This window comes from Balearica regulorum, chromosome 16 (genome assembly GCF_011004875.1).
Source record: "Balearica regulorum gibbericeps isolate bBalReg1 chromosome 16, bBalReg1.pri, whole genome shotgun sequence".
Classification (NCBI taxonomy): Eukaryota; Metazoa; Chordata; class Aves; order Gruiformes; family Gruidae; genus Balearica; species Balearica regulorum.
The window spans coordinates 6519678-6796478 of NC_046199.1; the positions used below are offsets into that span (position 1 = coordinate 6519678).

General features: G+C 48.2%; 10 protein-coding genes and 1 long non-coding RNA gene across 17 annotated transcripts; 4 read left to right on the plus strand and 7 right to left on the minus strand.

Annotated features, from left to right (window-relative positions):
* The first annotated feature begins 16658 nt into the window (after window positions 1-16658).
* On the plus strand, window positions 16659-24824 carry FITM2 (fat storage inducing transmembrane protein 2). Its single transcript, XM_075769112.1, has 2 exons — window positions 16659-16863; window positions 19056-24824. The coding sequence occupies exons 1-2, from the start codon at window positions 16691-16693 to the stop codon at window positions 19696-19698; spliced, it is 816 nt and encodes a 271-aa protein (XP_075625227.1). The 5' UTR covers window positions 16659-16690; the 3' UTR covers window positions 19699-24824.
* A 5094-nt stretch (window positions 24825-29918) lies between these two features.
* GDAP1L1 (ganglioside induced differentiation associated protein 1 like 1) lies at window positions 29919-43727 on the minus strand. Of its 2 annotated transcripts, none has more exons than XM_075769110.1 (6): window positions 43167-43719; window positions 40159-40351; window positions 36628-36801; window positions 34479-34576; window positions 34208-34322; window positions 29919-31305 (listed from the first exon to the last, which is right to left on the minus strand). In XM_075769110.1, the coding sequence occupies exons 1-6, from the start codon at window positions 43344-43346 to the stop codon at window positions 30962-30964; spliced, it is 1104 nt and encodes a 367-aa protein (XP_075625225.1). In that variant the 5' UTR covers window positions 43347-43719; the 3' UTR covers window positions 29919-30961. The 2 variants fall into 2 exon arrangements, with proteins under 2 accessions (XP_075625225.1, XP_075625226.1); XM_075769111.1 differs by having other exon boundaries at window positions 30708-31154; window positions 43167-43727.
* A 3952-nt stretch (window positions 43728-47679) lies between these two features.
* LOC104642501 (oxidative stress-responsive serine-rich protein 1) lies at window positions 47680-51934 on the minus strand. Its single transcript, XM_010311490.2, has 3 exons — window positions 51758-51934; window positions 49995-50105; window positions 47680-49330 (listed from the first exon to the last, which is right to left on the minus strand). Exons 1-3 carry the CDS (start codon window positions 51832-51834, stop codon window positions 48646-48648), a joined length of 873 nt encoding a protein of 290 aa, XP_010309792.1. The 5' UTR covers window positions 51835-51934; the 3' UTR covers window positions 47680-48645.
* Window positions 51935-52716: 782 nt separating this feature from the next.
* Window positions 52717-60321, plus strand: LOC104639639 (oxidative stress-responsive serine-rich protein 1). Of its 2 annotated transcripts, none has more exons than XM_075768325.1 (4): window positions 52717-52874; window positions 56730-56844; window positions 58660-58773; window positions 59506-60321. In XM_075768325.1, exons 2-4 carry the CDS (start codon window positions 56768-56770, stop codon window positions 60197-60199), a joined length of 885 nt encoding a protein of 294 aa, XP_075624440.1. In that variant the 5' UTR covers window positions 52717-52874; window positions 56730-56767; the 3' UTR covers window positions 60200-60321. The 2 variants fall into 2 exon arrangements, with proteins under 2 accessions (XP_075624440.1, XP_075624441.1); XM_075768326.1 differs by having other exon boundaries at window positions 52754-52866; window positions 56727-56844.
* Window positions 60322-64094: 3773 nt separating this feature from the next.
* On the plus strand, window positions 64095-98084 carry JPH2 (junctophilin 2). The gene is made up of 6 exons (XM_075768382.1): window positions 64095-64854; window positions 72273-73056; window positions 89043-89161; window positions 92572-93365; window positions 94397-94494; window positions 95544-98084. The coding sequence occupies exons 1-5, from the start codon at window positions 64476-64478 to the stop codon at window positions 94475-94477; spliced, it is 2157 nt and encodes a 718-aa protein (XP_075624497.1). The 5' UTR covers window positions 64095-64475; the 3' UTR covers window positions 94478-94494; window positions 95544-98084.
* A 7212-nt stretch (window positions 98085-105296) lies between these two features.
* On the minus strand, window positions 105297-114079 carry LOC104631977 (thyrotropin-releasing hormone receptor). Its single transcript, XM_010297690.2, is given in 2 exon segments — window positions 105297-105692; window positions 113251-114079. Coding segments are annotated over 2 exon segments (1182 nt in total). The 5' UTR covers window positions 114037-114079.
* Window positions 114080-126593: 12514 nt separating this feature from the next.
* On the minus strand, window positions 126594-133921 carry OCSTAMP (osteoclast stimulatory transmembrane protein). The gene is made up of 3 exons (XM_075768758.1): window positions 132284-133921; window positions 130317-131361; window positions 126594-129319 (listed from the first exon to the last, which is right to left on the minus strand). The coding sequence occupies exons 1-3, from the start codon at window positions 132325-132327 to the stop codon at window positions 128978-128980; spliced, it is 1431 nt and encodes a 476-aa protein (XP_075624873.1). The 5' UTR covers window positions 132328-133921; the 3' UTR covers window positions 126594-128977.
* Window positions 133922-137535: 3614 nt separating this feature from the next.
* On the minus strand, window positions 137536-172694 carry SLC13A3 (solute carrier family 13 member 3). 4 transcript variants are annotated; one of them, XM_075768290.1, is made up of 14 exons: window positions 172473-172694; window positions 171795-172028; window positions 156226-156491; window positions 155699-155862; window positions 150726-150792; window positions 149835-150020; window positions 148212-148337; window positions 145753-145848; window positions 143855-143959; window positions 142696-142793; window positions 140765-140877; window positions 140250-140411; window positions 139760-139897; window positions 137536-139158 (listed from the first exon to the last, which is right to left on the minus strand). In XM_075768290.1, exons 3-14 carry the CDS (start codon window positions 156459-156461, stop codon window positions 138973-138975), a joined length of 1677 nt encoding a protein of 558 aa, XP_075624405.1. In that variant the 5' UTR covers window positions 156462-156491; window positions 171795-172028; window positions 172473-172694; the 3' UTR covers window positions 137536-138972. The 4 variants fall into 4 exon arrangements, with proteins under 4 accessions (XP_075624405.1, XP_075624406.1, XP_075624403.1 ...); XM_075768291.1 differs by lacking the exon at window positions 172473-172694 and having other exon boundaries at window positions 171795-172383; XM_075768288.1 differs by lacking the exons at window positions 171795-172028; window positions 172473-172694 and adding an exon at window positions 166952-167090.
* A 1299-nt stretch (window positions 172695-173993) lies between these two features.
* TP53RK (TP53 regulating kinase) lies at window positions 173994-175565 on the minus strand. Of its 2 annotated transcripts, XM_075768294.1 has the most exons (3): window positions 175400-175565; window positions 175145-175369; window positions 173994-174616 (listed from the first exon to the last, which is right to left on the minus strand). In XM_075768294.1, exons 1-3 carry the CDS (start codon window positions 175521-175523, stop codon window positions 174138-174140), a joined length of 828 nt encoding a protein of 275 aa, XP_075624409.1. In that variant the 5' UTR covers window positions 175524-175565; the 3' UTR covers window positions 173994-174137. The 2 variants fall into 2 exon arrangements, with proteins under 2 accessions (XP_075624409.1, XP_075624407.1); XM_075768292.1 differs by having other exon boundaries at window positions 175145-175565.
* A 5547-nt stretch (window positions 175566-181112) lies between these two features.
* On the plus strand, window positions 181113-187678 carry SLC2A10 (solute carrier family 2 member 10). The gene is made up of 5 exons (XM_075768499.1): window positions 181113-181412; window positions 183649-185025; window positions 186058-186180; window positions 186539-186674; window positions 187325-187678. The coding sequence occupies exons 1-5, from the start codon at window positions 181409-181411 to the stop codon at window positions 187419-187421; spliced, it is 1737 nt and encodes a 578-aa protein (XP_075624614.1). The 5' UTR covers window positions 181113-181408; the 3' UTR covers window positions 187422-187678.
* A 189-nt stretch (window positions 187679-187867) lies between these two features.
* On the minus strand, window positions 187868-197623 carry LOC142604144 (uncharacterized). Its single transcript, XR_012838044.1, has 5 exons — window positions 197530-197623; window positions 194822-195131; window positions 193808-193941; window positions 189866-189952; window positions 187868-188677 (listed from the first exon to the last, which is right to left on the minus strand). It is a non-coding gene; the product is annotated as an uncharacterized LOC142604144 (long non-coding RNA).
* Between the last annotated feature and the right edge of the window lie 79178 nt (window positions 197624-276801).

The window sequence follows — 276801 nt, forward strand, 5'->3', positions numbered from 1 at the left end:
AGAAGTCAACCAGGAGCTCGGGAAGGAGCAGACCTGAGCATGGAGCAGGAATAATGCCTAGGTGCTGAGCTGCTGCGCTGTACCAATACAGCCTCACCCTGCTGTGAGCCTCTGCCAAAATAGTCCCCTGTGTATATTTTTCCTGGCCCCCACTCTCCAACTCAAGATGCTGTGGGCCCTGGGGAGCAGCTGGAGACATGTGCCAGAGGAATATTTCCATCCACTCCCCACCCAGCGGGTGGGATGATGATTGTGCCAGCGAGGAGACAGGGAAAACGCTGCGGAGGCATCTCCAGCCCTGCTGCGGCACCACGGGAGGGGACCCCTTGGTATGGAGAGCGGTAGCACCCGTGGGCTGGCAGGGCTGGGCACGCTGCTGGGGGCTGTGCTGTGCCATGGATGCCGGCACTGGACACGCCGGGGTGTCAGGGTGGCTCCCGGACCCCACCAGCTTTCCAGGCTGCCTGTTGTAGAGGGTCTAACCAGCTCAGCTTCACCTTCCCAGCACCAGATCACCCCAAAACACCAGCCACGTCTCCACAGGTGCTGGGCAAAGTACCATCCCCAGTTTGCCAACACCCCTACTTTATGTTCACCCGTATGCAGAGGCGTGTGCCAGCTCCAGGGTCCGATGGCGGGACGGCCCTTTGTACCACACCGGCACAGCACACACCGGGGCTGCCTCCCTCCGCTCAACCCCAGCTCTCAAATCTCTCATTAGTAAGGCTGGTGAAGGCAGTTTCATTCCCAGCGGATTAGAAAGGCAGATGGGGACACGCAGCAGCGATCTCAACTGGGCAGACTGGGGACATGATCTGGGCAGACTGGGAGGAGCAGCTGCCACCAAGTGCACACCGAGGTGCACTGGGGCTGTGTTATGGGGAAGGATTTTTTTAATGATTTGTTATTTCACAGAAGACCGAGCCCTGAACAGTGAATGCTTGTCCAGCACCATGAACTGCAAAGATTTGCATTTAGGAATTTTTTTGGAGTTTTTGTTTCCCTAGGGCTTGGGGAGAGCAAACCCACCGCAGCTCCCACTGCCACGCAGCAGCCGAGCTGCACCGAGCCTCCGTGCGGAGACAAGGCAAGGATTTTGTCTTGGGTGCAGGTTGAAAGTGCTGCTTAATCAGCACTCCGCGAGACAATCCAAATTCCAGGAACTGGAAGGGGTTTGTGTCCCTGCCAGGCGTAATATCCTGCAGCCCAGACTGGCCCGGCTGCCAAAGCACACGGTATCTGCAGCGAGGAACTTGCTGGGAGCCAAGAAGCACATGCATTCAGCTGGATACAGCAGCAGTGACGGCAAATTCTCATTTTAATGAGCATTGGGGGGGAAAAAAAAGAGATACATCACTGGGTTCACAGCACTTTCTTGGCAGAGATGCCCACCGATGCTTTTAAGACTGACACACATAGCAGCTCACTCCAGAACAAGCCACAACGGGACTTGCAGGATTCCTCTGTCGTGTTTGTTTCTCCCATTAGTTGGCTTCGGGCATCACCCATCACCCGTGTATCGAGGTGGCAGGTGGTGACATGAGCCCACATAGGACTGAGCAGGGCTTTGCCCTTTGCCGAGCGACGGGATCTGCTGCGATGCTTGAGCACCCCCAGGCATGGAGGATGTGGCTTTCCATAGCAGGACCCTCCTCTTAACTGGGGTAAAACAAAACCAAAGCAAAGCTCTGTTTGAACAAAACTGTTTTCCCAGGTAATGCACAAACTCTGTTGAGTCGTAACCCCGCTGAGATCAGTCCTGAAGTCTGAGGACTTCAGAGTCATCCTTCTCGCTAATTAAGACCAGCTCCTTTTAAATGTTGAATTCCTTTCTGAACCAAGCTGAGCCTTGGAGAAAGGAGTGCAGAAAAGTAAAATCTCACACTGAAGAGGTGACCTCCCAGGCTGTGGAAATGGCCAGATGAATTCCCGGCTGCCAGCAGAACTGCGCCCTTCTTGACCAGAACACGGGGACACCTCATTGGGATCGGCTTTTCCGAAGAATTCAGCCTGTCCTCATCAAAATTAAAGAAGCATCAAACCCCTTGTCCCTGATATCTCAGACATCACAGGGACAGGGAGTGTTTCTCAAAGGAAATTTCATCATTTTAATGAGAAGTAGTTAAAATTGTGAATTTTGATCATCTGAACTTTTCCTGTCATTCACTGCTAAAACCTGGGACGGAGCAGAAAGCCAAGGTGCAATGCATATTCACCTCAATTTCCCTCGCTGCACCCACCGGACCATCTCCATACCCAAGAACCTGCTTTCCCCATGCCGGTGCAGCACGGTCGCACCAGGAAGGAGGCAAAATTGAGCATAGGCTCCTAAGATCACCACTAAATGACAAGGTCTTGCTAATTTGGCTTTCAGGTCTACCAGGGAGGTTCCTCGCTCCTGCTGCATGCATTAAGAGGGCTCGGTGACAGATATAATATAAGACAAACCATGGAGTGGTATAGCTTGCACCTATAGCTCCATGCACTGGGCATCCGGGCGGTGGGGAGCACAGGAGACACACCAGCCAGAGCAAACCCTCCGGCTGGACGCTTGTGTCTGCTCCAACAGCTGGAATCTGTGCCGCAAACTGCAACGCTCTGGGCTTTACAGGAATCTTTGGAGCAAACCTGAAGCAAAATAGCCCATGTGCATTTGCCAGAGCTTGCAGGGTTATTTATGAAGGCTTCAGTTATTGATTCCTACTGGATTTCTTCCTGACCCCAGCCCCATGTGAACCCTGCTGTTGGAGACTGCCTCCTAACCCACTTGGGCAGCGATCATGTCTCCTGGGCAGCGTTTGTGCTGTTCGTGGCCAGCTGGCAGCTGCGGCGCAGCCGAAACCGTACACTACCAGCCCCTCGCAGGGCGAACATTGCACCTCCGCCGGGCTGTGATTACGGGGAGGAGGGGAGGGATGGCAGAAGGGAGGAGTGCCCGAGCCAGCCTGGGGCACAGCTCACGCCGGGGGCACCGCGCGTGTGACCCCGAATGCACACTCGCGGGAGCACGGATCACGGCAGCAGAGGTTGGAGGGGGCCAAGTCTTCTCCAGCCTTTATCTCAACTACTCAAGGCGTCATCGCCTGCCTATGACAGCAGGCTGACACAGTGGCAGCGTGTGCCTTTTAAAGCCTAGCCCAAGCTCTGGGGTTTAGAGCATCTCCATTAATAAATGTGAGATGCTTCACTACTCCCTCCTGCTCTTTGCAATCACAAAAACATCGAACACTTCTCTGATTTGTAGGACTGTTTGCAATCCGTAGGCTTTGCTGTAAAATCCATCCATAGGATTGTTCCTGTGCCAGGGGTAGGCTCCTCCATCGGCAGGGACAGGCGGTGGCATTCTCTGCAGCTGAGCCCACGGTCCTGGAGCCTCTCATACAATGCCTCATGGCCGCCTCTGCTTCAGGTGCAACGTCCTCTCATAACCCACTGTTTCTGCTTGCATGTTTGCTAGGATATGAGGAAAAACTAAAAATAAAGCTGAAAAAAACCCTTTCCCATTTTATATATAGTGATGCTGCGGGGAGTTGGCAGTCGGGAGCGCGGGCAGGAGCCTGCACGTGTGGGTCCGACCACCCAGGCTGGGCTCGGCGGGGCGGCACAGAGCAGCCTTGCCCACAGCCTGGCTACAGAGCCACTCTCCTAAGGCCGCCTGGGCACTGCCCCAGTTCTGCGAGCTGCCATTTGCTCCTTTTACTGGTGCAACTGGCCAGGTGCTGATAGAAGCCCAGTCCTGGGAGTCTTTAGTGCTAGCAGCAACCGTGGCTGAAAACACGGCAGGACTAATGCCTTTGCGGTGCAAAGTAAAAACCATTTGGTTTGTGGTATTAACTAAGGTCTCCATCAAGGCTAAGGGGATCCTACGTGATCTCTTTGGTCAATAGGTGGGTGTCAGCCCCCCCACCTCTCCCGCTGTCTCCCACGGCACCATCGGAGCTGTGGTCCCCACCAGCATCCCGCAACTGCTTGCGAGGAAGCTGCGAGGGCCACTGGCCCCAGCCAGCACCGAGATATAATTGGAGCCTTTGAAAGGCGAGAAATTTTTCTGCCAGTTCTAGAAATAAATGCCTCTGAAGTTGAGCGCTGCGGACGGTAGTTTCTCGCAAAGGTATTTTTTACAGTAACTGTGCTAAGTTTAGAAATCCACTTAACAAATAGCACGGAAGCTCCTCTCAGCACAATTCAGAAGATAGTTAATTTGCTGTTTGCTAATGATTTATTTTTCAGCCTGGTGCTGCGGGTGCGTGACGGTCTCGCTGCACTCTGCCAACGTGAGAAGAATCTAACAGGTCAATGGAAAGAGGGGCCCATCGCGCCACACGTCAGCTGAGACCGAGATAGACCCAGACCCGGGAGCCACACATCAGCTGCGACCCCCTCGCCAGCCGCACCCAGGCTGGGTACCAGGAGCCCCTGCCCCACGGCAGCGCTGTGCCCACCACCCCACCATCCCCATCCCCGCTGCACACCCACAGCTTGCCCAAGGGGGTGCAGCCCACACCCAGCTCTGCCCACGCACACGGACACGTGCCAGAGTCAACAGCCCTGGAAACATGATGGTGGGTTTTTTTTCACTGTGCTTATCGCCTGCTCGCTGCATGGTCAGCTTTCAGGTCAGACCCATCGGTCCCACCCAGGGGTCCCGGGGGGAGTTCACCATCCTGCGGGGCAAAACCAGCCAGCACAAAAGGCATCATCTGGGGTGAGCTGAGATCATTTCTTTCCTCGGCATCGGACACTGTAAGCACTACCTGTGTAATGGTTGGGAAATGCTGCAGCTACAGCAACGGGCTGGATCGGCTGCTGGTCAGGGGCTATCGGATCACAGCCCCGAAAGCCCAGACCCAGCGAAGTGAAGTCAGGACACCCTGGCAGCCTTACCGTGTAATTTTCTTGCTTGGACGGGTGTGTGCTGCAGCTTGACTGCAGCCCCTGTGTATTCAGTCTGTTCCCTTTTTTTCCAAGACCAAAATTAAGATAGAAACTGAGCACCTGGCACTGGTTCACAGGCGGGTTTGTCATGGCTGCACAGGGAGGTCTTGTTCCCGTTGCTCCTCTTCTCGGAGGTGGCCCCCGTGCTCACGTGCCCGGGCCTCTGCTGTGGCACCAGCAAACACCCTCCAACCATCCCCACCAGTGCACGGTTCACTGTCTCCAGCTGCAAATTTTTTTTTTTTTTTTTCAGAAAAACATTGCCACTGTTTGTTTGTTTAGCTCAGATTAAATAACAGTGGGGCTAAAAGAGATGCTGCTTTTCCTCCCTGGCTCTGAAGGAAGAGCGGGATGTTTGCAGTGGTTTATCACTCCGTGGGATGTTGAGATGGGGTCTCCTGAAGGTGTTGCTTCTCCCCAGGGTCTGCCTGGGGCATGTCCAGCAGGGAGGAGGGTGCAGCTCAGGTGGGTGGTGATCACGCCAAGCCTGGCCGGCTTTAAGAGCAGACTCTGGTGAGCACAGGAAGGTGCTGCAGGAGGACAGACCCAGCACAGGAACTCCCAAGGGTGTCCAGAGGAGATGGGGAGGCTTTGGGCAGGAAAGACGTGCCCATATGGGCTCTCAGTGTATTAACATCTCTTCACAAGGCTGAGCACCAGCAGCGGCTCAGCTCTCCTGGGGCTCCCCAGGGAGGCCAGCAGTGCTGTAGCGGAGTGAGACAGAGGTGTAATCCTGAAGCTTTTGGTCTCGAGTGACACTGGGCAAACCACTTTCCATACATATGTCTCCATCCATACTGTCATACTGATCACATCTACCAGAGGGATTTGAGGGCTGCCGATGACCAGCACCACCTCCGAGCTGGTCCTGCCCTTCCAGGTGAGCAGGGCAGGGCCACGCAGGATTTCTGTGACATCTGCCTGTTTCTGGCATTGAAGCTAAAATGACCCTCAAATATTTTTGCTCACTTTCAAAATCTCTCGCTGTACCTGCACATCTCGGGGCTTCCTAGCTTCTGCCCACAGAACAGGAGTGGCTTGATGGACACTTTGTATTTTCCCCCCTCCACTCTCCCATAAAGATTTATTGTGAATCTTTGCCAAGAAATCTCCCCTTTCTCGTGGGACTTCCAAGCTTTCCCACGTCCAGATGGCTGGATCCAAGCCACCAGATTTCCGTCTGCCTAGACATGAAATTTCTCAGGTTCAACCGTGGAGGTTCAGATGTTTGCAAGAACCATTTTGCTCAGAACTGGACAAATGCTGGAAGACCAGAAAAGAAGGACCTTGGGGTGCTCTTTTCTGCCTTATTCCTTAACCTTTACCTAAGGAAGACCACACTGCCCTGCAAACACAACTCGTGCAGCCCCTGCTGTGGCACACCAGGCAGGGATCGCAGAGCCCATAGACATACCACCACTGCTGCCTTGTGCCAGACTTACTGAGACATCATCTGCTCCTTCTCTGTCTTAGATTCCACGTTTATTATGGCAAAATGTGCGTGTTGGGGGCCTGCATGCACTTTACCATCCAAAAAGCAATCTTCAGCTTTTTGGATTGCTAACCTGAGGCTGAGCCAAGCATGTATGTGAGGTATAAAGGAATGGAAATCAAGAGCTCTGACTCCACAACTATTTGCCAGGTGACATAAAGGAAGAAGCTCTTTGGCTCAGCCTGTGCCAGACACTGCAAGGAGCTGCAGTCCCCAAACCTGCTTACAGGCCGCATCTGCCACAAGTGATAATTTTGTTGTTCCAAGAAGGTAAAAGTATGTGGAGAACCATGGAGCTGGAGGTCCCAGCCAGATGTGTTGTCTCCATGGCATGGCGTCCCTATGGAGCTGCGTTGTGCTGCAGAACCAGGGAGAGGGTTGAGCTGGGAGATGGGCATGGTGATGGTTTTGGGATGCAGAAGCTCAGCAAGACAAGCCAAAGGTGGTGAGGAGTACATCAATGCCACCCTCCTGTGCTGGGCCATCCCGCAGGGTTCTGAAATGGAGAACAAGCAGCAAACAGTACAACGCTGTTACAGATAATCCGTGCACAGAGAAAAAGAGAAGAACCCATGCTTGCAGTGCAAAGCCCGTATCAAATCTTCCCTTCCTTTCAAGTGAAAGAGGCTGCCCTCTGCCATCAGCCCCTTGCCCATGACCTGCTGCAAGCGTCACTGCTCGCTGGTGCGTGTGCTTGGGGGGTCATTACCCCTCTGCTCTGGGCGTCACGGCAGAGTTTGTGCTGTTTCATGCTGGGATGTATTTCCCAGCCTGCGGAGAGGTAGTGGAGGCTGGGTCACTGGCCACGCTGGCTGCAGTGAGGGTTACCTGCAGATCCTGCCCTGTGCGAGCTTAGTGTCAACAAGAAGCCCAGGAACTCTCTCAAACTGTGGGCTAACCTGCCCGGCGGTGAATTATTCCTGCCTGAAGAGCTTGAAGCATGGCTGTAAGCCCCAGAGAGCTTTCTGCTGCCCACCAGCCCACCGCAGCATGGCCAGGGCTGCCTCAGCAGTGCCACCAGCTGCTCCCCACTGCTGGTCGGGGGGAGCCATCCCGGGGGGCTCCCACCAGGAAAGGCTTCCTTGCAGGGAGGTTCCCCTTTGCTGGCCCTGCTAAGGGGCTGGTGCGGCAGTGCATGACCTGGGTTCCTCAGCCAGGACACCCATGGTGGGTGGACACCAGGGTGACTGTCACAGCAGGGCATGACTCCCTGATGTGCACGTGCTTTGATCTGCCGGGGATAAATGAGAGTGTTTAAAATACACTGGGGAAAAAAACAAAACAAAACAAAACAAAACAAAACAAAACAAAACATATCTAGGAAGATATAGAAGGGAAGCAGATTCCAATCAAAGCCTTGGAAGGTCCAGACCCAGGATCTGCAGTTTAACTGAACCCACCCAAAACAAGAGCGATTCTCTCCACATCTCTCTCAGCATGGAGACACGCTGCCTGAGGTCTTTTCTCCCCGACCAGGGGATGTGCTGACATGTAAGTCCCTGAAAACCCTGGGACACCTCGTCTGAAGATAGCTACCTGATCTGAGGGTGCCCTGAGTGCTGCAGCTCCACTGAGCACACCTCCCCAGCGCCCACCCTTTGAAGTACAGAGGGAGCTGGATGGGGGATCCCTGCAGCTCATCGGTGGCTCTGTCCATCACTCAGGCTGTGTCCACGCAGAGACACAAAGGTCTGACTGTGGCTTGTGCTGACACATCCGTGCTAGTGTGACCTTGCCCACGTGCCACGAGCGACACGGAGGAAACAGCAGTGGAGCTGGGCACACACCGGTACCTGGAGCACGCAGCCCATGGGGACCTGGGTTGTGGTGGCTGGTAAGGACCACGGGGGATAAGGTTTATGCTGCCTCATCCTCCCCGCTGCTGCTAGCGAGATTTAACTAGCCCGCGCAGGCAAGCGTGGTACAATCCAGCCTTCATGCTGCTAACAGATGTGCCGGTGCCAGCTCCCGCAGAGGCACCTGGCGGGGCGGAGGGAGGTGCTCAGTGAAGGAAAGGACAGAGCCCATCTGCCCCGCGGCCGGCGTCTCACAGGACAGCAAACACTGAGCTCACCGAGACAGCTGTTGCTTTTGGCACGTCCCTCTCCCCGCTCCACTTCCCCAGCAGACACGGGGCAGGGTTTTACCCCGACGTTCCGTCTGCTGCCCATGTGTTGCTGCAAAGCTGAGCCTGCCGAGGCGGTGGAGTCCCCCCGCTCCCGGCTTTCCTTGCCTTGGAACCAGAGGAGATGAGAGCCGTGCAGAAGCACCACGTCCCGGGAGCCGGGAGGGGGGGACCCCCAGAGCCTCCCCCAGCATCTTCCCAGCATGTGTCCCAGAGCCGAGGGGAAAGACGCCCGCAGGGGCTGCACGCAGTTCCCAGCTGGACCCTGTTACAGCCCCAGCGCTTCCTTTGGGGCTTGTCAACATCCAGCTGCAGGTTCCTGGCTGAGAGAAAGGGAGGGTGGCATTGCCCCAGGGGCCATGTCCGAGCAGGGGGGTGCTGGGTCAGGTTTGGGCTGGGGGGTGAGGAATGAGTCTAGCCCCATGCTTCTCATCTGGTGCTCAGCTGTTTCTAGTTTTTCCCTTCCCTTTTTCTTGTTTAAGCTAGTATTTTCATGCTGTGCTGATAGGAGAGAGGAAGCCTGGGAGCGCGGATGGGTGGTTTGGTGCTGGGGCTAGCTGCTGGGTGTCCTCATCGCCCCCCTCCTGCAGTACAGACACCAGGGACAGAGGGGCCCAGCAAAGCCCTCTTTCCAAAACCAACACCTTGGACCCCTGTAAGTGGGTTGGGGGGACGTCGGAAACTGGAACTTGTTAAATTCGTGGAGGTGTTATATGATGGTATGTCTCTGGCATGGATAGCTCATGATGTCCACCATTAAACCTGCGATAGCAGGTGGGAGATACAATGAGCTCTCAGCCTCTGTGAGCAGCTGATGCCCATCTGGAGTAACTGGGCTGAATGAAGTGGTTGTAAAGCTGCAGTAGCAGCACTGGGAGCAGGACTGGTCTTCTCTCCAGGCAAGAAAAGGACCTTCCTCTCTGCCTGCTCTAGTGATGGAAAGGATGAGATGTCTCCATGAGTTCATGGACCGTGCGAAGGGGAAAGCCTCCAGGTCTCCTCGCCGCAGTGTTTTGTGTCTACCCGCCTCCCGAAGTGGTTCAGTAAATCAACAAGGCTCTCCTCTGTGCCTGCCGAAACCCCTCCAGCCATCTCACACAGACGACTGTTGAGGTGATGAGGGTTAATTGACCCTGACAAATATTTACCTGTTTCTCTGGGTTTACAGAAACCTCGCTCCACCTTTGAAGTGGAGTTCAAAGCTCCAGCAACACTGTCTTGGGGGGAGTGAGCTCTCACTGGCGTGCAAAAACGCCGCTCTACAAGGAGGGAAACTGCATCCCCCGTCCTCCTCAGAGAGCACCCAGTGCAACATTGGCGTCTTCCGTCATCTCGCAGGGTCCTGCTCGTCTCCCTGCACCAGGGTAAGATCTGCTTTGCCAATTGTTTGGAGCCTACTTTAAATAAACAGCCCAAAGAAAAGTCTTTTTTCCAGCAAAGTGGCAGAACATGCTTTTCATGTGTTTTTTTTCCTAACCTCTGAATGGTGTCAACAGAGATTGGGCTGAGTCGCACATCTGTGGTGGGCTCATATTTTTAAAAAAATAGCTTGTTTGAACTGTACAAATAAACACTTGTGAAAAGAATCCTGTTTCTTTAAGTAAAGCTGGTAAATGCTCTGATTTAGTTAAGGCACTAGGATTTGGCTTTAATTTTATTTTTCACCAAACCTAAAGATGGGGGCGGGGGGGGGGGAAATGTTGTTTATTCTCACAATAGGTAGAGTCCAGGCAGCAGGAGCACAACCTTCATCACCCACCTCCTCCTCGGGCTGCAGGCGACCCTCCGCTCCGTGCACCGTTGAGCACCCTCCGTACATTCCACCCACCGTGGTGAGGAGCAGACCGGACCGCTGTATTTTGGGAGATGCTCCATTCCTGGCAGACTGGGATGCGCTTCCGTGAGGTAAATTCATTTCTGCACTGCCCCAATCCCAGGGGTGCGTGACCTGGGTGTTGCTCGGCACACTTCACACCAACACGTCCCCTCACCTCGCTGTTTCTGCCCAGCTTGTCTTTCAGATGCCACCTGTATTTAATGCCCACGCCGACAAACTCCACGGCCTTGGGCATCCTTGTTGCTCCTGAGGAAGGCTGAGATGTGGGGCAGCCCTGCGGTGAAAGAGCGCGGTGAGGCGAGCAGGAGGCGTGCAGCTTGCTGAACACAGCAAAGACGTAGGTGAAAAACTGAAGAAATAATTTGGAAAAAAAGAAAATTCTACTAATTTAACCATCCAAATTAAGACACTGACAATCTTGAGTGCACTGCTATTCAGTATACCCTTTGAACATCTTTTGTAATTTTTTTTTTTTTTAATTGACAGAGTATTTCAATAGCCATTATGGTTAGGACACATTCAAATCACATTTCCATCCAACACTTATATAATTAACCAAGCCAGTAAAGCACACATTAAATATTATGTATGTATATTTTTTAGTTTTTCGTTTAGTATTTGTAAATCTATATTTGACTGAAATGGCCACCGCTCATGTTCTGTGGCTGGCTCTACCAGGTATCCAGTCAAGAAACCAGAACTATTGACTGTGGTCCCTGCAGCTAATCAACACAAAGTCACTTCCAGTTTTACACCTGAACATACGACTCTGATTCTTTCCTGCAAATATACGAGCTAAAAATGCACCAGTAAAGTTTGAAAAGTTCATACTTCTGAATGTGAATGAATAAGCACAGGCCATTTCCTTCCCATATTTGATCAGTTCCAATAAACAGCAGTTTCTTCGTCTAAAAAAAATTTGCAATATTTTTGTACTGTAGCTCAAGGGCCACCCAGCAAAGGGTTTCGTGGAAATTGTTGTTGTGAGTTTTGCGTGATGTTTGATCTGTGATTGATAATCCTTATAGAAAGGGAATAAATAGAAACAACAACTAACACTTTTAGCACGTGGCTAACAGAAGGGTTAATCTGACTGGGCAGGAGTTACTTCCCAGTGACTCAGCCTGCAGGGAAAAACCCACCCAGCAGCTCCCCCCAAAATACAACACAGCGAGAATGGAGTTAATTCAAATACGCAGGTGTTGGGGGTGAGGATTTTCTTTGGCAGACGCAGAAAGCGTGCATTATATGCTGTGCAAAACAAGGGGAATACTTCAGCAAGGAGCTGCACACGCAGCCACCACAGCTGCTCAGGGAAGTCGGGCAATTATAGATGTACCTGACTAATGAAGACTGTTTTATGCCCAAGCACATGTACACTTAATCACATGAACTATATATTTTTTTCATGCGTAGTCTCATTCCCCACTTAATCTGCTAATAGGCTGTTTAATTTGTATTGTCAGAAGAGTAACTATTTTACATCTTTTCGAACTCTGGTTATTTTTAAGCTCTGCAGACCATTATTGTATCCCTCTGCAACCTCACAATTATCTCTGAGAGAAATTTAGGGAGGAGGAGAATGGAACCTCTCCCTTATCCCGCTCAGGGCATGGGGATGCAGAGGTTAGAGGATTTGCCTATGGCTGGAGAGGAAGTTTCAGAGCCACAAATTAAACTCGGAGTCCGTGCTCATCATAAGACCATTTTCTCCTGTAAATTAAAACCCATCATTAGTCTGCTTGCTGCAATCTGGCTGCACGGAACAAGAAATGTAAATATTTTGTAGCAGTAGGTATTAATTTGTAGCATTAATAAAGTTTGTGCCACTGAAAACTGAATTAGTTCTTTATAACGCTTTGCCCAGTATCCCAAAATATTTTGATCTTTGGATATAACCACCAAATATGCTGAAAATTCCCTGCAGCTCAGATCATACGCTTCCTATTCATTTGAGGAGAGTTGGAGGGGAAATGTGGGACCTGCAGAGGTTTTCAGGCCGGGTCCAGCGATGGTTCTGTCTGTACAAATTCCCTGGGGTTAATTTCCACACCTTTTACCAAAATTCTTGGGGCTTCAGGACTGGGAAAGACCTTTCCCATTTGTTTGGGTAGCCACACAGGTGGTGAGTTACCATGGTCTCTGTCCTGTCTCTCGATTCAGCATCTCTGCTGTAAATAACGCGGCGTCCGCTCACAGGAGCAGGACTCAGCCTGGGTTCTGCCCAGACCGATGGCAAGACCGGGGCTCGCGGGAAGAGCATCCTTCCCCGTCAGAGATGGGCAGCAAAGATCTAGGCCAGTGTGAGGGGAAGGTGGCTACGCCTCTGCCCCAGGCTGCATTTCAAAGGCGTCACTGGCACAAGGGAACAGAGCACAATATTTTAATTTTTTAATTTTTTTTTTAAGCTGACAGCAAATAGAGAAGGCTGTGGAGCTGAAAGCACTGAGGTTGATGAACAGTGTCTGAGCAAAGGGCCAAAACTATCTTAAACTCCAAGCTTAAGCTTCTATTAGGCAAAGAAAATACAGCACAAATTATGCTTATGTAGCACCTCTCGTGCAAACATCCCAGGACGCTCCACGATCAAACTCAAACACAATCAATCATGGAGATGTGAGCAGCGCTCACCAAGGAAAACAGAGAGCGGGGGAGGCTCAGCAAGAATGAGCAGCATGGCCACCACGAGCCCCTGGCTTCCGAAGGGAAGGGCTGGGGGGCTGGCGGGGCACAGCCGGTCCCTGGGCAGGCGGTGGTGGGTACGCAGATGCCAGCGGGGTGTGGGAATCGCTGCAAGGCAGGAGGACGAGCCGGGAAGAGAGGAGATCTCCCAGTGTCCGAACGGGCCGTTACGAGTGGGGTAAATCAGTCCCACAGGCTGGTGGCTCTGCCGGTCCCGCCGGGCAGTGTGTTTGGGGGGTGCACCCACCGTCCCCTCGTGGAGCACACCTTCCCTGCCACGATGACTGGCCTGGGAGATCCCACCTTAGCCCTAACTCGGGTCGGAAAAGAACGATTGCTTGGTTTTTGTAAAAAAAATTGAGTAGCTTTTCTCTCCTTCTCCTCCAGGCATTCTTCCTTGGTTGCAACAGAGAGCAGTGGACCCAGAAACCTCACCAAAAAAAAAATAAAAAATATCCTATTTAGCACAGTCAAAAGGCTTAATCTGACAGTTTGAGCTGAAAATTTGGTTCAAACTTCTTGGTCCTGCTCCATAGCAAATCTCGGTCCTGCAGGACTTTGACAAAGGGCAGAAGAATTAAACCCCAGTAGCTCATCCTGCGAATGGCTTTAAGGTACAATTGACTTTTCGGTAACGATCTCGCCTTCTTCTAACATGTGATGGTTTTGAGCGTGTTTAGCAGGAAGAGCTTGTGCATAGGGGTCTCATGACGCTCAGGTGTGAGGCTGTGACACTACTGCAGCATATTCGGATACAACATCATTTTCTCAGCATCGAAGTGACAGCAGCTCACAGTGCAGCACCATGAGCTGCAAAATGCCACTGTCTTGGCAAGAAGGTCTGAATTTATCCACAGCTAATTTTAAGCACCCAAATTAGGTGTACAGTTGCCCTAGGCTCCTGGCAAGGGTTGCTAAGGTTGTCTTTCCACTGACCGTACACTGAGACCGGGGCGACTCTGCTTCCAGATGAGGATCCTCAGTTGTGTGGAAGGTATCCATACCATAGCCTCACATCAGCAAGACAGACTTCTTTGCAATCAAAGTGATTAACCGATGATTAACAGAATCACCAAAATGAGACAAATTAATTTTCTAAGCCACTTAATTATTGAAAATAATTAAATCAAAGTGTCGTTCTTTTTGCTCTAATGAATAGTAAAATACCTGATACAACATGAACTCTCTGACCAGGAAAGATTTCCCCTAAACCTGCCGCAGCTCAGGAGTAAGGATGTTCTTCCCAGGCGTGCTGGCTCTCACTTCAAGGCTCTGCTCCACATCGCCTCTCCAAACGAGTGCCCTAAGCTCTGGGTGACTGGGCATGCAGGGATGAGGCTTACCAACCACTCTTCAGCTCTGAAAGTGGTTCTACAGCCCTAATGATTCTGTCCCTGAGTAATTTAGAGGCAAAATGTGATTTCTTAATGAAAGTGAAACAACTGGGGGAGGGGGGGCTTGGTTCAAATTAAACCAGAAAAAACAAACAAACAAAAAACCCACACCAATGTTTTTAATCAAATAGTTTGGGAGATTTCGGCTTGAATCAGACAGTGATTCGGTGGGGTTAAGGAAAAAGCTGCAAAGAAAGGGAAGGACAGCTACATCTGCTATTCCTCATAAATCAGTTCAATTTAGAACGGTTTATACCTGTCGCGGCTTGACCAGATGTCGGTGAAGCTCTTTGGGAACCTTCTGCAATCCCCCTAGAACAAACCCCATTATGTGCTTATGAGTAAAAGTCTTTTCTGCAGTTTTAAAAGACCTAACTTCTGCTTCTCTGATTCTTTACAGAGGAGCTGTGGTCGGCTCCTCAAAAAGACTGTTGGCCTTGGCTGGTGCACATGGCAGCAAATACATGGCCCAAAAGTGGAGATTTAGTCTAAATCTGCAGGACACCTGGACCCAGCCGAGCTTTGCTCACTGCACTTGCGAGAACCCGCGATTTACAGAGATAATCCTCAGACATTTCAAGCTGGGCTGAAGATAGACACGTTTCCAGCCCATGCCATCAACTCCATTCATCTGGAACAGGTGCCAAGCTTATGAAATCTTCCTGCCGTGTGGTAGACACCACGGCACGCTTCATTAGCAACCAGCCGAGCAGCTCGCCACCTCCAGCTTGCAGGCATTGCAAACAGTCTGGAGATCAGAGCCCCCAACCTGGGAAGCAGAGGAGGCAAGGTTTCAAAGGCAGAGGGGGATTTAGGCAGACAATGCCGGACTCTGTAAAACCTGCTCCCAGCCCCTCTCATCCTCACTCGTTTGAGTGAACGCAGCTGTCTGTCTTTTCTAATTCAGGGGTACAATGCTCTAGCTGGAAGGGCTAGACGGGGCCGTGGCAGTCTTATTAAAAACAACATATAATAAATTGCCAAATGCCATTTACCCTGGATAACCTCCTTAGCCGAAACCCTCCGTATCTACTGCAGCTGCTTTGATGTGTCCTTCTGCTGTTTCAGCCCAGATGTTGTCATAGATTCGCTGACGATGACTGCAAACCGGCTTTGAAACGCGCTCTGGCAAGAAATACTTTCCCATCCTGTCTCAGATAGGGTCTGTTTTTCTCCCCCTCTCACATTTTTCTTCCTGAGGCCATTGGGGTGAATAAAGGCTCTTTGTTCACTTAGCCATTTCTCTGCTCGCTGATGCTTTTTTTTATTATTATTTTTTCAAAGCTGAGTCGAAATGACAGCGGCAGCAGTTCAATAGATGAAATGTCTCAAATACCGCAGTGACGGCCAGTGCTTGGACACCACTTTCAGCTATAAACATGGACGGTGAAAAGGGGCAGGAGCCTTAAGAGCCCCGAAAAGACTTTCTCCCTCTTTCTTACGCCCCAGGAAAAAAGCAAAAAAATTCTACCGAATGAGGAAATTCTCCAATTTTCTCTTGAATGTTGTAGTAAGACATTCCCTTTCAGAGGAGCTGGCGCCTTACTCTAGAAGTAGTGGGTGCTCGGTTGTAGGATGAGAGAGCAAACAGCCTCAAGCCGCGCCAGGGGAGGTTTGGATTGGGTAATGGGGAAAAACTCTCCCCCGCAAGGGTTGTCCAGCGCAGGAACAGGCTGCCCAGGGAGGTGGTGGAGTCACCATCCCTGGAGGCGTTTAACAGACGTGGATGTGGCGCTTAGGGACAGGGTTGTGGTGGACTCGGCAGCGCTGGGGTAACGGTTGGACTAGGGGAGCCTAAAGGTCTTTTCCAACCTGAGGGATTCCATGACTGTGTGACGCTATGGTACGGATGCTATACCCCATGAGCCCCTTAGAGCATCTCTTCTGATGTTCTGGTCTGGAAGCAACCTGCCCGTCCGGTGACGGGTGTGAAACGCCATCTTTGGTCTCATTTTGGCCGGTGGGAGCGGGACAAGGAGGTTCCCGCGCAGACGTTCCCGTACGGACCCCGCACCGCCACGGGCCCGCTGACGGCCCTGCAGGGGGCGCCCTCCCACCCGCAGCCGCCGCGCGGCAGTACGCATGCGCTCACCCACCCCCCCACACCCCCCGCTGTTCCCGCGTCCCAGCCTGGCGGATGCCGCAAGGGGGCGCCCGAGCGGTGACGGCGGAGGGAGGGGCCGGCGCAGTGGCGTAGTACGGCGGCCGAGCGGGTGCGGGCCGCGATGGAGCGGCTGGAGCGGTGCGGCCGCTGGCTGCGGGCCGGGCTGGCCGCCGGGCGAGTGCGCTGCCGGCTGCCCTGGCTGCTGCTCGGCATCGTCCTCCTCGGGTCCGCCCTCAAGGACGGCGACATGGTACCCGAGACGCCTATGCGGAACAAGCGTAACCCGCTCAACGTGTGAGGAGAACGGCGGGGGGCGGCGGGGAGGGAGCGGAGCGCAGGAGGGCGAGCGGGCCCGGGGGGGGGGGGGGCCGCGGGGGGCCGGTGTTAACGGGAGCTGTGTCCCGCTTTTGTGGCCCCGTGTCCTCTCCCGGGGCGGCGGGGCCTTTGCTGGGGCAGCACGGGGGGGGGGGGGCGGAATGGGGGGCTGGGGGCACCCGTCGGGTCCGGGACCGGGGGGCGGGCACCGGGCACCGGGCAGGCACCGGAGGTCGGTGTGACCCGGGCTGGCCCCGGCGCCGGGGGGGGCAGGGGAGATGGCGAGTCGCGGAGCTGGTGCTGGCCAGCAGCCGGGAAGCGCTGCGTGTGCTGGGCTTGGAAGGAAGGTTTGTATTCGATTTCCTGCCTTTAATGTCCGATACAGTCTACAGGACTTCAGAGCAAGGGGAATTTCTTGCTTAGTTTTTATTGGAAGAGGAAAAGAAGGATTTTATTTTTTTTCCTTCTTTAGTTCCCAGATGATTCCTCAGGTTTGAGGAAACAGCTAGTTACTGAACGGATCTAAAAGCAAGCTGAAGAAAATAAGTCTTTTAGCGTCTTTTGTAAAAGCAGAGTTGCTGCGATCCTTTTCTAGTACTTAGGCAATGATTTAACTGGCTTAGTCATTCTTTAAAACTGAGTTTGAATGTTTTGAAGGGCACGAGGAAGGTGATGAGCTGGAACGGTGCACGTGTGCTTTACATGCTATAGATCAGAAAGGAAAGCTAAAATTGCTGTTTTCCCCCGTCACTTGGGGAATTTTGCACTTTATTGATTCAAATTTGTCATTTGGTGATGTGTGGGAGAGAAGCTGCTTTTAGTGTGATCGAAAGGAAGGATTGGCAGGAATGCTTAGAGAGTGAAATTGATCTTCCAGTAAAAACATACTGCAGTTCAATGCTCCCTTTTTAAATAGAGGAGGGTTGTCTGTATTGACAATTCCTGAAGCAATTTTTTTCCCTGCAAATTACTTGCCTGCTGGTTTGCCGGCAGCTGTGATGTTAGCGGCCTTTTTTTGCTTTCAACTGTCTCAATAAAATGAGGATTTTATTTTCAATTACTCTTCCATGGTAGCAGCTGTGGTTGCCACACAGATGCCCCTTCCACTGTAAAATGAAGAATAAAGGAGGTACTCCTCAAAATCCTGGGCGAGGCCCTGATAGTTTTTGTTAGCGGCTCAGTGAAGATGCAGAACTCTGTTCCTGCTTGGTTTTGTCCTAGATGCTGAGGTGATGATTACATGATGACAGTGTGCCTAGCTATAGCTCAGCCACAGACCAGAAGTCTGCTGTCTCTGTTTTTCACTTGGAACGTGGGTAAAGAGGAGGCTGCACAGTTCCTCTCTCCCACCAGCTGATAGGAAGCAAGCTGCTGTGGAAGGTACTAAGGGGAGAAAGAAGATCGTAGACTATGGTCTCCTTAACTCTTTAGTAAATTCACTTGTACCTACTCCACTTTAAGATTTGAAAAGAGGACTAGTTGCACAATGCTGTCTCATGCTAATCAGAATATCAGCACATCATCAGCTGATTTGCAACACTTTATAGGCATCACAGCAAAAAAATTCAAGGTGGGGAGTGAATTTAGAGATGGAAGGATTTGTATTTGCCAAAGGAAGGCTCTCATCAGCTGGAGGGATGGCAAAGGAACAAACATGTTATGTTTTTTCATTTATTCTATACGGTTTCATGGATTGATTCGGAAGAGTCAGCCCTTCTCATGACTGTCTTAGTATTAAGAGGGTGAGGTTGTGAAGCAAAGGTAATTGAGATGGAGGAGGAGGGTCAGAGGAACTGTTACTGTGGACAGGGTGGCAAGCTAAAAATACACTCTGTAGCTGCATTCTGAGTAGGGCAGAGTTGAGCGTGTTTGTAGGGTAAAAGCAATTGCAAAACTGAACTGCAAGTCTGAACAAGGGCTCTAGGTCAGAGGGAACACTGCATGGGAAACTGTTGAAGTACCTGGATGAGGGAGTATTGAGCTGTTGGGCCCGAGAGAGATAGTGGGGAGAGGGTTGAGATTTTAGCTATGCTTCACTTTGAGGGGAGGGCACAAGTGTCTGATTTAGCTCTAAGCACTGACCTTGAAAACCTACTTCTTCAAGTATCACCACTTAGCTCAGCTCCTCAAGTTTCACACATGCATGTTCTCTTTTGGCTTTTCTCTGGCAGATATTTTGTCAAGGTGGCTTGGGCATGGACGTTCTGGCTTCTGCTGCCCTTCATCGCAGTCACCACCTATCAGTTTGCCAAGAGCAAGTTCCTCTATGGTCCCACAAAGAGCATTTTGATGGTACTGCGGCGTCTCAGTGCACTGCTAGTGGGTACTGCCATCTGGTACGTCTGCACCGGACTCTTCATATATATCGAGAATCTCACTGGCATGTGCTCAACCTCGGGTAAACCTAGCGAGCCTCGCCGACTGTATGCCACCAAGCAGGAGTGCCACCAGGACAACGGGATCTGGAATGGTTTTGATATCTCAGGGCACTGTTTTCTGCTCTCGTACTGTGCTCTGATGATTGTGGAGGAAGTGGCTGTGCTGGAAAGCTTGTCCATAGACCAGAACTCTAAGCTGCGTGTTGTGATCAACGGCCTATTTGTGTCCTTGTGTCTTCTCACCATGATCTGGGTATTCATGTTTCTCTGCACTGCCGTGTATTTCCATGACTTCAGTCAAAAGCTTCTTGGTGTGCTCATAGGTCTGTCAGCTTGGTACGGGACATACAGATTTTGGTACTTGAAACCCTTTTCTCCTGGACTACCTCTTCCAAATGTACCTTGGAGTTCAAAGAAATACAGTTATAGCAGATAAAATAAGTTTTAAAATGTTTGGATGTTGCTTTTGGTACTGAAAGTTTTCAGTAGTTGAATGTAGGAATAGTAATGGTATTTCCACTGTAAGGAACAAGGTGATGGGCAGGAGGAAACCAAATCTATACTAGCTGACGGCTGGCAGGTGGTAATGAGCTTCTTCCTTGGGAGAAAAAAAAATTGGTGTTGGAAGAGGTCTGCTTTTGTTTAGGAGCTGCTGACTGGCATTCCCAGCAAAGAAATGAGAAGTTGGATCTGTTTCTCTTACTAATAAATGGAGGAGCAGCTCCAAGGCTGACAGAGGCCTTTGCTCTTTAAGAGCTTGACTGATCTCAAATTAATTCTCCCTCTTTTTGATTTATGTATGTCAAAATATCATGGATGATCCAAACCTCATATTTCTGTTTTTTTAATACTCCTATTTGTATTGCCTTACGGGAAAACTCTAATAATGACAGTGCCGCTAAGTTGCAAAAATATCAATACTCATTAAAGCAGTATATAGCTCTGTTGTGAAACTGGAACATCTCATGTTATCAAATGTTAAATGCAGTGACTTGCCAGAAATGCTTCTTAGCTGTCTGCGACAAAAAGAGTAAATCTGAGATGTAATGTCTTAAGCAGACTGTGATTTAAATTCATGCCTGCCTTTGAAAAGGAAACTCTTGAAAAACAAGCCTTAACTTCGTCCTTAGGTGAAGTATCTGTAATAATATTTTGTCATTTTATTCTTGACATGAAAAACAGACTCCTTCCAATTTTGCTAAAAAGTCTAATATGAGAATTGGGGTTTTAATTTTTTTAAAATCTTGCAAGTTGTACTCTTTGCGACAAGTAGTACTATGTTCCTTCTAGAAGAACAATGAAACTTGTTATGAACGAGTTAGCTTAACCTGCTATTTCCCGAATAGTATGCTTGGTAATTAATGAAACACAGTGTTTATCCTAAGAGCTGCAAAGCAATGTGCTTGAAGCAATATTTATTCTTGCTTATCCAGCAATATCAATAACCAACATAATTTTATTTGCACATAAAGCTGTGGCTGCTTTTGATGTGGCTGGAAACCCACTACTGAATGAAACACTACTGTTATATAATGAATAGGTATGAGGTGGGATGAGTTTACTCATCATATCAATCAGTCATTTAGCATAGCTTTTATCTTGAAAAGCTTTTTATTATTTCATAAAGGCTTATTCATGATGCAGTTGCACAAAATCTGTTTGACAGTTGTAGTGATGAGCAAGACAGCCAAAAAGGGCCGTGGGCGAGGCTGTGGATAGTGTCCGCTGGTCTGAGAGCGGGCTTGATCTGTCTCTAGCGTTTGACTCCAAGGTGATTATTTTGCTGAATATAGGGTATGATGCACCGTAATCTCATCTCAGCACATTTCTTTTTGTCATCTCAACAGCTCTCTTCCAGCAAGAGAGTGGTAGCATTTGCAGTAAATACAGCAGTGTTAATTCCACACTTGTGGTCTGCCTCGGAGGAGAGCTGAATTCACCTGAATTTTCACTGAATTCAGTGGCGAGTGGGAGTTGTGTGTCTTTAGAAAGTCCAAATCACCTCGCAGAAATAAGCTGTGTTGTGTATTTTCTGTCAAGCTCCTCCTTTTGTTTTGGCAGTAAATTGCCTTTTAAGCTGAGTTTTTGGGAAATTTGCACTGATTAACTCATATTGGGTTTAACTAAATTTGTTTAAACGATGCAAATTCATTTGCAGACATTCTTTTTAGGTAATGTAAGCCTGCTCCCAATAGAATTTAGCTAGACTGCAAGCCACTTTGACCATGAAAAAGCATTATATACCCAGGAGGTTTTCTGATTAATGTCATTAGATTTAAATTTCTGTTTTAGGTTATCTTTATGTAACTTTGCTATATAGACAAAGCCTTGGAACAGAAAATGCTATTTATTTAAACTGACTTGCTGAAATGATCTTCGGTTTCACAAATATTTTGTGCAATCGCTATATGGATATTTCTGTCCACTTCTAACCAGTGCCATATAATGTTTTTATTATGGAAATAATGTGGGATATGGTTATTTGCAAAACTTTTATTTAAACAATGAAAGAAAACGTTTATTTAAACACTTGAAAACTTTATCAGTGTTTGTGTCTTTGAGAATGTTTCTGATGTCTGTAAAGATGATTGCTGTTGCTCTTAATTTCCTTGAATGATCCAACCTCGCGGTGGTTTTGTGACTACTAAATGCATGATCAAACTGGCATTGATGATTCTGCAGTATTTGAAGAGGTTAATGTAACACAGATTCTCAGAAGTACAGGGTATAAAAAGAAACAACAAAGACAAAACAAAAAATCCCCATGCCTGACACAAGCAAGTTTCCTGATGTGTGCCTGTTACATCAGGCAGTTGATTTTGTAGACATGGACAGTTGCTTATTGTAGCAAAGTGAAAGCCTAATCCATTGAAATCTATGGAAAAATTCCTGTGGGCTGTAATACTGCTTAGGAGTTTGGAAATCTTGGCATACGTGTCTTTCTCGATACGCAGAGACCACGTGCCAGCTGTTGGCATAGAAGGTTCCCTTGTGCTCCGGGCCTTTTCTCTGAGCTTTTTGACTCTGTTTCAGAGTAACTCTTTGCTTCCTTGTACTTCCACTGGAAATCAAGGGTTACAATTTTTCTGTTGGCATATTTGCCATCACCTTTTATCAGGCTTCTTTCCTTCCCCTAAATATGCTTTTATCATTAAAATGTGGCCTCTCTACAACAGATTTGCAGCCAAAGAGAAACTGCTGTGATTAGCTGAATTCGATGTCCTCTGCCAAAGGGACAAATCCTTTCTTTCAGCTGTCAACTGTTACTGTTAATTTAAGGGTTTTTTTAAAAAGTGCAGTGTTTTAAAGATAAATGTTCACATTTTGTAGTGGATTCCAACAGACAGCACCTGTAATCACAAGAAACACTTGGTCTTCTTCCTTTTTTTTTTTTTTTTTTTTTTGCTGTTCTGTGTTAAAGTTAATTCAGTACAGTATTTTCCTTGTTCCTGCAGAGCTGTCTTTCTGTGTCTGTAGAATTATTTAGGGAACTTCTGTCTCCAACATCTTACTGGCCTATTACTTCAACATAGGTTTGCTGATTTTTCGTTGCCAGTGTTTAGTTTGTCTGTTCTTTCCCAGAAGCCACATTTGACCTGACTGACGTGGCTGAGGCAGTTCTTTGTCTCGGTGCCTTCATTTTCCTCTGCTGGGGCCAGCGAGGAAGGGACTCTTAGCTACAACACAGTGAGAAGATTAATTGGATTAGGATTCATTTCACTCTTCACTTACCTGGGACTTTTTCAAAGGTTTGCATCACTGGAGGCAAGGTCAGGCAAACAGGAAAGTTTAGATCTTTCGTAAGATCCATCTGAACAGTTGAAACTTTAAACTTACCTGAAACTGGGGTTTGATTCTTCCTCCAAGTCTTTGTTGAAAGCAAACTTGTTCCATGAATGCTTCGTTGGTGCTAAATGCTATTCTTGGTTTGCCAATTTATTTGTGTGTACTGAAACTTGGGTCGTGGAGTGGCTGGAAAAATAGAATCCTGTTATCATGACAAAGCCAGAAACACCCGGTTGTGCCCTATGGTGCATTTTAATGGAAGAAACTGTAGGGGCTGCTGTGATATATTAAATGTTTTGGAAAATTAGGTTTTAGTTGTGAACACAAGTCTATGGTCGCTTTTCTTAGTGAAATAGTATTTGTTTTTTCCACTGTAGCTTAAAGCAGGTCCCTGCAGCTTCTCTGCAATCAGCCTTTTCCAGCTCTCCCTTTGATCAGCCCGCATTTATCTCTGTTCACTCGGAAACCTGTTTCCTGGGATTATTTCTTTTCATAGCTTCATCTCGGTTCCTGGAGCGCAGATTAGTAATAAATGCTCTTTACCTCTGCTATATGCATGCTTTCGCTGTATTTTGTCTTCCCCCCTTTCAAGTATTTTGCCAAAGCTTAAGATGAAAGTAATTAATACTAGCAAAAAAGTCTGTTGTGGCTCTGAACTCATAATTAACCATTGCTAAAAGGAGTCGGTCTGTCACTGTAATGGTGTTCACCTGGAAAAAAGCATGCGCTTAATTTATTGAAGCGGAACTACCCCAATGTGATCGAACTTGTGGAAGGAAGGAGAAGGTAACTTGACGGTGCCACTTGGTGCATCAGTGGAGTTGGCTCTGGCCTTTTCTTGGGGCATGCCGCTGCATTTCTTCAAAGAGCGGTTTCACGCCGGTGTTTGGTAGGAAATCGTCGATTCATTTGAATGTGGGAAGGGTACTTCAGTGCTTAAAGTATACAGTGAACATAGAGGTTACAAGCTGGGAAAGCAGAAATGGAAATGACTATCAGGATTAAGTGCAGTCCCTGAAGTTTCAGGCAATTATGTAGTAATATTTAGTCTGAAATATTTTTTAAACTACCCTCTGTCCATCACAAAACACAGGCAATGCTGTGTGCCTTGTAACAAGCTGTAAAGCTTTGGAACTATAATATGGCACAGAAAATAAGCAGTAGGTGAAGAGCTTTTGTCAGCCTTTCAGGAGAGTGAGTATCAAGGGAAAGAAGGGCTTGGAAAAATGCCCTTTCTCAGTCATGCTCTTCCTGACTACGTGTCCAATGGATGGTAGGAGACCTGTGCATCTCTCTAGTGGAGTAAGGCTGGAGAAAGGAAAGTGTGGAATAAACGTCAAATACAAATGATGATTACTCGTCTCACATCCCTGAAGCCTTTTTCCATGTTCAGTCTGGGTTCATTTTGCACTTTTAGGTCATGTATTCTGTCAGTCATGTAATTTAATGCATTTAATCTGTGGGAAACATGGTTGATATCAGAGCAATAAATAGGTGTCTCCTCGATGTGAATGTCAGCTCTCTTCTGAAGTGTCTTCCCTGACGCCTGCGCTGCCTCTGTTCTGCAGAGCCTTCCCCGTCTCGTGGGGACTGGAGGGAAGAGCAGCGCGAGAGGTTACACGCGGCGTGACTGTATCAGTGACAGCCTTAACGTCGTGACTCAGTGCTGGAGAAAGTTCAGCTAAATGGGTTGTGGCTGAAAATAGTTGACTTCGATGGAGAAAGCTGTGCGAAAATAATTAAAAATACAGATGATACTAAGCCCACAAAGCCTTATATCCTAATGTGTGAATTGTTGCTGCCAAACCGAGCGGGATTGTGCTGATTCGGAAGGGCCCTCAGGGTCTGCCCTCTGTGTTTTGCAGGTGATGGAAGTGAGCACGGATTTAATGAGTGCTTGATAGAGTGTCATTCTGGACCACGGCTCTTCCGAGCACCGTGCGTTCTTGCTCCAGCTTTGCCATAGCCTGACCTGACTGGTTTGGTTTTTAGAAGAATGGGAGTGATAGAGGTTTGAGGCTTTGAAGATACTTTTTTTTTTTTCGGTTGTCATGCTTTGGAAGTTAAGAGAAAAAATTATGCCAGAGTGGGTTTTTTTGTTTTATTTTGTTTTCTGGGGATTTTTTGTTTGTTTTGGGTTTGTTGTTTTGTTGGTTTGGGGTTTTTTTCCCCCTCTTGTGGCCAAGAATCCTCCCTATTGCTGTTCTGTAGTGGTTGGCTCCGAGGGCATAGAGTGGAAAGACATTGCTTTTGGTAAGCAAAAATAGAAGAGTGTTCCAGGAGGCTTGCAGTGAAGTGACATGACCTTGTGATGTACAGAGCATGTGCAAAACAGCACTTAACTATGCAGAATACTTAGTTCTAAGTATTCTTCTTAGTCAAGAAGTGTCTGCAGCATTATAAAGCACCCTCAAACCTGGTTACACTCTGTTCTGATTCCAGAGTAGCTTTATTTGGATAACTCTCCTGGAGCTGAAAAGGATTTAGGTTGCGGGTGCCGGTGCGAAAGGGCTGAGATAGGAGGCAATGAGAGTAGGGGGTTGGACAGTGTTATTTTTAAAGAAAGGCTTCTAAGTTGTCATTGGTCTGTGCTGTGAAGAGCTTTCTAGCAGATTGTGTCTCCTTCGTTTCTTCGCAGTCCTTTCTCAGAAGGTGGAAACGGGAGGTGCTGTGTCCACTGATGCAGTTTGACATCCCGTGGGCTCCTGACAACAGAAGTGTCTCTGAAAAGGGTCACGTATACCTGGCTGCCTGCAGCAGGGGTGAGATCGGAGTGTCCGGGAGAGGGGAAAGTGGAGGATAGTAGAGAGGGGTAAAGGAAAAAAGAGCTGAAAGTAGATCGTTGTGCAGAGGAGAGAGACAAAAAGGAAGAAAAAAAACCTCCTGTGAGCTTTTGAGGAGCAGGTAGAGGTTGACACTTTACTCATCAATGCTCTTCAGCATCAAAGTCGCATGGAAATGGAAATAATCTGCTTTGGCAACGGCAACTGCCGTCTGCAGGTAGAGCCTTGGGCTGCAGCATGCGGGTTGCTGCAGTCCGCAGCCTCTGCTTTCCCCCGCTGCAGCTGCAGTGATAGACATCTGTGTTCTGACAAAGCAATTGTTCATCTAAATTATTTATGGCGTATGGAGTATTCTCCCTTTCACTGTGAGGCATTTAAAGCAGACTGTTTTCTCTCTGTTTAATCCTTCAGAGGAAAGCATGTAAAATGGAGAGCGAGACAATGATAGTCAATATTTCACTTGAGCACACTTGGAAATCAGCATGAGGGGAAAAATAGGAAATTTGTTTGTCATGAATGCACTTTATCTGAGAATACAAGTTCCAGTGTGTTTTCACTACTGCCTAAAACCTTAGATTCAATATTAGAAACGGCTTGGTCTGAAACCTCTCTGATTTATCACTGAGGCCGTGCTTTAGGGAATCCTTTAGGGATATGAAATATGTCCCTGCTCCAAAAATACTTATGCAGATGTTTAGATGTTTTCATTCCTATTCATACCTGTGGGTTTGAACTTGTGTCTGGGCACAGCCTGTTGACCGTGGGCTGGGGGGTGGATTCTGTCCCGTCGCGGCAGATGAAGCTTTTCTCGAGACTTGTGTAGTAAGAGCAGCTTTGCTGATGGTGTGAACAGATGTGAAATTACCCTCTTATCCTCACTGTGCCACAGATAACTGCCGTGGTGGAGTTAGAGTAGTTAGCTCTCAGGTTGTACATTGTCTCGTGGTTCTTTGGTTATTTAGTTTTGCATCCCATATCATATTTTGTCTTATCCCTGGCCCTCTCAAAATACTATTATCATATTATCCTGTATTATTTTAATCCCAGATATCTCTCAGGAACCTGAGAGGTTTAGTTGCTATCGTTGCCTGCGCTGTGGATCCAGTCTGGCTCCTTGGCTTTGATGTTGATGATGGCAGTGAAGGCCACAAAACGCAACCTGATGTTAAATATTTTCACCAGCTTTAATGTTTTCTGTTTGCTGTTCTCAGGTGGGGAGTCCTTCATTTACTTTCACAGCGGAAAGAGAGTTTCCCCTCGCTTGAAGGAGCAACTCTTAGACCGTCCCCTTTCCTCCTCAGCCAGGATACTGAAATTGCAGTTGGGTGGTAAGGATGGGTTTTTTCATTGAGAAACAGAGCAAGACCCAGCAATTAATTTCTGAGAGGACCACGAGATGGTCACTAGGTATTCTTAGGCAGCCCTTGATCTCTATTTCTTTGGCAACCTGTGACAGACAGGCTCCACGGTGTGTTCTCTGTCCTCTGGCAAGCCTGGGTTTGAAATCCTTTATTCTGCATGGAGAGGTTTTCTCCCTCCCTTGACAAGCAAAGGAGAAGGCTGCCAGCCAGCTGCATGACTGACGTGTACGTTTTCAATTTTCATAATTGAGTCTTTTGAGCAAAACCCGTAGGAGTAAAAAGATTTCAGAAGCTGTAGTTCTACACATCTGACCATTGGGAGCCTATTAACCGGGAGGCTTGGCAGGGAGGAGGGGTGACCGCTCCTGGCGTGCTGGGTACCCACAGCTCGCCCCGTGTCGGGAAGCTCCATCTCAGAGGAGCTCGGAAGGGCTTGGACTTGACAAGTAGCCCCTGATTTTCTCCCCTCTGATAAGTATGAGTTCAGCATTTCAGCACAGATACAGGCCCTGAGGTGCCTAAAAGCACTTTTTTCTCTAAAACCCAGAGGTTTTGAAGACTAAAAATGTGCTTGGGTAAATAAGTACCTCTAGGGTGAAGCCTGAGAAGGACCCTACCTGGGGTCAGACCAGGTACACAGAAGTATTTGGTGCAAGACACAGCACAAGCCATTCCCTCTGTCCAGTGCGGCCAAGCCAGTGTTTCGGTGATGGCAGTTTGCTACAGAATTGCTCAGCAGCAAATTGTAAGGTGTCCCAGAGCAGACATTGCTCCAAGTAGTACCTCTGAGATGCCTCACCTCCCAGCCTTACCCCTTGGATGCTGCTGTTACCCCATGCCTTGCTGAGACCCAAGCGTAAAGTCCTGGAGTCAGAAAACAAATTTTTGCTATCATTTTTGTATAACTGTACAGAAAGCACCTTGGGCAGCAAACGTCGGGCCAGTGCCCGGCTTACGGCCGTGTAGTGCGGTGGTCTCCCCTTTTAAATGGAACTAGAGCAGAAAAAGGTGCTTGGAGCAGTGAGAGCGAAAGCAACTTTTTATGATGACAGCCTGTAATCACCACAGGGCTGCTTATAGTAACTTGCTAATCTGGATCGATCGGGGTGGTGACATTCATCTCCCGGTTCGTTTCAGCATGGTCTTGAACATCAATCCAGCCTCTGCCTGGCACAGTAATTGTCTTTTATCGCTCCCGCAGATTGCTTTTCCCTGGAGCAAAGTCCTGGTATTTTTTCATTACCGCAGCAGGGAAACAAGACTCAGCGACAGGGAGTGGTGCTGTCTTCACTGATTTTTGCTTTTTTTTAAAATTTGGTCTGAAACAAAGGTTTGTTAGTGAATAGCCCTTGCTGAGAACCTGTACCAAACTCATCACTACAGCACATGTGGCCTCCCAGCAGCTCACAAAGCGCCATGACTGACAGCTCTCATGTCCAAACTGACCCGCATCTTGTTCCAGCTTGTCTGGCTTCCTTATCATAGTTGCACTTTAACAGCGGGCTCCAGAATAAAACAAACGCCTCTTTTTCTCCAGTGTTTAGAGTTCTGATTTGCTTCATGATTTGAAATTTATTGTTTGGTTTAAAAAAAAAAAAAAGAGGAAAGTTAGCAGCAGTGATAGACATCTGCAAAGCAGCTTCTTTCTGCCTCATCTCGGGCTGAAATCCTGGGAGCTGAGCGAGTATTTGCCCTCGTTCTGTCTGGGCTCCCTGGCCTTGTACCCCCATTAATATTCCTTCCTACCCCTGGTGTGTGCATTTCATCAGCTTTTGGAGATCACCAGGGAATGTGAGTGTAGGACAATGGGCAAAGGTAAAAGGATGAAATCCTGGTAAGGTTTCATGCCAATGTATCTTTCTAAATTCTTTTGGGAGGGTTTAGTATCAGCTAATGGACCAGATGAACTATGGGCCATCATGTGTGTTCTCACATCTTTCAGATTCCGCAGAAGGGATGACCTCAGTGGACGCTCTTGCCTCCCACTTCAAAAAGAAGCAAAATAACTATTTTTTTCCCAAGTCATTGATACCATGAAGCAAATATGTCACTGTATCTGGGGGACCGTGTGTCTGCAATGTTTCACTCAGCAGCCTCGGCTGCGGGTGCCTGGTCTGCATGTGCCAGTGGTGGATTTGGGGTCTCACTCACCAGTTTTAAGTGTTGCCCTGATCGCTGGGGGGTAGCACAGATAACCCAGCACCTTTATAGCTACACAAGTCATTGTATTCCAGAAGTATGCCAGACCAGCCTACACAAACGTGACAAGCACAGCGTAAATTTGTGCATTATCCAATCTCTGTGTGCTCATCCCTTCTAATTCCTGCTAAATACTCGCAATTCCATGGCTGCCAGGTTGTATCAAGAACCAAAGCTCCTGGGAAATCCTGCTGCTTTCAAATACATAAAGATAATTTTTGAGTCAGAGGCAAATGCAATTCGTATTGCTTCAGCCACGCTTGGCATACCTTCCCGAGCCTCGAGATGCAGGATGACGTGCTAGGGATCTCCGGAGTGCTTGGATAACCAGCCAGAGGAGGTCCTAGCAGGCTCAGCGCTTACAGAAATGAGCGCTTTGGAAGAGGAACGTGTATTGTTTCCATGCAAGTTTTATACCAATGCAGTACATGAGAAAAAGCACAAACCACCTGCACATCCCTGGGCCCGTGGGCATGCTTTGAAATAAGACTAGAAGGATGTTGAATGCATTTAGAAATGTGAAGCCGTTACTCCTCCCATACGGTTTATTGAGGATCTCAGTTTTCAAAGCATGAGTAGTAGTGAGGCCTGTTATTCTTTCCAACATGCAAAAGGCACAAGAAAGTCATCAATGTGATTCTGTGCAAAGTGTCTCTAGGAAAACACACAGCGAGGAAATGACAGAAGAGAGCCCCCGATGGAAGAGAAAGCCAAAGTGCCTTCAGGAAAGTGCTGAAAAGTTCTGAAAATGGTCGTACTTTTTCAGAGTCCAGATAGGCTCAGTCGGTGAAAGATGCTTTGCAAATCCGTGAAAGAAAACCCAAGAGGCAGAGCCAAAAGGCTTAAAACAATAATCTCCTCCGTGTGCCAAAATTCAGGATGGAAGTCAAAATGATTTATCTCAGGAAAAAAGTGCAGCAGTTAAAGACAGACATTAAATTCTTTAAAAAAAAACCCACCAAAACCAGACGTAGAAAGTGGATACGTTCTAAGAGGAGCTCAATAAAAAATACTCCTTTTAATGAAAATAATTTAAAAAATGGATACTGGAAGAATGCAAATCCACCTTGACTGTGACCAGCTACTGCACCCTGCTCCCAGGAAAGCCTCCGAGCACAACACAACGCCTTCTAGAAGACGAAAGTCCCCACTACCTGCATGTGTGAAATGTGGCCAGTGAACACAAACGTACAGGACCGAGTATCCGAGTCCCATTAGTTAACCTGGGCATCGAGAAACTTCCCGGGGTTCCCGTCTCTCCCACTGGAGCCGGCTGGTGCCGGAGGCGGCGGCGCTTCCCGGTGGGTTCGGCGGAGCCCGTGAACCCCTGAGCCTCTCGCTGGAGTTGAATACTTAAACCTAAAAAAGGCATTTACAAGTTGACACATTTTTTTGTTGTTGTTGTTGTCTTATTTCCTTGCAGTATACGTTTCTACTTCTAGACTATGGAATGTTACATTAAACAATATAATTATTCATTACCTTGCTTCAAATTTCATTACAGTTACTGAGGCTTCATCATAATTTCACACAGCACAGAGACACCAAACTAAACACCAAGCAGCCAGCACTAAATGTATTTTTTCTTTAAATACCAATAAGCAAAATATCCCATTCCCCCCAGAGATCCCATCAGGAAGGAGGCTCCGAAGAAGGAGGGAGGTTTCCGCTTGACCAGCCTGAAGGCATTGGGTACCACCGCGGAGAGGAGTGTGGTATGTATATCTCCCAAAACTTTCCTGAAGGCGAAGCGTTTTTGTATCCTGTCGAAGAAGGACTGTAGGTTAGGTCTGCTGCCATCTTCCCAGTATTTCTTAGAGAGTCCCAGAAACTTGAGGCGGTGCAGGGTAGCTCCTAACAAGACATCGGCCAAGGTAAACACGCATCCACAGAGCCAAAGTTCACACTTCTGCCCTGCAGAGAGAAGCGACAGAGCAGGCAGGGTAAGAAGAAACCCTTGGGTAGGCACCTAAAGGCTTGCTCTAAAGACCCACGAAGGCAGGAGCATTTGCATTAGACCTGGGGTGGTTTTTTCTCAGCTCTCCGGTATCCCAAGAGTTCAGACCCTGTCTGCCAGGCCATGTGATGAAGGATACGTGGAGCCACAAAGATGGGAATATGAGATTATCGTTTATAGCCCATGTGAAGATACCAATCGCTGTCTGCAAAATGGCTCTGTTGCCTCTCTCCCAAGTCAGGAGCAGGAGGAGATGGCATCCTCCCATACCCAGGAGGTCCCCGGAAAAGGGCCCTTGGCCCCCCTTGAAGGAAAATGTGGTGCAATGACCCTTTCTGCTGTCTTAGTGCTCGGGGAGAGCAGCAGTGTTTGTCCTTGGCTGTACGGGCGGCTCTTTCAGGAGTGTCGTGTTAACTTGTCCTATTTTAGGGATGTAAGAAATCCTCAGGAATCAAAACCATTTGCTGGCCCAGCCTGGCTGTTCTCCCTGCGTGCTGTCAGACAGGTCCTGCCTCTGCATCTTCTCCTGCAGCAGGGACCCAGCTCTGGGACACCAAAACCGGCAGTACATCTGTGCCGAGAGTCAGGCTCTCGGGGGAGGCAGAGCTGGGTGCGATGCTGGGCGTGAGGAGAGGCACCAAAGCACGGTCAGCCCTTGGTAAGGGGTGACCCTGGAAATAACCTCACCAGAGAGATGTCTAGGAATAAACCAAGCTGTTGTTAGGCTGGAAGAAGCGGGCTCGGGCCAGGATAATGTTAAACGCTCCCCTGCTGCCCTTTCAATGCTAAGGAGCAGGGCAGGGATGGAGCTAAGGCAGATGGAGGGAGGTGCCCGTAGGGAAGAACAGCAGAAGGGGTGTAAAACCTGGCCCGACCCAGCCTGAGCCCCCAGTTTTGCACCAAATCCTTAATTTTGGGGCTTTTCCACTGCCCTGTGGCTGTTGCATCCAGGAAGGGGAGAGCAGCACCTTTATTGCACCCCTGTGCAGGCACTGGTGCTGCCTGCAGGGCCAGGCCAGGGGAATTACTGCTAATTAGCAGCCCTCATTTGTAGCCACTTGGCAGCCTGCCCGATCCTGCTAGAGGCACAGCCCAAGTGGACAGATTGCCTATGCCTAATTAGTCAATAAATGTTTTCAGTGGCTAATGAATTGTGGGGTGCTGCAGCCAGAGCCTCCTGGGTGCGCCGGGGACCATGAGGATGCTCTGGCTCAGAGGTAAGGGAAGCGGGGCTGAAGTGTCTGCCGGGCTCCGGGCACTGCTGCGGGTGAAGGAGAAAGCACATGTGAGGGTGGCGGCTTTGAGAGATCTGGCCCTACCCCTCCTGGCTCTGGGCTTGCACCCACCGCTGATGCCTCACCAGGCTGTGGGGTGCCCCAGAGCAGAAGCATGGGCAAGGGCAACTCATCCCCTTTGCATCCGCAGCGGCTCCCGCCCGGATCAGCCTGTCCCAGCCGAGCAGGGTGCCTGTGGCAGGGGGTCACCCTGTGCTCCTGCAGCATCTCCCACCCTCCTCCTGCCTGCCCTGCCTGCATCGCTGCGCGTCGGGCCGGCAGCCTGGGCTGCGTGGGAGGAGAGCTGCTGCACTGCGGCTCCTGGGAAGTTGCCAAAGGGCTGGTGCTTGTGCCCACTGCTGAGATCCTGACCTGGCTGTGGGCACGGCGGGGGAAGTTTGGGGGCCCAGAGCAGAGGGCAGGGGCAGCACGCAAGGACCGAAGGCAGCAGACCGCCTGGGTGCCGGCAGCAGCAGCCACCCCTCTGCTCCAGGCACCCGGGACGTCCTCCGAGGGCACCTCATTAGGCTGAATTCTGCTGAGCTGGCCCAGCTCTCAGATCAGTTAATGAGGGTGTTCACTGGAGGCAATTAGGGCAACGCAGGGTGCCACTGTGAATGCATCAGGGCTCTCGGCAAATCCCTGACCTTGTGCCTTGCATGGCCCGACCTTGGCACCTCCGAGGACCCTTCGGTGTGTCCCCAGGCATGACGCACGGCTCCCCGTGGCTGAGGCCAGCCCCGAGGGCAGGGACAGCTGTGGGGCCATCCCCCAATTAACTGTGTCTGGGCTCTGCTCTGGACCTGGCACCGCAGTGTTGGCGGCTACCGGCTGTCCCAGGGCTGGGGTTACGAGCCCTGCCGGCAGCGGGGACGGGAGGATGACGGCATCATCCTGGGGTGACAGCGGGACAAGCGATGCCCAGCTGTGCCCATGCATCCCTGTCTGCCAGGGCACCGAGCAGCATGTATTTGATGTTGGGGATGGCTGGTGTCGCTCTCTCCCACCTGCTGGTGTTTGACGCAGGTCCTGTAAAGGCTCCCACCCACCCACCCCCCCGCCCCGAGTCCCTCAAGCTCCTTTTGGGTTTCCCTGCCCGTGCTCTGCTGGGATGTGCTGTAGCCCGTGTCTGGAGGGGGCTTTGCTGCAGGACATGTCCCCAGCCCCACGCTTTTGTCGGTCCGTGCTCCTCGTGGTGCAGCAGCCCAGGGCCAGCCCGATCCTTCCTGAGCCAGCCAGAGCACCAGTCACCAGCAGCCCCTCGCTGGGGCAGAGGGGACCTGCCACCACCCTGCAATGACTTGGGAGCTCCCACAGAGCAGCTGTGAGGACAGGGCTCCCGCTGTCTCCTGTGGCAAGGGGTGCGGGGGCTCCCCCGAGCAGGGGTGGTTTGCCAGAGGTTAGTAAGACCACGGCTGCAACAGCATCAGTGCACCCAAAAACAGGAGAGCCCAGCAGCAGCCCTGGCCCCACTGGTGGTTGCCCTGTGGGGGATGTTCATCAGGTGTAAAGCCATCGGCTGTTCCTGGTGTTGCACCTTGGCCTCATGTGGAAAAACACTCCATGAAGGCAGCCCAGCGCCTACCTTGGTACTCCAGTTTCCTCTTCTCCAGCTCGGCCTCGATCTGGTCTAGCACCATCCCCAGTTCACCAAGGATCTTCTTCAAGTAGTTCACATTGTCGTGCTCCAGGATCTTGGCCTGGGTGGAGAGCGGGGTTAGGATGGAGGGTGGACGGACGGACAGACAGACACATGTCCCTGCAACCGTGCAGGGACACGAGGCACCAGGTTCCCATGGCAGGTCTGTGGGTCATGTCCCCCACCACCAGAGATATGTGTGGCTTTACCTACTCACCATGAGCTTCTTCTGCTTGGAGAGGTAGGGCTCTGATAGCTGTGGCTCCTCTTCGTGGTCCAGCTTCATCAGCTCCGTGCTGGCATTAGCTAAATGTCCTGGGGGGAGACAGACAGAGACAGAGGGGCTGGGGGAGCTGTTTGGCAGGGGTAGGCATGACCTTGTGGCTGGTAGCAAAGCACCTTGTCCTGCAAGCAAGAGAGCCAAGAAAAACACCCCAGAGAGCTAAAATGGGCCAAATTCATGGCTTGCTGCCACTGTGCCACCATAGGGGCGGGTGGCCGGGGCATCGCACACCCTCCCAAGGGCATGCGGCTCCTTCAGCCCTCCCGTCTGCTCACGGCAGGGCAGGTGGCACAGCAGATCCCCCTCCCTGGCCTTGGCGAGTCCCAGCTCTGCGGGTTTTGGGGGGCGTTCAGCTCTTTATTTCCTCTGCTGGATTCATATTAGAGCTGCCAGCAGATCTCTGTCTGTCTGTCACTGTCTTAAGAACATCCCTGAGCTTCCCCATAACCTGGTTCCTGCAGCTCCATCCCCAGCAGGTCGATCCATTGGGATGTCCGAGCCGGCTGCCCGCGTGTGGGTGTGCAAGCAGAGCAGCGCGGCAGGGAGCGGCACAGGACGAGGTGTTCCCTCCCGAATGAAGCTGTCCCACCCCAGCTCGGTGTCGGGGGATGCAATTTGGTAGCGTGGAGCCCAGGAGAGCACAGGAGAGACACCCACCATCCTCCCTCCAAGGGCATGGGGAGAATGCAAAGGGCTTTGTGCAGGGGAGCTGACACAGGGAAAGGAGCAGAGTAAATGAAAAGAGAATACAAGATGCAGAGTAACACCTTAAGGACGACATAAATTACCCGAAGCTGCGCTACTGTCTTCTTGGCAGGGACCATCTGTCTCTCCCTCCTTGCTCCCTCCAATGAGGGTTTGGCTCTGCGGACGTGCGGGTGCAGGAGGTGCCAGGGCAGCAGCCAGCAGCGGGCTGCACGCTGCCACGAAATGGTGAAACTCCCTGCTTTCTACCACGAGCCTTGAAGCTCGTGCTCCCTAAGGCTCCCAGCCGGCTCTCCTGGGGCTGTAACTCAGAGGGAAGCCTGGATATCACCCTGGGTTTGTTCCCTGTTCCCCTTGGGAGACCCTGGCCCTCGGTTCACCCTCTCTTGGGACACAGCTACATGAATTTGCCTCGGCGCCCACTGCAATGGGGCAGCCCGGCCATTGCCTGGGTGTAGGAGATGTGCCAGGGAGGAAGGGCACTGCCGGCACTGGGGCATCCCACTCCCCGCCCACAACCTCTCCTTTGCAATGGCTTGGGAAAAATGCCACCAGCAAGGAGGTTTGGATGGTGAGATATTTTTAGGGACCTCAGCAGAGCGCTGGGGCAGTGATGCGAGGCAGGCGGCTCTGGAGCCATCACAGCGGCACTCTTTGGGGAGGGGATGGGCTCTGGGGGTGGAGATGATGCTTGGTGACATGTGGAAAGCAGCCTGCACAGGGTGCCAGCAGAGGTAGGGCAGACCACAAGTGCATGAGTGAATCCCGTTTTGGAGGGACCATCCATGACCCAGACAGCTGAAGGGACAGTGGTGGGGGAACCCTGTTTGCTATGGGTGCTGCTTGGGGCCAGAGCCTAAAGGAGGGGAGAGACACCAGGCATGCCAGTGCCCTCCTGACAAGGTCACCTCTTTGGTGAGGGACTCTCTCCAGGAGTGATCCTTGCTGTTCAGTTATATTAAGCATTGTCAATGTTTCATGAGCGCTTGAAGGTCACACAATCTTATGCCAATTCATCCACTATCTGCAGCTCGTAGTCACCAGCTGTTGCTCTCAGAACTGTTGGAGGGAAAGGGGATGCGCAGGAGAGGGAGCAAATTCACGTGCCCCACAAAGAGCTGGGCGAGAAGCGTGCATGGCTCAGGGGAGCCTGGACACCTCCCGGGTTAGGAAGCCTCCACAGGGTGCGTGCAGCTCCCAAATTAGCTGCGCTTCACCATTTCCCAGCTATGTCCCTGCCCGTGTTGGTGGAAAGGGGAGATAAGCAAGAGCGGGGTGGCTGGCCAGGCCGCGGAGCCAAACCAAGCCTAGAAGAAGGGCTGTGGGGGCCGTCCCGCTGGCACCGGCCCTGGGCAGCCCCGCTGGAGAGGCGACTTACTGCGGATCTCAGCGGTCGCGTACTTTGGGATCATGGAGTCGGTGGTGAGCTCAGGGTGCAGGATGCAGCCGTGCGTGTAGGCGTCCATGGGGAGCGAGTCCAGCAGCTCCCGGTACTGCAGCACCCGGGAGTGCAGCAGGCTGCCCGGCTCGGGGATCAGCTGCGTGACGTTTTCTGCCAGGGCAAGGGGAAAGGTGTTAGCAGGACGCTCATTAGCAGCTCGTTAGCCCGCGTGGGACACGGGTGTGCAGTCCTGGCTTGAGCTACCTCCGAGCAGGGGCTCAAACCTGTACTCCAGGCTGGGCTCTGCCCCCTCCCTGCTGCCCGTCCCAGCCTGCGCCCAGAGACGGGCAAACCCGCAGGACCCCGGGGACGCGTACACGTGTCGTTCCCCGGCCCCGCAGCCTCCGCGTCCCCAGGAGCTCAGCATGGCAAACACTTCAACTCTGCAGCCCCTGAATTTGTACGCTGTCGTTTCACATCTCTCAGAAGGGGAACAAAATGTTTTAGGAAGCTAAAACACAGGGATTTGAGTTTGGGAACTCCTGAGTTACACGCTCCTTACACCAGTGGCAATGAGACACCTAATTCTCTTGGGCTTCCTCGAAAATCCCATTCAAAATGAGTAATCAGGGAGCTGATGACCAAAGAAGGAGCCCAGCATCTTCCCTCTGCTCTCAGCCAGTGCCCCAGCCGCAGGAGCATCCCCCAGCCCAGCCGGCTCTGCTCCTCCTCGCCTTGTTGGGTTTTATTCATCTTTTGTAGATGGCAGTTTGTATCCTGCTCTTTTTATTACACTTTCAGCTCAAAATACACAGCAGATGACACCACAAGGAGAAAAACGTTGTTCTTGTCTCCGCCAAAAAATCAGGTCCTTTTTTTTTATGGGATCATAAATGTTTATGGCATTTTCAGACAGCAGTTAATAGGTAGTGAGTAAATTTACCACCGGGACTCAGTAAAGCCAGTTGCCCACATGCCACCTGCAGTGCAGGGCTCACCGCACGCCGGCCTCTCGGCACACCGGCAGAAGGACTTTGCCAGACATGGCCAACGCGGCTCCTTAATTAAGGGCCCGAAACGACAGTTCTGCCCAGCCCCGCTGCCGGTGGCGGGAGGAAGGCTGCGGGCACAGCCTGGCGATGCCCACCCAGCACAGACACACAGCTCGCCCTGCCCTGGGCCAGGCAGCCTCGCGCTGGCCGGGACCCACCGCTGGGCAGGAGCCAGGGAAATTTTGGCAAACCTCCTGTATTGCAAACCTCCTAGCAGCTCTGAGTCAGGGCTGTCTCTGCTGGTAGGCTCCGTAAAGTTGTTCTGACCGATGACCATCGGCATTACTGTCCCGAGCGAGGGGAGGATTTGGTAGCTCCTCTCTGCCCACGGGCTGCTCGCTGCCTGCGCTGCCTGGAGTCCAGCTCTCCAAGCGGGGATCTTCCATCCGACACAAGCGACTGGCTGAATGAAATAATAATAACGGACCTATAGACTGTGTGATTCTTCCTGATGGGCTGGTGCTGAGGCTGGAAACCAGCACATCCAGAGTGACTGCCCCGTCTGGCAGCCAGACAGAGTGACCACAATGAAATAGCGGCGTGTTGGCTGCCGGTCCACGTCCTTCAGCGTGTCCCAGGGAGGTTTTGCAGCAGGAGGGTGGGAGGGGGCTCGCTCTGCCTTTGCACGCCACAGCGGACCTGCACGTACGGGCTGCTGCTGCATATAGTGATGGGTCGTGCAAAGGCGGGATGGGGGGACGCTCAGAAGGACGGGCTGGGGGCTGCAGTTCTTGGAGGAGCCCCTCGCCCAGGCTCTGAGATGCATTGCCACCAGCCAACCCATCGGTAGTTTCTTGGCACTGCTGGGCCGTGCCCTAGTGAGAAGCACCCTCAGAGGTGGCTTACTGGCACTATTCACTACTCCTTTTGGTGAAAGAAAACCATCGCTCATCACATCACCCTCTACTGACAGCTCTGTGTGTAAGCGTGCTCCCAGCTGAGGGGAAAGCATAACTCAGTGAAAACACTTTCTTATAAAGGCATTTTCAAGCTCTGCATGTTTCTGCAAGGTGGGTGATTCCCCCTCGGACCAACGCTGTGGCATCCTGGTAATGCTATTGCCAGCTAGCGTTGGTGGGTGATGGCTGGGGGCAGAGCAAGCCGCAGGGAGTGATGCTCCGGGCCCTCTTCCCTGGAGCTTCCCCTCTCTGTTTCTCAACAAAAAGGTAAGAAATTGCACCTGGCCGGAAAACCTCAATGGCAGGAGTTTCCCAGCGCACGGGCAGCGCTGTGTCCCCCTCCCGCTGGGGACAGCCTGTTGTCACATATGCCGGACCACCTGCCCTTTGCAGAGACCGGGCGAAGCGGCGCGGGGACCGCAGCCCCATGGACCCACGATCCCCACTGTCCCTCGGCCCCGGGGCTGCTGCCGGGTGGGACAGTGGCTGCCGTTCCCCAGCCTGCTGCCAGTGCAGGCTCCTCCTGACCGATCTCGTCCCCGCTGCCCCGCCGGCGAGCGAGCATCGTGCCTCTGCCGAGCAGCACCGCCACGGCGGGGCCGGGAGAGGACAGCGGCTGAGCTGGCAAGACGCCCTTGCTTCGGGAGCTATTTTGAGATGTTTTTGATGTCTCTGTTGCAAGCGGAATGGATGCTGGGGTGAGCGTTGTGATGGCACAGCCTGAGTTCCCTGCTCGGCTTTGAAGCCTCCCCGGCGGAGCATCCCAGCCTGACAGCCCGCAGGTCTGGGGAAATGAGGGTGAAGGAACGTGAGATGCTGGGGAGAGGCTGCCTGCCGCAGCGGCCCTGCAAACAGCCACCTTCAAGCGCTGTCTCAGCATCCCGGTGTGCTGGGCTTGGCCGGCCGCTGACTGCTCCGGGAGGGAATATGAGCTTCCATCTCCTGGCTGTCCCTTCCTCTGGGTTTGTGTCACATCATCCTCCCATGGTCCCCAGCACCGATGGCTTTCTTTGACTTTAAGGACATGGTTTTCTCTGAGGTACAGCGGTGCCGGGGACAGCAGGGTCCCCTGCCCGTTGCCGGTGGCACAGGGCTCATCGAGGAAGGGGACAGGGGCAGCAGCACCCGGCTCAAACCCACCTTCTCTCAGCAGGGCCACCTACGGGGGGCTACTGGGGGTTTTACACTGTTACCTGAGGCCAAAGTACAAAGGTGGCCAAACCCAGAAGCATTCCCAAGGGCCATGCCCCAGCTGTGGCCCTGGTGAGATGCCACCAAGCATCATGGGGACAGGGGCAAATGGTCCGGTTTGGGAGCGTGCCTCCAAAGCAGAAAAAGGGGCACCCAGCTATGACCCCCCCCAGTCCCCCAGCAGCACTTCCAAGGGACATTTGGGGATTTCTGCTGGAAATCCTTCTTTTTCATGGGAAAATGTAAAAGTTTGGGGAGGAGTTGTAGCTTGCTGCTCTTCTGGGGTAAATCTAAAACTTTAAAGGAAAAAGTGGGTGTATTTGGCAAACAGCATCTGGATTAGACCTGAGTTTCCCCCGAGACGCAGCCCACCCCACCCCCCTTACCTCCCGTGAAGTTCTTCTCCATGTAGTCAATGATCTGGTTGTAATCGCTGATGATGTTGTCCCTGTGGATGATGACGGGCACCTCCTCCCCCAGGTTGAGGCGCATGAACCAGGGCTCCTTGTGCTCCATCAGCGGCATGCTGACGTCCCGCTCCTCGCAGGGCAGCCCCTTCTCCGCGATGACCAGCCGCACCTGGGGCAAGAGGCCGGGGAGACAGGGCTCAGCCCCACGCACCGAGCTGGCCCCGAGAGCCCTCGAAGCACCCCGAGAGTTCCGCCGCCACCCCATCGCCCCTCCCTGGCCCTCCCCTGTTGCTTAAGCACAGCGATGTGCCAGGAAAAGCCTTGTCCTGCAAGAAGCCAAGCAGCCCTTGGCACGGGGCAGCTGCAAAATCCAGGCAGCCAAGTGAGGATTTCCCTTCCCAACAAAGAGGGGAGACCCAAACCCATCCTAACTTTGCGGGATCATCCTCCCTCTGGTCACTGGTGGCCCGTGGGACAGGTGGAGGGGCTGGAGGGGCTGAGAGCCCATCCTTCGGCAGCAGGTGGAGGGAGGCAGCAGCTCTCCAGCTGGGGGGGATCAGTGATGCTGCCGTGGTCCCAGCACAGCCCAGCATTTAACCGCGGAGCAAGCAAAGGCTGTGGTCATGCTGGTTTGCACCCAGTGGGTGCTACTGCCTGGCTGAAGGAGGCTAAGGTGCCAACTCAGGTATGTCCTGCGCTTGGGGGACACACACGTGACACTCTGGCTTTGCTGGGCATGTTTTGAGCAGGGAGAAGGCTCTGTTTTGCGGAGGGTTTCAAGCAGCCCCTGCAGCTTGCGCAACATCCCTCCTGCTCCGTGCTGCTGCTGGCCTGGGGGCATCGCCCGCCACCTTCACACCCCTTGTGCCAAACCTGCTGCCTTCCCCTGCCCTCCTCCAGCCCCCGGCCGGCAAGCGGCACCGCTGGGGTGGCACCCACCCGTCCTGTGAGTGGGAATGCTGAGTCCAGTGGGGTGCAGGGGCAGGAGTGGGGCTGGATGTGGGGTACCATCCCCATAGCTGGTCCTGCTGCTTTGCTCTGTGCTTGAGATGGTGCTGAATATATGCTCGCGGGTGGTATTTTAGGCTTCTGGGTTATAAAAACCTGACTGTTGTGAACTAAGTATGTCAAACAGGCCAAAAAAAACCCTTGGGGGATGTGAGACAGCCGTGTTTTACAGAGCTGCTGAATGAGGGACAAGTGCTTGTTTTCCTCCAAGTAGCAGCAGCTAAAAATACAAGTTAACAAATATAAGCATTTCTATGAGTACTTCAGAGTTCCTGGGGAATTAGTCATTAATTATTTACAGGGCTGGCAAATTAATTTTTGCTTTTAAAGTCAAACAAGGAAAAGCCTGGGTCCCTCAACTGCAACTTGCTCTCGGCCTTTTCCTCCCAGCTGATGGATAAACCCCAGGCAGGACCACCCGGGGCATCTGCCTCCAAACCCCCTGTGCTCCCTGTTCTGTTATGAAGAGCCAAGGCCGAAGGCAGCCGTGAGGCAGGAGGACATCGGCTCCTGGGGTAACCCCGATGCCTGTGGGTGAGGGGAGCCCTTACTAGCACCCCAAGGAGGGGTCCCAGCCGGTCCCCGCAGTGCTGATGTGGCTGTGATGAGGCATCTTGTATAAAAACCCAATGTTGGCTGTAAAACTCCAAAAATCCCTTTGCAGGGAGGGCCAGATCCTGGTGGGGGCTCAGGATCCTTCCCACAGCCTCAGCACCCCCCAGCACCCTGGGGGCTGCTTCCGAGCACCTCCCGGGGCAGAGCAGGAGAAGCTTCGCCCGCAGCCAGCTCCCAGCAAACCCCTCTGCAGAGGGTTGCCGTGCAGCCCCTGCCGCTTCCCGCCCTGCCACGTCCATCACACCAGCTCGTGCTCATCCGTCTTCCAGTAAACGCTCTTTCCTTGCAAGTGACCTCAAAAGCGAAGCTCGGAGCAGCGCCAGCGGGTGCAGTGGCTCTAGGTGTGCCCTGCCCTGTCCCCGGTGTCCCCAGCCCTGCAGAGGTGAGGCCGGTTGTAGGAAACCCCCTACAAGAAGTGCCTTAACAGCTGCTTACCCGCTGCTGGTGGCCAAATGAGCAAGACAAAAAAAAAAAAAAAAAAAATTAGCAGCAAGCTCAGCGTGAGGTGGGGGACCTGGGTGCGAGCATCCCTCGCCGGTGTTGATCAGAAGCCCGTTAGTCACCCGGTGCCGGTGAAGCCGACCGTGTGCAGCCACCCTGCTGCATCGGGCATCCTCCCCTTTCTTTGTGCCTGCGAGGAGGAACACGCGTCTCTGCCCTTGGCTTCCCCCGGCCTCCCTGCGGGGCTCAAGGGGGCCCTTACAGCGGGGGAACTTTGTGTTCCCCCCACCCCTCTGAACAGCCTATTCCTCATGTAATATATATGGCATGGGAATGACGGGGGGGTTGGGGCCGGGAGGAGGTTGGATTTGCTACACAGCTGCTGTGCTGCAAAATGAGCATTTACTATTGCCTGGAAAATGTGATTTCTCGCTGCTTAGCCCCATGAGCCTTGCATGGAGCTGAGGCACCCCAGGAACAGGATTTCCAGGGTGCTGCTGCAATGTCATGGGTAAATTGTCGCTGGGGGCTCCTCGGGGGCTGCCTCCCCCTCTCCCAGCAGCAGGGTGGTCCCGGGGCCCGGCTCAGCCTTTGTCTGCGCTCCTGGCCACGCCGGAGTGGGGCTGTGAGCGAGCACAAAGCCAAGGCGGCTCCCGATGCAAGCTGCGATCCCAAAGCAAAGCAGGATTTGGCTGAGCCCCCCCCCCCCCCATCCCCGTCCCCTCCCCAGGCAGATGCTGTTAAAATGCAGAACCAGGTACAAAAGAGCTGCCCGGCCACATGCTGCTGCCCTCGCCAGCCCTGGGGATGAGCCCCTTGCTCTCCCGGTGAGTGCGTCCATCCTCCCCAGGCAAGGGGATGCCCTGCGGACCGGAGGTGATTCTTCCCCGGGAACCCAGCTGAGCAATTATTTGTTTTACCTTTTGCGAGCTGAAGGACTGAGTCCAGTGGTACAAAACCAGTCTGTCCTGGGATTTGAGAGCAGGGTCTGTCGGGTCCTGATTTTCCTCCCCCTCCGTGGATTTCCCTGCGTCGTTCTCCAGCGCTGAGATGGGCCACCAGCTGCAGTTGGTGGGAGTAACATTATTGGGAGTCGCCATGACAGCCTGTGAGCGAGCGGGGAGAGGGATGAGGGAGCGAGCAGCGCTAGCCCAGCATCACATGGGCTCCTGCCAGCAGCATCACTCCCGGGGCAGCTCCATCTCCCCGGCTGGGGTGGGCAGCGCAGGGTGGTGGGCGCAGGGGGTCACAGGAGAAGATGGTGACAGCAGCGTGGGTGAAATCGCAGCCCGACCCCGCTCGTGGCGGGGCTCCCACGGAAACGTGCAGGCATCGCTTCGATATGCGAGTCAGCAGTGGAGGCTCCTGCTGCCTGCCAGCTCGGCAATCCGGGGCAGCTCCAACCCCTGCGGCTCCTTAGGAATATTTTGCAGCAGAGATTAAGATTTTTTTTTTTTGACAGGTTTAGATATGGCAGATATGTAATAAATAGCTACATTGATGGATACTGGCTTGAAAATGTCTAGTAGGTATCTTGCCTGCTTTGCAACCTTCATGGAAAGAACAAGCGATGGCTCTTTAAAGGTATTTGGTGATTTTTGGAGAGCACTGATTAATTACTGCCTAATGGGTGTTCTGTAGCCTGTGCCAGGGTAGAGCCCAGGAGCCCTCGCTGCGTACCAGAGCCCCAGGGTGCCCGGCCAAACCAGACAAGCCCTCCTGCACCAAAGCAGGCACGGCTGGGGGGCATTTCCAGAATTAGCAACGTGTGTCACAATTGCAAACCAGTCGGGTTGCCGCTGCTCGGAGAGCACTGGGGCTTCTGGAGCTGCTGCTCGCTGGGTGCTACAAGCATCACCCAGAGGTTTGCAGGCAAACTGTGTGTAGGCAGCTGACACCTTTCTGGGCACAGCAACCTGGACATCTGGGCCTGTTTTATGACACTTGGCTTTGTCACGCTCCATCTTCAGCAACCTGGCAGCCTGGAGATAATTTCACACACGTGGGACTAGCTGCCAGTGCCGGGGGGATAAAACCAGCCAGGTTATGGGGATCACAGGGGCAGGTTCTGGAGAGGATGGAGGAGAGGGCTCTGCAGGCACAGGGTGCCAGCTCACATCTTGGGGCTGCGAGAAGGCTCTGGGTGTGAAATGCAGCTCCTCTGTGTGTTGGTCCCACCTCCACCCATGCTGGAGCTGGTGAGGTTGCCCCAGGTGTGGAGGGAAACAAGGAAGGGTTTGAGAGAGCTGGTTCAAATGGAGAAACTGAGGCATGCTTCCCCAAAGAGCACTGGGAAGGAGTGGGGCCAAACTGGTACCCAGCCCCATGAGCAGAGTGAAAGGAGCAATTTTCTGGGGGCTGGGAGGTGAAAATGAATGCACTGGTGTCGTGATGCCCCACTCCTGGGGGTGTGCAGGAAGGTGATGGCAGAAGACTGAGGCTGGGAAGCGCTATGCCCTGCCTTCTCCCCTGCAGGCAGCAGCCCCCAAAACCATCCTCCCTCCCCAGCCCAGGACTTCCCAAGTGCTGCTGAAGACCCCAGGCTGGCCTCGGGGACACCCCCAGGGAAAGGCTCCTGCTGGGCCTCCGCTGTGGGGCTGCAAAGTCAGGGTGGTGGCCCGCGCTGCTGCGAACTCGGAGCAAATTGGGCTTTGAACAAAGAGCTGGCCCCTTTGCTGGTGCCATCCTGCCCTCTGCTCTGCAGCCTCCTCTCCTGCCCACTCTGTGCAGCAGAGCCCTTGCTGCCCAGGAAGCATCTTTTGGGGCTCCCTTCACCTTTGGGCTTAGGAAAGGAGCGGCTTGACCAAGGATAAGCAGTTCTCTCCTGCAGATCGCTGTCCAGAAAGCCCCATCTAGTGGCATATTTTGTGATGAATTCATGCTGCGCTGTTGGGAATAAAAAATGACAAGTTGCTCCCTCTGGGTCCTGCGGGTACGTGGCACCTCTGGAGGCACTTCTTTATTTAGCTGGGTCTTGGCTTGCTGAAGTGAGCGAAGCTTGAGGGGCAGGATTGGTGCCAGCCCCCTTTAGGGGTGTCCTGACCTTGTGTGACCTTGAGATCATCCCCAGCCTCCCTGCCTGTGAAAGGGGTCGATGCTGGGCTGCCCTGTGGGATGCTGTGTGGCCAGACCCGGTGGCAGCAGCAGAGCCCTGGCAGAGGGTGCCGTTGGGGGTGCTGGTGGTTTGGAAACACACAATCTGGGGTGTCTTGTCTCAGAACAAACATTACAGAGGGGAGAGAACAGACAGCCAGAGTCGGTCACGGGACTTTGCAGGCACAAAATCTCCTTCCCTTTTTAAGAAGGAGGGGGTGGAAAATGGGCTGTAGAATCAGTTCCATTGATTTTTCTTTTTTTCTTTTTTTTCCCCAGTGGCCTGATTCAGCATCTGCCAATGTAAAGCTTAGCTAGGTCTCGGTTTGGCTTCTGTAAGGTGAGAAATAAATATCATTGATCCAGGGTGCCCTTCTGCATCCCGCTTCAGTTGAACTAGTCCTGAAACCAGACAGACAAGTACCTTGTAATGTGCTGAGTGTGGGGGGAAGCCACTGGGGAAAAAAAAAAAAATCCCAGCCTGGATCTGCTGAGGTAGGAAGTAGAGAGTTGGGATCTGATCTGAGCAAAGTCCTGGGAGTGCTGCAAGCCCACCAGTGTTTTCTCAGAATATTTTAGACACCCTGTTCTGTAGATTGACTGGGAATGCATCCTAGAGCATCCCTGGACAGAAAAAAATCCCCCAGGCTTGCTGGGGCAGGTACAGGGGCAGGCTGGGAGCAGTGAGGCTGGCAGGGCTGTGCTCTGCACTGCTCGTACCCAGCCACCTCTGAGGCCGAGTGCCGATGCTCATCAATCAAACCATCGTGCTATGCAGGCGTTCCCGGAGAAGATGCCGCTTGCCAGCCAAGCTTGAGGCTTCAGGCAGGCAGCAAGCAGGAGTCACTGCGTTATCAGAGGAGTGAAGCAGGTGAGCTGAACTGGGAAGGCTTCGAAGGAAACGGTGAGTTTGGGTTTGGGTCCTCTCTTAGAGCTTGTCATTTCACTAAAATGAGATGGTTTGAGCCATGCAAATGTCAGCAGCGATGCTTTGGTATGTTTGCTATGACTGTGGTAGTTGCAGTCAAGAACCCAAAACATCTGCCACAGGCAGCGTTGAACATGCTTTAACACTAGCACAAACGATACTTCAGGCAGAATACACAAGCACTGAGTTACTGCCCCCATTTCCCTCCCCTCCCTCACCACTAGTCACCTCTGTCTTGCACGGGACACTGGAAATGTGCCTGGAAAACCTGCTCTCACTCTTCCCCCATTCTCCCTTGGGGCAATTTGAATTCACTTCAGCCCTGCACTTCAGGGCGTACCTTGGGCTAGTTTAACTTCCACGCTTTCCATAGCTGCCTCGCTCTCTCTGGACACAGCAGCCCTGCTCCATGCTGTCCTGCTCCACAGCTGGAACTTGTGCCCTTCCAACACCGTCGGTCACCGCTGGTTTGATGCAACACCAGCTTGAAGGTCTAGATGCTTCCAGGGGTTTGCGTACCCTTTATCAAAGAGCAGCAGGACTGTCCCGCGGCAGAAACCCCTGCTCCAACGTGGGGCAGAGAGTCTCGTAGGGCCCCAGCTTCATACGCACGGACTGCAGGTCAACGCTCGTGAGAGGCAGAGTAGTCATTAAGGACTCTAAAAGGGAGGAATCTCAGGTCTAGCAGCACCTTCAAAGGATTTTAAAGAGGGCACAAAACCTGAGCAGGAACATGAGCTGCCACGCTCTACTGAAGCAGAAATAGCCTTTGAAAAACAGCAGCAGCAAAAACTAGTACTAAATATTTATGTTTAAAAGCCAAGTACATATTAGACTAGATTTCCTGAAGGGAGAAAGCGAAAAAGTGAAAAAAGCACAACCAAAACTGCACGTGTGGGTATGAAGGATAGTGTGGGGAGGGGAAGGGCACAATAAAGTACTAATGCGAGAAAATTTAGAAATCAGTTAAATTTGAGAGTATGAGCCAGTATTGCATGCCAAGTAACTGCGTGACGCTTAAAACAAGTTTTAGCTGCAGTCTTACCTTATTTGGATTTACTTGAACTTTAAACCAGAACTTTCTGGATTCGTAGTGTAAATTTTAGCAATGATTAAAATAAAAGCTATAGACAGTGATTATCATCTCCTCCCCTAGCACAGAATACCTCTCCAGCACAGAAAACAAAGCTAACTGTCCACGCCTGCTATAATCTATTCTTATACAACTGCTTGTGACTACTTGGCTTGCTGACCACTAGTTTTTAAGTTGTGTAGGTAAAAATCACAGTATTTTACTCATTGTATAGCATGTGTGTACAGCTGATGCTGAAAGCAGACTTTCATGGTGTGTGGGGTTTGTTGTTTTGTTTTTTTTTTTTTAAAAAAAGGTTGTGAGGGGAGATGAGTGTAAGTCAAATTATTCAGGCTTTAATTTGCTGGGTTTTGACAAACATTTATTAATGCAAGTCTCAGCAACAAAATTTTTTATTTCAGTATTTTCAGCCAGAAGGAATGTTATAGCTCTACACAACAAAGCCTGTATGACACACATTTCGTGTTTATCCCATTTCCACGCTGCTTTGTGTATCAAACGTACTCGGAAACAATCTGTATAAACGGCTCCATGCTCTCCACTTCTGAGACAGCATGGCCAAAAACCCCGAGCCTGCTTCACTTGCCCCTAAATTATTCCATCTGTAAAGCACAAATAACAAAATATATTTTTGCTTCTAAGAGCTTCACTTATCTGCAGAAAAATAGAACTGCTTAAGAGTGAGCTAGTTAGATTATGAAAGGGTCCAAGCACACACCTCACACGTTCTGGACCTCCCAACTAATTTGTGAGGAGGAAGCATTTACAATTTGATCCAACTAAAAAGGAGCCAGATAGTGTTCAAGGAAAGGAGATCCATCCTATCCAAAATACCGAATACCTTCTCATTCTTCTCTCTCGAGCAGGGTGAGGAGGATAGAGCTGTAGCTGTGAAACACTTCTCTAAGAACTGGAACACGCTAAGAATGAACCTTCCAAACACTGCAAAACTTCAGAACAAAACCTAAAAGGCTTCCCCACCGGCCCCCCCCAAAAACATAGTGAAAACAGCATACAGAGCCTGAATATCCACAGCACAAACCAAAAAACAAAGGGAGTTCATTTGATCTACGGTGCTTTTGTTAAGGTATTCAGAGACTTTAGTGCATTCTTTTTAGAACTAAGCTCAGAAACTATATTCCATTTTTCATTTTATTAGAAAACTAAACTGTATGAGGCAAAGAAACATTTGATCAAACACACAACAGTGAAAACATGGCACTGACAAGGCATTTGACCCAACCATTATCACAAACTCTGATTCAGGATTCTCTATTGCTTTCAGTCAGGTGTACATCATTTCTGCCATGTGAGACATTTTCTTGGGAATATACAAGTAGTATTCCATGTATCCCGAAAGATCTTCAATAGTCACATCATCCACAAAGGCTCGAGCTTGCTCAGAACAAGATCTAGGAGAACCTGATGAGGCTGTCCCACAAGGGGATCTGTTTTGAAGAGACTGGGCACGGACTCCTAGGACTGCCTTCTCGCATTCCGACAGGACGCTCCGTAAGCCAGAGAAGGAGTACACTTCCATGGTTCGCCACTGTCTGCACTGGCATTTCTTGTCCGTACAAGGGCACTGCTTGCCATTGCTAAGCATGGATAAGGACTGGAAATCTGAGGTTTGGCTAGAACGCAAGTTAGTTTCAAAGGATGAGGAGAGAGCAGGGCAATTCTCTCTTGACTCTTCCAAAGGCTCTTCAGCGGTGAAAGCTTCCAAAGGTTCAGTCCTGTCATCACTGGCCTCAAAGTGAGAATCGTGCCCGTCCTTCGTACCATGCTCTGCTGGAACAAAAATGTCTGAACTGATGTTACTCTTTGACATGTCTGACTGGGTTTTGTGTTTCAGCTGGTTGTTGGCTTTCATATTGCAATATGTAAACTTGGGAGGATGCAGGACGGGAGACTTGGACCGTCTGCGACGTGGGACTCTTGCGGATCCTCTGGAAGGCTTTCTCACACACCTGCAGGGTTACAACAGGTGAGCAAGTAGGTACCTCCAAAATCGACACCGTAGCTCAATAAGCTCTAAGATGTGGCTAAAAACATTTTAGAAGATTTTTTTTTTTTTCTGCTTAGAAAAAGCAGGTCACTGGTCACTTACAATCTCTGACAGGAATCGTGGAGGAGTCTGAAGTAACTGGGGCTCCCCCAAAGGAAAGACGCACACAAACAGCCCTTATTTGAAGGTGCTTCTCTCCCAAACCTTTTGTGTTAAGCAAATGATACTTTGTCATCCCAAACGGAACTGTAGTGCAGAACCTGGATATCAGTTGGAGCTGCTGGCAGAATTGCACTGAGTATCCAGGCACTTCAATACAGAAATAAAATAACCCGAGAAAGAGGTGAGAAGGGTTATAAAGGTGTAAGACTTGAAGAAAAGGACTTATGAGGAAATCAGTGGAAACTAGTTTTACATACCCTTTCTAAGAGAAGAGACAACATTAAAGTCTTTGAAAGCCCCTTAAAAAACATGATAGCAAACAGTTATGGTATAGTTTTGTAACAGAAAGGTTAGAAAAGATATGTTGAAGCAACTAATTAACAACTTTCACTGGAAATGGGATGCAAGTGTTAAATGTCTGAAACCAGAAACGCATGCAGGGTGCGGCGAATCGTATGCTTTACCCGTGCCACGCTTCCTTTGAGCAGACAGTCTGTTGCTTGGCTCCATCCATGGCTGTTCGTGTTGGTGTTCTGAGAATTGCCCCGTCGCCCACAGACAGAGCCGCAATACATCTGAATAAAGAGGGAAATGCCACGTTACAGTAGTGCCTGAACATGCTGCTTCAGAGGTCTAGATTCAGCCTATTTGCTTCAGATGCTTAGCTAAGACATTTAAGTTTGCGGCCTTGACTTCCTCCACAGTCAGTGGTTAGAAACAGAGATTTATCTAACCGCTCTTACTATACTGACCTCAGTCAAGTGTCTAAAGATAGGTGAGATGAAATGAAAGGAGGCCAAAATGCCCAGAGGCTGATGTCATGCCCTATTTGTACCAAAATGACACATTAAAGGAATGTAAACTCAGGTTCCAAATGTTCTTGTCAGACAATAGCTGTTAAAGATAGACTCCTACTCATCTAAAATGCAAAGTCAGGAACCCACAGCAGCAGGTTTGAGGAGATGTCCGTGGAGAAGCGAATGAGGTACAACAGACAAGGACAGATTATTAATTTTTTTCTCAATTTTTCATTAAATTTCCCAGACAAATATGAAAAAAAAAAAACCATCAGGCCCTGGAGGTCCAGACAACAAACATAAATGCCTCAGCACATGAATCTGTATTTATGATGGCTGTGTGCGTGACCTGGAACATGGGATAGGAAATTGTAAGAAATGAGGCTGAAATTCTAGCAGAAGAGCCCAAGTACTCTGCCCAAAGGAGATCTTAAGGGATTAGTCACAAGATGCAAGCTGTTCAAAACACGTGCCTGCAAAACAAGATCTTTGTATCCCTAAGAATCATCAGGAATCAACCAGAATTCCACACTCTCACTCGTAATACATCAAAAGTGGTATGCTTAATAAGCATAGTTCCTTGTTGGAGAATAGCTATTTTTTTTTCCACATTTAACAGAAGACCTCCTGAAGTAGGGGAAATGAGTAGCGAAGGAAAATATATTTTAACATGCAGAGGAAGTCATGAGTTCACAGTACTAATGGCTATGGAGATGATTTCAAGGTAACATTATTTATTGGTACAAAGCTTTCTCTTGTGTCTGTGAATTCACAAAAGACTTCAAGTGAATGACCTCATAAAGTGTTGGACCGCGTAATTTTATTAACTCCTACTTTTAAGGAAGACACTTATACTACCGATTATCGGTATACCCAGTATGTTATGAAGTTTTTAGTATAAGAATGTCTGCAGACATTTTACTCTACAAAATCCCCTGAAATCAGAAAGGATCAGCGCTCATATTTAGCCTGAGGATTTCCAGTGAGACTGGGCTCTCCAGCACACTACGAAGTGATGGTGCCATCCTTCAGATGCTTTCCAAACAAATCTTCACATGCTACAGTAAAGGCTGATAATGTGGCTGAAGACACCAGCATTTACATGAATGGACAAACAAGTTCTGTATCACACAAGGTGATTTCAGCTGCCACAACAGTTAAGAGAGGGTTCACTGCTTTGGGTGAGTCATTTCATGTTTTCATACAGTCACTGTGTAGTTTCAGTTGGATACTGTGTCAAAATTAGTCAGTAATAAAGTACTGCTTTGCCTATCAGAAATTATAATGACTGCATTTCATGTGAAGCGATGCAGTTGTCTACTCTTGGAGAGTAAGGAACCTTTCACCAAGCTGTGACATTTACTTATAAAAAACAAATACAAGTATGTAATACGAAACTGTCAAATTATACGGTCCTTTTCGTGACTCACCCTGCTGCATCTACTCTCAGCTTTTTGAAAGCTGTTTGCAGGCTCTCTTCCTCTTCATCTTTAGCTTCCAAGTCCATTGATGTGCTCTCAGTGTGTAACCAGCTGTGCCATATAAACTGAAACACAGAAATCGGGATTTGATGTTGAGGTCTGAACACAGACGGTCTCTACAAAACCGACATGGCACGTGTAACGGGTGCTCGGTTTTCTGTGGGCAACCTCACGGACTCCAACTGCCTTCTGCCCTGCCCCGTACTTTTCACCGGGAACTCCCAGCTCTGCGTTTCTCAGAACGGGCACAGTGTCAAAAATAACAAAGCGCCTTTTTTTTTTTTTTTTTTTCCACCGGGTAAAGAGACGGCATCTATTCTGTCAACTAGTACGACCCCACGCGTGACACCGCCGGCAGAGCCCGGGCCCGCCGGGCACCGCCCCCGCCCTGCACGGCTCGTCCCTGCGGTGCCTCACGCCGCCGAGGGGAGAGGAACCGACGCCAGAGCCGAAACCGGCCCCCACTGCCGCCGCACCCCCGTGCCTCCCGGAAGGCTCCGGAGCCCCCGGCAGCGCAACGCCCCATCTCCCGGGGCCGCGGTTTCGCCCCACCCGCGCCCTGTCACGGCTCCGCCAGCTCCCCCGGGGCCTCTCCTCACCGCCCGGGCGGGCGGGCCCGCGGAGGCCCCTCTCCCCCCGGCCCGCCCGGCAACTCACGCCGCGGCCGCCCCTCCGCAGCCGCCGGGCGGCCCTGCCGGTGTGTGTGGGGGGGTGTGTGTGGGGGTGTGTGTGTGTGGGTGTGTGTGTGGTGTGGGGGGTGCCCGGGCCTCCCCCCGCCCCCCCGGCGGTGCCACTCACCGCCGCCCCACCAGCCTCGCGCTCGAGGAGGCGCGCAGCACAACAGGAAGTGAGGTCACCGCCCCGCGTGGAAGCGCATGCGCGAGCGCACCGCCCGCCGAGCCCCAGCTCCTCCGCTCTACCGAGAGCGCGTGCGCGAGCGGCGCCGGCCCCGCCCCCGCCCGGCCGCCGTCGGCTTCCGGTGGAGGGAGGGGCTCATCCGGGCGGCGCGGCCCGGCGGGAGGCGGCGGAGCAGCGGGACGGGCCCTCGGGCGAGCGCGGTGAGTGGGTGAGAGCGGGTGGTGGGGCGTCCTCCCGCCGCGCGGGGCCTCTCCTCCCTCCCCCGGCGGTTAGTGCCGGTGGCTCCCTCCGTCCCTCCCTCCGTCCCTCGCGGGTCTCCGGGGCCGCCGCTGGTCCCCTCGCGGGGGTAGAGGCTTCTGGGGAAGCCCCGGCGGGGCGCGGGAGTTGTGCTGAGTCACCCCCGCCGCCGGCTGGGCCTTGCCCCCGGTCCCGCTGAGGGTCGGGACTGAGCGTTTGCGTCTGTGCCCGGAGCTGCGGGACCGGGGTGTCCGCCGGGCCCCGCCTCGGAGCTGTGGGGGGGAAAAGGCGGGTGCCGCGGGGCCTGGGGCTCCCCGGGGGTGGCGGCGGGCAGGTACGGGGGGGGCGGGAAAGCCTGTGGAGCTCCTGGAGGGCGGTTCCGGGCGGCAGCCGTCTGTGGGCGGCCAGGGGGACCGCCGGTGGTCCCTCTCCGTGTGCCGCCCCACGGCAGCGCGGCGGGCTGCCTGTCCCGGCCCGGGGGGGGGGGGGGGGGCTGCCTGTCCCGGCCCGGGGGGGGGGGGGCTGCCTGTCCCGGCCCGGGGGGGGGGGCTGCCTGTCCCGGCCCGGGGGGGGGCTGCTCGGGCTGCTGAGGGCCTGGGCCGTCAAAGTCTCGGAGCTTTTAATCCCTTTGCGTGTCCGTCTTTAAAAGCGAGTGCACGTGTTAGTGCATTGCACCGTCACGGCTTGGCGAGCGGGGGGATCTGTCCGAGGGCGCTAAGCCGGGCTCGTAGTCCCGCACCGCTGGGACGCAGCGGAAGATAAAATGGGAAGGGATGGATGTGTGTTTTCCTAGGAGATGAAGAACGTAAGTTTCCACGTGGTTTTTGACACAACGTTAAACTTTGTTTTTCACAGCGATTAGGGTTTTTTTTCTTGGTATCGGTGCTAGTTGGCTGGTGCATCTAAAATGCTTAAGCTTATACTTAGTTATCACAGAGTGAGTGGGTTTTTATCTGAATAAATTCTGCGTCATTTTGAGGGTTTACTGTGTCAGTGATGAAGGGCAGCATGATACAATATTTATTCCAAGACTAGTAGTATGTTATGAATAACATACAGTGACTTAAAAATGTTTTACTATCACTTTCTTGCTAAGCTTATATAGTATAGGGGGTTGGTATTTACAAATAAAAAAGGGTGTAGACTGAACTTTTAATTTTAAAGAACCTTCTGTTTGGGTGAAAGAAAAAAAAACACTTTCTGAAGTAGGGACCACATGTTTCACCACAGCAGTAGTATTTAACTAAGAAAGTACCTAAAATAACAACTTGCTCAGATGAGCATCATGTTGTCAGTCTGCGTGTTAGCTTCATCCTCTGATGTCTACCTGCTGTCTGACTCACTGGACAACATGTGCCGTGAAGTTGTTATAATACATTATCCTTCTGCGTGTGTCATAATAGCTGTCTGCAGTCCAGGGCGTCCGGATGAAATCATAGCAGAGCCAGCAGCCGAAACAACAGCGGGGAGAGCTGCCACCTCCAACTGGAATGAGGTTGTGAGGGAACAGAAATTACCACTCTATATCTGCACAAGTAACTGAGCTGCAGACGTTCTCATCACTCCTCTCTCTTCACCGAGACCTTTTCTTTTCCGTGCGACAAAAAAAGCTGGTGCTTAGTTGGTAAATGTAGTACTAGCATAGGCATTATTGCTGTATTATTAGGTAGAGTTAGTGCTCTGTATAAGTGTGTTCGTGTTACAGGAGCTGTTATCATTTGCTGGGTTTGGATAGTTACCTTTGTAACGGATTCTTGGAGGTTCAGGAAGATAGAGAATCGCAGAATGGTTGAGGTTGGCAGGGATCCCTGGAGGTCCAACCCCCCTGCTCACCCTCACAGCAAAGAAGCGCTTCCTTGTGCTCAGACAGCACCTCCTGCGTTTCAGGGTGTGCCCGTGGCCTCCGGTCCTGTCACTGGGTGCTGCTGAGAAGAGCCTGGCTCTGTCCTCTTTGTGCCCACCCTTCAGGTATTTATATACATCGATGAGATCCCCCCCGAGCCTTCTCCAGGCTGAACAGTCCCAGCCCTCTCAGCCTTTCCTTATAGGAGAGATGCTCCAGTCCCTCCATCACCGTAGCAGCCCTTCACTGGATTCTCTCCAGCATGTCAGCATCTCTCTTGTCGTGGGGAGCCCAGCGCTGGGCACAGCACTCCCCAGTGCTGAATAGAGGGAGGGATCATCTCCTTCTCTTTGCCACTAGGGCACACTGCTGGCTCACCTCCATCCTGGTGTTTACCAGGACACCTAGGGCCTTTTCTGCAAAGCTGTACTGGCACACGGGCTTGTTCCTCCCCAGGGCCAGGGCTTTGCACTTCACCTTGCTGAAGTTCGTGAGGTTCCTGTCAGCCCCTTTCCCCAGCCTGTCGAGGCCCCTCTGGATGGCAGCGTGACCCTCTGGTATACTGGCCACTTATCCCAGTTTGGTGTCACCAGCAAACCTGTTGAAGTTACACTCTGCCACATCATTAATGAAGATGTTAAACAGAACTGGACACAGTATTGATCCCTGGGGTACACCGCTAGTTACCAACCTTCATCTAAACTCTGTGCCACTGATCACTGCCCTCTGGGCCCAGCCATTCAGCCGGTTTTCAGTCCACCTGACAGATCATCCAGCCTATGCTCATCACCTTCTTTGAGAGGGTCTTGTGGGAGATGGTGTCAAAAGCCTTACTAAAGCCCAGGTAGACAATTTCCCCTTGTCTATCAAACCAGACTTGTTGTAGAATGTCAAGTATGACAACCTTGTCATTTTAAAAAAAAAAAGACTGAGACGCTGATCTCGTCACAACCCATACAGTGTGACCAAAGGCTCTCGCAGTAATGGTGCCTGTACCAAATGGCCCTGTTTTCCCAGTAGTAGTCAAGTCAAAAACATTAAATGAAGCAGGCTAATCAGCTGGGTAAACTTAAACAAATACTGAGCTTGAGGTAGTCTGGTGTAGAACTGAGACTTGCCACTGTCGGTGGTTTCTGCTTAGCAAAAGCAAAGCTCGTGCTAAGGAAGCAAATCTTTATTGAGTATTTTTTAGCAGAAATGTGGCTGGTGTAGGATGTGCACGTGATTGCAGAACTGTGAGGCACTGAAGAGCATTGCATTTAAGAGAGGTTAGAGATTCCTTTATTGCTAGATTAAATGATGGCCAGGGTAGATTTAAAAAAAAATACATCAGCCAGTTTTTATAAATGCCTTTTTTTATTTAAAACAAGGCTTACTGTTTGCCGTTTGTACTCTATTTGCATTTGAACTTGTTCAAGAGCTGATATCAGAAAATTTTAATGGCTATTTGCAATCAAAATAATATGTGCTGTAGGATCGTGTAACTCTTGCTGGGATCTAGACATAAGATCAAAACATTTAGCTTAAAACTTTAACTTGTTTTAAGAAAAATCTGTTGGGTTTGGATTTTTAAAGTATATACGTAACATCAAGTCCCAAAGTTGGAAATAGCAGTTGTAGAAAGTTGACTGTTTCTAATGGCGTTGTTCCTTCTCACCTTTCACCTCTTCTGGAGTTATTCTGGTAACACTGTAAGACAAATAGAAGAGTCTGTCTAGACTGTAATGGATGTGCAAGACACTATCGACTTTAAATTGCTAATTCACCTATGCAGTTGTACAAGAGACTGTTTGTTCCATTCTTGAGTATCATAAAGCTTGTTCTGAATCAACTTTCAAAAATGTTTTACTAGAATGACCTCAGCTTTGTGCGCTCAGTGTGCTATTTTGAGTTTATTTTCATGTATTATGCTGCTGGGCAACTAATGTTTTTAACAAGGCATCCGTCCTTATTTTCATGTGTCTTTTTTTCTGCTTGTAGCAGTTACATGGTAACTCTGTCACCACCTGGCCATCCCGATAATGAAAACGGAAGCTAAGGATGGAGAAGAGGAAAGCCTGCAGACAGCATTCAAAAAGCTAAGAGTTGACACAGCAGGGTAAGTAACACCACAGGGAGGTACAGAGTTAACGTATTACAAATGGACTTGAAGGGAACACCCTTGCTGTTAAATTTGAAGGAATGAGGGAGTTGCCAAAGGTTAGGCACTGAAAGCCTTCATTTGAGTTAAACAAACTGAAATAAATTCACAGCACTTCTCAAGGAATTGTAATTTGTTTTATTGCTGTTAGCTCCCAACAGGCTTGAAAGAAACCTAACGATAGTCAGCGGTTGACAACATGCTTGAAATGAATTTTGGCATGAGTCTGGCTGCCAGAGGTTATGTCCATGGCACTAGAACTCCACTGTTGAAGTTATCGTATTGTCATGGCTCTAGAGGCCTGTCATGAGAATAAACTCCCATCTTTTCCCAGGAGAGAAATGTTCTTTCCGTGTCAGTAAAGGAGAGCGTTAGATTCAGTGCATGATTCCCACACAAACTATTTTCAATGCTGTCACTTACAAATTTCCTATTTATAACCAAAATCACTAAATGGGAAAGAATGCTTTTTGTGTTGTCTTGTTTTGTGGGAAATCCGACACGTGGCACTTAGCTTCCCTGTCCCAGGTAGAAGAACACAAGCAGCATGTGTCTTCTGTGTGATGGTCATTTTTATCGGGGGGATGGGACACCTCTATATAATGTTTTTTCTGCTGACAAATGTACACCATTACGTATTACTTGGATAATACTGTGTTTTGGTAAGCTATTGTCTGTGATGCAATTGTGCTGGTGACTGAAATGAAAGCGTAGGTAAGGCAGTGTGTAAATGTCACAGTGGTAACTAGAATTACTCTAGAACTTAGATTGCAAGTAGATGAGCATCTAAAGTTAACTTTCATGTAAGTAATTAAACCCATTAGAAATTAATCACCGCGTAAATGCCTCTCATTTCTTCAGTATTTCTAGTCCCACCCCGCAGTCAGGCATACTCAATTAGTTTGGAGTTTTTACTGTTGGCTTTCAATTTTCTGTTCTGTGTTCATTATCCTTTAAATGGAAAATAGCGGACGTTTGACGAACAGTTTGGACTCTATTAAATATCAGTTAACCCTATCCTAGATCAGTGTGTGGGGACATATTTTCACTTTTCAGGGAATCCCCCCTGCTTACAAACTAGTTTAATACAGGATTCGGAAAATAATTTCCTTGTGAATTCCAGTGTAATATGTGAAGTCACAACTTGGAAAAATTGTTCTTCGGATTATTACAGCTCCTTGAAAATGGGAGTTTGGGATGAATTTATAGCACCAGAAAAATTAGTAACTATCTTCTAAGGTCTCTGGCTTGAATAGAAATTGAAGATCTGTCACAACTCTGTTGTTCAAGTGATTGAATTTGCAATAGTATGAAGAGTTTTAGCTTATGTTGTCCTAGACAGAGGCTTAAGTGTTCTTCAGTTAAACAAGGTCTATTTATGTCCAAAGAACATTTATTTTTAGGAAAGAATGACTTATTTGTCTCTGGAAAAAGAGACGTGTCTCGTCAGTGATGGTGTTTTTCCCCTCCCCTCTCCTGGGAAACTGAAATTTAGCCATTGTGTGTGCTTCGTCGTTGACATGTGGAGTTTAGGTTTGCAGCCTAGTTGCTGAATGGCATCATGTTTGGTGAAAGAGTCCGTTATACAAACTTCTGAGATAGGAATGGGTAAACACTATCTTTCTGATTTGAGTCTTCTTTCTGGGCAGGTCTCTTAAGCCGAATTGTAAATGATTTGGAGCAATCTTTTCTGGGAAAGGAGATTAATAATTTTTTTCGTATTGATAATGCTAACCAGTCTAGGCTGTTAACTTTTCATTGTATCTTTCACAGATCTACTGCTTCTCTCTCTGTGGGTGAAGGGACAAATCCAAGAGCACTAGTTAGAACAGTGGCAGAGGAAACCAAACCTAAGAATGTGTGCACTTCCAAGGAAACCTGGCATGGGTAAGAGAAGCTTGGGGTTGTCAGGCTACTTGAGATGATACGGCCTGCAAAGGGAATTTTAAATAGACAAGGTTTCTAGGAACTACACCCCTAAACAGGGGACCCAAGTTTTCTTCATTAAAGGACTATTTTAAATACTCTACACCGCCTTTTTCTGCTCATACGTGACTACTATTCTTATTTATGATTACATGAAGTGAAAGGGAACGCTGTTCAGCTATAGGTTGCTAAGCGTTATAGACATTTCTTAATATAAATGTGAACTGCTGGTTTTGAATCAGACAGTCATGTATGCATCTCTTCCAATCATTTGACGCTGCAGAAGCTCTCACTGTGCCTTGGGAACTAGATTAAAATAAATAATTGGTTTCTGGAGTGTCTATGCAGAACTTCACACTCATCTGCTGAAACAAACCCACCCTTTGCCCTTGATTCACTAGTTTTGTACTGTCATCTTGTGCTTTGTCCTTCTCTTTGAGGTTATTTTGTCATGTCTCACGTGCTTTACTCATTTTCTAACCTTAAAAGCACGCATTTTGGGTTTCATTTCTCATGTTTCTTGACTAGAACAAAGTCAAATTTCAAGATAGCAGAATACCCTGAGCAAATACTCTGAGGTTAAAGCTCTTGCATGCGATATAAATGCAGTAGAGATTTTTCCCGATATTATTTGTAATCTAGCAATAAGTGTTTTAGTGAATTTTCACTCCCTTTTGTATCTTTCCCTGGTAGGTCTGTGAAGAAGCCTCCAAGAGGAGTTGTGAGAACCCAGCGTCGCAGGCGTTCCAAGTCTCCAATTCTCCATCCTCCAAAGTTTATCCATTGCAGCACAAAATCCCATTCAACATGCAACCAGCTTGTGCACAAGAGCCAGATTGATGCCCAGGACGACAGCAGTGGGTTTGGGATGCCAGCCCCAAAGGAAGCTTGTGTGCACGAACGAGGCAGTATTGCTCCTGATGTTGGCCAGAAGGGAACCGATGTTGAGTCTCTGGGAGGTTCTGTTACGCGGTTGGTGTCAGAGAACAGACGGGAGAACTCTCCAGCCGCCGTTTCTCTAGTATCCAAAGCAAGCCTGAAGACTGTGGAGCTTTCTGACTTTCAATCAATGTCCAGGCTGAACACGAATAAGCCCTGTGCATGTGCAGATAAAGCCTGTCAGTGTAAACGATGGCAAGATATGGAAGTGTACAAATTCTCTGGCTTGCAGAACACCCTTCCACTGGCACCTGATAGAAGAACAGTTTCTGAGGATCACTCCCAGTCTTTGTCATCAAGAACTCCCTCAAGTTCTCCACGCTCTTGCTCTGAGCAAGCCAGGGCTTTCGTGGATGATGTGACTATTGAAGATCTTTCAGGATACATGGAATATTACTTGTATATTCCCAAGAAAATGTCTCACATGGCAGAAATGATGTACACCTGACAGCAATGCGCACTAAAGCCAGAAGGGTGGCTGGTTTAAATCTGGCCTCAGTCACACTCATGTGAGACACAACCCACGCCTTGCTCGCTGTGCTTGCAATAAAAACACTTCTTTGCATCTTAGTTACTGTTCATTATTTAAGATGGGCAAACACTTTAGCTTAAGCATTATAATTTAAGCTTGGAATAGATAACGAAGTGAATGTGTTTAGAGTGAACCTGCCTGTTCTTAAGAGATCCAACACTTGGGAAATTCTGCTTTGTTTTCAAAATCCTCTTGTTTTGGTTTGTTGAAGAAGAATCTCTAGATTGCTTGGTGACTAAAGCTTTTACTGTGAGAAACCAGCTTCTTTGAAATTGTTTTGACCTCAGGTTGTAACACTTATGCTTGCGGTTTTGGCCGCTTGTGCCTTTGATTTTGTTTCATAAAGGAGCGTGACCATCTCCTGTGCTCCCCTTGGTACTAGCACTGCTCTAGGCAAATACAGGAGACAGAGTCATCTTTTCTTGGGTGGTGCCATTGTTATTTCTTTGTGCCTTTGAGGCTTTATTTCTGATCCTGCCCTATCTTTGATAATGTCAATGTAGTCAGATGCTATTAGGTTAACATAACATTTGCTTGCTAGGCTGCCTGATGAGAAAAGAAACTTGGACGATCAAAGTGAGATTGTTTCAGGAGGTGGTTCTGATCTCTGTAGTGTTGGTTAGTGGAAAATGTAAAGCAAGCGTAACTTTTTATTGAATGTCCAACAGGCCTTAGAGACTTGTCTGCAGCAGGAGAAATCCCCTGCTTTCTTCAGGGGGGTTGCTTCTGCAGTTAACCAAAGGAAAATTGAGATGATGGACTCTGTTCAGTGTGGTTTTTATGAAGGCAGAAACAGAATTTGCTCACTTCAGTGGTCTTAATTCATGCACTCTGGGTTTTTGGGGGGTTTTTTAGGGTTTTTTAGCTTTGTTCAGCCTGCTCTATGACACCAAGTATAACCCTTCAATATTAAGACCCATAGACTTGAGTGAATAGTTGTCAGCTGCACAGCAGGGAAAACTTGAGCACTGTTTTTTATTTCTCCTCCCCTCCAGTCTTTTTACTAAACTATTGGCACTTTAGATGCCTTGTCCAGCTTTGCGTTCTTCCTGAAATTTACTTCTTCAGAAACAACCAGCTTGACACACTTCATGTGCATTGGCACAATCTGGCTTTTATAAATACGTGTATAGCAAAGGAGCATCCCATCAAATAACATGATTTGTTGAGGGAGAGATGAGTTGTGTTAAATTTGTCTTTACTATTTGGAGTACCCAAACTTTTCTGACCTGGAAGGTCTGGAGAAGAAAGAGACAAACATTTCCCTGTGAAATCCTTTGCTGTTACTTTTGAGGGTTTTTTTGGTCATTTCTGTGGCAGTACCTAGTATCGTAGAACTAAGCGGCCACACAAATTTACCTGTTTTGCCAGTTCTGAAGTGCCATCTATCCCTTGCAGAGCATACTTGGGTCCCACATCTCCCTTCCAGTTCTCTGCTCTTAAATAGCTGAATTTCTGCCACCCCTGTTCTGAATTCAAGGCACTTGTTTGGTAACTATTGTCTGCAACAACAGGCTGCAAAGTGCAAAATGACCTTACTTCTCAAATAACTATTCTTTACTGTTCCCAAATGCTTGCAGGCAGCAGCCACACCACCCTTGTGGGGCTGAGAATGCCTTTCAAAACCGTGCTGCTTTTTACCATTTTTTTGTCAGTCACGACAGACCTGTACCTGCAGGGTTTAGGATTGCAACGTCAGGTGTGCGGTAGCATGTTACAGAAAGTGGGTTGAAATCCAGGAGGGAATGTTAAAAAAAAAAAAAAAAAAAAAAAAATGTGAACTGGTGCAGACTGGGAAGGGAGATGGTGTGAACTGGTGCAGACTGGGAAGGGAGATGGTGTGAACTGGTGCAGACTGGGAAGGGAGATGGTGTGAACTGGTGCAGACTGGGAAGGGAGATGGTGTGAACTGGTGCAGACTGGGAAGGGAGGCGAGCAGTGCTGTGCCACTAGAGGTCACCCCCAGGCTGGGTGCGGGCTGGCCGGGTGCAGCGGGCTCCTCCGAGCCTCCTCAGCCTTCAGAGGAGAATGTTTGGCTTTTTCTGCCAGAAGGAAGAAATCAGACTAGCTCCGGGTGGTACTAAGTTTGTGTTAGGCAGTGGACAACAAAAGCTCTTTAAATACTATCATCTGCATAAGTTATTAACATTTAAACAGTGTAGTATCACTTCACAACTGTGCTATGTAATTAGGAGAAGTTGCTAAGTAAATAAATACGTGCTCCTGAACTTGGCATCCTCTTAGGGCAGTTACAACATCTTTGGGCTGGTAAGTGCTGGAACACTGTGAAATAGAAGATCACGGGTAACTGCAACTGCTGCCTTAACGCTTTCCCTTCTGTTACTGCGGGGCATTTTAAGATGCTTCGGTCTACCCAGAAACCACAAAACAAAACCCTCTGGTTTTGCTTTGAGAAAATGTGAATTTCCAACCCTTAATTGTGCAAAGAAAACTTCGAAAGCACAACTGAGTAGCTAAAAGTTTAGCTTTAAAAAAAAAAAAAATCCAACTTGAGCCAATTTCAAAATCTGACTTAAAAAAAAAAGCCTTAGAAGGCTAGTTCTGCCAAGCTGCACTTCTCAGTCCTGTCAGAGTCCCTTACTGAAGTGCCCATTCCTTTTGCAATTAGCTTTATAGTGGGCAGTTGGTCCTCCTCACCTGTGCCTGCAGGTATTTTGTAGTTTGTGCTGTGTATACGTACTTAGCTTTTCTTGCAGTTATGTACTGTATGGTTTTTTCTATGCCTTTTCTTTGTGGAAACACCGATGGGGAGGTTGTCCAAGTTGTGAATTGTGTTACGTGAGTCTGAAACTTGCTGTTGTCTGTGGCAGCTCTGCCCCAGAGCTCAGCGTGGGTCTCAGGAGCTCGTCCCAAAGGGCAGAGCACAGCCTGCTGATAGCACGGTCTCACCCCACAGCTCTTGCAGCTTCTCGGCGGCTCGTGGTCAGTGAGGGGAAGGTCACCTTTTCACAGTCCTGCTGTGACGATGTCTTTAGGAGATGGGACAGATGTGGCTGGAAGAAGGGAGGGCCTGGATTAGCCTGTTACCTGGTGTTTCATCCCTTGTCCTCTCTGCCACCTGTGTGTGATGACCTGGATTGTTTCAAGCAAGGTGGACAGTCACTGCTCTTAATGTGCCTGCACCTGTCCCAAGGGTAGGGTCTCATCTTTTCCAAACACAGTGAGACTAAATTATGCTGCCAGCTGTCAAACAGAGTGAGATTTTGGTGAGTTGTGTGGGAGAGGGGGCAATGACTACTTGTGGATCCTTTTCACTACCCCAAAGCAGCTCTGGAAGTTCACTTTAAAAGCAGCGGGCACGGAGGGGAGTTCGGCTGCCGTAGGTGAGTAGGATGCACGCTGTCATCGGGGTGCAACGGCTGTCATCTTACTCCTTGCTCTAGCTCTGCCCGCTTAAACATGGGTGCGAGCAAACCTGCCCCAGGCGCAGCGTGCTCCCTTCCCGGTCCCGGCCCTCCGGGGGGCTCCGGCGGAGCAGGGCACGGCTCGCCCGCCCGCTCCCTCCTCTCCCGGAGCGGCTGCCGGTGCTCCCGGGCGGGCGGCGTGGAGGGAGCGACGCGCCCCCTTCCCAGGCTCTATTTTAAGCAGACATCCACTTTCCCAGCCTCTTCTCCGCCTGGATTCCTGCCCGGGGCGGGGGACGGGGGGGGGGGGGGGGGGGGATGTGTCTCTTCCCTCCTTCATAAAAGGGCCCCGAGGCGGAGGCCGGGCTCCGGGGGGTTATTTTTGGGAGCAGCTCCTGGGATCCGATGGCCTTGTTAGGGCAGCGCTGACCTTTCTCCCGGCGGGGGAGGAGAGCGGAGCGGGACGGGACGGGGCCGGCAGCGGCGGCCGGGGCGGGGGAGCGCGGCCGGCCCGGGACCCCCTTTCTCCGCCGCGGGGCTCGGCTCCCCGGGCGCGGCCCCATGCCCGCGGCGGCGGGGCAGGTAGCGGCGCGGCTCGGCTGACCCTCCCGGGGGAGGGGGGGGTGTTCGGGCCCGGCCCGCCCCTCTCCCTTCTTTCCAATTTCTCCTTCCTCCCGTTCCCCGGCCCCTCGGCCGGCCGAGGCGAGGCAGGAGCGGCCGCTCCCGGCGCCCAGCCCGGCTCCTCCGGGGATGCGGCAGCCGCCCCCGCGCCCCGGAGCTCTGCCCCTGGGAGAGCTGCCCGGCTGAGGGGGCACCGGGGGGGTACTATGAGCGGCGGCAGGTTTGATTTCGATGATGGAGGCGCCTATTGCGGGGGCTGGGAAGGGGGCAAAGCCCACGGGCACGGCATCTGCACCGGCCCCAAGGGCCAGGGCGAGTACTCGGGGTCCTGGAACTACGGCTTTGAAGTGGTGGGCATATACACGTGGCCCAGTGGTAACACCTACGAAGGCTACTGGTCCCAAGGCAAGAGACATGGCTTAGGAATCGAGACCAAAGGACGGTGGGTTTACAGAGGCGAGTGGACCCATGGCTTTAAGGGACGGTATGGCGCGAGGCAGAGCATGAGCAGCGGAGCCAAGTATGAAGGTACCTGGAACAACGGCCTGCAGGATGGCTATGGCACCGAGACGTACGCTGATGGAGGTAAGGGTGACTCCGGAGGGGCTGGGAGGGTGATGAACAGCGTGATACCCAGCAAGCAATGGCCGAGGCTGCGTGCTGTCCCCGCTGAAGGGGTGACCTGGTCCTGTCCCCAGTAGTGAGATCCAGAGGCACAGTGGTCTACAGTGAGCCATTGGAGTGCTTCAGTCAAGAAGCAGGGCTTGGGGTGCGCCTGCTGCGTAAACGCACGTCTGTGTCCTCATCCCTGCCGTCGGGCGCAGCGTGCGGCTCGCTGCCTGCGGATGCGAGGGAGGAGCAGCAGGAGCATTGCCCCCGCTGTCGCTCCCTCGGGAGCTGCTCTTGAGTGTCCGTATCAATAGTTAACACCAACCAACTTGATTTGTGTAGTCTGTGACTCCTGGTTCCCAAGGGACTGGTTATTGCAGTTCATTGCCGAACCAAACCCGAAACTCCTCACTGGTGCGTGACCGCAGTGAGCTGTTCGCTCGCTCACCAGGCAGTGAGTTGTGAATGTTTTCACGGCGTTGTAGTGCGCTGCGCCTGTGCATTAAACGCTGCTTGTGTGTCTCTGACAGGCTGCCTGGACATGTGCTTTGCTGGACCGTTTCGGTTGAGTTCATCTAAGCTGTTTAGAATACGTAGTCATGCGTCTTTCCCTAAAATAAATCCCTTTGATTACTTGGAAGCTCTCAACCCCTGCTAGTACACAAATGCACCGCGTAGTCAGATACTCGTTGTGCTCTGTAAATGCTCGGTCTAATTGTGTTCTGGGGTTAGAAACATTGCAAGAATCTCTGTGCAAGTAATTCTGTAGGTCTTCAGTACTGTAATGTTCCAGGCTGCCATATTTAGGATAGCTAAATAGAGAGGGTGATTTGAAAGAAATACCCTTCAAAATATGGATCAGAATTGTGCCTATATTTATCTAGGACAAGCAATGGAGTTAGTTTGTAAAGAAAAATAATGATAATGGTATAAATCTTCAGAATGAAAAGCATCAGATTTATAGAGATTAGAAAAATGGACTAATTCAAGCCTGACTGTCAGGACTGTGCTTTTACATAATTTCTCAATGAGTTGCCTAGGTATGTGGCTAGCTCTAAGCCTGGGAATGTAGTCTTGAAGTTGGCTCATTTTCTTTGTGCCCTTGGAGGTTGTAGGTACAAACTGATGCGTCCCTCCAGCTCTTTAAATTTTCTCCTCCCCTCTGCCCCGTGTCCGTGGAACAGTTAAATGCTGAGCTGTGCAGGTTGCACGGCAGCAGCGAGTTCAGGCTAACACGTACGTGCGCACTCGTGCACTGCAGAAACTTCATGCGTGGCCCTAAGAGATGTAGGTTATGTGTAGGGTGTGCTCTGATGAGTAGCGAGCAGCGATCAGATAACTGTCAGCAACGGCTGTCATTGGGACTTTCGTTCTGGGGATGTCAAGGTCTCCTATGCATTTGCACGGCTGCTTCCTAAAATGCATCATCTTCTAAGGGTGCAGAGCGACTGGATTTCGAGTTAATGTTGTAGAAGAGATTTTTGAGAGGCAAAACTTGATGCAGGAGTTTAATTAGATCATGGACTGAAAGCTTGGGACAGAAGAGAGAGAAGAATGAGTCAAGATCTTCTCCTGTAAGGCTATATAAGATATTGCTTCGGTCAGCACAGCGCTCCCGGGGTGTTGTCCTGCACCCAAGAACGTGCTGCTTGCGTGATCCCTGGTGCCGCCCGAGGTGGGCAGTTTAGCCCTGATCCAAGAAGATGTGCCCTGCCAAAGCCACCCCGGGCAGCGCTGAGCTGAGCCCCCCGACGCCAGACCTGGCTCACGAGGGCTGTGCCGCGGTGGCCACCGGCTGCTCCTTGCGTTGGGCCATTGCGTCCTGGCTGGTCTGAGCTGTTCATTCAACACGTGAGCCGTTCTGATGGTACGGGAACGCATAGAAAGCTGCATCCTAAGCCAAGGTGGGGAGTGCCAGCCAGCGTCACGTGTGTAGGACAGGGGTGCAATGATCTCACCCACTTGCAGGATCCGCTCCTGTTTGGTCTCCTCACCTGTACCCAGTAACCATCTGCAAGATCCAGATGTGGCCAGGCTGCTAATTACACCTGTTAATGTTTGATTTCGAGGTTGCCAAGATAAACATCTGGAAAGGCTTTGGAAATCTGCTGTCCCTCGAGTAGGGGACGTGATTCCCAAGCCCCCTGGAAGCCAGCCACGAGGAAGACGGCTCTGGGAACGTGCAGCTCTTGCCAGGTTGTTAGAAGCTTTAGGTCATGGCTGGGCTGCCTGCAGATTTCAGGGGATGTAGCTGATTCTAATGTTTTAAAATAGACTTCAAATTATCTTTTTGTGTGTGTGTATGTATACACACACACACACACACACAAACCCCTTTATACTTTAAAATACACTTACAAATCACAGAGAACCCTATAAATATATTTTATCTTGTGGCTGGCTGTGGTTGGTGGCTAAATAAAGCCCAAATCTGCAGTGAAGCTTTAGGAAATCATGTATAGATTTTTGGTGTCTAATAAGAAGTGGACGCATGGTATGGTTTAGCCTAGGCACTGTGTGGGTTGTTTGCTTTTTCTCTCTGCTACCAAGTGCCCATTTTTGTGAAAACTATGGAAGACTGATGGCTTTAAAGAGCTTGCCTTCGGTAATGTTGATTGAAATCAGCCAAGGGGTTCAGAGCTCCTGGTGCAGCCAGGCAGAGACAGTAACACTATGATATATATCCTTGGGTATCCAAGCTGAATATACGTGCGTGTCTGCTGCTGTAGAGCTCGAGCCTTTTATAGGGGCAGGATGCGCTAGCTAAAGCAGATGGTGATTGGGGTTGTGGAAGGCACAGCATGAAGGACATGAACATTTTGCAACCTAAGCTGTGAGTAAACAGTTATTTGGCTTCCACCTGTAAGTTTTGTCTCTGCTGTAAGGAAGGCTTCATTTTTTGGATACTTTAATGCTTTTGACTCTGAGTGCTTGACCCAGTCAAATCTCGCTGCAGAAAAAAATCATGCTGCTAACACAGAATCGTACTGTGTATGCAGGATCCAGGCTCAAAACTAGGCTTTGCTATACAACTAACTGTTTATATAGATATATATGGGGGGAGGAAACTCACCTGCAGTCGAAGCAGCCTAAAACCAACTTATTTTTGACACTGCAGTTTGGTCTCTAGGGCTCTAAGAGAAACCAGTGGTGTCAATTAACTGCGTGTGGAAACCATTAGACCGTTCAGTGATCATGAGACCACAAGACAGGTGAAAAGAAATGCAGCAGCGTGCTTTAGCGGGAGAGAGGAAACGGGGCGATGTGGATCAGCCCGGGGCAGGGAAAGCGCAGTGGGAAGGGGCCTGGGCTGGGGCAGGAGGAGCAGCATCTGTGGGACTGCGGCCGGGGAAGCAGGAATGGGCTCTGAGCGAGCCGAGACGGTGCTGGCTTGTGTCTGCTGCCTCTAACAAAGCTCCTGCATGGCTGAATTTGACCTGTGAATTAATGCTGTGATTTTTTTTTTTTTTTTCTCTGTCTGGTTTGTTTGGGTTTTTTCTGCCTTTCTTTTCCAACAGAAACCATCAGATAATACTGTTGGCACCAAAAAAGAAGCACTAGGTTTTTGCCAGCCTCTCTCGCACGTGGTGCTGTGCATTGATTTAATGTCCCTGGCCTTTTACACTGAGTTCTTCTAACACGTCTGTCATCACAGTATCCGGGTAACAGCAGGGGACTGTAGGGCAGTGATATGATTTGAGTTGTTTGCATTATTTACCTGGTGGTTTGTATTATTTACATTCATCGCTAATTATACTAGAGCTTAGAGGCAGGCTGGGAAGGGGAGATGTGACGCTGCTGACAGCGGGCTCTCACTGCCGGGCTGGGCGTGCACCAGGAGCTGAAGCTTTCGCCTTTGATGCCGTCGGGCATCATCTCATCCTGCTGCCAGCAGAGCTAAACAGAGGGTGCTACCACTCCATCCGCAGGGAGCTGGTGTCTTTAGAGGTGAAGGCTATAGGGCTACAGTTTTCATCAATCCCACAATTTGATTCTTCCCATCCTTTGAAGATACCCACACAGGGCCACATCCCAACTTTGCTCAGGGATGAGCAGAGATGATGAACCATGTACCTGGGGGTTGCAGAGGAAACAGCATTTTTCATCATTCCAACATGAAAAAATGCAGGCAATAAAGGATTATTGGGGTCCTGTCCCTCAGTAATCCCACCCTGAGGGGGTTAGGCGGTTCTGTCCCACTGCCCTGGTGAATCAGAGAGGGCTGGGGAGGCAGAGAAATGGGGCTCTGTCCCATTTTCATCCTAAATAGAGATAATTTTTTTTTTCCTCACAAAAATTATTTTTTACAGAACCTCAGATGCATGTGCGCTGCCTGGCTGGCAGCTTTGCCTCCTGCCTGTCCCCCCTTCCCCAGGCTGCTTTGATATTCAGGGGTAGCGGTGGCTCAGGGACGTGTAGCCCTGCTGAGCGACCGCCCACGGTGCAGAGGGGGTTTGCACAGCCCCATCCTTTCTTGAACTGGCTGCACTGGTACATGTTGGTGAGCCAGGGCTCGGATCCACTCAAACCTTGCGTGCCCCGACGCACGGCCGCCGGCGCCTCCAGCCGCTCTCAGCAGCCTCTGGCTCCACTCCAGATGTGGTTTATGGCTCTGCCTTGGCACGAAGCCTCAGCCGGGTGCTGAATCGCAGCATGACAGGGACACGGCAGTGACCGCTCGCCCCTGCGTCGGTTGGACAGCACGGTGTGTCGGTTCCCTCCGTTATGCCAGGCGGGGTTGGCAGGTTTGGTCACGCTGCGTGCCGGAGAGACGACGTTGCTCATGCCGTATAGGCTGAAATCAGGCCGCCAAGGCCAGCCTGAATTGCTGGTGTGAAACCTCGTGTGGAGGGTAGCACGCGTGCCCCCAAGAAGCTGCATCCCAATCTCTGCTCCCTGGAGACCCACTGTGCCACGTGGCTTTTCCCATCCAGGTGGCCCCGGCAGTGCTCAGGGGGACAGAGGGGACTGGGGGCTTGCTGGAGGGCAGCGGCTGCTCCCAGCAGCTCCCAAGGAGCAGCCAAGTCCCCTAAACCTGCGAGACTTTTCCAGAGTCCCTCTTCCAGGGGGTTAACACGGCGGCACTATCAGCTGCAGCCTGCTATGTGCGAGGTTGTCCCGTCCTAGGAGGAGGTCTCCGATGTCACCCTGATCGTGTGTCAGCCCTGCTCGCTGGCTGGGCAGGGGGGGATGGAGCGCTGACTTCACCAGCTCTTGGTGGGGAGGGATGTGGGGGCACTACGGGGGTCTCCAAAACTCCATTTTGTGCTAGGAAGATTCAGCAACATGTTACAGAGCGGGATTTGGCAGCACGGTGAGGAACACACTGGGCATCTCCAACGATGGTCCCTGGCTCCGTGCTCATGCCCAGACTCCTAACCCATGCCACCCACCTTATTTTTCCTAACGGAGATTCAAGTTCCACCAAGAAACTGGGCGATGGCCCCTTGCTGTGGCAGACTGCTCTCCATGGCTGGCCACGGCCTGCAGATGCTCTGAAGCACGGTAGATGCGCTACCTGAACCCTTACCTTTTTTTTTTTTTAGTAGAGGAGACCAAATGTTTGCAGGGAGCCCAAAATCCTGTCTGCTGTGGGGTGGGCAGGGGCTGGCGGGGGGCAGCTCACCCCGGGGCAGCAGCTGCTGCCCGCTCGGGCACTTCTTGTCTTTCCTGGCCCCCGGCGCTGTAAGTCAACACCCCACAGGCAGGTCCAAAGAGGATTTCAATGAAACCTGAAGCTTAGGAGGAGAGATTATGCTGCAGAAGTGGCTTGGGACACTGTAAAATATGCACTCCCACAATCGCCAAAGAAGGAACTGGATTTGCTCCCTGGGGAGCAGGGTCATCCCTGGTCTGAGTAACAGTGTCTGAGAGGGTAGATGAATGCGATGAAGATAGGTCACTGCTTTCTGTCTCAGCCCAGCCCTGCTGAGCCTCCCCGGGACCCTGGGAGTGCTCGCTCTCCCAAAATTTGGTGCCTCCCAGTAGGTCAGCGCTTAATGAAAACCACGTTTGGGACAGATGCCCGTGAAAATGCCTCCGGCACGGCTGGCCCTTCACTTGCATGAAGCAGTGCCTGGGAGAGTAAAGGAGTGGGGTGGCCTTTCCAAGGGTGTTTGTGCTCCCCAGCATCCTCCGTCTGTGCCCTGGGATGGGGGGGCTGCTGGTGGCACCTGCCCTGCAGGGTGCTGGGCTGGGGCGAGGTGGTCTGTTCCAGGTCCTGTAACGCCGGCTGCCCATGGAGCAGAGCTGAATGCTGCTTTTGTTTGGGGTGTTTGCTGGTTTCTGAGGCAACTGTGTCTATAGAGTGAGGAGAGCCAGGCTGGGAGGGCACCAGCCCGTCCTGTCCCTGTCCCACAGGACTCAGCGGGGACCCTTCATGGGGAGGTTGTTCTGGCACGTGAGTGCATGTGCTGTAGGCAAAGGCTGCCCCATCAGCCCTCCTGCCCTTCTGGGAGCTCTTCTTGCAGGGAGCTTTGATGCTACTAATTTAAATCTTGTGAAATCCTAGTGAGAAAAATCAGGGCAGTGGTCTCCAGTTCACTCGTCTGGAGCCTGCACAGGTGCAGACCTGGAAGGGGTCTGGAGAAGAGCGATGTGCTTTCCTCAGTCCTTCGAGGTGTTGCTGCCAACGTCCTGCGGGCTCTTAGCAGAGAGTCCCGTACCCAGGGTGCAGCCCTGTCATGGTGAGCACGATCCTCCTCCGCATCATATGACACCGAGTGCCCTCTTGAGCTGCATCTGGAGGAGTGTGGTAGGGCAGTGGGTTTTGGGGCAGAGCTGGAGGAACCCCGCATGGAGCTGCTCTGCTCCTCTCCTTCCTTTTTTTGCCCATCTTTTGCTTTGTGCAGTTGGTCTTGGGACTGCAGAGAAGCTGTATGTCAGGGCCAAGCAGATGCGGCTGCAGGTCCAGGGGCAGCCTGGGGTAGGGCCAGGCACCCGTTTCGGGGGTCTAGAGCCGGTCCTGGCAGGCTCTGAGTGACAAACTGCAGAATGGGCTGAAAGGGACTGTCACTGAGCCAAGGAGAGCTGTGCCACCGCAGCTTGTGTGTCTGCTGGGGCTGCTGCCACCCTCTGCAGAGCCCAAGCTCCAGCACTGCGGGGCTGCCTCCTGCTCCCTCGTCCAGATGCAAATCCAAACCGCGTCTGTAAAGTGGCTTTGGGTTTGCAGCAGTGTCCCCTGGTGCCCCAGCCCCTTTCCAGCGAGCTGTCACCTGCCAGCAGCGGCTCTCAGGCTTGTGTCCTCTGCCCTCTGCTCCCTGGGGACCGCTGCTGTTGCATGTGGGTGAGCACTAGCGGAATTGGGGCTCCTCTCTTCGAGGACGGTGGGTATGTCTGCTCTAGGGCAGCAGGAACCAGCTGCCTTTTCACCCCGTCCCTCTTCTCTCCCGCAGGCACGTACCAAGGCCAGTTCACCAACGGCATGCGGCACGGCTACGGCGTGCGGCAGAGCGTGCCCTACGGCATGGCCTCCGTGGTCCGCTCCCCGCTGCGCACCTCCCTCTCCTCCCTGCGGAGCGAGCACAGCAATGGCACCCTGCCCCAGCAGGACTCCCCCGCCGCCAACCCTGAGAACCTGCCCCTGTCGCCCACCATCACCCGCGGGGGCTTCGCCCTCAGCCTCTATGCAGAGGTGGAGGCTGGCAAGCCCAAGAAGGGGGGGCTCTTCCGCAGGGGCTCCTTGCTGGGGAAGCTGAAGAAGTCCGAGTCCAAGTCGTCCCTGGCGAGCCAGAAGAGCCGCGTCAGCTTCCTCAAGAGCGAGAGCGGGATCAGCTCGGCTGCCAGCGACGCCACCTCCACCGTCAGCCTGGGCGAGGGTGCCGAGGGCGAGGAGTACCCCCCCTTCGAGTCCGACATCGACGCCACCACCACGGAGACCTACATGGGCGAGTGGAAGAATGACAAGCGCGCTGGCTTCGGCGTCAGCGAGCGCTCCAGTGGGCTGAAGTATGAGGGCGAGTGGCTGGACAACCTGCGGCACGGCTATGGCTGCACCACGCTGCCTGACGGCAAGAAGGAGGAGGGCAAGTACCGTCACAACGTCCTCATCAAGGGCATGAAGAAGCGTGTGATACCCCTCAAGAGTGCCAAGATCCGGCAGAAGGTGGACAGGAGCGTGGAGGGGGCTCAGAGGGCTGCGGCCATCGCCCGGCAGAAGTCAGAGATTGCGGCATCCAGGTAGGCACTCGGGTCTCCAATGTGCAGGTCCCTGTGGTGGTGGTCCCCATCCCACATGTCCCTCTGGAGCTGTGCTGCATGTCTCCTCGCTGCGCACCGCAGTGGGGTCAAACATGGCTTCTCACAATTTCTATTTAATTCTTTGTACTGAATGCTGGCGGAGCGGAGCTGAGGGCCCTCAGGGCAGCTCAGGGGTGTTCAGGACATGTCCCTTTTCTCACCCCTTCTCCCGTGCCCCTGCAGCCCTGGTCCAGGGGGGACCAGGAGGAGTTGCTGGACAGCAGGGACTGCTACCGGCCCCGGCACTCAGCGGGATGGCGAGCAGGAGCCGGTGGGATGGGGAGCACCCCGGTGCTGTGCCAGGCTGCCAGAGCCGCTGGGTGTCGTTAACGGGGCAGGATGAGAAATAGCGGGGTTTGGCCATGGTAAATCTAACAGGCTCGTGACATGTCCTAGATGAATTGGGTCTGCAGCAGTGTGGCTCGACCCTGGAGACCCCAGTCTGGCTCTGTGGGGAGTTTATGGGATGCATTAGGGTTGTTGCTTAATTTTAGCAGCTTGGCGTAACAGCCTCTGAGACGAGCACTGCTGTGCTGGGATGCTGTGCACCAGGAGGGAGGACCTACAGCAGGTACTAAACCAGAGAGTGGGCTGCCTCAGGGAGCCCCGTCTTCCCCCAGGACCAGCTGCCCTCAGCCAGGTTCTGAGCGAGCGTTTCTGCCACGAGGGAGGTGGTGGCCGGAGCCAGGGCAGATGGCCGAGTCCATGGTGGGGTGGCTGAGCCCCATCCTGCAGCACACAGCTGGAGCCCGCAATGCTCTAGGATGCCGGGAAAGCAGGAACCAGGGAGGGCTCAGTCAGGTTTGTCCCCCTTTGTCTCCCCATTTTGTCCTGGCCAGACCCTTGGGGTGGGAAGGGGGCTGTGGCAGCGTGCCTGGGGATGTGTACCACAGGGGCGTGCAAAGGAGGAGTGTGCAAGGGGCTGCTGAGAGCACGTGGCAGCCTCTCGTTGCACCGGTGTCCCTTGCACCAAGAGACGTGTGGGCACTGTGTTGCCCCTACACCCCCTGGTACCTTGGGACCAGACAGGTGGGCTCCGCTCAGAATTAGCTACGTTAGAAATCAGCAGGAAAGGAAAGCGCTAATTGCTCCATCGTCCATCCTGGGATGGAGGAGGTAAGAGGGGCTCTGGGGTCTGCCTGGGAAGGGCAGGGGAAAACCCTCTTCTCCTGCTTGCGTCCCTGCCTGCGTCTGAGCTGTGCTGGCAGCACACTCCTCCTCCCACGGCTTTCCTGCCAGTCTCGGAGCTGGCCTGGCAGAGACCAGAGACTGTCAGGCAGGGTCAGAGCCTTTGCTCCTCTCCTCTTCCTCAGGGAAACATGGTTATGAAAGACCTTGAGGTTCCACCTTGCCTCTCCATCGAAACCTCACCCTGCACAGGCTTTGCTCTGCTGCTGGGCAGGAGCTGGGTCTCCAGGGCTGTCCTGCCTTGCTCTTTTTCAGTGCCGTTTAATTATCAAAGGTCCTTCATTACCAAGCAGAGATGGGAAATAACAGCAGCAGGGAGGGCGTCTGTTCCCAAACCCCATCCCTCCCCCCTGACAACCCCAGCTCTACTCTCCCAGTGGCCCGTTCTACTCCAAAGTTTTGCAAGGAGCGTGACTGGTTTTTTAGCAAAACCCTGTTGCCTCGGAGACTGGCAGAGAAAAAAACCAACAGAATTGCAAGTGAAAGGTGGTGCAGGGCCAGCTAGGATAAAAATAACAGGCTGGGGCGGCGTGGGGCCCGCCGGAGTGTCCCGGCAGGGCAGGCTCAGCCTGACACCGGCTTCGCCGTGCCGGGGGGAAGCATGTGGCTGCAGCGCTGGGGGCTCGTAAATAAGGAGGCTGGAGCTGCAAATGCTGCTCCCCGAGAGCTTGGCCAGTTTACACAAGCCTCTTTTTATTATACACTATTTACACTTTGGATCAAAAGCGGCTCTGCAGTGTTTTCCATCAGGGGCTGGAATGCGCCCGCTGCCCTGACGGGGGACTGCATCCCTCCCCAGCGCAGCTGGGGAATAATTTCCTATTAAGGAAACCTTGGAGCTGGAGGAAATAAGACGTTAAAGCTGGTTTCCTCCAGGGAGTCCTCCCCTCGCAGACCCCGCGATAGTGCGGCTGTTGCGGCAGGGGAAGAGGACGCCGCTTTCCGCGGGAGCGCGGTGCCCCTGGCCCCATCCCTGCGGCAAGGAGGAAGATTCGGGCTCCTCCGTCCTGTAAACTGTAACTCACCGTTTCCATCAGCGTTTATTCCTGGTGTATGTTGCTCTGGGCAAAGCCACTCTCTCTACCTGCTGCCTTTTGAAAATCTGACCCATGTTCTCCTCCCTCCTCCTTTCAGCTCAGTTTTGCGGTCAAGAGTAAATATAGATCATTTTGCCTTGAGAGGGTCTTTAGGTTAAATTCCAGCTTGCCACCGACTTTCCCTTTGGCCTCGAACCTTGCCTCAGTTTCCACAACCAGGACAGAGAGTAATTCCAGACAGATTGTGAAAATCAATTATTACGGTTTATAAAAGGGCTGTGCTATCATTAGCATTGCCCTAGCTCGTAACTGCGAGGTGGAGTTTTCTAGATGGAGCATTTATATTTCCCCTTGGATGGCAGCATGTACCTTACCCCAATAAATGTCTTTGAGGCTACACCAATCCTTTTTTGGGGAAGATGTGACATATCTGTGTGTAAGAGTATTGCTAGAAACTAGTTAGCAGCACGCAGCGGCCAGGCTGTGCGGACGCCCAACTTCCTCCGCATACCTGAGCTGTTGTATGTGGATGTTTGAGTTTCATTTGCTTCTGGCACTCGGGCAGCTCCTTGCAGAGTCAAACTACTGTCGTATCCAGCCTTCCGCTGCTTGGGGGCAAAATGTCAGGAGAAGACCAGATTTCACTCTTTTGCACCATAAAAGGCTCTTCAGGGATAGAAATCCTGAGGAAAACAAGCCCAAGTGCTGGAAGCTGCCTCGGCCAGTTGCACCGCAGGAATCCCAGGCACGCACCCGAGCTCTGGGGGTGCGCGGGCAGGAGGCTACCGGCAGCGTCGCAGTGCCGATGCACGCCCTGCCTGCGATCCGCCCTGCAGAGACGGGCGGGAGAGCAGTGGTCAGCGCGGTCAGCAAACCTTCCTCGTCCCGCGCTCTGCTGCGAGCGCGTCCAAGGGACGGGGCTGCTTTGCAGCTGCTGCCCTGCCTGCCTGCTCGGTTTGGGCGTTCCAGCCAGCGCCGTGGGCGCTGCCAGCTATTGCCTGCCCTGCTGCCTGTCCTGCCTGCCTTGCCCTCCTCAGCTCCCTCCCGAATCCTCCCGGGTTGGCAATCCAGCCACTTTCCCCATTGTGCAAGCGGCTGAGGACATTGCCTCCCCACTGGCTGAGGGAACACCAATTTTGGGGCAGGGGGGGTGTGTTAAAATCTTTTTTTTATTATTATTTTAGTGAAAATTGTTTGCCCTGGAAGCACGTTATCCTGAACGGCCCCTCCCAGCTCAGCCAGCTGCCCCCTCACCCGAGGTAAAGCCCCCAGACATCGGGCAGCAGTCGGGGCATGTCCGTGAGCAGCGCTGCGGATCAGCTAATGGGACGGAGCTCATGGAAGTTAACATATGATGAATCCTCCCCGCGCTGCTGTCACTAGGGAGAAGAGTCATCTTAGAGTGCAGCTTCTGTGGCTTTACTCCTGCCAGGGGGTAACCACAGGGGGACGTGGGGGTTACCAGGTGCCGTATGATGTCCGTTAGCAGTGCCCTGTACTGCTGGTGCTCCGGGCTTCCGTGCTGGGATCCCAAGGCTTCCCGTGGGAGCTGGAACGCACCTCTTCCCGCAGTGCCAGGTGAAGGCACCTGCTGCGTCCCTCCAGCATCCCTTTCCCACCCTCTGCCGTCTGGGGGGTCCTTCGGAAAAATGTCAGGGTGGGTGGGAAAGGCAGTGAGGTCCTGGGATCGCAGCTGGGACATCATCTCCCTGGTGCGTAAGTAGAGGAGCTGGCTCGAGGACAGCCAGCCCCTGTGAGGAGGGGACAGCCACCACCAGTTAAAAGCAATCCCAAATTGTGTAACGGCTGCCCCGGAGTTGGGTTGGTGCCCAGCAGGGTGCTCTGCACCCCTGTGTGCTCGGGGAGCAGCAGCACCCCAGGGTGCTGCCTGTGCAGTACGTACTCACCGGTCACGTGGGGAGGATGGTCCCACTGAAAGCAGGGAGGAAGAGTATGGAAGTGGTCAGCTTTCATCTCTTCAGAACAGATTAAAATAAAGTAAAAAGCGAGAGGAAGGGCGGGACCAGATGCAGGGAGAACCTTTGATTCTTTTGAAAACTGTAGGCTCAGTAGCCAGGCAGCTCGCACAGGAGATTTCCTTCTCACCAGTGCTTTTGGGGGACAAAATTAGTGTAAATACTGCAAATCCCTAATCCATCCCACAGCAACAGTGTCTGCTGTGGTCTGCCTCTGCATGGGGTGGTGCTTCCCGGTGACTTGGACCAAAATCAATGGAGGGACTTGGCCGTGTGTCCTGCAAGGCACGGGTCTGGCCACGCTCTGAGCTCATTTGACAGACATACGTCCTGTAAACAACACGTCATATATATCTGCCAGATGTCCCGGGATCGATAGGAAAGCAAGGTGTAAGAGGCAAGAATGGCTGCTGTGCTTCACCTGTTTATCTTCAGACGCTGGCCCCGCAGCCTCTGCACAGTTGGGTGCTTTATGCCTGGAGAGTACAACTAAAAATGAATACATTTATTTTTGTTTTTAATGTTGTATCTTTAGAGGTCCTGTGATACTACTGCTTGGATAGGTGTCTGTAAGCGTTTTGAAATGTTAGGCGTTAATTCCTGTTAACATAGGGTTTACTCATCGCGGTGAGCCCGGGCGCTGCGGTGAGCGCTTGGCGTCAGAAATCACATCAGCGCGGCTTTCCCGGCAGCGGCACGTGGGCATCGTTCACGGTGTGAGTTGTTGCCTGGTTTTGAATCTTAAGTTGTTTTTCTGTCCGTACCCGTGCCTTTGGGGCACGTCTTCGCTCTCCCTTCAAATAACAGGAGTGCTTGATGGCTCCCGTATCGCTTTCCTACCCTCCCCTGCGTGGCCGCATTCCCGGCAGCGCTGTCGCCCTGTGCTCAGCATTTCCAGCCTGCGTGGCCGGGCGGCAGCGAGCGTCTCCTCGGGGAACGCGGGTGTGTGGTGCAAATGACGTCCTGAAATCACTGGAGTCAGCAGAGCCTCCTGACTAAATAAGGGCAGGCAGAGCAGGGCTTTATCAGCGCTGCCCGAGTGCGACAGCTGAGAGCCGAGACCGTGGCAGCCCACGCTGCTGGAGCCCGGCCGCACGCTTGCACCGATAAGGTGCTTTATTTGGCACGACTCTGCCCCGGCGAGCCGCTCTGCCCTCCCTTGCCAGGGGTTTATGCCACTGGTGAGGAAGGTGAGCAACCAAAGTGATGTTTTCCCAGCGCTCCTCTTCGGTGCGGCACGGCGTGTGTCCAGGGCTGGGCTGGTGGCCATGGTGGCCTTGGCTGTCCTGGGGCTAGCGACGCAGCTCAGTTTCCTTGGGGCAGACTGGGCCTGGGATTTTCCTGAAAATCCCAGTTCACACCTGGGGTTTTCAAGTCTGTTGAACCCCCATGCTCAGACTTAGAGTTTTCTCTGAAAGAGTTTTAGGATTTTTTTTTTTTTTTTAAATATCCTTTTCTTTCTGCTTTCCTTGGGCTTTTAAAAAGCCAAGGCATGGGCATTCCCAGCCCCGTAGGTCTGAGGCCAGGATGCTCGTGGCCACCCCACGAGAGCAGGCAGCAGCGCTGGTTCAAGGACTGCCTTGCCGGGCTCCCCGCTTGGGAGAGCAGCTGATCCTCCTCTGCTGTACCAGCTTCGCCATCTCTTTGCTCCGGGACTGCACAGCCCCGTGTGATGGATGGGGGTGTAACGAGGAGGCAGCAGCAGGCAGGAGATGGGCAGAGCTTGTCCTGGCCCCAGGTGGGATATTGGCTGCGATTCACCTCTGAGTGGGAGCTGCCAGAGAGACAGGGGAGTTGGCAGCAGCATTTCTGCAGCTGTACGGTCAGACACCAAAGATGTCACAGCCTGATGTCTCAGGCAGCTTAAAAACTAGGTGGGTGCAGGTGAAGCAGGGAACAGGACTACCCCGGCTTCATTAAAATCCCCCCCAGACTCCTCGCGGGGTGCAGGAGGAGGCTCACGCTGAGCAAGGTGCAGCCACACCTGGAGGTGGTCGAGTGGCAGGAGCCGAGGGCAGGTCCTCGACGGCTGGGTATTCTGGCTGCCCCGCAGTGGGAACGAGCATCTCGGTGGTTCCACAAGGCAGGGCTCGGGGAGAGCCAGCGTGCATGTGGACAGGGAGAAATGAGGGTAGCCATGTGGCTCCTGCCATAGCTGGGTGCCAGGGCACAGCAGTGAGGGGATGCTCCTCGGTTCTGTTCTCCCAGCAAAGACAGCAAAGCTCACAGAGCTCGGTGTGTTTATAAAGCGGATAATCTTGTTTCATTCACTCCTGGTTAACAGAAACCCAGTTGCTGGCATCTATTTCCGCACCAACCGAAGCCCGGGGCTGGGACTCTCCCACTTTCTGCGCCACGCTAGAGCCAGCAGTGCTCGCTCCTTCCCATGAAACCAGGCGAATAAAGACCTTTTCCCCTTGCAGCTCCTGAGCAGGCGTGACCTCCTCCACGTGGCTTATCAGCACAAACTGAGGTCAGTATCCAGGATAACCATCCACGGGGAAACCTGCCTGGCTTGTGCCACCGTGGCCAGGACCACTTTGGCTTGGGTTTCCCTGAAAGCTCTTGGAGCAAGAATGCCCCCGGCTGCCTTGTGCCGTGGCGTGCTGTCACCACGCGTGGTTTGGTTAGGAGAAATACTTCCACCCGAGCCTCCCCAGATCAGGAGCTCAGGGACTTTGTGTCACTCGCGTCTTGGAGTGGAGGTGGGGGACAGCCAGCTCCTGCCCCAGAACCAGGGCTTGGTCTATACAGCCTTGTGGTCGGGGCTGAGCAGGGCTGGTTTGGGCTTGGTTGGGCCGTGGTTTTTCGGGTTTTGGTGCCCCAGAGCACCAGTCTCCAGCTCTGTAGAAGTACTGCTGTTTCAAACCGCAGCCTGACCCTCGTCCCACCCCAAAAGGCCCTTGGGCTCACCCACCTTCTAGTTCACCCATGCTGTCACTGGAGCCGTGCAGGGAGCGGGCTGAGGGTTCGGGTGAGCCCCTCTCTGGTCCTGGTCCCACACAGGCATGGGGACAGCGAGCGCCAGGGTTCGGGTCCAGTGCCAGGATCACACGCCTGCCCCAGCTGCAGGACCCCCACGATGTGTCCCCTGCCCCGTGTGTGTAGGGCTTTGCAGGCTGGAGGGGTTTGGTGCTGCAAGATGAGTGATGGCGTGATGCCTTCACCCCTTCCTTTCAGCCCTTTCCCAGAACTGCCTCATCTCCAGCCCAGGCTGGCTGCTGCTCCAGCACTGACACATTTTTGGCCCGCCATGCTTGTTACGCTGATGCGTTTTGACTCGAGGAGGGTGCGCACGGCTTTATCTGTTTTCCACCCGCCTCGCATGAATTTCCTTAGGCTCTTGCATGCCCTATTAGGGTAAGAGGGAGCATGCACTTTCAGCAGCTCTGAGGAGAAAGCATCTGTTGGATGGCAGACTGCTTTCTCCAGGGCTTCCTAGATCTTTGGGGTTGAAGTGGGGCTGTGGCTTGCAGGGATCCGCTCAGGAGGAGCAGAGTCAGGATGGCAGGACATCAGCCCCAGGGATGGGTACGACTCAGCTAGCTGGCCAGGCAGGGAAAATGGAATTAATGGGTTGTTGATTCTGACCTTGTGGGAAAGCCTTATCTCAACAGCTTACAAACTCAGAAAGGGAAAAATGAAGTGTGACTTTAATCTGCAAAAACAACTGTGGAAAATGGTAGTTTCTGGTTCAATTGATCTGCTGCTGTGTGGAGCAGGAGGGCTTTGACTCCCATCCAAATGCTTGAAATCAGCCGGCAGGGAGCCCGGCTTTAAAATCATCTGATTCAGTCAGGCTTTGCTCAGAGGTTATCGTCATTTCAGTGGAATGTGAAATAGGCTTATCTTGAAAACTAAAAAATATTTAAGTAAAATGTCCAATTTAAATATAAAGCCTGAGATATGGAAACCCTCCCTTCTCCTGGAGGAGGTGCATTTTTTTACAACTTATCCTGGTACTGAGCCAGAGCCCTTTGGCTTTCTGAGTCCAACTTTTTGTCGTTCTGCTCCTACGAGGCCTGCTGAGCCTTCAGCGAGCACCGGGAGGGACCCGGCGTCCCACCATCTGCCTGCGTGCCCTCAGCAGCCTTGGGTGCAGGCACAGAGGACATGGGTGCTGCAGCCCGGGCAGTGGGCTGGCAACCCTCGCAGCTCCCTGCTCCCTCTCTTGTTTCTCCTAGACTTCAAATCTGTGAATGTCAACTCGAGAGACCTATATGGCTAGAAGAAAAATACTTCTGCCTTAAATTTCGATGAATAATTTGGCTTCTGACCAAGTGCAATATTTTAAGAAATCTGCCTGCTTTCATTTCCTAAAATAAAAAAAAAAAAAAAAAAAAAAATCTGCTTTTCTTTTTGACTGAGGAAGGACAAAAAAAAAAAAAGATAAAACAGATACTGTAGTTCCTCAGTCTTTTGGCTTGGTGAAATCTGAAAAACTTGCTAAAACTTTTCATTGAAAAAACCCAACAATCTTATAGAGAAAACACACACTTTCTGACCCATTTTTCGTGCTGGCAGGGCCGGCAATCAGGTAAAACACACTCTTATTGTGGATGCTGCCCGCTTGGCAGAGCTTGAGGCTGGACGGGAGCTCCTCGGTCAGGCTGGGCTCCCTCGAAACAAATGACTGCTGCAGCCCTGGTGTTTTCTTGGAAGTGGGAATTCGTTCCCCTGGGCAGGGCAGGGAGCAGCCCCTGCCTGCTCAGTGCAGGTACAGGCAGGGAGGCAGGAGCACATGGGGGACAAAAGGCTGGAAGACCCTGATTATGTGTGTGCTGTAAAGAAATTTTGATGCACTTCTCGGTGGGATAACCTGGCTGCTTTGATCTTGCAGTGGTAGCTAATTAAATAAGGGTCTCCAGAGCATTACCTGAGCCCTTCGGTAACGGTGTGGTGGAAGCTGGAATAAATCAGTGGCGTTTGTGCATAGTCTGTGCAGCTTTGGGGTCTCGCTCCTCCGGGCTCTGCTTGATCTGCACCAGGGCAGCACGGAGGTGAGCAGACCTGAAAACCGTTGGGGAGGAGGAGGGAGTCCCGTTGGCAGCTGCAAATTCCCCCCCCCCCCCCTTTTTTTTTTTTCCCCCCGAAGACATCTCTGTGGATGCTCTCGTAGCTGCTCCCAGTCAGGCTGTGCTGGCAGGACGGGCTCCGGCAGGGCGAGGAGCTGCCTGTCCTGCCCGTCTGGGGCCAGTGCAGCGGCCCTGGGGCCATGCTGTCGTACTGGTGGCCGGCAGCCCCTTGAGCCGGCAGGCTCTGGCTTGCACCGCTCCGTTTAGAGCCGGCTCTGGGCAGCTGCCGGCTGGTATCCGAGGGCTGCAGGGGAAACGGGGAGCAGCTGCGGTCTATGCCGGCCCCGCCGGCTTGTCGCAGCCCACGGGCTCCCGTGCAGGGTGGCACGGCCGAGCCCTGCCGGCTAGCTGCCCACCTGGCCTCGCTCGGCTCATGGGGCAATCAGGGCGGCGGCGATTAATTGAGCAAATCTCCCGTACGCAGGGCCGGGGTGTGTAGGTTGTCTTCTTATTGAAGACAGCTGCAGATCTGTCTGCTGTAAGATTAATATCACTTTAACTGTTCCGAGGGGAAGTATCCCTTGGTGAAAGATGCAAGTGGCTCTGAGCTATTTAGAGCTGAGGATAACATTTCGGTATTTTAAAAATTCACCAAGTAATCATAAAGGCTAATGCTTGCTGAGCTCATTAGGTGGCAGGGAGCTCTGCCAGGCCTGTGCTCCTGAAGCACTGCACGGAAAAGGATGCTTTACTCCTGGCTGAATGGCCTGCTCATGCCCTTTCTGTGGAAGGAAGGAGAAAAGGTCCGAATTATCCAGCTAAGTAGCCTGAGTGTGTACATAATGTCACCGCTTCTGTGTAAGTGCTGGTACCATGAGTGAAGAGCCTGGGGCATCTCATCAGCTGGCTGCAAGGGAAGGGAGGCTGGAGGGCAAAGCTGCTCCGCAAGGTCAGGGTGCTTTCTCTTTTTGGATTTCTTTTGCAGTGGTATGGAGGTGTTTCCTTTAGGAGGCAGTTTGTGTTGATTTATGCTTAATTCACAATTTAGATCACATGTTGCAGATGCAGAGTCCATAATATAATCAGCAAAGACTCATGCACCCCAGGGATGTCGGTGTCTAAGCTGAGTGGGTATGTGCGTGGGTACAAGTGATGGAGCAAAAAGAGCAAAAGCAGGGTAAAAGGGACACCTGGCTCTCAGGACAGGGCACCCGTGGGGTAGGACTCACAGATGGGTTTGAATGTGGGCAGGGAAGGTGGCACTAGCGATGAACTGAAAAGGGATATTCAGTCCCATGGGCTGGTTACAGGCCAATGAGGGTAGCAGTGCTTTGCTGGTATCTGTGTGCGCATGGAGGCAGAGGGAGAGGCACAAAGGAGATGGATTGGGACTGAGCAGGGAGAAAAGGTGCTCCTGTAGAGGTGACACAAGTCCAAAGACGGTGTGGAAAATGGAAAAGCCGGAAAGTGTCTGTCCTGGTCAGGTCATAGAATTATAGAATGGTTTGGGTTGGAAGGGACCTTTAAAGGTCATCTAGTCCAACCACCAGCACAGGTCTCTGTTGGTTAGGTCTGTGTGTCCTTGTCCTTTGCAATGTGAACGCAGAAGGGACCACGTTGCCATCAGCAAAAGCACTTCTGCAGCTTTCCCTGTATCCCTTTTGAGTGCTGCAAACATTCCTGCCAACACAAACCGTTATCTTAAGTTTCTTCAGAAGGACAAAATGATGCCTGCTAGATACTGCAGCAGGAATTAGGCTGGGGGTGGAAAAAACAGTTTCCAGGAGAGGGGAGTTTAGCAGAAGTCTTCCTTCCTAGAGCTGACTGATGAATTTTATTTGCTTAATGACATTTTTTGCAGCTTATTATACTGAGAATGACAAGAAAAAGGTGTTCAGTAAGTCCTTCCTCAGGATTTGCTGAATCAATGGGATGAGGAAAAGCCAGGACAGTGCTGGATGGATCTCTCTTTCCCTTAATAAGCAAATGTGCAATAGCTTGGGCAGAGAGCTGAGCTCTTTCCCTATTTCTAGCCACAAGGTCATTGCCGCACCTGCAGGCACCCCAGCCCTGTCTGGTATTTGCAGTATTCTCTGCTAATTCCAATCTCATTTGCAGTCTAATCCAATGTGGATGTGCAAAACCACATAAACTGTCCAAAGAGCTGGGCACGCTGGCTTGGCTTTGGGTCTCACCTGTTAGCATGGTGCTCAGCTGCAGCTCGCATATCCACAGGGGATTTTGGTAGCAGTCGGAGGAATGATTCGGGCAGTGTTTCTGGGAGATGGCCAGGAAGGGCAGGAGTGGTGCTCTGTCCTGCACCAGTACAAAAACAATTAGAGCCTTAGACCCGTGCCAGAGGAGCAAATAAAACACCAGATGCATTTAACCCTCCCTCTCCCACCCATCGAACCGGGGTGCGAAGCCTCCCTGCCCGGGACGGCCCCAGAGCAGCCGCCGCGACCCCGCCGGTGCTGCCGGGAGGCAGCAGCAGCGGGGCTGGGACGGGGGCTGCAGGCGTTGCCCACATACCTCCCCTCGGCTCGGTGCGGGGCTGCTGCTCCTCCTTGCAAAGAATTCACCAGAGCTATTTTTAACGGTGCTGCCCGAGAAGATGGCTCAGGGTAAAACTGGGAAGCACTCATCCCGGGCAGTACTGCCTCGCTTGGGAGGGGGAGCACCGGCACTGGTTTGTAAAGGCCCCTCTTTGTATTTCTTGCCCCCAGTTGGACAGGTTTAGTGTTCATGGTTTGTTTTCCAGCACTGCTTTGAAAAGGGGCTTTTGAATTCTGACGCTGGGTGCTATAAAATCTTTGGGCCTCTGTTTCAGTTTCACCCCACCTCCTCCATCTCCAGACTTTCTCCTCTGCTGGTTTTTGCATGGGGCTGCTTTCTGCAGAGGTGCTGGGAGCTGACAGCACAACCAGCAGTAAAGAAAAAAGTGTGGCCCTGATTCAAGTGCTGCCTGAAAAAGTATCAAATTTATATGTATGCAATAAAAGGCTGGCATTTTCCTTCTTGCAAAAGCTGATTCTGGTTTTTGAGCAGATCTTACCATGGAAGAAATTTTAGCTTTTATATATTTCATTGATTTCATTTGACTAAGAGCAGGCCTGAGGAGGACTTGGGGGGTGGTGGTGGACGAGAAGCTCAACGTGACCCAGCAATGTGCACCTGCAGCCCAGAAAGCCAATGGGGGGTGGCGAGGCCCTGGCACAGGTTGCCCAGAGAAGCTGTGGCTGCCCCTGGCTCCCTGGCAGTGTTCAAGGCCAGGTTGGATGGGGCTTTGGGCAACCTGGGCTAGTGGAGGGTGTCCCTGCCCATGGCAGGGGGTTGGAACTAGATGGGCTTTAAGGTCCCTTCTAACCCAAACCATTCTGTGATTCCTGTCTAAGGTTTGAAGATCACCTTCCTGACTCCCTCAAACCTGCCTGAGCTTTTTTTTTTCATCACCGTGCCTGGCAGACCCCAGGCCAGGGGCTGGGAGAGGCTTTTGTGCTGCCGGGTGTGCGCGCTGACCTCTCCCAGGGTGGCTGGTATTTGTCTCCTGCTTTGCAGCCGGGGCCAAGTTTTGCTCCGCGTTGAGCTCCCAGGCACTGCCAGCCGTGCAGATAAATAATAGATTCAGAAATACTCTAGGCAAGTTAGCTGTTATTGTTATGGCTGGGGCCTTTCCTCCAGGCCGTGCTTTGTCACGGTGTTACTAAACCCTCGGTGCAGCTTTTTGGAGAGCTGCGAGCAGCAGTGCCTTCCCTTTGTGCCCCAGGGATACGCAGCACAGCCAGGGGAGCTGGGGAAGACACACTTAAAACACCGTGCCGTGTCTCCGTAAGCCAGATGTTCATCACCTGGCGGTGCGTCGGGGTGCTAGATTCGGAGCTGCAGCTGCATTGATCTCAGTCCCCCCAAATCAAGCATTTCTGGGCAACTTTGCAAGCAGGGGGACAATAGCAGAGGTCAGGTGTGTCCTGCTGAGTGATGGAGCCGGGCAAAGCTGCTGTGCAGCTTGCGTCCCCAGGGCAGTCGGGGATCCCACAGCCATGCCATTCAGCTTGCCGTCACAGCTCTGAGCATGGAGCTTGGGAGCTGCCCCGTGGCCTGTCTGGCCTCGCACCCCTCCGTGCCCAGGAGGGCTCGTTGTAGAACCCCGCTAGCCTGGGGGCCATGGCGGCTTGCAGCGATGGCTCAGCCCAGCCGGCTCAGCTCCCCACCACCCTCAGCAGCCTCACCACAACCTCTGCAACCCAGGTTGGGGTCTTCCTGGCATCGCCACCTCTTCACCTGCAGAACTCAAGCCCTACGCAGCTAGAGAGCATCCAGCAGCTTCTCTGGAGGAAAGGAAATCTCCAGCAGAAGAGCGTAATTGGGAGCTGCCTTGTCACCTCCAACACCCCCAGGCTGTTCGCCCCAGATGCTGGGGGAAAGCCGAGCACGCAGGGGCCATCTGCACCCGTTTGGTAACACATCGGCATGAGTCTGGCTCCATCCTTACTAGCAGAGAGAGCAGACCCCACATCCAGTCCACTTCCAGACTACTTTTTTTGGAAGTCACCTTTAGGAAAGCATCCACCTGCTCGCCAGGAGCTGCCGGGGCTGCTCCCACAGCTATCCCCAGGCTGGGGATAGCCTCTGCCTGGCTCAGTGAAGGGCTGAAAGGGAGGATTTTATCTCTGTGTGGTGAATTCCATTCTCCAAGAGCAGCAGGACAAAGCCAGGGGTCGGAGCACATCCTGCTGGGGTGAAAAGCTGGATCCTCACGCTGCAAACTTCAACCCAGGGCCGGCGCCAGGCAGGCTGTGCTCCCCACACGCAGCACACCCAGCCTGCTCTGGTCCCCCAGGCATGGAGAGCACAGAAACATCCCCCTTGGCCCCTGCCAGATTATGGTGGAATTAATCACGCTGATTATATGCTACCAAAAAAGGAGGTGCTTTCTCTGTTCAGAGCCGCCTCGGACCTCCTGCTTGCGAGCAGCGGCTTAAAATTGCTGTTTTCTGCCTCATCATGTCTTGTCTCTGGGTTTTTCAGGAGCTGTAATAATTTTGGTTAAAAAGACCAAGAATGACAGCAATCCCAGGCAGCTCAGCCTGCAGAAAAAGCGGGGAGATAACGTGTGAGTGTGAGCAGGGAGGTGAATCGTGGCTCCGGCGGAGCAGGATGTCGTCCCAGGGCGAGACAGGCTGAGCCACAGCAGCTCTGCACCCTCTTCTCTATCGCAGGGCCCTGAACAGACTTTTCGGCTGCCTGTCAAGTCACACGGTTGCCTGTATCGGTTGGGATTAATGCCCTATGATGGCTCTTTCCCTGCAGCTATTCAAAATGGTGTGTGCGTGTATGTATGTGTGTGTGTGTGTGTATGTGTGTATGTGTATATATATATCTGTCTTCTGCCTTCTAAGTGTCTCAGAACAGCATTTCTATCACCTTTTCATGCATCTGTCAACTATTCAGACTGACATTAGTCTTGTCTGCATACTGCATCTCAGTTTAATGGGAAAGAATTGATCCTGATTTCATGACTGACAGTCCAAAAATTCCTCTGGAGCGTTTTCACTGCATTATTCCTCACTTTTTGTCCTAAAACCAGATACCAACCTGAGTCTGAAAAGGGCTCATCAGACACCGTAAGACCACATTAAAGGTTGTAATTTGTAGTGAATTTGTGTTTGAGGGCTGCTAACTGCTTATCTAACTGTCCACACAAAAATATGTGGTGTTGCATGTGCAGCCAGTGTATGCTCCATTATGTGCAGCAAGGGAGATATGGGGACCCTCAGCAAACATGATAGTGAGATCACGGGGAAAGCAGCTCCCCGTAAGCCCTGGGTGGAACAAAGCAGCTGAATATACGGTGCTTCACCCTCCCTTATTTTTAAGGTGTGATTTTGCTGTTTGAAGTCAGCTCCTTCCCAGACTGTGAGCAGCTGGGCTGCAAAGCCAGCCCTGCTTTTAGCGTAAAGATCACAGGGCCCCGAGCGCGAGGCATGCAAGGAATATGACAGCCAGCCAGCAAAATAACTCTGACAGCCCTATAGCTCTATGGAGCAAGGAGTAGATGTGCTGGGGAGGAATGGAGAGGACTTGGGGAGCCAAACTGCAAGGGAGGCGATAGCTCTGCCTTTCCTAGCACTGATGAGGGCAGCTCCTGGGCTGCGGTGAGTAAAGTTGCCCCTTGGACAAGCTTTGAGACCTACGGGAGAAACATTTGGAGTAAAATGCATCCAGCATGCTGGGCAGGAGCACACTGCCACTGGCGAGGTGCAGCAGCTCAGGGCTGGTGACAGCACAGCCGTGTTCAGCAATCGCGTTGTTGTCCCCTTATGCTCTGAAGATGCGTGCGACAATGCTTCAGGCATTCCTCTGCGCTAGGTATCAGTCTTTTGCAGCATGGTGAGAGGCTTGTTTTGCAGCACCTGCTGCCTCGCTGCAACACAGGAACATGCTCGTGTTTGCAAATACACCCGTCCTGTTTCCTTGTGCGGCTAAGTGCGACCTTCACACCTTAGCCTTGTGCAGCTGTGCCCCTGACTTGTTGAAAATCTGATCTTTTCTCCTTGCATGCAGGGTTTTTGGGCCGAGTGGACACACTCTGAGTGCTGTGTTGCACCAGATGGGCTGAATTGATTTTGTTCCTGGATGGGGTCTGCTGCTCGAGCCAGACTGATCTTGGTTCCGATGGTGCTCACTATCGTCCCCTCTTCTCTCCACAGGACAGCTCACGCCAAAGCCAAGGCTGAAGGGTCTGAGCAGGCAGCTCAGGCAGCTAACAACGAATCAGGCATAGCCAGGATGATGGCCAGGGAGCTCTCCCCAGACTTCTACCAGCCAGGTAGGAAGGATTTTGCAATTTCCTTGGGCAGTCTGTTCAAATGCTTCACCCGCTTTATAACTCCACAGGTTGCCCTCCTGTCTTTCTTTTGCACAAGTTCAGCCAGGCCCCTGCCCTGGATGTTTTGCTGTCCTTACACCACTGTTTTACCTGCTGGAATATGTTACTGTAGCCTGGAGGAAAAACCCACAGTCCCTCAACTTCCCCTGTGTTTCTCCACATGCTGAAGCCCTTGCAGCACCAGGCAGGGCAGGCAGTGAGCTTAGGTCTATTTGCAGCTTTCCTGTAGATATATGCTTCGTGGCTTTTTCTCGGAACGTTGCACATCATTGACTCACAAGACTCCTGTGGGTCCCCACACTGCACCAGGGTATGATCAGACTCAGCTAATTAGGGGCTGTAATATCCCATAAGAAAGTTGCTAATGCAAAATACTACTTCCCTGATGCCCTATTTACTTGTTAGCATCGCTGCTGATTATTTGGCTGGGAAAACACTTGGGAGGTTCTTTCTGTGAGACCAAGCACTGAGGATTAGTAGATAGGAAGTGTAATATTAGAAGCAGCATTGTGAATGCCATTACCTTTCCCTGGACCAAGTTAGCTAGAGATATGTTCTTCCTGGAAAGCTTTCCTTTCCAGAGAGGGAAGGTAATAACAGAGCAGAAAACAAGGATCCACGTGCCTACATTTTTATTTTGTCTTTCCAATTATCCGGCTTTGTTACCTGGAACAAGTGCCCCATGGCTGCTGAGGCAGGATCACAAGGGACCATCACCATGGCAAAAGTGGGGGTAGGAGCCAAAGATTGACTCTGGCTCAGCCAGACCTGCCCCCTGCTCCTGCTCTGATTTCGGTGCCTCTGGGTCTCTGGTCACCCCGGCACAGGGCACGCGGTGGGACAGGGGAAGGGCTCACACCCAGCGCTTGGCTGGGGAGAGTCATGCTGACAGATTTGCCAAAATTCCCTGTACTCCCACCTTGCCCTGCACCTACTAGCTGGGAAGATGCTGTGCTGGAGGGCTGCCCGTTCCTCCCCGCAGCCCAGCGAGGCCCGTTGGAGCTGGCTTTGAGTGGGGAACCACCACGGTGCCTGGGCATGGGTGTGAGCCAGCGTGTGGCACTTCATTTAACAATAGCTAAACGTCGCTTGATCCTGACATAAGCCCCCCAGCTGCCACTCACCGCTCCATGTTCACCCGTTGCACACTGGGGTATTTATAGCTCAGAGGCAAATTCCTGATGGGAGGTTTTTGACATCTAGCTCGATTATTTTTTCCACCCATGGCAATTGAATGAGACAACTGAAATGGTCTCTGCAAAATGCCTGCAGCAGCCTGGCCTCCACTCCTGGCTCCTCAGTCCTCACGCTGCTTTCACGTAGGGCTTCGCTTCGGTCCTGGCCTCTCTCAATGGCCTTGTGAGCCACTGACGAATGTTCTTCTTCTATGATTCTCTTAAATCTCTAAATTCACTAAGTGCACAACAAGACGAAATGTCTCTTCTTGCACGGCTGCACTGACAAAAGTCCGCCCTTGGATTTTGCTAGGACTTGGAGCTGCTGGTCGCACAGCCGGGAGAGCCCAGCGGTGTTCAGCAGCTGCATTTCCCCCTGCCTGCCCTGGGTTTGGCACAGGGCAATCCTGCTCCGCAAGCCTGACCTCTCTAACAAGTATTTAGCCCTGGGTTTTACTTAGGATATTAACCCTAATAGCTTAGAGGAGGGGGGTGTAAGCCAAAGCCCTTGCTGAAACGTTGTGCTGGGAGGTGAAGGTGGGGTGGGGAGGTGAGGAGGATCGGAGCTGTGTGGTACCCGCCAGGCAGTTAGGTTTTTCTGGTCTGAGTTATTCAGGAGGAGAAGAAAGCAACGGGAGAGAGCAAGGAGCCTGGAGCTGCAGGCAGCCTATTTTGAGGAGTCTGAACAACTGTTCAAATGGCTTCCAAATAATCCACTTGCAGCCAGAAATAAATGGCCCTGAATGGGTCACCTGCTGATTGACAGGAGCGTGCAGGCAGGGCAGAGCAGCTAAAATCAGTGCCCTCTTTCTCCCCACTGCCCCCTCCAAGCCGAGACTTTGCCTGCATGGGCAGGAGGTAGCAGCGTGCAAATCACACTGCTGATTTATTAGAGGGAAAGAAGAGCACCAGTCCCAATTTTCCGACCAGGGTCAAGTCTGCATTAGTCCTCAGGGTGGAGGAGACGAGGGGAGGAACCGTGAGGTAGCTGGGGACAGTGCAGCTTCAGGGTCTGTGCTGGTCAGGAGCACAGGGCAAGCCCTGTACGTCTGCACCCCTCAGCATCACTTGAATTCAGCAGAATGAGGCCAAACCCACTTTCAAAAGCAGGTGATTTGCTTTCAAACAAGCTGCTTTGCAACCTCACGCTGCCCGTAAGGAGCGTGTTGTTGTTGTCGCTGTCGCTTGCTATGAGCATTGCGGTGATGTGTGGGGACCCCTGTCCCAGTGCAGGTCCCAGTGTGCAGAACACTGTGCAGGGTTGTTATTCCAAAAGATACTCCCAGTAGTTCAGTGATGGATTTTGCTCAGCCAGCTGCTCAGCATGATGGGTATCTTCAGTGTCAGACTCTAGCTGACTTTCCCAGACCCTATCATCTGGGCTGCGATTTGCTTTGCAAGCACGGCCTAGGGTTAGCAAGAACTAAAGATTTAATGATAGGTGAATAATTGAAGCGAGGGCAATGTTGCTAAGAGCTGACAAGTCAGCGTGGGAGATGAGGTGAGAATGAAAGCCGAAGACCTGAGTCACCTCATGTGACGGTGCCAGGTGATTTTGCTGCTGTTGCGGGGCTCAGTGCAGAGAGGAGGGCTGTGATACTGCCAGCCCTTTTCCGCACATGAGAAATGTGTTTTTCCCGTCATGAGGGATGACAAGTAGATCATTTGAGGATCCCTGCCTTTCCTGGGGAGACTGGGCATGCCCTGTATCACTTATGAGGTTGTCATGCTATTAGACACCAAAGAAGCCACATGGAAGAGTTTCCCAGCCATTAAAAGAAAAACCCAAAAAAAAAGCTTGGATGGGAGCTGGATTCTCTTTAGACCCAGGAGAGCCTATCTGTGTGACTACAAAAAGCTGGGTTGCAGATTTTCACTGCCAGCACCCTAACCTGGAGCTCCTCACCTGCTCCTTTGGCACTTCCCAGCTGGACAGCACACGGTGGGGCTCAGAGCCTCCAGCTGCTCCTGGAGAAATCCCATCTGGAAACAGGCTCTGATTTGGGAGCAGCTCCTCTCCCAGCCCCAGTGGCTCAAGCCCCAGCCCTCTTGCAGTTGTCCCCAAACCCATCGAGGCTGGGGACATGGCTGTCAAAGGCACGATGGCGGCACAGAGCTGGGGCGGCCTGCTGTCCCTCCTGGGGCAGCTCCTCACACGAACCCCTCTCTCTGCAGGCCCCGAGTACCAGAAGCGGAAGCTGCTGCAGGAGATCATGGAGAACGCAGAACACGCTGTCAATATGGAGGAGGAAGCACCGCGGCCGGAGGGCGCCCCACCACCCCCCACACCCCCCGAGAGCCCCCAGCTCCACGAGCAGGACGAGGCCCGCCGCCGTGCCAGCCCAGCCCCCAGCCCTGCCGCCACCCCCCCCGAGGCCAAGCGGGCCAAGGCGGCTCCCCGCCAGGACGGAGCCCTCCGTCCGGGCAGCTGGGCTGAGGCGGGCGGCAGGGCGGGCAGCAGCAGCCCCGTGCCCCCCGAGGGTGAGGGCCGGCCGGCCTCGCGGGGCCGGGGGCGTCCCGCCGAGCAGATGGAGATCAGGCCGCTGCAGAGGATGGCACGTGAGCCCGACGTCGAGCTCTTCAAGGGCTACCACAGCTATGCCGTCCGGACCTCCCCAGTCTCCCCCACTGAGGACTATGAGGAGGAGCCGCTCACCGAGCCAGAGCTGCCCTCCCCTGAGCCCCGGGGGGACCCCCAGCGCCGGGGGGGCACCCCTGCCCCGCTGCAGGAGCGGGAGGAGAAGCCGGCGGCCAGGCCAGAGGCCAAGCCGGAGCCGCCCCGGGCCAAGGAGCCGAAGCAGCACCCCAGTCCCGAGCGCAGGGCCACAGGCCGGGCTGAGCCGGCCACTGACAAGAAGACTGAGGCCAGGGCGCTGGGGCGGACGGAGCCCAAGGTGGGGGCCAAGCGGGGCCTGGTCCCGGTGGCGGCAGCGGCAGCAGCAACGCAGGAGGCAGAGGAGTGCGAAGAGGTGACGTGGGGGCAGCCCAGGAGGCACCCCTGGGAGCCGTCTTTACTTTTTTGGTTTTAGTTTATTTTTCCCCAGGAGGTCAGAAAGGGCCCAGAGGGATGCCAAGCCCGTGGCCTCAGGGCTGCAGCGGGCACCCACGGGTGCCCAGAGGCTCTTTTTGGGATCCCAAGGCCTGCTGGCATTCACAACCCTGATTTTAACTTCCTCCCTGCACAAGGGCAGATACGCTTTCAGACCTATTTCAGTCCCTATTTCAAAATTTGAGGAAATCAGGCATCTTCTGATTAATTTCTTACACTTTTCTCCCCTTCTTTTCCCACCCCTTTACCAGCCAACATGGATTTGGAAAGTTGGGGGAGAAACGTAGGACAGGGAAGAAAAAGCTGAGTGGGGTTTCTTTGTTAGCTGTTACTTTTACTTTTTTGCAGTAGGGCACCTCATGAGCTGAACTGTGATATAGAATCACCAGCTGATCTCCCAGGTTTAAAATATCGTCATGGAAATTCAATTTTGTTGTTAGCAAATACAGCTGTAAAACCAGACATTTTATTAGTCCACTGCTTCTCATCTTGCAGCTCTTTGGACATGAATGATTCCAATGCGACTTTAGAAAAGCACAGTTTGGAAATATTTTGGTCTGAAATTAGAGCAATCTCATTTGGCCACATTTGTTTGTCTTAAAAATGGCAACTTTACAAACATGGGCAATGTGGGTGGAGAAAGGAGTTGGGAGGAGAAGCTTGCCATGGGCTTAGTAGTTGGTGTGCCTGTGGTTGGGGTGTCCTTTAATCTGATTTAGCCTCAGAACATGCCTGATTTAGCCTCCTTAGAAGGAGTTTGCGGGGAAGAAATAGGAATAAGAATTGATAGATATTCCACTCGTTTGAAATGCAGGTTGGTTGTTAAGTGCCAGATTTGTGTGTGTCAGGAGCGGGTGATGCTGGTATTTTTCAATAGCAGAATCGTGCTGTATCTGTCTCCTTGCCTGGAGCTGTGGTGTATAATGCTCTGTTTTGGGTTTTTTCCTTCAGGGACCTAACACAATCGTGATCTGCATGGTCATCTTACTGAACATTGGTCTGGCCATCCTATTTGTACATTTTTTGACATGATGTGCCCCTTGGACAAGGTAAGAAGAGAATGGGATTTTATCCTCACTGTGGATGTTTAGGGTTGACTAGCTTTACTGCCAACGTAAGTCATTCACAGATGGATGCCTTGGTGATGAAGATGCATGGGCATTTATTCAATAGATGCAATTACCTTGCATTGAGTGTTGAGATTCTCAGTTACCCCTTGTCTGTTCTAAAGTTGTGGAGTAATTTCAGTGAATAGTTCTTGAGTCTATTCATTAAATGATTTCCTCAAAGTTAAAAAAAATTAACTGTGTTGATTGGATGCAATCCCACAGTATAGTTTTGCTTTCCCAGTTAGATGGACATGATTCATGGACTGGGACTTCCAGTGCAAGAATGTGTGATCTTAAATTCAAAATTTGTTTTCTGCAAGAAACACTTTCAATTTGTTGTTCCGTGGCCACTGCTGCCAGGTGACTTGTGCATTGCAATGTCACTCAGCCCAGCAGGAGGCAGGAAGACAAAGAGAATGTGAAACTGTGAAATTTGCAGCTCTGATTGCTAGCTCTAATTTGCATTGCTAATGGAAGCTCTAATTACTAGCTCTGCCGTTGTTATGTAGTTAAGTTACTAAAGGTAAATATGAGCTGTGTATCTGACTGAGGTTAAACTGAAGCTCGCTCAGGTCTTCCACTTGAATTGGGATGAGGGTTTGCATTTGGATTTGGTGGCAATAAAATCTTGTGAGGTTTTTTGTGCCTGTGGGGTTCCTGCACACAGGAATGCATCATGGATTTGCACAAGATTTCTGTTGCCTTGGGCTCAAATATTGGGGAAAAAAAAAACAACATCAAGGCTGAACCTCACCTTTGGGCCTCACATGAACAGAATGCGAGAGGCACCTCCCAAGCCCCTGTGGGGGTATTGGGCTGCCTTCCCGGGGCTTTCTGGGGGATAAAACTGCTCCGCTGGGCACTGCTTTCTGTGGTCTTACTAGTCCCCGTGCATCCTGCACAGGTGAAAGCCTTGCAGACAGCCGTGATTATGTGTCAGTCATGTGTTTTGCTCACCCTTGACTCTCCCATTCCTGTGTCTGGGACAGGCGTTGCTGCTGATGGAGACCACAGACCTTGGTGGGGATTAAATCTTAGCCACCTGGAAACACCAAAGAGGAGGACTTGAGATCCCAAGGTTGCACTGCAAACATCAACCTTAAACAAAAGCGCCTGAAGATCAGTTCAGTCTCCCTGCTGCCAGGCTGTGGCTGGCCTCTGCAATCTACCAAGGAAAAGCCAGGGTTTCTGCAATTCAGCCTCCTTCTCTTCTTTGTATAAAATAGCAGTTGCCTTAAATTGTTCTCACCAAAGCCATCAACTGTCCTGTCATGCCAGAGATGAGGGATTTATCTGTAGTTGTAGGAAAACGAGTGATAAGGTCTCATGTGCACACACTGATGTGTTTTACAACTCCCTTGGTTGACTCAGTGTGAGAGATTTTCCAAAGAACATCATCCATGGCATGAAGATGAAGCAATACACAACAATCAAAATGACTCATGAGAGCCGTGCCACGGCTAGGGGTGGACAATGTCACCCTCCATGCTTGGAAGTCATCCAAAGGGACGAACAAAAAGTCTTTCCCCATCGTTTTCAACGTATGGAGGACTGAGAGGGGGAGCAAGTTGAAATTGGGCTTGTTGAAGTGTAACCAGAGTCCTGCCCATGCCTGCCGACGCGCCACAGACGGGGGCTGCGGGGTGGGGTGCGAGGGACTGGCTGATCTGAGGCTGTTGGTGTGTGTGGGGGGGTGCTGCGGGTGGAGATGGTGCCCGTTTTGGGACCAGGCGTCGTCTGGGCGCTCTCCTGCCACTGGCAGTGCTCTGCAAAGAAGTGTCTTGCAGTGGGAGACTTCCCATTGTAACAGGAAAGGAAATAGGTGTGCTGAATTTGTCCCTTTACCCCTTTTTTCTGTGAAAATGTTGCGAGTTACAAGGAAAAGGAGGAACTTAATGTAAAATACTTCTGTACACCGGCGGGTTCTTCCCCTTGGCGCGCTGGGCTGCAGGGGGGGCTCCTGGGCTCTCTCATTGCAACAGAGTGAACAGACTTTCCAGCCAGAGGATGCAGGCTGGCTGTCGTGGGAGAGGTTACGTTATTCCTGAAAGAAAAAAAGGTGCAGAGACCCGAGTGACTCCAGTGTATTTGGGTGTTAAGCTCAAAAATATACAAGAGCCAGACTTTCAGCCGTGGTAGAGTACAGTGGGGCAATTCTAGCTGCTGTTCTTGTGTGCAAGGCTTAGAGGCCTGGGCGATTTGCACCGATTCTTCCCAAAGCTGCGCCAGAGAGTGACCTTTGGAAGGAGATGTTTCCACCATGATCTGCTCTGATCCTTAGCGGTGCAAGCTTAGAACGTCGGCACAGATGAAGTTACAGTTTAGTGTGAGGCTGAGTGCTTGGACATGTTTCTTCCTTCTTTTAGGAGCAATATGTATTTTCTATCCCATTTTAAGATAACCAGAAATGTTATTTATAGTCGGTTGTGCACCTCTGTGTATCCTGAAGTCCCGCAGCACAGGACTGGGTGGGAAAACCTGAGGGACTGGAAAGAATGGGGAAGTGATGTTAAGGAAAAAAACAGATGCCCAGTCTGCTCCAAAGGTCAATCTGAAAGGATTTCAGAGATGGGGTGGCAGACAGGCAGGGGTTTACACTGACTGGAGACACAGGGCAAAACCTGCCTAATTTATCTGCTCTAATTATGGCATAAGAAAGTGAGAATAATTCAGTACTTTTCTTTGTGAACCAAGTTTATTTTTTAACCTTATTCAGCTCAGGAACGTTGCCACAGTAGCAAATACGTGGTGTTACCTGTGGGAGAAGTGAATGTGATCCCTTCCTAAAAGCCATGTGGCTGTACCAGTCCTGAGAAAGCTGTGCAGCATCATCTACACTTCCACAGAGCATAGTTTAGTAGCAATTTGCTTCTTTTTTTTTTTCTTTTCTTAAGTATAAATGTATTGCAAACCCCAGGCTCTGCTGCCTTTGACGTTTTATCTCCGTTTGCTGGCACTCACTTGCCAGTTCTGCAGTTTCGATATGCCAACTGCTTTTATTAACCACCGAGACAATTTCCGTTGAGAGACCTGAGGGGCTTTTATTTATCACTAAGCACAAAAATGGATCTTTTTCAACAGTATTAAGGTAATCTTCCCCCCCACCCCAATTTTTTATGCATGTGATATGCACTCGGTAATGTGCTTTCCTCCTAGTAACCTTCTGAGAAAAGTAGGTAGATTTGCTTTTATGTGGTGTATAAATATATCCATATTGTGCTGAGATATGGATATTTATATACATATATATATATAGCCCCTTAGGGATTTCGTTTTCTTAGATGCAAAATAACAGATTTACCTCAGACTGCATGCTTTCAAAACTGACTAGGATATTGTGTTATACTTTTCAGGTCTTACAAAGATGCAGATACATTTCACTCTTCACACAAAAATACCTTCATCACAGATTTTGCAAGCTGTTTACGACAATCTGTGTACTACTGTCCGCAGTTTTCTGTCAGTTGTTCTGCTGGATTACGTGCAATAATAAACAGTTATCTGCTCACTGTATCCATGTGGATCTTTGCAGGGGAATCTCCAGGTTTCTTTCCAGGTAGACATATTCACTCCTGTCTTCAAGGAGAGTTCATCAACATGTGATGCAGAATTTCATAGGCAGCATTTGAATGGTTTTTAGCTTTTTTCCAATATCTATTTCAAAATCTTGCATTTTTTTTGTTGATAGGGGGTACTTTGCAAAGAGAATTGTTTTCACTTACTGCTTTTTAGAAGTTTGGGGGCAGATGTTTGAGGACACCTCCACTTCTCTGAGCAAGGTCTGTGTGCTACTATCGCGCTGGCCTCTGCCAGAGGTTGCATGGGGCCAGGAGGAAAGGCAGCTTGCTGGCCCGAAGCCTGCCTGGGCGATGCAGACAGCCGCTGACAGGTCCCTTCGCTGCCTCCCAACCCCAGGGCTGCGGCCAAATTTCTTCCACGCTGTGCGTTGGTGCCTGCTCCCCCGGCACCATGGTCCTCCTGGGTTTGGAGAGGAGTGATTCTCCTCTGCCTGTGGCCCGTCCTCTTGCTCAGCTGCTTGAACTGGCCAAAGTGAGAAGAAAGCCAGGCGCAGGGGACAGGGAAGTGGCAGCCGGGAGAAGAGTGATTTATGGGGGAGGATGAGAGCAGAGCCCAGCGCCAGCCAGGGGCAGCGGGGCCTGGGGGCCTGAGGAATCCAGAGTAGTCGAAACCTTCAATCCCTTTTCTATTTCTGGAGTGTCTCACATGAGCAAAGGCGGGCTGTGCAGAGGGGCTGGCAGGGCGCAGGCTGAGCCCCCGTGGGCAGCAGGGGCTCCTCCGGCTTCTGCAGCAACAAGCAGTCTCGTGGCAGAAGATTTCATGCTCTGGTAGAGACTTAAGGAGCTGAGTTCGGTGAAATGATGGCTTTATTGTCTTCTGGGCTTGTTTTGCTTCTGGTATGGGAGGAACCAACAGCGTCTCATTCATCCAGTCTCCGGGAGGAGTCTGGGAACAGTGGGGTAACCAGAGCCTTTTGCACCTCATAAATCTCAGGCTGATGAATGGAGCAGATCTTTGGCCCATGTGTGGCAGAGGCAGCAGGGAGGAAGGTGGGTCTGCTGCTAAAGCAATGATGTATTGCTTCAAAAATATTAATAAAGGCAAAATGAAAAGCCTGTCCCTTCCCCAGGCTAGGGGGAACAGTGCTGGGTCTCTGCTTTGGGAGCTGCTGGTTTTAGGGGTAACGTCCCCCACGCTGCTCCTGGCTGAGTGTCCCCGGGTGCGGGCAGGGAGGTGTCCGACATGTGAGAAGCAGGATAAAGGCCTGGCCTGATCCTGTGACCGAAGGGCAGCAGCCTTAGCCTCCACCGATGGGAGGGAAGGTGCAATATGAGCCCCAGTGTCCTTTGAGAGTGACCTGCCCAGGCGTCCTGGGGACGGCCACGCTGCCCTCCACTGTCCTTGTGGGGCATCGGGACTCTTGAGAGCAACCCCCTCTCTTGGCCTTCATCTTTGCGTGAGAGCAAGGGCCAGAGCTGGGGTGAAGGTGGCCCCAGCAGCGAGCAGGTGCTGGGAGGAGCAGAGGGGTTACTGTGCTCCTTTCTGGCCCAGGAGCCAGGAACGGGGCTGGCTCTGCACCACCGCTTTTACTCTGGGACCCTTCCTGGAAGAAGCCAAAGTGAGTCCCAGGAGCATTAATGCATCAGGGAACAGCCAACGTTAGCAACTCCAGCAAAACATTTTCCCATGCCTGGCCACGGCTCAGCCCCCAGCCCCAGCTCTGAAAGCGCTGGCTTTCCCTTCCCGCATGGCCAAGCCAAGGGCGCACCATGCCCAGCTCAGGACTGGCAGCAAGGGGTCCCATGGTGGCCACCCGCTCCTGTCCTCTTCTGCCAGAACCACCAGCACTCCGTGGCTGGAAAAAAGTGGCTTTTATTTTATTTCTTCTGACCAGCCACCCATGCCATACCTGTGAGGACAGACAGGATCAGCCAGCATGGGAGGACAACGGGCCCTCGCTGACCATCTCAAAATTGTATCAGCACCAGGACCACCCCAGGACCTTATCCCTGAGAGGGGAAAATTTTTAAAGGCTTCCTGGCATGTGGCTTCAGGCATTCCCTTTTAGAGGAGCAGCAAGCAGCCGCCGGTACACTCACAGCATCCCCTGTCTCTATAGGAACAGCACACTCAGAGCACAATTCGCAAGGTGGTTATTAAAGAAAATTCAGCAATTATAAACCACAGATTGTCCTTAATACTTTTGCCCATCACGCGTGGCACAGGGGACCTGTGGCGTTGCAGTCACGTTCCCTCCCTCAGGCTGGGAAATTGCTCCTGATTTGGGGCACGGGCAATGCCAGCGATGCCCTCCCATCGGGGTCTGCATTTAAACCCCCGCAGTGCAGAAGTGGGCAGGGCTGGTGAACTGCTAAACTGGGAGTATTTTAGTAAATTAGAGTCAGTCCTGTGGGACTGGCAGACTTTGATCCGCTGTGTGTCACAGTGCGCTCCCCGAAACGGATGCCTTGGTCTGAAGAGTGCTGAGGAACAGAGAGCAGGCATGTCCCGTGGCAGCGCTGGCCAAAGAGCCCTCCCGATGTCTTGGGAAACACAGATTGCGAAATAAATAACTGCTGAGTGATTACATTAATATTGCTGTAGGACTATCCCCTAGGCTTTATTAACAGCTCCTTAACTGGGGCCTGCTTGAACTAATTAGTTCAAAGAAGCACCCGGGGACCAGACCGGATTGAATTCATTCCTTAATGGGTGGTCCACACTCTCTTGTGTCTCTGAAAAACTTAAGCAGTTGCTCAGCGTCCTCTTCAGTGACCTGAGTATTACTCATGTAAAGGTACCCCTATTTTAATTTTGATAATGTACTTTTTGCAGGATTGTACCCCAGAGCGAAAGCCAAGCTCTAACAGCCTGCTCTGGTTGCAGGGAGGTGCTGGGTGCTCTCGTGGTATTTTTGTCCCTTTTTTAGGGAACTGCTGGTGTTTTGTGGGTCACTCTCTAATGTGGCCCTGGCGCAGACTGGCTCCCAGGGCACTGGCCAGGACTGCAGGGAAGATGTTCTCCCAAAGAGCCATCAGCACAGCTATGCTCTCCTCTGGTGCGGTCTGGCATGGATGCCCAATTTCACCCCGAAAGTACCTTTTCCACCACCCAAATCTAGAGACAAGGTAAGACAACAACCTGACTGGGACTTAAACTGAGGATTTTGGTAACTTATTAAAACTTCTGTGTTTTGCAAGAGTAGGTGAGCCTTGCTGGGGACCCATCCGTGCACTGCATAGAGACAATTACTGTGTGACCTCTATCACTGCCTTTGGGACCAGCCAGGTTCAGGTAAACATCCTGGACACGGTGTCTCCTACACTGGACATCTCTGATGAACGCCGTGAGCTTCAGCCAACCTGTGGTTCTCCCAGCCCATAAACCTCACTCGTCCCTCTCCCACCAGCCCTCCCCAAGCTGCTGCCTCCTCCGTGCCCCTCTCTGCGCTGCTCACCAATTCGTTCCCCCTCCCCAGGGCTCTGTGGCAGAGATAGGTCCCTCTCTCCTGCCAGGGGACTTGTTTGCTGTGTAAGCGAAGAAAGAAGATGTCATTTTACCAGGTCAACAAGCACTGGAAGGGCTTTAATTAAGAAACTAATAGGTTAAATCAAATTGACGAGTGGCTTCAATGTGGTAAATTATTTGGGAGTAATAAATTCTCTATTTGGTGGCATATTTATAAACTTGCAACCTATGCTCGTGCTGTTGAGAGTAAATAAATGCTGAGGGTAAAATGCGGCATCGGATTTTACGAGCAGAGTGGGGTGTTGCAGGATATGAGGTAATCCAGGCTCGAGCTTGAAGGGGGCTCTTTGATTTCTTATAAGGAATTAAGGTTTTTATTCAGACCTTGGATATCCAGAGGAAGTTGCAGTGATGAGTTATTTCTTTTCATTCCTTTCTGCTGGTGATGTATTTCCCAACAGCACACAGCTGCCTACCCTCTCAACCAGCATCTTTTTAGCAAGCAGAGTGCTGACCTTCTGCCTCCGCTCCCACCTAAACCCCTCTCAAATCCTCCTAATGTGTCAGAATACGTGCAGGCAGAAGGAGCAGGAACTCATTCCTCATCTACAGAGTTGAATGCTCTGATGCATTTGCTGGAGATCTCGTGATGCCGGGGGAATTTATCTGCCAATTACTTCTCAAAAAATAACAAAGGATCATGCAGTTCTTGGCAGAAAGAGGAGAAGAGAACTGGGTTTTAATTGAATCCCAAGTATGTTGAACAAGAATTTCAGAACTATCAATTAGCTGTTGGCCTGGGGCTAAAATTTAATTAAGAGAATAGTCCTTTTAGGATGTCTCTGTCTAGGGTAAAAAAGCATAAAGGGGAACAGTGAAGACTGGAAATGTGATGGAGAGGCAGAAAAGATCCTGCCGGAGATGCTTCAGAGTCGAGCTGCTACTTGGGTTGGTAGAGATCAAGGTGGTCTGTCAAACTGCACATCCCATGCCTGAGAAATGCCTTGGGTCAGGATGCAGGTAGGTTTCTAAGCTCAAACAGTAAATCCTCTTCCCAGGTGGCCTCAGGGCAAAGCTGGCTTTCCTGCTGCTCTCTGCACCCACAGCCCGTCCCCGAGGAGATGCTGGCTGTGCTTGATGCCCCGGGGAGGCACCATCCTCCGTAGCCCCCCAGCCCCGAGGGCAGCTGGGCCGTGTTTTGCTGCCGTGATGGGCTTACTGTACCAGAGCAAACAGCACGGGGGTGCAGAGTCCCAGTCCCGGCTCTTCCTCCTCTCCAACCCCACCGTGCTTACAGGTGTTACCAATTTACTGCACTGCTAAGACAGGATAATTTGCTCCTCTCTTCCTTCCTTGCCATCCTCCGTCCCCTTATAGCCGTACAGATTAGTTGGCTGGAGAGCAAGGAGGGAAAGAGGAGAGGATGGGATCCTGCCCGCTCTGTGTCTCTGGCTGGCAGGGCTGGCCATGGTGTGTGTGCACCCAAAGGTGCCTGCGTGCCCAGGGCCCTGTGCCCCAGGGAGCTGCAAGCTGCAGTTGGCTGTGAAAATAAAGACAGTTAATTCCTGTGCTGGCTGCACAGGGCACGAGGTGGCTGAAGGGGAAAAAGCTGTTATGTTCTGAGGATGTAACTCTGATGCATTGGAAGAAGGACACATTAGCACCAGAGCCCAGCTTTGCTCTGGGCTGCTCCTGTTAGCCTCGACCCAGCCTATGCGAGAGCTGACGCATCCAAAGCTCAGCCCTGGATTTTGCCACATCCAGGGGACCAGCAGCTGCCCCAGGATTCCTCTTCCTCCTCCTATGCCTTACCTGTGTGTTACTTCAAAGCACCCTGGTCTTTACTGCTCTGGTTTGTCTGCAGATGCTTTTATCAATGTCTGCTAAGGAAAAATCTGTTCTAAGGGGGAAAAAAATCTATACTAAAGAAAAGATTGTTACAAGCAAATTGTTTCATTTCCTAGATTCTTTTGTTAAGTGGAACAATTTTCTCACATCGTAACAAAACTGCTTCTGTTTTCTTCAAGAAGCAAGTCCCAAATCTCTGTGCAGGACTACGTTAACAACAATAAAGAGGAACTTTCTTCCTAAATTCCCAATATTCACAAAAGAGCGCAAAAATAGCATGAATCCTTAAATTCCAGACACACACAGTTTCAAATAATTGCAGAAAACAATGTTCTCCTTCCCCATCCTTCAGTTATTTTGCGGGGCAAAATAGATAGTTTAATAATTCACAATATAATAATCATACATGCAAAACTACCCTACACCAAAATGAAATTGATCCTGGACAGTTCCGGACACGTTGGTGGGTGGTGAGGTCTTGTTCAGACATACCCAGGGAAGTGATTTCCCATAGACATCGAATGGTTACTTAACATCCTGTGCTCTTAAAAATATCACACAGATATTTTCCAAAGTGTACGCAAAATTCTAAGATCATTTAATGCTATGGTTTGGTGAAAAACAGTGTTGAAGAGTGAGGCTGAATTGGCTGTTCAAAGAATTTTTTACAGTCACTTGAGGGTTACTGGTGGTTGACACTTGTTTTATTTGGCAAGAGCCTCAGCGTTTGGCTCATGTGTAATCTTCCACATTTTACTCCTAGTCCAGATGGTTTCTTGCAAGTCCGGGGCAAGTATCCTTGGGCTGGTTTCTTGGACGCCTCAGGTTATGAATATCTACTTTGCACACAAGATGATAGCAGCAGTGAGTATTGTTAATGTCTTATAGTCAGTGTGTCATCACAAAACACTTGATAAACTTCCACAAACTATTTTCAGGAAATAAGAGAATTACTTCATCTGTCATTGAAATGCAACTGTAGCTGAGACAGAGAGCAATGCTGCTCAACAGTACACAGCTATACCACACCAGGGCTTACGGAACAAGGCTACGGTATCCAGCTGAAGCGACTAGAAGAATTTAGACATAAAAGGTTAAATTATCTGAAAGAAGCTTGGACCACAATGATGGAAGTATTACTATTACCTTAAGGAACACTCATTTTTAGATTGTTCATTTTTCTGTAACAAATTCATCTGGTCTGTACCTTGGGTATATGTGCTACCAGCACTGCAATATTTCCAGAAGCGTGGAGTGAGGTTCATGGCACCCAACTTCAGTCATTCCTAACATAGGACTCTCCAGCTGAGCAAGTCCCTTTACAGTCAATAGGCAGAATAATCACATCTCAGGAGGCATTCCTCTCCTCCTGAGGTAGTGTCTTCCTCAGAGGACTGTGCTGAGATGAAAGGAGACGCTTTCTGGAAGTGCCTAATTGTTCCCGTTAACTCTAGGAGGACTCCAGAGGAGCAGCTCACATGGGTGTCTGTGTTATCGGCATGTCAATTCAGGTGGGTGAATCTCAGCCTGTCAGAAAACCGGTCCGGCAGAAAGCAGGTGTTGGGTTTTTTTTTCCTTGAATGCCCTTCTCTTCCTGGATTTCCTTTCAGTGCTCTGGCCGAACTCAACAAACAGTTGCACTTGCATGTAACACAGAATAGCATCGCAGTGCTATATTTAACTACAGATTCTTTAAAGATGCTGAACATTGACCTGTGCCTAACACTTCACCAAACAAGAATAAATTAGCGTTAAGGAAAAGCAAATTAATTTGCCTCTAAGAATCTGTTTTGTTAAATGCCCTGGAGAGGTATTAAATTAAGCTTGCTGCAATGCCAAAGCAATTTCTGTTGGCACTTTCCCAACACAGTGCATACGGCCGCATAGCTCCCACCGCCTGTGTTGTTTCAGGGTCCCAGGATTTATTTGGCAGGCTTGTTCTTCTTTGCAGGTGCTGGGAGACTGTTCAGATCTTCATGTTCGGTGACGTTGTGATCGGAGCTGTCATGAGAATGGTCCTTCGTAACGCTGTAGTACACCGGCGCGGTGTACAGCATGGGGTTCTTGGCACTCTTCTCTTCACACTTGCATAACTTCCTAAAGGCAGCCCTGAATTTCTGTGACATGAGGTTGTAGATGATGGGGTTGATGGCACTGTTCAGGTAGATGCACATGCGGCAGAAGAGAAGGAACCAGATGTTCAGGTACGGAGGGTCCATGAAGGAGTTCACCACCACCAGTGTGCGATAAGGCATCCACAGAAGGGCGAAGAGGACCACCACAACAGCCAGCATTTTAGTCACCTTGCCAGAGGGGATATGCAGAAAGAGAAACAGATGATGCTAAATCTCCAGTGGAGCTTTCCCACCTGGGGAAATGGTGCAGACAGCTAATTCAGTCTACATATTGCTTTTATCTCCCTTTAAGCATTTAAAATAGGCACCCAAACCATGGGGCTACTCTTCTCTGAATCCATTTTGTTGATGAAACAATCTTGCATAAATAAATCCCTTAAGTGATAGCTTTTCACCTACCATTGAAGAACCTTTAAAACTCTTCAGGACAAGAATCTACCAGTCTGAAAATGGACTGGGATAATCATGGGAATTTCTGTACCAGAAAGCAATTTTGAAAATGGTACATAACAATAAATCAATGTGGAAAATAACTTGTGCAAAAGTGGGGACCTAAGTTTTGGGGGTGCCATGGGGTATATCTCAACTCCCTGCCTAGGATCTCCTGGTTTCCTACACCAACTATACTGTTCCAGGGAACAGGGTCCTGGTACAGAGCAGCACTGGGAGCAGAGAAGAGTGTCTGGAGTCTTACACAAATTCCTACTTGTGCTGATAAGGGAGTTACTTAGCTAATTGGTATGGTTTATTTTAATTTGTGGCACACTAGGGAAGTACTACATTAACATATTAGGAACAAGAAGATATTGAGAGTTCAGAAGTGAGTGGTAATTACCCTCAGCTCGACTCAAGCTTGTTTAAGAAAATGGGGTTTTGTACTGATACTCCAGCAATTCTAATAATTTCAACAACTATTTCTGGTAGGTGACAATCACCCTCCAACAAATACTTACAGAATACACACATCCCCAAGGAGGAAAGTATGAGTAAACACTGATGCCACACATATATGAAGGCAGTGGTATTTCAAACGTCAGAAAGGGAGTTGTGCAATGACTCCAGTTCTCTATATGGAAATAAGCACTTAGATCATGTTCAAGTCTCTCAGTTTTTCTTGGAGTGCTTTTTTTACTTCGTCACAAGCAACTATGCCTTCCTGTAACGCTGTGAGCAGAAATCAGGAGTGGTTGGTAGTGGCAACAAAACTTTCCCTACAAGAAAGGGACTGTTATGAAGTTGAGGCCAAAATAGAAGTGTTTTACTGTCTGTGGTTTAATGGGAATGGGAGGACACTTCCCAGAATAAGATCTTGCAGTGATATGGTGAGTGTTGAGGCTGTTGCTAAGACTGCAGCGTGTTGGCTGCTGCAGTTTGTTGCCTTTTTGGAAAGATATGAGAGATTATACAAGTTGTGTCAGTAAAAGGCAGCTTCAGAGCTTTTCAATGCCTTTTACGAGGGCTGGCTGGATCCAAAAGAGCGAGAGCCTTCTCACAAGCTTTTGGTTTCAAGCCACCCTATCTAGTTTACAACTTCTGGAGTTATAACCTAGTTTATAGAAATACTCCTGCACAGATAGGCTGGGAGACGACAGCAGCTGCTTGGCGCACAGTTGACCATGACCAAAATCTCTCCGTACCAGCATGGTTGTAGCCGCTGGCTCTGCCAAGGCTGGCAGGGCAATCCAGGCTCGGCCACTCCTTGCCAAGGGCAGGACTGCCCTGACAGCAGTGGTGAGACAGTATCACTGTGGTCTGCACTGCAAGAGTGGGGAACAGCGAGCTCCAAGATACCGGGTCAGATTTTGCTTCAACATGGTACCCTACATGAGCAGCGCATATGGGTGGGACCTGTGTTCTCTACTGTTCTGAGCATCTTTAGAGCAAATAGATGCAGCAGCGATGGAGCATTCAACCAGCCTGCTGCCTTCCACAGACCTGCTTCTCAGGTTTGCAGAGAGAATTGCTTTTGCCATGTTTTTGATGCGTCTGAGGCTTATTTTCCCAGAACCTGAATTAAATTGATCTGAACAAAACTGTGCTAACAGCTAAACTGTACAGCAAAATGCAACCAACTCCTCAGCTTAAGTGATCCTGAGTACCATTTCAGTCAGAATTTAATTCCCCTCCACAAAGCAGTTTATTCCTTCTGGGAGATGAGGCCAGGCTCTGTGCTTTTCCATCTCATGCAGAGACTGAACACGTCCCTGCCCTGCCTGGCAGGGTCCATGTTAGAGGGCTGTCTTAGGGGTAAGGCTGGTGGGGGTCTTTCCATCAAATTCAGCAGTCCTACACAGGAGGATTATTGCAAAATATGTCCAGGGAAAGTGAAACACCGCACCTCTGTGGGTCCTCGTGAGACAGAGGCACTCCTCACTCAGCGGTTGTCTCAGCTCCTGAGGGCTGGGGAGGGTAAATCCCTGAGCTTTTATACACTTAGCCCTGGCTGGGAGGCTTCTGTATGGCCGAAATGTCCCCTGTAAAGCTAACACGTTAATACTGCTCATGTGACTGAAACATCTTTGGCTTTTTGACTGTTGTAACTCTCTGCCTTGTTTTACTGTTCAGGGACCCACGGTGGCTGTGAAGAGTGATCTCAACTCTGCATTGAGTGACGACACCGGGGACGTATGTCCTAATAAGGCTGAAAAGGAAGGTCATTACAGTCCTTTCTGAGACCACAAGAAATGTAGTCTGGAAAAGAACCAGTGATTCATCTGCCTTTTTAGCCATAACTGCCTCTGCTTTTCCGCTGGTTGTTATGAAAATGCCGGCAATGCCAGCGAGCACTTGCCCAGCTCCCATCCAAGCAAGATCCCAACACCTCCCTCCAGATCGCAGAAGACCACTAAGTGCTGTCATCCAAAGAGCTTGCTGCTACGCATCCCACAGCCCGACGAAAAAGCTGTCTTTGTCCTGGGAGGAGAAACTGGCTGGAAACATCACCACGAAGATTTATTACCTCCATCTCACTAAATGCCTTCAGCGCTCCCCGAGGACACTGCATCCAGACCCAAGCTGGGATGGGCGGCCCTACCTGAGCTGTAAGATTGACATTTGCCTTTTAAAAGGTCTGTACGGACTGTGTTCTCCTGGGTGCGACTTTAGCAAAGTTGTGTCGACACAGGATGTCTCCTCTGGATAAAACCTAACGGTCTATTCCAAACTCACTCTCATATCTCCGTCGTGGGGAAGGAAATCTCCAGCATCATCTGCATGCATGGCTGAAATCTGTCTCCATGCCTTTCCTCACTCTACCTTGCTGAGACAGGTGACTATAGCACACCTGAGGTGCTCTGAACTTACTTCTGGTGCTCTTGTGAAAAATGAACCGAATCAGCACTCAAGAGAGCTTGGGACATTTATCCCTAACTGGATTAGTCCTGAATTACAGTCCCAAAAACTCAGCTGCACCCAAAAAAGCCAGAGTTTTGCTGTAGCCTCAAAGCAGCCCTCAGGGAAGCACCAGCTCAGGGACAACATTTTTTCTGACAAGTGTTTTGCAACAACTCTCTTTGCTGTCCATAGTGTGTGCACACAACAGCTGCACAGGAGCTACAGACAGAAGCAAGACAAGGATTTGTAGGCAGAAGGAGATGTTTTACTAGAATTGTTGGTATTTAGCTGAAAACCACTTATGAGCACCTAAGCCAGTGTTGTTGCTGGATGGCCAAGGATATCTGCTGTACAGACCCCTGACTGCATCCTGGGTCCCTATGCCAAAGCTAAAGGGCAGCTCATCTTCCACCAGGCACCTCCGTGGGCCATGCCCAGTGTAACTCCCAGAGCAAACCCATACTCAGCATCCTTCTCTGGCCTCTGCCCCTGTCCCCGAAGCCCCACATGCTTCTCTCAGGCCAGCATCACCCCTCTGTGTCCGGGCACCACCATCCTGAGCTGGAGCATCCTTTTTTTAGGAATCCCACTCCCTCTAGTGGTCCCTCTCCGGCAGGTGACATACGTGCTTGCGGTGGCTGCTGCTTGTACCTGCAGTGCTTTGCTTCTGTAAGTGATAAATACAGCAAAACCTCATGCCTTGTGTTGTCCTGCTCTGGACGTATGTGTTTTAGAGGCACCAGTGAGGGAACAGAAGCATCTTCATGCTCTGAAAAGCAAGCAGTGCAGCGCTGGGGCTGTGTAGAAGTACACAGTGAGAATTGTATTTCCAAACTCTGCATCTCCCCAACAAAACACCCCCAGCCATCTTTAGAGTCAAGGGAGAAAAATGAGCACCTCTGGAGTAGTTCCTTTTGGGCTCCCAGAGCCCCAGACTCCCAAAGCCAATTCTCCTCTGACCACAGAGGCCAGAGGAGGAGCATCAATGTGTGTGCTGTACCCTGGTCAGGGGCACCACCTGAGCTACACACACACAACACCCGTCCTCCTGCCCCGCTCTGCTCTCCTGGCTGACACATCTTCTGGGAGCTGAACTGCCCTCATGCCACTGCTCTGTGATGGGAATCTGGCAGATGCTTGTGCACCATCACCCCAACAAACTCAAAGGTGTTTGTGGGCTTGAGGTTCTGCTTCACTGGGGTGCAACCCGCTCTGCAGGGTCTTGTGAAGCTCTCGCTGCACATGTGCAGCCTGTCAGAGAGCAACACTATTGCTGTTTTGGACCAAACTTGCAAACCTGATTTCTAATGGTGTCTTTACTGGTTTAGTCTACTTGGTAATTGCACTTTAAAGAAGCTGCACCCTCGCTTCAATTTTCCCCACTGGCAGCACGTGCATCACTTTCACAGTCTCCTCCAGGAGAGTGTGAGAAGTCGATGGCATTACCTGTCAGGCTGCCCTTTCCTTTCCACCCTGGCCATGGGTGATTAATGAGCAAGGAATCCTGCTTATGAGCTTCTCAGCCAGCATCAGCTATTGCAAAGCAGTGTCTGGTGGTCCAAGTTGAGATCCATCTGTGGATCCATCTTTCTGCAAGTATCCTCTGGCTTTGAGGGCAGTGATGCCATGGCTATCAGAAAATCAGAGAGGAAACCTTTCTTCTGGTGAAGACAACACAGGACACTGGTGTCCAGGCTGCTCCCTTTCAGGGCTCACATGTGCCCATTGCACGGGGGCTTTCTGACATTGATTTGCTTGGCGGTGAACCTCGCTTGGAGAAGACCACTCAGGTCCCTTCGGTGCCTCTCTCTCAGCTTTGCTAAAGCCAGGCCCAGGTGCTGTGGGGGCCATAGCCCCCCAGACACTGCCCTGCCTCTTCGCACGGGCACATGCACCTCTGTCTCTGTCACCCACATGTCCCACTGTGGAGCCCCACTGGCCACAGGAATGCTCTGCTCTGCTCGCTTTTAAGCCCCTTCTTATTCAACATCTCCATCTGCCAACTCTGCTGTCATGAATGGACGCAGCTACCTTCTTTCTCACATTAAAATCCCTTTCTTAATGATCTTTAAGCACCCATTCCCCAGCACTCAGCCCATGCTTCCCCTCTGCTCTGCTCCCACCATCCCTCTGGGGTCCTGCATGCTGCAGCGTATCCCCAAAAATATCATTCCTGTGGCCCTGGCTGCCCCTGCTCAGGGAAACAAATTCCAGGCAGAATCCAGTGCTGAAACTTTGGGGTCTCCAGAGGCCTATTTCACCTCTGGGTGGTCAGGTTGTTGGTTTTTCCCTCATAACTAGATGCAGACTCATGACTCACTGCAGCTCCTGCTCCTCAATCCATTGCACTGCCAGCAAAAACCTCTGGCTGGATTTCAGGCAGTGCTCAGGTGGATGCTCCGACAGGACCTGGATTTGTTATGCTCCAAGCACTCCTGTTCACACTGCCCAAAACACTTGTCAAAATAGCTGTGTGGTTTTACCTGGCTTTGGTACACAGGTAACTTATTTCTGCACTGACCATCCAGCAGATCCCCTCAGCAATGAATCCAATGGTTGAACACCCGAATCCTGGTTTTGCCCCCTCTGATTTTATGGACAGGCATATAAGTTTCCCTGTGATTATATATAAAATGAAGCAATCATGTCCTATGTCATATGCAACTTGTGAAAGATGTTTATGGAAAAACCTGGATTGCAGTCACCTCCAGGGTGCAGCACTGCATCCATTTGACAGTCACCAACCTGTGTGTCAGCCACCTAGCCCACATGCCACCGGTGGCACAGTTAGGGTTTCTTCCTCCATCCCTCTCAACACAGCTTGCTTTGAAGAGCTGCTGGTGGGAAATCAGAAGGAATCATTCAACAAACCGTAGCTGGAAGCCCTGGGAAACTGCTTTATGGTTTAAAAACTCAGTGCCATCTTTATTCCTAATGATGCCAGCTCTGCAATGTCAGGCCAGCCAGGGGAAGTCTTTGCATGTTAAGACATTTCAGGAGGTAATGACAATCTCAAGAAAACTCCCAGTGTAACAGAAAAGAGAGTACAAGATGTTTCCAGGAGCTGGAGCGCCTGTCATCCAGCCCCATCAGGACTAACGACCTCAGCCACTTGTCCTAATGATGCTGGAGCATGTTGTGTGCAGCATGGCCGCTCCACGGCCCAGCACCGCGGGGGGAGCGGTACAGCCCCTGCAGCAGCTGCTCTGGAAGGAGAGGTCCATCGACTCGCACCTTTAGGTACTGCCTTGTAGTATCTAGAGACCTCGCTGTCGAACACCCTGCCCGAGGCTCCCGCAGCAGCCAGCGACCCTGGGAGAGCGGGCAAGTACTTTTGCAGCAGTCAGGACTTGCTTTAAACCTTTCTGTGCTGGAGCAAAAGGGAGAAAAAGCTGAACTGGAAAGAAGTTCATGAAGAAATACACGTTCTCTGGGCTGTTTACTGCCCCTCTGCAACAGAATCATCTCTCCTGGGGAATGGCGGTTCCTGTGAAAGTCAGGCATTGAGATACTGAGTTGGAAAAACAAGGACTTTAAGACAGGCTGAAGAGGCTGTCTGGAATTCAGATTCCGCTCACTTAAAATCACAATAGAACTGGTGATTTCAGGGATTTAAATCACACTCCCAGATTCAGCCCTTTCCTTTAAAATAGCCCATGTTTCTGCCATATGCTAAGTTGGAAACCAGAATGGGATGGTCTCCTGCAAATGGCCAGTGAGCAGGCAAGAGTGTCCCATGTCCAGACGGTAACTTGTCCAAAGCAATGGGGCAAGAGACAGGAATTGTCTGTGTGGACAGAGAAAGGAGGAACAAGGGCAGGAGGTGGGAGGAGAAGAAGATTGGGAGTGAGCAGGCAGCTGAATGACAGAGAAGTCAGCACGAGGCAAACACACCACTGTGACACCAAAGTGCCCCCCGCCTGGCTACAGGGACTGGGGGGCTGCAGCCAGGGCTGGGCTCAGAGAGCAGGGGTTCACACCAGCTCTCCCCTCCCTTCGCTCCTCTAAATCTGAGGTCACCTGCCCAGGACCCTACCTGGGAGGCAAGTCCCGCTGGCATAAGATGACCCAGCACTCCCCTCCTTGGGGAGGCAGTCAGTAATTAATTATCCAGCAAACACCCCTGCACTCCTGCCTCTCCCAAGTGCTGCTGGAGCCCTGTCCTGCTCCCCTGAGCTCAACCAAAGCAAGGGGAGCCCATCTGTGCTGCCAGACCCCAGCTGGGCTTGGGGGGGAGACTTCTGTGCAGCAAATCAACCCTCTCCACTCCTCCTACAAAGAGAAGCAAAATATTGGGGCACCCCATCCCCTGCCGCAATGCCCCTCAAAGCACTGAGCCCCTGACAGCGCTGCCTGCAGCCCAGCATGCCCCAGCCCGGCGGGGAGCCCCTACCTGCTTGCGGGAGCTCAGGGCCCCCTTGGTGCTCCGGCAGGAAAGCTTGAGGGAGCCACCCTGGTGCACGGAGCCCAGGCAGGAGTGCTGCGGGGTGGCTGGCAGAGGACTCATGAAGAGGATGCGGGCAATGAGGCTGTAGAGGACAGTTGCCAGCCCCAACGGGATGACGTAGAAGACAGCAAAATCCAAGAAGTAAATGGGCATGTAAAGGCTTCTGGAGACCCGGTAGCCACAGCTGACCTGTGCCCCATCCGAGAAGGTGACCTGGGTCGTGTCCACCAGGAAGAACCACATGAGGCAATAGAGGGAGGTGAAGAGCCACAGCGAGGAGATGATGCGCTTGGCACGGGACACTGTGCACAGGAGCTGCGCTTTGATGGCATGGCAGATTGCGATGTAACGCTCCACTGTGAAGGCGGTGATGGACCAGGCGGAGATGTTGATGCCCAGGTACTGCAAATAGGTGATGCAGAGGCAGCCGGCGTAGCCGTACACCCAGGAAGCCACCACTTCCGAAATGTTGGGCAGCCCGGCCGCCAGCAGCACGATGAGGTCGGCCACCGCCAGGCTCACCAGGTAGCAGTTGGTGGGGGTCACCATGTGCTTGGTGCGCAGCACCACCAGCACCACCATCACGTTGCCCGCGATGCCCACCCCGCAGATGAGCAGCACCAGCAGGATGGTGACCACCTGCAGCTCCAGGGGCTGCCGGGGCATCCTGCCCAGGGTCTGGTTGCCGCTGCCGCCCAGCGCGGCTCCCGGGCTGGCCGAGCCGTTCTCCATCGCCCCCCCCGAAGCCTTCCCCGGCGGAGCTCCGCGCACCCTGCGGCGGGGAGAGCCGGGAGCCGGGAGCCGGGAGCCGCCCCGCGGAGCCCCGCTGCCCCCCGCGCCCCCTCCCCGCCCTCCCGCCCGCCCCGGCTCCTCCCTCCCCTTGTTTTCCACGATTCACCCCAAGTCTCGCAGCCGCTCGGATCCTTGCACCCACCTCCCCTGCAAACTCCCCCGCTGAGTCTCGGCCGGGAGACACCTCCAGTCCCCGGGACCTCCTCGGGACCCCCAGGACCGCCCGAGCCCGGGAATCACCAGGGACCGCCTAGGACCCCCAGCTCCCGGGACCCTCGAGGACCTCCCCAGCCGCCGGGACCCCCCGGGAACCACCAGACCTCCCCAGGACCGCCCGCCACCCCCCCCGGGCTACCCCAGCCCCGGGACCCCCCGGCAGCCTCCTCCCGCATCCCCCGCCTGCGCCCGCCGGGTCCTAGCGCACCGCTGAGCCCAAGAGCAGGAGGAGGAAGGAGCCCAGGCAGGGGATGGGGGTAGCAGACTGGAGACCCCGGGGCTGGACAGGGGCTGAGGGCACCCCAGCAGCAAGTGGGTCCGCTCCGGGACCAGGGACTGTGGGTGGCCTGTGTCCCCAGCTGAGCCACAGGCTGCACAGTCCCCCTGGGCAAGGAGAGCTGAGGATGAGGGGTCCTTCCTTCCTCATCCTCAGGAGGATGGGACCAGGGCCACAGAGAACCATGGCCTTTCTTGTTTCCCTTGGGCTGGGGCAGAGGAACTCCTTCCCTGGGGGTCATTAAACACGAGTTAGTGACCTCCTTGTGTCATCTTTCCTACAGCCACCCCTGTCCCAAACAAGCACATCAGTGTCACTCCTTTGGGGAAAGGCTTACCCAGTCCTGGGCTGGGAAATCCCATCTCTCCCCAACGATGAGGCTGAGATATCTGGTATCTCCCTGATGGTCAGGTTGGGAGACCCAGTATCTACCTGATGGTCAGGCTGGGAGATCCAGTACCTCCCTGATGGTCAGCAGTAGTCAGAATTTGCTGCCAGCTCTGTGCTTACTCCTGACATCTCCGCAGTCTGTCAGAAAATGCATTTTCAAATTGAAAGAGCAATTGTGTTTGCAGAGATAAAGTGCTAAGGGTCCCCTAACCCCCTTTTTTTAAATAGATGCACTTTAAAATCCTCCTAGAAATTACAGCTGTTTAATGATACTACATAGACTGCATTCACCCACTTGAGTTGGCAGTCACCTCTTCAGGAGCCAGGCAATGCCCCCTTTAGTCATCCCGACAGCCGGAATTCCCCTGCTTCTCTCTGCATCATCCTGCAGCCTCTCACCAGGAGCCCAGCACCCGAGCCCTCACACTTGCAGTTGTTCCAGCACGTGTTACAGAAATACCCGTCACCTACCTCCGTGTAAGGACCGGTCTGATGGCATCCATCACGTACTTTTTTGTGAGGCTTGGGGAGCTGTCAGGCAAAAGGCACTACTACGATTATCCATAATAATCAACATCTCTGTCCTCTGGCAAGAACACAGCCTGGTTATTACAGGTGCAGCATCCTGGTTGATTTATCCTGGTTCATTAGCAGAGCTGCAATACACTACCCCTTTCTGAAGTTGCCTCCCCGTTCCACTGTTGCTCCCATCTGCCTTGGCCCTTCTCCAAGCTGAAAAAATACCCTATTCCTGCATATTGCTCCTTGTGGTCGGCACACAGTTATTTCAACAGACGGTAATCTGTCAGTACCAGCAGCTCCCTGTGCTGGCCGTGATGGATACTGCTGGGAAACACCCAGGTCTGAGGGTTGTCGTGGTCAGAAACCGGCCTCCGCTACTGCACGGCACTTGAAGTTAGTTGTGAAATAGCACGCAACAGGAGATAAATGAGTAATGACAAGATTTAATCTTATTGCATGTGTTTGTGGGAAGGATGGGGATTGTGGGCATGTGTATGTGCTCACATAATTCAAGGGTTTGCACACTCCACTGCTCTGGAGTGACTCTAACACAGACAGGCTTCCAGCGGTTCATCAGGCTGCTGCTGTACTGTAGCGATGCTGGGGGTCCTCCGGATGCAGACTGTGGAGGAGACAGCTGAGGCCTCAGAAATAACGATCACTGGTGCCAGCTTTTCATGAGTTTATGGAAAGCAACATTTATCTCAAATGGATTTGGGATTCTCTGTCCTGTAAATTCTGTCCTCCAACAAGTGGATGAATTGGCTGGGAGCTGGAGGTGTTCACAGCTTCTCCCTGAGGGAGAAGACCACCCTGTCCCTGGGATACAGCCGTGCCCCAGCTGAAGCTGCCCTGCTCTGCAGGAGCGCAGCGTGACACTCCTGCTTGGGTTCATGCCCAACAGGGCCCTCCTTTTCCAGGCACAATTTCACCACAATAAAAGCTCTCACAGGTTTCTAGAAAGACACTGAAAGAGGTACAGAGACATGCTTCCCAAGCACCAAAAGATGAGTCCTTGCCTCTAATAAATTCAGCTCTGTGGGGACGGGTTTTTGTGAGACAGCCACATCCTTGGCGCTCTGCTTTTCATCAGGATTTGAGACTTTCAGTCCTTGAGATCTCTCGGCTGAGCAGGAGCAGAGCTGAAAATGAGACCCAGCTTGCAGCCTAGTCCTCTGCTTAAACCACAAGATGATGTTTCCCCATTCCTCATCTTTGTTTGTTGTGTCGAGGCACTGGACGTGACATCCAATTCATCACGTGGCTGTGCAGCCTTGTGGAGCCCCAAATCTGATACCTGTCAATTAACAACTCTGCTAAAAGCCCTTTGCTGCGAGTTGTGCAGCGGCAGAGCAGCTGTTCCAGATGGGGAAAACCCTTATTGCTGGCACAGCGCTGACTGCGAAACACGGGTGGGCGAGGGGCTGACGTGGTGGCACTGTGCGTGGGAGGGGAGAGGCACAAACCCTGCGTAAGCGTCCTGAGGGTTCATCTGCATCCTCAAACTCATTCCAGGAATTGGCTTTGTGAGATCAGGAAACATAAACAAAACAAACCCTCACAGGGACCAGAGAAAGTTTTTGTTTCGGTTCAAACCTGGAACATTGTGTAGGATCGTTGCAGATAATTATTTCCCTCGACGCTTTGCTTTGTGGCACTAACAATTCGGCAGTTATTAGCACAGCGATAAACGGCATTAACTCACCCGGCTGAGGCAGCTCCTCCTGCCTCAGTCCCTGAGCTAATCTGTGTGTCCATCGCAAGGCTGGGGCTGGGGGGGCTGTCTGTGCGCCCCGCACACACCTGGGTGAGATCTCCTACACATTGTCAAAATGGCCAGGCTTGCTGTGAGGACCGATGAACGTTTCCCGTTACAGACTCTTTCAATAGCGATACCGTTCGGGATGTGATGAGGCATGTGTTTAAGATGGGGCCAACCAGCTGAGAGTGATGCTGGCTGAGAGAAGGCGATGCGGTTGCTGCTCTGAGGGGTAACAGGTTACCTCCTTCCTTCAGGCTCCAGGTGATGAATCGAGTTTTGCAATGACTCTGTGGTGATATTTCTGGGGAGAGATCAGCCAATATTACCTATTATTGTATTAAAAATTCTTGCCTTTTTATTCTTCAGCAGGCAAAGCCTAGCGCTGTTGGCAGAAGGACATCTCCCGAAGTCTGCTCCCCATCGCCTGTGCCACCAGTGGGACAATTTACTGTGACAGCGGATCCCTGCTTCAGAAATTCAGGTTTTTACACCGGAGCTGGGGTGGGGGGAAGCAGAGATGAAACTTGCCCATCCCCATGCACTCATGCCCCAGCTGTGGCTCTGTGGGGAGCTTTGCCAGGGAGCTGAACCACTACAAATACCTGGTCCGAGCCATTTCGGGTACCTGCACCGGTGAGAGGCTCAGGAACAGCTGGCCCTGGCCAAGCTCCTCATTTGCAATATCTCTTTTCATACGTTTGCTGATCTCTGCACAGTGAGCGGCTTTTTCCTTGAGGACTCAGGCTCTGAACACAGCAGGGAAGCAGGGGAGGGGAGAAAGGATTTTTTCCCCCCCCCAGTTTGTGAAAGCGGCCTCACTTTGCTTTCTTTACAAGCTCAAATTATATGTATTAGCTGAAGAAAAATCAACAAATTTCTCCGTGCACCAAAGGCATTTCCAAGACCTGGTATGTCATAGATTTAACAACATAACTTTAGAAGAGATTATACAAACCAGAAAGAAAACTACCCGAAAGCCAGGAGGCAACTCTGTGCTGGCTGGGCAGGGAAGAGAGGAGCCTGAGATGACTCGCAGAGCTGCCTGTCCTCACTGAGCCTGGGAATAACAAACCATCCCTGTCCTCATCTGGGGCTGGGAAACATCATTTCCTCGCAACAGCATTGCTCCGAGCTTGGTGCTACAATAAACGGAGGGAGCTCCTTCAGCCTGGCACCACCAGGCAGGTTTTCCTGTCCGTCCATCAGGCACCCGCTGCCTCCACAGCAGATGCTGCCTGCCCCCTTCCTGGATCTAAGAACTTAAAGATATTCTTTGTTGTCTTCAAGCCTGAATTGGTTTTCACCCACAGAAATCTTTATCACTGCCTTCCTCTTAATCTTTTTCCATTCCCTCAGCCTGCTTTTCATCCACAAGGTTTTCCGTTGTGACCATATGCCGTTCCCACATCACTGGCACAGACGTGATGCAGCCCAGGTCTGTGAGCTGGTCCCTGTGGGGCTCTCCAGGAGCTGCAGCCCTGCGGGGATGGTTCCCTGCTTACGAGAATCATTAGAAAATCACCAGCTTTTACGGGGGTGTAGCACATACCCAGGTCGATTTTGCATCTTTTTAATTCTTTCGCAACTTCCTCTTTGCTGGGGTTTGAGCTCTGAGGGCATTAACCCATAAAGCCCCAAAGCCATTTGCTTCGAGGCTGTGACTCTGGAACAATTGAAGGCAATTTTGACAGAACTTCCCCCTCCTTTGTCTTCCCGAGCGAGCAATAACTGTTGCTTTTAACAGACTGATTCATACCCTGTCTCTTACAGCACTTGTCAGCCCTCAGGCTGCTCTGCAGAGCTGCTGAGCACCCTCCTGCCCGCTCCAGGCTGAGCTGCAGGGGCGCAGAGGTGGGAATCACTTCCCCACAGATCGCTCACAATTCAAAATTTGACAGCTCCCCAGGGCCCAAAATCCTGTAACCCAGCCCCCTAAAACCACTTGTGGCCTCTTGTGATTCAGCTTCTCCACGTTCACCGGCACCGTGCGGATGCAGGCTCTGTGCCCCAGCTCTAACAGCAGAAGTTTTATGGGTTTAATATTTGTAGGTTATGAAGCACCGGAGAATGGAGAAGTGTTTATCACAGATTGGGGTAAGAGCGCTGTTTATTAAATATGCTGAGCCTCAGAGATCTTTTCTGAGTGAGAGGGATGAGCTGCGTGAGGAGCAGCACTGAAGCTGGCGCTGAACTTCCCGAGCACCCAGCCCGGGCGCAGTGCTGCTAACCCAGCCACACGGCCACCCCTTCCCAGAAACAGCCCCGCCACAGCCGGAGCCCACGGACAGGGCCATTCCTGTTTGGGAACTCCCAGGAAAATGAAGACCTCTCCTTCTTGCTGGTTCAGGCAGTGGATATGGCAGGTGTTCACAGGGGACAGCAGCTCAAGGCAAAGCTAGGAGAGAAGGAAACACACAAGTGTGTTAAAAGAACCTCATGTGAAAGAGGTTAAAAGGTAGTTAAAAGAATCAATGTCTTTGGTGACCAAAATATTGGGATTTGAGAAAATATTTTGTATAAGTGCCAAAAAAGTTAGCTAGAGAAAACTTTATGACAGTTTGCTTTTAGCAAAGTACTACACAGCAGCAGTTGTTCACTGATGCAGGAGAGCACGAGGAGGTCAGCTTTCTGTCACAGGGGTAAATTTTTAATAATGAAGGGGGAATTAGGCTGCTTTTCTTTGGAGCTGTAAGTAAGTGTGATGGATGTTGCCTCCCTGTGCCACAGGCTCAGCCCCCACGTCCAGCAGCTGCCTCATGCAGGCAGATGCATCCCAAATTAAGTCATCATTTCCAAGTATACCTCATTTGTGAACTGTCCCTATTAACATTTTAATGGGTACATCCTTCAGACTCAGTTCCAAGTAGCTCCTGGAAGGGCTGAGCTCTTAGATATGCACCTTGAATAGTAAAAAAAATCACTCTGTAGTAATATGCATTGGACTGATTTGATAAGTTTGAAGCAAACTGCTGGGTATTTATACAGCTCTGCAGAGAATAACGGTGTGGGAACAGATACTTTGTGCAGCTCTGGGAGTGACACTTTTCCCTCACTCTTAAACCCCCATTGCTGTAGGTGCCTGGCTTGAGGGAAGCCAAGCGAGCGCGGGGCACAGTGTGTCTGTACAAAGGCTGTGAAAACCCCCGTTGCCATCCTGTGTGCCAAGGGACTCCCTGCCCTGCCCCGTGACACCAGCAGCGCTGGCTCTGGGCTTGCTGTGGGTGCCTGGAGGCAATTCATCTGTGGGAGAAGGAGCCCAAAGTGTCCCTTCCCCTCCTGCTGAGCCCAGCACCCACGGCATCACCTGCACACCCCATGGCCCCTCCAGGGCTCAAGGCATCGCCCACAGCATCGAGTTGGGATTCAGAACCCTTGCTGCCACCGGCAAACTCTGCTGCCTGCTCCAGTGTGCCCAATCCACCAGGAATTCTGCCTGGGCGAGCAAAAAGCCAGAGGAGCAGGTGGAGGTGTTGGCTTTCAGGGCAACATAATGAAGGGGAAGGCTCAAGAGTCCCGATCTTTCGTGGGTCTCCCACTCGGTGTGGAAACTGATGGCTGTAAAAGAAAACTGTGGTTTGGGTAACCAAAGCTGAGCCTTTGCCAAAACCAGCAAGGCTTGAAGCCATGCTGTGTAAAAAATCACACGTCTTCCGATGTGCCTTTTGGGCACCGGCTGTGTCACCCACCCCAGTGTCATCCCAAGGACAACGCGTGGGGTGGGATATGCCTGGGGCAGGGACAGAAATAGGTGGTTTCCAAAACCAGTAATTGGAGTGGATGAGGTGCTGGAGGGGCACCCTGGGGGGATAATAACTGCGATAACGCTGAGGGGAGACAAAAGCACTGCATGCAATATTATGAAAGAAGAAAACCCTGGGAGAACAAATGGGCTGTAATTACAGGTTATTTCAGATTCTGTGACATCTAAATGTCAACCCCATAATGCTGTAACAACAAGCACTCGGTACAGTACCGCGCCACACGCCTGATGAGCGCAGCCCTGGGAGAGGTGCAGCAGCCTTTAGCTCTGCTCCCACTCCCCTTCCACCCGGCACGCAGAGCCACGATGTGCATCAGGAGACACAAGGCCGCCCTTGCTTGGCATCCAGGTCCAGGGGGGTCACACCGTGACCAGGGGGTCACTCTGAGCAGTGCACCCTTCATCTTTCCCAGCAGAAGTGCCCGGGCAATGACAGCACATCCACCATGGGGCTGGCAAAATGCTCTGAGTCCTTAGTGAGCACTGATGCAAATATCCAGAAACCCGCTTCAACTGATGTCCATAAAGTTCTCCCTCACTGAACCCCATCACTGCATCCTGCCTAACTGTCTAGGGCACGAAAGTGCAGAAGGATGCCTGGCTGAAGCTCACCTTTCTGGTCCTGCTGTCGCAGATGCTCTCCCTAAACAAGTGTCTCTAATCCATCTGCCTTCACACCTCAGTGCTGCACGGATCATGCCCTACACACTTGTTCTGCCAATACGGTTAGTCCCAAAGCACAGTGGGTGAAATTACAGCAGCTCTTGCTGCTAGGCAGCCTCCTCCACCCAATTAGTGGTTTCAAAGAGTTTCAGCTGCTTGTGGGGTTTGATCATTTTTCAATTTTTCCTGTGGGCACTGCTCATTGCAGTATCCAGCCAGAGGAAAAAGCTCTCCCTGCTCTAAGATTAATTGGTTTAAATGCCAGAGAAAGCTCCTTCGTCCCATCAGCCCCATCAGCAGCACCGTGCTCACCTCCCATGGAGCCCAGGACCTCACGTGCAACATCAGCTGCTCCTGAGAGAGCAAAACCCATGCTGGTTATAGCCACCTTTTTTTTTTTTTAGGAAAGGACTAGATAGGACCAAAGTTCCTCCCATCCTGCACACTCACCTAACTGGGGTTGTGAACCTGGTGTTGCCGATGCCCTGGTACCACAGAGCATGAAGCCTTGGGCACATGGAGCAGTTTTTTCTCTACTCTAGTGAAAGGAAATTGTGACTGGATCAGCCCAGATGAGCCCTTGGATATGATCTCCTCCTTCCTGTAATTTGCAAAGTTCCTGTTCAGACAATAGTCTGAACAGCCACGGCGTATTTCCAACTAAGGCAAGAGGAAGCTTTCAGCCTTTCAACTTGGCCATTTCAGTTTCTCAACCTACTTCAAAGGAAAACCTCCTATCCAAACCATGGGTTACCCCTGACTAGTCATACTGCGGTGCTTTTTTTTTTTTTTTTTAAATCTCTTGGGAAATACATTCACAGAGTTGGCTTCTCTCCCTTCTCAGATATGAAAACATCTCCCCAGCTATTTCAAGGTAGGGTGAGGAATTCTAGGAGGTCCAACTGGAACAGCATATAAGTAAGAAATCTGTGGAAACCAGGTACTTTTTTCCACCTTATGTTTGCATGTTGAAAGTATCTTTCCTGGTGATTTCATTTCCTCAGTTGCTCATCTGCAAAGAAATGCAGAACTGCCTCTGTCCTGGTCTTTGGGAAGGGCTGCAAAGTGATGGAGGTGAACTTCTTGCTAACTTGATTTCCTCAGCATCTCCTCAATGTGCCACAATGTCTCACGTGTCCCATGAACCACTGGAATTGCTGGCTGAAATCTCACATCTCGGGGCTTCTCTGAGTGCCTGAAGAATGAGCTGGTGGTCAAATCTCCCATCACCTTCAGGAATCAGTGATGTGCACAGAGTCAGGGTCTGAGAAAGGTGCCTGGAGGATGAGCTTCTGTATCAACATCCTGGCTTTTAGCAGTCTTCTGGGATAACCAGCATTGCTTCTTCCTCATTTCCACTCCTTTTCTTGTAGGCTGAAGGCCTGTTACATCTAATTTGGAAATTTTCTGTTGCAAAATGTGAGGCATTGAGTTCAGAGTGAAATTGTGACACCGTCTGCATTCGAAAGAGGCAGAACTAGGGAAACTCTGCCTATGAATTGCAAATCTCTAAATCTCTTCCCTTCTCCCTGCAGCTGTCTCACATCTCCAACTCATTTTAACACATCTTGGTTCCTCCTTGGAAAAAATGTTGGTCTCTAAGAGAATTTGCTTAAAAGAACAAGAACCAGCTGTGGTACCAGCTCCCAGTTCACATTACATCTCCTTGCAGTTGCTTCAAGCAATTAGCTGGTGTCATGTTAGCAGTGATGGGATGCCAGGTCATCAGCTACTGGTCCTGATAGTCCTGAATCACATCTGCCAGCCCAGCGGAGATGCCAGACACTGCAGGAGTGCAGTGGTCCTGGTGGGTTTATGAACTTGTGCTTTCAGCCCCAAGTCAGGAAATAGTCTCTTTTCACCAGTACCGGGCATGGGTTCAGGATAACGTGGTGCTGACATCTCTTTCCTGCTTCAAATCATCCTCTGGCAACCTTCACACTTAGATCTGGTTTGTTTATCACCTCTTACCTCTGAAGATAATATTCCCTTTTTTTCTTACCTCTTGTTTTGGCACCAGCATCTCACAGCCCAGCCAAGGCGCCGGAGTAGGCTGTCCTTGCAGGAAAGGCAGGGAAAACCCCATCTGAAAGAGGCTTTCCCCCTCACCAACTGTATTTAAGGCTTCAAGGCATTTCCTCATCTCTCCCAACCTTGTCTAAAAGGTAAACACCTTGGGCCAGAGCTGCCCTTGCTGGGTGGCCGTGCAGTGCTTGGCACAGTGGAGCTGCCTTCAGACGGGGTCTCTCATGCACAAAGCCCTCTTTTAAATAAATGCTAACTCAGTTGTTCCCTGCCTGTGCCGGGCATAGCTCGCTGAAGGCTCGGGCTTGCCCATCTCAGTGGTAATCAGGGATGCAGACTCACAAAGAGCATCATTACTGACAAACTGCTGGGAGTTTTTGCATATTTCTATGGAAGTTGCAGATGGGATCCACCATTTGGGACCATTCGGTGACCCTGTGCCACCAGCCTGACGGCAATAAGCAGCTCTGGTGACACAGAGAGCAATTTTCTGTGGCCAGCCACAGCATCAGCTTCTGCGAAGCAAGAGATTTCAGTGCTCAACTCAAAGAAAGAGAAGATCTTGCCTTCTAGAAGGCTTCGCATCAGCAATTTTTTGCTTTCCTTCACTGAAGTCATGCTTCATTTGACACTTTTGACCATGGTAAAAATCACCAGCACCTCACCCCCTGGGAGGAGGCTTCCCACGGAGAGGGGTGCTCCATGTGTTTTCTAAAGTTTGGTGCATGTAATTGTTGCTTCTTCGTTGCAACTGCAGTGCAAATACCATACACAGGATAAATGCAATGAAATTGGAATTCGCTTAAAAATCAGGAAATACTACTGGAGAGAAGTTTTTGTTTGCTTGATTTTCTGCTCTGGTGGATGTAGATTTGTGGCTATAAATGAGGTCTTTCCTAGAGCACTGACTTAGCTGAATATTTTACACTTGCTCCTCAGTATATTAAGGCCATTCATTCTTGCCTGCCAGTCAGCCATAAGCAGGAACTTAGCACATATTTTATCTATCAAAAATCCACAAAAATACACCACAAAACCACAAGGGAAGCTTGAGAGTGGATCCTGTCCCCTGTATGAGGGTCTTTCTGTCCCCTGGGCTTATCACACAGGTGGAGGAAAGCGTAATCTTTTCTCTCTTTCTCTAGGTCATTAAGAAATCTCAAACCTCATCAAGTGCAAGGAGGAAAAGAGTCAAACAGCCCTGCCTGATCCACTCCCATGTGTCCTGCCAAATAAACATCTCTGCAGGCAGCACGTGGTGGTAACTCCTGGGAAAAATGGCCTGGGAAAAACGGTGGGGGAAATGACTCCAGACAGGGTTACCCCCATGCCAAGGCCAAAATAAACGACTTTTCTCCCCAGCAATGAGTCCCACTCTGACGGGAGCTCCAGGGAGAGCTGCTGGGAGCTGTTGCAGTTGCAAGTCCCCTCTCCTGCCCAGCCCTCCAGAAACCCCCTCCAGTTCCCATGTCCTCGGTGGGTTACTGCAGCATCCACCTCTGTACCAGCAAGCAGCAGGGAAGGGCACCTGCAGGTCCAGTGAGCTGCTCCGCTCCCCCAAAATCAACGGCAACATTTCCACTGGTGGCAGCTGACGCAGGTTTGAGTTACAATGACGAGCCATGACAGCGTGATCAAGGCTGGCATCAGCAAAGATGTGGGCTGGCATTGGCACTAATAAGCAACAGCAAGGAAGTTTGGTGCTCGTCACCAAATGCTCCCCAGCCCACCCCCTCCCGCCAAGTGCCCCAGCCGTGCTTTTGTCTCATTGCATGCAAACATCTGACCCTGAACTTTCAGCTTCATGAATTTCCAAAACCAGAAGCCAGATGTGATGAAATCCTTCCCTGCGGCAAGCAGAGACAGCAAATAAGTCACCGTGCTAAAGTAAGAGCAGCATTGCCCAAATGGGATTTCCCCCGCGGAGGAGGTGGACGCGCAGGACCTGCTCTGTGGGCTCCAGGCACAGCGCGGGGGGCTGGTGGGTGGAAGTGCCACAGGGCAAAGCCTCGCTCCCCCCTTCCTTCTGCCTGCGAGACCCGAGGGTGGTGCCGAGCGAAAACAAAGGAAATGAGAGCCGCGATGAGCAGAAGTGAGGGTGGGAGTATGGAGGGGCTCTGAGGGATGAAAACCCCTTAGCAAATAATGAGGCTTGTAAATTGGTCCTACTTAATAAAAATATGTGAATAAATTAACTTTGCCTGCTGGTTAAATCTGTTCAGTTTTTCTCTGTCGCATCATTAAGCAAACTCTGGCGAGGCAGCTTACCTCTCAAGCACATAATGTGGCACTATCTGTAACGGGTGACATTTTCTATTCTGGCATGTCTTTATCTTGCTAAGGAGCAACACCTCGCAGGAGAGCAAAGCGATTTGCAGCAGCTCTGCCTCCCACCAGCCCCCTCCCACCCAGGGAAAGCATCGCAGCCCAATTCCGCTCTGGGGTCGACGTGCCTGATGTGCTGCCACAAGCTGTTTCTGTGAAGCAGGGACTGTCGGAGCATCCTCCACTCCTCAGGGCCTCCCTTCCCATTTCTATTCCTGGGGTCCTGCTCACACCCCCAGGAAAGTGAAAAACCAAGTTACTACAGGGACTAAACTCTTGCAGCCATGCTGGCAGGTCCCCTCTGCTCACTGGGCGCAGGCTGCCCCGCGTGTCATCTCTGTCATACGCTTCTTTAGGTTTAACTCCATACCTGTGGTTTTCCCATGACTCTCCTCGCTGGTCCCACGGGCTGGAAACCACCCGGAGCTCTTCTTCCCCGAGTCTCCCACTCAAGTGTCATGTTTGCCACAGTGTCCCAGGTTTAGTTTCTCACATGAAAATCTGAGTTCTGCGTTAAGTGGCAGAATGGCAAAGAGCCAGCTTTCAACATGTCTTTTATCCTCAAAACAGATTCATCACTTAACTGTGTACGATACATATCTATATTTGATGACATCAACTCAAGCAACAGTTCTCTTGTGTTAACACCTTTTCATGGGCATTGATTTCTCAGTGATGTTCAAGATATCAGCTTTCAACATACACACGGTTTAACATCAGTACAACTTCACCTCTAAAATAACCGTAACGGGTATCAAAGTGACTTTTTCCTTCCTATATTTTAAAAAAAACCCTTCTGACACTAATGAGATGACACTTCCCAGCACAGTGTAACACTCCACAAAATTTATTACCCTCCTAAGTAACAAACCTCAGCATCAGTATGATAAATGCCAGTTTTTCAGCTACCGTCCAACCCTCACCTTCTCACTAGCGCTTCGCAAGGTGTTCACCTTCCAAACCCAAATTCTTCCCTTACTGATTTCTACATGGCTATTAAAGCAAAAACCCATGTGTGAGGGTCACGAGGCCATGGAGAAGAATGGCGCATAGGACGCTATCCGTTGCCTCCTGTGGTGGATGTCCAGACAAGGGCAGGAGAATTGACCCCTAGATGCAGGCAGGCAACAGGGCCTCTGCTGCTCATGGTTCCCTGTCAGGGAACCTGCTGAAACTGGTGTGATACCCACCAAAGACCTTTATAAAAATCTCATCCTCAGTCTCTTCTGCAAAATGGAAATGGGAGCACATCTCTGCTTCATGAAGGGTTTATGAAAGCTGCCACTCTGGAGGCAGAGTGGCAATACCTCACACTGATTATTATCCTTTCAAGCAGATGTAATTATGCTAATCAAGGCTTGTCTGATGCTGAATTTTACAATCTAGAAGTGCAAATCATCCAGGATTAGTAGTTAAAATTTAGTGGGAGCTGAGGGAAATTCTAGAGAAGACAGGAAGAACTGCTCTGGAGTCAGTTTTTCCTAGTAAATATGATTTTTGAGGCTGAAAAGGGATGTTTCAGGAACTGCCTCACATGACGCTCCACTGCCCTGGCTGGGAGCTGGACAGCACGTGTCTGAAGGATGCAATGGGACACTCAGGGTGGTACTTAGTCCTCTTGGTCCATCTCTGTGGTCTCATTCACTCCAAACCCCCATCTGAACCTGGAGGGCCCATCTCTAAAGCAAATCCAGTCCCATGCTGGTCCCCAGCACTTCACCATTTCAGTCTTGCCTGCCCATGCCCCAATCTCTTCTGAAGACCTCGCTCAGAAGGCAGGGAGAGGAACTGAACATTGCTTGGGGCGGGTTCCCCAAATGCTGCTGGCCATAAAAAAATTATTTCTTAAAGATTAATGCACATCTCCTGCCAAAAAGATTAATCTTCCCAAGGAAAAACTTCTTTTAAAGATGTGCTTGTTGGAAGGCAACATGCTGCTGGGATGGTTTGCTGGCTGAAGGGCCTCCTCTGTTCTCCCAGCTATTTTAACCCCTGGCCTCAGATAATTTCGGCTACTTAACGGGCATGTGGAAATCTTTCAGCTTTCCCCAAACAGAACAACACAGAGCATTTTCTACAGAAATCTCATGACAAAGTCCCCCAGTTGCTGTAGAGGCAGAAAGGTTCTTGGATTAATCATGGGAACAGCAGGGAATTAAGAAGCCTGGGGAGATGAATGCACCAGGGTTTTGTTAGATAAATGCTTAAAAAAATATAATCCAGACCTACTTTGTTTCAAGCACCTCAGAAGCTGAGAGAATTCACTGAATCTGGCTGCAGAAGCCACTTCACTTCTGTAATTTAATCTCATTGAGGTGCATTATGTCAAATAATTACCTTAATGAAGACTAATGGCAGAAGGGAGGAAAATAATAGAGATGCTTTGAAGAAACGAAGCTGCAAAGCTGCTTTGTTTTTAACCTGGCGCTGATTTAGCTCCCGCTTCTCTGGCTCTACCCCTTACAGAGGTGTCCGATCTGCCTCTCTTTCTGAAAAACTCCCTGAAAATTAAATTAAAAGGAATAACTTGAGAAAGAAGTTCTCCAGCATGGATGTGGTGAGGAAGGTAAACGAGCTCTTCCCCCACCTTGGCTCCCACATATTTTCCATTTGACCTTGCCTAACACTGGGGCTGTCCTCCAAGTCATCTGAGCTATCTCCCACCATTCCCGGAACAACTGACTCCAGACCTTCTAGAATTAAGGGAAGGAAAGGAAAGGGGGGGAAAAAAAGGGGGGGGGGGGAAGTAAATTTAGCCCATTTTTCTCAAATTAATGCAACATGTGACATTTCACCTTTTTTTTTGGGGGGGGGGAGCAAATATTTTCCCCCAGACTTCACTCTCTGACTCTGGAAAATTAAACGCATGATCCCACTCCACAAGCCTGTGCCCAGCCATTGCCACAGGTCTCAGACATCCCTTGCATTTCCAAAAGTACTCTTAGTTTCTCACACAGTTTTTTTCCTCCTTGTGCTTCCTGGACAGCTTCTTGTAGAGGTAAAGCATCCGCTTCTCCTCCTGACTCTCAAAGAAGGAGCCTGCGATTTTTCTGCACAGACGGTGTGCATAGGTTTCCAGAAATACAGTGGCATAGAGGATGCAGAAGAGCAGCCCCACGACGAGCAGCACAGAGGGGTTGGGAGGCATCGGAGGACTGATCCTGCAGTGGGCCGAGCTGAAGATCAGATAATGGTGGTAGCTTCCTTCAAAGTCCTGAAGTGGTAATTCTTTGTAAGGAAGTTGTAAAAGTTTCCAAAAAAAGGGCAGGATCCCTATTTTAGCCTGAAATAAAGAGAATTAAAAGTTAAATGGGGTATGAAGAAACAAAAAACAACTGGTTAGTATGAAAACATCAGCCTGGGGGTGTGCAATCACCGTTACAGTTTGTTTGGGTGCATTAAGAGGAGGACATTGATATGCATGCAAACTTCAGGCTGAGCGAGAATAACAGCATGTTGTGTGCTTGGCGTGGTGAGACCCAGTCCTATCTGTCATCTTTAGCTGCTCTTACAGAGGTCCTAACAGGGATTCACTGAGGGAGATTGACAAGGAAACACTTAATGCAGACAGCAGTATTAGTGGCTGCATATTTGAATATTGGAGGTTTTTTCTAAGCCCCAATTATTTTACTGTAAACTCATCATAAGCAGGCATCTGAGCTAGGGAACCCTGGGGCTGGGGAAGGAGAAGGCTGCATGGCAGAAGAGGAAAGCTAAAAAACTAAACCAGAACTAGTCCAGATAAAGTATATTAAAATAGAAACTGGGGAGGCTCGTGAAAAGGATTGCACAGGGTGACAACAAAGCCAGCGAGCAGAGCTTTCCCTTTAAAGAACAGCCACTACAATAAGGAGACATCCTCACAGCTGAGACATGTATTCATCTGCTTCCCCCTTTCTCTTGTGCTTGTACCCACTCTGCGGTGGGGGGGGGGTGATGCCGCAAGGACACCCTTTCCTCCACTCTGCCTAGGGAAGGGACCTGGAGATACAGACTCTTTGCAGCATGAGGCACTATTTGCTCCTCTCCTCGCTCCCAAGGAGCTGTAATTTGGAGCAGCTAAATGCTGCTACTTGATGCACCGGAAGGAGCAACTGAGGTGGTGCCTCTACCTCCTCCCCTCCAAGCCTGGTACATTGCTTGTCCAGCTGGCTGCTGGGGAGGGGAGTAAGGGTTGTGTAAATAAGGCTACAAAGACTGCAATCCCCACCACCGCTTTCCGTGATGTGATACACAGCAGGGTCCCCACGCAGGGAAGGAGAGGGGACCCCAGCACTTACACTGTATTTGATGTTGAGAGTGACGGGCACCGTGGAGAACTGAGCTGCCTTTCTCACCGCAGTGTCTGCCACGCTGAACGCAAAGTGGTCCAATGCCACGACCACCAGCATCAGCATCAGGGCCACGGTGAGGAGCATGGCTTGCATGAGACACAGCATCACTTCTTCCCGGGACAACTTCAAGCCTGTTGGTCGAATGAGGTTTTTGAATGGGCCCACCAGCAGATGAGTTGCTTTTCTGTCCACAGCTAAGCACTCCAGCTTCTTGGTGATGTAAAAATTGTCAAAGCGGAGGTTGGTGAGGTAATTTTTCAAATACCAGGTGGACTCAAAACAGAGATAGAGCATGGAGAAGCCGGCAACCAGCTTGTTGCCTACTCGTACAGAGTCTTTGACCAGTACCTCAACAGCCAAAAAGTCCCTCCCAATTTTCTCACCAGCAAGGTGCATTTGTTGGTAAATCAAGGAGCTGTTCTTAAGCAGTGAAAACTGAAAATGTCCATTCATAGGTCTATAAATATTAATGGAATGAGCATTTTCTTGTATTGCATCCCCAAACTCCCAGGAAGCTGTGTCTAGCAGAGCAGTTGAGTTCAAAAGACTCTCAGAGGAATTCTTGCAGATGCACTTAATAAGCTGCAGTATGGTTTTAATGTTGCTTATGATGTTGGGAGTTATGTTAACCACTACTATCATGGTGCAGGTTGACAAGAGAAGCTTCCGGCCTTGTTTGGTACCTAACGTAGGCATGATCATACTGAAGACACAACGGGCAGGATGCACCAAGAAAAGGGTGAGGAGAAGGAGCAGACTGAAGGAGACAGCCATTGCAACGGACAGATGCCAGGAGTACTCCAGGGAAGCAAACATCCAGTTGTAAAAGAGGCCTCCTATCACCGCTGTAACGCAGGAACACTGCAGAAACAAGGTCCACAGCTCTCTGCCGTTTGCTGGGACAGGCTTGGAGTAAACTGACCATAGTTCTGCCACAGTCCTGCGCACCTTTGGGAACAGAAAGTCTTCACAGTAGACACGGGCTCTCCTACTGTAAGAAGAACAAGTACATGGGTGTTAGCAGAGGAAGTATGGACACGCACTAATTAGGGGCTTTCTCAAGATGATCAGTCATGAGTCTTTAATGTCTTTCTCTGAGTGCCTCTGGTCTCTCTCTTCTCTACTTCTCTGCTTACCTGAGTAGCTGAGACTGAGCTCTTCCCTGGAAGCACACAGGACAGTGAAGTTCAAGGCATTTCTTGAAAGATCAAATACCAAGTACAATGTGACAGCTCCTCCTCTAATGCAAGCACGGGAAAGCATTGTATTATTCTACAAAAATCATAATAAAGTAATTCAGAGGAGCCAACTCGTTGGCAGTGGCTAAGGGTGGCTTTAGCAGTTATTCAGAGGATGCTGGAGGGACAAAGAGGAGGCTCTTGGCTGCTGTGGAAATCGTGAGACCAGCTCTGTAATTTCAAGGTCTTCAATGGATAAGAGGCAGCTGAGTGAGAGTTTCTGATCTCCCTGTTTCTTAAGAGCAGACAGAACAAAAATCTGCAGGTTTAAGGGTGACAAATACAGAACTGATCAGAGGAAACAATTTCACACTGAAGCTCCAATGCCAGAGGAAATCTCCAAGGACAAGAATTTGGCCACCGCAGACAGGATGAAATGTCCCATAAAGCTATTTAAATGTCTAATGGAAACAAACATTTGGGAAGGAATATAATTTCTCAGGCCTCACATCTGGAGTGACTCTCCGAAGACCAGAAAACCTGGTGGGGAGAAGGAGCCTCTCCCCAGGATTAAACCCAGCCAGGCCATCCCCAGCTCTCCCCACCCAACAGCAGCCTCAGTTATCCTTTGAGGGAGAATTTTGACTAGCAAAGGAAGCTTTTCAGTGGAAAAAGGCCATTCAACAGCTATCAAGATGGAGGGAAAAGAGAGGAATTAAAGCAGATGCTACATACCCAGCGGCAGAGAGGTGCCCCAGTCTTGCTCGAAAATTCTCCATACTCCAGTGCCTTATTGCTCTGAGAAAGGATCCTGGCTGCAACTGCTGGGAGATGCAGGATAGAAAACCAAGGAAAATGGTACCAGAGAGCCAGGACTCCACAAAAAAAAAAAAAAAAAAAAAAAGTTTTAAGGCAATTCAGATCAGCAACGCTGGCAATTCCTGAAGTGAGGGGGAAAACCTGGTGTGTGAAGCCTGGGGAATAACCCCGCTACAGGACAGATGGGATGCACAGCACTGCTTGGGCTTCACACTTCTGATCTTACTGTTGTTGCAGAGAAGGCTTATTTTCATGACACACAGCTGAAAAAAAATGAGTCAATGACATACAGACTGACGAAGATGGAACAAGCATCACATGTAATATGGAGTGTCACCATTGGTCATGGGGAAATCAGCTGTCTCATCCCAGCTGACTCTTCCTCCCACTGCCTACCAGCGAGCAGCAAGGTTAAGATTTCTCTCAGAAAGAAGGGGAGGTTTTCCTCCTTCAGACACCAGTCATGACACAAAGGGCATGGTAGGATCCAGCAACCCATATGCTGATAATTGCTCATCTTTTCTGGCAGGCTGCTGCTCCCTGGTAAAACCATGAGCCCATGTGCAGGGTGCACAAACTGCTTAAAGGCTCATCTCACAGTCCTAGTGGAAGAAGATGAAGCTTCACACTCGAATCTTTCCCAAATCCCTATAGCCAGCAAATCCACTGCAAAGAAAGACCTGCCACAGCCAGGATTCCCAAAGCGCTAAGAAGCTCCCAGACGTGCAAGCCAGAACGTGTGATCTCCGTGGGACTGACTCACCTGACCCCTGGGATGTGTAGGGCACTGAGCTCCAGCCACCAAATCTACTTGCTGGGAGACGAGGACCAGCCCATGGGGTTTGCTCCTCAGTTCTGTCTCCAAAGAAGAGGATTCCCTGTCCTCCGGTCAGCTGGCACACAAGAAACGCGTACCACCGCTGCCTACCTCCTTGCAGTGAGCTTGTGGGTTATGGGAACCTCCCCTGGCTCCATCAAACCTGCCCCTTTGCCAGACACTCTCACGCTAAGCCCCCACTTGTAGGCAAAGGAGACACAGCTCCCCCAGCCCCTGCTGAGGCCACTCAGCACTTACAGGCACCCATTGTCCCGAGCAGAGCCCTCCCGCTGGGTGGGAACCGCCGGGCCCCCGGGATGTTCTCATGCTCCCCTGGGCGGGAGAGGGCAAAGGGCTGGAGTCAGCCCTGTCCTGGCCGTCCCTCGGGATGGAGCACGCGGGGCTCTGCTCTGCAGCAAGCGGTAGGAGAGCAGCACCTTCCCCAGGGGACACAGCCAGACCCCACGGCAGCGGCAGTCATCAGACGGCGAGCAATCATGAGCACAAGTGGGCAGAGCAAACCTCTGTCTGCATCCTCAGCCCTTCCTGCAGGTACCAGGCAAGGTCCTTTCCACCCTTGCTGCTCCACTCAACAACTCTGCTTTATTGCTAGAGTTTTTCTTTTTTCCACATGGCTGGTAGAGCAAAGGTTTCCTCCTGGTGCCCTGGAGCTTGTGCAGAGGGCAGAGATGCCAAATGAGAAACTTTGACTGACTGGCTCCAGCCGGGAAGAGGCACCAGCCAGTCGGGTGTGAAAGAAAGTGCTATTTGTTTGGAGCATCCATAGCAATTGCTTGCACAGGCCATGAATTAGGTCTTGAATTCAATTTGCAGACTATAAAGGACCACCCCAAAAGGCCCATAGCTGTACCCTACAAAATTCATCAGGTTCTCCTTAGTCACTATTCTGAGATTAAACTTCTTTCTCACTGTATTTCAGAGCTAAATGATCTTAGCATCAGTCCCTGGGACACCATCCAGGCTAAGTAGGTAGCTTTCTGGGCAGAAAAAATGCTAGCAATAGACCACAAAGAACAAAAAAACCCCAACAACCCTCAAGTCCACAACGCAGTGATGAGTTTTTTCTGAGCCTGCTGCGTCATCTGGCAAAGGAGAGTCTGGGGGGAAGCTGTGTTTGACCAGTAACTCCAGGCAGCACCAAGAAGTGTTTGTATGCAAAGTCAGACCTAGATTTTCGTCTGGCTCAACTCAGAATTGATCTCCGCAGGCTGGACTATGTGGGGTAGGAGGGCTGTGGCATAAAGAGAAGCTAAATCTGGGATATCTTATACCCCGAACTGATAACCCATAAATGAGCTAGAACCATCAATGCCTAACTTTCCCTAGGACACAATGAACAAGCTTGCTTTGCTAAAAAATAAATAAAAGTGTGTGTGTTTATAGACGTACACGAAGAACCATGGCCAAAGGCTAGGGAGCAGGACATGACCTGACCACGCATCTCAGCGACGCAACTGTGACATCTTGCGGTCACATCCTGCTAAAGTACCTCAAGGTCTGACTTCACTTCAGCTCATAAACTAGTCTGTGGGTGGGAGAGTTTTAAGGAAAACTGGAGAAGGAGAAACAGGAGGCTGGCGAGCCGGTGATGGGGATGCATACGCTACGTCCTCTCAGGATGCTCCCAAGGTGCCTTTTCCCACCCCGTGTCACTGGGATTTTGTGGCCCGGCTCCCAGGTGGTATAAAGGGGCTTTGCTTTCTTGAAAAACTCCAGCCTCTGTACAGCTAAAGCTCTAAAATTTTCTAACATCCCTGATTTGGACTTTTCAGCACTGCAGTAGGAGACAAAGAAGAGACCCACATGCCTGGAACTAGCTTGCTGTAACAGAGGGTTTCGTTTGTGACGCAGCCAGAAAGCATAGCCTGCCTTTGCTCCGATTAGGGATGGTGACTGAGCTTGTACCCACCAGGACACAGATTGTAAATCCCTTTCTGTTTGCAGCCCGCAGTGCTCACAGAGCGGGTCCCTGGGCATTCCGGACAAGAGCCTCTTGGCAAGACCCCTGTAGTGACGGGGTAACTCCGCGGTGGTGACGATGGTGGCAGGGGGTGCAACATAAAGGAGCAGCTGTATCACAGGTAGAGCGCAGGGTACATGAACTATACAGCTTAAGAAAATGAATAGGTAAAGAAGATGAATAGAGGGCTAAAAATAAGACAATTTAAGGCTGAAGATACTTCTCCATGGCAATATCATCAGCACCTGTTGATCACGTTATTCTGCCAATTCAAGAAATTGAGGGTGTGGGAAAGATTAGCCCATTAGTGGTAATTCTTTGCTTGGTAAAATCACATGCAGATGAACAACTTACGGTGATACAGAGCCAGGTCATGTCTTCTTAGGTTTCTACTATGGCAATATGGAAAAATCCCAGCAATATCCTTTCAGTGACTGATGAGGGATAAATGTGATAAGGGAACCAAGGCTATCTAACCTGCAACAGCTGAATTTCCCCCATCATACCAGGCTTTCATTTGTTTCAGGAATCTTTCCCTCTCTCTCCCGAACTTCCAGCATCGCTGCTGGGTGCAAATCGGCTGAGCACAGCGCTGGAATCGCTCACTGCTGTAAAGACCCATATAGCAGCTTTTCTGTGTGAACCGTTTGTAAACGCAACTTGAATGCTTCTGGGATAAAAGATACTACAAAATACTTTCCTACTGTAAATAAACCAGAATGATTTTCCTCCAAGTGTCTCAGGAGAACATGTGGATGTTGGTCCGGGATTGGATGGGGAACATCAAAGGAGTAAAGCAGAGATATTCTGGACGTTGCATTTCAATGCGTGAGTGGCATTTCCTGTTAATTAAAATTCACAAGCAGGCTGCTAATGTGAATGGCTTTTGTGATGGTTGTTGGGTTTTTACATTCCTTGAGAAACGGTGCATAGGCGGGCAAAGTTCCTTTAAAATAACACAGTCAAAGTAGTAGAAGGTTAGTATAGTACTTGAAATGCCCTTTCCTGGGAATTTTCTTATCTCTACTCACATCACAGACCCTTCAAGAATAATGGGGTTGACTTACCATTAAAAGCTGCTTTTGGCAAATTTTAGTACTAGCTGCAACAAATGGAATCAGAAATTATTCATGCAGTCCAGTTCACCCTTGAACTCCAGAAATACTGAATCTTAAAATTCCCATTAAAAAAAAAAAAATTAAAAATCAAGCATTCCAGACTAGTCCTACTCTCACAGATGCCTGGATATGAAAAAGCAGAATTAGGTAATGCTGTTGTCCACACACCTTAAACCAGATCCTCTGGGGAGCCCTGGGAAATGCAGAGGCTGCTGATAGAGCTGGCAGAGCCAGGTCTTTGACTAAGGTAGAAGTTTAGGATCCAGGTGTTCCTCACACCTTTCCCAGGTCTGCCAAGGCCCTGTTGTGTGACCTTGGGTAAGTCACTGGTCCCCTCAGTTCCCCATGTCAGCACAGAGATAATAAACCTGCCTTCACCGGCTGCATTTGTGAAATACTTTCTGATCTCCAGACAGACAGTGCCACAGACATGCCGGGACGCTGGCAGTGATTTTTGGAGACTTCTACACAAACTTTGTGGTCTCGGTTCTGCTTTCATGCCCAAGTAAAACTGTCCTCCTAGATTCAACCAGGATGCACCAAGCCAGAGCTGAGACTGTAAGTAAACCCGCGACCCCTACATCTGCAACGGAGCTGGATGTTGCCCTTTGAGCCTTGAAATTAGGCAACCCAAAGACCCTCGCTGCCTGTCCTCCAGGCTGCAGGGACAGAGGCAGCTCTGTTCCAGTGACCGACTCTGATCCCCTGCAGCAGCTCTAGCCGCAGCAAGGCAGCAGGACAGCAGGGCTCCGTCCTGCGGCACCTGGCCACGCAGGGTACAGCCCGTTCCCTGGCCCCCGCGACAGCGATGCCGTGCTGTTCACGGGACAGCTGGCTGGGAAAGGGAACTGCAGGGAGCAATTTTCCTTTCGCTATTCACCCCTTCTTCGCTTCCCTTCGCCATCCAGCCCTTCTTCGCTAAGGCATGACGAGGAGCACCCATGCACAGTCGGCACAGAGCTGCCCCGCGGAAGCGGAACAGGGATACGGAGCATCCCCAGCAAAGGCAGCTGCCGGGGCTGCACCTCTTTAGCACAGCAGCCCTGAGACACTGGGCTAGGAACCTTCCCGGTCTTGTTAGTCCTCTACTTAACAGGGCTCCGTTTTGGCTCAGACAGAGAGGGAAACCTCACTGCCCTCCTGCTCCTCCTGGGGAACCACTGCCCAAATCAGGGGGTGAAGCTAGGGCAGGGGGAGGCTTGGGCTTTGCTTTTCTCCTCTCAATCTACAGAGCAAACAGGACGATGTGACATGCTAACAAATGTGCTTTATTGTACATTTTTCACAATCATTAAGGATTTTGTTGAACTTAAGGATTTTTTTGAACTTGACCGATCAAAGTTCCACATTCAATTGGTTTTGGCGGTTTTGGTTCAACCCCCACGAGCCCCCCACCTACCATGCGACCCTAGGGTGCTCCCGGCAGCAGTTGTGGCTGGTGAGCATCGCCCTGCCAGCTCTCCCACCCGGCCCCAGGGTTTATCAGCAGCACAGGAGCAGGGGGGATGCGCCGGATCCCTACACCAGGCCAGTCTGCCTTGCCAGCTCCACCAGTTTACATCATCAGAGAAATCTGTCCCTGCTCAGGGATCCAGTCAATCACCTTCCCTAAACCAAGAATCATATCCTTCATCTTTCAATCCATTCATTTCAACGGCTGATCTTTTAAATTAAATATTTTAGATTCTTACAGAAAATTAAAAAAAAAAATCAAATCAGAAAAAATGGTGATTAAAATCACAGTCAATTTGCAATGCTTTCATTGAAAGTACCCAAGCAATCTGATCTAAAAAGATGTTAAGAATCAAAGCCTATTTTTCAGAAATGTCAATAATATTCCAATGCAAATTGTCCACTGTCCTATGACTCAGCGGGTCGCTCATGAATGAGTCAATCTCATAAACCTAAGACTGGCCACATTCACCAACGGTGAAACACCACCGATGTCCAAAGTTACGTCAGAAATTAATTTGGTCCCAAACCCCCATCTGTGTACTCAGTGCAAAGAACCAGGCAGCTATTACTGTCCCAGGTTTTCAAAACACTGAACATGTTTGGAAACAAACTGTTGCCTTCCTGTTTCCAAAGCTTGAAGTAATGCACCGAGTCCTATCAACACATCTCCTGAATCATCCCTTCACACACAAACCTGAAGAAATAGTCTTCATCTTCCATGAGAGAATTACTCATGAGATGGCAATGAGACCCCATCCTTCACATCCTGCTAGAAGCACCCAGCAACGCCGCCTTCCCCCCCGGTCAGATTCTGATACACTCACTCACATTGGGTTGCACATAAATAATCCAGTTGCCTCCACCCTGTTCCCAGGGCTGCTCTCCAAGACAAGGTAGGGTATCAGAAGCTAGAGCAGCAAAGCTCGCTAGATTTCATGGAGGGAGAGGCATCTACACAAAGATGCTCGATGCTTACAGGGCTGCCCAGTTAACAACCACCTACAACAGATGGACTCTGGGAGAGTCTGATTGGTACCTGCGGAAGGTGGGGAAAGATCTTCAGAGAAAATAACAAATGGATGTTGTGACACTGACCAGTATTTCTAAAAAATAAAATTAAACCAGAGGGTCCCATACGGTGTGAGCAGCCACATGGCTTTCCTCCTGTGCATACTCTGACGATTCTGGTGCCCAAGTCCTAAGTGAGTGAGTCCTTCCCCAGAGGTGGCTTTGTTCATATTTTATTTAGCGCACTTAAAGTGACATTTTCTACAGCTGTCAAGAGTGAGGTGGCATTTTCTGCATGAATGTTGGCCCATGCAGGGAAGGTCCCCAGCTGGAAGATGCTCTTGGCCCATGTGTTCATGGCCAAGCTAAGAAGCAGAACTCCCATAAGATTCATGAGCAACCCAGTTTTTGCCTACAAAAGAAATACAAAGACAACTGTTGAGTTTAGACTGGACATCTACAGCATGTGAAGCATGAAGCTATTTGAATATAAACATTATAAAAATGGAAGGGTTAATTGCCGTTAATTTTAGCAACATCTTAAGCAGGCTTTCTTGAGCCACAAAGGCCATTCTGCAGATGCTTACCAAGCTTTGATCCACCAAAAACATTAACATCTGTTTAGCCTCAGGAATGCAAGGAGGAACTGGGACCGAGCCTAATTTTACTTATAAGCTTTATTTCACTGAGCTGGGGAACTTTTCCTGCATTCAGAAACCTACGAAAGTCGAGCTGCTGACACTAGCAGGAACAGGAGCAGTGTCTGGGAGATGCTGAGCACATTCAAGATCAGCTTTGTCACCATTTGGAGCCACGGTGGCTCCAAGTTTCACAGGGCCAGATGTCATACAGGCTCCTTCCATATCCCTGTGCCTTCAAACACTGCTGAGAACGGTATCAGACTTCTGTCTTTTCACATTACTACATACTGAACTAGTAACAATCTGGAAAATTCATTTTTTAAACACTCAGGCTGATTGTTTTCAGCATTTTCTGTATCTAAAAGAACTTACCATATCCTTGACCATCAAGTGTCCAGAAGAAAATGCAATTGAGTTAGGAGGTGTTGAGACTGGCAGCATGAATGCGTAGGAGCATCCTATAGTGCCTGGTATCATTAAATAGAGGGGATTTACTTTCAGACGAATGGCCTTGAAAAACAGAAAGGAACAGAAATTTTACCTTGAGGATTAGGAATCACAGGCAGATATATCAAAGAATGCAAATAGCAAGTGCACCGTGCAGAGCTGTATCCCACACTTCATGACAAACAAGCACATATCTCGCCAACAACATCTGAAGGATTATTAGCCTCCAGTGTCCATGTTATGCTACAGGCACCTGTGTTGTCGCTCCCCAGGATTTCAAAGTGCCTGAAGCCCAGGAGCAGGAGAACCATACGGCACCTGTGCCAGCACAGACACAACACAAACCTGCCCATCCAAGGGGCAGAACGAGGAGGAGAGCAGAGAAGCAGCTGGTGTTGCCATGGGACTACCTTACCAGCTCTGCCAAGACAGGCAGAAAGATGATAATTGTGGCTGTGTTGCTGGCAAACTCCGTGAATAAGGCAATGACAATGGTGATGAGGATGACGGCCACGGGCGGTGGTACGCCCTCCAAGGGATGCAGACGGCCTCCTATCCAGACAGACAAACCGGACTCCTGCAGAAGGGGAGAGCAAACAAGCTGGAGAGCGGAGCTCCTGCGTCCCTGCAGGTGAACTGATCCTCTCCTAGAACTGCAAATTACATACGTCCTTCACCGACCCACACAAGCACCTATGTGCAGTGTCCTCAGGGTATTTAACAGCAAGCAGTTTGAAAGGAGTTGCAAGATCTCTTAACCTCCTTAGTTTTCATTGTTGTCACTTGGAGTTGAGAAACATGTCCTTCAAGTGTTGTCACCCCGCAGATGCAAACTTCCCAGAGCCAAATGAGAACCCCAAGTGACACCCTGATAAAATTCAAGTCTGTTGGGCAGAGTGACTGCAATGTGGCATCTGGAGAGGGCCTCACCTCACAGCCCTTTGCCATGGCAAAACCTCCTCCAAGCAGCAAGATGATGTTCCAGGGCACCGTCTCTTGGGCCTTCCTCCAAGTCAGCAAGGGCTGCGTCTCAGTGTTTGGTGCTAGATGAAGAGAAAAACCCAAACACCCACCCAAAGAGGAGCACGTCAGTCATCATCTGACAGAATGATATCATGAGCCTGACATCAGTGCTGAAGCTCACTAACCATGAGTTGCTGATGGTTAAAATATACATATGGCATCTCTTAAGCTAGACAATTAAAAGATCATTTAACTTGATATCAGATCTTAAAAAAAGGAAAAGAAATTCTAGCACTTAAAGTTTTCTTCGAGGCTTTCTTGAGGGAACATTCAATATCAGGTTATTTTTCTCTCTGTGACAGACATAAACATTGTCCTCAACAAATGGGAGTCATGGAAGGAGGAAAAATTCTACCATTTGAATTATGAAGATGTTATTAATTTTCCACTTGCCATTCAACAGCTGGCGAGTTTTATAGCAAAGAGCTCATCTCCCTGTAAAAATATAGAAGCTTAGCTATAAGAAAACTTATATTAACTAGAAAGCTGCTTAAGGCCTAGAACTGTTTTAAAGCCTATAATCGTGGGAAAGGGGTTTGTAATCAAGGTAACAGCTAACTGACCATGGCAATGTACAATGCTGCTATGTTCCTTGTACAGTCCCTACCCAACCGGACAATAGGCCTGGGAATATTAATCTTATGAAGTAAGTTGTAAGGGACAGGTGTATCCACAGCAAGGATACTGCGCATGCCTGCAAGAAGAGGGTCACCCAGCGAACATGGGTGTGAGACCACTGACGACCACCAGAGACCCCTGAGGACCACCAACTCAAATCACTGAGCATGCGTGATGGGGAGGAGAATATGGAAATGGATTCCAAGAAATGATTATCATAGGACTGCCTTTTCTCGGAAAAATAATGAATATGTATATTTTGATTCTATATAACCTGTATGTTGGTGATCACCTGGCATGCACGTTTGGTGGAGCTATTTCCCTCGTGCATCCAGTGCTGCAATAAAGCAAACCTAGGGTAACTCACATCTGGTAGAATTTTTCTTTAACATTCCCTAAAGGCCATCTCTTAATACATGATGAAATGAGCTCTGGCATATGGAAGAATGCACTAATGGTACTTTAATTTTCTGTTGAACAAGGGCACACATATTTTATCCAGAGGATAACATCTTTCTGTTTATGGACAGCACAACAAATGTGCACGACTCAGAGCAGCCGGTATTTTGTTCCCACAGACCCCAGGTGGTGCTGCACCATCCATGAAGGGCTGTCATCAGCTGCATCTCCACATTAAGACCATCTCTTATTCCAAGTGGCTTATGAATTAAAATTTGTATCACATTTCTACTTAAGAGGACAGACCCAAGATCTCAAAAGACTCCTGGTACCAAAACCTCCTGGAGAGTTTGGGCTTTAGGAGTTTAAATTCTAAATCATTCGGGAACTGAGGAAGGGTCCCTATTTTTGAGTATGGACGACTCGCCCAGCTCTGCCCTCTCAGAGGTTCATGCTCCCTGCTGAGGGACAGGAGCTGTTTGGAAGCCAGCAACCAAACCTCTGTTTCACAATCAGGTCTGATATGGTAAGTCAACACCGATTTCAGTTTGCTTCAACCCACTGTGGCATCATCTCTGACAGCTACATGAGCAACGGAGTCATTCCTGCAATCTGCAGCAGGGCAGTGACTGCTAAACCTCTTCTGGTGCTACAGAAAAGAAATCATCTTTATGATCAAACCACACCGCTCCAGACGGCCAGCACAGCTGCCGTGGGCTGGTGCAGGTCCAAGGGGGGATAGTCCTGGCTCTTGCTCTGTGCCTGCCCTGCCAGAGCACAGGCAAGGGCAGAGTCCCTGCCTGGAAGGGTCTCCTACTCACCTTTCAAGTCAAACCACCACCTGAAGGAAGGTTTTTGCGAAGGGAAGAAGAACAGTATAATCACAATGGTGATTCCTGTAACCGCATCTGAGATAAACCTGTCCAAAAGCAGCAGAAACACTTGTCAGAAGCACAAGCCTGTAGAATTACAAACTTTATGAGAACAAGGATTTACCAAAGAAGATTACAAGTTTCCATCAGGTTTGAATAATGCTCGTTGTTCAGTTCTTTTCTTTTTAATTCCCTGTCGAGCTACATTTCTACAGTGGGCTGTGAACCTCCTAGAAAAGCTGCCCTACAAATGTAAAACCCAAGATCTAATCCCCACCACACTGATGCTCTGGCTGTTCTGATTGCGGAGTCATGGTCGGTCCATGAGGGGTTATGAGGACAAGTTTCCTCAGCTCATTGCAGCGAGGAAGGGAAGCAGAGCCCAGACCATCTTATTTATATGAGCTCTTTGCAAAATGCTCAGACCTAAGGTGAAAGGCAGGCTCCATCCAGTAAAGAGCTTAAGCATGTGTTTGATTGTAAGGAGCTATTAACTGAGGAGGAAAAAGTCCATAACTACTTTGTTGTATTAAGGAATCATTTATTAACCTAGGGGTTTATTTAAAAAACAAACAAACAAACAAAAAAACCCCCCAAAAACAACAAAACCCCCAAATAAACAAACAAAAAAAACCCACAAAAAAATCCCCCAAACTATGAAGGTCTCTTCTGTTAAGAAATAACAACACTTGCTCTGAGCTTTAGCATTCCCAAGTCCTATATTCGTTCGTCTTCCCAAGGTATGGATGTCACAAGGGAGACAGACTCTAGCTCCTCCCACCTCTCTTCAGTCTCCAGACCCCCAGTGAGATCAGTGGATTGCATACGGAATTCAACGTTTCACTGTGAATGTACCGATAAACAGCATTCCCAACATTAAAAACCTAGGCATGGCGTCAGGTAGACATATGCCAACTTCCCACCGGGCTTCATGTACCTCCTCCAGGAGACAGAAACAATAAAGCTGGCTCTGCTACGTGAAGCTTAGTTTAATTCATTCCAGGAAAGCTGAGTAATAGTGTTAAGCAATCACTCAGAAACCCAGGAATCTCAACGACTGAGAAATGCTTTTGAAAAATGTGACCGTGGAATGAAAATAAAATCTTACCCTGGTGCAAACAAGCTTGCCCAACCTGGAATGAATTTGGGATCCCTGGAGAAAAGCATGATCGCAAACATGCAGAATAAGAAGAAAATTGCCTGTTCCGCAAACCTAAAATGAAAAGAAATGCAGTTAAAATGCTGATGTGCTAAAGGGAAGCTAGGACAGGTATTGAGCTCAGGCTGCAGCAGCTTGAGTGAGAAGTTAGGCTAGTTTTCTAAAAATAACTACAGTGAAACATTGGAATAGGTTGTAAATCTATTTGCAAATATTGATCTTTGTCTGCAATTATCTCTCATTGGAAGACTCTAAGGAGACACAAGACGGGCATCAGGAATGCCCAGACCAGATGTCACAACGCGCGCATGCAAGGTTGACCCTCTGGCTGTGGCAGAGAGGAAGGGCCAAGCAGCTTCTCATGGTCATGGCTCTCACCACTGCCCTCTGGGATGTCCCGAAGGCACAGTCAGCTGGGGATGGCTTCCCTCCAGTTCAGGCAATGTCAAAGGATGTCTGAGATTTAAATCATATATGAGACAGCAGGAACAAACTTCAAGGTCAAAACCTAAACAGTATCCCTTAGACACATGACACACAGTAGGGGAAATGGCAATATCATTCGCTAAGTATCAGGCTTGACTCTAGTGGAGTCAAGATTTAACCAAGACGATGCCTCAAAACACCGTTTAAAATCTCTTTCAGCACAAGGAAGGGCATTTAAACCATTGGGAAGAGGCCACTTGCACTGATTTTAAGTTATGGGGTTGCTAATCAAATTGGTAGAGCACAGCTTAATGGACTTTCTCACTCCTAGACCTCAAAGTAGGACTTTGATTCTTTCAGAGACATTTTGCAGGCTGCTCGATAATGTACTGAATGGAACAAATAAACCAATTTCTTTCATTTACAGCACAGGCACAGACAATTGTCTTTGAAGAACCACTCCATTTTCCACACAACAGCAATAATTACAATGTCGATAGCATGACACAAACATTGTTGAATCTTCACAGCATTGCTGTATGAAAATATTATTTTACAGATGAAGAAACACAGACCACTTAAGGTTAAGACCTATAGTTTCAAAAAGCTTCACGAGCCTTGGTTGCCAAGAATAGCAGTGGCTGGTTGGACATACCTGGGGTTTGATTCTTGGAGACAATCAACTTTTCCTGCTTCCTCTTTTTTTAGCATTTCTCCTAAGTCTAAAACTCATGTTTCTTTCTGTAGGCTCCTTTCTCCAAAATATGATCCCCATCATTGCAATTTGCACCAAGCTTTTTCCAGAAGACAAGACCTTTGAGAAACTACAATAAGAAGCTAAAAAAGTCTTGTTCTTTCTTCACCTAATACAGTTGAAGGAGTTATTCAGAAAAAAATAGCGTATTCCATGACATGGATCTGACTTCTTTCTATATACTTTCTTTGAGCAGCTCTTAAGCCTTCTTAAAGTATATCCACAATCCATATGATTCATATCTATCATATGATTCATCAGCCTTCTCAGCAAATGCTTCCTGCTTCACACAGCAGGTATGCACAAACCTTCAAAATTCAGCCTGCGTTGGTTAGTACCTAACACACACAGAATTGTTTTTGTCCCTGGAGTAGAAAAATTACGAACAGTAATTAAACAACCCAGGATGAATTCATTCTATAATACAAATTTTGGTCTTGAGCAGATTTGAGTACGAGCTGCTATTTGCAATTATTCCTGCTAGCGAAGGTGGAGAGACTGGAGCATGCAAAAAGCACACTTCAGCAGGTTACAAACACTCTGAGTGGAAACATCTATTTCATTTTCTTGTAAAAAATTCCATTTCCCCCAGTTCTCCACTCCTAAGACAGGACATTTCCAACCCACTTGATTTATTTTTCATTTCAGTCCCGACTTCATGACTCACTTTGTTGGACCCAGTTTCTGATAGTCCTCCTTTATCACTTGTCTGGCTCGGGCTTCTGCATCCTCTCTTATATTTGACTTTTTTGTTCTCCAGCCCCTGCCAAGAAACACAGTTATACCTTTACATGCCTCTAACACAACTGACACAAAGCAAATGCTGCATTTACTACTGCAGCATATGCTGCACACACGATGCACTTCAGCACCTGCTCTGCAAGTTTCAAAGAGCTGCACATTGCTGGTGGCTCAGTTTGCATTATCTTCAGATCACGAAGACTGATGAGGAAGGTCTCTGGTGCAGATACAGGCGATAACACCCTATTTTATATAGCCTTTCTCTCTACATTCATACAAAGGAGACCCTGCAGAGGTTAGGAAGTTTCCTCTCATTTATATTCTGAACTGTTTCCTCCAGCATGGGCTGCAATTGCCAAAAGAAAGTCCCAAGACTGCAGAATTTCCTCATCTCTAGCGGATACCTACTTGGGCAGAATAACTAGGAAGAGGGTGACACGGAAAATAAATCTGTCCCTTCACTTCTCAAGTCACTTGCGATTTCCTGGGTGATCCCAGGATGCTGCTGAGGATCAACAAAAATGTGAGGAATTTCTAACTGGCTGGGAATGTTAATGTGCTCCTGGCTAAGCCTCTTAGTTCGGCCGTGCTGACCGCACATACTGTTTGATTCTTTGTAGTATGTGCATAAAAATGATATTTTCATGTCTCACACCTCATCTCCCATCACATCCTATGCCACTGAACCCGGTTTCTAACCCCGCCTGTGATGTTGATTAAACCGAAAACCCCCAACTTTCTGCATCAGATGCATCTATCTGGCCCCATGGTGCCTGTGCTTCCTTAATTCATTCACTCTTGCAAAGGATATCATGGCTGGATCTTCTATGTTGATCATGGATGAATAGTTGATCATTCAGAAACTCCTGAACCTCAAAGAGATATACTTGGTCCTTCCATTTCTTATTTTTTAGGTGGGATGCTATTGACGGCAGCATCATCTCAGCTCAGCCAGCTTATATCTAAGCCTTTTAATGTCTTTGAGATTCGAGCAAAGCCAACCTGCTATTGGAGCCATGTCCATCTGTACTGTGCTGGAGACACCAAGGACTTGCCCACATAGAAAGTCCAGCCACTATCCCTGAGTCGTTACAGTCAAAGCAGCCCAGCAAACTCCTGCAGAACCTCGGCTGTACTTGTGCAGCTTTGCAATGTCTCTTCCGAGGCACCTCGCCACTGGGGAATACTGGTATCTGCGCTGGCCCAGCTATCCCAATAAAGCCGAGCTTTGTGCTGACAGAGAAAAGCCAAACAAAACAAAAAGCATCACGTTCTCCAAGCACAAGAGCAATTTTGCATTTCACCAGGGGGTTTGGCCAGCACAGCTACCTCTTCCCTCACCTGATCCGCCAGGGCCGTGCCCCAACCCTCACTGTAGGACACGGGGGTTCAGGCTCCGTGTCACAGGAGCACGCGATGCAGAGCAGCGCAGGTCTAAGTGGCTGCGAGCCGGCGGAGCACCCCACAGCAGCACACACAGCCCCCCGTGAAGCCCCACGAGCATTTTAAGGACCGTCGTTTGGCATTTTCTGGACTGAAACTTTCCCATTGATTTTTTTCCTGTCTCTGAGACAATGTAAATATTTGGACACCTGTTCTCTTTCCCCTCTCCTCCTCTATTTGCATTTGCAACTCAAAATAACAATTAAAGACTTTTTTGAAATATTAGAAATTCTGTATGGTCCCTGGAGGAAGCAAGACTGCGTTTGTTACTATGACATACGAGAGTGTGTAGGCAGAAAAAAGACTCCAAATGAACCAGCATGGCAATGCTGCAATCATTTTAAGTAGTGTACACTAGGGGTTGCATGTATCCAGCAAAGATTTACCAGAAAAGCATGTTATTCTCAGTTACAGATTAACATGTTGTTGTAAAATTAAGTCCTGTTGTGAAGTAATCTGTTCTGAACCCAAGTTTCTGCCCCAGGAACAAATCCTGGGTTTTTTTGTGTTGTAGATTTTTGCTATTAATTCCAGGGCAACCAAGATTTCATGCTGGTATTCAAAGTTTGATTCTGCTTTCCCTTCTGTCAATAAAAATATGTCACTGACCTCCACAGGACCAGGTCAGGCAGTAAAACAACCTTTAAAAATTGTATGCGTAAATGAATGAATATCTACTACATATTCTGTACAGATATGTATTTCAGTTAGATAAAGTATCTGTAGCTATGAGATATCTTTAAAACTCTCCTGTTGTATATTAGCTTCTTAAAAATACTTGTTATAGCATGAGCATCCTGAAGTTAGTTATGAAACCCCCCCACAATCCATAAGATTATCCTGGGTGATATCAGTAGATTTATTATAAGAATCGTGATGAACAGGCATTTTACAACGCTGGTATAACCAGACAACATATATGTGTAGTGAATATAAACGTACCTCAGGTTAATTCCTCCATACAGAATGGAGATCCATAGCCATCCCAGGAGAAGAAAAATCAGCATTAAAGGAAATGCAAACATAAACCAAGAACCAAAGTTCACCACATCACATTCTGGAAAATAACTAAGCAAATGGGAAAAATCGAGTTAATGCAAGAAGAGAAAACAACCCTTCAATTTAAGGGTAAACAAACATCTGAAATCAGCAGCAAAATATCCCACAAACTTGCCAGTGTGCATTTAAAAACTATTTCTCTGTGTGCATTAGCAGTTATCTGGGAACTAGGAGATCTGGGGAGTGTTGTGCAGGGACAAACCCCCCCCCAGGCCACTGTGTCCCCAGAGCTCCCCCAGCCCAGCCGTGCAAGCCTCCACAGGAAGATCTGAAAATCTCCAGATGGCTGATGCTTTCAAACAATGCTACTCCTGAACACCCAGGATTAAACCCTGCTACAATAACTGCTGGAGAGTCTGAACAGGAACCTCATAAGGATGCTGTACGTGCCTAGGAGAGCCTGAACGTACTACCTGTAGAGGCCAGCAAAAAAATACCTGTGGGGACTTAGGATAGTACAAATCTCTGTTCCTAAGCACACAGGAGGCATCTTTTATGACTAAGAAAACAGGTCAGAAGTAGTAGGTTCCTTATTTTCCTTTCTACCACGCAGCAGTAGATATAATTACTCACAAAACACTACGCAGCCTGTTTCATCAAAACAGTTACCAGATTAATTGTAAGCGTGTAGTCAAGTCCCATTAAATTCAATGGGATTAAGAGCATTGGTAAGGTGAAGCAGATATGCACTGGTTCGGCTGACAGCTGGGTACGCTGGAAACCTGCTTATTACAGCTAAGGCCGATGCAATCACTCTCTGCTTTCATCTGCTCACAAAGTTTCCCAAAATGCTCTCGTTTTTCCAAACCAGTTCTCAGCACAGAAGGGAATGCGTGCTGATATTTAGAAGTGTGACCAGCAGGTCAAGGGAGGGGATCCTGCTCCTCTACTCCGCTTCCATGAGACCCCCCTGCAGTGCTGCCTCCAGCTCTGGGGCCCCCAGGACAAGAAAGACGTGGAGCTGTTGGAGTGAGTCCAGAGGAGGCCACGGAGATGCTCAGAGGGCTGGAGCACCTCTGCTATGAGGACAGGATGAGAGAGTTGGGGTTCAGCCTGGAGAAGAGAAGGCTCCAGGGAGACCTTATAGCACCTTCCAGTACCTGAAGGGGCTACAGCAAAGCTGGAGAAGGACTGGTGACAAACACAGGGAGTGACAGGACAAGGGCCAATGGCTTTACACTGAAGGAGGGTCGATTTAGATTAGATATTAGGAAAATATTATTCTCTGTGAGGGTGGTGAGGCACTGGAACAGGTTGCCCAGAGAAGCTGTGGATGCCCCATCCCTGGCAGTGTTCAAGGCCAGGTTGAGTGGGGCTTTGGGCAACCTGGGCTAGTGGAGGGTGTCCCTGCCCATGGCAGGGGGGTTGGAACTAGATGATCTTTGAGGTCCCTTCCAACCCAAACCATTCTATAAGCCAATATGAATTTATGAATTTCCTACAGGGATGGTGAACACCTCTCTGTTTTCCAGGATTTACAGGGCTCCCCAGGATGGCCTCCCATACCTCTTTAGCTGTCCCAGAAGGATGAGGTTTGGTGCGGTTCCCGTCAGCGTTGCTGTACCTCCGATGCTGGCTGCATATGGGATTGAGATGAGGAAACCTTTCCATATATTTGTTCTGTATTCCTCCTCCTTCTTTAAGTCTGAGAGACCATCGCTGGCAACCTCCTTCTCCTCTGTCAGATCTTTGCTTTAAAATAGTCCAAAAGAGAATCCAGTGAAAGCCCTGGTTTAAATACGGCGCAACCACTTCAGAGCCTTGACAGACGGAAAATTCCTGGTTTTTAGAAATCCAGGGTAACACTGTCCTCAAGGACACCTAAGCAGCTCAGTGCAGCAGAGGGGTCTGCTTGGTGAACTGCCACCCGGGACCATCAGCCTTGCAGAGGGCAGAGCATCCTCAGCACCCGTCCGTAGGAGCTGAGGGCGCATGTGCCTTGCCCAGCCCCTCAGCAACTTGTAACACTTTGCATAAAATCCACAGGACTGCTACAAGGAAAAAAAAAAATTGATAGCACCGAGGGGAAAGAAACATCTGTTCCCAAAAAGATGTTTCCTTCCCATCGTTGTTATCAAAACAGGACCATCACCAGTGTGTAAATATTGGTGAGTTTGACATCACCAGCTTCACACATTTGATGTTCCTGAGAAAACCAAGGCACAATTCCCCACCAGGAGACACTTCAGAGTGGCTGGAAAATCTCTGCAATGATTTGGACATGCAGAGGGATGCTGGACACACAGAGGAGGGTTTCTATCATCAGGCTGCTAGTGATTGGGACATTTGATATAATCAAAACATTTCAATGATTGAATTTCAAATTCCTAAAACTTGGTCTAGCTCAGGGGATAATTCTCTCTCAACTCTCTAATACAAACTTTATAGTTAACTTACTCCTCAGTACTTGCCAGAAACTGCATCTCAGTTGGTACAGTGTAAAGTTTATTCTGCTGTAAAGATGCTGAAAAAGAAAGATTTAGGACTTTAAAACAATTCAAAGCATCTAGAAAATTCTCCTTGCATGGAGGGACGGAGGAAACAACTGCCATTTACAGAGGAGGAACTGTGCAAACAAAGGGCGAGCTCACGCCATGGGGACAGGGTTGGAATTGCCCAGTGGGGGTGAATGAGCCCATCTTCTCCTGCCACCACTCCAGTCCCATCGCTGCACCCAACTTCTCCTCCAACACCCAGAGGCGCTTGGTCCTTTTACTACTGCCACTGGTTGGACTCTGGGACCCTCTAACATGACCAGGAGTTTCAGGTTGTCCCTCATCAAGTCATGGGTTTGGGGTGGGGTGTTTTTTGGGGTAACCATAGCTCACTCTTAGGAAGAAAAACCGTTGGGCCTGATGTATGTGTAAGGCGCATTCCCCAAGGTGCAGCAGGAGCACTCCCTGCCGCACAGCTCCATTCCCAAGGGATGAGAATTTTACCCCCTGCAGACACCTAGGCCAAAGTCACCTTAAAGCTGTAACTTGCTCTTTAAAGATGAGAGTGGGGCACATTTGGGGATTAGGCTTTGTACCTCTGAAATCCATCCCGACAGCAAGGACCATTCCCAAGCCCATTATCCCCTCCATAAATGACAGACCCTGTAGGCTGAGAGACTGGTCCCCAACACAAGTTCAAGGCCACCCTGGGGCAACTCTGTTACATTCCCAATTCCTAGGGACCCTCCTGCGTATTTCACACAGGCTCTGCCCCACTGTGCTCATCACCACACAGGGAACAGGACATAGGAGCACTTGGGGAAAGGGCGTATTTTGACCAGAACGACCAGTGTTGTCTTTGGCAGTAAACTGGGAGATGCACACCACTCTACCACACACATACACATGGGAGAATTCAGAAATCAAAAGATAGAAATGTAATACAACCACTCTTTTTTACCAGATCTCACACTAAGGCTTGTGGCATTTGTAGTTCTGGCTCACAGCTTGAGCTCCTGAAGGTTGGGAACAGAGGTGTGCCATTAAACCCCATTTTTCATAGTCTTCCTCAGGACTAGAACACCTGTGAGTTTTATCCACCTTCAGCCTAGGTGGCCCTTCCCCATCACTGCTGGCTCTGCTGCCTTTCCTAGGGCTTTCTGTATGGTTTTGGGTCCTGAGGCCTGTGTCTCTGTACAACCCCAGGCTCTGCAGACCCATTTCCTGCCGCTGCTACCCCATCAGTCCCAAATTTCCTTGCACCCCTCCTCAGTCCAAACCACGATCCTCTTCTATCCATACACGCACTGCAGACCGAAAGCAATGCATGGAGAGGGGCCAGCGGTCAAAGTCTCTGGACTCACTCACATGTGCACTGAAGACACGGAGCTCGTTCCAGCTCAGTGAACCAAGGAGTTTTGCAAGGTCATGTTTTACACATCACTAATTTACTGAATTGGAGTTAATTGGCTTGGATGCACACATGCTGCGCTTTCATCCCAATGATGACGTGATGGAGGGATGTAATTAGAACCACGAACATTAATCCATGGCTGACTGTTGATCCCCCAACATATTTGGCCCAAGGCCTCTTACCACTGCCGTCCCACTCAAGCCTAATTCTGGCTCTGCAAAGAGACATATTTCATTCCACCTCTTAACATTTTTCCATTTTTTCCCTGCTAAGCCCAAACTCCCATCCCATCTTGCCAGGACCATCTGTGAGTTACCTCTCAAGGAAGGTCTGCAAAAGGCAACCATGCAAAGGAAAGCCAGAGTTGCTGCAGAGCAAAATTTTCCTATGAAACTTGTAAAAAGGAGTTGAAAATTGCTACAGGTCTGTAAGTCAGAAGAGATTAAAGACCACTGAGGTAGGACCTGGCTGTACACATCTCTCACAGAACGGTATGAGAAGGATTCAGTGGCCATTTCACCCAAATACCTCATATACCTTAGAGGCAGAAAGGCTTGTCCTAGGAAACAAGGTCCTTGGTTCTAAAAAGCTGAAAAGGCCCGAGAGGGAATATTTCCATCCACCGAGGGGTGCAGGCAGCAGTGCTGGAACCATACCCAGTCAGCACGGGCTGGGGTTAGGCAGCCAAACCAGGCAGCGGTCTCCAAAAATGCACATTTCCCACCCGCCCCTTTAGAGACATCATTTCCAGGTCTGCAACCCAAAGAAACACCTCAAGCACTGACTGCAGTTTATCTTGAATTTGCAGAAGATATTTTCTATGCAGGAAAAAAAAAGGATGGAAATATTTCCTCGTGATTTTTACCTGGAGATAGCGAAGCTGCTCAGAGAAATGAAACAGTGCCAATGATGGGTTAGTGAGCAGAGAGCAGGAGAGATGGTCAGGCTCGCTAGCACAGCTGTATCCAGCTTGTCACACACCTATCACATGGGTTGGGTTTAAGGCAGGAGATGTCAGAGCTGTAGGGAATCTATAACCCACCTCCAAAAGGAAAACTCTAGAAGTCAAAAAAAAAGCCTGTTTATCTTCAGTTTATAACCCTGCTCTGATCAGCCAGAACGAGCTGGGACTTCAGCCACCAAAGCTCATCTAACTGCATTCTTGCATCACTAGCCAATAGCATCAAAATGAACAAAACATGACACCAAATTTTAGCTATCAATGACACAAGCATGCAAATATTCACTGATCTGTAACATGCTGCCCAAGCAGTTAAGCACGGACATAAGTGATTGCAATCTTGAGGTTCTCTCATCTGCAAAAAAAGTGTGATCAACCGATCAGAGACATCACTTTAATTCTGGCACTGTGTGTGCAAGCAAAGCCCTTCACAAAGCTGATTTCATACACTTGTTGAGGTTTCTTCAGAAAATCAAATGCTTTTACATGTTACACATTCTTTAATATGGTTTTTTAATTTTTTTTTAAGCCACCCAAGTATTTTTTAGCCTCCTGGACACTACTACACTGTTATTAAAGAATATCCAAGCAGATTTGCAAACTGACTTTACCATTGGCATACATGCCATTGTAAAAGTTTGCTTCCACATACAGTCCCCTTGGCCAATAAAACTGCCTGTCTTTTTTGGCACACAGATTATACTTCAGTCAGATTAAAAAAAAAAAAATAAAAAAATTAAGTAATCTACGATATGAGTATACCTTTTTCTGAAAAAACTAACTGCAACAACCCCATTGGAGATGTGCAACCAGCCCTGACTGCAGACGACACCTGACAGACAGGAACCCCCTGCAGAAAGCTCACCTTCATGTCTCTGCTCCTAGGTGTAACATCAGATTTGTCACTTGTGACTGACTTCAGGCTTAGGGCTTCCTTCAAGGAATTCAGTTTTCCTCATCCACTCAGAAAGATTACAGAAAAGGGACACTAAAGTCCAAACAAAAAGTCTACAAGAAAACTTGCATTTTGATGTTGTACGTTTCACAGATAACTCCTCCTTTGCTTCTATGTACTACTTTTATAAGTCTCCACCTCAAAAGAAAAATACATCATCACACCATCACATGATATTTGCAAATCACCACTTTATTCATTCTTCTACTTGCATGCCTCTCCCTTTGCCTTTTCTGGCTTCTCTCACCACTGTAAGCGTTGTGAGCCAAGGATGGTAATTTTGTGCTTGTCGATGTCTAGGACAAGGGATCCTGATTTTAGGTATTCCCAAACCCTACTGTATTTACAGTCACAACTACACAGTCAAATCATTTCAGAGGATGGGGTGAAGAAGGTTAAAAGCAGACTGACAAAACACAATGCTTCTACAGAATAAGAAATTATAGCAAGAAGGTCAGCGGGGTTGATTTTAATAGATGTGAATGGTCAAAAATTCATAAAGCAAACGTGATAAAGTGACCTGGAGCACAAACATCTCATGATTCTTAGACATTGATGATGAATGATTAATTATATCTTTATTAGAGTACTTCTATATGCGTACTTATTAGAGTACTTATATATGAGTCTTCTTCTGGGGACTCATTTTTCTATCTTAGGACTCAGTGGGAACCAAAAAGCCATTGCTTTTAAATCACAGGGGCAGAGGAATTACTAATTAGTTCAAGAAAAAAACTCCATGACTACTGCTACAACTACCAGTACTAGCTGCAAAGGGAGCTTCATGACTTCATTTCTGTTTTGCTGTTTCTCATCACTGTCTGTCAGAAGCCCAAACTCCTGGTGAATGACTTGTGAGGAGAGGGCTGGACTCTTATCTGACTGCATCCCCCTGACCCAGCCTGTCCACGACCTGCTCAGGAACAACACCCAGCAGTAGCAACAAGCTAGGAAATCACAAAGCACTTTATAAATAGGTATTTAACCTGCCAGCCTTCCCTTTCGTCCTCCCTTTCTCCTCCAGCTCAGGCTCCAGTTTCATGCAGGAACAAATAGGAAAATGAGAGGAGAACCCACCTGTCCATGAGCACACGGCAGCACGCAGGGCTGCCGTGGAGGGGCCATGTCCTCACCGTTGCCCTGCTCTTGCTGCCTGGGCAGTCCCTTGCCAGTCCCTGCAGCAACGCACCATTTCGTAGCACTCATCTGCCCAGGTATTACTATCTACAGCCCTCCCTGGCTCTGGCTGTTCCTGCAGCGAAGCATCCCTGCGAATCCCATCACCACCCTGCCCACAGAGCTGGCCTTTAACTTGTGCCAGCAGCAGGTTTATGGAGCAGGTTGGCTGGGCATCACCACTTCTCGCGTTTTCCAGACAACTCATGCCTCCTGCATGACATGAAGAAGGGGCAGGATAAAAGGGAGTTTTACGCCAATACTCTTCCATCGCTGTAATAAAGTGTGTATTAAAATGGGACCAGCACTGAGATCAAGCCGCAGCTAAGAAACCTGGTACTTGTGCCAGTGAAGTCAATAAAATGGGGCATGTTTGACAGCAGCAGGGCAGACCTCAGCTGGGTTATACTACTGCCCTGTCTCAATTACCTTGGTTTTCTTCATTTTCCCTGTTCATATCCTTAGATGTGTCTTTCTCCCCAAAGAGGCTTTTTAAAATTGCATTTGCAATTGGAAGCATCATAGCAGTGGAGGCAGTATTACTTAACCACATGGACAGGAAAGACGTTGTCAACATCATCCCTAAAATTAGTCTGGAAGAGAGAAAAAAGGAAAAGCTGAATTTCTTCAGTTTGGCAAGTTCTCTGATATATTATAGCTATAGGAAGAAAAGCTCACATGCAGGGATAACCAAACTAAGAGCAAAAAGGACTTCTGTGACTATCCTGTAACTGGATGGAGCACAAATATGGGCCTGAACCAAACGATTCTCCTTGTGCTCTGCTGGCCTCTGAGCAAAGGCAAACAGCTGAATAAATTCAATGAGCTGGAGAAAAGGGGCTCTGGACAGCCCCTGGCATGGGAGACACTTGCATCACGGCCCACCACAGCAGAGCCGCTTCCCGAGCACCTGTAGCTCATGTCCCCCATGGAAACCCCCCTTCTCCCATAGTCACCTGGCTGGCTGGACTCCCACCAACATGAGGACCCGGAGCGCAATCCTGCGGTGTAAATTCCACTCCTCAATGGCTGAGGCCATGATTAAACCACTGAGGAAGAGGAAATTGGTGTCTAAAAAATATTGTGGGCAAACTTTGTTAGATGGGAGGATGCCCAGGAAGGGAAAGAGGACGATGGGCAGCAGAGCTGTCACGGCCAAGGGCAGCGCCTCCGTGCACCAATACAGGGCCATCAGCAGGATCACATAGAGACATCTTCCTTCCTGCAAAAGGAGAAGAGAGGAAAAGACAGACATGTGGTGTTACAGAGACACCTTTTCACTTGAAGACACTTAGACAAGAAAAATGCACCAATTATTACTCCTTCAGGTATACGGTATTTCTCTCAAACCACTTCCATCAAGTGCAACATCTTCCCCTCTACATTGCGTAGGGGTTCAGGACTTACACTGGCCCTCTGAGACCACAGCAAAACCCAAATCCTCCTTGATTGCCTCAGGTTCCTATGTGCTCCAGGAAGGCAGTGCACTGGGGCATCAACCAAGGAAGCTCTGGAGAGCAGGAACTGCCCATCCACGTTGAATTAGGATGCTAATGCTCAGCAGGCACTGATGCTAGACCAAGTGCTGCTAACATCCTTAGGAGTCCCAATATCTGATCCTGCTACACTTAATATGTTTGTGCTTTCTCTCCAACTTCCACAGACCATCCTTTGCATTGCTATGGAAAAACAGCTTTGAGATCGATGTATCGAGTCTCTACATTTGCAATAGGAGGCACACAGAAAGGTTTCTTTTCTTGAATCAGAGTCTCCTGAGAGATCTGTGAGAAACCATCGATGGCAACCCATCCCAGTCCCTATGGAAATCAGTAAATCAAGCGCCCTGGTGTCACACTGCTTCCTGAGGGCAGGGAGCTCGCCCATGCTCAGCATCGCCTCGGCCAAGGCTGGCAGAAACCCAGTGCCCCTGCACCGTGAATTCATTCATCCACCCAGGAGGCACAAACTAGACCAAAGCCATTTGTCACGACAGCCACGGCCGAAATAACAAGCAACGGAAAGAAGTCAGGAGAACGGCTCCAAGCCCAGGAGGGGAGAGCCCCGGGGCGGGCAGGGGGGAGCCCAGTGTAGAGCTGGGCTTGGTCACGCCGGGGCTGAACAGGGATATTGTCAGCAACCGCGGGGCAGAGTGCCCACAGCGCTATAAATAACAGCTAAGAGTCATTTGGAAGCCACAGAGCTATTTATTTTACCACTCTTTTCCAGCTTGTTGAACAGGTTGAATTGTTACTCAAAGGCACCTCTGTCCCTCTGCTTGGACCTTCCTTCCTCTCCTGCACCCGGGGCTGGGCTTGCTGAGGCTTTTGAGAGGGAGATGATGGCTCTGCTCCCTGCCGCGGCTGGGTTGGGAACAGCGTGGGCTGGGAACTGTGTGGAGCTGCGTTTTGGGGACAACATGGTCTCAGCTGCAGCATTGGAGCATGTAGCAAGGCACCAGAGTGGGTACAGCAGAACCACAACTTGCCTGGCCACCTGCAAAAACTTCGCTCCGGACCTTAGCCCAATGTGGTCACTCCCAAGGTCCTAGAGCAGACACCAGCCTGGTAACACACCCACAAACTGAGGGCAAAAAATAACCATGGTTATTGAAAAAGCCAAAGAGCAGAATCTACCCTGACACCCTGCTGGGTGCATAAAGCCGAGTGAATTGAAACCAAATCAATATGGATTCAATACGTCTGTAACGAGTGTTTGAAAAGTGGCAAGAATGACAAAATTTCTGATTTGCTTTTAGCACTCAAGCATTTCACAAGCAGTTCTGCTAGTAATGCTCTAGTGCTTCAATGCACACGGAAACACAAATATTGCAGAACTGAGAGTAATTTGCTTCCATTTTTTAATAGACTAATCACAGAGGAGCCACCACTTCATATGAGGTTCCCAAGATCTGAATTTAAAGACCATTTGCAGTCCTAATTTTAGATCCCAGTAAAAATGACACACAAGACACTGTGAAGTAAACCCTTTACGTTCCCAGGGCTCAGCCCTGGCACCTGGCAGTTCCCATGAGCTCCCCGTGGCTTCACTTCCTCCCAACCAGCAGGACCACAGCGACAAACCTGGCAGTGCTAAATTTTGCAAAAATAAAGAATCATGTCTTAAAATGCTTGCACACTAGATTAGTGATTTCATTCCCATGGCAAGTGATAATTTCTCTTTACTCTGACTCTTTATACAGCAAAGAAATAGCTTTTCTCTCATTAAGGCCTTTTCCATTTGATCTCTAAAGGCAATATAAATAAGTTTTTTCTCCCACTGGCAGAATATTCTTCAGTTTTCTGCAAGGAAAGTTGCACCAAAGTCAACTTCAAAATAAAGACACTTTGCCTCTTACAGGAGTAGCGCAACTGAAAATATTCAACAATGCCTTCATAGAAGAGCATATCAGTGAAGACTTTAATTGACTTGATGAAACAGATGAAGTACAATTTAGCAAACTAATTCTAAGTAAGGTATATTTATGCTCTGGTGTATGGAAAATGTTCTGGAAAACAGTGGAATGAAACAGCATGAATCTAAAACCTAATCTTCATTGCAAGATCAAAAGCCAAGGGGTAAAACTGAAACAGGGCAGAAAACTGCTGTATGGAGGGTTTTCCCAAAATTTTGAAACCTATATGGACCAACAGCAAACCATTTTAAAAAGAAAGCTGTAGTACTGTTGATCCAACTTATTTTACCCCAACAGAGGACAAACTGCACCTTTATTAAACAAGTTTTTCACTTAAGACGGGACAATCATTGAGCAAAAAAGGAACAAGACCACTTCAGAATAACTTAGATTTGGAGTAAGCACTCCCCAGAATAAAATTTAACACCATTAATAAAACTGAACCAAACTCTAAATAAAATTGAAAATTTTTTGGTGTCAAGATATCTTGCAAATGTTAATTAATTAATGCTCCCAGTGCCCAGCAAGTTTGATTAGTATGCAAACAATAGATGCTAAGAAATGTCGGAAGAATGGTCTTTTAAGGAGATGGCCATGGCTGCCCAAACCGTTGTGTGCAGCACCATCACCCCCACATGACCTTCATCCTTCGATCCCTCTGCTCTGTCACTGTCAGACTCCTTCTACTTCTCTCACCTCCCTGCTGCTTTGTTTTTACTTTTTTCCAAGATAAGTCTATCAAAGTTCAGTGGGGGGGGAGGGAAATGGTAGCACACGCGAACTTTAAAATTAGTCTTGTGATTGGGTTAATTTTATAACCATTTAATGATTTCCAGGGAAGCGCTGGGTGGCTCTGGACTACCGCAGCTCTCCCTTCCTGCTGCCCAAGAGCCTTGGGAATGACCTCTGCCCCTCCAGACACAGATCCTGTCTTCGCCGTACTGAAAGCTGCACTGAAAGCACCGGGGATTTTCCACGCTGGGGAACCTGCTGAGCTACAGCAGAGGAAGCCAAGCCACAGGGTAGTCTCCCGTGGGCAGGAGAACTGGACAGAACAGGAGGTCTCCTGGAAGGGCAGATGAGGTGCCCCAGAGAACAGGGGTGCTGGCAGGGAATGTGGGTCAGATAAGGCGAACTGGCTTGCTCACGCATAGCGCCTAGGCATGGGCATGCACGAGCCATCAGTCCCCACCACCAACCTGAAAGGGGACATCAGGAGCTTCAGGCAGACCTTGTACTCCACCAGCCCCAGGCAGCTCCCGGGCAGCCCAGTGCCCACAGGCTCCCCACCAGACAGACCCAGCGCTTGAAGAAGCCCTACCTTGGCACTGCCAAGCTTTGGCTTTTCTCCATCAACCTGTGCATGTTACATGGTCATCACAGCCTCATCATGCCCACACAGGCTCTCCCCATCACCCTTCTGCCCTGTGACCAGGCAAACGAGCAGCAGACAGTTGACAGGGCCCCTCCAAGACCTCAATCCCAATCCCAAGAGATATTTTGGGTGGAACTGGAGCTTTTCAAGTCCTTTTATCCCACTACCATCACAAAGGAACATCCCATCTGTGATACTCAGAACAACTCAGTACAAAAAAGTACCAGTGGCTTTTAGCATCTCGCTCACAAACTGTTCTCACAGTTGCAGCTGTGACTGTGCAACTGGTCATCTCAGTCACACTGCCTGTTCTCCAATGGGATGGATATGTGAATCTGATTTCTACTAACCCAGCTCTTGCAAACATTATGTAATCTGGACGTAAACCAAGCCCTGTTTACCACCCTTCCTGCCAGCAGAGTTGTTTTGCTCCCACTGGGTATTTGCAGAGTGGCTAGAAAGGGGCCAGTAACACAGGGGCACAAGCTGTAAGAGCTTCAGGAAAGATATTTTGCTCTGGAGTTATGCTAAAAAGACATAAAGCTTATTAAACACTTCTATTTAAACTTCTTGAAGTATTTTGTAGTTTGCAGAAAAAGAGAATCACTTTTTCTATTTTACAAACAGGCCAGCTGAAGCTCAGAAAAAGTGGGCAAATTGATCACGATGACATAGGAAATTAATGACAAAAATGAAATGGGCATCTTAGAGAAAATCTTCCCTGGCTCAGAGGTCTGAGGCTCATACCTTCTCTTGGAGGCAGCAAAAGAACCTACATCTTCAAACATTCATGGACTGTGATGCTAAAACAACACAGTGTGATGATTTGACACCCTGTGTGAGGTTAACAGGGCTCCCCTTTTGAATCTCCAGCATCCAGCATCAGGGTTTGGTTTTGTTTTTAAGATAGATCCACCACATTCGATTAGGAAAAAAGAAACATTTTCAGTGATGGTCAACCCACCACAAGTTTAGTAAGCTGTTCCTATGATTCATTAACATCATTGTTAAAATTATGTTGTGATAATCTGAATCTGCCAGCTTCAAGCCTCTGCATCTTCTTATACGCTCCTCCTTTATGCCTTAGCCTGGACTGCCCTTATCCAAACTCCACTTGTAATGGAGGCACCTTCAAGGTAGTGATCGAGTCACTCCTTGCCTTTTTATTCTTTGAAAGAAATAGGTTGAGCTCCCACAGCCTTTCATCACATGGCCTGATTTCCAGTCTTTCTCATTCTGAGACTTCCCCAATTTGTCAAAGCCACTTCTGAGCTGTGGAAGCCAGACTGGAAAGATGTTCTGGTGAAAGCCACAACCTCGGCAAATAGCAGCCTGGTAGATCCTCACTGCTCTCATTCAACGTTCACATGTCCATACACACAAATATCATATTAACCTCTTGGCTGTGGGTAACCAGTCTGGTAGCCATGTTCAGCTAATTACATATTGCCATCTCGAGCCCTTTTTTGGAATCTGCTTCCCAAGAGGGACTCCAGATCAGCCTGACCTGCAGCCAGCGTTCATGATCTCCATCCACCCTGGGGCTTGTAGAAATGCACCCAGTTCATTGGTTCACAAAACGCTTCAGGCACCTCCTATAAAATTCTAGTATGGAAGTTGCCTAAACCTATAGATTTTAAAGTAGCCAGGGTTGGATGTACGAATTCTAATTTCCCTTTAGTTACTGTCACAATAAAATATTTCATTATCAGACAACTTCTTGTGATATCAGACTGTACTATGAGCACTTTCCTGAGTACAGAACAAAAACGATTCATTGAATATGCCTTTTTCTGTGTTGTCCATCTGGCAACAGAAGACCATGGGTCAGCACCCTGCCCCGGGATTTCTTTCTCAATTCTTTCACATCCATTTTTTAATATTTTCTGATGTTATTTGCTTCCAATAGATATTGACTCTTGTCAACTTCCCTTTTCCCCCAAGTATTGCTGCTTTTGCTTCCCCTCTGTGCCAGCTTGCTCTTCGTCAGGCTTGCCCTCTCTCAGATTGAAGCTCACAGTGCATGCAGTAACTGGAAGTAGGATGACAACATTTTATCACCCCCTCTTTCCTCATTGAAGTTCTTCCTCTCATCTCTTTTAACAGATCATTGCTTCCAGTTTTGTGAAATTTGCCTTCCTAAATCACCAAGCACATACAAATCAGAGATGGACTTCCTCCATGAAACGTATAATCAGGCTACAATCACTTATTTCACCTGCCAGGCTGCTCTCCTGACTGCCACCTCTTTGCCTGCCCATGCTCTCCAGCCCAGGATCCAGTTCCCCTCCACCTCCCAGGACACCTCACTCCGAGCCCACCACCCCCCCCCCGCCTACATTTGCATCAGCTCCTTTCCCCACAATGCCTTCGTTTGGAGATGGTTCATGTTCTTTGCTTTCAAGCGCAAGCAATGTAATTTTTCTTCTGGAAGTTCTTAAAGTCTCCTTGTTCTAATCAGGAGGACTCATTACATCCAAGTTAATTTTAAATTGCTCTATGGTCACTGAGGAAGTCAAGTGTGTTTTCTGAAGGCATTGGGCCCTATTTGCCTGCTCAGAGCTCCTTTTAGCAGATTTGGCTGCCTCAGCTGTTACCAAGCCAAGAGGCTGTAGACATTGAGTTCATTAGAAGCTGTTGGAACAAGCTCTTTGCACAGCTCATTAAAAGTGCCCCCCATGTCCCTTCCAGCAGAACAGTTCCTCCATCCCCTCCTGCCCTGCCCGAGCTCTTTGCAATCATTCACAGTCCTCCGAGCGGCAGGGGGGGGGGGTTGCAGGCACTTCCACTCATGGGACAAATATTCAGCCATTTCAGCAGCAACCAGAGCAGGAAGTGACACGCAGATGCACGGAGGACTGGTTCCTGGGAAGCAGCTCCACACAGAGCATTTCCTTCTGCTGTTTTCTGTGACGGACACAAGTCACTGTTCCAGCCACAGTCTGAGAAGCACACCTTGAGGTGTCAGCAAACCCACCCACAAAGCAGAAATTTAATTTCTCTATTCAAGAGAAAGAAGATTGTAGACAAAGCTACTTATGCAAGTCTTCCTCTCCACAACTGCAGCCTACAAAGGGCATCAAATGAAAACAAGAGCTATCAACGTAATGTCAGCACCAGTGCCAGCCCTGACACTGACCCTCTGTGAAGGGACTCACATGGAGATCTGGAGAACCACCACCGCAGGACGACAGCTGACGAGAGCTTAATAGCAGCTTGCAGATGCGGATGCTGGAGTTCATCAGCAACAAGCAAGTCCAGACTTGATGGATGATTTTTCTCAAAGGATTTTGTCTCCAGGGAGATGTCACCTAGGTGCAGGTTTCACTGGAAAACCCATTGCACCCATATCACACGGTGTTGCTCACAAGTACACAATAATCCAAGAAGTCACATCCTATTTGTGGTTCTCTGTTATATCAACTCTAGGTCATGATTTCTTGGTCTCCAGATCCAAGTGAAATGCTGCCCTTGAAGCCAAAGCTCAGGTGGCTCCTTACGGCTCCAGTCCCTTGGGAGATTAAAATTGCTGAGCATCCCAGTGGGGAGAAGGTAAATGCTGACATGATGCAGGCACAGATTTTAGCATCCCCAGAGCAGGAAAGTACTGCAGAGGTGCCTGTACGACACCTTCTCACAAGGGAAACCTCATCCTGAGACCAGCAAGGGCTGAACCTCCCTGCTTCTCATCTCCTACCAGTTTCTATAACACCCTGGAGGGTAGCACACTGGCCATCCCAGCAGGAGCATGGGGCTCTCCAGCCCATCCAACTCTCCCATGCTCCACATGTGCAAGTACTTAGTATCATCGAGGTTGCTAGAATGACTGCACCCCATCCAGGAGCTTCTCCTGCCCCAGCCCGCTTTCCATGAGTGTCCTGCTTGGGACAGCCTCCCAGTAACGCCAGCAGCAGCCCAGTCAGTTGAATTGGTTCTGAGAAGGAGCTTGCTGAACACCCGAGGCAGCTCTCATGACCTGGCTGCCCAGGAGAGCTCGAGGCTGGACTTGAGTCTCGTGTTAGGATAAACCATCCCACCCGCGCGGTGCAGCTGAGGGCACGCATTTTCCATCACACATCAGGATAACTTCCAAACTCCACCACCACCAGATCCCTCACCTGCTGAGCCCTCGCCTGTTCTCCTCCTTGGTGTTTTTACACCATGGTTAAAAGCGTAACCTGGACCCTTCCTCTCCTGCAGCCCCCTGTGACTCAGGCTGCGGAAGGCAGTTCAAGCAAGCTCCAGACATCAGAACTTAATCCCCTGTTGATGCAACAGCAAGTTTCCTTCTTGCTGAACAAGTGAGAGGCAATTTTGTGTTGAAACTGTAGATGAATCACTGACCCCTGAACATGAACGGGTATGATTTCCTATGGTAGCTCACAGCTACAGGTTCACCCCTATGTCAAACTCAGGGAGAACTCGGTGAAGCTGCAGTCGGGCTTGCTTGAAACGTTGCACTGGTTAACAGCCACGCGCGCATCAGAGTTTTGACAGCAACCAGTGCAGGCACCGGCCAGTCTCACTGCTACCAACTGTAATGCATTTAGCGCCCATGGAAATGAAGAACAGATCACTAACGCAAGCGGGCCGGTCAGCTCTGCCAGGGCCTCTCCTTCCCTCCCCACAGCTGTCCCACTGCTCTTCACCCTCTCAACTGCAAACACTTCCACTTTCCCATCACTAGTTTTTCTTTAATAAACCAGCGTTGATCAGACTGGACTGCACAAGGTCACACCCAGGAGCATGCCACCAGCACACTGCAAGAGTGGAGCGGGTGTGAATAGCACCATTACACCAGCAGAGACTTTTTTCTCCTGTACACGTTGAGAAATCCCTTTTCTGAACACCCAAATCTTTACACAGCCTGTGTAACACTATAGGCTTCTACCAGTACATAGAGCATCTGGAGTGAGGGCCTTCTCACAGCACAGTGACAGGTTCATCTGTGATTTATTCTCTCAATTAACCACTGTGTAGTTCAGGCACAATTTTGCACTGAGCGTACATGGTATGTCTCCTCACCCTCTAACCGTATCTCATGATTTTCCAAGTGCCAAAGTCAAACAAGATACTATTAAATATAATTGAAGTCACTTGTTCAGCTACCGTAAATGAATGTAGAAATATAATTACCTACTTATGAATCTGCAAAGCAATTAAGTACCTGTTGTGCAACGTGCTTTCTGCTCTTTGAGGCAAACAGTATATTCCTCTTAAGAACTCACCCAAAATAGAAAAAAAGGGAGATTAAATCCAAAGAATTTTCTCTTTTAACATACGGTGTCATTAAATAAAGGAATGGTCATTCTATTTTTTATCATCATTATTATTATTTGGAAGATTTATTTTGCTATCTTGAATGTAAAGGTTTCACCTGACAAGCACTACACAGGTTGAAGTAAATGCCACCTTCATGTCCTTACAGCATCTGAATCATTCTATAATCACTAAGTACCAACATCACTTACTTTCTGGTGTAAACAAAGTCATTCTCAAATGGATCTGAGTCAGAACGTAAGAGTGAAATCCTGCCCACAGCGAAGTCAGTGGCACAAAATTTCCCAGTGACTTCACTGCCCCGTGGATTTCCACCCAAGGCTCGGAACTCCCGGTGCACGGGAGCTGCATACATGGGACAGGTGCAAAAATCCTCCAGTCTCCAAAATTTTGCCACAGATTGCTTAATGTGCAGCGTAAAACACACACGCCAATGCTCAGAGCTTACCAGAAGACCAATTTTTCCACATCAGCAGAACACCACAAATATCGTTCTTGCAAAGCCCTTTCGGATACAGCACCAAAGGTGTGTCCCCCCCGGAGAAACGCCTGCAGCGGTGCAGGTGGCACTCATGGCTCCCCTGTGTTTCCCAGCCCTGCACCACAAACCCCGCTACACAGCCACCTACAGCTCTGCAGCATCCCTCTCTCCCTGGCCACACTACTACCCAGTGCAATTCCCGTAGCAAACGGGATGGGACAGCAACGCCATGCAGCCTCAGAGCCCAGCCAAGTCCAGGGTGCTTGTCTCCCACCCCAGCTCTGCAAACACCTCGCTGGGTGGGTGATGCTGGTCATGGCCCTGATTTGCTTCAGTTTCCCTGGCTCCCCTTTGAGAGCTATTGATAAAAACTACAATAAGGCTGCTAGGTACCACAAGAGGTACAACTTAGTGCAACTTAGCTTGAGCTGATTCTGAACCATAGGTTCCTTATACCTCCCAATGTCTATATGAGCAACATAAATACAGTTCACGTGATCTATTCCTTCTTCCCCCTAAAAAGTTAAAATAACCCCAGGATGTCCCCTCCATTCACACTCTAAGGTGGCTGCGGATGGGTGAGGAGGCTTTCGCAAACCCCTCCCTCCATGGGGAAACCCTGGCAGGTAGCAGGGTGACCCTTGTGAGGGTCAAATACTTGCAGGGGATGAGGCAAGAGGTGAGCAGCAAGGTGGGACAGGGCACTGAGGCTTTGCCCCCTGTCCGTGTCCCCAGGGCCGTGCCCCACAGTTTGTGCCCTCAGCCTGTGACACTGATCCATACACTCGGTCCATGCCCCGAGTCAGCGTCCCCAGTTTGCACTCCTGGCCTATGTCTCCTGGTTGACGGCCCGGTTGGTGCCCCCCAGTCGGTGTGCCGTGCTTGGTGCCCCCTGCTCCACGTCCCCGGTCGCAGCCCCCCATCCGTGCCCCTGGCCAGCGCACCCCAGTCGGTGTCCCCTGCTCCGTGCCCCCCCCCCCCCCCCCAGCAGGTATCCCCAAGCTGCAAACCCTGGGTGGCAGCCCCAGCCGGTGCACCCGTCCGTGCTCCACGGCCGGTGGTCTCCATCCACGCCGCCGCTCCATGCTCTCCACCGGTGCCCCCCCACCCCCGCCGGTGCCCGGGCGCGGGTACCTTGGGGGGCAGGCTGAGCAGCACGGGCACCAGCGCCAGCGGCGCGCACAGCAGCACCACGAACCGCCGGACGCTCCACAGCTTCTTCACCAGCGCCCCCAGCGCCGCCATCCCGCCCCCAGCGCCGCTCCCCGCCGCCGCGTCCCCGCTTTATTCCCGGGAGCCGAGCGCGGCCGCCCCGCCCGCCGGGAGGGGCCCCGCTATACCGCCCCGCCCCGCCATACCGGGCCCCTGTATCGCCGCACACACGCTTCGCTATCCTCCCGGTCACAGCAGCTTCGGCCAGCCACCTTTCGCCGTCGGAGGGGTTGGGCAGCGGAGACGTTTCGAAACTGGTTCAAAAACTCTGGCAGCGCAAGAGCTCATTCGGTTTGACCATTTCTGCAGTGCAGGCCATAAAATAGCACCTGGCTGTGCTAATAACTCAGGCTCGGTACATCTAACTCTAAAGAAAGAGTGAGTACAAGTGATTGCTAGAGAAAAAACCCACTCAAATCCAGCAGTTTAAATATCTGGTTTAGTTCTCAAACATTTCGCCTCCATGGGCAGAAAGAGTACACAAATGCACATTAAAAACTCAAAAGCATGAGACGAGCAAGGAGCTGCAATTGCTTTTGACAATTCAGTTTAACCAGTGACTGAGATGTTTGACAAGTTGTTTGCAATACCATGTGAAACACTTTTTTTTTTTTTTTGGTTAAAAATAAATGAACACAACCAAACAAAAGGCCAGTGGTGCGGAGCAGGATAGAGCCATGGGAAATACCGGAAAAGCAGCAGGCAAAGCCTTGGCTCACACAAGTGTGAGCTCCAGCAAGCGAGTAGCATATGACTATACCCTGGCTGCCCTTAAATAATCAGGCCAGACCCACACAGTTAAGCATGCTCCAATCATGAGTCAAAAAGAAAACACAAAAGCTGCCCAGTTCTAACACTGAGGGTGGATTTTCCTGCCAGGTCTGCCCTGCATCAGGGTCATCAGAAAGAAAATGGGAGAGTATGTGGGGCTGGACAGGTTCCCCTCCCCTGGACCAAGGTAAATCTCCGCGTGTGCTGCAGAGGTTGCCCATCTCCGTTTGACCGCGGGGAGCCCAAGCAGAGGCACACATCACAGGAGACTGAGCTGATGCACTATCAAGTTGAGCAAGAGATCAAAGTCAAGGGAACTGGATTTTCTCTCCGCTTTTTGCATCGCCTGGATTCTCACAATTGGAGGCTAAATGGAGCTGAGTAGTGAGCAGAAAAAAGGGAAAGCAAAATAATCCCCTTAGTACTTCACCAGCATCCTTTGAGTGTTTTAAAAGAAATTCAAAACTTGGGTGAATTGACTCCATATATGTATATGAAAGATGCATAACGATCATGTTCAGTAGAGAAACCTTTCCCTTTTCATAATTAATCAGCTCTCTGGAGAATTACTACCTCCAGGCAGGTCACTCCTAGAGCATCAAAGAAGTTGGAGTCAAATGCCTCAGATAAAAAAGCAGACCCCACTGAGGAAAGCTCTCTCCAGCTTATAAAAAACATGAATCACTGGCACAGAGGGAACGTGAAATTAGAGAGCCAAGAGCGCGGTGATACAATCAGCGTTAGAGATAGGACTGTACCTGTCAAATGGACTCTGCTCCAGGTGTGGATCCACCTCCTCTGTTCCCCTCCCTCTCCTTAACAGCACATACATATATAATTTTGTGCAAATAGTAACAAATCAGTTAATCCCCACAGCCATCCTGGGCAGGGGCTAAAGGGTGACAGCGTCACTACTGCGGCTCTTTTCAAATAGCAGAACAGACACAAAAGCTTTTGCCGGGCACTGCCGGGGGCCGCTGGCAAAGCGAGGATCCGGCATCCGCCTGGCTCCCGGCCCCATGGCTGCCCAGCCCTGCTGGCAAACGCCCCTTCTCTTGGGGCCCTGAAGCACAGAAGCTGACTGAGAGAAAGCTATGGGGGTTTATATCTTGCTTTTCTTTAACTGCTAAGCAACATGAATAAAAAGTTATCATGATAAAAAAATCGAGTAGGAAATTCCTGTGCCACATTAACGCCACCACAGTGGGCTACGGTAGCTTAAGCTGCTTTACCACTTGGGTTGTGGTACATGGTGGAGGGGACGGGCAGATGGATGGCTGAGGACCTGAAAGTAAAATTCAGGCCATCAAAACAATGCAACTGCTTAAGATGGGTCCAACTTACCCATCAGCCAGAGAATGGGTGCACGTGTATGAGTCTGTGCCATGTGCTGGACCAAAGGACCTCTACAAAGCTTTTTCTCTCAAAATCAACCTTGTAAGTTAAAAAAAGCTTCAAAAGAATAATAAGCCATCAATCCCATCTTTCTCTTACGAAGATACAGACTTCTGCCAGCACAGAGGGCGAGGGGAACAGAAGCACATTTCCCCTCCGAGACGTGAGTCACGTCCCTGCCTGGACAGCCCCTTCTCCGATCCCATCCGTCCCCTCTCGGCTCAGCAGGGCAGATGCTGGGCTCAGCCTTCAGCGCTTCCCAGCGAGAGTACTGTGCAGGGGCTACACGCTGGTTCACTCAGCTTTCCAGGACTTCAGCTGGGAATTAACATTTAATTAATTAGTTTCCTTCTAAACTCCTATCACCCCCATTTCCAGTGCCAGCAGCAGCTGCCCTCACTGAACCCCTCCCTGTGCTCCTTGGCCCTCACTGGGGTCAGACCTTTCCCCACTCCTGGGCCGTTATTCCCCGTTCCTTACGGAGTAAGTTTAGCTTGGCACAAAAGAAAGAGATGCTGCATAGTGCCCAAAGGGACCGCTGTGGGACCCAACTTTTGCTTGGGCCAGGGAGAGGATTTATTTATCTGTAGTGACCCTCACATAGTGAACTCTGGGTTACAAACGAGCTTTTATGCTTTTATTGCACTAACTTGGTTTCCTATCAGCACTGATGGGAGAGGAGGGTTGCAAAAGGTTATCAGTGTTTTCCATCTTGCAAAACTGGAAAATATCAATTTCCTGCAGACATCAAGGCCTGGACTAAAAAAGTTCACTCAAAAAAACCTACACCATATAGGTTGTATGCACAGTTTTTACATATACACACAGTAACTGCCGGCACACAGCAGCCACTGTCCAAAAGTCACGGTAACAGCATACCCAGATTACACAACTGCATTTCCATTCCTGGTTCCTGCCATACTTGCATGTGTTTTCTTTCATGTCTGTTTTTCCTCTTAGTGCTGCTATAGATCTACAATTCACATCTACCTCCAAAAAATCCCCTGGGGTGCAGAGCTGAACTATGGCATCAGTGGGCAAAACAGAACTTGTCATTAATTACTACAAACTAAAGTCAGGCTGGTAACCCCCAGCTCCAAGCTGGCTCCCCACTCCCACGAGAGAAATCACTGACGATGGCCAGACAGCACAATAAACAAAAAAGGCAACTCCATCAATAACCACCAATTCCCTCGGAAATCCTAATGCTGCACATTCTGCTGATGAAATGCCTCTATTTCCATTTCATTTGTCTTTCCCCTTTTCCCTCTTTTCACAGCTTATTTGCACACTCCTTGTGTTCATGGCACTTTGGGTGACACCCAGGTGTGGAGCAAGATCAGGCAGGTGCTGGGAAGCCCCTGGGAATGAAGCTGTTCCTGGCAGGCCTGGAATCGGTCCCCCGAGACAACAATTCATTCTTCAGAGCAGGAAGGTTCAAGTGGTAGAAAGACCCAGAGTGATCAACTGTCCATTCAGCACACAGTTATAAATATTTTCTGTTGAAAGAACATTTTTCCCATATACAAAGATTTTTCCGGTTCTAGAGATGGTGGCAGAGAGACCCCCTGTGGCTGGGTGCAACATAAGCGATCGCCCTTCACAACCCCACCGCCTCTCGGGGCCCCCGGGAGGATTTTGGGGGGATGAAGGCCAGCACAGCCTTTGGGGCCGGTGAGAACAGACCCTCTGGGCAAGAGGGGGCAGGACTTCACCGCTTCTCCCAGTGTCACACGGAGCTGTGACCGTCCTCATTGTCCAGATCCGCACTCTCAAGAAGGTGGGACTGACCGCTGGGCTGCTTTGGCAGCGGTGGAAAGACAAACTTCTTTTTAACTCAGAGCGACTGTCGTTCTTAGTTTGCGTTTCCAGCCTAAAAGATCATTTACTGCTTTCCAAAGATTATTGTTTCAATTTCACCTAAGAGTAGTCTTAATTTTGTTTTCCTTTTAAACTGAAACAAGCTAATCTGGGTTGCAAGGACTTTGTAAAAAGTCAGACCAAACTCTGAAAGAATACTGGTGGCTTGAAACTGTATTTGCAGCAGATAAACTATTCATGTAAAAAAACCCAAACATCAGAACAGGAGTCCTATTTTCCTTATGACAACACATGCACACTGGACATAAACCCCAAGTATGAATAACGCAAAGGCAAATTATATCAATAATAATTCAGTGTTGCTTATAACCATGCAGATGCACTGATAGCTAACACAGCAGCAAGCCAAGCTATCTTCAGTCAAACCAAGACAGGAAACTCCACCTGCCTTGCGAACCAGCCAGGGAATCAGTGGTTTTCATCCACGGAGCTGCTGCCACCGCCACAACCAGCGATACAGCTGAGGCTGCAAGAAGATGCGGGGTGGATACTTTGCAGGTCCAGAGCATCCCCTTTGCTGGACATGTACCTGCTGTGATTTTTCCACCCTCAAAGAGCAATAGCTCAGCATTCACTACAGCAATCCATATAGACACATCGGGCTGATCAAGAGGAAATATCAACAAGTTGTAACACAGATGTGCAGAAAGTAACACTTACATAACGAGGAGGAGTTTTATCACACAGTGAAAAAGCAAAACATTTTGGTTTTCATTACCAGTAATGTTCTGCTTTGTTCTGACACGCCATCACAGAGCAGATTTCAGCAGAGGCCAATTCAGGAGTCCCCACTAGAAGGCCAGTCCCATGCACCAGCACCCCGAGAGGGCTGGCCCCGCCGCTGGCTGCCGACCCCAGCTCCACCGCAGGGCTTCATCTCAGAGCGCCGTGCCGGCCATAAAAACTCGCAGTTGATCAGCTTTGTTTCCACTCCACGGGCCCACAGGGAGAGCTGCATTTTAATAAACATAGCGATAGTTAGAAAGAGGCTTCTTCAAAGGGCTTTACAAACATAACTCGATCCTGGCATCACCAGGAGACAGTAAAAGCAGTGTTTGTACAGATGGGGGATGGCGGGCAGGGAGGTTAGGCGTGCTGCCTCCCCTCAGTGAGTCCGGGATTCGGGGTTCAGATCAGGCCTCGTTAGGGGACTCGTTAGCTTACATCCACCTGCTCTCACCATGCCACAAAACCCCGCTCCAGCAGCCCACAGGCCACCCTGGGAGCACCGTTTGAAGTGACCGTGTGCTGCTTGGGCTGTTGCATTTTCTCTCCAAGCAGGCAGGAGAGTGTGCAGCAGCAGCAGCACCAGCTCCTAAAGCCCCGCTGCTCCCCGCACGGAAACACGGCTCCTTCTTCTGGCCGGGCTGCAGCATGCCCAGCAATAAAAACAAACCACCCACCAGCGAGTCCCGCGGCCCCGCAGCCAAAGCTGTGGCTGGGCGGTGGAACCCGGGGCCCCACGCCGGGGCCGGGCACTCGCCCAGGCGGCTCCTCTGGCAAGAGGTGAATGCGCGCCGGGCACGGGCAGCCCGCAGCGCTAGGACACTTGCGCGGCCGCGAACCCGCCGTCACGGTGTTGAGAGGCAGCAGCGCTGCGGCGGCGCCACCGCACGGAGTGGGCCTGAGGCTGCCGCAGCGCCTCCTGGTCCCCGGCGCCGCCTGCCCGCTCCCAAACCTCAGCCCCAAGCTGGTGCCTCGCTCCTCTCCCCACCCGGGGCTCCCAGCGCCCTGGGCCACGATGCCCAGCGAGAGGACTCCCGCTTGCCCCGTCCCCAGGCTGGGTTTACTCAGGTTGCCTGGTTTTAAGCGGGGAGGAAGAAGCCCTCCGTCGCCTCCTCCCCTGCCAGGCAGAGTCGTGCCCGCCACAGCCCCCCGTGCTGCTTTCACGGCTCCTTTGTCCCCTCGGGGTGGAACGGGCCTGTCCGTGGCTGTGAAGCAAGGGTCATGCCGTGCAGAAGGGGGTTCCTGCAGGGTTTGTTCCCTCTTTTGCACAAACATTTTCAGAGGAAGCAGCAGCAAGGGAACAGAGGAGCTGTCCCGACAGACAGAGGCTGCCCAACGCTGCAGATACTCAGAGAGAAGTTCCCTGGTTCTCTTAAACCATTATCTGAATGACAAAGCTCACGCCCTCACCCAGGACACCCCTTCCATCTTATTCTGCTTGTAACACAGAGGACTGGTTATCTTCTAACTCAGTTGCTATGGGGTTTGTAAACTTTTCCTCTGGGCCATCTTACATTGACACCATTAACTACAGTAACCCAGAAAACATTACCAAAAAAACAGTATTACTGCCTACCTCTGCCAACTGCCTACCTAGGCAGACAATCACAATACAAGCAGTCCCTCTTATAAAGCTCCAAAAAATGGAAATCGACAGCAGACTTCTTGCTTAAAGTGGAAGTTTCTCAGCAGAAAATTGTTCTTGATTAACCATTTTTATATTTATTTAAGGAAATACTATTGACTGAAAGTTAAAAAAGCCAACATTACTCCTGGAAGAAAATGAACCTGTCTTACATTTACTGGTGTATTTCAGCATTGCCTGTGTCCTGAAATTCAGTCCTCTCAAAATTTTTCAGAAGGTGTACAACCATTTATAATGGATTTAAATGCTTTGTAGTTTTCTGAAAAAAAAAAAAAAAACAAACCCCACCACATTTGTTTTTCTTAATTAGCTTCTGTAGATGCTCTGGCATCCCCAGGTCCCTCTTACCTCCAACAAATCCATGGTTCACAGGCTGAGAAATATTACTCGGTGTGATTCTAACCACATGAAGAAAAGCGCAAGTGGAATGACACTGTAAATTACTTTTAAGAAGAAATATTTAACATTCATGAAAGAAGCGACCTTTAGTTGTTTCTCTCTTGTCTGTGCTCCCATCCCACAATTACTTTGGTAACTTTATGTCACTTAAACTAATTCAAATTTATTTATTTATTTGAAGACACAGTTATCAAAATAGTAATCTGTGAATTAAAACCACTTGGAAGTATAAATAACCATATTTGTAAAACCTAAGTAGCAATATTTCTCCACCCCTAAGCCCACTCTCTTCTAACCAATCATGGATCTCTTCCTTCCCCTTAGCCGTACTTCATCCAGCTTTTTGATCACAGGACCAGATTTTTTAGATGTAGCTGCATAGGTCTTTAGCAGAGTTTTAAACATCATTTCAGTATCTGGATGAGTGCTTAGGAAGGCTTTTTCCAGAACATACAAATCAACTCCTTTATCCTCTGGAAGACCTGAAATAAAACTGAGGCCAAAGTCTATCAGCACCAAGTCCAGCTTCTCTGTGGGTGGCCGTATAAGTATATTGGAAGTTGTAAGATCCCCGTGTATAAGATCTTCATCGTGCATTCTCGCCAACAGCTCGCCCATCTTCTCTGCTAAGGTAAGGAGGTTACTGCTATCATTTCCACTCCGTTGTACAGAATAAATATGATCTTGAACAGTAATTGAGTCTACAATATCTTCAAGATATATGGAGTTGGTGACATAATCCACGAAGTAGACCACTGGAGCTGAAATCCCTATTTAAAAAAAGGAACAAACGAAATGCTGTTAATTTATAGGATTTCCCAACTTTATTTTAACAACAAAACACAACCAATGCAAGCCTTAACCAGAAATGCCAGTGGAGATCACCCCCCGCCCCTGACAACCCATATCTAGGAATGGTCCCCACCAACTCCACTTCCAACCCATGCTGCGCTAGCCTCCAGTCTTCATCTAGTTGGGAGTTCAAGCTTGGTAACAGACTGAGCTCCTCCTGGGGCAAGACTCCCCGAAAAGACTCCTAGGGGCTTTCTGGCTGAGGATAAGCTGCGTTTTAGGGGAGCACAGTGAAAGAGTAAAGCAGGTCACCCCAGGATGAGAAGAAACCACCTGCATCCTTCAGGATGAAGTAGGAAGGACGGCAAATGTCTGTTATCTGCTCTGCGGGACGTGCAGAACCCGGGGGTGCCGGTGAGCACGGCAGCACCCGGCGCCCAGGGGTGTCTGTCCCCTCAGGGCAGCCCCGCCTCACGCCGCCCCGGCCCCGCCACCCCCGGGCCCACCTGCCCGCCGGCACCGCAGCAGCGACCGGGCCTCCTGCGCCGTGCGCCGCCGGCTCAGCCGCTCCTCCAGCGCCGGGTGCCGGTACCGCTTTGGGATGCGGAGCTTGGCCACCGCCGGCCGCCCGAGGAACAGCCCCCGGTAAACGCGCGCCTCGGCGCCCTGCTGCACCAGCTGCAGCCCCGGCAGAGGCGGCGGCGGCGTCTCGGCCTCGGCCACCACAGGGCCTGCCGCGCCCGCCTCAGCCACCACAGGGCCCGCGGCGTCCGCCTCGGGCTCGTCCAGCGCAGGGCCCGCGGGCCCCGCCTCGTCCAGCGCAGGATCCCCGGGCACGGCCATGCCGGAGCACACGCCGCCCGCCTCTGCCTCGGCCGCCGCCATCACAGGGCCTTGCCACCATACAGCGCATGCGCGTCGCGCCTCCACTTCGGCAATCTTCGGTAACCTTTGCCGGAAACCTACGAACTCTCCAAGCTCCACCTCCCCGCCCCCGCTTGTACCGCTCCCCGGCGCCCTCGCTATAGCGTGTCCTGGGCTTTTCTTGGTGCCGCCTCTCCCAAAACCCCTCTTTGTGCTTCCCCCTGCAAGCCCTGCTGCCCTCTGCCTGCCACTGCCGTGCTGGGGGATACTGAGTAGCTGCAGGATGGTAGAACTTGTGCCTCAGCCTCCCCCAGCCCCAGCCAGGGCGTTTTCCTGTGTTTCTGCCAGTGCGTGAGTGAGACCTGCAGTGCCCCAGGGCCTGCAAGAGCGCTGCCAGACGTGCATCTTCCCAAGACGACAAGTGGGGTCTTGTGGTCCCCCATGAGGTGCTTCCAGCACCACCTCGGAGCCACCTGTCAGGGCATCACCCCTGGGGCTCCGTCACCATGCAGAGTCCATCCCTGGGCCACCACCCCCAGCGCTCCACCGCTGCCTCCTGGCGCTTTATGTGCCAAAAGCCTTCGCCAGAGCCCGTGCAGATCTACTGCAGATGCCCAGTTCGTGGTTGGGGAGGAGAAGGGGTTTGCCCGTAGGCTACAGGGGATGGCCAGCCTGCAACTGGGCACGGTGCGACCTCGCGTCCCCGTGCTGGGCAGCACCAAACCTTCTGCCCCAGGTGCTGGCACAGGCCACTCGCACGGTGAGTCGGGTGACTCCCCCTTCCTCGAGCAGCCAAGCCCCACATCTCCGTGTTAGTAAAAATGGACAAACCTCACTATCTTGGGAGCAGTATTTGGGTATTTATCGCACACTGAAAACCCACTACTCTACTGGGTGATGTGCACATACTGCCATGTATGTTCCTCAGAAGGTATAAGAGACTTCAGCCCAGTCCATGTCAATATGTTTTCAACTGTTGCCTTTGAGGAGCCACAAGTTCATTTTGTTTTCTCATCCACAACATTTGTTTCCCTTTCAGAACGTTTATATTTTATTAACACATTCCACACAGCTTACTTGTCATTGCATGGTGGGATCATGCCTGGCAAATATTTATCTTGCTTCAGTAACAACTCTTGAACAACCTTCCCAAGTTTTCAATGATACGGGTAATTCATCCTGCAATTCTGCCCACTCGTGGCATCCTCCTTCGGCTGCCCTCACCGCAGCGGGGCTGCAGGACCCGGCAGCTTGGCCAGGGAAACAGATGCGTTCCTGGGCTCCATGGCTAGAATTTGCGAATGCCACAAACAGTCATATAAACAAAGAGGTTTTCCCCGTGTTGTGAGCAGATTTTATCTAAGCATCCATGCACAGCCCCCACAGATATACGTACATAACCTATAAGCAAGTGCACACAGATGCCCTCAGTTCATTATTCTGGTAAATGATAGTCTTCTCTCATGCTGGCCAAAAACATCCTCCAGAGCTTTCAAAATACAAAAGAAAATATTTTTGCTTTATTTTTCCCATTATTTTATTTATTTAAATTTTATCTTCTCTGTGATTTCACTTATTCTTTCCTCTTTGAATGCAATAAACAGTTGACATAGCCCTTGGAAACAATCTAGAGCCATTTACAATATTTATGGTATCACCCAGTATTTTTATTGGAATATTGAATCACCCCAGAGAGTTGCACTGAAGCCACAGACTTTCTGGTAAATTGTTTAATTATGTAACGTTGTTCTCCTGGTGACAAGCATTTATAAACTCTCCTTTTACAAACAATGTAATTGAGTTAAAAATTGCAGTGCAGCAAACCAAGCTAATGGAAACCAAGGCAGATCCCATGGGCTCCTCCCTGCTCCCCTGCCGATCCCTTGGCATCGGGCAGGCTGCAGCGCTGCGGGCAGCTCTCTTATCACCGCCCCGGCTTTCTTAAGGACAGAAGCTGCAATCTTCAGAGCTGGACAGGCTGAAAAAGGGCTGAATTTGGGCTACATCAGGACTCAGGTGGCTCTTCGCACCCAGCTAAGGCACTTGTTAGCTGTGAGGTTGTGTCCTCAACCTGCAAAGCGTGGGCGCAGGGATAAGCCCTCCTGTGTGTGAATTCGCAGCGCTGACTCCATCGCAGCTCAAAATTACACATTTTGGGCAATTCCACCAGCAGAGGATGCTACAGGCAGGGTAGGCTGCAGGGAGCGGCCACCCAACAGAGGGGTGCAGGGGTGCAGGCAAGCACCCTGGGTTGCCTCAGGCTGCCATGCTGGAGGCACCCCTAAAATGTGCAGGAAACAGGACCCACGGGGTGACCACCAGTGCTGACCAGCATTTCCAGCAACTCCCCCCCCAGGGTTAGGATAAATATAAAAGAAAATGCGTGCAGCCTGGTGTAATAAGGAGAAAGCTCTCTGGGCTGTAAACGAGCACGCAATAAATGCAGGTGCCTGGCGAGCTGGCTCCATCCCAGCCAGCTGTAACACTGGTGCCTGCTCTTGGATTATAATTTTCATCAGTAACTGAATTGAGCTTGGTCAGTTTGGTCCCCTGAATTCCTTCCTAAGGGTCAACTGTAATTAGAGAAAATGTGCATGAGTGTGTGATGAGTGTTGCTGAACACCATGTCTCCCTTTTTCCAGGACGGACTTCTCTTTCCTCTTGTATTTATATTTTCATTTGTGATTTTTTTAAAGCCTGTTTTAACTGCTCCAGCCCTCAGGTAGAGCTTAATCACAGCCAGGTTGTGTTACCAAACACAGGCTGCCGTTTCAAACGCCGAGCCCTTCAGGAAGCGCATTCCTGCGGCTCAGCCCTGGAGATGTGTTGTTCGGCTGCAAAGCAGGAACGCGTCCTCGCGCCCCGCAAGTCCAGCAGCCAAGAGCAAGATAAGGATCAGATGGGGAAATGGCACTGCCAAGACACACAGTCTCGAGAGGAGGAGGAAAGCATTGCAGGAGGGAGCAAGGCTAGAAACGTGTCGACATGAAGCATGGGCCATGTCTGATGGATCCAGCCCCTCCAGACCTTCTTATGCAGAGCTTAGGGACAAAGCTACTGACTTCAGCAGGCCCAGAATACCCATTAACTACAAATGGCATGATAAGAAAGATGTACTTTAAAAACTGCAAAGGAAGATTTTCTCCTGCAAAGGAAAAGAAGAAAAAAAACCAAAAACCAAATCCAAACAAACAATGCAAAGGAAGAATTATCTTTGCTGTACATCATAGCATGTTTTCACCTTTTTTTTTTCAGAGGACCATAGCCCGCAGCCATGCACAGCGTCAACTCAGCGGCTGCATTTCTGTACATACTGATGTCATCTTTTTGGCCGCCTTTTGTAAACATATCATAAAGCTCTGCCTATACTCCCCAGGACATTGCCTCCTTGCTGTCTGTGCTAATGATGTTTATTGCCCTGCCAGAGAACAGGAAGCCTCCAGAAAATGGCAGGGTGGCAGATAAACAAATGCTGAGCGACCATGGAGAAAAATATCATTTCTTCCTTCTCACACTGAAATCATTTGAGAAGGAAGGAATTACTCAGGCAAACTGCAGATCACGTAGCCAAGAGCGGGTTTGTAGGTCCCCTCTGGCTCTCTGCCTGGCATGATGGGGAATGGCATGTTGGGAAACATCTCCCCCAGTTCATAACACAACACACTCAAAATGTATAGGCCTGAGCTCCAGGGAGAAGCTGCAGGGGCCAGAGATCATGGGCAAGATTACGCTGTATCCCCAGCATCCCCCTGTGTTCCCAAACGTGAGCCCAGACACAGAGCTGTAGTGCCTGCTGCGAACTGGCCTCCTACGCGGGGTGTTGGGGAAGAGAGAAAATTGCAGTCATTTCTCCTGCTGAGTATCACGAGAGCTGGTCATGATTTCAGAGCTTTTTAAACTACTTTAATATGAATTGGAAATCCTATTGAAAAGCTCATTCCGTGAACTCCATTGGTTTCTGTTGGCTGGTGTTCATGTCTGAAGCCATTCTTCCCCGAGTGTGTGATCCCTGTGCAGCTGTCAGTTGGTGTCAGATACAAGGTTTTACAAGAGGTATTTTTACATACTGTATTTCCATTGAAATGAGAGCATATGAATGGGAAGCATTTATTTAATCTATAAACCAGGTAGATGATTTGAAACACTTTCAATATTCACTGAGTTTCAGAAGAAACAAAACCAAAACCCTTTCATCAACTGCTGCCTGTGTTGCAGGCTGAATATCCAACAGCCTAAAGCTGAAAGGATATGCATGATCCAGTATTGCCCATCTCAAGCATCCCAAAACTAGGAGCTGGAGCAAAAAAAGAGTCAGCATCACTGGTCTGCAGAACAGAGCCACGACATGTATCCCCCTAATTAGAAGAAGAATAATTCTTTAAATATTTATCCTAAATGTCACATTAACAGGTGGAATGACTGAAAAAGCTTTTTCAAAAAAATATCATGTGTTCCTCATTCTTCACCCAACCTGTTTACCCACCTGTGTCAGAGGGGTGTGCCGGCACCACAGACACGATGGTCACTGATGCAGACCTTCCCCAACTCGACCTGGTGTTGTAGCAAAAAGCTTCACCAGCACAGGTTTCACAGAGCACTGGGCTGGAGCTCATGCTGTTATAAGGGTGTGATTAAATGAAATATTACCTGCAGTCACATCCCAGCTCACAATGCAGGTTTATGGTCATTTGCACTTATCCTTCAGCGGCAGTCCCTGTTGCGTGGCTCTGGGAAGGCTGTGCAAGCCCACCCGCAAACCTGCGGCAGCACATCTTCCCTGTGCTGGTCCCCACACCAGCTGGGTTACAGCAACCTTCTGAACATCACATGTACTTCACGACACCGCAACCTTCCCAGCAACCGCACTTTGCATTAACAGCACCAAGGGAGAATGTTTGCGTTGTGTTAAAGATTTTTGAAAGCACTTGTAGGCATATCAAGTTCTGTAAAATCCTTGTTTTACAAACTGGACTTTGGGATACATGAACTTACCCTCAAACTCAGAAAAATACCTTGCATCCAAGTGGAAGTCTCAGTTGGTGTCTTTTATGCAGTAGCCAGCAGGAAGGTTTCTGTTCCACTCAGCAGTAAAAGAATGTTAACTGCAAGGAAAGTTGAATACTGAAATATTTTGCCTAATGGAGGGTGAAGGAAATAAGCTCGAGTGACCGATCCTTTCTGTCCCACAGAAGAGAAAGGTAAGAGTGCAAACTCAGTCACATTGCTTTTCGTTTGGTTGGTTTTTTGTTATTTTTAAACCTTTGAAATGGTCACTTCTTTCCTAGCAGGTTTTCCTTGGCTTTGCAACCGAGCTACCTAAAAACTAAAATAAACTGTCAATCTCTCATGGGCTTCCTAGAGGCTTTCTAGCCTAGAGGAGTGAGGCTCTGCATTAGAGAGGGTCTGCAGTCGGCGATAGACTGCGGACAGAGTCGTCATTCCAGCAACCTGAGCCGTGCCCTGCCACATCCCCGTTTCCAGACCGATTAGCAATATACCCCCGGTAAAAGGTCCCCAGCCACCCCGCGGGGACAAGCCTGGGCTGCAGGGAGCGGCCCCACGCCCAGCCCCGGGTTACGGCGCGGCGAGCGGGAGCGCGTCCGGCCAGACTCATTCATCCCCCCGGAGTTACGCTCCTTCCCCCCGGGCCCTTCGCATCAGCGCCCCGGGGCAGTCGGCACCCCGAGCAGCACATCCCAGCGAGGGGCGGCCCGCCCGGGACCCCCCACCCCCGGCTCCCCGAGGGGGCGGGCAGGGCTACTACAAGCCCCAGGCTGCCCGGCCGGGAGGCAGGGCGGGAGCGACGTGGCGCTGGGCGGCCCCGCTCCGGCCGCCGGACCCCGATCCGCTCCGCCCCGATCCGCGTCCGCCGCCGCGGAGCGCCGGGGGCTTTGCCCCGCCGCGCCATGGGTGAGTGCCGGCAGGGCCGGGGAGGGGGAGGCCGGGGGCGCCCCGGGGGTGCGGGACGGCGGCCGCCCCCCCGCCGGCGGGAGGGAGGCGGCGAGACCCTCACGGGAAGGGGCAGCCGGGCTGGGAATGGGCGCGTCCTGGTCCGGGAAAAAGTGGTTTGGTGTTTGTTTTTTTGTTTTTTTGTTTTTTTTTTTTTTTTAAAGTTTTCAACTTTTCCTAAAGGCTGAGACTGCATCTCTCTCCCCCCGCCCTCCAACTCCCTTTCTTTCTATTTTTTTTAGCACTTCCAGCAGCAAACATAAAGAGACATGCAATTTCCCGTGACAGTCCCAGGGCCATCCCAGGAGCATACCCGGGAAGAGAGGGCTGCGAGCGGGAGCAGAGCCCCAGAGAGTGTGGAGGGAGCGCTACAGCTTTGCTAGAGGCAGCGGCGCCTGTTGGCATTGGTGTAGGCAAAAAGGGACTTCAGCAGTTCAAAAGTCAGCCCAGTCTCAGCCAGGTCAGCAGCACTGGTTACTGCTCAGTCCTGGAGCACGGCCCTCCGACCAAGTTTCATCATAGGCAGGGAATTGCCTGGCACGGCTCCTTGTGAGACCCACCAAACTTTCTGTCCTCACGCGAAGATCCGAAGAGTTCTCAAGTTCCCCAGCTACATCAGAATAGACTATATACAAAGCTGGATTTCAAACAAGGTTCATAAACTATTGCTGCTCATTAAGTTAACAAGAAATACAGCAAAATCTGATGGAATCAACTCTAATTGAGTTTGTGGCTTGAAACTAATGGCACGCCTGCTTTATGCAAAGCCTTTTGTTCTCAGTGAGCAAATATTTTTTTCTAATTATCTGCATAACGTGTACAAGGAGTGATAAAAGCAGTGCAGGTAGTCACACAGAGCGTGGTGGGAGGGACTGGTGTGTAGCTGGGATGACATAAGTAACACAAATGAAACACAGAGGGTTACAGAATAAATACAAATATAAATATAGCCATCACTGAGAAATAACCTTTATTGCTAGCTGTAATTAAAGGCCAAATAGAGACACTTCCTATTAAACAGAGCTTATGAGGGGAAAAAAGCCCTTAGGCGGGGTGAGGAAAGTTTTCCATGGTCTGGTGGTTGTGTCCACATTCTTTCCACACAGAGTCCACTGAAACTATGAGTATTTCTAATTAAACAAAGCCAATGTGAGAATACAGATAGTATTATACGCTCAAAATCAGCACAAACCTCTAAGCTAATGCAATTTGCCTGCGCCTCCAAAATTGTAACTGGAGGGAAGATGTCCCTGGGTCAGCACTGACTCTCACACCATGTGCAATCCCCCCTGCCATAACATGACTAATGGTTCACACGTGGTCACCTTTTCATCCTCTCCCCAGGGTGAGAGGCGTGTGCAGCAAGCACCTTTTTTTTTTTAGGGTTCTTTGGGGTGGGTTGGTTGGTTTGGTTTGCTTTTGCTGTTGTTTTTTCTTGTTTTAACTAAACTTACTAAACTTGCATGCTCAGCTATATGGGAAGGGCAAGGTCAATCGCTTCTTGTATTTGAGGCCAGCAACAGTGAGCTTTTCAGCTCAAGATGAAGTTTGTGCTGTAGTCCTGGATCAGCCTGAGAAGGTTGTGCCTGGATCAGGGATCCTGGGCACTACGTGCTGTAGAAGGCCACCCCCACAAAGTCGTGCTGGGAATGCAAGATTAACTAGGGGAAATGAACTTTTGTGAGCAGCCGTTTTAATGACAAGGTAGGGAGTGAGAATGCAGAGCCTGCAGTGAGAGCTGGTGGTGCCACATGCGCTGAAACATGAAAATGATAATGCAGAACAATTCAGAACCAGAAAGCAGAAGCTGTGTTTCCTGCGCAGCACAGGTTTTCTAACCAGAATCATGGGAGGTCACGGAGGATACCCCCGCACAACTCCAGGCACTACAAATCACTGTCCTCCACTTAAATACAAGTCTTAACTTTGTCAACAAAGTTCTGTTTTCACAGTTCTGCACCTCAAATGAGTGCCTCTGCAGGTAGTGGATGTGCATGCAGGCCTGGTAGGTTGTGTGAGTATCTGCAAGTGCCTCTACACATGACCTACTGCCTTTTGGGGAAATTCAGCATCATGGTTTTGTAGATGGAAAACTTGGGTGTCCTGGGAGAGTTTTTTTCCAGCTTGTTTGTGCTGATAGCTTGCCAGCTAGTGCCAGAAAACTGAACGTAGTGTTGCTTGCTTGCTTGTTTTCCAGGTCGTGCACTGCTGGTCCTCCTCTTGTCTGCACTGGTGTCTCTCCTGGGTGGGCTGATATTTGGATACGAGCTGGGGATTATCTCTGGTGCACTGCTGCAGTTGCAGATAAACTTTCACCTCAGCTGCTTCAAGCAAGAAATTCTTGTGAGCGCCCTCCTTATCGGAGCTCTCCTCGCCTCTCTGGTTGGGGGGATCCTCATTGACCGCCATGGACGGAGGAGAGCAATCCTGGTCAGCAACTTGGTCCTGTTGGTTGGCAGCCTTATTCTCACATTGGCAAGGTCATTTATTGGGCTGGTCATTGGGCGCATGACCGTGGGCTTTGCCATCTCTGTCTCATCCATGGCCTGCTGCATCTACGTCTCAGAAATGGTGGCTGCTCATCGGCGAGGGCTGCTGGTGTCTCTGTACGAAGCGGGTGTCACCGTAGGCATCCTACTGTCCTATGCACTGAATTACATCTTTGCGGATGTGGATGAGGGATGGAGGTACATGTTTGGGCTGGCCATTGCCCCGACAGCCATGCAGTTCCTCAGCATCCTCTTTCTCCCAGTGAACCCTGTGAAATTAAGCTCGTGGGACTCAGACTGCCAGAAGGGCCTCATTCAATTGCAGAACACTGAGGACAGAGAGATGGCAGAGCGGGAGCCCTATAAGGAGAAACATTACTCATTTCTTGACCTTTTCAGGACCAGAGACAACATGAGAAGGCGGACTCTGGTAGGCTTGGGACTGGTGCTCTTCCAGCAGTTCACTGGGCAGCCCAATGTGCTGGGCTATGCCTCCAAAATCTTTCACTCGGTGGGGTTCCAGAGCAACTCCTCAGCAATCCTGGCCTCTGTTGGGCTGGGGGCGATAAAAGTGGTGGCCACGCTCGTTGCAATGGCCTTTGCAGACAAGGCTGGCAGGAGAGTGCTACTCATGGCTGGCTGCCTGGTGATGGCCATCTCCGTCACCACCATCGGCCTCACCAGCCGCATTGCTCCGCTGGCCATGGCCAGGGACTGCAAGGCAGCCGCAGACCCGAATGCATCCCATAGCCTCACCCAGCACCCCCTGATGCCCGTATCCTCCCAGCCTACTGTGTCACCCATCCCACCAGCATCGGGTGCTGTCAAAAGTCAGGCAGGCCCTGGTTTTGCTGCCACGAGGAGCCTTACAAAAGTTTTTGCCAGTATTCAAAGCAGAGAGGTTGTTCCCAATTCTTCCCTCAATCAGAAAAGGGGCTTGGTAGATCAGTCCAACAAAGAGAGAGTGGAAAACACAGGTCCTCCTTTCAATGGTGCTCCCTGGACAGAAAATATAGTTTTAAATTGGATTACGCTGCTGAGCATGATGGCTTTTGTGAGCGCCTTCTCAATTGGATTTGGACCAAGTAAGTATGGTGTTTATATATCCTTGCACTAACCCAGAGAATAAAGTAGGGCTGACCTTTACAGGCTGCTTGAAACGTTCATTATGTATCTGCTTTACCAAGCAGCTCAGTGTCTGGGGACTGGAAGTATGTCACCTTCTGCCCACTGAATCGTTTTCTAGCATTGCAGCTCTGCCAGCTGTAGGGCTGGTACAGCACTAGAATAACTTGCTTTTCCATGCTATCACTACCCTTGCAATGGTTTTGTTTTTCTGTCACGCTCATTGCAAAAGTAGAGCATCCCGCAAACACTACCTAATCTTCCCAGCACCCTAGTGAGGAGAAAAATAGAGGACTGAAGACAGAGGGACTTCTGCTGTATGATAAAGAAAGTCAGAGGCAGAACTGGAAATGGAACCTCTTTGAAAGTTTCTCCATATCAGTTGGTCTTTTTCTGCAATCATTATTCATCAGATGAAAATAGAGACTAGTTCTTGCTTCCATGTGACCTCTACTGTTTTCTGGCATTTATTGCTTTAAATGACTTGATAGAGAATACAGCATCTCAAGAAAAAACATAAGTGAGCAAATTTCATGGGCTTGACAGTGACCCTGTAACTTATTTCAAGCAAAATAACCCTGAGATAGGAGAGACTACTTTAAGATATATATTGCTTTAGCTCTGTTCCAAACAGAACATCATCTCCCTAATCCTACCCCTTTCTTATTTCTTTACAAAGAGCATGTCCTGACAGCAGGTATGCCATACCTTTTCCATCATCCCTGAATGGAATGACCAACTCCCCTGCTTTCTTCTTTACTCCCTGGACCTGTTCATTGGTATTTCATTCCTCTGTGGAGCACCGAACATGGGAGTTTTGAAGTGTTCTACTGTGAAGTGTTCTGTTGAGATCAATGAATGTTTGACGCTACCAGCAGCGGGTGCTTGGTGAAGCCAGAGTTTAAAACCCCTGCTGAAATCTTCCTTGCCCATTTCGCAAATAAATTGCTTAACCCCTACAACTGTCTTTCTGATCTCTCTAATCCGTGCAGTGACCTGGCTGGTCCTCAGTGAGATCTACCCTGCTGGGATAAGAGGAAGAGCATTTGCCTTCTGTAACAGCTTTAACTGGGCTGCTAATTTACTGATCAGCCTCTCCTTCCTGGACCTTATTGGTAAGTGGCCATCCCCCATCCCTCCAACTCCCACAGCTGGTTAGGGAAGGTGGCCATCCCAAGCTGTTTGGAGATTAAGTGGCATTTTCAACCCTGGGGCCTGGAATAAGTGTGACCCTGATGCCTCCAAGAGCAGAAAAACTAGTCCCTCCGCCACCCTTTCATGAAAGTCATCCATCACCTGCTGGGCTGTACTATAGTACCGCAGTGTCAGGAAACTCCCTTCTGAGAGCTTCTCAAAATAAGATGCCCCTGTCAGGCACCAATGACCTCCTCACAGTAAGCAACCAGCTTCTTTTGTATCCCAGGACATGACTTACCTCCAACAGACCCTTCATGCACTTGAATCTCTCTGCAGATGCCATTGGTTTCTCTTGGATGTTTCTCCTCTATGGACTGATGGGAATGATGGCTGTTATATTCATTTACTTTTTTGTTCCGGAAACGAAAGGACAGTCCTTAGAGGAGATAGACCAGCAGTTCTCCAGGAAACGGTATGTGTGCTGTTATACCAGCGTGAGGGCTGGCTTTGGGTTCTTCCCACTAGCAGTCCCCAAGGTCTGTGGCACTGGGCAGCTCAGGGCTGTTGCAAAGTCTGGTCAGTGCTGCTGAGAATATCTCAGGTTTGTGCAGGCCGATGGGACGGGAGAGCTGCAGCGTGGTTCATCAGCAGGTCACTGCCCTGAGCTTTGTGGCTGTGCTGCTGGAGGGCACTAGTGACACTAGGGAAGAACAGGGCTAAAAGCCAGGGCTTGTGGGTGAGGGGAGGAGAGCAGGACCAGAACATGGCACAGGCAGGTCGTGACAGTGAGGTCCTTAGAGTAATCCTGGACTGATCCTTCTCCTCTGGGGCAGAGATATCCCTTGGTGTAACACATGCCGCAGGCTCTCACCTGGTAATTTCCATGCAAAGCCTGTGATGGGCAAGGAAAGATCAAGAGGGGTTTGTGCAATCCTGGTTGAGGAGGAGGTGGCAGGGCAAGCACCGCTGGAGCAGAGGGAGGTTGTGCAGCCACAAGACCACGATGCCAAGGGGAGGGAGCACACACTGGGGGGGGGCTGGGGAGGGGCAACTGCCGTAAACCCCTGCCTGGCTCCCTGTGAGCAGCAGCTGCTGCAGCTGACCTTCACCATTGCCCAGCAGGGTGTGGGAAGGAAACGTATTTAAGCGGAGACATGGAAGAGGAGCGAGCTGCAAACACGCCCAGTACCAGAGAGTGGAACACGCCAGCAGCACATGAGACCGCAGCATCACCCTGAGGAGCGGAGCAGGCTGTGCCATCCAGACAGTTCTTTTCCACGGCCTTTAACTGGTGACCTCTCACAGACGGTTCTCACCGCAGTGCCTTATGTCTTGGGACATGCCGATAGTTGTCCTTTGGGTCCTTGACAGATCGTAGGTTCCTTTGATATCTTTTCTTTTTCATGGTTTGTATCGCCTATCATTTAAGAGATTAATGGTTTTGTACATAGGAATTAAAGCACAACTTGCTGACAATGCTTTCCATCCGTGCTGTTCATTTGTAAGCAAGGTACGTTGAAATACTTGATGCTTTGCAGAGGGGACTGTAGCGCAGAAGGAATGCATTAAGCACTCAGCAACATACATCGATATTGTCACCTTTTGTAACGTCTGCGTAGGAGCCTGGAGTCTGAGATGGGAGCGAATGCGGATAAACGCCCTGTTTCAGTGGCGGCAGAACGAGTGCTAGCTCATGGGCTGCTATTTCCTATAGTGTCAAGGCCCAGCAGCTCTCCTGCCTGATCATCCAAGGCCCACGCTAAACAAGTGTAGAAGTACATCTCACATACGTGTTTGGCTGCTTGCTTTTGTACACAGGGGCTGCTTTGCATTCATGATCATGTACAAAAATGCATGCAATATTCTGGTACCTTCTACAAGTATTCCACCCTCTTACAATTGTACGTTCTTTGATTAATTCACCCCTCTTCCTAACACATACAAATTATAAAGCAACACCCTACTAACACCACACTCACTCCGCAAACCTTGTGAGAGGAGGATCTGGTGTCCTGCTGAACAGCCAGCCTTGCCTCTTTTGAACACCTGAAGGAACTAAGTCCCAAAGCTTGGGGTTTTCCACTGAAAATGCAACTCCTTGGGGACCAGTGACTGCTACACTGAGCTACCTGGTTGGGACTACAGGGACAAACACAAAGGATGTTGCCACGTCATTCACACCCCTTTCTCAAAGAGAAGCCATAAAGCCACTGTGGACAATTATCTGTCCTTGGCTGTAGTTCAGTCCATGGCTGTGAGGTGTCTGCCTGAAGCACTTTCGGGATGTGCTTTTCTCTTTCCACTGGGCAATGAGAGTCACCCACAGCCTTCCTCATCCACCTCTGCATCGGCCTCCCTGCCACGCCTCTGCTGCAACCAGAATTTGATATTTCTGAAGTCCCTCATGTGCTGCAGATGCTGTCACCCCAAGGCACACAAGGACACCCCCAAAACAAAAAACCCGATGCTCTCTTCCTGCAAAAAAGCCCACGTATATTGAGCTGTATCAGGGGTAACTGATTTTCTAGGGGAAAAAAAAAAATATCTGCTGTCCTAGGAGCTAAAGTCAGTGTCCAGATTATGGCTGCAGCCTGTGGCCGTTGGTAGCAGGGTCGCACGTTCCCCAGGGGATCCCTGGCCAAGAGGGATGGGGGCGTGGGGTGCGGAGAGTAGGTGCGTGCGTGCGCCCCTATATATATTTGGTTGTAGGGGAGGTACCGCCAAGGGCCAGCAGAGCTCCAGAGCGGTTTTTCTTTCCGGGCTGTGACCATTTGCCGCCTGCCCCAGCAGCACCTGGGGGGTGCCCGGACCGCGCTGCCGCCCGCAGCGGGCCGAGGGTGCACCGCGCCCGGTCTGCCGCGAGGGGACACCCCGGCACCGCGGCACCGGCCCTGCGCAGGGAGCTCTGCTCCGGGCACTGCTGCACCCCCGCTGCGAGTCCACCCTGGCACTGGGGCGACAGACAGATCCCCCCCATGACCAAAATCTCAGCCCACCTCAGCCCTCGAATACAGCGTCTGAGCCTGAGGGACCCCCTCCCCCCCACACCCTACAGAGTTGGGGTGCCACTGCCCCCCCATGCTGTGCCTACGGGCTTGATGCAGCTCGAAAAGGGGGGAGATGGGAAGGGGAATTCAGGGGCACCCCGGCATGGGGGTGGGCAGGCAGCTGGGGCTGCCCTGGGGGGCGAGGGGAAGGGGAGAAGATGGAGACCCTTGGGCCTCATGAGGAGGTGAGGTGGGCCCAGGTAAGGGGGTTGGCTGCTGGGGCAGCAAGCAGGGCTGGTGGGGTTGGGGGGCAAGTTAGCTCTGGGGACAGCAAACAGGGCTACTGACACTGCCAGGCTCTGTGGGTGATGGTACAGAAAGCTGTAAATTAGCTTGTGGTAAGGGGGATTAGTAAGCCCAGAGTAAGAAGGCTGCCGTTCCTGCTTTCTTCAGAAAAACATGATGCAACTTTAACCCAACGGCTTCAACCCATGAGGCAGGAAGAACCTGCAAGGGGCTGCCCAGCTCATCACACAAAGCACATTGTGTTCGGGTGCCTGTGCTTGCACGGAGTGCAAGGCCAGTGGAGAGGAGACGCTGGGAGAGCCTCGGGGATGCTGCAGAGCCGAGTCCCACCTCCGCTCTTGCAGCCCTTGTGATGAGGGGGTGTACGCACCTGGGAAGGGCTTCCTGCTAGGGAGACAGCTCTGAACCTGCTGGCTGGTGTCACAGGGTCCTGCACTTTCATCGCAGCAGAGATGGGCTGGTGGCACAGAAAAATGGAAAAGCCATAAAGGAGCATTTAAATAAGAAGCTGAAGGAAACTCAGTGGGTGTAGAAATTCAGACTTGCACTCCTTGTGAGGAAGATGTGGCCAGCATCCAGGGGAAGAGCAGCAGGGAAATAAATGATGCAGTTGCAATAAATAAGGTGAGTTGGATTGTGTATAGTACTGACAGACCCACAGAAACATTAAGCAACCAAGCAAGGGCAAAACTTAGAGGTACTTCTGTCCCTATACCAGAAGCTTAAAAAAAAAAAATATATTAATGTCAAGTCTTCTGATCACCCTGAATGACAACCCCAGTACCAGTACAGATGTCTCGAGACAGGATATCCCAGATTCCAATTGGAAAAAACATAGAGCCGGGACTGTGGTACTGACTCTTGATCAGGATAAAGGTATTAATCAGCAGATACAAAATGAGATTAGATAGTCAGCTCAGTGATCCATCAGGAAGAAAAAAGTGGTTTTGGATGCAATAATGAGTCTCCTGGACCAAGCAGCGCTGGAAGCAGCAAGGAGGGCTGCAGCTCTGGGCTTGGTGGGTAGCGGTGCACAGGACCTGCTTCACAAGGTGTTTGTGGGAGAGCTGTTCTCTGCTAGTGACCACAAAACAACCCATTTAATGCTGTAGCAGGAGAGAGCACACCAAATAAATCCAGCGTGTGGCTCTACAATTTCAAGAAAGGGAGCTATGAAAAAAGAAGGTGATTAGTCAATAACAACAAAATGAAAAGGAACAGACAGAAAGCAAGGAGCCTGCAAGCAGTCTGGAGGCGATTAAAAAATGTTCTATTAAAGCCCGCGTAAAACATGTGCCACAACTCAAAAAGACCTAAGAGGTCCTAAAAAACACCCTGCCTGACTCACTGCTAAGGTTAAGGTGGTATCACAGAGAGAAGGTCAGCATTTTAAAAGCGGAAAGTTTTCCCACATGAGGATAAAAGGAAAACCCATAAAACATAGCAAGTAATGTGTAGACAGAAAATTAAAAGAGGTAAAAAAGAGCATAAAGATCTCCTTGCAAGGATTTTTTTTTTTTTTAAAAGTTTCTTTAAATATATCAGAAGTAAGCAGCGGGCTAGGGAGCCATTGCTCAATACAAAGGTGCAATGAGGGTACCAAGGAGGGTAAGGCACGGCAAAACAGCTCGGGCATAACTGTGTGTTGGTCTTTACTGCTGCAGGTATTTGGGAGATCCTCACACCCGGTTCATTCTTTGTAGCCCATAAGTTAGAGGAACTACATCACTGTAGTAGAGGAACTGTACCAGAGGACCGGCAGGTTGCTAACGTAGCTCCCACCTACAAACCAAGCTCTGGAAGGGGACGCTGGGAGCTGCAGGGGTGTCACCTCCATCCCTGCTGGGGTGGTCGGGTCTGCACCAGCAGTCAGCAGGCAGGTGGTGGGAAAGAGCCAGCAGACACGGCTGCTGAAGAGGGAAAGCTTGTCTTGCCAGCACGCTGGGACTCTAGGAAAATACCAGCATGCGCATGGATAGGGAGAACCCAACAGACAGAATAGATGGAAATTAAAAAAAAATATTTTGGCAAAATTGTTTTTAAAAATTTACATTGCCATGGGGTTGAAACAACAGTCCTTTTATGGATTGAAACCCAGTTAAAAGATATTCCTATCTTGTAGGTAACAAAGTACAGGGTTTAACAGACAGTTTTTGAGGACAGATGAGATTCAGCAATGGGGTAGCCCAAGCATCTCTGCTGGGTCTGGTTTTATTCAACATCTTCATTTGTGGTGTGGGGAAGGGATTGGACGGCAAAATCTCCAGGTTTGTGGATGATGCTAAGTTCTTTTGGGAAATAAACGTTTTGCCAATGGGAACGGGCTCCAGAAGAACCTTGCAAAATTGAGTGGGCAAAAAGGGCACCTGAGACAGATGTGCCAGGGAAAGCTGCAGGCTGGTGCCAGAGGCCACTGGAAGCCACCTGGGGTTAGTGTGGATTGGAGGAGTCCTCAGCTGGGTGAACTAGCTCCCTCCATCATCGTCTAACTGGACAAATGCATCCCCGCTCGAAATTTGTGGCCCATTAGTGCAGCAACAGGCTGTTTCTCTTTTTCTCTCCCCTGAGGCTGAGACCTCATAAGACTAGAGGATACAGAAATGCTTGAGGCAGTGATAAATCTTCTTTAGTGGGCTTTTATTTCCTTTTCTTTCACAATATTTTCTTTAGTTTCCTAGCCAAATTTTTTTCTAAGGAAAGATTTCTGACTTCCTTTGAGCCACAGCTCAACATCTGTCCACATTGGGGGCTGAAGTAATACACTGTTAAGGGGTTTTGATGTCAAGCCCAAAACCTCACCAGGGATTTATGCAGCTCTCCCCTTTCCTCCCTCCTCCTCATCAAACAGCCTTTCATTTGCTCTCACTAATTGTGCTGTCATGCCTTTCTTTTTTCCCCCAGTTGTGCAGACAGCCTTTCATGCAGACAGGTTTCGGTGACAGATGCCTGTGCCATGATCTTTCCGAGGAGGCGGGTTGCACTGCAGAGCATGCACATCGTCTGAACGCGCCGAGCCGTGCTGAAATGATCCAGGCACCCATCCAGCCCAGGGACGGATTAGGCAGTGGCTTCCCTGCCTACCCCCACCCCCCAACCACCACCCCCCCAGGAGCTGCTGGATAATCGCTGCCGGTCGGGAGAGCCCCCCCCAGCCCCAGCCCACCCACAGACACCACTTGCTCCTCTAAGTGGGCAGGAAAAGATTAGCTGAGCATCTCTTGGAAAAATGGGAGAGTCTTCAGGAAGATTTGAGCTGGGGACAAAGACACTGCAAAAGCCCAGTGTCCCAGGGGAGGTGACTGTGGTAAGAGAAACATAGCCAGGATGGGGGCAGGGGGGGTGTGGAATTGCATGGGGTTGAACAGAGCTGTTCTGGGCTGTGCCCCCTTCCTCGTATGCTAAGCATGAAGACCATTTTTTCCAATGACTCGCATGAAATTGTGAAATAAGGCTCAGCCACAAGGACTGTGTAAATCAACCTGCTCAAATGGAAACCTGCTCTCAGGCCTTGCCAACAAAAGGAGAACGACACTTTTAAGCAGCTACCAGCTCTGAAGGCACGGACACAACCAGAAGCTAATCCTGAGAGGCTCAAAGCTTGAATTTCCTCAAAGTTATGTTTGGGACCAGGGAAGACTGTCATCGGCAGGAAGACTGGGATATAGCAAGTGGGGCGATGCACATCTCAAGTTCATAGAAGATCCTTGTTTTGTTACCTCTGTTTTCCAGCTCTTTTAGTCAGAGGGTAGGGAGGACAGCGAGGGGCTAACCTAATTATCAGCCAGCTCACAGAGAGCTCCTGAGAGGGGGCTGGGTGCCCCGTTTGGGGACCTCTGCTACCCCTTCCCCATAGGGTGCCTGTCCCAGCAGCCCCACACCCCTCCTGGTGCTCCCCCAGCTCCTCCCTGCTGCAAAGGAAATAGCTGCAAAAGCCGCTGCCCTGGGGTCTGTACCTTGGGGTCAATACTATGCCAGAGCCAGAGGTAAATGAACTAGATGTTTGTCCCTTTATCTGATTAGATTTTTTTTCATGTCTTTTAAATGCCTGTCTGCAAAGATTTCCAGGAGAGATAGAGAAGTGTTTTATCCATCCCAGGGCGTGCAGACCTGCAGAGGGGTGAGCTGGGAGGTGGCAGGGTCGGGGCACTCAGCACGGCATTGCAGGAGATTGTAAGTGAAGTTACGGTGCACTGTCAGGGTGGACTTTTAAAAAGCACTGACAATCCCCCCCCCCGCCCCCCCCCCACACTTACACATGTTCCTGTAGTGTGCCACAGCCAAAATCTGAATGATATAAGAAATAAGTACAAACCTTGGCTTGTTATTGCTGGTCCAGACTGACTTCAGAAACCACCTTGTACGCAGGTGATGTGAAGTTTGAGGGGCAGCACGTACCATCACCCAGTCCTCAAGCTCCAGCCGTGGTAATGGGATGTGGGTGACAGACTGAAAAGAGGGAAGTGTCAGTCCCTGCTGCAGATACTCCCACAACTCAGCAGAGAAATATGGAATGGGGGTCCACGTCCCTCGTTGTGCATGCGAAGGCAGCAAGCTCAAGGGCTGGATCCTGCTTAGTCTCTGCTCAGGGGGATACAGGGCTGGATGAAAGGAGCCAGGATACATGAAATACGATAACTGGAAAAAATACAAACCAGAAGATGTGTTATTTAATGCACTACAGATCCAGCAAAACAACAAGAGCCGAACAAAAAACATTCCCTTGTATAGGAACAAAGATACCGGCTCAGCCCGGGGAGAACCTAGAAGGAGAAGGCTGTGTTGAGATGTGTTTTGTTAGCTTGTGTGTCTCCAGGCAGTGCATGGATCAGACCCAAGCCTAGAATGTGGCATGGGCTTCCTCCATTCAATGCATCTCTCCTGTCCTCTCTGAAGTGCTCCTTCCAGCATGAGCACCTCCAAACTCCCCACATTTGGGGTCTACGGCCTGTGCCCTTGTTCTTCCTGCTCTACCTGGCCTTCTTGCCACTCCCGCTGCCTCTGACCTCAGCTCCCCTAGCCCTGAGATCTTCCCTCTGCTTATTGAATTAGTAGAAGGAGAGTTGCTGTCACTTTTAATCATAGAAGTAAAGCAGGGATAGAAAGATAAGGTCTCCCCCCAACAACCAAGATGCCGATGGTTTGCAGAATGAGTTGCTCTGACAGGTCACCCACGCAGAAAAGCTTGTCGTCTCCATATGGAGATGAGATACCTTGGGCTGGGAGCGAGACCTCAGGTGCAATACTGGGCAATGCAGAAGCTACCGCTCTGCCCCAGGACCTACCAGGACAAATTCAGTCTCTGGATAATCAGGAATCACGTAATTACCTTTACTGGGGAGTTTTTCCAGTTGTCTCCAGCTACTTTTGAGCTGCGGAGCTGAGCTGTCCCCACTGGGAATCATGTTCCCCTTGCCACGATGGCAGGAGTGGCAAGGAGCTGGCAGTTGTCAGGAGCCATTTCCCCTTGGAAAGGGTCTGGGGCAAATCATCGTGCTCAGGCAGCACAGTCCCATGGTGACAATCCTGGCACAACACCCGTGATGGTGTCTGTGCTCACTGACATCTCTTGGGGGTGACAACCATCCTTTTGTTCTCACTCAAACTCACAGCTGAGTCCTGGTGCATGATGTGACCTCCTGCAGCAATACAAATAAAAATGTCAGTAGTATGACTATTAATAGTGTTTCTATTCCTGCTGCCATTATGATTGCTTTTGCTACTATTAATAATAATATTTACATATGCAAAACCACAGATGCAAAACAGATGGTTTGGTTGGGACCTCTGAAAAGAACTTGTCTCTGCCACATATGTTTATGACAAAGACAGAGGGTTAACCACGCAGAGTGCCATATAGAGAACAAATAGACAGGGAAAAAGAATGAAATAATTCCTTCCATATTCCTGACAGAGGCCAAAACTCATCCATTCCCTCTCTCTGCTTCTCTCCTTTCTAGCATTTGAGACTCTTTTCCAATACCAGGTCAGGGATGGTTTCCATATTTGTTCAGACTTGTCTAATTTTATTTTCCAGCTCAGCTATTATTTTTTCAGATGCAGCTTTTCCTGATGGATGGAAAATACAAAAGGAATCGCTCATCTGTTCCCTGCAAGTTTTTTCCTGACCGCTGGGAAGCTCAGGCACTATTCCAGGCCCGGAGTAAACCTTGCCTTGTGGAGAAAACTTGATCCTCGTTTGCTGAGTTCACACGTCTGGGAATAATTTAAGCTAAGGGGAACAGTAAAAGTGAGAAAGACTACCACCATCCCTGAGCCCATCTCATTCCCTTCACCACACAGCCCTGCCTGGGACGACGGCCGTGGCCACGCAATATGAACGACCACATCTCCGCAACTGCCCAATATTGTAAAGCAAGAACGTGGCAGCACAAGACAGGGCAGGAATTTTGGCAGTTTCACCCAGGCTTGTGTCACAGCAGCAGAAATAACGGAGAGTCTGCCAGCAGCGTGGCATCCCCCTCTGCTTTCGGCGGTGGCTGCTGTAGGGCTGGGCTCTCTCGGGGAGGCAGCCAGCGGCAGGGAGCGGAGGGGCTTGGCTTGGGCGGCCAACTTGCTCTTTGCTCCTGGTTTTCCTGCAAGGATGAGGAAAAGCAGGAGGACAAGGCTGACACAAGGACCCGTCTTGCCTGCATTGATAAGTAGCTTTGAACTGGAATTATGCGAGAGTCCCACCAGCGTGAAGGGCTTTCCTGGGGGCATGTCTTGGTCTGTTGTCAACATATTTATGGTTGCGTGAGCAGCAGAGGCTCCCCTGCACCCACGGGTGTCATCTTTGTGGCCAACGGGACTCTCTAGCCCTTTTTTACTGACAAACACCCTCAGGGACACCCTGATCTCCTCGAGCAGCCCAGGCCTGGCTGTTCCTCCCACGAGCAGGAGGAGGAAGAGGAGGAGGAAGGGTCTATATGCTCTGCCACAACACAGCAACGCTTAAATGGAAAAAGGCACTGGACAGCACGCTAACGAGTACAGCGCAGTGTCCCCAAGCACTAATGAGTAATAAAGTGCCCCACAAACTAAAGAGTCCCCAAGTGCTACTGAGGACTAAGTAGTCCCCAAATACTCACATCTCTCTCAGGTCAAATTCCACTCTTTAAAACAATCCCCATTACATTTTACACATCGGGCTGTAGAAGGCCTCAGAGGGGCTGTTAGGGTCTGTTGTAGGGGAATAAAGCAAGTGTCAAAAAGACTTTTAATGCCCAGTTAAAAATGGCCAAAATACAGTCTGCAGTTACCTGATAAGCTGCAAGGTCTCTACTGGGAGAAATATTTTGGTTTTTAAATTGTCTCAACCCTTGCACACTTACAAGAGGCTGGCCTTAGCTCTGACCTAAAGCTTGTCAAGTACATTAAAACAATATTAAAAGCCTGGCTTTTGTTCCATAAAGACTTTTAATGCTTGTTACTTGGGCTGGTAGGGGTTTTTTTCTTAGAATGGTTATATGGTTTTCATATAACAGTTCTTATAATGACCAGTAATTATTGAACATATCAGAGCATTGCAGATCTCTGCAGCTCTATGTGCTTTACTATATCAATACTTCTCAGCACAGCAGCTGTCCTGTCGCTGCCATCCCCGCTGAGCAGGTGTGGGAACCAAAGTGCTCGGTGGGATTGACATCTCCAGAGATGCGTAACAGGGCAGTGCCAGAGGACAACGGCCCAGTCCCATGTCCATGGGCTCTGTTCAATGCAAGAGAAAATACTCCCTGTCCTCTCAGTGCAAATTACCCTCTTATTCTTCACAGGGAAATTTGAGACATTGCACCCATTTGCTGGTTCAATTAACTTTTTTGTGAAAAACTACCTAATGGCTATGGACTATGCCTGGACTGTTGGTATCCATCACCATATAGTGGGGTTTATGCAGATATTTGGACATCAAAAAGCTAGCTATTTGAACAGCTAGAGCTTTTTTCAAAGCAGATCTGTAATTCATTCAAAGATTCAGTCTCAGAGTGTCAACAGCCAAGAAACCCAGGGTTCAAGCTGCAGCAGGGTGTTTCTTACTGTCTTGGGTTTTTCCTCTGTGCTGAAAGGGCTCTCCGGGGCAGACCAGCCTCACGGTGCTGTTCTGCTGCTGTCGCTGTGCTTTGGGAAGTGTGTTTGCATAGTAGCAAGCAAGGCCAACACACAAAATTAATGGCATTTGAAGTTCAGTGTGAGTCCTAACTGTCAGGAATGCAGCATTAAAAACAAAACTTAAAGCTTCCATATTGCAAAACCTATTAGCTGCTTTACCGTTTTTACAGTCATGCCAGTTCACTCATACTGGAGCTTTTACCAAAGCATGACAGCTCATTTGTTTAGCTTGGGCCAGGCTTAAAGTTCTGATGAAGCCTAATCTTGTGACCTGTATTTACTTTGGCTGGGGACGCTTTTTGCACAGACGACTTCCTATCCTTCCTAATCTTTCCCGCAGGAAAGGAGCTGGGAGTTATGAGTTGGGGGAGGAAGGCAAAGCCAACCAGACACGCAGCAAAAGAGAAACAAGCGCCGCACATGTCAGTGAAGTGGGCCAGGTTCAGGGACCTTGTCTGTTAAGGGAAGGAATTAAAGGGGGAGTCAGCACCTCCGCTGTCATCATTTGAGATGCGTCAAATCCATCATCGTTTCTCAGGAATTTTACCCATCTGGAAATATGGCTGGCTGCAACTGCAACAGCTTCGCAGCTTAAGGATGGAAAAGTCTCTGCTTGGCTTGAACTTGTCAAACCTCCCACTGAAACAGAGAAGAATTCTGTGGGTATACCCTCCCCAAAACTCCCAGCAACCCCCTGGGACCTGACACTGAAGGGCTGCTCATGGGTCCCGGCTGGCAAGCCCCTGCGGAGCGAGCTGGCTCTCAGCAGCACCGCAAAGCGCCCGTGGAAGGAGCTGCTCTCTCCTGTGTGACAACAGATGGACCACGAACCCTTCATCCGTCAGCCTAGCTGGATGCCAACAATTAGATAACATGAACTTCCTTGCTCCTTACCTCCATTTCTAAAGTCTAAATCTAACTCAGAAGCACGTGTAAATACCGGCCTCGGGCATCACGCTTTTACCACCCCTCTAAAATCTGCCTCTTCACGTCCCCTACAAGCACAGGCCACTTTTAACATTATGCTTCAATTTGCTGCAAATTCTTTGAAAGAAATTGGGGAATCTGGAATCTGTTCCAGTCTTCACCGTCTGCTTTAACACGCAGGCCAACGCCAAGGTCCGCAGAGAAACCGTACAGGGACCCTTTCTGGTGTAATTACAGCTTGAGCTACACGCAGGAAATACCCAACCTTCCCCTTGGCCTCACCTTCAATTTACTTCACAACCCCTGAACAGTAGCTGAACAGAGAGAGAAAAACCCAGCACACATACTGGTTGCTTTCTAAGAGAAAGCCAGGACCCTGCGGTAGCATTTACCCAGCTCCAGAGGCACAAGTCACCCAGGACATGACACCGTTTTTCCACTGGAAGCCAGATGCACAAAGTACTCAACTGCTTTCTAAAAATGCCTTTCTTATGTTTTGAAGTAACGTGGTAAGCACAAACCTACCTTTGTAATGCAGCAGAGACACGCTACGCACTGCACTGGCACTCAAAGCGCCGGTGAGCTTCACAAAATCCCTACTTTATATTCAGAAACAGGCCTCTGAACACAGACACATAACAATAGGGTGGAGGGGATTTTCAGAACACAAAAGGCCAGTCAGGTTTGGATTCTGCTTGATATCTTGGGTTTGACCAATTACCATGAGTTGAAATAAAAAATTCTGAGTAGCTGGAAATATTCCCCAGTTTCATTCCCACGGAAGAGAAAGTGCTTAAAAGCGTTCTAAGGTTAATGGAAAAGTGATGAAAGAACCATTTCTGTAGAGCAGCATTTTGAGTAAATGCCTCCTTCAAATACATTTTCCAAGCATTATAGCAGAGAAATTTGGGATAGGGTTCAAATCTCTCAAACTCCTGGAAAGCGAGTGGTGAGGAAGCAATCTATTGCACGGCTGCAGGGATGCTCCAGTTAGCAGCTCCAGGCTCTGCAGCGGCCGAGCTGGGGCTACCAGGGGCCAACACCCACGTGAGCAAATCACCCGCTGCCGGCACGGCTGCCCAAAAGGTGTATGCATGCTGCCTGCAGGGATTTGTCCCAGAATAACATCTTTCCAAAGCTGACTGACACTTTTTGCCTCCGAGGGGAAAGCTGTTATCCTAAAGCTTCCCTGATTAAGCAACTGGGGAGTGTGGGAGCTTGCTGCACCCCTAATTCCCATCTAACCATCAGGCCAAAAACTGGGGTTTGGAAATACCGTGAATTTGAGGGTACACTTCCCTCCTGGTGTAAAACAGCGTATCCCAGGCTTGCTTTACAAACCCGGGAGTACACTGGAGCAGCGCGTGGTGCCCACCAGCAGCTCAGAAACCATTAATTACTAAACGAGTGACAGCAATGAGTCTTCCTCACCACTAGCGTGTGGTTACCCGCTCCAAAGCGGGCTGGGATTAGCAGAGGGGGTCACAGCAGTTGCATATTGGTGCTTGCACCAGCTCCCCAATCTGCATATGCAGTAGCTGTGACTGCATGCAAAAGTTGGTAATGTGATTACACACGTACCTTGTTGATTAATTGGTACCACCATGGTTTACAAAAGAAAAAACTCTCCAGCATCATAAATAATTGAATAATAATTATTTCATAATTATTCATTGTGTTTGTTGCTGTTTACATATACTTACATTGGACCAAAGGGATTGCAAATATTTTGATAAGAATGTCAAACTCATTAGCAGTGTTAGGAGAAAGCCTGTAAAGGCCACTGGTTTTCAAACAACATAAGAACAGCTTGGTGTGCACTGTGCATTGAGTTTACTTCTATAAAAACTGCCTTGCAAGGTTACCTCTCAGCAAAACTGCTATCAGTAACAAGAAACCTTAAAAAGCCTTCAGCATAAATATACATTTCAAACCCAATGGCTCCAGCGCAGCAAGGGATGTGTTTTATGCAGAACACACGCATGAGTCTCACAGGTAATTTGCTGAATCAGGATCTGAAAGTGGGAGCTATTTTCTACCACTGCGTAGTGCTTTTGTAAGGCATTGAATTTTAAACGACCCTACCAAGAATGAATACTGATTTTGCCATTGGCGTGCTCTTGTCCCCTCTGCTCCAGTGCCGCCCTGCCTGTGTCCCAGCCCAGAGGTGAGGGCACAGCAGATCAAATCGATTGCACGCTCCCGTGCTATGGATGTTAGCGAACAAGCTTCTCGTGACCCCTCACCTTTCTGCCATGGGAAAATGGTGGGACACTCATTTCCCCCTTCTTGCAGGAACAAACAGCAGCAGTTTTAGCTCACAGGAAAACATATTAATGGGTATGCTTCATCACATAAGCTGCACTTTACAGTATAGTTAAGCAGTTATGCAAACCAACAAGCTACCCTGACAAAGTTCTCAAGATTCATCAGACTGAGGAAATACGACAGAAGTTTTGCGTTTCTATTGACTTAGCTTTAGTGCCACAGAAGGCACTGGGAAGAACGGATGGAAAGAAAGGCTCTGGTGATGGACTGATCAAGCTGAGTTAGTAAGAAGTAATCAGAGCAAAGCAAAGCAAATAAGACAGCTGCCTGCAGGCAGCCGCGGCCAGGAGGCTGTGCTTGCCTTCCTGTTTGTGTTTACCAGGACATAGCTCCTGCCATTAACTGCATTGTGCTTGCAGGGAGCAGCAGCTCCAGTGATGGATGGCTTCTGTGGAGATCCTTTGTACCTGCCAACAGGGCTGAGCAATAAACAGCCTGAGGCAGCATCCACTTCATTTCCTTAACACGTAAGTGTGCTGTGCCCGGCTTTCAGATCATGCACAGGAGCCAGCTTGTAGTAACAAAGCGTATTTGTGTCCAGACAATTACACACCGGCAAGTTCCTGCAGCTTCCTCCATCTCAGGAGAGAGGCGAGATGCAAAGAGCTGAAAGCCAAAGGAAGGCAACGGGTGCTTTATCAGTTACCTGTGGATCACTGACCATTTGCCGGCACAGTGTGCCTGTGGAGAAAGACAAGCCTTGTCTTGCAGCTTAGCAGGATTCCCAGCATATGTTTGTATTTAGTTAGGAAGCCATGTTGATGTTCAGGTATTGGATCACCTCAGAGCCACCAGCCAGTCTCCCTTGCCCATGATCAGAGCAAAGCAAAGCAAATAAGACGACTGTCTGCAGGCAGGCACAGCTCAGCAGCCACTGAGCACCACCGGTGCTGGAAGAGTCTCCAGGAGGCAGGCACCACCTCGCAGCTCCTTGTATCAGAGAAAGGGCAGGAGAGGGATTTAGATTAGCTGCATTCAAGCATTCATTACCAAACCATCTTAATAGAGGGAAGAGGCAACGTACCCCTGACCCCAGCATCTGCGGCCATCTCCCCTCTGAGAACCTGCCCCCAGCTGGCAGGCTCTGACGAGCGGGCTCTCTGCAGTCGGTATCCAGCACGGCTGGCTCTTTGCAGAAGCCCACAATCTTTAGTTTAGCATTGACCTTGTCCTGCATAATGCCCAGCAGAGTATCAAGGTGTGTGACCTCAGCCTGTCATAATCCCTCAGCCGCTCCAGCCCCGGGACTCCCACCGATGGCAGTAGGAGCTCCCTGCACCAAGCAGCTCCAGCCTCAGCCCTGAGCACTCCAACTCGCCAGCGTGTTTGCAGAACAGAGCATGACATACTTCTAAAGAGTGACAAATTACCAGGAAGGGCTTCCCCCCTGCACCCCAGCTCCGCTGTGCACAGCCGAATTCCCCCATGCCGCATTAACAGCTAATAAAACAATAGAGCTTTTAGTGGTGGACTTCAAAGGGATCTCGGGCAGATGAATGAATTTAGCATTTCTTCACTTACTGTCAGCACTGGGGGAGAAAAGGGCAGGCTGAGGTCAAAGGCTTCAGCACGCAGCGGCAAACAAATACAGCCTGGTATTTGGGCTACTACAGAAAAATGAGTGGTAAGTCAGCTACACAGTTGGTAAGTACCAGAGTTTTCTCCTCCTTTATCACTGCTCATCTACTTCAGCTGCCCTATTTCCCTATTTTCTTTGTTTGGGTGGGGGTTTGGGGGTTTTGGTTTTTTTATTTTCCTGTGCTACATGACCACTACAAAAAAATACTATCAAAATTAAAAAAACCCAACCAAACCATAGTTACACCTAAACCACAGGCCAAGTCACCAACAGCTCATTACAGTGCAGAGAATCTTTAGACAGCCTGGCCCAAACTCAAGCAAACATAATTATTTTCAGACATAGCAACACAATTGCATTTGGTAAGTGTGCCTCGAGGTCTCGCAGCCAATTTACAACTATCTGTCCATCTACAAAGTGATTTCTGTGAACCATTAGCTCATTGTCACCTGCAGTCACAATAAGCATCCATACGAATTAAGCTTTGAATTGTGCAACTAAGAGTGGATTACTATTACTTAGAAGGTATGTCCATTTTAAGAGATGAAGAATGAAGTATGAGATAGTAGGAAAAGTGGGGAGAATAGCATTTGTCTCGGACAGCATAGCTCAAATCATACCTCCTTGGCAATGTAGATAAAGACCCTCCAGCAGCTTACTCCCACACGGACTGAGAGAAAAACCAGAGCTAAGCAGTATAAATTGCACCTACAATGGAGATGCTTGCTGGTGGAGAAGACAGTCAAAGCTTCACAGCTCCCACCAGCAAGGCTGTGCCAACCAGATCTTCACCAAGGATGTCTGTGGGGCAGTTTGGAAGGGATTGGAGAAAGATCTTAAGCAAATGAAGCATCGTTTTGTAAAACTACCACAAGGAACATGGCTCAGTTTCTTATTTCTCCTCCATTTTCTGACTGGTGCTTAAGTCATAACCTTTACTCTCACACAGTATCCGAGGAAGAAAGAAAAAATCTCTGACTGTTCTGTGCATGGGTTTTTTATATCCTTATGTGGTACACGATACCCAAAACAACGGGAATAAATTATCCTAGTTTTTAGAGTTGGCATGTTTTAGCCTCTTGAATATTATCATCTATATTCTACATCATTTCCAAGTCCAGCCCAAATGGCTTGTTCTGGAAAACAACTTTAAAAGTTGCAATCATTTATGTCACATTCACATCTGCTGACAAATTTTCAAAGCATTCCCCATTTGGCTGTCCTACAAAACACTTCGGCGGAGGACACTTTCCAAGCATTCACCACCGCCATGCAGCAACAGGATTCGCATGCAATCAGCTCATGGGGAGCTATGGCATTGCTCAAAAACAGCAGGCTCGCAAGCGGGGAGGGAGATAGCCTCCTGATAACTGAGCTGACAACTTCTAGGTTCTCTAAAACCAGACCCTTCCAAGAATGCCCTTTGTTCAGCAGTTGCTCCATTCAGTCTCTCTCTCTGTTTGCTTGTAATTTATTCCTTCTAAAAGTCTTGCCCTAGGCTAGCAGAAAATTAAAACAAGGAACCAGATTTTCTTTTTTTTTTTCCTCACTTTTGCTCTTTCATCAAGAACAGTGAAAATTTGGCACAGTTGAATATTTTGTTCAGCTCTTTCTTTCAGTCTTTGAAGTCCCCTAAAGCTTTGGTAGGAGTCTAGGCTTCCACTCACATCTGCTTTCCATGAAGCCATTTACCGCACTTTATTTGTGCCATATTAGATTTTTCAGGACAGGGACAGAACTAACGAAGCATTTACATTCCTGGGAAAGTGGCATGTATACAACTACCACATTACTCTGATAGAAACAAACTACAACTGACATATTTCAAGTTCTCAAGCAAGAAGCCCTGTTGCACTACGGGCAGGAAAGGGTCCAGAGCTGCTGGTTACCTACTTCTTTTTAATGCCCGCTTAAAATTAAACACCCTCAGTGCAGTTTTAGTTTACACAGTGATGAAGAGATGCTCTAGCACCTGTAAGAAAATGAAGGAAAATGTCTTATAAGAGGGAGAGCTTGGATGAAAGCTTAATGAAAACAAATTGTGGTTGAACAGAAGCTGCATCAGAGACAGTATCAATGACACAGAGCACTGTCAACAAGATAATGGCATCATGCTGGTAACTAACTGCTAAGGCATTTCTTTTACAAGCAGAAGACTAATCCTGTGACAATGCTCCATTCCAAGGACTTTATTGCTGTCAGAGCAGGGAAAGGGTGTTGATTGAATCTCTTTATCAGGTAGATCCCAGTGAACCATAGGGACTATTGATTATCCTGCTGTTTTCTATTTTGTATTTCTCTCTTTAATAATAATAAAAGATACCCTAAGAAATATTTGTCCACTTCTCATACTGAGAATGTTATTGAGATTTTTCTAAGACAGAGGCAATAAAGTAGCAACTGAGAAAAACATGCCTTGGAGAAGTCAACATCAAGAGCCCAGCAAGCTATTCCTTTGAGCACAATCTCCAACGGCCCTCTGAGCTTAAAGAGGGGGAGTTTGTTAAAAAGCCAACTGGAACTTGGAAAGTTCATCAGAGGATTGCCTATCCAAGCTCAGCACAGCTCCAATCACTGAAGCTCATGGAAGAAACATTTTTTTGGAATCCAGCCCTTTGCCATTCAGGCAAAAGACCAAATCACAACCAAATGACAAAGTCTGAAACACGTGCTTACATTCATTCAGGCTTGGGAAGAAAAAGTCACTTACTTCAAGCTTGATCACAGGGGCTGCACATCAGATAGCAAGCAAAAGTCTTCATAATATTGCTTCACATTACTTAAGGCAGAAATGGCCACATCAAGGCCTCATATGCTGTTTTGAGCATCCAAATACCAGACTTTGCTATCTAAACAGCCACATGTAGCTATGAACAGCTGCAAGGAAGGTGATAGCACAGCCTCTTACCTTGGTTTCTCTCACTGTTTGAAAGTGAGCAAATAACATGTCCATAATGGAAGTTATTTACTACATCCTGTCACTGACAGGTAGGATCGTAGCTAGATACAGGAAGATTATCCTGGCCTTGATGGAAAGCACGGAGAGGGTGTGTACGCCCCATCTGTAAAGCTCCATTCAGTTTCCCCAAGATGAACCGTGCTGGTTCCTGGGCATGTGGTTTCCTAGGGCCTCCTCCCTCTCTCCGTCCTTTCTGATAACATCTTTCTTCCTAACAACATCTGTTTCTCCATGTCTTTCCATGGAAAACATTTTCAAGTCTGGAGGGTATTGAAATAACCCACGAGAGAAGCATTGCTGTCCCCAAGAGATGCCTGTCCCCGTGTCTCTTACATTACAAGAGGTATCACGTACCTTCACTACCATCATGTATTTTGCTATCAAATTGCACATCCCTTACAGAAATACTGAGACACGAATCAGGTGTTTAAAAGTCACATGGATCCTGAACCTTTCCCTAACCTGGGCAGGGGATTGGATGCCCCAGAGATGTTCAGGTCTCCCCTGTCCAGAGGGGCATGACTCTTGCTGGGAGGCATTTGCAATCACTGGAACAGAGGTAGGGGGCCCGAGAAAGGGATGCTTTTTCCTGCTGCTTTAGTGATTTGAATTATTTCATGATGGTAAAAACTAGGAGAGGAAAAAAACCACAGTGCTATTTTAAAAAAAAGAAAAACATTATTTAAAAAAAAGTGCTGTGCCAGGTAAAACTCCTCTGCTTTGTTATTATGAGAGTTCCCAGTATTGATAATTTCTCCTAGTCGCTGGTTTGTAAGTTACTTCTGAGTAGAAAATTCAATTACATGGGCCAAGTCAACAATAATGTTTTTCCTGGCAATGGTTCATTTTGCCAGTGGAAACATTTTTCCCCCTTCTTTTCTGGATTCAGCTCTGCAAAGTTGCTAAATTCTTCCAGATCTCTGGTCTGATGTGATCATAAATATCCTGATTGTATTCCACTGATTGACAGACTGGGGATGGATTAAGTGGGGATTACAGCCTGGAATGATCAAAATGTGCTTTCATGGTCAGTAACTCTGCAATAAGTCATAGTTCCAATGTACATTAACTATATAATCTAATTAACATGCCTGTTTATGTATTTAATATTATTCTTAAAACTTTTTAATAAAAGAGGTTTTAAGGAGAATTATATGTTGTTTAAAATATAAGAACCTGTTCCTTGAATGTACAGTAGTTTGGGGTTTGCACTGTCATTAAGATGACTAATAAAACTATCTCTTACTATTAAAATGTGATTTGAGCAGTATAATGGACCTAATTCTGCCCTCACTGATAGGTGGGTAAACTCCGGTTTTCTGTTTTATTTAAAGTTACTTTGGGTTTACATTTTACTAAATTTAGGGCAGAATTTATTTTCATTAGGATTTAAAAACTACCTTCTTAATAAACTGAGACTATTAAATCCATATAGGCACATAACTAAAAGCATCTGATTTTTCTAAGGTCCTCAGCACTCACAGGTCTCAAGGCTGTCATTATTTACTGAGTAGGAGCAGCAGGAATTAGTCTTGTGGGTACAGACCTTAGATGTTTTACTGCACAGGTTCACATACACGCAATACATACCTAATGATATCAAACCAAATTAAACAATTCATCAAGGCAAAACTCCAAACTGCAGCAATGCCTTCAGCAGCTGCACTTGTGAATATAAAAAGAGCTTGTTATGTGATTGCAAGGTCAAGGAATTATAGTGGAGATGTTATGCAATTGTCCATAAAAACTGAAATCTGAAACGAGAAAATATTTTGCAGGACTGTGGATTCTTTGCTGTCTCCAATCCGCCCAGCCTTGAAGTCAGCATCTCAGAGCTGTGACTTGTGTTGCTCTGCAGCAATACCTCTACTCCAAGACCATTTTTTAGCTTTCAGAAGATTTTGCGTTTTCACTTGTTTTTCTGCCTGCTGGAACTGCAGCTGAGCGTCCCTGGGCCATGCTGCTGCAGTGGACATTACAAACCCCGCCGGGCACAGTTGGGGCTGCAGTTTCTACTTAAAGAGTTCAGGTAGGTATTCAAGCTCCTCCGGGTACCTCAGGACTCTGAACTTGGTGGCCCTGATGACAGGGTCCCAAGAAAGTTTAATATGGTGCGTACTGCTGAGCAATACTGATGTGAGCCAGGGTGAGAGGGAGCCCTTCTGCCACACGCTCAGATCCAACATGGATGTCCTCCCTCCATTGCATGGCCATCGTCTCACCTATGTTCTTACAACTTTTCCCTGACTTGGGACCTTTTTTTAAAAAAAAAAAAAAAAAAAAAAGAGGTGAAAAGTTTCCAGCTGTCAGCCTCTGATGTCCCTGCTGCCCTCCTGATTAGAAAATGTGCCAAGACTGTTTGTTCTGGTGCACGGACATTGCTAAGCAAGGATCAGGATGGACGCCACCTGACTTGGACTTAGGACCTGATATGGAGATCAGAGGAGGGTTCAGCCCTCTGCTCACCCAACACCTGGGGTCGTGGCACAGATCACAACTGCGCTGGGCTGTCACCAGAGATCCGGAGGTGATGGCTTGCCTTGAGACTGACCTTGTGCAGGAGTCAATCCATCACCCCCAGGATGAAATGCACTTCATCGTACTGCTGATCCTCCAAGCCACACAGAAAGCTCTACCCAAAGTCCCTTAAATGAAGTAGGAATGTTTCAATTTAAAGGAATTAGAAGCATCTTTAAAATGTGACGGTTCCCATCATACAAAGTCCCTACACGGTGCACTGCCCGACAAGCCTGATTATTCCCCAGCGGGCTGGGGGCTTAGAAAATATGTCGAGCACTCAAATCATTTTAGATCCTGCTGCACTGTACATACCCAGAATCTGAGCAGGGTTCACATTCGAGGGCTTATAAAAACTTGAATACACTCCAATAACTTAAATCACTCAGTGAGGTTTATAGTGATTTAAAGCCATTGGAACTCTCCACGTTTGGTGCGCAAGGGCTCCAGCTTGGAAGAGAATCAAGGCATGTTCCAGCATGGCAGCTCCAGGCATATTGAATCAATTTCAGCATGTAAAAATAATTAACAATGATAAAAATACATTAATAATACTGTAATTATAAGGCCAGACCAAAGTTTCAGCCTGAAGAAAAAAAGAAAAAAAAAGGCTGCAGAGATTCAGCAAGGTTCGTGAACAGCTTGAACTAGGAGTAATGAGGGATTTCAGTGACAGGGAAATAAATGGAGGCAAATCAAGGCTAAGGAGCAAAGGAAGATCACATTTGTCAGTAGTTAAAAAGTTTTACTGGCCTGAGCTGCAGGACTTGCTAAATTCTGCCCTGGAGCCATGCCAGTGCAGCATTGCTAGGACAAGGGATCAGAAACAATTCAAGGTCCAAGATCTTGCAAGCCATCAGGACTAGGATCAAATGCCATATATCACAGAGTTGGCTCATAAATCTCTGCTTTCTAGTAGCATATAGTAGGAAGGCCAAATTTAACACCTGTCTGGAAAGGATGCAACATCGTCTGAAGGATGCTTTTCCAGAACTTCCCAGAACCAGCTCAGTCCCTGCAGGGTGATGTCAAGCCCAGGGGACAACAGGGCTTTGGTTATTTCTACATGAGCTTTCCAGCACCTGGTACATCAAAACTTCCAGCCTGGATCAGCACCAGGAAATGCCCAAGGCTGCAGGAATACATACCAAAAGATATTAACCACCAAATGGTTTTGTCACATCAAATGATTGATTTCTTTTGGTCAGAAGTCCAGGATGGTTTTTATTTCATCAAGGCTGATTCATGCATCCCAACTTGTTCTGTACTCAGCCATCATGCAGGTGCCTCCTTGAGCCTCTCAATGATGCCATCCCAGCCTGCAGAAAAGTTTGTCAAATGAACTAATAGCACAAGGTCTATCCAAAGGCTGTTACATCTTGCACGTTCTTTCCCCACAGTTTCCAGTGCACGTGGTGGAGAGAAGAGGGTTGGGCAAAGACAGGTGATGTCCTTTTTGCAGAAAAAAATACACATTAATTTTAATTCCCCTGGCAGAAGAAGGAGAGGTGTTTTCTCATTGTTCATGTTAAGGTGAGTTTCTGAGCATAGAGGATAGGGACTCTGCTTCCAGAGCTACCAGCAGAAAAATAAAGCCTAATCTTATGCCATTATATTCACAATTCTACTGTGGTTTTGAAATGAACCCTTTACTTTGGCATGAATTCCCATCTCATTTTCTGTGAAATACAACAGAGCTCACTCAGGACAACTGCAACCAAGAGAGATTTCTATGAAAAAAAACCTGTAAACCCTTTACTATCTTTAATCATGAAAATAATTCAGTTGCTGCAAACCTGATATTCATGGCTGGGGCCCAAGGACCTTGCAATTCACAAAAGCACTGAAGGGATCCATAAAAAGTGGCTGGCCATGAGGAATTTACACTTGTTTTTTAAAAGGGAGTAAAAATGTGGCTATAGCAATTTAGAAGAGTTTATGTATTCAGGCCTTAGAGAGGTTTAAATCACTCAGTTAAGAAAGATGCATTGGTGCATTAGCAAGCCTTCAAGCAATGTAAAGAGCCAGAAGAAATTATATGACAGAAGCATTTCTGGGCAGAGTACGCTTTCAAGCTTCCTCTGCCCACAAAAAGGTTCCCCAGCTCAGCTGCATGGTAGACTCCAACTTAGCCCACCTCACGTTCAAAGCATCCTCCCAACTCCCGCCATGTCCCTTCCACCCCACACCCTGCCGGTGGGGGCCCCTCACAACCCACGCTCAGACAGCCCAGCTCCCCTTGAGCAGCCCCTTGCATCACCCACCCTCTCTCAGCACCAGTTGTGCTCCCCTGGGATGACCAGGGGCCTTTCACCGACGGAAACGTCCAGGATAGGGAGGCCCAGGAAGAAAAGCGTTTTCAAAAGGCTCAAGATAAGAAGGGGTCTTAGAGATAATGACAATCCCCAGCCTCACAGCATGCAAGACTAATTGCAAAGCCCATCTCCCTGACCCGGGTTTCCCACTCTAAGCCCTTCTCTGTTTCTCATATTCACTTGCTAATTCTGTTCAAGCATTTTAATCCTATCTAGTACCAAGACAGAAAAGTAAGAACTTACTATTTGGAAATAAAGCTAGTGAGAACACAAGAAGGCAGTGAAGGAAGAACTGTGATCTCTGGTTTTGGAGGGTCTCAGGGCCCCTGACCTGGACTCCCCATGTTGCCCTCAGGTACCTAGGGGAGATGCTGCCCTCTCTGCACTGGGCACTATGACTGTTCAAGCTACCTTCCAGTGTCTCACATCTTTTACAATACTGTCAGACACTGCTCCCTGCTGACAAGGATTTGCTGGTAGACTGCAAAAATTTGGGGCATTACATTTCTGCTGCTTGCAGGGGCTGTCACGCCACAGTGATGCTCCTCGATGCTGCAGCAAAGGGGCCAGCTACACCATACCTGAAGATGAGAACTGAGGAAAAAATAGCTGATGCCAAGCCATTGAACCAGGGACAACACAACATTGACAAAAGCAGCTGTCTCTCAAGCGGCACATGCTTCACGGCTCAAAGAGCCATAGCTCCATCTCTGCATCTCCTAATGCTGCAATCCCAGGAAAAGCCCGGGTGGCTTTGCTGGCCGGTCACACTCCCAGTCTTGGGAGCAAGTATAGGGAAAGGCACTTTTCTTGCTTTAGCTTCGAGTGTGTTTTACTTTCCTTGCCTTGGTGCCCTCAGGGTGGTTGTTGGCTACAGTAGATGGTGGGGTTTATTTTTCTAGCTTGTTGCACCCCTCTTGGGAGAAGTTGTTACAGTTGTAGTTGTATTTTTCCAGCTTTTCCAAGCTTACCAACTCCCTAGGGTGCTGTTTGCCTGAGTGGTTTGGTACAGTTTTATTTTTACAATAACTATTACACTTTTTAATTTTATTTTTGTATGTTAATTAAATACTTTTTAATCACAATGCAGGCACAGTTGCAGGGGCCAAGAAAAATACATAAACAAGAAGAGAATCCAAACATATATCTGCCCAGCACAGTACAGAAAAACTTTCCAAACCCAAGCTCAGTCTAGCCCAGTCCTGGATCTCTGCATTAAAAATTTAACACCACAACTCAGCCACCAGTAGTCTACTCTTCAGTTCACCGCAAATCTTTTCTTTAGGTTATCAAGTAGGAAGGTAAAATGCCCAGAGAGCAGCCAGTGCGCATATGCAAGAGAAATGCTGAGTTGTGGCACCAACTCTGCCCACCCCAGGTTCACAGCAGTCCTTGAACCAGAGAAAAATATCCTGAAGTTCTCTTAGTTTTTGTCAGATCACCCTGAAATTGTACAGCTACTGCAACTTGTTTCTCACCCTTGGGGCTGGACACCAGTCAGGTTAGCCAGTTCAGTCTACTGCCCTACACAGTGTCTCCTATCCCAGTCTTTGCTCCTGCAAAATCCACAGGGAATCAGCTTGTCCACCTATGCGCATGCAGCAGAACAGAAGCAGAGAGACCACAGACATCCGGAGAGACACGTCCTTGCCTAGCATGGTCAAAGTCACCTCTTTAAAGTGCTAGTGCTGTAAAATTCTTGCCATGCCTGAGAAATAAAATGTGAGATTTAATTTAAAATGAGAGATATTAGAAGGGAGAGCTGCAGGTGATGAGGTGCTGGCATTTCTCTGGCACAGGGCCAGGAGGGTAGGAAAGGAAAACAAGCTGGATGCATTATGTCCTACGTACCTTGGCAGCTCAGTGACACTCATGTAGGGCTCATGAACAAGGCAATTAATGACGGGGAAGTGGCATTAGCTGCAGCATAAGGAGCACAGTAAGAAATTAGAGCTGAAGTTCATTCAAAGCACAGGAGACACAAGGCCAATAAAACAAAATCCAGCAGCAGTGCGTAGGCGAGAAGTCAATGCACTAGGCATGCAATGGAAGTAGGGAAGATATTTTTTCTGACAACCCATGTGTGATCCTTGCACACCCTGTTACCCTTATTTTTTAAATGTTTGACTAAGTGGTGATTTCTTTAATATCTCCATATATCTGAATCATGTTAATTAAAGGCTGGATGGAACAGCTAAGTATGAGGACCCCTTGTCCTCAAAAACAGATCTTCTCCAGTACTCTCAAAATTACATGATGAAAACTGCAGCAATTAAGTTACCGGAATGCATACAAAAAGCTAAATAACATTGTTTCAGATATAGCCCTGCTTTTCTATTGTGAGCACACTGAATGAACCTCAATGATGAGTGGACCATACTGGGCACAAGCACTGGGGGTCTGTTCTCCCATTTTAGCTTTGGTAGCCCCTGGGCTGTGCAGCTGCAGGCCAGTCTCAGCAAGAGGCTTGCTCAGGGTATTTTACCGCTCTCTATGTCTGTGGTGGGCACAAGGACCCTTCCAGTCACTTGGAGGACTTTCTGGGACCAGGCCATGTTAGAAGGATGTTTTCCTATTATTATTATTACCACCACCAAAACTACTTCTGTTCTTTAGCTTGAAAAACTAATTTAGCAAACGAGTCCAATCTCTCCATTTAAAGCTGGGCAGAAAAAAAAAAATCAAAGCAGCTTAACTTCATAGAACATGTTTTAACTAAAATAGATTGTTGCATAATATTACAAAGAATATTAAAAGAACATTTGAAAGAAAATTTGCTTGGAAATGTCTATTTTTAGTGTTTTCCCACAATAAATTTTTCTTTACCATTTGCGCTTATTTTCGTGTTGTGGGGAAAATACAGCTGTGCCTGCTCCTTCAGCAGAAACTCTGAAGTCTGTCTAGCATGTGATGAACTTACTACATTTGTTGTAAATACTTTTAGTAATTTATAGCAATTTGATTAGAGCATTTCTGAACAGGCAGCAGCTCCTCTGCTCTTGTAATTTGTCCAAAAAAGACAACAACAAGGCTCAGCTGCTTGGCTGCCAAGCAGAAAGGTCAAATTACTGACCTCCATTTTGGGGTATCGGTTACAGCCACCTCAGCACTCCCCATTGCCTGCTCCGGTTGTCCGACTTCTAAATATAGCTGCTCTAAGTTGCAGGATATTCTCTCCTTGTACACAATGGCAATACGGTTCATCACCCCCCCCCCCCCCCCCCCCCAAAAAAAAAGCACATCATGGGATACTGGCAATATTTATCATCAAAAGTTACAGCCTTCGTGCTATCTTATTTATTGAGTGTTGACAGAGACTTTGATGCTGCTGGGACACCCAAGTAAAGACAGCACTGTTTGAACTGTTTAAGCTTGAAACAGCAAAGCTTGGTCATATACGTTGGCCCAAATAAAACTGGATGAGTGGCTCCATAAAATCTCAAGTAATTTTGAACAGAAAAATTAGGTTCATAGATATTTGCTACACTGAAGATTGTTTTACATTTATTTCAGTCATAGGAGCGCAGGCTGACCTGAAATGCATGATTCAGGCAGACAAGGCAAAGAGATGCAGGGCTGGGAAACAGGATCTAGGCAAGTCCCCATGGAAGCAAGTCAGCTCCCCCATGAGCCTCCCTTCCTCCCCAGCGCAGTGGATGGTGGGGACAAAGCCAACCCTAGAGCTGCATTCTGGCTTGTCCTATTTTTAGGCACAAATATGTTATTCATAAGAAACTCTCGGGGTGTCTGTTGGTTTGGGAAGTCACAACACAACAGCAGGAGACTGATCCATCTTCCTTCAGGGAAAACCCAGTGGTGTTTGCCAGCATCCCGCAGCCTGGGGCAACCAGGGTCTGAGCAACACATTCCTTCCCGGTGGCTTCTCTTTCTCTCCTGCTACAATAACATAAATATATAAAGCTTCTGTCATTAGAGAATCCCTATCTTTAACTAATAACTAGAGGGTTCTCTTAGTACCAACAGTTCTCTACGGAGCTCACCCTGCAAGGATAAGCCCTTAGCAATTTCACTACCCATCATCTGAGACCAAGGTTGGACCTGGGGGACAAAGATAAAAGTCTTTCAAAATATGCAAGGGAATAAGTGAGAAAGATTGGCTTGCACAAGGCATTTTTGACATTCCCACATGTCTCAAATGTCCACAGCTTAAACACAAACAAAATCAGTGGAGATTAAAAGAACTTTGACCCTATATTCTTCTTGCCTTTCATTTCAAAAAAAAGCAGCCAGAAGCCCCTCATGCACCCTCACAGGCACACGTGGTTGCCCAGCACCCTGGCTCAGGCCCTCTTTCCACCTCTTACAGGGGGATGAAACTTCCCCTGAAGCCCAGCCAGGCTGCCCAGGGCACGTTGTGCTCGGTTTTGTATCTGCAGTCTCAGCAGAGCAGTGAAAAAGTGCTGTCAGGAGTGTTGAACAAACACCACGCTTGAGTTTTCACTGGGCTTTTACGGGCCCAGAACAAAAGCCTGGATCCCAACCCACTGAAACTTTGGGGCATTTGAAATCTGGATCCAGATCTAAAGCTTGTGTTTGGACTTCCATCTCTAGGGTTTCAGTTAGGAGTTCAGTTCATAAACACTTCTGCCACGGCCTTTTTCTGCTTTACCCCACCATGAATCAGGAGTTACTGCTATGAAATTAAGTTAGACCTGACCACAAGTGGGAATAGAACAGAGTTTACTCGTATAACCAGCCATATCTTTTTGCTTTTTCATTTCTGAGTAAAAAGCAGTTAGGGACAGCGGCTCATAGTGCACACAGTCCTGGGATAAAGCGTGGCAGTGCAGTGGTAGGAGGTGGTGCAATTAGGTGGGACAAAGACTCAGCAGAAGCACACAAACAAAAAAGTGCTCAAAAGTGGATGTGAAAATTCATCTCTTCTGCCAAATGATCAGCACTGGCACAGCAAGCACGCACCACAGACTCCACTGCCTGTTACAAGCCTATACACATCCAGTTCAAAATGTTCTCACTCATGAGCTCCTCACGGAAAATTCAGCTCCTGAGCTTTGCTTGTCGCTCAGAGCAGGCAGGAGTCACGTGTTTGAGATTTCACCAGGCAAAGTGCTTCTGTACTGTCAATGAAATAATAAACATTTTAACATAAATTAAGAAAAGCTGCCTATGGGCTTGTAATAGTAGAACTCCAAACCTGCACATCCTGGCTCCGAGCACATTGCTTTAAAAAAACTACTGTAAGGCTTTTCTGCAGCTCGTACACCATGGAAGGGAGAATCTGAACTGGAGGATGCTCCCCAATCTGCCGCTAAACCACTGTGACATGCTGAGCTCAGCACCAGTGCACTGTCTCCTGGACCATGGGGAGCCCAGAGAGCCTGATGGTTTTTTGGGAGGTGATGCTATCACCCTTCTTTCTCCCCCGACTTTTTGCTGCTGCTGCTGCTCCCATTCCTGCATTATAACTTCCCCAACCATTGAGGACTCCCTGGCAGAAGATCTAAGGATTTTATTCTTTGCTGACCATTTCCATGGTGTGATATCTTTTTAATGTTAAAATCTGTTAGGTAGATAGTTCGTACAGTTAATATAACCAGCTCGTGACTTACTTTCAGGATCCAAAACATTCATCGCATGCTTCAGTATGACTGTTAATTACAAGTGCAGAGTATTATTTTCTATTCACAAAGGAAAATGAGCTGATGGGAGGGGAAGCAGTCATATATAAACCATCACCCAGTTCATCAGCAAACTTTGCACTAACCCTTTGCTTATTCAGTGCTTTAGGGGTTAATAAAATCTCTTAGAAAGCAAAAAGTTTCCATCTGTAATTGGATCCTTTGTATGTGCTTTCCGCTATAGGAATCAACTTAGCATTGACATTCTCATAAAAATTTCCATTAGATTGAGGACTGAATGCCCACTAAGGCTATGTGTGGTTTTGCAATTGATTCACTGAATGAAATCTTATCTAAAATCTTTTTATTTTATGCTATTATGGCCACAGGGGAAAATAGTGATGTAAAAATTTTCACTGCTTAGTTAATGCACAGTGCCTCTTGGAAATGGCCTCCAGGTTACCTAAAAAGATTGCCTTTTCTATTTCCCACTATTTTGTTTCATATTACCAGTAATTGAAAAATGTTTCATTTGTTACAAAGTTACATATTGACACTTTGGATTGAATTCCCAACTTTTATCTTTAATCTTCTTATTAGATAGCTTCAGACAGCAGTTCATGCTATCTAGATGGGGAAAACACAGTTCATCAGCTTGCATTTTTTTCAGCAAGACATAGTTTTCATAGAACACATGTAAGACTGCTCCTGTGCTTTAAAGCTGCAAAGAGCAGTTTGGCCATGTAGAAGCTACAAATCAGACTTTCTATAGCTAGTGTCCCTGTAATGGTGGTCCTCTCGGTGACTCTCCAGAGAAGACACAGGGATAGGTCAGAATATCACAAGAATGTCAAATCTTTTACTTCTTTAAAGTGATACCCAATCAAGAAGAACGAGAACTGGAAAGAGGGAATTTTTTGTCTTTGCTTAAGATCTGCAGGCATACATGGATTAGCTACTACATCTTTTTCTTCTTGACATGCTATGAAGGATGATCTCCCAAACCCAATTCAGAAGATGAAGCCAGAATTAAGGCTGAACTGAGGAATGATCAGAATACTTTGCAAATATTTTTATGTTCTCCCAGCCATCTACCCCATTCCCATCTATGCACCGCAGCCACAAAAAGAACCATATACTTACACTGCGTACTTACAGTACGCACAGCTATAACCTCATAAACAACCGCACAAACCCAGGACAGAAGCACGTGTACAACACCTGCATGCTCACACCCTGCGCACAAGCACTCAGATACGCTAAATGCAAGCACATGGCTTACACATAAACATATGCACATGGACATATGGTACACATGTGGCTTGTACCCACAGAGTATGTATTTGAAACTAACAGGTTTATTTTCCTTTTCTCTCTGCTGGTCCTGGCCTGGGAACTTCTAGCGTCCCAGCAGCAGTTGCAGCGTCCCTTACTCCAAGCCATGAGACATTTGAGCCACTGAGTAACACCATCCAGGTGTAACAATTCAAAGCAGACAGTAATAATAATAATAATAAAGTTTATCTTTGCTTTCCTGCCTCTCATTTCAGTTGCAGGAGGTCTTTGCAGTGTATAGGAATAAAAAAAAATAATGCAATCTCTTGTCCTGCTGCTGGGGTGAAGGCAACGCAGTGCTAGAGCAGCCAGGAGCAGTGTAAGACTGTGCCAGCCTGGAAAGCACTGCTCATCCCAGGATGCGGAACGTGCCCCATCCCTTGGGCTGGAGGCAGTCAAAGGAAAGAGAGCAGCCCTGAGCTGTGTTCGTGATGTCTGAATGGTCCCTGCCTGCCCAAGCTTCTCCACAGGAGGAATCTCCACTTTCTATGATATATGGTTCTCTACACAACACTTAACAATAATTTGGAAATATCAATCCAGCATACCCTAGTGATGTTGTATTGTCAGCTTTCCAAGCATTTATTTCAAGCTGAGTTCGCTGGCATTTTCTAAAATTTTCTTTCCACGAAAGCCGTTTTCTTAATTTTTTTAGATAACCTTAAGTTTTTCTTTAAAAAAATTCTCAGATTTCAAAATTAAAAATGTATATCTTAGTCTGAGTGTGATGAGTGCTCTACCCTTTCCTCTGCCCTACCTCACCTCCACAGTGCGAAAACATGAGAAAGTAGAGGAACAAGATAGCAGGAAAGAAAGGATACAAAACCAACCAAAATCAGAACCAAAACTGTAATTTCAAAATCATTTTTCTTATTTTATGTGTTTTCTACTGAAGATGCCAAAACCACTTCTTTGTCACAAAACAATTTTTAAAGTAATATTAATGAAAATAGTCATTTTTCCTAACAAGTCACATCTGGCCTGGCTAATCCTGAAGGCACCTGACATTAGACGAGCCATGGGACTGTTGGCTCAGCAGTGATATTTGTCATTAGTCCAGGAAGAAACCTCGAATTGGCAGAATTTTCATTCTCTGCATACATGAACACACACAGTGTGACCACAGCCTGGAAGTTCCCCAAGACGACAAATGAGCTGAATCCCAGATTTCATTTCAAAGTCAACCTCAGAATTTCCATGGTGCATTGAACCGTCCGGCCTCACATCCAGAAACCAATGAGGTGACACTGGCATAGAATAAAAATAATGTAGTGATGAAACAGGGCCCTGAAGTACTTAGCAGTGACATTTTAAAAACAAAATACCATTAAAAAAGCAGTTAAATGGCCTTTAATTGCCACGACTCTAGTGTCACAGTCTAATTAAACCCTTGTCCTTCTGCCGAGTTAGAGCTACACCCGCTGAAAAAGGATGCCCTGTGATAGACATTATGAGGTGACCTCCTCCATCCCAACATCTGTATAACTGCCCTTAGTTCTAATGAATGCACGTGCTGGAAGAATGACGGGATTTCCTACAAGCTCAAATTCACCCCATAAACTGCAAAGCATTGCTAATGTTTCTGTCTGTCCTGCTGAAATCCCGTCCCTGGATCAGAAACGCAGAAGAAATGAGCTAGACCCCTCGACTGAAGTTCCTTGCAGTTCCCTTAATATAAATCTAATGCAGAAATAATGGCAACTTATAATCCAGGCAGCCAGAAAGCAGTGAAATGAAGCAAGCAGCCAGTTTATAGCCTCAACAGCGCTTCTGAGACTAAAATTCAATTTCTGGCCCCAGAAGGTGGTTTTGGGAGAGCGATACCACCTTGCGCACATTCCTGCTATGCACCGCTCCCACCCCCAGCACGCAGACCTGTCAAGGCTCACACTCTGAGTGCAAAACTCTTTCCCTCGGCCACGGCCTCTTGCTCATCCACCTCAGCAAACTCACTGTGCATATTCACGGGCTGCTGCCACCGCTGCCTCCTTTGCTGGGACACTGGTGAGAGCACAGCTGGTCACCCACCGGTTGCAGTGAGGTGCTCAGGAGAGCTGCCATAGAGCAGGGTACAGCACTGCTAAAATTTCCATCGCGTCGCTGGACTCAGCATGTTTGGGGACACGCCTGTCACACGACTTGACACCATTTGCCCTCTATCCCCATCCATGTCTCTGTGCAGCTTAAGAGCTCTGCGATATTACATTTTAACAGACCAGTAATACTAACGAGCTTATGACTAAAATGGCCGTCTCTTTCCCAAAGAACCCCTTGCCAGTAAGGATTAAATGCCCACCTGGTCTTACTGAGCATAATACCAATAGGAAACAACCCTGCTTGTTTCAGGCAGAACAGACTAAGGACTGAGACTTGTCCTTCTCCCATGTATTTACCGTTGAACATTGCTATTACTCTGCATTCTCATTTCACACCCAGACTGCCAATGCCCTGCTTCATGCCAGACACCATTCAAATACCTTGCATAGAAACTTCAGAAAGAATAAACAATAATAAACATGTGTTAAAACACACCCCTGCTTGCAGTAAGGGACCATAATCACAGACCCTAACACAACGGTCTTGCAATCCAGCCTGAGAAAAAGGTGAAGAGACATTTCCAGGTCACACAGCAAGTTAAGGATGGACTAGAGAAGACTTACCTCCTTCAAGTCAGTCCTACTACAACTGCTTGCCCTTCCTGAGGCCAAGCTGCCTCTCCTAGGAGGCAAATATACCCAGCCAGACCATTTTACAGACAGTAGTAAAAAGGTCAGGCTCCCTGCACCTTTTTGATGAAGAACTAGTCTGCCTGTAAGCAAAGACAGGGACAACAAGACAGCAAAGAGGAAGCAAGGGGGAAAGCTGGCTGGAGTGGTTGCACACACAGATGGCATCACTAAATGGATTGCTCTGCTACGAATATTTTTGACTACAGACAGATTTTCAAAGCTGTTTTGGAGACTTGAGCCCCAAGTCTCCTATTTAACATGAACCTCCACACCTGGCTTGGCAAAATAAATATCTATTTCACAGGTAGGTGCTTCTATCTGCCTTCTCTGTGCACCTCTTGGGGAAAGCGAGCACTGGGGGTCTGCAGAAGGAAACAGCAGCCCATAGCATGCAGGCAGGTCATCTTTTTGCCAGGACCAAAGCACTGGGATGGTGCCCTGTGGCTGGCAAGGCGGGAACCTGTAGCAAGAAAGCAGCAAAGAGCAGCCAACTTCTGTGCTGGCATCGCTTAAACAAGAAGAGAACTTGTGTCCACGGCCCGCATTGCTCATGATTTACACTGACACAAATAAGATCAGAACCAGGCCCTTGTGCTTTGTTACAACAGTAAACACAACAGGGAGCTTAGCCTCTCCTCCTCAGGGTATATGCCTTCCCTACTCCTTTGTGGTACCAGCACAATAAATAACGCATTCCTGGAAAAGAAGATCCAAGGAGGTTTCCATAAACAATTCAGGACTTCTCCTTTAAAAACCTCTGAAATATTTTCTTAATGGCTGAGCCATGTAAGTCATTAGGTTTCTGTCAGTCTGCTCAATACATATGTATGTGCCAGAGACCAGAATCCTGGTGGAGTCTGTACTGCAGGACATCTATAAAAGAAAACTACAGTTTAAGTGTCCAAAACAATGATCTGTGGGTGGTCCTCTGGCTAGCAGATGGGTTTCTACAGCATACATATAGCTATTAGTAATGAACACCTCCTTGTTTTTGCCTCAGTAACCTCTGCATATGAAGAGGAGTTAGTGCACAGAGAATTCACTGCCTACAGATTAACAGTTAACATATCTTGGCTGTGCAGAGTGTGCAATCCTACCTGGGTAGGTCTGTCAGGTCTAATAGCATTTGCATTCAAAAAAGAGCTATTTGTGGAAGTTTATCAGTGTAAAATAACAAACAAAACCTGACCCATCCTCTACTCTCACATGGCATTATGTCCTCCAGGTGAGGCCAAACCAGAACACAGTAGGGTGAAAAAAGTAGTTAAAACACCTTTTCCTTTGACAGATGGAGACTTACCATCTTTGACCACAGATGCAGCACAGAGCCTCTTCAGTCTGAGGTTTCTTTCCAAAAAGCCATGAAATATCACCTTGAACTTCCCAGTTTCAGTTTAACCTGAACAACATTGCTCTTCTGATTCAGAGCACCGCCCAAGAAACAGTCACATAAAGCACATCAAGGTGGAGAGAAGCACCCAGGGATAGGGACAAGAAAGAGGCTTTCAGGAAGGTCAGAAACCTTTTAAACCAGATCTGCACCTGCAGAAATTGCATGGTGGAACCACACCCTGAGGGTAACCAATGTACCTGTGTCTTCCCACACCTGTAGGGAATCTGAAGTTTGGGCTCCTTGTTCGTCAAAGTGCAAACTCAAAGCCTGCTCACAAGTGTTGTGACTATCGGGAGCAACCCAGTAATTTAAGAACACCATACACTAATTGGCTATTGGGATGAGTAGTGATGTATGCCTATACTAAGTTTAATACAGACTTTTGGAGACACTAAAAAGTGGCAGGATATGCTACTTCTCAGCAAATGTTTGGGAGCTGTTAAGTGACAAGGTCAGGATAAGGAAAGACCTGCAGCCACGGGAGACTCTCAGTTTCAAGGAAGCCACTGTGACTCTTGGTCCCAGGCTCTGAGAGGGAAGACCCACTAGCAGCAAATGTAGTCATAGAAAAAAGTAAAGATTTGGGGTCTTGAGTCCAGAGCCTGACCATGAGTGGGAAGAACCAAACTGCACCCTTCAAAAAGGGAAAAATGGGTACTAAGGCAATAAAGGCTGAGGGGATGCACTCCGCCTCGCCAGAGGGAGCAGATGTGCAACTGGCATCACAACCAGGCGCACAGCAATCTGTTACCGTCAATTATTTCACCCTTGATCCCTCTGGCAGACTCCTTGGGAACAGGGAAGGAGTTGGGAGTAATTAAGATGTAAAGGTGTGCTGTTAGGAGAGATTAGCTAACGTGGTCTAAGGCACGTGGAGGCGGTGTCTATGCATCAGACGGCCGGACGGTGCAGGGATACCTGCTCCCTTTGAGTGAGCAAGCTCAGGTTTCAGCAACAGACTGGCCATCACCAGCACTGTGCTCGGCAAGGGCTGATGAATAAACTGAAACCCAGGATAAATTAGCCTCCACTGAGCGCTCTGTTGTGCTAGCTAGACTGCTACCAGTATCTACATGGTTAACTGCCTACATTAAGCTGCCAGCTCTGCTGTTACTGCCGTACAGACACATTTCCACCAGAAAAAAAATCACTAGACAGTGCAAAGGGTAACAAAGAGTTTGGTGCTGAAGCTCTGCTAATCCCCTGAGAACGCACTGCTGGTTTATAGCTCTTACCTAAGAGTCATCAAGTGTGATGACTTGAATAGATCATCTCTGGCCAACTCTTAAAGAGCAGATCGCCTCCAGATCCAGGGGCTGGCTGTGCCGTATCACTTTTCTGACCCTAATTACACATTAAAGGGAATGTAATGAAAGATATTTTGCAAAAGCTTAAAATCAAGCAGATGACAGGCTTCTGGAGGAAGTGGCGCTGCTTGTGTATGAAGGCTCACACCTGCTGGGGAGAGTCAGGAGGGAGCGAGAAGGCTTTAACCCACACATGCTCCCAGCTACGTGGCCAACACGAGGTCGCAGCAGCCCCCAAATCCACTGCGTGCCTGGATACAGCCTGGACTTTTCTGTATGTGAACGGGGCTCACCAGTGATGAAAAGACAGGGTAGAGATACACCAAGCAGTGTTGTTCTGTGTTTCCACAAAGAAATGTTGCCGTTCACAAGGCTTTTGAAAATTCAGCTGAAATGACCAAGTGGCCTCTTGAATCTTTCCTGCCTCCATGGTTCTTTGAAGGGTGAAAATTAACTGATTCTGGTGTATAATTCACTGTATGAATTATCAAAGATTAGTCTGTCTCTCTTGGCTTTAATCATTAATTAGACCACAAGGAGAAATGGGACATTTTGGCCAAAAAAGTACTGAAATTATGAATGTTGTAAAACACTCCAAAGTGAATCAGTTCGTAAGCACTTCCAGGGCACACGATGTCTCATCCTGCAGAGCATTTCTTAAATTTTCCTTCTGGGAGTAAATCCTAGAAGAAGATGTCACCAGTCAGATCTGAGAAGCGAGGGTGTCATTAGCATGTTGCTTTAATTGTGTTTTAAATATTATATTAAACAATTTTTTGTACATTTCCTAAGAAGAGTCTTCTTTCACGAGGTGTCCCAAGTCTCCTGTCAACTTACTGTGGCTCAGATGTGTACGTGAAATCCAATTAGCACATTCCAAACTTCATTTCCACTGAAACACAATCAATTGTAACTTATTTTCGAATCACACTGCTTTCTCTAATTGTTAGCTCCAGCCTCTGCTGAATAGGTGGTTAAGCAAATTATTCCATCTCACATATGAAAATTGTGCTATTTATGCTGGCAGCTTTCATGGTTACTGATGAGGTTTCTTGAGCTAATGAAATAATGAAAACACAAAACAGATTTACCTTTCTTAATAAGGAAAAAGATAATGAACTAAAATTAAAATTGAAACTCTCACTATACACAGAGTTACTGTAATATTGTTTCTGTTTTAAATTAATGCCTGTGCTTTTTTATTTTATTTTTTACATGCCAGTGACAAAGCATTATAAGGATGCTTTTACTTTATTGCATTTTTTATAATAGAATTATGGGACACACAGTTTTGGTGACTTTTCTCTTCCATGTGATTAGGCACACACAAAAGGGCAACACTCTGATTAGACTCTGTGCAGGGCTTCAGAGAGACCCTTCATTAAAGGGGAAAGGGGAGGATGGATTAAAGTGGCTTTTGGTCACCTTTGCATCCTTCTATCCATGCTTTGATGCCGAGCTGGCATCATCCTGGTGGAAACAGGTTGAGCTTTGCCTTGATGGAGCCCTGCAAAGCAACCAGGCTCCTTGCTTGCTCACTGCCCTGCTCTGCTTCCCAGCCTGTGCCGGTGATATGGCTCATGAGGAGGCTTTTCCAAGGAGAAAACACAGCCACACTGTGTTTGAAAAGCCCATCCTCTTACCCCAGGGCCAAAGAGGGGAGGAAACCTCAATGTGCTTGTGTCATCTGTCTGGCAAAGCCTCCTTGCTTCCTCTAGTTTACATGTACTGAGTTTGAAATGCTCTAGCAATATTTTTTTGCTCATTCACTCATGGACCTATGGGGAGGCCAAGGACTGGGACTCCAGTTAATGCTGAGCCTGCGCTTGATGCCACGCTGGGTTGAGCCAAGAAGAAGCCTGGTCACAGCCTTGTGGGCTGTAACAGGAGATAACCCCCTGTTATAACTGGTTCAGAGCTGGGACCCTATGAGTATGTGGTCCCTCTGTTTTTAAATGTGTATTTCCAGAGCTGAGAGCCATCAGTTTTCAGTGTAGAGAGATCTCGGCTGGGAATACAAAATCTGAGAAATTCAGTATGGAGCATCAGTATTTCTGTCAAATAACCTGGACAGCAGGTCCAGGAGATACTGCACGCGTCCATGCCATCAAGGCTGGTGTTTTGCAGGGTTACCAGCTGGATCCTGAAATTGTTCCTCAAAGTCCTCTCAAAGTCAGTGAAGTTTGCTGGAGGAAGGACAATGAAGAAGAAGGACAGCAGAGCCAGTGCCAAGGGACCTGAGTGCTCCCAGGGATCCCAGCGCTGGCACATCATGCAGTTGCTGTATTAGGAAATTGCTGCAAAAGCCCCTCAGGCTCCTCCTTTCTCACTGAGCTCCCAGCTCACACATCCCTTCCCCATGCCTCAGCACCCATGCTTTTCTCCTTAAACGTAAAACAATTATACATTTCTGTCAATAACTACCATGCCATAAATTAGCGGGCTTGCTGGCTCTCTGCCTGCCACTGGGGGAGGAAATGGCCCCATAAATATTTGTGCAAGACATCAATAAATTTGAAGTGTTGACTCGAGTACTCAGCTTCCCTATCTGAGACCTGGAGCAGAGCTTCCGGAGTTCACGTGTTTCTGCCGCAAGAGGCCAGTGCTGGAGGCTAGCGATATCCCCAAGATGCTGAAACTGGAGATGGAGAGAGAAAACCCTTATAAACCCCTTTGCAAGGTCCCTTCATGTTACTGATCCAGGTGGAAAAGGTCCTTGCAATTCAGACAGGGAAGGTTTTTGGAAGGAAAGCATTCATCTGGCCCATTGCTGCTCTTCGGTTTTACTGATTCTTTTGATTTATCGATTTGTACCGGTCCTTACCACAAAAATACCATTGCCGTAGTGCTTCATGTGGCTGGACAGCTGGACAACCCCCTCCAGCAAAGCTGCTTTAGACTTTGCACAAGATCCAGGGGAAGATCAGTCAATGTGACCCTGCCCCGTGCCACGGAACACAGGGACATCAGCGTCAGGAGCTTCTGAGATGGGTGCCATTTAACCTGTGTTAAAAATAATATTTTGAACTGGCTCTACTTTCATAATGTTTGATTGGCATCACTTCAAACTGGAGGCTGTTTTGCTGGCATTGCTGTATTATTCCCTGTCTAGGCACAATTAGAGGCTTTTTGACTTCAGTACTGACTTCTCCAGGTTTGCAATCTTTCTTTTGGGAAGAATAACTCCATTCTGTAATGTTCGCACACTTACATTACTGCTGGATCACACACACATACGTGTTGGATGCTCTTCTCCAGCTGAACAGCTTTCATCAAAAGCAGAAAATGTGACTCAGTCATTACATGCTTTTTATTTTTCTTGCTGCTTTGTGTCGATGCATGTATGTACACATACGGACCAGTCCAGGGAGTGTGCCCTGGGGAACAACTCCGCTCCTTCCTCAGGAGATGGTCCAAGTGGTTTACTGAGTCTTTTTCGCTTCTTGTAAATCAAATATTTGGCATTCTTGTCTAGAAGTGCTCTTTTGCTACTTATGTAAAATGTAAGGGAAAAAAATGAGCCTGAGGATATAAGGAGAAGAGGTGAGGGTCAGGAGGTTCTCCCAGCTCTGCGTGGGACTCCTCTCTTCCACCCCAGGAGATGAGCAGCAGCCAGCAGCACCATTCAAATGGAGCAACATCGATTGCAAAGAATATATACACAGGCAACAGACTCTCCTAGATTCTCAGTCTATGAAGCCTCAGCTTGTGACAACTAATTAGAAATAATTGTGAATAAAGCACATGTGCAAAACTTGGACTACAGGGTGGAGCAGATGTACTAGGAAGGTACTCTCTCTGCCTCATTTTCTCCGGTGTTCCCAGCTCACTGTCTAGACTCGGCTCTCCCGGGAAGAAAGAAGGCGAGAAGGCTCAAAGAAAAAAAGAAATCATGAAACTCAAGCTAGCAATTGTCAGATTTGCGATAATACTAAATTCCATAATTATTATCCAGGCTACTCAGGAAACCATTTTACAAGGCTTAGTAGACATCTGGGAGTGAAGTAAAAGAGATATTTGTTCAGCCACTCACATTTCCAGGTTTGCTAAAACAATTGCTTCATCTCTTAATTTCGTATGTATTAAGACATGGTTACCGAAACACGGACCTGGAGACACTCCCCGTGAGCACCCCGTCACTTCAGGGACTGCGGGTTAGCAGTGGCACAGCTCAGACTTCATTTCAAGACACCATTTGCTCACGTCCAGGGGAGTCCATGGACCAGCCCAGTCCCCGCGGTGCCATGCAGCTGGCCCAGCAGCTCCCATCGGCGCTGCTCCTGGCAGCACGCGGCCATTTCTCCTGCCAACAGAAAATTCCTGTGTAACGGGGGCCCTGGGCACTCGCTGCCTCTGTGGTCACAGATTGTTCACAGTTCGGCGTTTTCCTCAATCCGGCCTGGCATCCCCGGCTTCCGCATTGGAATTTGCCATTTCACTGCAGCCAGGAGCTCGACATCATGTTCCCTCTTCCCTGTAGGGACCTGGCTGCAGATTATTCTTTCCGTGTTGTTTTCAACACAAGAAAGAGCACTTTTTTCCCACCCTGTTTTCCATAAAAGGGGAAACCAGGAAGCAGGACAAGAATTCTTCTAAGTTTGCGGGAAGTCTTTTTGTTATTTTGTGACGGGGGACAAGGGCTGGCATGCAGCAATTGGGTTTGTTCCCCAAGTTACGTTTCATGAAATGAATGTTTTAGAGAGAAGACAAAGCACTGCTAGGGAACTGAGACCCCTGAAGAGGCTTTAGAGCTGCTGGTTGTGTAGACGTGTGTACATCCCTCAGGTTCACAGCTGAGGTTTCACCATCAGTAATCTCATTCTCGGCATTTCCCTGCCTTTATCAGCAAGAGATTCAAGCTCAACCCCACCAGTGAGTCCTCCTGGCTATTAGAACATGATTCTTTATGACCCTTGCCCAAATAAACATTACAACAAATTGGAAAACTAAATTGAAATTACAACTATAATAAAATCAACCTAACACAACCACTGAAAAGTGGCTGCAGGGAAGAGAGACAAGTGAGAACTCCCCGAAATCAGTTGCCTTAAGTCTGCAAACAGCCATTGAGCATCATCAAACTATTCGGAGAAGATGGCATTTGGTTTGTTTACTATCACATCTGCTTGTCCTAGTTACCACTTACTGCCTTCCTTACACTGATTTTCTTTCTCTTGTTAAACACTTTTTTTTTGTTATCTTAAGAAAAGCAATGTTGCAGAACAGTAAAATTAATGTGAGAATTCTGACTAAGAGGCTTTATGCTGGCAGCGTTATGCACAGAAGCTATTTTTCTAAGGGAAAAATTTATGCCCCACTTCCTTGGCCATCTGAGATCACTCATTTGAAAGAGAATTTTTTCAGGCAGGCTGATGGGAAAGACTCTTCTTATCAGCTGCTCGGAGGAGATAGTGGCACCGCACCTGCAGCAACTTTCTGAAGTTCACAATTTGGAGCCCAGCATCAGACCACAGAAAAAAACAGAAAAGGGCTAGAAGAACCAGATATTGTGCCTAACTATCTTGACTCACTAGGGCTCCTATTCTCAATTCTCTGTGACCTTTAGAGCGGTAGAGCTGATACTGAGCAAACAATACGGCTCCATCCTCTTTGGGAAGCCCCCGCTCCTGCCCTCTGCCTGCCTCCGAGCGGTTTGCTCAGTGCTGCCAGCAACACACACCACACGGCCCGGCTGGAGGAGCGGGGATGACGCACCAAGCCATTTTGATTTGTGGCGTCTCCCTGAGTAGGATGTGCAAAATAAAGACAGATGGTAATGGATAAACTCCAACGCCTGTGAAGCTGCCATTAGCAATAGCTCTCACACTGTGCAGAGTGCCCTCGAATGAACTTCCCTGTGGCCCAAAGTCCCTGGTGACAGACAGAGATACTGCAGCTCATCTTTTGGTGACAACTTCTGTGCCTTTTACCATTTTACCATCTCATTTTGCTTTTTAAAAAAAAAGTTATTTCAGCCTCCTGATCTTCCTCTTATTTTCACATGGCTGTTCCTGCAGCCATCCTGTCCAGGTTAATGGTGGTACCTCAGCTAAGCAGGGAGACTGTTCACCTTCAGGGTCTACATGGGAAACCTTCCAAATCAAGGCTTACAAAAGGCCCTGGGACCTGCGATGTTTTTCACGTGTTCCTGTCACCAAGTAATTCCTTAAGACTCCTGGGATTTCTGCAGGGTTACCAAACCATGCGGAACCCCAGCAGAAGGACCCAGGGGATAATCGAGGCACCTTTCTGCCATGGAGGCAGTTTGGTTTTTCTCTTCGTTCGTCATGTTACCTCCAAGTTCAGACACCTGAAGTCTGCAGCTGGCATGTATGTTACTTCATTCAAAATAAATGCAGGCACATTAGTGTTTTCTGATACCTTTTTCCCTAAATATATCAATAGAAATTGATTGCTGATAGACTTTTCCAGAAATGAAAATAAGAGGCAAAAATAACCAAAGACCGAAAACCATTCTGGGGCAGCTATTTATAAGGCACTTCTGTGGTTTTGGAGCCTACCTCCCAATATCAAAAATAATTTTTTCCACTGTGGATTCAGGTCAGTTTTGAAGAAGAATCTTACCTCACTTGCATGCTTTTCCAATTGCTTCCTTCAGCTTTCAAAGGTCGGCTCGCTCTGCCCCTGCACCGTGCTGCTGTCCGCAGACAGCCAGAGCTGGCCGAAAAGCTGCTGCTGAGCATGAATCAGGGCTTTACGAGCAGCATTTGCTGGTGGGGTCATGCTGTGAGCAAAGATCTGTTTTATCTTACAGTGAATGGGTTCTCCATTTGGCAAAGTCAACACCATGTGGTAGCACAGGTATACGGCATGAAGGAAACTGTGGGATGGCTTGACGTAAATTATAAAATCTGGGCCTTTTAGGAGAACAATGTGAAAATGAATGATACAATGAGCACAATAACCTTTTGGGAGTTTAGTCTGAGTATTATTAGCATGGAAGATATGATAAAGGAAATCCCACACATCTTTTTCAAAGTTCAACTGAGAGTGAACCGGGTCTCCCCAACTCAGCTCCCCAGTCCACCAGAGGCTCAGTTAAAGCCTCTAGTAGTCTGAACAGCAGATTTCCAAGCCACTCTGGTAAAAGCAAAGAATTTTCTCATATGTGCAAACATACCTGACGATTGGCATAGTCCCAACAAACACACATTAGGTCAGTTAAAATATTCCAGTGTATTGACATTAATTCCACAGCTCAGGCCCAAGATCATGTTCTCATTTGTCTGAATAACAGAGCATTTAAATATTTAGTTCAAATATAAAGACTTTCGGCTTATATACAGGGAGGGGGGAAATCCAGAGGACAAAAGTTTTCCTTGTAGCATGCACTGTGCTGATTTCCAAACCTTGGCAGCCATGAGCACGACACAGCAATGGCAAAAGTCTGGCCAAGACAAATCTATAAAATTTGCACTGTACGTACACGTCCTCCATGCATGAAGGTCTAATAAGCCCAGATACTTTCTGCCTCTCTGAACAGTCAAGCTACAGAGGTTTCCCCACGGATTCTAGCGGGGCCAGGAGCACGGAGACTTTATTATGTAACAACCCACATTATTTAGTGAAAATCTGGAATACGCTTTATTAGTTGGGCCTTTGTTTGGTCAGGAAATACCTCCAGACAAATGTGATGACACAGGCATTTTTAATTTGCCACTTCACTTTCATAGCAAATTAGGTGATTTTACTTGTTATTCCCTCCATTAAAAATGACAGGCTGCAAGGTTAGCATTTTCCCTCAGAAGCTCTTGATGACATTACAGACACACATAGAAAGCACGAGCACATCAGAACAAATTAAGATCACCTCCCTTGCCTATAATCTGAAACACTCCATGTGGTCTCCCTTAGCATCAGTCCCAAATGCCAGCGCGCTGGAACAGCATATGCAAGTGGTTGAAGGTAAGGGAAGGGAGAGGTCAAATTCTGCGTGCTCCGTACGATCAAATTTGTGGTATAAACCCAACAATTACCAACGAAGCGGTGAGTGAAAAACAAACGTCCTATCTATTACCCAATTTCAAATGCCAATGTGATGCCCCCAGGACTCTCAATCCTCAGTTATTTTTTTGACATATTTGGTAACGCGTCAAGTCTTAATACCTACTCTGAAATGAAGTTGTTGGGTTTTTCCATTTGTGAGCACAAAGTAATTTTCGTTTCAAAACAGACACAGAAAAAGGCCAGCGAGGCTGCTGCTGAAGTATAATTGAGGATGTATTCCTCCGTGAATTACACTGCTGCTTAGGATAAATAGGAAAAAAACATAGCAGAAATTATGTTAAGTGCAAAGTATTTAATCTTGACTAAATATCACTGAAGCAGCTTAATACAGACCCAAAGGAACCACTGATAAAGGAAAAAAAAAAAAAAGAGAGGAGGGAAAAAGCAATCCTAGCTTTCTGTACAGTGAGGATTAGGATCTGAAACACGGCCAGCATAGAAACATGCTCTTTTTGCTGGACTTCAGTCTAGAAAATATTAAAAAAAAAATTTACAGATTATGTAGAGCCGTGTAATAAAAGAGGTAGCCGTGGTGAGCCTGCAACTGCACGTTTTTTGGCTGGAAGTTTAATGAATGAGGCTGAAGTTCTGCCAAACGGCGCTGAACGAGACTGACGCAGCTCCTGGGGTTTGCTTAAAGAGGGGAAGCATCAGCGGAGGTCTGCGGGCTGGCCATGGCGAGTGGGTGGGAGCTTTACAGAGGACCTGCTGCTCGATCCATTAACAGCGTGGGACACCTCACCTGCACACCAACGTCTTCTTGGGAAGCACCAGACTTAGGGCTGTTTGTGTAGGCTGGAGGACACTGTGTGATCCCTCCTCAGTTGCACATTTTATGGCCAGGCAATGAGGTACGGCTGGGATTTTGAGGAATACCAGGTGTGTGTCAGAGAAACTGATTTCCATGTCGGGAAAGCCTTCTGCGCTTGGGCCCCTAGCCCGGCCGGCTGGGTGGGCCTCCGCCTGCCACCGGCACCCCCAGGAGAGCACGAGTGCTCACCCAACCGGTCCCCTGAGCCAAATGCCACCAACGTGCTTTGGTGTGATGGCACAGGGAGCAAGGAGGAGGAGTGCAAAGCTCTACATGGAAATTGTCTCCCAGGGCCAGGAACTGCAGACTTTCATCTCTTCCCATCTCCTAACTGGGCTTGGAACCCATGTATGACCTTTTTTTCCCCCCAAACTGCTCTAAAATTAGGCACCTAAAACTGTCAGTGAAACTCAGGCTTCAATGCACGAGGAATAATCAGGCTGCTCTCTATGCACGTACTGTTCTGTACTTCCACAGCCAGTTTTGGGCACATTTCCACTCCATGACTTTGCATGCTGTAACTGCAAACACCCCAGTGTGTGACTGGACAGAGGTGAAAAGTCAGAGGGAGCCTTTTTCCTTCATGCCAAGAGAATTTGGGCTTTCTTTGTAACCACTTCACACAGTTTCTAGGTGCTGGACATTCACTGGCCCTAGCAAGCAAAGTGTCCTTTCAGAATTCATTCCGATCCCAAAAAGATAATCCCACGACAAAAACATCATCTGACTAGCAAGGCACGCTTCCTTGGAAGCCACCTCAGCAGATGAGACATGGGTTGTTTGCAGATACTTGCCTTCGGCTCTCAGAGGTGCATGGCCTGCAGGTCAGCGAGGTGTGAGCGCAGCAGCGAGCACTCGCTCCTCTTGCTTCTGCTAGATGAGGAATGCAGGAAATCCCATTCTTGCGTTTCTTTTTCCATCTTCAGATGAATAACCTTTATTCTTAAACCAAGATGTGCCAGATGTATTTTCAGACATACCTGCCCTGCTGCCGCCATGCCTCGCCCTCTTGCCACCTCCGCTCCGCTAACCGGCGTGCGGTGAGCACTCTCTGTTGACTTTGTCTGCCCCGCAGTGTTTTAAGCCTACGTATAATTGCTGAGAAACTCCCTACCTAGGAGTTAGAGGAGACTCTTTCTTTGTGTTTCTTTTTGCTCAGAAGGGGCTGAAGCAGCAATCTTGACTTAAAGTCTGACTCTGATTGGAAAATAAACAACTATAAAGTACAATAAATCCCATTGAAGAGTCCAGTCAAAACATCCCAATGAACAGCTAATGCTCTACTAACCAAATCCAGATGTCACTGCCTTGTCTGGCACTAATTGGTTGACTGGAGAGTAAGTAACTGTGTAACCTGAAGGAAATCTCTACTTTTTGCACTTGGGATGAGTTGCTAAGGCAGAAAATGGTTTGGTTGTGTTTCTTAATTTCCTAACTACAGAGGAGTCGCAGGCACCTGCGCTCATTAGGACCTCTGCTAACATCCTCCCTCTGGCAGGACACACTCCTATTTTAGGCACCTCACAAAAAGTTTCTCAAGAGCATGAGGCTGCCTTTGACATCTGATGTTTTCATTCCCAAATATTTCTGGGTTTATTTGTTTAGCCAAAGGACATGCCCTAGAAGATCACAGCTAAGTTCTTAGATAAAGGTAGTTGCAAATTCCAGCTGGAAGTGTTTGAAACACCAAAGAAAACACCAAAGAAAGCAATTGCTTTCAAATATAATTAAAAAAATAAAATCAGAAGACTGGAGATGAATTTGGAAATAGCAAGTTGATTTTTTTAAAAAAAAAAAAGATTAGTCTGGTGCACCCTAATTTCTACAGCCTGGAAATTCCACATCTGCCTGCACGACTCTGCATTGGCAGAGGACACACAAAGTGGCTAACCAGGATTTTCCAATGATTTGTTTTTAGCTATATTTGACAGGAACGTATTATATATTGATATTTTATAAACAATTCTGTGTAAAACTACGAAGCAATGTGTGTGCCTGGAAGGATCTTCTTTGTTTTACCAGAGTACTTCCCAGTGCCATGAATCTGCACACATTTACTTATGTTGTTTAACTTCAAGTAAAGATATGTCATTGGCTTCAGTAGCTTCCATGACATTAAGAACTGCTTTTTATAATCCATTCTTGAGGGTCTAGTCATATCCCGAGCACATAGAAGGAGTTTCTGTGAAAGACCTTCCTAAAAAGCTAGTTAATAAGATTCTGGTTAAAAAAAAAATTACTGTTCATATTCCTTACCATTTTAGATTAGTCAGTAATATTAGCTTTAAATTTAATTAATTTTATCAAATGACTTACTAACATGATTTTTTTATACACATTTCCCTTAGCATCATTGACATGTTGTTTGTACTTTATAAGAGCATTTTGGAACTATATAAATTTGTACACCAAAATCTAATGTTGAGCTTCTGGTTACTTTTATATATATGTGATTTTTTTTTTTTTTAGTGCTCATAAAAAAAAAAGCCTATAACTTGACCCTCAAGCGTCAAAGCCATTTTTTCAGTGGAGCAGTGTACAGTGGAGCATCTGTCCGGACACATCCAGCCACATCTTTCACTCCTGATATGCAAGTGGATAACACAGGATTTGAAATACAGTAGACAGTTGTGCAAAGCATGAACAACGAAAATTATATCCAGCCTTTAATCCAGGGGATTCTGGGCTGAGCTCAGCCTCCATGGATATACATATCCACTCTGCATTTAGTTCCACATATTCGAAAACTAGACATTCCCCTAGAAGAATCACATGGGAGTAAAAGTGGGATTAAGTAGCTTTCTCTCCATGTTTTGTTATTAGTATTACACATGTAATATGCAGTCACATAAGCAACTGTGCTGCACAATCATCGTCAAAGAAACTCATTTCTTCCAAGATACCAGAAGGTTTCACATTTCATGTATTGTCTTTATTTTGCTCTTGGCCTTGGGAGAGAAGGGATGGAAAGGAAGCGGGAGGTTATTCATACACCATACATTTGGAATCAGAAAAATTTTGATAAATCTTCCTCCTTCAAGTCTGAGTGAAGGACTATTTCCTGCCAACAGCAAGACTGCAAGAGCAGCTCCTTCACCAAACTTCTCATTCTACGCTTCTAAAACTGCCAGAATTTGACCTGGCTTTGGCAATGGTGGTACAAGGGAGGATTTCTCTCCTTTGGATGCTGCTGCTGGATATGCATCAACATATATAAAACTACCATCTTGCCGGAACAAAGCGGCACCTCTTAGTAATCTCACAAAAAGGCCAAGGAGAAAGCAGGGTCCTCCAAGGACCATTTCTTCTACCTGTTTTATTAACTTCAGCTCCCGAAGGTCTCAGACCGGTATCTCTCACCAGCAGGAATTAGATGTGTAGCTTGAACACCAACAAGAATGTTTTACAATGTGTAAAGCGTGAAACTGCCAAATTTAAGTAGACAGGTATTGAACTGCTCACCATAGGGGAAGAGAATTAAATTTTCTGTTCAATGTTATCTCAAAAGTTCCTACAAAGAAATTGCGGGATGTTAGGAAGAAAATACCCATAGGAGTTAAATTTCTGTTTCCATTGAGATGAGTTAATTAAAATAGAAAAATTCAGAAACAGGTTTTTTATACCAGTGCAGAGCATCAATTCTTACTGACATTTAACATTGAATACCTCTATCACTAACCACTTCAGAGCACTAAAACATATCTTTACAAACCTTCAACTGCCTTCGACTTTGGCAGCGAATTTGACTGTTAAAAGAAACTGTTAACATTCAGTTGAGTGGCATGTGGAAGAAAACTGGCAAAGTAAACTCAAGGGTTAATGAAAGTAAATGAGATAATCCTCATTGATCCCCCATAATCCCCACGGTCTGAGTGCAACTGTCAATCACTGGGAGAGACTTTTTTCAAATCTATCCCTCTGTGAATAGGTCATTCCAAACTGAATATACTTTATATACAGACAGATATTCAAACACACACGCTGAACGTTTAACAAAAATCTTAGCAGGGTAAATTCCAAAATGAAGGGGAAAACAAAGCATAGCTAAACGTATGGTGTGCAAATTTAAAAAAAAAAATAGAATTTCTTTTACTAGTTGAAATATGTTCAAGCTGTCTACTCCTACTAACTCACTGCTTCCCATGTAAGCTGGTAGCAAGTAACGAATCTGTTCAACCCCTCCTCCCTAAAGGAAGATTGTTCCAGTAAAATTAAAACTTACTGTTTAACAGATTAACCTAAGCGAAATATGGTCTGGGATGTAAAAGAAATTATTTCAGTCCTTTTCAGAGAACTACTGACATAAGAAATTCGTTACATCAAATGATGGCTTATCTGAGGCTTATAGGACCCCCGCACATTGCTCTCTCTTCCGAGAGCTGCACTGGATTCACAGGCAGCCTGAGGCATCACTCTCTCTAACTCTTGTTTCACTTTGGTCCTTACTACTTGAGCAGTGCCGTGCTCTTCCTGCACCAGCACAACCAGGAAGGGATGCCTAGGGACAGGCACCCGACACGCACTGCCACAGCTGGGGAAGGAGCTGGCTCAGGAGGCAGCGTGATCCGCGGAGGCGAACACATCTGGGTTACAAGGGCATCAGCTCTATGGGCCAGATTGTAATCACAAAAGCTCAGCTCTAAACCCATGCTTGATTTTGTGAGAAATTCATACAAGGTGCCTAGTGCACAAAGGCACTGTTGTTTACAACATTTATAATTATCTGTTTATTCTGAGAAATTTCCATCTCCTATTTTGCTTCTGGAATTCTTGATACCATAGACATGGTACTTAGGAACATGGTTTAATGGTGGACTTGGCAGCGTTAGGTTTACAGTTGGACTCGATGATCTTAAGGGTCCTTTCCAACCTAAACGACTCTATGATTCTATACCATAGCAATCACTTTCAGAGGAAGCCTATAGGATTTAAGAGAAAGACAATCTTTCTACAGAGCATTCAGACCCACCTGTAATAACGTTATTGTGTGCTGCAGCAGCAAAGGAAATTGTCTGCCAAAGGTTTGGGATAGAAATGCTTCACACCACCCAAAGGTTCCTCTTGATAACCCAGTGCAACAGTCATTTTACTCCTGTAAACATTCAGAGCAAACTTTCCTGCCTAAGCCACCACTTCTAACCTGAGGCTGAGTTGGAAATAAATGCCCCACTCTCAGGTTTAAAGAAAAACCAGCTTGGTAGCCATTTGGCCTGCAGCCAGGATTAAAGTGTTAACTCCATGTCTGTCAACCTGTCACTTAAACATTTACCAAACTACTGACCACTTCTATTAAAAGACCATTAAACCAGGATTAAGCTTTTCCAGGGTTAAGCTGATGTAAAAATGCAAGGAATGTCACACCAAGCACAGCTCATTTTATTTGCATTGTAAACAGGCAGAAGATGGAGGATAAAATGTTACATGTTTATTAAATATGGGGATATACCCCTGCTTTGCATTTTCCCTTCTTTCAGCTTCCTAAACCCAGATCCCGTTGCTCAGTGCTCTGATAGCTGCAGAGCATCACACAGTGAACACGGAAACCTCCAACTGCCTTAACACCAGCACTGGCTGCTGCACGGCAGGTCAGCACTGCTCTGCCTGGAGGGGGACGTGACACGGAGTCCGGCCGTAGCGTGGGGGAACCGCCATGGTTATAAACACAACATTTGGTTAAGGTGTCGTGTCAGAACCAGAGAACGATTGTTAAAAAAGGACAGTCTCATCAAAAGCAAGAGCCTATTTTGAGCAGTCTGTGAATTTGTTTTGCAGCAGTGTTTGCACGCAAAGACGGAAGTTGTGTGTGCAGGCAGGACATGGGTGCTGCTGCTCCTTTCAGATTGTTTTGTTATCTCAAGTAAAATGAGTCCTATAGGAAAAGGCAGAGCGCTGTACAAATCATCATTTCATCAACTAGGAGAGAGCACTACTTCTGAAAACGGTCAAAGGAAGATAAAAATGACCTGTAAATGAAGCATACTGTCTCATTTTTATCTTTTTCAGTTCCCAGTAACTCAGTGATATATGACCTAGGAACAAAATTCTGGAAGGTACCAGAGACAGTCTGTACTTACAGTCAAAGTGGACTGTCCAGCCTTTCTGTCTCTGATGTCCGGGCTCACATGATGCTGTTCAACACTGTTGTAGGCACTGGGTTACTCGGTCCAGATCAATGCACACATGCACGTAGTACCAGAAAGCAACTTTTGGATTGTGCAAATCTAGTGGGTCTGTGGATGATGCTTTCTTGAGAAATATATAGACTCCTAAAAGCTACCCACAGCTAACATTAGAGCTAAATAACCAGGTCTGTAGATAACTACAAACTCAAAACCATAACAAGAAGAATTAGGAAGCTGATACCAATGCTAGTTATCCTTGCTGACTACTGTGAACAATGTGTCTTCCTTTTGATTTAACACTTATTTAATGCTCTGATTTTTATATAGTTCCAGATGTACAAGAAATAAAGAAGTCTACCTTGGAGTACCAAGCACCTCAGTGGAAGTCCCTCCAGCTTAGCTCGCCAGGTGCTGTGACAGGACACATGAGGTTGCTGCTGTTGCCTTACATTTACCCACTACCAGCCCATGGTAAAGACAGGGTGCAAGGCTAGATGGACTTATGGCCTGATCCACTTTGGGTGTTTGCATCTGCCACCTAATTAATTCTGAATAAGAGCACGCTGGCCTGTCTGAACATCGGTGCAAAGACATGACTCACAGAACTGTTGGTACCTACGTTTGTTAACCACTATTCTGCAGATTTTCAGAACATAAACCATTGAGCACTTCTGCCCACATAAAGACCACAGAATTGGCCATTCCCAAACAGGGAGGTGCACACATTTAATGAGATTCCTCCCTTCCCCCTTAGGCCTCCCTGCTTCTCTAGCCTGTTATCTATATTAAATATAATTTTGCTTTCAGGAAGTATCTATGACACTTCCATCTGAAGCAGGGCTTCCAGTATTTACAGATATCAAAGAACTGGTCTTAATTTCATCTGATACTTTAAAAAGCCTTTTATTCTAAAATAAATTATTGAAATGTGGTATTGGTAAAATGGGTTGCTCCAGTAATGGATTCACTGTGACGGTGCAATCAATTTCAGAGATTGGGTTTCAGGATAGAAACTATTCATCACTCTCCATGTCAATGCAAGGTTTACCTTCACACTGCGGTCACCCGCTGCAGCTTACAGATACCAAGGGCAGAGGAGGATCTATTGGAGGAAAATTCTGTCACTTTTTTTTTTCATTGTTGCTGAGGTCAGAGCCTCAGGAGTTTGCACAGTTACAGCAGCTCCACAGCATCATGGTGCCATCTGGGGAGATGCAGGGGGACTCATCCCTATGCAACAGCAGGCATGCTTAAATATCCTATTAACCTACTCTGCCATGATTCAAATGCAGGGTTTCTTCTCTGTGTTTTCCCACTTCTCTGTCTTATTTCAGGATTAGCAGAGCCTTTCAGTAGGTAAAGACCTTCAGGGGTAGAGACTGCAATGGTTTTTGTGAGAAAGATGGGGAGAGACCTTGGAGTGGTGTAACTTCTTCCCATCCTGTAACATAAAGCACCAGCACGTGAGTGATGCTAATGTGGGAAGGAGAAGAGGAGCTGTGACATTAACTGTCCCTCCCTCCCTCCCCCTGCACTCACCCTCCCTTTCAGTAAATTCACACCTGAGGTTTTTCACAAGCTGGAGATCCTGATAACTGCAGGTACACCTGCCCTGCCATAGCTACAAACATTTCCCCTAGACCTCTGCAGCAAAGGAGGAGGCTGAGAACAGGAGCAGTTTAGTCCTGGAGGTCAACAATGACAGGATTTTACGCCATTTATTTTTGCTCCATAGAGGCCCATGTGCCTCTATTAGCATATATACATATTCACAGCCTCATTAGTCCCTCTTTCTCCTTGCTCCCTGCCTGGTAGAGCCCCTCAGTCCAGCTCCACAAACCACCACAAACCACAGCTTGCCTGCGGCATCCTGAATTATCAGTCATCCTTAATTATCAGTGAATTAACAAATGGCAAATCTAAGTCCTGTGACATGAAAAACATGAAAGCTATTTTTCCATCCTCATCTCTAACAAACCTTGTTCTTCGTTCCTAGAAAGCAAAGTCAACTGCATAAATCAAGAAGTCTGTGGATTTGGGGTTTTACATTAACACCTTCATTCATGCTTTGCTGTGACCTTTTGGATTGGGGTGAACTATTCTACTGTGCTGGGAAATGGCAGCTCTGGAGCCAAATTTAGCACCTAGAAAATTTCCCTTGGCTCTTAGGTGCCATAATTTTAAACCTGACTCCCCGCTTAAAGACAAAGTCATGTCTACATTTGATTTCAGGTGTTATATTCAATAATTTAAGAAGTTAAATGGGGATCTGGCAAGTCTCTGACTATGGAGGGGGTTGGAAAATAGTATTTTGAGCCAGAAATGCAGCTTTCTTGGCTATGGTCTGTCCTCTGTCTACCAATGTCGGGTTTGCATTTAGTCTTTCACTGACTTTCCCAAACACTACAATGGTGAAGCTTTGCTCAGCTGGAGAATCACCATCAATAAATACAGCTGGATTGGAATAGCTAATGAAGGGCAAAAAACCTGAGCTTGTGATAGTTATTTATAATGCCTCTTAGGACATTTAAAAGTAACTGAAAGGTCTCTGGAGTTTTAGAGCTTTCTTCTCACTCCACTCCTTTTGCTCTGTTTTTTTCCATATGAAATATGGCCTATCCTGGAAATTTATTTTAAAAAAATCAAAACTCGTAAGAAACTCACAAAAGGCACCTTGCAATGGTTAAGACGCAGCAAGCCACAGCAAGAAAGCTACTGATGATGCTACCATGATGCTTGCAAAGGAAGGTCTCCTGGAAGGGCACAGTCTCCCAGAGATAGCTAACTCTAACTTTGGTCACAGCAAGTGGTTCCTCTTAATGCTGCGTTTAGATGCACAAATCCTGCATTTAAATGCACAAATCCTTCCATCCATCCATCCAAAGCAGAGCTTATGTTTTACTTACTGTCAGACCTGCCCACAGCCTCAGCAAGTCTGTAAGAAAGGTAACTTGGTTCTCATCTCCTTATCTCTGTTCAGAGCTTTTGATTTTGCTCATGAACAAGATTAGGCTGCTGTATCTGTGCCAGAGACTCAATATTTTCCACCTGTGGTAACCACACTTGAAACACTTAGAAACAAGCTCTTGGAGTGCTTCACCTTCTGCAATCCAGTGCTGACAAGAGTAGATCTACATAACGTGGTGATCACCAACACTAGTATAGCTACCCCGGAGGTACTTTTGGGATGGGAGGTGCTGGAAGGGTTCAGGAAGAAGAGGTAACACTGAAGGAGGAATGAAACTATATCATAAATTAGACTTTTACTCAGAATTTCTAAACTTTCAATTTTGTGATTTCAAAACAGCAGTCATTCCAGTGATGAATGAAGAAAGAATATATTTAATAAAGATCCAGCACTCCTCACTGATCAGATAAGATGTAACACTCCAAGTACTCGAAATAAAAAAAAAAAAAGTATTAAAAAAATCTATTCCCAAGTCTGACCATCATTCTATAAAGGCCTATTTCTGCAATTGTGTTGTGTTTCTCAACTTAGAAATATCAAGGGACAGAAATCAAGTTAAACCTAGAATACTCCTGCAGCCTTCTTAATCAACTGTAAAAAGGGAAAAGGAAAAAAAGTACCCATAGATACAACCATATTCAGCAATAACATGTAGAAATCCTAGTTAATGTCAGCTGGAGCGCAGGATGCTAAGATGTTAAGAAGTTACCAATGCTGTGATACTAGATATACACATATCTAGGCAGAATCAAGCGCTCTCCAAGGAAGCTTTGAGCGCCACGGATCTAAGCTTACTATCTGACTCTGGTATAGTGCCACAAACACATTCCTCGGGGTCTCACACACCATACACCTGGTTCATCTGTAAAGAGATGAGCTCGCAGACCCCAGCTCTTCCCTCAATGAGACAGCAGTGCCTCCTGCTGTACTCCAGGCTGCATTTATTCCCAGACTTCCAGTTCTCTCCGGTTTCAGTTACCAACGCAGCTATGGTTGGCATTTTGAGAAGAACTGAGATGAGTAATGGAAGATGTGTCTAACTGCTCTCAACAGCTCAGGAAACATCAGCCTGTGTCACCAAAGTGCGCTCTGCACAGTCTAGCGTGGGACAACAGCGAGTTGTGCAACGGGTGAGGCAGCCTGAAACACCCAACAGATCTTCTGTTCATAAACCAGCCTGTAATGCTTTTCTGAGTGTGTTTGAGTATCACAGCACATCAGGGCTGATCTGTGGCACCCACAGGGTTTCAACCGACTCGGACACGCTCCCCTCCTCTTGCTTTCACACATTTCGGCACTGATCTGCAGGAAGCCCTGCTGCAGCACTGCGACCTTCTGCTGAACAGGCTTTCGCTTGTGCTGACCCATGACAAACTATCACAGTTGGGGAATGCTGACTGTATCATAGCCCACGTGAATGCCAAGTCTGCCTTAATCCAAAAACATCAGAAAAAGGAACTTGGGGTCAATCTTACTTAAGGAATGTGCCAAACTTCCTGGAGGTCACAGCGAGAGAACAAGCCCAATGTTTTACCTCTGAAATGGAGAGACAGAGAGGTTTTAAATCCTTTTGAGTCATCAGCCTGTAAAGCAGGTAGACTAGCAGAATAAAAGAGGGGCTTGTCTCTGCTCTGGGCTGTAACTGGGAGCCTTTCACTGGAGAGGGTTCTTCCTCCCCCTCGGGGTGGTTTTCTGCATATCAGGTAGAAAATCTCTTTGAAAAACAGCAAGTCAAATCTTTCAAAACAATCATTATGATAACAAAGAATAATCATGTTAAAGACTACTCTGCAACCACGACTTCCACCCAAAACGTTTCTGAAGGCTTTGCAGAAACTATTTATCAAACCTCAGTGCAGGGCAGCCGGCTCTGGGGAAGAACACCAACAACAAGCACCTCCACAACTCGGTGTGGTCATTTCTCACCGCAGTCAGAACAGATTTGCTGGTGAGGCTGCTCGAGCCGGGGGATGAGGCCCCGGGCTGCTCTCAGAGCACACCGACAGGCGCTAGCAGCTCACCACCCTTCCCTCCCCAGGGCTACACGAATCCAAATAACATGTCCCCAGTACTTACATCAGATAATGGTAGCGCTGAGACAGATGTCCATCTGTCCCACCCTCCCGCCATTTGAATCGTTTGTTTGCCTGACCTCCAGGCTTTGGGGCTATGTAATTCTGCAAAGCGGTTTGAGACCTTAGACTCAAAAGGTGCCAGGGGTGCAAAGGATAGTCTTTTCATTCCCAGGCAAGTTTTAGACAACCAGTAAATTTCACGGCACATGTGGAAGACTTCTACATTTTATATTTGGAGAAACTGAGGCAGGAGATTACATGGTTCACCAAATGAAACTGTGACAGTGCCAGGCGTAGGTAACTAAAGCTCTTCAAATGACCTGTTCCATTAGATAAATCTCTTTTCTACTCCTTTTCCATTAAGGTTTGAGAAATATCCCAACACTCCCGCTAACAGAAGGCGGAGAAGGGCGTTTATACCCGAAAAAATTTTCATCAGGGAACAGGGTTCTCAAATAACCCTCATGCAAGTCCTGGTTCAGTGACAGGGAAGGAAGGGTTAGTGGACGTGGGAGCTGTGACACCTCCCTTGCCAGGACCACGTGTGACCACAGTGCTCCTGCCAGCCCGGCTCTGGAGGCTTGTGCCAAGTTCGGCTCTGCTGCAGTAATCCCCTATCAGCATGGCCAGGAAAAATGTAGTTTGCAAGCTGTGATGCCTGCAGTGATGCGCCCTAGGAAGGAGTGCCAGGATGAATGTTAGTTCTTCTATAACTAGAAGCTGCAGAAGCGGTGGCTAAAGACCTAACTGACCTGTGGTGCAAAGCCTGGCGAGGATGGCCTCAGCAGAGGAGAAAGTCAAAAAAGCAAGGAGGCAAGAAGGTACCTGTGAACACTGGTAGAGTCACTCCAGACTTACTCTGGGATAAATGAGAGAAAAAACTTGGTCCTCTGCTTCTACAGCCAAAAGTGAATGTACGCAAAACCTGAGTAACAGGGGAAGTATTTCTCCTCACCTCTTTCCTCCTTTACCCATTTCATAAGTACTTCTCTTCCTCATTCTAGAGGAAAAGCCTGATCCATCAAATGACAGGCAATCCACACAGGATTTCAAATTTTCCTGAAACTCCCCTCAGAAATCTTTTTTCCTTAAAAAATTATCTGCTCCCTCTGCAGACCAAAGAGAGCATCATCTTCTGAGCATCTATGCAAGCCAAGCCAAACTTCTGAATCTTTGGCAGTTCAAAATTCACAGCACAAAACGGGAGTTTCAGGAGTTCTTCATAGCTCTGTTACTGAATTCTTAGAACAGAGCAAGCACTGCATTTGGGCAGTCATGCAAAAATATTAGTTTGCATTATTAAGATTTTCTTCAGCTTCATTGACTGTCTTCTTTCAAAAATTGTCCTCGAGAGTAAGTAGGAATAATCAGAAAAGTAATCCTTCTGACATCACTAGGAACGTGAGCGCGTACCATCCTTTCTGAAATGAAAAAGCTGACACTCATTGTCAGCCAGAGGAAGGAAGATGTGACCACGGCACCTACCTGTGTTCTTATCGCAGACATTTTGCGTGCAGTAGCAAGAAATGCTCAAAGTGAAAGTTTTTATAAGCAAAGGGAAAAAAGGCTTCTCTACTTCATCTCTAATATCTGTCAAAGAAAATCTGCAGAAAGGCAATTTTTAATTCATTCAGGTAGATCTTGAAAAGAAAATACAATGCTAAAGTTTGAGCTCTTCAGAGACTAAGGAGAACGTTCCTGTGCCAACCACCGAGTACAGAACACAGTAAGTTCACAAATGAACTACACCCGCAAGTAATGGAAGCAACAAGCATGCCTCAGGCTGCTGCAAGACAGTTCAAAAGAACAACTCAGAACACATTAACCGCTGTTAATTTTGTGATCTGCTTTATCTGTTCCACTGTATTTTTGCTTAATTGTTTTTTGACTTGCTTATCTGTTGGAATTAAGCATCCCAGCTCCATTTCTCAGGTCACCAGTTAAAGAGACTCACCCGAGCAGGTTCCTTAACTTCGAACAGTGAGACAGGTCCAGGTACGATTGTAGAACTTCATTTGTCCTGCCCAGCCAGCAATTACCTTACAGACTTTCTGGCTGCCACAAGTTTTCTAGAGCCTCCCCATCTTAGCCGAGCAGCAGCTTCCACACTAACCTGAAAAGGCTCAGCCAAAAACTCATACTTTCTATCATCTCTGGCATTTTTTTTTCAGTTCAAATAGCCCAGTTTTGGCTTTCTCTGCAGAAAAAGACTTAGGAAAGGTCTTTTCTTTCATGAGTATTCACAGCTTTGTGCCAGGATCTAATGAGACCCTGAACCGAAGCTGACACAGTTGGTCTCAGACAGAATAATCTCTTCTCACAGTGCACATAAATGCTTTTTGGACTGGTTTCCTTTCTCTCAGGCAATTATAGGTGATTTTAAAGAGACAGATGTTGTCAGAGTCCTCCTTTGTCTGACAGCTTTTTTTTCTCTTTTTTTTTTTTTTTTCTCCTTGTTTTTTCCCCTTGGCTCTCTCTTTTCTGAACAATAATAAAGAAGTTGGTATTTCTGAGGGACTTCCCAAATTTCTGACCACACTCACCACAGGGTTGCATTCCAGTATAAAATCCCAGCCATTTCCTGGTTTTCTGTCACAACTAGTAAACAAGCACCCCAAAAGATCAGTATTTATAGGGAAGAGCTGTGGGTAATCTGCTGCCAAATGATTGCAGTTAAGTACAATTTTGTGTTTATGAAGAACTCTCTTCTCATGATAAAAGACAAAGGTATTTTTCCTACTTACCAGACACTTAAGCACGACATCTAGCTGAGCATTTTATTACAATCTGATAGCCAGAAATATCCTTGGAGGAATAAAATTACCTGTTACAATCCCTATGAAGAGCCTGGCAATTAGAAGCAATTAAGATCCCCGTCAGCCTTTTGCAGCTCTCACCCAGCTGCTTACTCAGCCTCCTGGCTACCTCAGTGGAACCCCTCCAGTTTATTAGTATCTTAAACTGGGGAGCCCAGAACCAGCATTTCCCTCCAGGAGGGGTCACACAACTACGGAGCAGAGGGGAATCACCATTTTCTCCAACCTGCTGGCTGCGCTTTTATTAACGCAGCCTGATGTGCCTTCATCACCTTTGCGTTCATCATTCCTTCCCTCTTCTTGCTTTCCCTGTGAAGAGATGAACAGATTCCCTCAATCAAATACAATTTTCATGTGCTCATTATCTTCGCATTGTCCAAAAAATAAAAAAATCAAATTAATAAAATGAGGTGTTGTTGATTTTGCAACCACCTCGCAGTTTTTGCAAAACTTCAGCCTTAATTTAGCCTCCTTTGCAGATATACTCTGGTTCTAGGAAAGCCTGAAGGAATTGAAATGGGGCCTAAAATTGAGGGCTTGAGCAAATGTTAGACAGCTGCATGCATCTCTCCAAAGTAAAACAGATACTGAATGTATCTGCTTGGAAATGAGGATTTTCTGCTTCTGCTATGCTTGTCATGTTGCAAGTTCTTGTTTTATTTATCAGTTTGGATGCACCTGACCTTGTCTGTTCCATCTTGAAAACCTCCTTGTGCAGAGACAGCAGCTGGGCAACCATCCCGCTCGCAGCCCCGAGCAAAGCAATCAAATAACCCAACACGTCTGTAGATGTGCTTGTTTCAGACTTTGTTTAAGCGAAAAGAGGGGGGCAAAGAACTTAGTGAGGTTCACCAACCTTCACCAGAACAGGTGCAGAAGGAAATCCCTTGGGGTTGCTCCACTCACTATTGCTGCTGTCCTGTGGCTCTGACGACCCTGCCTCCTTCCTCCCAGCTGCCACTTACCTAACCGAGATGGAGCAATAAACTCATCTGGGTAAAAAAACTGCCTGTAGGAAAAGAGAAGAAAAAAGTCACTCTGTACAAATTCCTGTCCTGGTGATGAAAACCTGAAGTGAAAAACATATCTCCCTTCCAATCATAGGAAGATGTCAAACACTCGGTCTCTTTTCCCTGCTCCTGCTTTCCGCAGTGCCCGCAGAGTGATTTTAGGAGCTCTCCCCTCCACAGAGGCCAGACAATGTGGGAACCCAAGGGAGCTGTGGCTGCACATCCCAGCCCTGCCTCGGAGAGCCCTCTCGCTGCTGCCAAATATTTGTGAGAGAACTCAGTGTCCCTTCAACCTGTCTTCAGGGATCTGGATGGTGCCGTAATTCTCTTTAAATGGGGATAAAAAAAAATAAAAAGCCCTTGTATCCAAACACACCTGAGCTGGTGAGGAGTGTTGACCTGGCTCTTCCTTCTGCTCCTGTTCTCTGGGCTGGTGACGTCATCCACCTGCGAGCCACACCACGAGTGGCCTTTGTCTTGTATGCTGCCTTCCATATATACTTGTACAGTGATATTAAGAGGGACTTTATTGCCTCTGAAAGACAACAGGTAGGTGCCCTGGGCAGGTACAGAGGTCAGCCAAAGGCAGTCCATGGCACTGGTGGTGGCACCCAAACCCTCTGTCCTGCTCAGGATGGAGATCTGGCTCTGCTCAAGGCCTCTGGCCTCATCAGGATTGAAAATTGAGATTGGACGCCCTCTTGTGCCGTCCCGTCCCCTGGAGCAGGGGCTGGTGAGGGACTGACCAGGGTCACCCCAATCCTGGTCCCATCAGAGCCCCTGGGAGCAAAGCCTGACCTTGGCTCCAGCTCTGCACCCTCCAGGGACCACAACCATTAATCTCATTTCTGTCACCAGTTGGGACAGCATTGCCAGGACCAGTGCTCAGCTGCCCTGCAATGAGGGCAGTCTTTTAAACACCAAGGAAAAGTGGCTGCAAAATGCCTTTAAACCAGAACAAGAAAGCTCACATCCACTTTGCCACAGGTAGATGAACATGTAAGCATCGAGGAAAATGAGGATCAGTCCTCTCATGCACAGTAAACAACTTCCCCACCCCCAGGATCATTTCTTGGCTCCTCTCTCTTTAAATCATCAGTGTCACAGTGGAAAAAACAGAAGGACTCAGTCCCTTAAAGCTCTTTCCTCTTTTTGTCTGTCGTTTAATTAAATTATCCTATAATGAAATCTTTCCCTAATGAGTCAGTGTTTAATAATTTATTAGACACTGAAGCCCTGCTTGGAGTCTCATCAATTATGTATCACAGCACCAGGCACTTTCAATCTCTCTTTTTTCATTTCGCATTCACTTCATTAAAAGCCCCAGCCTTGCTGCTTCTAGGTTTCAATTCACTTGCCCAGACTTAGAGGTCAGTTCATCGATACCTATTTTGCCCAGCAGTCACCAACAGATGTGTGTGTGCACGTGTTAGCTGGTCTAAAATTACAGGTGGCATCTGTGTACATGTCTGTGCACACATGTGCCAGGGCATGGGTACCTGTGAGCAAGAACGTGCATTTATCACAGATTTATACAGATTATCACATAGGTGTATGTATATAAGTTTGTAGATTTACAAAATCTGTGTATGTTAGCACTTATGCATCTACATCTATAAGGTTATATTTGCTTCTACATCCATGCAGGTATTTATCAATACTGGCATTCCTGCCCAGTGAACAAGTTTATGGTATGCTACCTGTTTCATTTTTGTTCTCCTTAAAACAACAGCACAAAAAATCTGTAGGAATCTGTCAGGATATATTATACATGAGCTGTGAAGATAAGTTTGTACCTACTGCAGTGATCAGGAAGGGATACCAAGTACACATTGCTGCAGTCCTGACTGTCACCCACAGAGTAATTTGGGGAAGGAGCTGACTTTTCCCTGAGGTTTCCCATCCCATTCACTGTCAGCCTTCTGCAGTCTGCAGAGCACCGAGCCTTTACACAGACCAAGCTCCCTCAGTCACATCGAGGTAGTTCTGGAGTCAGAAGCCCCACTGACTACTTATCCTGGGAGCATTTTTCTGTGAAGATTTGTGTAAAGTACACCGCTATTAAAAATTGAGTCTAGGGGAACAGTTTCCCCAAAGAATTGTTGACCTTGGAAGAGTTATTCTAAAACTTCACCCATTTGCTCCAGCTTGTTTCATTAAGTCTGCTCAATTACCATAAAAACATAATTAGTTTTGTCTCCAGTTTGCAAGTGGAGAGTCAAGGTCTGTTGTTTCTAACTCTGGCGGTGTCCCCGGTAATCCTGGTGTGCTGGTGGTCAGGAGAGCTGAGAGGTCTGGAGCGGGTGAAGCCCCTGGCTCTGCACGCCCGCACTGGGAGCACAGCTCGGCGCGATGACACCACCAGCAGCGGAGCAGAGCTGATGTTGCACTGACGCTGTCCTGTAGAGGTACAGAGTGGCTTAGTTTCTTTTCCTGAGCAAAGCCATGCTTAGTCCATACCAGAATCTGGGCACACCGAAACACCACTGCTTTATCTCAATGGCTGCAGGTCTGTTCCAAGAGAGAAACAGACCCACAGCATGTGCACTGGGTCACCACGTGATGCCAATGACCAGACTCTGACTGATCAGGGGGAACCTAGGGCAGAGGTAATGCCTTCTCCTCCTCTGAACAACCAGCACAGTCATAGCACAGCCTGGTGCTGCTCCATCTGACCGCTGCCTCCGTTAGATCAGGGCTGCTCCCGTCCCTGGTGACATGGAGTGGAGATGGTGTTGGTCCACTCTGCCGCTCCCGCTTACCGATGTTTCCAAGGGTGGGAAAATCACACTCACTCACATGTACATGCATTTGCATTTTGAATACTTAACTAGACAGCTGTACATGTGAAAGATTTTTTTGATCAATTTATACCCCAAAGCACAAAATTTGATTTTCCTCTTAATTAACTTACCAAACATTTCTAAAAGAGTTGTTAGCAGTAACAATCTCATCAGGCCTTTCAAGAAATCTACTGAGATTTTAGAGGGTCTTTCTTTCCCTCAAATTCTTTCTTTCAAAGTGAACACTTCTCCATAACCCTAGTAAGAGAATCTGTGACAGACACCAATAAAATGCATTTTACTAATTACATGATGATCTTTTTTTTTTTTTAAAAAAAGGATACAACCTTCCAAAACAACCCTGTATTGGTGTTACTGGAACCCTATGTTGCTCATCAATAAATATTCTGTGTCAATAGGCCATTAACTATTAATCCCAGTGCTGGGCATTTGAGAACTTTACATCAACACTCTTGTTATTTTACACATTGCTTCTCATCTTATTAAGTGACTTGCACATATGGACACAAGCACAGTCTCACAAATGAGCCCACGTCAATAACACACAGGACACCACCTCTGATAAGGAAGGGGGAGAATCGCAAGAAAATGAATATGTCTGGGGCTATCATGAGTATTTATTTACATTGAGAAGAAAGAGAATCCACTCTTGAAGAGCTTATTGTATTACCTAACCTGAACTTCCAACATATGTTCACTCTCAACCACATTCTGGCTTCATTTTTTTTATCCTTAAAGCAAATTTGGTGTTAGTGAAAGATGCCAGACAGACGAGCGGAGTTCACTGCTCACCACGCGGGTTGTTGCCCACATGAGCTCCTCTCCAGGCTCAGCTCCCTGCTGCTACCTGATGCAGACAGATGATTTCCAGGGTGAGAACTGAGCTCGCTGATCCAGCGCTATAGCACTAGTAAACAGTATCACTTCCAGGAATGCGTTCTCCAGAATAAGAGAGACAACAAGGGGAGCGTTTAATAGCTTTGATTCTCACCCTTTTTTTCAACAGCATCTTGCAGCTAAAATGCATTAAGGGCAAAAAGCAGGAGCGACATTTTATTTTAATGGTGAAAAATGTTGCATCAATAAACAGTGTTTTTTCAAATTATTTCAATATGCTGAATATTGTTCCTTCCAACAAATTCTCTCCAGGCACCTAATTTATGATCTCAAATCAAACTCTGACCTGTTGATTTTAACCTGATTCTTCTGTAAGTCACTCTAGAAATATTTTGATTCCCCAACTGGCTTTTCTCTTCCTTCCAAGTAACAGTTGCGCAAGTCCACAAAGCTACTCCAAGCAATTACTCAACTGGACAAACTAAGAAATACAATATCCTGTATCCAGCTACTAGAGATGTCCCTACAGTATTCCTCAGGCTGTTATGGAAGGTGACTGACAAAGTTTTGAAAAGTCCTATTAGTGACGTATACGGTGAGACTGAAGGGGGAAAAAACCTCACTTCTTGTTTTAACTGCAGCAGAGAAATAGAAGTGAGGGCATAAGCAAAGAACAGAGATTTGCAGTAGGTGTCAAGCGCATGTGGCAACGTGGCAACCAGAGAAACGCACACACAGAGATAGAATTGAATAATATTGAAGTGGCAATTGCTACTCTGTGATTGTGTGGCTCTAATTCCTGGCATTTAGTTGGCCAGAATTCAGTAGGAATTGGTGTGTCTTCAATGGAGAGAAATGATGACAGTGCAACAGCTGTGCTCTCTAGCAAACTGCGTAATGATATTCAGGTTTTATGGCTCTTTGGTTTGATTCCCAATAGCGACTATCCTATTATCCGTGGTCGAGACAGGTTAGCACCTGCTAAAAGCAATTTCTCATAAATTAGTTCATGTCAGCTCTTGAATGGCTGCTACTTAAGCCTGAGGTCTGCCCGTACCCCGCCGCAGCGGCTCTGCTCGTGCAGATGGCTGTCTCCCTGCAGCTGTGCGCCGGAGCGGGCAGCCCCGCAGAACAATCGGGGCAGTGTGCGAGCTCTGCCAGGTTGTGCGGGGCGTTTGCACGGGGACCCACACCTGTGCTGTGCAGATGGTAAATGTGCTCCTTCCCTTCGGGGGATTGCAGAGGAGGAACGCGTAGAGTTTCTGTTTGCGTCTAAACCTGGGTATCCCAGCAGCTGCATTTGGGAGAGGGGTCAGCGGGCCCAGCTGGCTGCAGAAGGCAGAGCCCACACCCCGTCCCCGAGCAGCCTAAGGGAGCTAGTTCTGTCTGGCACTGGAAATCTGTCAGGAGCCAGCAGGTCCACGGCTCAGACTTGACTGATACAGAAAGCGGGGCTCACTCAGCCACGCCAGAGTCTTGTGAAACATTGGCCATTATTTTTACATAACATACTTCCAACCCAAGAAGATCCTGGACTCTCCTTTACTAAGCACCTAAGGCCAAACTCAGCCCTAAGTTCATGCCACTGTGAAGACAAGGTTGGTCCTTGAGTTAAGAGCAAAATTTGAATCACTTGGCTGTAAAAATGCCGGTCTGTCTCCAGTTCTCCCTGCCCTTTGGCTGCTAGAGATTAACACATGCTTCGTGCTCTCTGCATGGACCCACACGTGTCTATTTGTGCCCATTCCACGTACAACTCCAGACACAGCATCATACGATGAGACCCAGGAGCAACGGCTTTGCAGGCTGAGCTGCCGGCATTGACCTTGGTGCGGACAAGCCGTTTGCTGGATGGCACACACAGATGGAACATTTCCTCAACACAACAGACCTTATATTACACAGAGTCCAGTAGGTCACTGTAAGTGCTTTGAATCAATGAGGCATCTCACGAGAGACTGTGCAGGCCCCCGAAACGGGGTGAAATCTGATCGCGCAGCTCAATGTGTTACAACAATTTTTCAACTGCATTGAAAACAAGGGGGCTGCGGGGCAAGCAGTTGTCTCTCCTGAGGAAATAGCCAGAAAAGGATGAGGTTTACACATGGCATGTTCAGGATGGTCAAATTAGGATTTGAACTGACGGAAACGAAAAGTAACAGTTGTGAACATGGGGAAGCAACAAAACCTGATGCCAGTCTGTTGACTGACAGTGGTCAGAGCATGAGTGATCAGCGGAACATGTTTGCCAGTTACGGAGATTACATTGACCTGTCATTATAGAGCAGCATTTCCCGCAGATGCCACAATTATCATCTTGCGGACCAGGGAGCTTTGTTTTCATGTGTGCCCCTGGGCTCCAGTCCTCCCCTTCACTTGCACAAAGTCCCATCCTGGGGTCTCCAGTCCCACCAGGACAGGCTGCAGGAAGCCCATACAACCTGCCCAAAGAGACACCAGGGCTACTGGGAAATGGTACCGTTTTCCCCACCTCCATGATCACACCTATTTTTACTCATTTTATAACTCTAGACTTCCTTTTCTATTTCAGACAGTTTTGTTACCACCTTGTTTTCATTTCCATAGGATAATTTTCTCATTTTTTCCCCTGCATCTGTTCTCACTACATAGTGTTTCTCATTTTTCTTTTCCACTCAGTCCCACCACCCACCTCCTATGCTCTTGAAACCATGCATTTCCCCAGCTCCTTCCTCCTCTGTATTTGTAGACAGCTTCTATTTTTAACAGAGCAATTTCTTTAGCTGTTGAACAATGTACTGAACGCTGCCTGGAGATTGAGGTTTCCAACTAGAGGGAGGCTGAGCAGACCTTTTACCCTTCCTCGGGGGCAGTGAATGCGACACACTTTTCGAGTAAAACATGGATGACTCACTAAGCAGTTTCAAATTCATGTTAGCTAACAACCAAACGGGACTGGCACACCTTCATCCACAAGAGTGGTAATGACTCTTGAGGAAAACATTACATGTCATATTTTACCTGGGAAAGAAGTGACCATGGGAGCCGACACCGGATCCCGTTAAGGTGGTGTGTGTTCGCACAGGTGCAGAGCCCCAGGCAGTCATCACTCCTACAAAACAGTATTTTCACCATATGGAATTTCTCAACACTTGAACCCCAGCAAGCGCACAGCACGGACGCTCAGGAGTTAAACAGTCACAGGGCTAGGTGCACCCACGACGCAGGACAGCTCTTGCCACCAGACAGGCTCAGCTGTCTGAGTAACAAAAAGTACCAGGAAAGTTGGAAAAAGGTATGAGAGTCAACACAGGAAAGTCACGGTCAGCAAGAGCATGAAGACCTCGGTTTACAGCACCAGACAGGGTAAAACAAAAAAAAAAAAAGAAAGAAACCTACCAGAGCCAACTTCATCTGTCATAGGCAAGCTGATTGCGATCAATAGACACTTAATGGTCTCTCAGAGTCCCATCTGGGCAATTAGCAATAGCATTAAGCAAGCGAAGACATATTGTAAGTCTGTTTCTTCAGTGGAAGTGACAGAAAAGAGTAATAAGAAACCAAATTACATTTTTAGATTCAAATTCTTCTCTCATTAATTCTGCATGAAACCTACTGCTGCTGGTAAAAATGGAACAAATGTCAGAGTTTTTCTTTTCTTTCTGCAATTTTCTGACTGTTTCTTTTTTGTTTTTTTTTAGATTTTAAAAATTCAATCTCAGTTTCAAACTGTAATAACACCTATTGAAGTCAGGAGGTAAATATGAGTTCCATTGAAGGAAAGAGTGGCCTTTGGGTATTTTTTTTACATCCAAATAAATCAAAAATAATGATTTTGAATGCCCCTGACTTCATTAAAATCAAAGAGCATCATTCACATTTTTATTTTCTCTACCCTAAAAGGCAGCAAGTACCATTTCTGAGGATAGAAAATAGCACTAAAAAGAAATGCAAAAAGGAAAGTTTTCTGTAGATCTTTCATTTTGTTCATGGCAAGCACTGAAGAATAACGTATTAATCAGGCAAAAGTGCTTAATGCACTCTCAGTTTTATTAAATATGACACTGCTGCATTATGAATAACAAAATCATATATCTACAAGTCATATAACTAAATTACTGTCTCCACTGTGATCTCAGGACATTTTTCTTAAGAAATGGAGTAGATCCAGTATCTTGCACAAATTTAGCTGATTGTCCTATATTTTTCGCTTGCAATTCAGCTGACCCACTATTGTGCAAGTTTTGACCTGTGACTTCATAGAAAATAAAGACTAAGGTTGTTGTTGAATTGGGATAATATTTTCTATTATAAATTGTGCTCTTTTAGTGTCTACCCATCCAGATCTTCCAAAAATAACAGAGAAAGTAAATGATGAGTATGTGAAGTTCCTCTGTGAGATGTGCTTAATTATTAGGCAAACTATCACACAGAAGTCAAGTCTATAATACAAAAAATCAGTTTTGAAACTTTTTTATCAGCTCAAGACTTCAGAGAGTACAGCATTAGGCTCCATAAATTTTGGCAAGTTATTAGCACCTTTCTATATCCAAGCAGGGCTACTAGGATCAAATTTGCAGCAGATGCTTTTAACTTAATCCACGGAATTTTGCAGACAAAACAGACAAATTGCACAAACGTATGTCAATTTGCCAGTGGAAAGCCATACCCTGTCTATACAGAAGTTATGTTGAGCAATTAAAAAGAACTGGTGAAATATGCATTCCTTATGCATTTGCTCCATGTCATATCTATGAATCGAAGATAATTATCTCAAAATGATAGAGCAAGAAAACAGCGCAGCTCTGAGCATGATAAACCTGTATTATGGTAACTTACTGCATCACTTACCAGTGTAACAGAAACTCCTTTGAGCTCAGTGTTGCCCCTCTAAGGATCAAATTACATTTTAAACCTGCAGTGCTACTATTTTTCTTATCTTTGATCTACTGTATGAAGCAATTTTAAATCTATCCTGAGCAGACCTGTTTTCAACAAACTTTTTAACTATTGCACTGGTGGTGAGCTCTGAATGCCAGGAGCAGCAACTCATTTGTAAATACTTAGTAAATCACTTTATCTGAAATAGATGTCAGTGAGATAGAGCCTGTGTTTCTTTGCAAAATCTCATCTAAGAAAGAGTTCTTTATAATGGCTTTATTAAGTACTGTAGAAGACTGACGGTTCTCCAAACTGACAGCCATAACAACTGAGCCACAACCAGATGCCAAGAGTCAGGCCACAGTAGCAATTATATTTGGCAGGATAGGTTGCTGAAATACTTCTAGTCATTGAATTTCTTCTTTAAAACCCCTGCCTTTCCTCTGCCATAATGAGTTTTGCAAACATATATAAAAGATGGCACTGAGACAGCTTGTAACATATTGACTGGGTTAACCAGGTCTGCCTAGAGGGTTTTAGGTATGAAAGTGATACTGAAAGCAATCCTGAATGCTGGCTGCTCGCTCCTAATTGATTTACATAAATGTTTATGTGACTCTGATTTGATAAACATTACATGCAACATTAAAGGATTTGTAGGACAGATTTTTACAGCTTTCCATTTGGTCTCCATTTATCAGCAGAGACAGACATCAGACAGAAAAGGCCCAGGAGGAGAGGCAGAGAAGGACCAGGAGATCTAATGTCAGAGATATTAAACATCAGATTAAGTTTATCAGTTCTGATGGGCTGGTATTAAAGGTTTCTGTGCTCCCCAGAACAACAGAGACATGGTCATAACGGAGCGAGGCCAGAAAAGGGCAAGAAAGATGATTAAGGGACCGGAGCATCCGAAATATGAAGAGAAGCTGAGGGCTGACTGTTCAGCCCGGAGAAGAGAAACCTCCTGGGGGACCTTATTAATGTGTACAAATATCTGATGGGAGGCAGACGAGAAGATGGATCACTGGTATCCAGTGACAGGACAAGAGGCAGTGGGCACAAAATCAAACACAAAACATTCCATTAAAACATATGGAAAATGATTTTTTATGGTGAGGGTGGTCAGACACTGGATGCCCAGAGAAGTTGTGAAGATACTCAAAATCCGCCTAGACGTGGTCTTGAGCAACCAACTAGATGATCTCCAGAGATGCCTTCTACCCTCAGCACTCTGTGATTCTGCTGTACAGATGGGTGCGAGTAACGGCAGACACCCACATCATCCTGACTTGCACCATCCGAAAGGTTGGATCTGTAGCAGGACACTGAAGGCAAAAGTGATTCTTGTTACATTCTTGATTCTGTAGATTGATTTGTTGGCACACAAAATATGTTGATAATTTATCGTTTATTACTGTCAAACACAGTGGCAGCACAGTAGAGAATTATTTTTTTGCTGAACACAGTGTGGGTGTCTGTATGCTAATCACAATATCCTACACCTGGGTATAATTGTCATTATTAATACTGATGTAAATGAAATGTTAATTCTTGCTAATAGATTAAACTATGAAAAGCTTTAAGAGCAGAATTGCTACAATAAAAGCAATTGAGTTGTTTCTTTGTAATTTGATTGCCCACAGAAGTGCAGAAACATATCTTACGGCTTTACAAATCTGTGATAATTTCCTTCAACTTTTACTTTTATTGCCTTGTCATTAAATTCACATCGAGTTCTTAAAACAAAAATGTTTAAAACAGATGTGGCTGTTAAAGTTACAATATGAATTTTACAACCCTAAATTTTATGACACTGAAAGAAATTTCAGCCACCAAAGTCAGAGACAAGAATGTAAGCAGAAGGCAGCTCTAACGGTGACAGATTTCCATAATTACCAAAAACTTAAGCTAACATGATGCATACATTGTATACCAATTGTGTAAGTCAGTGTTCACAAAGAAAATTATTCAAAACCCCATGAATTATCAGGACTGAATAGCAAACAAACAAGGAAAAAAAAAAAGAGATGTAAAGCTTTCATGTCTTAGTTCTACTTCCGTCGTTTATCATTTTCCAGTATGGATCGAATTAATGGGACCTAAGTAGTTTGCTGCACAATAGTGATCCACACAGTGTCTTTCAAGCAATCCTAAGGCAAAGATTCATTCTAACAGAAATCATAATTTTCGTGATATTTTGGAGAGGAAATTCAACTTCCACCTAGTCTGACTATAAAAAACCTGATATCTGGTTTCACCAGAAAGTTCCACTATGGGTAGACAGACAGACAGAAACATAGACATGGTTTCTTTATGTCTTAAAATAATTCATAACAAGTGTAGGAATGACCTCTCACAGTATATTATCCCACACAGTATGTTTTCTGATCTTTCATGCGCATGGCTCCACGCTAATTCCTCATTTCCTGGATTTGAGTCTGCGTGCCACAACCCTGCACCAGTACGGGCCCGTTTCCTTTGCTCCCTTTCAGCAAGAAACATCTTCTCTTGTTGACTGTTCTTCTCAGGTCAGGTTCAACAGAACTAGATCATGGCTATCCCAAGTGTGAAAGGTAAAAACTTCACTTCAGCCTTCTTGTTTTCTCTTTCACTCGATCTTTATTGCCTTCCCAGTTCTACAGATCTCTAAAGCTCTGATCCTCCTAGCAACTGTAGTTTAGTCTTTTCCAAAGCAATTCATAGCAACAGTCATTTGCTAAATTTAAAGTCTACATATTTCAGATATGGTCTGGCTGACTCTCTTGACAATAAAACACCCATGTTCTGGTTTAAAACTTGTCCTCTTTTTGTTGTTTATTCAGCTCTACACACCTCAGCTTTAGAATCTATTTAAGCAGGTTTTGTGACATTTTAAATCCTATGCTCAGGAAAAGTTGAAAATCCAGACCCAAATAATCTTTACTGAGACAATATCGTCTCCCTGTGTGCTGTGAGCCACTGGAGGAGAGAGCACACTGTAAAGTTTTCCTGTTGGGTTTCAGTGGGTATTTATTTAAATAAAGAGTGGTATCACCTAATTAACCCATGCAATCAAGTTGCTAGAAAGACTTTTTTGTCCTATATTTATATACTCTTCATTTTTAATTGGCTCGATGTTGTTCTTTAGCTTGGCCTCTCCCAGAAGAGCATCTGAGCAGTACTGCTGTCAGCAGGGGCATCCCTGCACCACACTGCTCCGTGTTTCTCCTTTCCTCTAACTCCTCCTGCGGACTTCTTGCTGTTCCCCAAGTCCTTGTTCTTGCTGATATTTTGCTAAGGACTGGGCAGAGGCTTTCCAGTGTGCTGGTCCTTGATTTACTGCTTTTCCTCCCATGCACTTCACAGTAACTTCCTCGTGCTTGTTATTCCCATAATATCAAGCACGTCCTAGAAAACGCAGCTCTGTCAGTCAGCCACATTATGACGTACGCTTTTGGCTTCAGCAGAGAAAAAAAACCCTTTTCCTCTTCTCTTCCAGTCGTCCTGAGCTCCAGCTCCTCTTCACCAGCAGCCACATTACCTCATGATTTCGGCAGCCCTCCCTCTGATCTCCCCCTTCCCTCGTGACTGATCTCAACGCTGGCCAGGTAACTTTCCATATTAGCAGCTAATCTCTCTGCTTCCATATGGCTGGGGTCAGTCACCATTTCCATGACTTATTTGTTTCAATATCCGTAAAAAGTGAGGAAGTCCTTGGCATCAAGTAGCTTTAAATGATGTCAGGGGTCAATCGTGCCTTTGTTCCAGCACCGTAAATGTTCCCCCGTGCCTTTGCTCGCCTCTGAACGCTGCCCTGTAGCAAGCAAGGGGGTAACACAGGTGTCCTTCCTTCTCATTTAATTTACTGCAGACATTATTATATCCGTAGCTGTTCAGTTAAAAATAATACGGTCCCTTTTCTATCAGCCAAGTTGTAGGTGCCTGAGAAATGTCTAAGTTAGGAGGGTAAGTCTGGGGCTTGCAGGGAAATCTGGTAAAATACTGCCTCCGTTTCCAGCATCACAATCTCTCTCAAAATCTGTATCATCCATGTGAGTTCACAAAGGTAAAAGAGGGGAAAATAGATATGTAAAATGTTCTTTTTAAACAAATAGTGATCTGAGGTGCCAGAAAGGAGAAGCTCCATTGCTTAAGGGAGGTATGTAGCTCAGTTCGACAGCTGTCAATCCATTTTGTTCAGGTCTATTAAACTTCTCCTGTTTTAAAATTCTTTTCTCAGAATTCCTCCCCCATCGCTGTGTAAGATATACAAGTAATGATGCTTTTACAAGTAAAGCATCTATATGTGACAACATCTTGGCTACTCTGTCATCTAGACGTGTTCAGAGTAGGATTGAATATCTCTTTGATTAATGCTTGATTAGCGTACTAACGCTCTCATGAATGGTAGCAAGCCATTGCATAGAAGAAAGCGTTATATGAAACAGTTAGAGACTGGCAGGAGAAGATGATCTGACAGGCCTCTTAACATTTTAATTTTTATAATTTATTGTGGCTAATTTATGTGCAACTTGCATGTTATAGTATAGCGTTAACACTATTTGAAAAGTCAGAAATCTCTCTGATATTAAGAGATTCATGCACACGTATAAAGTTGCATATATACTGAAATTCTTAAATAGCCTCCAGACATTTCCAAGTCTAGTTATTGCATGTAGCTTCAGAAAAGGTATTTCTGTGCTGAAAGCATCGCCATCGGTTCCCATTCACAAATAGTTTGGACATGATATAATAGCGACACTGCTTCAAACCAGGCAGCCCGCAGATCTCCCAGATGTGCTCTGTAACTGGCTGCCACCCAAGCAGCGATATACTCCAGTCAGAGCAGTGCAGAGATTTCACCCGGAAAGTCAGAGGAGCTCCTCCCTAGGACTGCGGAAAGCAGAGTGCGAGCTGTGTCTGTCAGCACTGACCCGCACGTTTTCATCAGCCACAAAAATAGAGGGGGCATCAGCCACAAGTCATACCGGCTGGGCAGTCCTCCGAGACAGCACCACGTTTCCTTTTGTGCTTAGGGAAAAAGGAATACACCAAAGAACGATGGGAATAAATTCCACCTGCTGTTTTAGGATGTGTTCAAGAGCTAATTAAGGCTCTTCTGGTCACAAGCCCACTGTACAAGGAGGCAAAACAGGAGGAGGAGCAGAGGGTCTGTGTAAGGTTTTCGTTGCATTAGGCAGCTCAAAGTGTTGCCATTTAGATCCTGACATCCTGACCCACCTGGGTGATGTCTCTGAAGCTTAGAAATACTGTAAAAATAACAATTTCACACATATTTCACTGAGAAGTTCTTGCCTCCTCCCTTCTTTTTAGTAAGGGCTTGACATTTGGTGTTGTGGGAATCAGCACGGTGTCTGGATCTTTTGCAGTCCCTGGTGCGACGACACCTTTGCCTGTGTCTAATTCACGCAGTTCAGAAATGTCTGTGTACGCTCATCGGAGTCTTGTGGAAGCTGAGTAGCTATCTTCTCTACTAGTTGTAAAAGGGGGGTAGTAATATGATTGACTATCACAGCATTGATGCAAAGGTGAAGTAATTGATTTGGAGAAGCATTCAGATATGATGGTGATACCACCACGGAAATGTACACAAGTAAATTAACTTTCAGATTCCGGCAGCATTTGAATAATGTGCAGTACAAAACATCTGGGATATTAAAAGGGGATATAAAAATTCTGAATAGCCAGTGAGCATCCAGTGGATGAAGCAGTACAGGGTAATGCAATTGTGATTTAACTGAATCAAGGCAGTGGGGGAGGAAAGCTACCTTAAAACAAGCATACAAAAAAAAAAAAAAAAAAAGCTGCATTAAAGTTACAACATTCATTTTTGACTATCCTCATTTTTGAGTGCTTGAATTAAGAATTTCAACGTATTTTGTGAAATGTAATATAAAACCCTTTTGTGCACACCTAATGATTTCAATGGAAGTGCAGGTACCTATTACTAGACAATATATAGTATCCCTGACAAAGTGCATATAGGTATTACTAGACAATATATAGTATCCCTGACACTTTTCTCTAAGTTACATCATAACTCTGTCTTGCACATGAGAGAAAGTAGAGATCCATGTGAAATACAGAGACAAAGAGGCACCCATTTCTCGTGCCAGCTATGGCATAGCCTCCAAACCAAGCACCTCCCTGCTGAAAAACTTGTGTACCGGTGATCCATTCTTGTGTTGTCCTGACAGGAACAGATGGTTTAGGCACACAAATGAGTTGATTACAACAGTTTAAGCTAAGTTTAACCTCTGGATTTGGGCTTCACACTCTGCAGCTGAGTGATAACCAGAGTAGACACACATAAAAAAACTGGAAAACATTTTTGCAAGGTCCTGGGAAATAAAATAGCAGAGTTGTAAATGGAGTCTTCCCAGATCTTCCCCAATTCGGAGTTAACATCTCCAGTGCACAAACATTCAAAACTGGGTCTGCACAAAGACTGTCAAACTGTGCTTTGGGATGTGGCCCTCCAAACAGACCCCATAAGCTGTTGAAATGGCCCTGCCTTTTGCTATGGCCATGCAAAAATGAAGTAAAAATTGCGAAAATTCCATTCTCAGTCATTCTTCCTGCTCCACGTACCCATGAAGATGGCCATTGACACCTGCACAGCCCCTTTCACATGAGCAGCTCAGCCCATAATGCAGATGGTGACCAAAGTTATCATTTGCTGCTGTGTACACGGCAGCACTGGCAAATAATATTCTTGTAATTCATTCCTGGCTCTGGTATGAAAAGCATCTCCCTGGTGCAATATCCCTTCTCCTGCCATCCTGCAGCAGAGCTGCGGACAAACACGCCACAGGGACCATGGTTTGCTTTCACATATGGAGCAGCTCAGCCTGGACCAGGGCTGAAGCACTTTGATGGGGAAGAGGAATTTTTTACTTTATTTTCACTTACTGTGGGATGTACAAATGAGAACCCATCAGTGCTGCAGTGGAGGCAAACACACAGTTTGGCTCTGAAGAGCATCTTTGCAAAAAGCCCATCACGGAGTATTTACTCCTCCTCACTTTTATCTCCATATAAAAATATATGTATATTAGAAGTAAATATTGTTTAATAAGAGTTAAATTAACAAGATCAAAGTCTGTTTTGTGTGTGTGAGTTCTTTCACCCTATACCTTCATCACACAGTATTCTGTAGGTCAAATTAGAATCTCAGCAATATTCATGGTACCCCACTGCCTTAATGAGTTTAAACAGGTGAATTTAGTGAACTTGGATTTGTATAACTGAATCCTCAGTTTGCCAATTCTCCATTGTTTTGGTTCTTTCAGGCTAACAGAAGTAAAAATCAGTAAAAACTTATTTTTGGCATAGAGGCAGTGGATCTGACTGAATACAGAAAAACAGCAGATCAACTGAAACGGTTCCATTATTACATGGTCATTTTGAATGTTGAACTTCACTTTAAGCCAAAGAACACGCTAAAGAAAATAAAGCTTGAATATATTGTTCCCACATTTGCAAACCACTAACATAAGAATATTTTCGAGCATCCTAAATATTCACCAATTTTGGCTACAACTTTATCTCAGTCACCATCTCCAATGCCAAGTTTATTTTTAAAGAGCAGTCTAGTTCCTGCTCCTTCAGGTTTATGCAGACAGCTGTTTTGTTTTGCTCTTCCCATGCTATGAAAAATCTGTCATTCAGTATTTAATACTAGCACCTAACTGGCTCTCCTGAGACAACAGAGGAGCCTCCAACAAATATGAACCCATCAAGATCCCCAAGTAGGATAAAAAACCCCAAAGTGAAGGCTAAAGCAAAACAGCAGGTCAGGAAGCTCAAAGGCTTGTAGCGTTGATTTCTTTGGCACAAAAACCACTGGGTTAGTCCAGTCCGTACTCTGATTTAAATGGAATTATCCTGAGGTAAAAATGAAGGAATGCAGTGATGAATCAGGCTCATTGTCTAGATTTAGTACAAAGCTGAGATGAAGGCGCTGGGCTGTGTGTGATGCAAGGTGTAAATGAACAACACGCGTGAGCAAGGCTTGATCTGTTCCTTATGGCTCTCACTAAACTGCGTGTCAGGTATTTGTCTGCACAGCTCCTTAGGCCACGCAAGACTCATCTGTTTTGTAATAAAAAGATTTGGCTGCTACATCAAGATCTTAAAAAAACAATCGAAGCCAAATGGTACCATAAAATTCCACCATTCCTGTGTCAAAATTTGGAAGAAGCCACTTTTAATTGGGGAGTGTTTAAGGCTGCAAGCTCTTGTTTGTCACTATGTACTTGGGAACAATTTGCTGTCCTTGCTTCTAATCCTTTCATGTGGCTGCCCAACAACTGCATTTGATTTTTTCACCCCTTGCGAAGGTTTAAGGGCTGCTCCTGCTGCTGCTCCTTCCCTCCTCCTTGTTATCCAAAGCAAAAGCCGTTCCCTGCCCTGAATAACCTGCAGAAAGCCGGGGTTTGGCTGGCCCGTCGCACAGACTGCAAAGTTTCAGGTGCGGAGAGGCTGTGGGGAGAAACCTGGCTGGGGAAGAGTGGATGATCAGTAACTCATCAAGCTCTTAACACGACTTTCAGCAAATTTGCTCTGATGGCAGGTGACTTAGCCTGACTCCAGGCTGTTTTAAACACTGCGCTGTGCTTAAAGTGCAGCACGAGCAAAGGGCTCATCAGATCTTCTGGGTGTCCTGAAACGGGACGGTTGCATACTCACGGTAACAAAGCTTGTCAATTAGACTCGCGTTTTTGTGAATTGCCATGCACATTGAGCATTTTTTAAGAGGGGCCCATAAGACAGACAGAGAAGCACCCACCGGAGTATCCAGAGCTTTTGCCCAAGTGTTGCAGCGTTTGAAGTTCTCCTTAAAGCAGCAGCCCTAATGGTATGTTACTCAATAACCAGATACAACTTCATTTGAAATGTATGGAGTATATTGAAAATCACAATTTTGAGGACAATCTAAACCCTTAAAAGCTCAAAGAGCACATCATGATTGTTTTAAGCATCAACAGACCTTTTCTTACACCAGTGAGGGAACCTCCCTGTGATGCTGGAGCTGCGGGATTAGCAGCACTGTCAGATTCGCAGGGACTACGACCTGGGTGTACACGAGACTCCCAGAGAGGCAAGTGACACTTCTTGAAGCAGCTTCCTGCCTGTACAGGATACCTCTTCTGGAGATTTTCATATCTCGCTATAATCTGGCTGAATTTTAAACAGAAACTTAGCTGAAAAGGGACTTCTCACTGTGTTTCACAATACCTGGCACTGGCTGCTCCAACAGTGAGCACAAACGCCCTAAGAAAAACACTAGTTCAGCCATAATTTCCTGTCTTTCTGTTTCTGCTTTTCGGGGTTATGCATACCATTACCTAGAGCTTAGCAGTGTTGTGAAAGACACTAACCAAGTGTAATGACTTGGGGAATTCAGCTCACTTTAGAGTTTCCAGAAATTTTTCTCCCCCAAGAAGTTTTTCCAGCTATTTTATAGGCACCAGAAGGAAAAACAGTTTGCCCAGACAGCAGCAGTGTGAGCTATCTTTGGATTCACACTGTCAAATGCAGAAGGCGTTTGCTGGGCAACTCTCAAAGTGTGCATGCCACAAGATTGAATCAAGGAAACTCAAGTTCATGTCCTATTTTGCAATAGGTATATTCCCCAAAAGGGCTTGGCATACCTCCAGAGAAAACTCATCACTACCGTGCAACAAAACTGAGAGGGCGAATGCTTTAAGGTTGGAAACATCCCCACACTGCTCCTGCACTGCCTGGTGACCACGGGGCTGCAGAGCTGGGACCACAGCTTTGCAGTGGGCAAACAACATACAACCTGGCAGCAGCCCATGCAAAGCCCCGTGATGGCTCTTCTAAAAACTCAAGAAGGTCCCTCATAGTTGTCAAAAGTTGTAATAAGTATTCTTAGGGTGGTGGTTTTTTTTTTTTTTTTTCTTTTGTTAGATCATTTGATTTGGAAATGTCTGTTTAACTAGGAGACAGACTAATTTTTAAAGCCCATTCTGTTCCACAAATAATGCTAGGGTTATACCAGCCCAACCAGAAAAACTATCAACTACCAAGGCAGAGAAGAAGAGGAAGATTCTGTTATCTTTGCTCACCTTTAACTAGCACTTCTGTAAAAATAACCCCATGGAAGCTGATAGATATTGAAAGAGAAAAAGATCAGCCCTAAAATAACATTCAAATAGCATGAGAATCCCTCTTTTTGTAATAACAAAACTGAATGCCAAGAGTGATGATGATCAACACCAATAAGAAGCAAAGTATGTTTCTTTTTAAAGGGAAAACATCTGCTCTCTTTTGTTTTTTCCTGAACATTGTGAAAATAGTTGGCTTTGCCTCAGGAGGTAGAAAAGGTTTCACTCCTCTAGTAATGCCTTCATTTTTCTTCTGACCCCTTGGATCATTTAATTGGGCTCTTTTTAAAGCCAGTATGTAGGTAAACTGCATGCATAATTAGCCAGCTGGCTCCCCTGCCAAGAGTGTGTCATTGAGTATCTGTGAGTGCCAGCAGGGTCAGGCATGACACATGGTGCAGCTCTGAAAAGCAAACAACCTTAAGGTCTTGTCCATAAAACATGGAACACGTTCAGGGCTGTATCGGGCTCTTTCAGCAGTTTCTCATGCATGACCAGAGGTGTGGATTTTATGTACAACTCATAAAGAAAACTCTCTAATTTGCATGCCACAAGCACTAGCAGGTGATGGCTCAGGGTAGCAGAAGAGGTGAAAAAACTTTGGCAAAGACGTTAAACTGCGCCTGCTTGTAAAGAATATCCTTTTCCATTCAGTGCAAGCATCAGTTGCCATGTGATGGCTTAAGGAGCTAAGCAGCAAGTTTGGAACATGGGTGGGAATCACTGCTTCATATCCCAGCAGGACTAGCTCAGCCCCTGTGGGAGGTGAAATTTTAGGAATCTACTTGTAAGCACATTTTAATTTGCATGAAATGCTCTGGCAGGTTGTACCCTTCGCTTTCAGGGCAAACATGGTGCTTTGCACAGTCACCAGAGAGTTAATGGTGCCCTGGCCGTGTGGTCGCTGGCACAAAATCCTGGGTGGATTTTGCAGAAGGGTGTGTGTAAACGAATTCCAGGCATCTCTGCAGCCACTTGAAAAGCACTTGTAGTAACAGAGCTGCATTACGCTGTGTTTCTGCCTTCGCTGGAAGTTATTGGTGAGAATAGGGTCTGCAGCAAGGAGACGCACTGAGATTTATCCGGAATTGATGAACAGAGAGACTGTTCCCTGACCACAGTAATTCAATGCATCATTATTATACCATTGCTTCCCTCAAGTCACTCTTACCCTAAATATCTGCCTTGCCTTCAATTCATTTCCTTCCCAAATCCAGATGAGACTCGTACGTGTGACAAAGCATTACCTGCCTGCATGCGGTGAGGAGCCATCAGACATCACTTGCTTCAAGAGGCTCCTGTTTCCATCAGTTACCTTTGCTCTTCCCTTGGGTCAGCCATGACTCTGCCACCAGAGTTATCCGCTCATTTGCGGGTATGTTGCCAAGTCCGTTGTTGTTAAATAAATGCTTATTTTGATGAGGAGGATTTTCATACTTCCTGTGGGAAACAGAACATGGAAAGCACTCATAAAACCAGTGATTAAGATACACAGTGACATTCATACCCCAGTCACGACAGACCCAAAGCCAAAACCCAGACATGGATCCCTGCAGTTCTGTACTCATCAAGCACTCACATTGTACCTCCTCGCTGCCTCACAACCAGCTCTGTGAAACACATACTGAACACTTGTGCATTTTCAAGGAGCCACAGGCAAAGGATGAGCAGAGAATGTTTGAAGGATGTCGGTACCCCAGAATGCCCACACCACCTCTTACCACCAACATTTCTTTGTTGTGGACACTTCGCAGGCCACTGCTTTTATTTGTTGGCATGGGCAAACTTGCAGGTTCATAAAGATCTGCCAGATTTGCAAAATCAAGAACTGTTACTTCTTTGTATTTCTTAGTGTTTGAATCTTTCAGAGTCTCACTTCTAAACTTTTCTCCACAAGTAGGAAAACTAGTAGCTCGCCTGTGTGCTTGCTTCTGTAAGGTACATGGAAATGCTGACAAATTCATCGATTCCAGAAGCTGGAGATTTAAGAAAAACACCCGGTGCTGTGAGAGCCTCAACAGTGATAAGACTTTGATGTTTTGAATGATGGAGTTTGCACCGCTTCCACTGGAGACTACTCCATAACAGGTCCCTGTATACTCATGTTGCTGTTACTCAGCAGTTTTGTATTTTCACCACAAAACCACTCCTTTCATATCATCCTTCACATCCCATACCGAGGAAAGCCAAAGTATGGAGGTTTCTCAATTCTCCATAACATTTAGGGATACGAGATTAATACATTTATGTGGTCCACTTAAGGTTATCACATGATTGTCTTCAGGAAATGAAAGGGGCCAGAGCTTTTACACATTTTTAAACAGATACCAATAATAATTTTAAAAAAAAAAACAAAAAGCTCTCTAATTTTCTTGTATAACAAAGAAGATATTGTTTGGAAGATAGAAAATAAATTAATTTTCTACTACGACCTCATTAAAATTGGATTTAAGTTCCAACCCAAAAGAATTTTAGAACATTAGTCTCTTGCCCTTAAATCTCCATCTATTGAAGCTGGTCTATTTATTAATTTCCCTGCCAGAAAGCATATTTTGACTGGCCTGTGAGCTGAGCAGACAGTCTCTCCCCAGAAGCTCACACATGACGGCCATTTCCTTATTCATTTCTTCTCAGCAGAGAGGGTGTTTCCAACCATATCATTTTTAATCAAAGCACTCCTGACTCAGACACAATTGTTCATCTTGATGGACAGATGGGGATTTGATCCCGAACCAAGAAAACAAAAAAGCAGAAAGGGCAGCGCCGCTCTTATCTGCAACGAATGAACAAGATTAGCCATAACCTGTTTTCTTCTCACCATACAACAAATCCAGTGTGTGCTCCCAGCACAGCCGTAGATTCTCATCTTGTAATTTTTAATACAAGACATATACAGCCTGAGGGAACAAATTACTCTTCTGTATTCAACATGCTTCAGTGCCTTCAGAGGACTGTGCTTGAGAAATAGTTACTTTGCTTGGCAGGAAAATCCTTTGAAAACAAAGGAGAGGGCTCTCTGCGATGAAAGTCAAGTTCATCCCAAAAGCAACAAAAGAAAGCAGTTTGGGAAGCTGGACATGCTTTGGTGGAAAATTGTCAAGACACGGTTTACTTTCTAAGTGGCATCGTGCATCAAATAGTTTTTCCGTGCAATCCCAAAGCATAACTGTCTTTAAAAAAAAAACACCACCATAGTTTGAAATCAGCAGGAGTCTGTATCCAAACTTTCCCGTTGGGAACCTGGAGCTGAGCAGAGGGGACGGGGGAGCCCTTCTCTTCCCTCTCCCCCTTCCATTTGTCTGCTCTTAAAATCTCAGCTCTCCAGGACGGGCACTATTTTCTCATGTGAAAGTGCAGGAAAATAGGATCTCAAATGCTACTGAAATAAAAATACCAATGAGAGATGAAAAACGTGTGGGTCTCTGTAAATAAGACCGAGTGGGCTCGCTGTCTGATACCCTTCTGCAGCTGTGCCAACCGCGTGTGCACTAAATCATAACAGTGCAGGCCTCCACCCTCTAAACAGTGACGTTAATTTAAGAATCATGAGACTTTCAAAGTTACAAGGTTTGAGAGGTCTTATTTGTTTCATTCAGCATCAGTGGGTTTTGAGCCTATGGAAGCAAGAAAAAATAGAAACTTATTCTATCACAAAAATTTTTAAAAAAAAGAAGAAAGAAAAGAGATTTTTTGTGTAATTGCCCATCTTTGCAAACTGTAAGTTTATTTTTACTGAGCTAGGAAATGGGGGTCTTTTTACATTGAATATTTGACAAATTACATCAAATGCTCCATTTGAATTTCCTTTTTCCCATGCTTTGCTACATGAAGATTCCTATAGGACTGCAAAGGCCAAATACAGAAAATGTTTCTTTTTCTGACCGCAGTACTTCACACTAACCAACATATAGTACTTTACTTTTTTTTTTTTTTTTGCATAAATACTCTTCATAAGAAACTTTTTCAAGAAAAATTCCATTACAAAAACTGCCAGGTTTTTTGTTTTCCAGAAACGTTTTCAAATATGATACAACTATATCTCCATTTTAAATGGTTCAAATGAAAATATCAAAATATCACTGTTTTATACTGCGCCCGTTCAGAACATCGTTTCAGGTTTTCGCAACTGAACATTTTTGTTTTCCACCTCTGCTGGCAGGGCAGGAGGGTTTCCAATTTCTTAACTTTCTCCCTCTCTACAAAAAAACAATATGGCTTGTAAGGAGCATGAAAAGAGAAAATGGGGGGGGTGTGAAATGTTATATTGCTTTGCCTAGGGGATATAAATATTGTTTATTTACCCCCTTTCTCACTTGAAAAGATTTAATTGGGATGCCATTTTCAGATATGGATTTTTTTTTTTAAATATAATTGAGGTTTTCCTATGCATTTAAATCTAAGATTCAAATCCAAACTACAATCCTATTTTTCCTTAAAAATGTAACCTAGTTCTAGATGCCTCTCTTCCCAAACAGTTACGCAGGTTTGGAAACAATGCAGGCTGTATTTTCCAGTTTACAAGTAATAAAGTGTAACTTCCAGGAAGGAAACCCAGGATGAAGTATCCTGTCATCTTTCCATACAGTGGCTGGTATATTTGTTTGCCGAACTAAGTACGCAAAAATACATATAGACATTAAATGTAATTTTAGTATACCTACATTTGCATGGGTAATGATGATGCTTTCTTTTGTTAGTTTATGGGCATACTTCTCCAAGAGCAATGTTTTTTCAGTCTGTTCTGAAAATCTGAATTCACATACAGACAAATTCTATCAAGTATCTTCCTTACTAACAATTGTCATAACAACAAAGAAAAAACATATGCAAAAGTTTACATATACGGTGCCTATTAACACAGACTCAAAAAAAAATCTTGCAAAAATAGTGTATATGCTCCCTGCAGTGAATTTGATTTTGTCTCGTCTGTAACTAAATTCCCTTGATACTCCAGTTTTATGACGCTGTGATGTAGTGGTAAATCAGGGCCATACTGATGATCTAAATCAGAATAACCAGCATGTTTTTCATTTCAGAAGAGAGAAAAAAAAAAGTTTGCAAGAGAAAGTTTGCCAGTTTCAGCACTTCCTGGCCGCCAAGAACATTTACTGAAAATCAATGGTCTGTCCAAAACCTAATGTGAGCAGGAATCGTAGTGCAGCTGTTCAGAATCTATACTGCTTCCTAGGCAAAGTTTCTAAGCCCTTTCAGTCCTTTAGAATAATAAAAATGATTAATGGTCTTGAACACTGTGAACCAAGTGTTTTGAAGTGTAACCTGCTACTTGTAATGCACTCAATATTTCTGATCTGTATTGTACTGTCATACGGGGCCTCTGGAAGTTAGTGTTAAAATGGGCAACATTTGAAATGAATGAAGAGAGGCTCACAAAGTCTGACGGCAAAATCATTTTCTCCCAAACCAAGATATTATTTTCCATCAGTTCATAAAGGCAAAAAAGAAGTGACTGTAAATATATATAAATATATATCATTTCCTATAAACATATATTCTAAGAGAGCAATGCAAAAGCTACACAATATTTTATCAGCAAAATGATCCATCTCGTTCAATGCAAGAGTTTGCTATAAAGGGACCTCAACCTGTTTTGGAGAAACATAAAAGTTTTGGGTTTTCTCAGACACTGTGTGCAGCAGACAGAGGCTCAAAAGCTTCATGGAACAAGTCCTTCCACCTGGGCCCTCCATATTCCTGCCCCTTTCGGGTGCAGCCCCAGCCATAAGCGCAACCCTTGGAGCCAGTTTGATCTATGTCGAGAGTTGGTAGATTCACCAAAATAGTAAAATCCAGTGAAGCACAGCAAAATGCTGGTGACCAGCAGATACTGGGTACCTGCAGTGTACAATCACACCAGTCACCATGGGCACTTCTTTGGTTTGCAGCAAGCCCATCTCCAGCTGCCACATGCCTGATCCCTGAGTCTGCTTGCACCAAGGCTGCAATTGCACAACCACCTTGTTCCAAAAAATTGGACTCAAGCCTAAGCTATTAGCCAGCTCCCCATGCACTGTGACTTGTTTGCTCATGCCCTGTACCAAGCTCAAGCAAACAAACTGATGAATTTGGACCTCACTGATTTCCAGGTATTGTCAGGGCCCTGAATATATCAAGAGACCTTAATTGCCCCCAGCCTCACCTGGGACCCCCACCCACAGCCCTGCCCATGGCCCAGGAGCTCTATTTAAGCTCAGCCCCAGGGTACTTAGTCCCTGATTGGGCTGGGGGTGTTTGTGTCTCCAGCTCTAGCTCTTGGGTAGACCTTGGCCCTGTGCTAGAGGTGGCTTACCTCTGGTCTTCTCTTTGGGCTCTCCTGCTTTTGTACCTGACTGGGCTCTCTGGGTGGACCCTGGACCTGGTTCATTGCTCTCAATGGGCCCCATTGCCAGCATCTATCACTGCTTGTGCTGGGGTCATGCCTGGTTCCTGGGTCAGCTTCCCATTTGCTGCTCCCTGAAAAACATAAACTTTAATTGAAAAGCTGTTGGAGGTGGGAAAACAGCAACAAACTACACTGGAACTGGAGAAAGCTTGGGCACTGGATTGGATCTCTGCTGCTGCTTCAGCATCCCTGCTGCCTGTGCTTCCCTGTCTGCTTGTGGGCTGTACTAGAAGCTTGGGAAAGCGTTATATGGAACACTCAGTTAACGTTTATAGAGAGGTAATGTGCTGAGCTCTCTTATGAAACTTTTTACTCTAAATTTACAGGTCTCATATGTAATATTTTTTGGGAGACAGCATATTGTATTCATTAGATATTTCAAATGGTATAAACAAGGCAGTAGAAGTACTCAAATTGCTGCAAGCCAGATGGAGATCTTATCATACTACCTTCCACAATTTAGAATAACTTCTTTGAAAGCCCCAAGTTACTCTGCTTATGGTATAGCAGATGAGTAAATCTGAGTCAAAGCTGAACTGTGGCATGTAAAGCAGATATGTGCCTGTCCCCTCTCTCTGCTAGGGATGGACACAAGGTGTAGCCTCCTCCTGCCTGAGCACTCGCTGCATGGGCGCACGGTAGTGGAAGGTGTGTGTAGGCTTAAACAAAAACAAAGTAAAAATTAGATCATGAGAAGTCACATTTTTGGAGCATAAGGGAACATTTTAGTCTAATTATCATCTTGAGCACAGAAAGAAAAGGAAACATTTTACCAGAGTCAGTTTTTAAAAGAATTATCCTAGGTAAATTGATCTGCAGAGAATTGCTCCCAAAACTATAAATCATATTGATTTACTTGCTTTACATTTCTAAAGGGTGACCAATGAGTTATCAGAAGGGTCCATGGAGCCCTCAGCCTCACGGATTGAGGATGTGGCTTATTCCAGCCTGTAATATGGATTAGCAAAATGCAAATGATCTCTCTGTTGCAATAAACAGGAAGGTAATTATTATGTTTCTTCTTGATAAAAAATGAGAATACACTATCTGTGATTTCCTAGCACCACCTAACTAGATCTGAGTTTCTTAAGTTTCACTGTATTTGCAGGGCAGTTAGGAAAGACTATTTATTCTTTTAATTTGGGGTGGATCTTTGCAGCTTGAAATTACATGCGTTCATTAAATGGGGTATAAATTGCACTCTGGAAGCATATCTCCTTTGGTACTTTCTAGTTTGGCGTATAACGTTCTGCCCTTTCACTAGTTTGTAAAGCAAATTTAAAAGTCCAATGAGTACTAACGATGGGAAACCAGCAAAATGCTCTTATGCATCTATTGTATTCCCAGTTCGTTTAAAAATATTTAACAGCCATGGTTTGGAGCAATTTTTAAAATATTGTGTTAAATCTTCTAATTAAAGTTTCGAGGCAGCCAGATTGTCTTATCTGAACAGAGCAATTAGGTTGGCAGAATTGACTCATGGTCATTCTACCTGACAGCATTCCCTTTTGTGGGAACGTAACTCTTACTGTGAAAATGTTGTACTAAGCAAACCTTAGTTCCGCTCGTAAATCAGTTCGATGAAAGGTTTGAAAGCTTGTTTCTATGATGTAGTTAGATTACATTGAAAGTACAACTGAATTTGTCCCTAGTTTTTCCATCGAGTATAATGTGACTTAAAAGAAAAGTTTGCTAAAGCAAGAGTACGGCTTGGAAAGCCAGATGAGATTTCTTGAACAAAAGTAGATAGAATTTAGGTAAACATTCTCAAAGTTTAAAATAACACACTGAAGCATTTGTCTTTGATTATCAATTTTAATGTACATAATAATGAGACTTTAGTCCCACGGGGACAGGCACATTAAAAAAATCCAGAGTGCTTGCATTCAGATTCCTAAAATCAAACTCCTCCTTGCACTCAAAATCCAACGTAAAGTTGGAAGAAGGATAGCTTTTGAATCATGCATGAATGAAGTTCCCAAATACTTGCCAGTTCTACAAGATGAATTAAATGGAAGATTTCTGGAAGACTAGTGTCAGCCACTCTGTACCAGCAGGGCTGCTGAGCTGCTGTTGCAGCAACAACTGAGGACTTGGATGCTCTTGCATCAAAAGCTAACTGGTGCCTAATTTGGAGACCACCCAAAATTCAGCTTTTTTTGGCTTACTATAACATCTACCTGGAGGGAGATGCAACATTATATGGGTCAGAAGCAATTTCAGTGATGTCCCTGAATTACATTTTGCCTCATGCATGCTGCTCTAGTCATAAAGAAACAGAGCCAAAAGTTGTGATTTATGAGTAAGTTTGCCAGTCTATGGAATTCATAAGTCTTCCTGGAGGAGGAAGCTGATATCTACAAAAGACTTCACCTGAAGTGTGTAAAAAAAAAAAAAAAAAAAAAAAAAAAAAAAGCTAACAACCCATGAGAAAACAACTGCATGATACCTTCCCTTTTCCTTCACAGCCACATGAGTGGACCATGTGTCTTCCTCTCAGACCACAAATACATCCTATTTTTGAAGGGAATGTTCTTTTATTAAAAATTAGTACAAGTTTTAACTGATTTATAATGCACATATTGATTAGAATTGAAAACTGGCCATTTTCCAGCTCTACTCTAGTATAAAAAAAAACCACCCACAATTGTGCACCTCCTCTCCAAATGGATCTGTGTCCAAATTCTTCCTAGTGATTTTTTTTTTATTACTGGTAATTGAAATAACATATCAAACCTTAACTTTAAAATATTGCTCTAGGTCTGTCTTGGGTCAGGTTTTCAAATCCCTCCTGCAGACCATCTTTCATTCCACCAGCAGAGCCATGGCCATTTCTCATATTCAGAACAGGGTTCATAACTGCATGTAGCAAAGTGAGTCAGCAGGAAGTATATATTTGCATATAATGCTCCATCCCAAGCTAAGAATTTTGCTCTCACATTATGTTATTAAAAGAGCTTTTAGAAAACACTCATGGAAGAAGAAGATCAAAATGGTCACAAAACTTATTTTCCATTTTAATAAACTTCTATGCAAATTAACAAATGAACTGTTATGCAGTTGTGCTCACAGGTGAAATTGGTTTTACTTCTATTGTTAGAGATGGCTGTCTGCAGTAAAGAGCAGCAGCGTCCCACCCTGCAACAAATCATAATTTTTTTCTCCGTGGATGTATTATTTGTGAAATTTCATTGTCTTCATAGTACAAATCATTTTTCTGCTAAAGCATGAGGAAACAGGAAGGATGGAGTAGAGGGATCTTTTGTTTCTACAGGAGAAATTCCAAGCAAAATAGTGGGAGGGTTTAAAAAAAAAAAAGTAAAAAATTCTGGTTTTTTTTCATTTCAAGCCAGTAGTGGAAATTGATTAATGAAGCCCGTCTGTAGCTGGTACAAAGGGCCAAATCTTCAGTTAATATAAAATAGCAAACTTCTACTTTTAAAAACCAGAAAGAGGAAGGGGACATAAAACTAAAAAACAAACAGCCATATTTGATCATTTAGTGGTGAAAAGACCAGGCGCTCCTCAGTTGCAGGGTTTTATTTTTGTGCATTGTGTCAACGATTGGAAACCATATGTTTTAAGATCAGCTTCAATAGTATCAGTAGCTACAGTCCTCCTCTCAGATTACTTTTTACTGCCTGCCTAATTTTGAGCTTTAATAGCTAACATGCACTTTGTTTATCAGTTACAAATGTTCTGAATTTTGATGAAGCAGGCTAAACAACATATATTGGTTTATCATCCATACTAGAGACTCAACTAACAATTTGTTTAATATTGCGGCCTGCGACTTTGCAAGCAAGTAGTTCTTAGAAATAAGAAGAATCTTAAAATTGATGGCTCTGGTTCTGAATGTGAGATGTTAGCGCTGGGATCCTGACACAGCTCTTGTCACCCCTGGAAGAATCCATCCTACAAGGTGCTGAGCCTTTTGGCATCAAAAGTGCAACCAAGTATAGCACCGTTAAGTCCCCTCGGATGGCACTCCTGTTAAATAGCCGGTCCTGCATTAAGTGCTTTATTGCACTGAGGTCAGTCTGGCGGTATTAAAATTAAATACATGTTTAAAGGCTTTCCAGAATCGGACCTTTAGTACCTTGCAGGATTGAGCACGACTACATGAAATAGCCTTTTTTTAAAAGTAATTCTGTTTAGCTGTACAACAAAGAAATTCAAGAGAGTCTCTAGCTTGTGTTATATATCCTCTAATTACTTGAGGACAGAGTACCTCTCCTCTGTTTTTAAAGCACTGCATAAATGAATGATGTTCTAACAATGACAGCAGCAGCGATTCTGGGCATTTACCAGAGAGGAAGCAACCATTAGCCTTGAGAATGAAATTTCACTGCAGTCCGCAAAATAATGTGTTAGGAAATATTATGGTTGCCAACTGTTGCAATTTTGTTGAAAGTCTTCTAAAATATGAGGGTTGGGGTGTTTTGGTCGTTTTTCAAAGCCTGAGCTCTGGCATCATGTGGAAACATGAAAATGTGAGATTCTCGGTTTTAATTTTAGAAGACAACTAAGTTACTCAGCATTGTGGTTGCAAAGAGAAATTGAAAACATTAACCCAAGGGCCGGAGAGCAATTAGTAAGAGCCCGAAATTCATTGCTTTTAAAATCTTACACTTGTAGAACAATTTCATGACACTCAAGGTCTGACTTGGGGAGTTTCTATCTTGGGGTTAACCATATTCACTACCCCAAGAAATCCTCTATGCCCTTTTTGAGGGTTTCTCACCTTAGTTTGTACCAGAGGGTGGCATCACATCTTAATTGTCAGAGAGGATCTTAAAGTTAAATATTGGCTCATTTTTTTAAAAAATGGAACCAGTTGTTTGTACTGACGTAACTCTGTTCATTTTGGCGATGAGGTGGACAGCAGAAACTGGAAATATTTCCTCAAGGGAAACACACTTTCCATGGTAACTGAACTTTGGGATCTAGCTCCTTGCCTCCTCAGAGAGGCTGCGGTGTAGCTGTGGGCTCCCCCACACTATGGGATAAGCTCTCTGGATCCCAGGCTGTGGCAGAAGGTGGCTCCCCGCGTATGGCCTGGCTGCTCGGGTCTCCTGGGGTGCCCAGGGAGGACCGTTAGCTCCTCAATCTGTCCAGGACACTGTCACCCAGCCAGCTGATTGGGAGCATTTCCATTTGGTGAACATGTGGAGCTTTCTGCACAGTTTCCCTTTATTCTTTAAGTTTATGGTACATGGGAGTAAGTGCAGGGTAACAAGTCAGGCAAACCCCCTTCTAAACCTGCCACTCTGAGAAATCCCTGACATTACACGGCTGGTGATGACCCAGCTTGATGAAATGGAGACTTTTACTGAGCCAACTA

Bases quoted from the DNA above. Each gene is read 5' to 3' on its own strand.
- OCSTAMP (XM_075768758.1), bottom strand. From the start codon at position 132,327: ATGGAGAATTTTCGAGCAAGACTGGGGCACCTCTCTGCCGCTGG. The intron at 131,362-132,283 runs GTATGTAGCATC...TTCTTCTTACAG, and splicing joins GGGCACCTCTCTGCCGCTGG to TAGGAGAGCCCGTGTCTACT. The intron at 129,320-130,316 runs GTAAGTGCTGGG...TCTTTATTTCAG, and splicing joins CTCTCAACATCAAATACAGT to GCTAAAATAGGGATCCTGCC.
- LOC104639639 (XM_075768325.1), top strand. From the start codon at position 56,768: ATGAAAACGGAAGCTAAGGATGGAGAAGAGGAAAGCCTGCAGACAGCA. The intron at 56,845-58,659 runs GTAAGTAACACC...TATCTTTCACAG, and splicing joins CTAAGAGTTGACACAGCAGG to ATCTACTGCTTCTCTCTCTG. The intron at 58,774-59,505 runs GTAAGAGAAGCT...TTTCCCTGGTAG, and splicing joins TCCAAGGAAACCTGGCATGG to GTCTGTGAAGAAGCCTCCAA.
- SLC13A3 (XM_075768288.1), bottom strand. From the start codon at position 167,062: ATGGCGGCGCTGGGGGCGCTGGTGAAGAAGCTGTGGAGCGTCCGGCGG. The intron at 150,021-150,725 runs GTAAGTTAACTA...ACTATTTTAAAG, and splicing joins TTTCTGGCAAGTACTGAGGA to CAAAGATCTGACAGAGGAGA. The intron at 140,878-142,695 runs GTGAGTAGGAGA...CTCTTCATCTAG, and splicing joins GTGGTGGTTTGACTTGAAAG to CACCAAACACTGAGACGCAG.
- FITM2 (XM_075769112.1), top strand. From the start codon at position 16,691: ATGGAGCGGCTGGAGCGGTGCGGCCGCTGGCTGCGGGCCGGGCTGGCC. The intron at 16,864-19,055 runs GTGAGGAGAACG...TTTCTCTGGCAG, and splicing joins AAGCGTAACCCGCTCAACGT to ATATTTTGTCAAGGTGGCTT.
- SLC2A10 (XM_075768499.1), top strand. The intron at 186,181-186,538 runs GTAAGTGGCCAT...ATCTCTCTGCAG, and splicing joins CTCCTTCCTGGACCTTATTG to ATGCCATTGGTTTCTCTTGG. The intron at 186,675-187,324 runs GTATGTGTGCTG...ATTGCCCAGCAG, and splicing joins CAGCAGTTCTCCAGGAAACG to GGTGTGGGAAGGAAACGTAT.
- TP53RK (XM_075768292.1), bottom strand. From the start codon at position 175,523: ATGGCGGCGGCCGAGGCAGAGGCGGGCGGCGTGTGCTCCGGCATGGCC. The intron at 174,617-175,144 runs GTGGGCCCGGGG...TTTTTTAAATAG, and splicing joins GCTGCGGTGCCGGCGGGCAG to GGATTTCAGCTCCAGTGGTC.
- JPH2 (XM_075768382.1), top strand. From the start codon at position 64,476: ATGAGCGGCGGCAGGTTTGATTTCGATGATGGAGGCGCCTATTGCGGG. The intron at 64,855-72,272 runs GTAAGGGTGACT...TCTCTCCCGCAG, and splicing joins CGAGACGTACGCTGATGGAG to GCACGTACCAAGGCCAGTTC. The intron at 73,057-89,042 runs GTAGGCACTCGG...TTCTCTCCACAG, and splicing joins TCAGAGATTGCGGCATCCAG to GACAGCTCACGCCAAAGCCA.
- GDAP1L1 (XM_075769110.1), bottom strand. From the start codon at position 43,346: ATGGCGACTCCCAATAATGTTACTCCCACCAACTGCAGCTGGTGGCCC. The intron at 40,352-43,166 runs GTAAAACAAATA...CTCTTGCCCCAG, and splicing joins AGTCCTTCAGCTCGCAAAAG to GTGCGGCTGGTCATCGCGGA. The intron at 34,577-36,627 runs GTAAGTCGCCTC...GTCTCCCCCCAG, and splicing joins CGCGACCGCTGAGATCCGCA to GACATTTAGCTAATGCCAGC.
- LOC104642501 (XM_010311490.2), bottom strand. From the start codon at position 51,834: ATGGACTTGGAAGCTAAAGATGAAGAGGAAGAGAGCCTGCAAACAGCT. The intron at 50,106-51,757 runs GTGAGTCACGAA...CTCTTTATTCAG, and splicing joins CTGAGAGTAGATGCAGCAGG to ATGTATTGCGGCTCTGTCTG. The intron at 49,331-49,994 runs GTAAAGCATACG...GTAACCCTGCAG, and splicing joins TCAAAGGAAGCGTGGCACGG to GTGTGTGAGAAAGCCTTCCA.